The sequence below is a fragment of the Heloderma suspectum genome, chromosome 5 (genome assembly GCF_057233095.1).
Source record: "Heloderma suspectum isolate Gila_16-S chromosome 5, 16-S_ref, whole genome shotgun sequence".
NCBI lineage: Eukaryota > Metazoa > Chordata > Lepidosauria > Squamata > Helodermatidae > Heloderma > Heloderma suspectum.
The window spans coordinates 14,345,177-14,633,534 of NC_139462.1; the positions used below are offsets into that span (position 1 = coordinate 14,345,177).

A 288,358-nucleotide genomic window follows, 5' to 3' on the forward strand; every position below is an offset into this window, starting at 1 on the left:
CTGTTTAAAATGCCCTTTGATCCATTAGCAGTTTATGGCAATGGCATTATCTCCTAAGCTTCTGTCGCGGCTCCATGTTCAAAAATGCTTAGAAAATCGGAGGTTCTTGGCAACCAGAGGTGGGTTATTTTTACACTTGTGCCACAACCTTTTGTAATGAAATCAAGGAAGGAAGGAGGACAGGAGGCACAAATTCATGCAGGGCATAGGCCTTTTCAAATGAGATCTCAACAGGGAAAGACAAATTCGAGGATAACCACACAAAAGGTAGCTTTATAGCCCATTTCTCCCGGAAAGCTTTTCCTATAATGGCATAGACCAAACTGGTTGCATAAATATTGTTGATGTTAACCTGTTCCCTTCCCTAATTCCTATTGATCTTAATTATTGAGGGAAGAACAATAGGAATTAGGGAGGGGAACAGGTTAATTGAGGGAAGCCCCTTCATGGATCACTGCCTTGTTGTGGCGAAGGGGCTTGCGTAACTCAGTGAAGCCATAAGCTATGCCATGCAGGTCCACCCAAGACGGACAGGTCATGGCAGAGAGTTCTGACAAAATGTGGTCCACTGGAGAAGGAAATGGCAACCCACTCCAGTATCCCTGCCAAGAAAACCCCATGGAACGTATCACAAGGCTAAAAGAGATGACGCCGGAAGATGAGCCCCTCAGGTCGGAAGGTGTCCAATATACTACTGGGGAAGAGCAGAGGGTATTTCCAAGTAGCGCCAGAAAGGGTGAAGCGGCTGGGCCAAAGCCGAAAGGACCCTCAGCTGTGGATGTGTCTGGTGGTGAAAAGAAAATCCGATGCTGTAAAGAACAATATTGTTTAGGAACCTGGAATGTCAGATCAATGAATCAAGGTAAGCTGGAGGTGGTCAAACATGAGATGGCAAGATTGAACATCGACATCTTGGGAATCAGTGAACTAAAATGGACAGGCATGGGCAAATTTAATTCAGGTGACCATCATATCTACTACTGTGGCCAAGAATCCCTTAGAAGAAATGGAGTAGCACTCATAGTCAACAAAAGGGTGGGAAAAGCAGTACTGGGGTACAATCTTAAAAATGATAGAATGATCTCAGTACGAATCCAAGGCAAACCATTCAACATCACAGTAATTCAAGTCTATGCCCCAACCACTGATGCCGAAGAAGCGGAGGTTGATGGGTTCTATGAAGACCTACAACACCTTCTAGACTAACACCAAACAAAGATGTCCCCTTCATCATAGGGGATTGGAATGCTAAAGTAGGAAGTCAAGAAATCACCAGGATAACAGGCAGGCATGGCCTTGGTGTACAAAATGAAGCAGGACAAAAGCTAATAGAGTTTTGCCAAGAGAACATGCTGATCATAGCAAACACTCTTTTCCAACAGCACAAGAGGCGACTCTACACATGGACATCACCAGATGGTCAATATCGAAATCAGATTGATTATGTCCTTTGCAGCCAAAGATGGAGAAACTCTATACAGTCAGTCAAAACAAGACCTGGAGCTGACTGTGGCTCAGATCATGAGCTGCTTCTTGCAAAATTTCGTCTTAAATTGAAGAACGTCGGGAAAACCACTAAACCATTCAGGTATGACCTAAATCATATCCCTGATGAATATACAGTGGAGGTGAGGCATAGATTTAAGGGATTAGACCTGATAGACAGAGTGCCTGAGGAACTATGAACGGAGGTCCGTAACATTGTTCAGGAGGCAGCAACTCAATCCATCCCAAAGAAAAAGAAATGCAAGAAAGCCAAGTGGCTTTCTGATGCAGCTTTACAAGTAGCTGAGGAAAGAAGGGAAGCGAAAAGCCAGGGAGAAAGGGGAAGATATATCCAACTGAATGCAGAGTTCCAGAGAATAGCAAGGAGAGACAAGAAGGCCTTCTTAAATGAACAATGCAAAGAAATCGAGGAAAACAACAGAATGGGAAAGACTAGAGATCTCTTCAAGAAAATTGGAGATCTCAAGGGAACGTTTTGTGCAAAGACGGGCATGATAAAGGACAAAGAAGGCAGGGACCTCACAGAAGCAGATGAGATTAAGAAGAGGTGGAAAGAATACACAGAAGAACTCTACAGGAAAGATCTTAATGTCCCTGATAGCCATGATAGTGCAGTCACTGAACTTGAGCCGGACATCCTAGAGAGTGAAGTCAAGTGGGCCTTAGGAAGCATTAGTAACAACAAAGCTAGCGGAGATGACAGTATTCCAGCTGAGCTATTTAAAATCCTAAAAGGTGATGCTGTTAAAGTGCTGCATTCAATATGCCAACAAATTTGGAACACTCAACAATGGCCGCAAGACTGGAAAAGATCAGTTTACATTCCAATTCCAAAGAAGGGCAACGCCAAAGAGTGTTCAAACTACCACACAATTGCGCTCATTTCACATGCCAGCAAGGTGATGCTCAAAATCCTACAAGCTAGGCTTCAGCAGTATGCGAACCGAGAACTACCGGAAGTACAAGGGGAGTTTCGAAGAGGCAGAGGAACTAGAGATCAAATCGCCAACATTCGCTGGATCATGGAGAAAGCAAGAGAATTCCAGAAAAACGTCTATTTCTGCTTCATTGACTATGCTAAAGCCTTTGACTGTGTGGATCACAACAAACTGTGGCAAATTCTTAAAGTGATGGGAGTACCAGACCACCTTACCTGTCTCCTGAGAAACCTGTACGAGGGTCAAGAAGCAACAGTAAGAACCAGACATGGAACAACCAATTGGTTCCAAATTGGGAAAGGAGTACGACAAGGCTGCATATTGTCACCCTGCTTATTTAACTTATATGCAGAGTACATCATGAGAAATGCCGGGTTGGATGAATCACAGCTCGGAATTAAGATTGCCGGGAGAATTATCAACAACCTCCGATATGCAGATGATACCACCCTAATGGCAGAAAACGAAGAGGATCTAAAGAGCCTCTTGTTGAGGGTGAAAGAGGAGAGTGCAAAAGCTGGTTTGAAACTCAACATTAAAAAAACGAAGATCATGGCATCTGGCCCCATCACTTCCTGGCAAATAGAAGGGGAAGAAATGGAAGCAGTGACAGATTTTACTTTCTTGGGCTCCAAGAACACCACAGACGGTGACTGTAGCCATGAAATTAAAAGACGCTTGCTCCTTGGGAGGAAAGCTATGGCAAACCTAGACAGCATAGTAAGAAGCAGAGACATCACCTTGCCGACAAAGGTCCGTCTAATCAAAGCTATGGTTTTCCCAGTAGTAACGTATGGCTGTGAGAGCTGGACTATAAGGAAGGCTGAGCGCCAAAGAATTGATGCTTTCGAACTGTGGTGCTGGAGAAGACTCTTACGAGTCCCCTGGACTGCAAGGAGGTCAGATCAGTCCATCCTAAAGGAAATCAACCCTGAGTGCTCATTGGAAGGACAGATACTGAAGCTGAAGCTCAAATATTTTGGCCACCTAATGTGAAGAGAAAACTCTCTGGAAAAGACCCTGATGCTGGGAAAGAGTGAAGGCAAAAGGAGAAGGGGACGGCAGAGGATGAGATGGCTAGATAGCATCACCGATGCAATGAATATGAACTTGAGCACACTCCGAGAGAGAGCGCAGGACAGGAAGGCCTGGCGTGCTGTGGTCCATGGGGTCACGAGGAGTTGGACACGACTGAACGACTGAACAACAAATTGAGGGAAGGTTTTGGCTGGTTCTCCTCCTTCGTTCTCTGTTTGATTGGCTGCCTATATATATAAGGAGGGTTATTGAACTTGTGCTTGTGCTTAGAAAAATAATTTTAGGGAAAGCTGGTAGGATTGTGATGGACAGACAGGCTTCAAGTTAGAGGTGAGCATCAGATTCGTCTGAGTCCAGAACTGAATCGGTCTAATTTGGACAGATTCAGGAGATGTCCAAATCAATCAAAGTGGGACTCCTCTGAAATACACCAACTCCAAGTCTGAAACTGTAAAGGCTGCTTTTACACAAAGTGTCATTCACTTATTGATCTGAAACTTGTCAACCTTCCCTGAAAATTTCATCCAATTGTACCATGAAATAAAAGAGTTATTGGCAGTTCCTTTTTAAACAACAACAACAAATGAAACATTTAAAGTTGCATAACACAAAATCCCTGCACCTATTTGTCTGAAATTTAGCAGTTGTAATCCTCTCATTAAGGATATACTATGGCTACTAATTTCATCTAATGCTGACTTTAAAAAGTATAGCTGTTTGTTGATTTCCAATGATAGTCCGATGGTAGTCAATGGGAGGGCATGACAATTTGGATTTCCAAACTGAAAATCAGATTGGCATCTGAGTTAAAGCAGGCAGCCCTCAAAATGCTTGGAGCTGAATTGGGCTATTTTACAAAGCACCAAATTGGGCCCAGAACGGAATCCTGTGGTTGGTTCATACCACTAATTTAGATGACAGTCATATTTACACCATAGACTTAAATGGGTTTCATGTTCATTCTCTCCCACCTCCCGTTGGGAACCCAGGGAACTACAGTTCTGTGAAGGGATGCTGAGGGACTCTAAACAGAGAATTCTCAGCACCCCCACCAAATGGCAATTCATGGAATCATAGAATAGTAAGGTTAGAAGAGGCCTATAAGATAATTCCCAAGGTTCTTTTGAGGAAGCCATGATAGATCAATCGGTTTGAAATGGGATTCCTCCAGCTATAACATCATATTATGTATGTTCCCTTTGGGTGTATTTATTTATTCATTTCATTTCATTTCTATGCCACTCAATAGCAAAAGCTCTCCGGGCAGTTCATGGGTTGGCCTCCCAGTTTGCAAAGTCAGAGCCACTTGCTAATACAGTAACTATCACTTTCTGTATTTTCTACATTTTAATTCCTTCTAACCTCCATGTTTACAATCCCACTCCCTGCCTCCCACCCCAACAATGTGAATATATACCTGGAAGTTACAGGATAATACTTCATGCATTTGATGAACTGGGCTGTTGTCTACACAAACATACGCCATAATAATGTTTTAGGGTTTCCCCCCCCCCTTTGATACCACAATAATCTTTGCTGTTTTAACAAAAAGTGTTTCTTAAAGACTGGGGGATGGTTCCCTGAAATGGGCAATTTCAGAGTGGGGGCTGATACAAGCGTTCTGTGCAAATGTGTGTGTGAGAGAGAAACTAGAAATTTTCACAAGTCAAAAGTGGGGAGCATGTAATAAGTTCCATGGAAACTTCTAGCTACTGCTCAAATGATCTAGCCATTGATTTTAGTAATGATTTAGGTTTCACTGTTCACGTTACCATACAATGCCTTCTTAAAGTCAGGTTATTTTTATAAGTAGTATCTCTTTTTTATATGGTAGCTGCACTTTGGTTCATTTACTTTGCATTGACTTTTGCATAGCTTTAGTGACTTCATTTGCAGACTTCATTTAAAAGGGGGAAAAATTAAAATTAAAAAGCACATGTCTCCCTACTACATACACATACCACTTTGGATTTAAAGTTCAGTTTCACATGTCTTGCTGTTAACTCTCTGCTGTGCATTCTATGCTCTGGCATTCAGAAATAATAAGGCTACCAAATTTCTCAATTTCATGCTCTATTGGAAGTGCTAGCATCTTTTAAAACAATTAAGTTTGGCTGATGTAATGTAATATTCTCAACCATTTCTAATGTACTGGGAAAGGATTTTTTTTTTAAGATGTTGTTTCATTAAGAATATGCACACTAAAAGGAGATTGCCTGTAATCATTAACTACAAATGCACATGATTTTTTTTTCTTTTTTCAAAAGAAAATCACCTCGGGGAAGTGGAGATTTGGAGCAGAGAAGCACTGTGTGTGTGTGTGTGTTACTTAACCCGTTCCCTGTGTATAGTCTTTCCCATATAAATTCCCCCCACCCACCTGCAAACTGCTTATTTCTTTTAATATTTATTTGTTCTATTTAAATCCGCCTTTCCTCCAAGGAGCCCAAGGTGGCATACTTGGTCCTCCTCTCCATTTTATCTTCACAACAACCCTGTGAGGTAGGTTAGGCTGAGAGTCAGTGACTGGCCCAAAGTCAGTGAGCTTCATGGCTGAGCAGGGACTAGAACCCAGGTTTTCCGAGTCCCAGTCCAACATTCTAGCCACTGTACCACACTTGGCTCTCCTTCATAGAATCATAGAATGGGAAGGAAGTTTGGAAGTCATCTAGTGCATCTCCCTGCTCAATGAAGGATCTACAGTGCAGAATACAACTAAATCTTACCTGTCAGATGGCTGTCCAGCCCCTGCTGAAATACCTCCTGCGAAAGAGAGTTCACCATCTCCCGAGGAAGTCTGTTCCACTGTCAAAGCATTCTCACCATTAGGATGTTTCTTTTAATGTTTACCTGAAATCTGCTTCTCTGCAGTTTCCACTATTGGTTCTAGCCTGCCTTGGCCTTCTGGGGGAACAGAGAACAAGGGTGCTTCCAGACAGATGGTTCCTAGCACCACCAATACAAAACACATTAGGCAGCTATTCTATCTTTCCTCTTTAACTGATGTCTTGTGGAAAGAAAAAAAAAAGATGGAGGAAGCAGTGGGAAAACACAAGAGTGTTTCAAGCTGTGGTAAATGAATTGGTCAGTTTTACTTTCTCCCACATCCATTTTCTTTAAATCTCAAGTACTTTATTTATTTATTTGTGATATTTATATCTCAATAAATATAACACAGCTAAATATAATAAAATCCCTAAACAGTTCACATATAAATATTAAAATCACATTTAAAATACAATATTGAAAGCACAACATTCAAAACAATTCCACTTGCAATAAAAGCAATGCAAGCAGTAGTAAGATGCAGTGGCATAATTCATTTAATTCCAGTCCAAGGAAAGCCTGGCTGAACAAGTGTGTTTCCACAAGACCTTTAAAAGATGCCACATTTTCTGCCTCCCAAACTGCATGAGGGAGGGTTCTCCAAAGGGTAGGTGCCGCTTCTGAGAAGGTGTGCCGTTGGGTATTGCATGGCGACATTCTGTTCATTTTGGAATGACCAGCAAGACCCTCTGTGATGACCTTAAAGGTTGCCTGGGTATGGCCTGCTAGGTATCCTGGTTCCAAGTTGTTTCGGCTTTGTATGACAATAACATAACCTTATATGTGGCTCGGTAGCTAATAGGTAATTCCAATCCATTTTAGAAAGAAATGGGTGGATTTTGGAAAGCCTGCCTGCCATATTATGTATGCCTGCCATATATATGGCATATCACTCCTTGCCTCCCCCCTGGAATCCTCGAACGGCTAGCTGTGGTCCGCGGCAGCTCTGCGGAGCAGCTGGCCAGGCCCAGCCAGGCCAGAGCAGTCCGCAGCCGGATTTCCGGCTGCGGAGGGCTCTGGGTAAACAAAAAACAAAAAGACCCACGTACGCAAATGGTGGCGGCTACGGCCACAGCCATTTGCGTTCCTTCTTTTTGGCCGTCTTAATCTACGTAAATATTTACATAGACTATGACGGCGAAAATAAAGGGGAATGCAAATAGCATTGCGGGCACTATTTGCGTCCCTTTTTTATTCATCTTTTTAGCCTACGTAAATCTTTACGTAGGCTAAAACGGCAAATCAAAAGGGGACGCAAATAGCACCCGCTACGCTATTTGCGTTCCCCTTTATTTTCGCCGTCATAGTCTATGTAAATATTTACGTAGATTAAGACGGCCAAAAAGAAGGAACGCAAATGGCGGCGGCCATAGCCACTGCCATTTGCGTACGTGGGTTTTTTGTTTTTTGTTTACCCAGGGCCAGAGCCCTCCGCAGCCAGAAATCCAGCTGCGGACGGCTCTGGCCTGGCTGGGCCTGGCCGGCTGCTCCGCGGAGCTGCCGCGGACCACAGCCGGCCGTAGGAGGATTCCGGGGGCGAGGCACTCTGTGCCTCCCCCCCCCGGCGAGGATTCCGGGGGGAGGGAACGGAACACCTCCCCCCGCCATAAACATAATCCACGAACAGGTAAGTTACTTTCGTACATCCCTACCCAGACGTGATAGGCTATGTAAAGACTTACGTAGCCTATCACGGCTCCCTGGCTGGACGCAATTCGTGTCCGCACCAACCAGTCCACGGCTGGAAATCCGGCTGCAGACGGCCCTGGCCTGGCAGGCTGCTCCGCGGAGCGGAGCTGGCCATCGAGGATTCTGGGGGGGGGGAGGACCAGATCGCCTACTCCCCCCCCCCCGTCGAGGATTCCGGGGGGAGGGACGGAGTGCCTCCCCCCCCATGAGCACAATCCGTGAAAAGGTAAGTGACTTTCGTACATCCCTAGTTCCTGGTCAACAGCTTCTTGGCCTGTGTGAACAGAATACTGGACTAGATGGAGCAAGGTCTGATCCAGCAGGGCTCTTCTGTTGTTCTTATGCCTACTCGGAATGAATTTCCACTGAGCAGAACAGAGTTGACTACTCGGGAAGCAGGCACGGGATCGCAGCTGGGTTTAGCTGTCTCCCCTGCCAGTCCCCCGTGCCTGGATGCATGCGCGCTTGCAGGCGGGCGGGCGGTGCGCTCTCCGTGCGCCGCCTGGCGACGGTAAACTGTGCGCCGCCGGGCGCGCAGCGGAGAGATGCTCCGCGCGCCTTGCTCGGGAGCCCGGGACGGCGAGATGTCTCTTCCCGCTTGGCAGGAGACTGGAAGACGGCTCGGGAGGTGGAGCGTGGAGGAAGGGGGGCGGACTCCGGCGGCTGCTTTATTAGGGAGCCGGGCAGGTTATAATGAGAGACGCGGCGGCGAGCAGGAGCTGGCGGCGGCGCGCTCTGGCCCTTCCCTTCACGCCCACGACCCCTGCGCCCGGGTGGGGTGTTCCGAAGGGGCCGGTTCGCGCCTCCAGGTCAGGAGGAGTCGCCCGCACCCCTTCTCCGCCCCCGCCCCCGCCCGATCCGGCTTTCTCCGCCCCTCGCCTCGGCTCTGCCTCCTCTCTCCTTTGCCAGCCCGAGGAGCTGCCGGGCAAAGGAGCCGAGGGTGCGAACAGGGAAAGGAGCGCGCCGGCGGCTGGGTGTGCAAAGCGCCCGTTAAAATCAGGAAATTCTCCCCCCTCCCGCGCGCCCACCGCAGCTCTCCCCATTTTTCTTCCTGAAGTATATTTTTTTTGGCATTTTTTTTTAAAAAAATCGATATATATTAGAATCTCCCCGCCTACCCACCGCTTCTTTCTTTCAAGGAACTTATTATCGGGATGGTTGTCCTGTCACTGTGCTTAATCGCAGCCGCTCTGGTGCAGTTGAAGACTTCTGCTGATGAACAAGTAAGTGTAGTCCAAGAAAGCGAAAGGACCCCCCCCCTTCACACACACACACACACACACACACACAGCCTTCCCCAAATTTATGTCCCCTTCCAACTTTATTATTTATCTATTTGCATTATGGGAGGTGTTGGTGGGAAGACAGCTTTCCTCCCAAACCTACCCTTCACTTCCAAACTTCGTTCTTCCTGGTGGCTTTTTGAATTTAACCCCCCCCCCCACACACACACACAGCCTTAGTGGGTCTGATTGTGGGATGATCTGCCTGGCTCCTGCATGGAATTACTGCTTGGCAAAGCAGCCCAGAACTGCCTTAAGGTTTTAATTTGTAAAGTAATAGAAGAACTTTGTTTCCAACTTTCCCTTTTGCTAACATGGCCTTCTCTTTTCTTTTCCGTGTGTGTGTGTGTGTGTGTGTGTGTAATGGATTGGCCTGAGAGAGAGTATTAAATTGCATGATTCTAAGTAGATCTGCTACAGCCAAAGGTTACAGACTGGCTGTTGTGCAATTTAATTGCTATTTTCTCACACAGGGACCAGAGCCGATGGTCATGAATGAATATTACTGGGGTTGGGGTTGGGAACGGATGATGGATTGGGAGCCCTACCCCAAAGCAAAACAAGAGCTTAATTTTGGCCACATTACAAGAGGTTCATCTCTGTGTGAAAGTTTCAGGGTCCAATCCAAGTGGGAACTTCTCCTGCACAGATCCCTCCATGGTTCCCATTAGCTTCATTGGGGCACATGCACAAGAACTCCCCATTGGATCATGACCTCTGTTGAGAATGATGTAGCCCCTGGGATTATCCAAGTGGCATCTTAGCTAAGGCTGAAGAGCTGCAAATCTGTCTTTTAATAAACAAGTCACTGCTTGGCAGTGCACCCGTGTTGCAAAATTTGAGGCTATCGCACCACCAAAACATGGGCTTGCAAGGGACTTACCCCATGAAATACTCCACAGAAATCCTCAGTGGGGGGTCCTCTCTAACTAATAATGGATCTTTTTCTATCATTCATGTAACCTGTGAATGACCTTGGCCATCAGATGTTGAGAAGCATCCTTGCTCCAAGCTGGGATGCTACAGGGGGGACCAGGATGTCTTCTTTTGGAATATTTTGGAACACTTCCCAATGTTCTTTTTCCTTGGGGTTGGGAAGCATGAATGAAACTTTGCAACCTGACTCTTTGTTTCCTTTCCCCATCTTTCACTGAATGCTTAACAAACAAAAGTGAAAACCCCCATCCCTCATTCAAATAAAAGGGCTCTTCCTCTTACCCTTTTCAGGACCTTGCAGTTTTCTCCCAGGCTCTTTTATGTCAGTGCAGAGACTCGTGGACTGTACAGTGAGGGGGAGTAAGAGCCCTCCATTATAAACAGACCCAGATACATTGGAATGCAGACTTTGCATTTCCTTGTTGAAAGGCTGAATGGTTGGTATCTTGGTTCTCCTCTTCCTTCGGACTCTGCCTTTTTCTTCATCCCATGCATACAGTGCTGGCTCCAGGTTTCTGAGGATGCTCGGGCAAGGCACTCTGAATGGGTTCCCTCCCTCACCAAGTCTACTTTCTGACCACAATCATCACCATCTGCTCTTCCTCCCCATCCTGTTCTCATCATTGCTCCCACTTGCTTGCTTGGCAGGCGGAGTGCCAGTGAGCAAGCAGGCCGTGGCATCTCCTGCCCCTCCTTCTCACCACCACCTTTGTCTGGGCCGGAGCGAGAGGCAGGTGAACACGCAAGTTGCAATGGTGACAAGGAAGAACAACTCCAGGGGACTCTTGTCAGTGGGCCCCTGCTAGGGTGTGGGCCCTTGGCAGGTGCCCAACCATGCCTACCCTTGACGGTCCTGCATCCACAATTCAGTGCCCATCTTCTGGACTGAGTGCTGGATTTAAATAGGGTAACCAGTGAAATAAATCTCACCCTATTAATTTTTATAGTCAATTCATAAAATTGATTGATTGATTGATTAAGGCTGCAGTTCTGTGCTCACATACATGGGAGCCATGCCCATTGAAATCAATGGGACTTACTTCTAAATATGCATGTATAGGATTGCACTGTAAATGCACATATGGAGGGGCATAGTCCCAAAGCAAAAAGCATCTATTCTTTTTAGATGATGCATGGATATGTATCGTCTTAAATGAAGCATTCCCTCCTATGTGACCAGAAAGGGTTAGGTGTGTGTGTGGGGGTGTATGTGGTCAGTGGGGGGAGAGAGAAGATAGCAGGCTTTATAAATTTTATATCTATCTATCTATCTATCTATCTATCTATACACTTGTTCAGTCGTTAAGTCATGTCCAACTCTTCGTGACCCCATGGACCATAGCACGCCAGGCCTTCCTGTCCTCTGCTCTCTCCCGGAGTGTGCTCAAGTTCCTATTAATTGCATCAGTGATGCTATCTAGCCATCTCATCCTCTGCCGTCCCCTTCTCCTTTTGCCTTCAATCTTTCCCAGGCAGCATCAGGGTCTTTTCCAGTGACTTTTCTCTTCACATTAGGTGGCCAAAATATTTGAGCTTCAGCTTCAGTATCTGTCCTTCCAATGAGCACTCAGGGTTGATTTCCTTTAGTATGGACTGATTTGACCTTCGTGCAGTCCAGGGGACTCGTAAGAGTCTTCTCCAGCACCACAGTTCGAAAGCATCAATTCTTTGGCGCTCAGCCTTCCTTATAGTCCAGCTCTCACAGCCATACATTACTACTGGGAAAACCATTGCTTTGATTATACGAACCTTTGTCAGCAAGGTGATGTCCAGGTTTGCCATAGCTTTCTTCCCAAGGAGCAAGCATCTTTTAATTTCATGGCTACAGTCACCATCTGTGATCTTGAAGCCCAAGAAAGTAAAATCTGTCACTGCTTCCATTTCTTCCCCTTCTCTATGCCAGGAAGTGATGGGGCCAGATGCCATGATCTTAGTTCTTTTAATGTTGAGTTTCAAACCAGCTTTTGCACTGTCCCCTTTCACCCTCAACAAGAGGCTCTTGAGATCCTCTTCGCTTTCTGCCATTAGGGTGGTATCGTCTGCGTATCTGAGGTTGTTGATAATTCTCCTGGCAATCTTAATTCCGACCTGTGATTCATCCAACCCGGCGTTTCTCATGATGTACTCTGCATATAAATTAAATAAGCAGGGTGACAATATACAGCCTTGTCATACTCCTTTCCCAATTTTGAACCAATCAGTTGTTCCATGTATGGTTCTTACTGTTGCTTCTTGACCCTTGTACAGCTTTCTCAGGAGACAGGTAAGGTGGTCTGGTACTCCCATCTCTTTCAGAATTTGCCACCGTTTGTTGTGATCCACACAATCAAAGGCTTTAGCGTAGTCAATGAAGCAGAAATAGATGTTTTTCTGGATTCTGCTCCCTAATTAATCAGGACACTAACTTTTTTTAGTCAATTAAAAGTGTTTGTGAATTAATTAGTCTAATTAAGGCTTCAATCCTATATATACTTACCTGGGAGTAAGTGCCATTGAACTCAGTGGGACTTACCTTTGAGTAGATATGTATAGGATTGCACCATAAATGTCGCTGACCCAGTTTTAAGTTGTCGTGGATTTATATATAGATATATAATCTTTTAAAAAGAACCATAGGCTTTTTGTTAAAGAGCTGCACATGTTTTAAATTTCATCTGCCATGCACACACTTTGAAAACTTCAGTCTTGAACACAAGGCCCATTAAATACATTGGGACTTAGTTCCGAGTAAACATGCATAGGATTGCAATGCTTTATCACACCAGGAAAGAACTTCCAGTTACACATTTCTAGTCCAAGAATATCTGACTCAGTCCTACTAGTATGACATTTTACTAGCAAGAAATTCTGAACAAATGTTAGTATAAGTCTTGTTTTGTGTTCCCCTGTTTGTTTCTGGTCAAACAGGTAATGCAAGTCTTTTTGAAGCATTTTGAAAACTTGCAAAGCCTGTTTGTCCAGGAACAATAACAGGACAAAGGAAATAAATGTGTGTGGACATCACATGCAATGGTGGCTGTAAAAAACACACATTTTAAACTCTCAGAAGGAACTATTGTCTGTGTTCAGCCTTCAGTGAACAAATTTGAGCAGAAGATCCTGAGTCTACATGTGCCAACTTTCTGCATGAAGGTAGTTCTAGGGCAGTAAAAGGGGCTTCTCTTTGTCCCTTCTTCCACAAGTCTTGCACTGTCATTCAAGTTACGTTCCCAGGTAGTACTTGTGCTGGTTGTTGTTTTCTTCTGTAGGCCCACATTAATTATTTCCTTCTTTTTCTGTTGCCTGTGGTGGTTGCTTCACATACAAATAGATCTGAGAGGCAATAGGTAGTTCACAGGAAAATAAAGACAAGGGTGGGTGCATGCCCACTTTTTTCCCCCTGCCTTCCTTTTTTGCAGGTTTTTGAAGTGCTACCCAAACCTGTAAAATCTGTTTGTTCAGAAATTAATCTAACTGTGCCATCTTTCTCCATGAGCTCAGTTCCAGGGCAGGAAAAAAGAAAGAGAGAGAGAAGCTTCCATTTGTTTCAGTTTCCACTTGTTTCATTCTCTGGAGAGCTGACAGGATACATGTTTGCTTATCCCCCCCCCCCATCCCTGCCCTCCATCCCTCAGGAATTGTAAGTTTAATTAGCTTTTTAAAGGTATTTCTCTAGCCACCAGACACTCATTTTTTTGGCTTAGCAGTGCAATACTATAGAATGGCCCATTCAGAAATTTGGGTTTATTAGCTCAAGCTGTTTATGTGAAACTTATTATTTATGGAGTCTTATTAGTGCATCAGGGAAAAAGCTGTTTGTTCACTTACAGGCAACACCGTTCCTGAATATGTGTGTGTGTGTGTGTGGGGGGGGAAGTAGAACAGTGTAGGACAAGCTAGACAGACTTGATCAGTTTGTCCTTCATAAACTGATACTGAGCCATTATAGCACAATGGGACCTCCATGTATGGGAGCAGTATACCTCTAAGAAATGTATGAGAATTCCATTTGGGGTGTGAAAACTCGATGGATTTTTCTGGTTCAGCTGTGTGTGCGTGTGTTTTAAAAATGGCAACAATTTGCACAAAAATAGGTTTTTTTGGGGGGGAATCTTGAAATTTGCACAAATGGTGTCGTATATTTTTTAAAAAGTTTTTGTCCATCTTGTGCAAGTGAACATGATCGCAAGTCCTGCTGTCCGCTATCTAGCCCCGCAGAGTCATATTCCCCTCTTTTCCATATCCTTGTCAGTTTCATCCCCTCCACACACTGCTTCATTTAGCCCAGCAGAGCCATATTCATCATCATAATCATCATCATTTACGTTTCTATCCTGCCCAATAGCCAAAGCTCTCTGGGCAGTTTACAACAGTATACAGAGATTAAAAGCCACTTACATAAAAACACATGAACAGACAGTATACACAAGAGAACATATATCTAAAACAACTTCAAACAAGCAATCTCAAGCAAACAACCATAACCATAAGACAATCCAGGATCAATTAAAACTTATCATATGCTGCCAAATGCCTGGGAGAAGAGAAAGGTCTTAACCTGGTGCCAAAAAGATAACAATGTTGGTACCAGGCAGGCCTCCTCAAGGAGATCATTCCATAATTGTCAAAGAACTTGTAAATTTCATCCTTTGCTTCAGCCGTTCCAGAGCTAAGAGGTGGGGGGTGGGGGTGGGGGGTAGGGGTGCAGTGGGGTGGGGAAATTGACAGCTGGGCTAAATGAAGTATTGTGTGGAAAAGATGAAACTGACAAGGATATCGACAAGAGGCAAGTATGCCTCTGCAGGGCTGCAAAGCAGACAGGTGGACTTGCGATCATGTGCACTCGTGCAAGATTGCCAATAAGAAATTATTTTAAAAAATTACAACACCATTTGTGCAAATTTAAAGATCCCCAAATTTTTTTAAAATGTGCAAATTGTAATTTGCGCAAATTGCCACTTGTGCAAAAGGCAGAACCCACCAAAATGTGCACAGTATTTCCAGAATCAGGGGGAAATAACCTGCTACAGTCCTCTGTTGCTTACTGGAATGAAAATGCTGGGGAATCCCATCAGGCTTAAATGGAACAGAGTTCCCAGCAATGCACATCCCTATATACATCTGAATACCAGTTGCTAGGGATGATCAATGGCCAATGGGCATCATTTTCATGCCCTGGTTGTAAGCTCTGATTGAAACTGCTGGAAACAGAACACTGGGCTAGGCAGATTTTGTTCTGATGTTTTTAAAATGGGTGCTTTTACTTTGATACCTTTCCAGAAACGTACAGTGTATATCCTCATCCACCCTGCTCAGGACAGATGTAAATTAACATCGGTGTCATTTTTCTTTCTTTTTCCAGGCTGCTAAAGAAGAAATCATTCAAACAGGTAAGACCATTAAGTTGTCCTTTGTTTGATCGCTCGCTCGCTCGCTCGCTCGCTCTATCTATCTATCCCTCCCACATAAATAGGTGCTGAAACAGGATAGCATGAATGCTGGCTAACTAATCCGCTGGTATCAGAGTGTTGACAGAGTGAGCACTGCTGGTTCTTGGTGAACTACAATTGATCTTGCACTTCAACCACCGACAAGAACTCCAGGCTAGCACTGAATTGGGAAATCATCTCAGGACCTCTCTGTTCCAGCCCCATGTTCAGTGCTTAATTTATGTAATGAGGTGTGTGGGATACTCTGGTCTGCCTAGAAGACCCCCCACCCGCCCAGAATGAATATGTGTGGGCAAGCTGTGTTGGCCCAGCATTGAGAGAAGGACACTCTGCACATGTTCAGGGAGCTCTTCTCTTGCCATGCCTTGGAGAAATATCATCTGCATGTGCAGAGAAATATAATGCATGATATAAGAGACTTGTGGTTGGATCCAAAGTTTCCTTCCTCTAATGGAAGGGGTCTTTCAATCAGAGGAGGAGTCCTTCTATCAGAGGAAGGGAACCTTTGAACCCAGACTTCCAGTTCCTTGGAATGCATGCTGCTGGCTTCTGAAACATATTCTGCACCACAAAATACTCAGATTTAAAAGGGCTTTAAAAGGGCATTAGGCAAGCTCATGACATTATTAATGACTACTAATGGTGGTTGCATGGTACCTCCAGGATCATAGGCACCAGGCCTCTGAATGCCACTTCAAGAACAACAGGGGGTGGGGGATGACAACAGTGGGGGAAGGTGATTGCCATCAGATCCTGTTTATGGGCTCCCCCCCCCATTCCCTTTGGTGAAACCAGTGCTAATTTCCTTGACGCCATGGCAGCTTCCAGATTCTGTCTTTGTGTCCCAAGTCAGAGCCCATCATTATGGCAGGATTGGTGCTGTGCATCTTTCTCAACCACCTTGATGCAGGTTCAAAGATCATGAAGTGGCTTTGAAAAAGCTTCAGCTGCTCCTGTGACTCAGTTCTGTAGATTCTAGCCACTAGGCCTGTTCCAGTATGACTCACATGAATAGGGTAAACATGGTGAAAGGGGCAGTGGGGCTAAATGATTAGCCCTGCTCCAGAGTTGTGATCCTCCTCCCAGCCCCACTGTCTCCATGTTTAGCATAATGTCCAAAGCAGGGAGCTTCCTGTAGTCCTTGGGGCTTCCTCACACTGTCTTGGGTGTTTGTGGACAGTAGAGGTCATCTCCAGGAAACCAAGCAGGGCAGCTTCTGTCTAGTAGAAGAGTGGGTTCCTTTGCTTCCACTGATATACCATACATGACTGATGCTGAAGAGGGCAGCCATCAAGTGGGGCCTAGGGAGTCAAGTGAGGCAGCAAGCCCAAAGCCAGGGAACACTACCACTGCCAAGGCAAAGATTCAGCTTGGACAGGAAGCTTCTTTAGCCCTTCCTGTTGAGGGGAGCCCATGGCCAGCCTGGGTGGGCAGAGTCCTCTAACGCCTCGGGACATTTCACTGCTGAGGGAGGTGCTCCAATGTGTATCCCTCACTGCCAGCTCCATGGGCCCCCTCCCTCAGTGCATCTCCTTTCTCACCACCATTGTCACCAGCTGCTGTTGCTCCTCATCCTCGCCACCCCTTGCATGCTCGACAGGCAGAGTGCCAGTGAGCAAGCAGGCCGTGGCATCTCCTGCTCCTCCTTCTCACCACCACCCTTGTCTGGGCCGGAGCGAGAGGCAGGTGATCAAGCAAGTTGCAGTGGTGACAAGGAAGAGCAACTCCAGGGACTCTTGTCAGTGGGCCCCTGCTAGGGTGTGGGCCCTTGGCAGGTGCCGAACCATGCCTCCCTTGACGGTCCTGCATCCACAACTCGGTGCCCATCTTCTGGACTGAGTGACACTCTGCTGGATTTAAACAGGGCAACCAGTGAAATAAATCTCACCCTATTAATTTTTATAGTCAATTCAGTGAGCCCCTGCTGGGATGTGGGCCCTTGGCAGGTGACCAACCATGCCTACCCTTGATGCCGGCCCTGGTAGTCTCAGTGGCTCATCATGACACGAGGCAGCGGCACTCAGAACTGGAGGCTCTCAGTTTGAGAGCTGGCACCTCCTGACACAAAAGCCATGGGATGTTTGGGCAGACAAGCTAACAAAATGCCTGTGGGCTTAAAATGAGGCTCTCGTAACCACTTCTTAATTTTCCTACATGTGTGAAACAGACGTTCTGTTTTCTGCATCATGGGGGGGAAAGGCTAACAGAGTCTCTGTGGCATCATTAACTCGTGTTTATTCAGTGCTTGCCAGCTGTAAACCCTACCATTTCTCTAAAAAGACGGGTCACCAAGCCAGCACGTCCTTGGAAGTGAAAACTTTGACCCCGTAATATGGAGGGTTAAACCTGTTCCAAGCAAAGCTTACCTTCCCGCCACTTCAAAAGGCTGCCTTGGAACCTTTGCAACATCTTCGTTGACCTGTTAGTCTAAAACCCTTCCTCCGTTTGATAGCTCAGCATCTCATATTCTGAGACTGAAGGCATTGATTTTCTGAAATATGATGGCCAGAGAATAGGAATGCCCAGTTGGCATCATGTGGGCTGAAGAAATGGATTGGCCAAATTCACAAAGGACAGGTCTGCCATCATCTGTTAGCCATGATAACTAAGGAGCCTCCAGGTTTGGTGGTGAGATGCCACTGAATGCCAGTTGCTTGGGCGCAACTCCGGGACACAGCCATTGCCTTTGATAGAGGCTATAGCCTATAGCTATAGCAACACATGCGTTGCACATTGAAGGTTCCCCATTCAGTCCCAAGCATCTCAGTCCACAGGATCTTGAGTGGCAGGGCTCAGAACAGCCTTCCTTCCTGAATCCTTGGAGAGCTGATGCCAATCAGAGGTAATCCTGGGCTACATAGACTGATGGTCTGCCTTTGTATAAGGCAGTTTCATATATTCAGATCCCAACCCCAAAACACTTTTTTTTACTTCGCCAATTTAGGGCGCAATCCTATGCATGTTTAGACAGAAAAAAGCCCTACAACTCCCAGCATGCCCCAGCTGCATGGGAATGGTAGGTTTTTTTTCTGTCTAAACATGCATAGGATTGAGGTCTTCATCTTGGTGTGGTAAAACATTTGTCCTCAGCTTCATTTGGAAGGAGATGGGAAGGGGGGATGCTTTTAAGTTGCAAGCAGTTCTACCGTATCTGTTTTCTCCAGGACGGACACCCTTGGTTTGCTCATTCTCTTAGAGCTTTTCTGCATGAGGCATTTATTGTGCACTTGTGATTCCTTACCCATGGTTGTTCACAGATTCTTTAGATGATGTTGTGATCCTCCAGCTTCGCTTCTGTTTCTTCAGAGCACTTTCCCAGTTTTCTTAGGATTGGGAAAATGGGGTATTATTTCATAGAATAGTAGTAGGGTTGGAAGGGGCCTACAAGGCCATCGAGTCCAAAACCAAAAGTAGATACAGTGATTAACAGAAAAGCTTTTGTAGAAAAGCTTGTATTGTGAGAAACCAGATGACGTTCATCACAAACCACTGAATCTCCCATTATCATCTTCAGTTTCAAGGATAGATTTATCACAATTGCTTAAAGCAACCTTCCCCAACCTGGTGCCCTCCAGAGATTTTGGACTATAAATCAGATTATCCCAGAGCATTGGCCATGCTGGCTGGGGATGATAGGAGTTAGACCCCAAATGCACCTGGTTTTAACTTTGATGAGAACTGAAGCACAATCCTTTCAAGTGTGAAATGGCTATCACACAAAAACCACCTTCCCCGCCCTGGTGCCTTTAAGATTAAGACTACGACTCTCATAATTCCCAGTCAGCATGACCAAAGGTCTGGGATGATGAGACTTGCAATCCAAAACATCTGGAGGGCACCAGGTGGTGGGAAGGCTTGAGGTTATGGAGAGGTAGTGGGCAGAATACTCAGGGCCAAACTAAACGTTCTGCCAATCACACATAGTATAGCTATGCACAATAGTTTACCTCACTCTTTTGTAAGCACACATGGCTCCTATTCAGATTTGGATCACAGTGCTACAAGAGTGGTTAAACTTTCCCCCATGTCCCCCTGAAATATCCCCCCCTTTACAGTGGGTGTTTTTTTAAAAAAAAAGGGGGGGGGAGGCTCAGTTGACTCTGTGGTTCTAATCCAAATTGGGGCTGTGTGTGCTTACGCAAGAGTAAGGCAAACCATCATGCATAGCTACACTATGCATGATTAGCAGAGCAATGAACCTGGCCCTAAGTGACTGTGTGCACCTCTCCAGCCCCAGAGCAAGCCGCCTGCACATCCCATGCCACCTGTTTTCTTTCCTTCTTTATTACTATTCCTGCAAAAAAGCAGTGGCAAAGCTGGCAAGGCTAATCTTTCATTCTCATGCTGCACTTGCTGGGGAGAACTTTGATTTGATTTATTCAGTGTATTTGGCTGCATATCAATAAATATTGATTTATTTATTGCAGTCCAAGACAAAGAAAATAAAATTGTGAAGATACACAATACAATATTTATTTATATATACACACACACACACACACACACACACATACACCAACGAACAATAGGGATGCTGCTTCCTTAATAAAACATAATGGGAGTGGTAGTGGGGACGGGAAGAGGCTGGAATGAACATAAGAACGCAAGAGGGACTGTGCTGAGTCAGACCAAAGGCCTACCTAGTCCAGCATTTTGTTGGCACATTGGCCAAACAGACGCCTGTGGGAAGCCTACAAGCGAGACGTGAGCGTAATAGCGCAAGAAGTTGTCTTAGCCTTTGTATGGGGACTTGAATATGCATAATCGCCACTGATCAGGCCAGGGCTAGCAGTGTATAAATTGTTATTTTCCCCCTCTTGCCTGGAAGCACTCTGTGACCGGATTCACATGGTTCAACTCAGAGTATGGGTTGTCGTTGAATCACGGGTTGTCATTATGTGCAAACCCCGCACTGTGGTTTAACTATGGGTTGTTAACCATGAACAACCCAGGAAAAGAGCCCATGGCTTGCTGTTGGGTTATGAACTCTGGGTTGTTTGGGGTTAATAACCCATAATTAAACCATAGTTCAGGATTTGCACATAACCACAACCCACAATACAATGACAACCCACTATTCCATTACAACGCATGATTGAACAACAACCCATACTCAACCCATACTTTGGGTTGATATTACATGTGAACTAGGTCACTGTCTACGGTTTAATGGTACATCCCCCCCCCTCTCAGATTTGGCACGTAGGAATGATCTGCCTATTCCTGTGAAGCCCTTACAGCTAGGTGATTTATTTAGTGCCATCACTATGAGAGGCATTTCATAAGCTGCAAGAGGACAGGTCTCTGCCCTCAAGTACCCTGCATTCATCCAATGAAATGTACTCTGACACCTGACCACCTGGGGGTGTGGGGGGAGAAGGATTGTAATTTGTGTGGCAATCTACACTTCTGTACCCCACCCCAGACCAGTGTCTGGAGAATAGAGCAGCCTGCAAAAATACAAATACAAATAAAAATGGAGAATTTGGACATCCCTGGTCTAGAATACAGACAGTGAATTATAGAACTGCATTTTCTTTCATGCTCATGTATAATTTAAGGCACAGAGTAATTCCCATACATCATCATTTGACAACTTGCTAACAATGAAATATATATTTTTAGCTGTTGCGGCTAGGGAAAGAAATCATGGGAGCGTGGATAGTACTTTGTGTTGCAAAGCCATCTTGGCTCAGCCCTCTCGAATTGCTGTTCTAGAATTCCACATGGCATACACCCGGGAAGGTGACAGAGTACTGATAACGCTGATGGGTTTCTGACAGGCGCTTGGCTTCTTTCTAACTTATGCAAAATGACATGGCCCAGCTGGCTTTAGGAGAGGCCGGTCGCTCGACTGCAGGCAGGAACCAGACATTCTGGGGTGGGGAAAGAGGCCTGCTAGAGCTCTGAATAGACTGGAGAATTCTGAATGGCTCCTTGGGAGTTCCTTGTCATTGTCATCTCTGGCTGAAGAAGAAAGCATTGTTCCACGCCTCTTTGGTTCAATACAGTATTCCCCAACCTTGTACCCTCCAGATGTCTGGCTGGGAGTGATGGGAATTGCAGTCTAGGAGATCTGGGGGACACCGGGTTGGGGAAGGATGATTTAGTAGCATTTGGGGTTTTGTTTGTTTTTTGAGTAAGCCTCGAGTTCAATCCTAATCGTGTTTCTTTAGGAGTAAGTCCCGCCGATTTCAATAGGGCATACTCCCAAGAAAGTGTGGGTAGGATTGAAGCCTTGGCCCAACCTTATTTGTTATTTATTTATTTGTTACATTTATATCAACAGATCTCAGAGTGGGATACAATAATGAAAACAATTTAACATAAAATCACAACCCATTACAGTCATCAACAGTACAACACAGCATTAATAACCCAAGCAAACAAATCAGTAAGCCCCCAAAGTTTCGGTAAATAGCCAGGTTGTAACTTGGCACTGAAATGAGGCTTCAAGGGCTGACCCACTCTGGGGCTAGTTGCATACATTGTGGGAAGTACTTCCTTTTGTCTGCCTTGTCAGACTCTATAGCTGATTTATTTATTTATTGTACTTATATCCCACCTTTTTTTCCTCCTTAAGGAACCCAAGGTGGCATACATAATCCTCCTCCTCTCCATTTTATCCTCACAACAACAACCCTGTGAGGTAGGTTGGGCTGAGAGTCTGTGACTGGCCCAAAGTCACCCAGTGAGCTTCCATGACCGAGTGGGGACTAGAACCCGGATCTCTCAGCTCCCAGTCCAGCACTTTCCCCCCAAGCTGGTGTCCTCCAGATGTTTGGGACTACAACTCCCATATTTCCCAGTCAGCATGGTCAATGGTCAGATGATGAGTGCTATAGTCCAAACATCTGGAGGGGACTAGGTTGGAGAATGCTTTTCTAACGAATCCGGGCGTCACATTGGAATTGCAGATGTGGGAAATGCAAGTCCAATAATAAATGTAGTGGTCCTTGGAGAAATACCCATCTTTTTGGTGGTCCCCTTGGATAATATTACATATGGCATTGAAGAAGTGGACTGCACATTGTTTATAGTTTTAGGCTGCAATCCTAATTGCGCTTACACGGGAGCAAGCTCCACTTAACTCATTGGGACTTACTTCTGAGTAAAAATGCATAGGATTGGATTTTAATGTCTAACTCTTCCAATATTCAAGTTTCCAAATTATGTCTAATTTGTTTGTTTGTTTCCCTCTTGAAGTATAATTCTTTAAAATAAACTTGCAAAGAAAGCAAAAGACAACTGACCATACATACATTGCAATTAGCTTTAATAAGGTAAATGAGATCAGCTTGTGTGGTCCAGCAGAATTGATGCCCTGATTTTAATTTTAATTTTTTATTTTTTTATCCCTTCTGGGAATCCTGCTAAATACACACGTGTGTGTGTGTGAGAGAGAGAGAGAGAGAGAGAGAGAGAGAGAGACAAATGCCTCCCTTTTACCTAATTATATGTTTTGGAATGCTTCCTGTAAGGATAGGATGTGCTTTCTTAAACGGATCCTTGCAACATGACCATTTTGCAACTGCAGCAGAAATTTTGAGACGGGGGAAACAAAATGAGGACAATTTTAAATTCCTTATGCTGCAGTCTGCAACACTTATTTGGTTGTTCTATTGGAATCAGTGGTTGCTTCTAAGTTTTCAGATGTGTGCGTAAGCATTTTCATCCTATTATTATTATTATTAATTGACTATTTGCAGAGCTTCAAATTCGCTAAAGCAAAACATTCTCCATAATTGGTGTGTGTGCGTGTGCATGTGAGATGAAGACACAAAATCCTTTTCCACTGCTGACAGATGGAATTGTATTTCCATTGATGGTAGACTCTGGAAAAAGGATGAAGGAAGGCAACTGAGACGTTTGGATGTCTTCAGTGTTTAAGCATGTCACATGTAATTTTAATTGTCTTTGAATACTTAAAAAAAATAGCCTCCCCTTCCAGTTCTGCATTTACAGATCTTGGAAAGCATTCTGCCGAGTGCAGACAACCCTGCTAGTGTCTCCTTCTCCTCCTTCTATTTATTCCCACCTGCTTCCAGGCAACAGTTTCTTCTCTTTTAATAAGCGCATTTGCTTCCTTGCCCCCACATGCTGAAATCGGGAAATGGCTACAGAATTCTTTTTTCTTTATTTTACTTTTTTAAAGCTATTTCCCACTGAAGCTGAAAGATGAAGACGAACCTGTTCACCATTCTAAGGCAGGGATGTTGAATCTTAGGCCCAACTGGGATCCCAGTCTAGCCCACTGGGGTTCCCCAGCTGGCTACACCCTCTTCCCTTGGTCCCACCCCTTTCTCTGACCACTTCTCGTTTGGTGGTTTCCTGGCTTTGGGGCAGTTTTTTTCTAGAACTGTGTGCACACAGCCTCTCAAAATTGTCCAACCTATCCGTGGGCAGAGAAATTGGGGGAGCAATTCACCGAATTTCTACAAGGGGAAGATAAATTCTCCAAACGTTTCTCATAGACAATTGCAAAGGTCGTAGCTCAGCTTCTGTCTTTTTTCCGTAAGGGTTTTTGCTTTTCTCTGCTGCCACTACAAATGTTTAGGCTTCCACTTTTCTGCATCATTCTCAGGGCATTTTATCATTTATTTTGGTGGTGTTATTGAGCTTACCTAAACACTGCGATGTGGTGAAGGGTGCTGTGTGTGTGTGTGTGTTCTTTCTATTACACATCTCCCCATTGCTCTGCAGCCTCTCAGGCTGCCTGTGCTCCTTGATCTGAAAAAGCCCTATGGGAGGAATGCTTTTATTATATCTTCCCCTGGGCTTTAATGGAAGTGTGGGAAGCTGAGGAGGCTACAGGATGCCAGAGAGATGATTGTACAATGCAAGACAGCACACTTGTGCTCACTCCTTGGCCACCTCCTAAGTAAGGTCAGCACAAGAACCCCAACCCCCAACCAATGGGAATTTCTCCAAAATTTTCTTCTCCTTAGAATTTATTTTTGAAAGCAATTTCTTTTCTATGACATTGAATGAGAATGGCTGGGGGAAAAAAATATGGGAGAAATTTTCGGCACAGCACTAGCATTTCCCCCCATTCAGAAACATTGAAATTCCTCTCATAAAGCTTAGTTACTCGCAGTAAGAATTTTAAGCTAAAATATTCTGGTGTGTTTGCCACTGCCCCTATAGAATCATAGAATTGTCCAACCCCCTGCTCAGTGCAGGAGTCCAAGTCAGAGCATCCCTGACAGGTGGCTGTCCAGCCTCGGCTTGAATGCCTCCAGAGTGGGAGAGCCCACCACCTCCCTAGGGAATGGGTTCCATTGTTGTATTGCGATAACCATCAAGAAGTTTTTCCTGATGTTCAGCCGGAATCTGGCTTCCTGTAACTTGAGCCCATCATTCCGTGTTCTGCACTCTGGGATGATGGAGAAGAGATCCTGGCCTTCCTCTCTGGGACAACCTTTCAAGGACTTGAAGAGGGCTATCCTATCTCCCCTCAGCCTTCTCTTCTCAAGGCTAAATATGCCCTGTTCTTTCACTCTCTCCACATAGGGCTTTGTTTCCAGTCCCCTGATCATCTTTGTTGCCCTCCTCTGAACCCCTTCCAGATTGTCTGCATCCTTCTTAAATTGTGGTGCCCAGAGAGGAACGTTTGCCTTTGGCCCAGCCTACCACTGGAATGTGGCCCCTGAGACATTCTCCAAGATGGAATGTGACCCTCAGGCTGAAACAGGTTCAACAACCCTGTTCTCAGGGAAATGTCTGTATGGTGCCTTCCAACAGTCCAGTATTTGGGGCTACAGTCCTGTACCCATTTACCTGGTGGGAAGCCCCACTGACCTTGCTGGGAGTTACCTATGAGTAGACATGTAGAGGGTTGTGCTCTTAAGTATATTCAGTGATGCCCAATCAGACACACTATTGCTCGTGTGAACTGCCTCATTCAAAAAAGTGTTGTGTCTGTGGTGCTCCATGTGCAGTGTTTGATCTAAGATGCAAGGGGCTAACCCCGGAAGTAGGATTTGCTCTACCAGTGTGCACCTTCTGCTACGGGTCCTGTTCCTCAGTTTTGTCCTGGGTGGCCTCCACAGTAGCCTTGTTCTCTGGGATCCCCATCCTTTGTCCACTTACTTGTTATGGATTGCCCCCACAGTGCTGTCATTAGCGCATTGCATTCCAGTGTTTTCTGAGTAATCTTCAGAAATGGACTGACTACAGTGATATAGGAACACAGGAAGCTGCCTTTTACTTAGAAAAAAAGGCAAGTAAGGGGGACCTGATAAAGGTGTACAACGTTATCATGGTGTAGAGAAAGTGGATAGGGAGACATTTATCTCCCTCTCTCATAATATTAGAACCCAATGGGGTAATCCCATGAAGCTGATTGGTGGGAGATTCAGGACAGATAAAAGGAAGGACTCCTTCACACAGTCTGTAGTTAAACTATGGAATTCACTACCACAAGATGTAATGATGGCCACCAATTTGGATGGCTTTAAAAGGGGATTGGACAAATTCATAGCTATCAATGGCTACTGGTCCTGATGGGTATATGCTACCTCCAGTATCAGAGGCAGTAGGCCTATGTACACCAGTTTCTGGGGAACATGGGCAGGAGGGTGCTGTTGTGTTCATGCCCTGCTTGTGGGTTCCTGGTAAACAGCTGGTTGGCCACTGTGTGAACAGAATGCTGGACTAGATGGACCTTGGTCTGATCCATCAGGGCTCTTCTTATGTTCTTATTGAGTCAAACCATGGGTCCATCTAGCCCAGTATTGTTCACACTGACTGGCAGTGGCTCTCCAGGTTTCAGTCAGGGAACCCTACATGAAGATGCTGCAGATTGAACCTGGAACCTTCTACCACTGAGCCACAGTCTGCATAGGCTAGTGTGGGCAGGCAAAAGATGATGAAGGCTTGGTGGAAGGGGTATGGTGGTTAGAAGGCTGTAAATGAAGATTAGCCAAAGTCATAGAGGATAGGGTTATCAATAGCTACTAATGATGGAGCCTCCATATTCAGAAGTACTATACCTCTAAATGACAATTGTCCTACTGGTGGGCTTCCTAGAATCACCTGTTTAGCCACTGTGCCAATAGAATGCTAGACTAGATAGGAGGGATATCTGATCTAGCGGGGCCCTTCTTAGATTCTTATGATATGCAATAATGATGGATGTATTTACTCCATTTGACTCTGAGCTATTGAATATATAGATGTAGATATAGATATATACTTTTCTCCCTCTTTGTTTTGAACAGAAACATCCAAAGCCAAACTAAAGCACTATGTCCTAGCAATCCCTGTCAGCACCAGCGCAGATGGAAGTTTCATCTCCAACATTCTTTCCGCAAGCCATTCGAGAAGATCCATAAGAGAAGTATCTCCAAGCCCCAAACAACTCTATTTTAATGTGACTGCTTTTGGAAGGGAATTCCACCTCCGACTGAGGCCTAACAGTCGTCTAATAGCTCCAGGGGCAGTGGTGGAATGGTATGAAGATTCTGTGGAAGCCAGAAATGTAACTGGTGGTGTTATCTTGGGTCAGACTGAGGCCGTCACGGAAAGGATATGGAAAAAGGAATCGCTGTGGACCAGCTGTGCTTATGTTGGAGATCTTGTGGATATCCCAGGAGCTTCTGTTGCTGTTAGCAACTGTGATGGTCTGGTAAGATATATACTATTGCAGATATTCTCTCTCTCTCTTGGTTACTGATAAGAATTCATTGGCAGGAATACTTCTTGGCCAATCATTTATGTTTCAAAATCCTATCAGGAATATTTAATTATTTTAGCTAATAAAAATGAATCGGAGATGATGGAGGCTGAGCCTAAGACCTCCTCTTTTCTCTGCCCTTCTTCCAGAGAGCTCAGAGCCACTTATGTTTCTCTCTCTCAGTGATCAATTACCTTCAGCAGCAGAATTACATTCCCATAGCTGGCAATTCATTCTGACTGTACCATTCTGTGTCTATTGAAATGCACTGTGGGAGGCATAGTTTTGATTTCATACCTTAGGTTGTGCCTAGATGGCAGCTTCTGCCTGGTTGGGTTTAGCACCATGGTCTGTCTGGTCTGTTAGAAGAGATTCTTTTTCACCCAAGGAGATGTAGGTGGGTGGGTATTTAGAAACCTAGGATGACAACAACCCAACTCTGGAAATGCCATTGTAAAATGAACGAGATAAGTTTAAAGAACTTTGTTACAATGGATAAGAACATAAGAAGAGCCCTGCTGGATCAGACCAAGGGTCCATCTAGTCCAGCATTCTGTTCAAACAGTGGCCAGCCAGCTGCCTATGGGAAACTCACAAGCAGGGCATGAGTGCAACAGCACCCTCCCACTCATGTTCCCCAGTTCTGGTTCTCGATGCACATAACCATCGAGACTAGTAGCCACTGATAGTCTTTTTCTCCAGGAATTTGTCCAACCCCCTTTTAAAGCCATCCAAATTGGTGGCCATCACTACATCCTGTGGTAGTGAATTCCATAGTTAACTATGCAGTGTTGAAGAAGTACTTCCTTTTATCTGTCCTGAATCTCCCACTATTCAGTTTCATAGAATCATAAAATAGTAGGGTTGGAAGGGGCTACAAGGCCATCGAGTCCAACCCCCTGCTCAATGCAGGATGACCCCAGTGGTTTCTAGCATTTTGAGAGAGGGAGAAAGTTGTCTCCCTATCCACATTCTCCACACCATGCATAATTTTGTACACCTCTATCATGCCTCCCTGTATCTTCCTTTTTACCAAGCTAGACAATCCCAACTGTTCTAGCCTTCTCTCACAGGGGATATGCTCCAGCCCCTTGATCATTTTAGTTGCCTTTTTCTGCACTTTTTCCAGCTCTACAATAGCTTTTTTTAGGTATGGTGACCAGAACTGTACACAGTCTTCCAAGTGTGGTTGCACTATAGATCTGTATAAGGGCAGTATGATATTGGCAGTTTTATTCTCAATTCCTTTTCTAATTATGCCTAAGATGGAGTTTGCCTTTTTTTACAGTGGCCACACACTGCGTTGACATCTTCATTGAGCTGTCCACCACAACCCCACGATCTCTTTCTTGGTTGGTCACTGCTAGCTCAGATCCCATCAGGCTATACTTGAAGTTGGGATTGTTTGCCCCAACGTGCATCACTTTACACTTGCTTACATTGAACCACATTTACCATTTAGATGCCCATTCTCCCAGTTTGGAGAGATCCTTTTGGAGCTCTGCACATTCCCTTTTTGTTTTAACCACCCTAAATAATTTGGTGTCAGCAAACTTGGCCACTTCACTGCTCACTTCTAATTCCAGATCATTTATGAACAGGTTGAAAAGCATTGGTCCTAATACAGATCCCCGTGGGACCCCATTATTTACTTCCCTCCATTGGGAGAATTTACCATTGATTCCTCCTCTCTGCTTTCTGTTCTTTAACCAGTTACTGATCCATAAGAGGGCCTGTCCTCTTATTATTTATTTATTTATTTATTTATTGCATTTATATCCCGCCTTTTTTCCTCCAAGGAACTCAAGGCAGCGTACATGATCCTCCTCCTTCCTCCATTTTATCCTCACAACAACAACCCTGTGAGGTGGGTTGGGCTGAGAGTCTGTGACTGGCCCAAAGTCACCCAGTGAGCTTCCATGGCGAAGTGGGGATTAGAAACCGGATCTCCCGATTCCCAGTCCAGCACTCTAGCCACTACACCACACTGGCTCTCCATGCGTGCTAAGTATGCTTAGGAGTCTCTGGTGAGGGACTTTGTCAAAAGCACTTCTGAATCGTTTAATATGAGCAATTGCATCCTACATCAGATCCATCAAATGTGTCCCAACTACTATTTAGCATATAATAACAGTATTGCATGACTTATTCAAGAGCGAACAACCATTGGTCACTGCAGTTTGAAGTATAAATGATTCCTTGTTAATATTTTATGTATAATCTTGGGAAGTGTTCAATTTTTATCAGCCTTCATTCCCCCTTGCAAGAACACACATAGATGATCAACTTGTGTTGGTGTGTAAACATAGGTCACAATCCATGTGGAAGTTCTCCTGCACAAGCCTCATTGAAATGGGTGAGGAGCTCTGCAAGATCTCACTGGATCCCACCCAATATATATATATTTTAAATCTACCCTGTAATTCAGCCTCTCCCAACCTGGTGCCCTCTAGATATTTTGGACTACAACTCCCAGCATTGCCAACTGGCTGGCAAGGCTGGCTGGGGCTGATGTTTTGAAGTCCAAAACATCTGGAGGGCACAATGTTGGGGAAAGCTACTGTAACTAAAGGGCAAGGATGGGTCCATCAAATCACATATTGATTTCCTTCCCAAAATAAAACATTTCTGGTTGAGAGAACCCCAGTTGCCATTTCCAAACCACTAATGGCTTGTTCAGAAGAAGACACGTTTTCAGGAAGGAACTTGCTTACTCGTGGTCTCATGGCAAATCCTCATCTGCATTCTGACTTTATCACTTATCTGTAATTGAAGGTTCTTGAGCTGAACAAAGATCCACTTTAAGGGCACAATCCTGTGGCTGCTAGACAGCAGCTAGATGGTCACAGGATTGTTTGGTTCCCAGAAAACTGCCTCCCAGCCCCTTCCCCTGCTGCCTTGTAGGTGGTGCGGATTGTCCCTGGGCTCCGCGCTTGGATGAGCAGCGCGGAGCAGGGCAAAGGGGGGCGTTCCCGGGGGCAGGGAGGGGCAGGGAGTGCAGGAGTGCTGGTACAATGCTTCCTGTGTTTCATCTGGCCTCCCCCCACACCCTGCTCTGAAGTGCAGTGGCTAGACAGCTGAAATCGGCCATCCGGCCATCCGGCCATCCTCTCCATCCTCCACCTGCCCTGCATTGGATAGACAGTCGCCTGCTCCCTTAAATAATTAATAAGATTGAACCAGATTAGGATTAAGGTATGCAGTCAGTGGCACAGGCTGAGGTGTGGGTGTGGGGGAGAGATCTCTGTGTGATCTAATACTTAGGATGGAGTATTTGGGCTGCTATTTGCCTTTGGCAAATAGCAGAGAGTTTTAACTGTGACAAAAGGGAGCATTGAGCTCCCTCTGTGGCCCCCCCTTCCCCTTCTCAAGTCCCTCCCCCTGGACTGGAGACTACTGCAGAACTTGGGGAAGAGGCAGGGAGAGGAATTTTTTGTTATGTCCTATTTGTTATTGGAGATAACAAAGGGATTCCCTAATGGAAGGGCCAGCAGCGCAAAAGGGAATCAATCAATCCCCTTGTTAGGTCCTATCTGTTATTGGAGATAACAAAGGGATTCCCTAATGGAAGGGCCAGCAGTGCAAAAGGGAATCAATCAATCCCCTTGTTAGGTCCTATCTGTGATCAGAGATAACAATAGGGATATACGAAACCCCACTTACCTGGCTCTGCTGGGTTCTGCAGGGGGGGGGGAGGTGATCCAGTCCTCCCCCCAGAATCCTCGACGGTGGGGGAGGCGATCTGGTCCTCCCCCGCAGAATCCTGCCTGGCCGGCCCCGCTCCGTGGCCAGTTCTCACAGCCGCCGGCCGGGCCGATCTGCAGCAGGGCCTCCATCCGCTGCTGGGCTGCTGCGGACACAAATGGCGTCCTGCGTAGGGGATGCCATTTGCATCCCTACGCTAGGCCGTGGTAGGCTACGTATATATTTATGTAGCCTATCACAGCTAAAGCGGGGACGCAAATGGCGGCCACTACGCTATTTGCGTCCCTGTCTATTGCCATGATAGGCTATGTAGATAATTACGTAGCCCATCACGGCAAAAGCAGGGATGCAAATGACATAGCAGCTGCCATTTGCATCCCCGCTTTAGTCATGATAGGCTACGTAAATATATACATAACCTATCACGGCCTAGCGTAGGGACGCAAATGGTGTCCCCTACGCAGTACACCATTTGCGGCTGCAGCAGCCCGGAAGACAACCCAGAGTCGCTGCTGGAGCCGCCACCACCAGGTAGGTCTGTTCCGGGGATTTCGGGGGGTGGCAGGGGGTTAGTCCATTCCACCACGGACTCTGAGGGGCCAGTTTCTAAAGAATCCGGCCTCACTGGAGTCCGTGGTGGAATTCTCCAACATCCCTAGATAACAAGGGGATTTCCGCATGGGACATTAAGCAGGGCAAGTGGAAATCAATCCCCTTGTTAGGTCCTATCTGTTACTGGAGATAACAAAGAGATTCCCTAATTGAAGGGCCAGTGGTGCAAAGGGGAATCAATCGAGACTGCTTGCAGGAGGCTGCATACAACAGAGGGACCCGGCTAGGTCTGCTTTACCTGCCCACATCCTCACCCTATGGGAGAAGGTGTGGGACAGGTGAGGCCACCCCAGCCAATGCACCAGATCCACCCAGTACATCTGTCAGGGCAGCTTTGCTGTGCCTGGCCCAATGGGAGAAGCCCTCTGTGCAGCAAAGACATACACATTTTCATGTGGACTTTTTATTTTTTAAAAAAATCTAAACTGACATGGAAACAGGAAGAAATGAACTTAACGCTGGAAAAATGAGAAACTGAATGTAACCAAAATTGACAGGTGTGTCCATCCCTAGTCTATAGATTGGCGGAAAACCCATTGCTTAATGAAAGGACACACACCTTGCATGCAGCAGATCTTTGCTTCAGCCCTGGCATCACTAGGTAGGGTTGGGAACCCTGCTCCTTGTCAGTGTGTAGATAATACTGAGCTCAGTGGATCAATGTCTGACTCAGTAAAGGCAGTTTCATATCTTCATGTGCTGGCTGGCTATATGAATATATGTGACTCCAGCATAGACGCCTATGGTTGCTTGCTTTCTGATTGGTTGTTGGTGAGGTACTACACGTTGCCTGGACCAAAGAATTAGCTGATGGGGGGCTGCTGTTACTAGTAAGAGAGCTAGAGTCCTTCTGGTAGGGACGTAGAAGAATTTTCTCCACATTTGAAAAATTAACGAAAATGCCCCGCTCACAACCCTGAATGCAAGTGCGACCACGGCTGCAATTCTGGGGGAAAATTTGCACATTCCCAAGCTTGTGATCACATTTGCAAAATATATCCTTTTTGAAAAACGCACACTTAAAATGCACATTTTCCCAAAGGGAGGCATTTTCATGCTTTAATTAGGGGAGTGCACATTTGGGTGAGCGCTTGGAAGGGCGGGCTTTTTTCCTGTTTGAAAATGTACAGTTTTTCTGTTGGGGGGAGGGAACAACAACCCACATTTCGTGAACGAGAACAAGGCAAAATGAGCATCGGGGTGGGGAAAGGGGAGCCTCTACCTGTGCGAAAATCACTTGTTCACCAATCCCTACCTTTCAGGTCTTCTGTCTTAATGGTGTGTGTGTGTGTGTGTGTGTGTGTGTGTGTGTTTCTCTCTTGGATTTTGTATATGCAGAATGACAGCTGTGGACACTGAGCAAGGAATTCCTTGACTCTGCAGGTCAGCCTTGTTATCTTGGCAATCTGAATTGAACCCTTAGCTCTGCGGAGCTCAGTCTCTTTTTCCGTAGGTGTATGTTGCTGGACAGCAGCCGCATGTTCTCGCTCCGGACGTGCTGGGAGCTTCCAGGCCTTGTGTTGCAACCAGCAAAATGCTTTGCAGTTTGCGCTCTCAGTGATTCATAAAAGTTTCTTAAACCAACTGCTGGTGCTGCCGCCGGGGGCCGTGCATGCGTTCCTTCCTTGCTTGAGCAATACCTTGGAACGAGAAAGCAGACCCTTGGCAGAGAAAGAACATTTGGGAATCTCATAATGTCAAAAAATCAGCCCTGACTTAAAGAAGACATAAAACCGAGGGCAGATGAGGTGATTAGGGTTAAACAACAGGCAGTAGCAGCAATAGTAAGCAGCCAGAGTGGGCTAAAGTTAGTCCAACAATCTGGAAGGTTGGAATTACAGATGATCAGTTAATTAATCTGTATGTTTATATCTGTCATATTTAGAGCACAGAGATGGCTTTCAAGGGCCATTCATGAGATTTACATCCAGCGATGTGTGAGTATTTGCTCCTTTTGGTGGTGTAGGAATTGCACTGCTAGATCAGGCCTGTCCTGCTTCCTACAGTGGCCAATTAGATGCCTCTGGAAAGCCCACAAACAGGAAAGGAAAGTGACACTTCTCTCTGCTCCGGATTCTCCCAGAGTCTGTGAGTCAGAGGTACACTGCCTTTGCACACTGAGGTTCTGCTCAGCTTTCATGGCAAATGCACATTGACAGGTCCTTCCCCCGTAACAGGGATGCAGAACCTAGGGGGTCAACTTAGCCTGCCTGGGGCGGCAATCTGCCTGCCCCCCGAGGATTCCCCAGATGGTCACACCCCCTTCCTCAGCCCCAGCCCCCTTCCCCTGAGCACCCATTGTTTGGTGATTTCCCCAGTTTTCTGCAGTCCCCCCAACCTTCTCAAAAGGTTGAAATGCCCCACCCTGAGGCTTAGTTACGGGCAGTAAGAGCTTTCAGCTACAGTATGTTGGTATCTGTGGTGTTTTGGCCCCACCCACCACTGCAGTGTGGCCGCCCAAGAGCTTCTCTGAAATGGAATTCAGCTCTTGGGCTGAAAGAGGTTCACTGCGCCTGCCCTTAAAGAATATAGGCGGTGCCCTGCTGGATCAGACCAAAGGTCTGTCTTGTTCAGGGTCCTGTTTCCCACAGTGGCCGAGCAGTTGCTCTGGCAAGCCCACAAGCAGGGTAGCCCTCTTCAGCTGCTGACCCCCCACCCCAGCTGGTAATTCAGGGTGCTTCCAAATGAACCTTTGATCATTCGATCACCCTGCCTTATTCACAGTATTTTGCAGCGGTCCAGACAATGTAATCTTCCACTCATAACCCTTCCGTGTTTTCCCACTGCTTCATCCATCATTTTTCTTCCTGCAGAAAATCCATTTAGGAAGGAAAGAGTAAGATGGAATAGCTACATGATGCCATCTAATGGCTCGTGCTAGGACCCCTCCATCTGAAGCACCTCTCCTGGAGTGCTAGGACCCCTCCATCTGAAGCACCTCTCCTGGAGTGCTAGGACCCCTCCATCTGAAGCACCTCTCCTGGAGTGCTAGGACCCCTCCATCTGAAGCACCTCTCCTGGAGGTGGATAGCCATCATGACTAATAGTAGCTATTGATAATGGAAATTCGTCTAATCCCCTTCTGAAGCATACCACTCAAGGAGGCCAACATATCTGTGTCTTCATCTTCATCTTCTTCTTCGTCATCGTCTTCTTCTTCTTCCTCCTCCTCCTCCTCTTCTTCTTCATCATCATCATCATCATCATCATCATCATCATCATTTCATTTCTATACCAACCAATAGCCAAAGCTCTCTGGGCAACTCACAGCAATTCACAAGATGAAATACAGCATACAAATTTGCAAAATTTAAAAACAATTTAAACAGCTTTTCCTATGGCTGTTTTTCTGCTCAAACTAGCAGTCTCATCACACAGGAGATGAGTGCACAGCCCTCCCAATGTTTTGTCTTTTGTTTTTTTACATAAAAGTAGCCACAGGAGGCATGCTAGCTTGAGCAAAATAAGGGGGTGGTGGAGGGAAAGGGGTTAAGTAACCCCTTTTCCTATGACTGTTTTTCTGCTCAAACCAGCAGTCTCTCATGGCCTTGTTTCATTAAAAGAAAAGCCACGGGAGATGCACAAACAGCTGCCCAATTGTAGCATCTTTTTATTTGGCTTCAGCATGCTGCTGAATCCTGTGCGTGTGTGTGTGTGTGTGTGTGTGTTTGTGTGTGTGTGTGTATGTGTATTTGTGTTCTCCTCAAATTCAGTTTCTCCCTGAGATTGTATGCAATTTACATTTCCATGGGGGGGGGAATACACAGCTGGAAATGGCTCTCTTATATTGCGGCTCTATATCTTCTGGCTGACAATGTCTTCTACTGGTCTTAATACTCATTCAATAAAGAACAAGCTGGTCAATGTGTTAACTGAAACCTGTGATCATTCTCAAATTGACCCAGAATTCACTCAGCTCCTGAGCAGGGTCTTGATAAATCATTCTTTATTGCTACTGGAATTCATCTCCAAAATAATACATTGTGGGTGGTGTGTGTATGTGTTGTCTTTTTTGCAAAATGTGTTTGTTCAGCCAGAGGATTAAGGCCCGCTACCCCAGCCTGAATCTAAACGTTATGCTGACCACGGCCTGGCAAGGATCAGCTCACTGTAATATAAGTGGCTTCCTGATGACAATTTTGGGAAGTCTGGTGCTCCGTGGAGTGGCTTTATTGAAATTAATTAGATGCGGTGTCCTGGCAGATCATTTTGTTTTATAAGAGAAACAATGCTGGCATTTGCTAATGCCAGATATATCAAGGTGAACCTTGTTGGAAGGAAACCAGTGGCTCATTAGGCTCTTCGGTCCTGATCTGGATGTCACTGTGCACAATCCAAGACAGTGGCTGGAGATGGGCTTTTCCATGAGATAAATTCCTGGAGGAGAAGGCTATCTCTGGCTGCTAGTCCTGATGGCTATGTGCCACCTCCAGTATCAAAGACAGCAAGCCTATATTCACCAGTTGCTGGGGAACATGGGTGGGAGGGTGCTCTTACTCTCAAGTCCTGCTTGTGGGTTTCCTGTGGGCAGCTGGTTGGCCACTGTGTGAACAGAATGCTGGACGAGATGGACCCTGGGTCTGATCCATCAAAGCTCTTCTTACGTTCTTATGTCCATCTGCAGTTGTAATAATCAGCGGAGTAGTGGTCCATTTTGAAGTGCAAGTGCTCATCATGACAGTCCCTATAGCCGCCCCCCAAGGAGAGTACAGAAATGCAGGCAACGGTGCTGATCCATACCAACAAACCCATGCTAGCAGTTTTCCTCTCCATCAGGAGCAGGCCTTTTGTAAAGCTAATGGGTCTCAATTGCCCATTCAAGACCAAACTGCCACCCCACCCCCAAGTCTTTGCATTCCAACAGGGGCAGTACACAGCAAGATGTTGTTGCTGGGAACATCCATTCCCCACCCCCCACCCTGCTCCTGTGAGGATTGCAGATAACCTCAAAGGGAACAGGGAAGCCAAGGGGGGTGGGGCAGATGGCATCACTGTCCCTGCTGATCAAACAGTCCTGGCTTTCTGCCCTTCTGGATTGTATCGATGGATTCCAAGTGGGTGACTTTGGCCTTGCAGCTTTCTGTGTCTGCATTAGGCTTCTTTGACATCCTTCTTCAGTCCGGGAAAACCTTGCAGAATCTCTGTTTGCAACTCGTCTTTCTCTCCTGCTCTGTTGTCCACCGTCTGCCTATTCTAGACTCTGGTCAAGTACACCATAAAGTTACAAAGGCCTATGTGATTGCCATAACTGCCGATTTAAACTATAAAAGGGGCATGCAGATGAAGAGACATGAACCCTCCCCTTCCTCACTTCCCTACAGTTTTCCACACAGCATCCCTTCTGGTGTCAGAGCTTGGTGGTAGAGGAAAGCTCTTGGGGAGAGAAGCTGTGGAGAGGTATGCTGTGGATTTAGAGAGGGATCTGCTCTCTTCATCTATGTGCCCCTTTTGCTGTTGCAATTAGACACACGTCACACCTAACATAGTCCTATTTTGTCTGTGGGTAGGTGGGGGAAGGTTCTTGTCATAATTTAATGTTCCAAATCTTTGCTGTTGTCTTAGACCACCGTTTAACCAATCAAAAGACCAAGGTTGGGTTTTGTTTGGTTTTGACTGGTGAGACGCTGACCTGAAGTGGATCTGCTCAAACAACCATTGAGCATGTGGTGGCCAAGGGCTTGGAAAAGCCATGTATGTTAGTTCCTAGCCTGTGCTTTGTCAGCTGTAGGTACCTAGCACCATTTGCAGGATTTGGCTTTTAACTTTGCTTTGGGAAGCCCTAGGAAAGTGGCACTTCCCAAGATGGGATGAAAACCAAATTCATAAGAAGAGTGGCTTTGAATCAGAACAAAATCCTGGCCTATCTGGTCCAGCATTCTGTCTCCCGCAGTAGTCAATCAGATCCCTATCAGAAGTCAATGAGTAGGACATGAGGGCTACCACACTCTCCTGCTCGTGTTCCCCAGCAACTGGTATGCCTCCTCTGATACTGGAGGGAGTATGGAGCAATCCTGATTGTAGCCATGGATAGCCTAACCCGACAACAATGTTTTCACGCAACCACCTTGACACATACTAGAGGCCAACCCTCACTGGGTTCCCCTCAGCCATCACTTGTCCAAGTGGAAGTGTTAATAGGCCCACTTTCCTCAGCTTGGTCAAGACAGACTGGGCTTCAGGCAAGAACATGCCTACCCCAGCAGGGTCACAAAGCACTATTAACATTTCTCCCCATTGCACCTCCAGTTCTGTGCTCCAATCAGTTTGGAGGCTTTATGGTTCTGCCCCATGTCAGCAGTTCTCTCTGGGCACAACCCTGCTCCCCTTCAGTCTAAAAGGAGAATTACCTAGGCAAGTGGTGGGCTCCCCCACACTGGAGGCATTCAAGATGAAGCTGGACAGCCATCTGTCAGGAATGCTTTGACTTGGACTCCTGCGTTGGGAAGGGGGTTGTACTCGATGGTCTTATAGGCCCCTTTCAACCCTACTGTTCTATGATTCTATGATCTTCCCCAATCATTTTGATTCAGCCTCTTGTTCTTGGCCCTCTTTGACCTTCCTGTTCTTTGCTGCTGCAGTGCCTGATTCTTCCTACGCTTGGAATGGATCTCTGATTCTATATGCCAAATCCACCTCCCTTTTGACTCTTCTAAAAAAGCACTTTCTCTTTTTCCCCCTTAAAAACACATTATTTTAAGAAACTGCCCAAGGCTGGCCTCTTCTATGATGACTCCCAGTTATTATGGTCTGTGTTGCAGAGAAGTACTCTTTCAAGTACAATGATTTATCCTAGCATCGGAAGGGATCATTAGGATCAAACCCAGAAAGACCTGCCTAATATGCAGATTTTAGCAAAAACTTGCAGGCCTTCTGTAAAAATTGCTTCAGTTGTGGTGAAGATGCAGGCCCATGCCCAACACCAGAGGGGTATTTCCTTAGTTTAGCTCTGTGGGTGTGGTGGAGAGGACTCACTTCATGAGATGGCTTTCCAACACATCTACCCTATGGCCAAGAAGCAGCAGGAGTCCTGTTCTGAAAGGTGGCCTTGACATATTTTAAATAAACAAATATAAATAAACATTGAGAACCTTCTTTATTCTTGGACAACATATACCAGCGAACAGCTTAGCAAGCTTGAGCTTGCTATACATAAGAAGAGCCCTGCTGGATCAGACCAAGGGTCCATCTAGTCCAGCATTCTGTTCTAGGGATGGCGGAGAATTTCTCCACGAATCTCTGGGAGGCCGAATGCCAATGCATTCGGCCCCCCGAAATTGGTGGGGAAATTCTCCGACAACTCCCGCCCCCCCCGGGATGGGACTTACCTCGTGCGAATGTCCCTCTCGGCGGCGGGTCCCGGCAGCGTTTCAGCGGTGTTTCGGCGGTGGCGGCAGCCAGTCTTCCAACTGGCTGCTGCCGCCGCTATTTCCCCGTAAAGTTAAAAAAAAAAAAAAAGTGATAGGCTACATAACAATTTACGTAGCCTATTACGGCTAGATTTTCAAAATCAGCTGTGATAGGCTACGTAAATCTTTATGTAGCCTATCACGGCTGACTTTGGGGGAAAAAAAAAAGCATGTACGCAAATGGCGGCGCCCATGGGCGCCGCCATTTGCATTCCTTATTTGGGCACGGGTAGTCTACGTAAAGATTTACGTAGACTACGGCGAAAGTAAGGGCAACGCAAATAGCGTTGCCCTTATTTTCGCCATAGTCTACGTAAATCTTTATGTAGACTACCCGTGCCCAAATAAGGAATGCAAATGGCGGCGCCCATGGGCGCCGCCATTTGCGTACACGCTTTTTTTTCCCCAAAGTCAGCCGTGATAGGCTACGTAAAGATTTACGTAGCCTATCACAGCTGACTTTGAAAATCTAGCCGTGATAGGCTATGTAAATCGTTACGTAGCCTATCACGTTCTTTTTTTAATTTCAATTTACTTTTTTATTTCGCGGCCGGGGAGACGGGGCGCTCCCCCCCAGCCTGAATTTCGGCGGCGAGGGATGGGGCGCCTCCCCCCCGGCCTGCATTTCGGCCGGGAGGGGCGGGGCGCCTCCCCCATGCCAAGAATTTTGGGGGGAGAAACGGAGCGCCTCCCCCTCACACCGAAAACAGCTGCGGGACCAGGTAAGGGACTTTCTTCCATCCTTATTCTGTTCACACAGTGGTCAACCAGCTGCCCATGGGAAACCCAGAAGTAGGACATTTATTTATTTAAAATATTTCTAGGCTGCCTTTCAGGGCAGAAGCCCCCCCAAGGTGGCTCACAGCACTAACATACATAAAAACAGTTAAAATATTAAAAGTGATAAAAATAAAAACACAATTAAAACAACAATAAAAGCCAACAATAAAACCAACAAAGATGTCAACAACAGTAACAGCAACAATAGCAGTCATATCAGTAGAAGACCAAGGTAAAATAATATGTTTTCAAGGCCTTCTTAAAAGTCTGCAATGATGGAGCATGGCGGACCTCTGATGACAGCTTGTTCCAAAGGTGTGGGGCCACTGCAGAGAAGGCCCTCTCATGTGTGGTCACCCACCTGACTGCTCTCACAGGTGGGCAAATGAGAAGGGCCTCTCTGATTTTAAAGTGCAGGCAGGCTGATATGGGTGAAGTTCCTTCAAGTAACTTGGTCCCAAACCATTTAAGGCTTTAAAGGTCAAATCCAGCATTTTGAATTGGGCTCAGAAACACACCGGTAATCAGTGCAGCTGGCACAGTATAGGCATTATATGATGGAATTGGCTCGCTGCAGCAATACTCAGGCGGCTGCATTCTGCACAAGCTGGAGTTTCTGAACTGTCTTCAAAGGCAGCCCCACTTATAGTGCATTACAGTAGTCCAGCCTGGACATGACTAGTGCGTGGATAACTGAGGCAAGGTCCATCCTCTCCAGATAGGGCTGCAGTTGGTGTACCAGCCTAAGCTGGTAAAGAGCACTCCTGGACACTGCAGCCACCTGGGCTTCCCCAGTTAGCTCAGAGTCCAGGAGGACTCCCAGACTGCGCACTTGGTCTTTCAGGGGGAGTGCAACCCCATCTGAGACCAGTTCTAAACCTCCATTCAAAGTAGTTGGTTTCCCAACCCACAGTACCTCTGTCTTGTCTGGATTAAGTTTCAGCCTGTTCACCCTGATCCATCCCAAAACAGCCACCAGACACTGGTTCAAGAGTTCCACAGCCTCCCTGGGATGTACGGATGGAAAGAAGAGGTATTGCTGAGTATCATCTGCATACTGATGAAATTTCAGCCCAAAGTTCCTGATGACTTCCCCCAACGGTTTCATATAGTTGTTAAAAAGCATGGAGGACAAGCTAGAACCTTGTGGCACCCCACAGACTAATGGCCATGGGTGGAACCGAAGTCCCCCAGCATTACCTTCTGAGACCGCTCCTTCACAAAGGACCGGAACCATTTTCAAACTGTGCCTCCCAAGGCCAATACAGATAAACGATCCAGAAGAATACCATAGGTGATGGTATTGAAAGCCACGAAGAGGTCCAGAAGAACCAACAGGGTTGCACTCCCCCAACCATTCCCCAGCGCAAGTAGGGGTGCACGAAAGTCACTTACCTGGTCTCGCAGCTTTTTGCGGTGGGGGGGAGGTGCTTCGCTGCTCTCCCCGTGAAGTTCAGGCCAGGGGGGGAGGCTTCCCGCCTCGCCCGGCCGAAATTCAGGCCGGGGAGGAGGCGCTTCGCCTTGCCCGGCCGCGAAATTAAAAGTTTTTTTTTAAAAAAAACGCCCCCGTGATAGGCTACGTGACGATTAACGTAGCCTATCACGGCTAGATCTGCAAAGTCAGCCGTGATAGGCTACGTAAATCGTCACGTAGCCTATCACGGGTGACTTAAAAAAAAAAAAGCGCGTACGCAAATGGCGGCCCCCATAGGGAGCCGCCATTCGCGTTCCTTATTTGGTCGCTGTAGTCTACGTAATCTTTACGTAGACTACAGCAACCAAATAAGGAACGGGAATGGCGGCTCCCTATGGGGGCCGCCATTTGCGTATGCGCTTTTTTTTTTTTTTTTAAAGTCACCCGTGATAGGCTACGTGACGATTTACGTAGCCTATCATGGCTGACTTTGCAGATCTAGCCATGATAGGCTACGTTAATCGTCACGTAGCCTATCACGGGGGCGTTTTTTTTTTCCTTTTATTGGAATGGCGGCGGCGGCAGCCGGTCAAAAGACCGGCTGCCGCTCCCGCCCCTGACGAAGACCCGACGAACCGCCGGCCGGACCCGCCGCCGGGAGGGACATTCGGGAAAGGTAAGTCCCGTCCCTGGGGGGGGTGCGGGGTGCGGGGGGGGTGCAGAGAATTTCTCCCCGAAACTTCTTCAGGGGGCCGAACACGTTGGCGCTCGGCCCCCCGAAGTTTCGGGGAGAAATTCTCCGCCATCCCTAAGCGTAAGTCATCAACCAGGGCAACCAAGGCTGTTTCCATCCCATAGCCAGACCTGAAACCTGATTGGAATGGATCTAAATAATCAATTTCTTCCAAAACGGCTTGGAGTTGTGAGGCGACCACACATGATTCTTACCTGTGTTCAATCCTATTTATTCCGAGTCTTCTGCCATTTGTGCTCTAATTGTCGACACAGTTATTTCATTGCCCTCAGCTCTTCAGATACCAAGGAGCTGACACAGTTCTACAACTAGCTCATGGACGTTTGGGAGCAATCATATCAATAGCCCGGGTCATCTCCTCATTCGAAGCAGTGACCAGGACCTCGGTGGGACCACCAGCTAAGCCTGCAGGGAAATCCCCAAGAGACCTCAAAAATCCATCTGGATTCATCAGTCTCTGGGGGCGGACCGTCAAATTTGGTCCCCCACCCCTGCAGAGGTTACAGGTGGCCTGAAGGTCAAAACTGATCAGATAATGATCTGTCCATGCCAAAGGAGTCACCACTGGCTCCCCCACCCGCAGATCATTTCCCCCAAGCACAGAAAACCAGGTCCAAAGTGTGTCCTGCCATGTGCGTTGGGCAAGATATTATTTGAGACAGGCCCAGGGTTGACATGGTGGCCATGAAGTCCTGAGTCGCTCCTGACAAAGTAGCCTCAGCATGAATATTAAAGTCCCCCAAGACCATAAGCTTTGGAGTCCTCAAGATCACGCTCAAGACCACCTTGGTCCGCTCAGGCAGGGAGACTGTTGGGCAGAGGTACACCAACAGAATCCCTATCCTGCTTTGGGTGCCCAACACCAGGGACAGACACTCATAACTGGCTGACTGTTGGAAAGGGAATCTGACCAGGGGGATAGAATCCCTATAGACCAAGGCCACCCCGTCTCCCCGCCCCTCTAGTCGAGCTTGGTGCTGCACAAGAAATCCTGGCAGACACAGTTGGGAGAGACTGGCTCCTCCCTGTTCATCCAACCAGGTTTCGGCAACACAAGCCAGGTCGGCATGTTCTTCAGCTATAAGCTCAGAAATGATGTTACCTTTCTGAGTAGCTGACCTGGCATTCATCTGCAGCACCTTCAGGCTAGAGGGAACTGCAGGGAAGCCACCAGAAGCACTGAGGTTGGAAGGCATTGGAAGATGAGCACAATAGCACTCTCACAGTCATGTTCCCCAGCAATACAGATAGACTGACATATATTCAGGGCCAGCGCCAAGGGCAGGATAGGCAAGAGCACCCCTGGACTTGCTCCTCCTCTTCCCTGTTTGTTCACCTGGCTCTGGCCCAGACAACAGTGGTGGTGAGAAGGAGGAGCAGGAGATGCCCCTGGCCTCCTTGCTCACTGGCTCTCCGCCTGTCAAGCAAGCAAGTGGGAGCAATGAGGAGGAAGAGGATGAGGAGTGATAGGAGCTGGTGATGAAGGCAGTAAGAAGGTTGACTCACCAAGGAAGCAGGGCCATTGAGAGCGTCTTGCCCAAGAGCCCTCCAAAACCTGGCGCCGGCATTGCGTACACTATCTGCTTCTCACTAGATCATGGAGGAAACCCTCATCCACTCAAGGAGGAAGGGGAGCTGCTGTTAATTCAGACATGACTCTTAAAAGACGCCTACTACAGTCAGGAGTAAATTCCAGGGAACTCTGTGATAGTATCACACAGTGGTGTATGAACTGACAGGCCAGCCCATTGTCAGCACCAGGAAATCTTGGGGAGCTGCTGGGGGCCTAGTGCCCTGGCAGAACACACACCGAGCACTGCCCAGAGCCCCCTGATGTAGCATCACTCTGGGGCATTGCAGGAAGTTGAAATGCCCAGGAGCATTATGGGAATTTTAAAATGGCCGCTTGTGGCTCTCTCCGCTGCTGCCGGAAAAGATCATGGCCAGATGCCCACTGACATAGGAGAGGCCCCACCAGAAGGCCAAGAGTCGTCTCAAACCTGGATCTGGCCCTGCTAGGAGGCATGTTCCTGATCCAGATCTCACTGCAGTTCTGAGTTCACTAGGTGGCGTTAGGCGAGCCTCTCTCTCTCTCTCTCTCTCTCTCAGCCTCAGCCTGCCCCCTATCAGCAAATATGGTGATACCAATTTGGATCTACCTTAGAGAGTTTTTTTTTAAGGTTTCCTGAATCAATGTACATAAAGTGCTTTCAGACTTCTAAATTGAGTCCATCAGCACTCTTCTCCAGTTCAAACTGGGCCAGATCAAACTGGTTCAATCTGGGCCTTGTGTACGATCCCATCATGGTGACTCTATATCCCTCTCATGCATTTATACCTCGTAGCACACACAATGACGTCTGTTGCAGTATTTTGAATAGTATGGAATAAAAAGCAGGAAATAATGCTAGAAAAGTGGGATACGGAATGCCTAATGTGCCCCGACAGTTATCAGTGCACTTCAATACTGATAAAAAGCACTAGTGTAGATTTAGCCCCGGTCTTCGTCATCATGTGGTCTCTTGCGGTTACAGGGCTTGGGACCCCATGCAAAAGTTGAGTGCATGCTTGCATTTCATAGTGGCAACTTTGCAGCACAGCAAGGGGGATGGTGGTGATGTGTCCTCGATCTTGTTGATATGCATAGATTTGGGGGTTGTGTTGAAATTCCTCAATTTGGGGGTTGTGTTGAAATTCCCTCACTTTGGGGTTGTGTTGAAATTCCTCCTTCCCCAACTGTGAGGGAAGGGCTTGGGGGTCCATTGTCCTGTCCATTCCCCGACTTGGGGGTTGTGTTGAAATTCCCCAGTTTGGGGGTTGTGTTGAAATTCTTCCTTCCCCAACTATGTCTGGTTGTGCACGGTCTTGCACTAAGTTGCTATAGCCAGTGTAGGATCTTTTGTTGACTGGGACAGCATTAGCCCACAAATGGGACCTGCAACAAAAACTTGCAGTGCAGAGTTCTTTTCCACAGTGTGGCAGCCAGCCAGCCAGCCAGCCAGCCAGCCAGCCAGCCATACCCTTTTCCAGGATACTTCATTATGTTTCCCATTCCCCTCCCTCTTGCAACAGCCAACATTCTGTGGCTACTGAACATGTTCAGTCCTCCCTGAGTTACTTTTAGGGTTCCTAGGGTAGTAGCCAATTAGTCCTACTTAGAGTAGACCAAGTGCAATGAATGGGATGTAAGTTAGTCATGACTAACTGAAGTCCCATTTATTTGAATGGGTCTACACTAAGTAGGACAAATGTTGGATACTACACACACACACACACGGGGTACCCCCTAGTCCCCTAGTCCCTCTTTGTGTGCAGATGGTACCAAAAGGCTAAATAAAAATCCCCACTTGGAGAATGAGTATTTAGGGGGATGGTGCAAAAGCCGTTCTGGCTTTTACACCATCCTGTATTTAGGCTAAAATTGGATGGAGCATACTATGGAATGAGGGTTGTCTTCTTTCAGCTGTGTAATATTGTGCAGATTAAAACAAATTGCATTCATATTTTTCTCTCTGTTATATAGTTCATCTATTTTTTAGTTATTTTTTGGGAGAAGTGTGAATCACCAGCCCCCGGTCAACCTTCAGAAATAATAGATTTTCCAAAGGGGGTGCATTTCCCTCTTCCTGCTCTTCCAGGACTTGTTTGGTCGTAGGAAAAACTGAATTGACACACAGTAGAATGGGTTGGATGGAACTTCATCTGCAGTCATTAAGCCAAGCAGAAGCGGCCATATAGCACTTTCAAAGGGTGAACATGGCAAATTGCTTTCAGTAAACATTGCAAATTGGTTTCAGCAGATTTTGCAAATCAAAGCAGGGCAATGAATAACCCACAGAGGACTAATGTAGCCTCGTGACTTTGAGCAAAACTACACATTATACCAGAAAACATGTTTCCGAGGAGACTGGTCACATCCACCCCCAACATCACTAGCAGGTGATGACTTGTGTAATACAAATGTCAGAAGTCTGTATATCGATACGCAGAAAGTAAAGCACAAATCATTTCCAGACTGGGGCAGAAAGTGGCTGCCCGGATCCTAGGGTGGCCATGTGTCTTGCTTTACAGGGGACTGCCCTCTATGTGAAGGGCTGACAGGTGACAATCCTCTCTTTGAAGAAGTATCCAGTCCAAGTCTGGTTTAAAACCAATGAACCCGAAGGAGGGTGAGCAGCAGGGACCTTGGAGTTGCCCAACAGCACTTAGCACCTGGGCAGCAGACAGAACTGCCCAGTTATCTGGTCGCAGTCTTCCCCACTAGGGTGGGATGTCTCATATTTCCTCTTAGGAGCTAGTAATTATTTTTAAATGTGCATCTATGCATATACATTAGCATATGCAGATTTTATGCCAACCTATCCTATGTCCTCTTTTGTCCTCCTTTTTGGTGATGCATCTGCTCTTTTTCCCAGTGCATAAATGGCCACCTGAGTCCTAGTTGGGTCTAGATGATCAGATCAGATCACACCAATTCTGCAACATCAGCACCAGTTGCTGGTGCATTTCTGGGCCCAATTCAAAGTACCGGTTTTGATGTTCTAAGGTACTGGTTTTGACCTTGGATCCATTTGATGGCTTGGGTCTGGATTATTAAATGATTCTACCTTTACTCCCTTGCTGCCCCGTATGGGTGGATCTGTCTCCTTGAACACGTACATGGTGCCATCTAGAATGATACACGTGGCCTTGGAGGCCATCCATTCCAACCCCCTGATCAATGCAGGTAATCTAGAGTTACAGCATCCTCAACAGATAGTACCCCAGCCCAACAGATAAGGACCTCCAGCAATAAGGACCAGATAAGGACCATATAAAGACTTCCATGGATAAGGACCTCCAGATAAGGACTTCCTATATGGTCGAGATAAGGACCAGATAAGGACCTCCAGGTATAAGGACCTCCAGATAAGGACCTCCTACAAGGTCCGGATAAGGACCAGATAAAGATCTCCAGGTATAAGAACCTCCAGCATCATCAATACTACTCCAGCCCAACAGATAAGGACTTCCAGCAATGGCAGATGTGTTGAACCTCTTTCAGCCTGTGGTCTGAATTCCATTTTGGAGTCACTCTCAAGCAGTGCATTCCACTGATGGGCATAGGGATGGCATGGGTGTCTGGTTGGGGCTCGAAGCCCAGTGTGAAATTGCCAGTCCGTGGACCCCATCACTTGCCTGACTCAGCGTGTGCTGAGTCAGGCAAGCACGTGGGCACCTGGTCCCTCAGTGAGCTGCTTGTCACTGCCACTGCTGTAGCTGGGACAAGAGGGGAAGAAGAGAGCATCGCTTATCTCCTCCTCCCCCCACTCCTGCCCCAGCGCCGGTGGCAGGGACAGGCCAGTCGTTTTACATAAGTGTAAGAGGCTTACGTACAATCACCAGCCTGTCCCTGCCACTGCCGCTGCCGCTGCAACAGGGAAGGGAAGTGTCCCTGACTCCTCACCAAGCCCCCCAGGTTCACGCAGCCCAGCTTGCAGGTGCAGGTGGCAGCAGAGACTTGTGAGCACCCACTCTCTGTGGGTGCAAGTGAGTCCCTCCATCCCAAGATGGGTGAGGCCAAAGAGGTGGGGCAAAAATTACGCCAAATACCAACAGATTTTAGCTTAAATCTGTAAGTGCCAGTAACTAAGCCTTAGGAGAGTTCAACTTTACTGAGCCTTTTAGACTGGAGAATGAAACTGACCGAAAGCTCAGAAACCACTGATGGGTGGTCAGCACAAAGAGGATAACATCAGGGGAAAGGGGAGATCTGGGTTCAAGTCTCCACTCAGCCATGAAGCTCATTGGGTGAATTTGGACCAGTTACTGACTCTCAGCCTAATCTTCCCCACAGGGTTGTTGTGAGGATAAAATGGAGAGGAGGAGGATTAAGTAAGCTGCCTTGGGTGCCTTGCAAGAGGAAAAAAGGTGGGACATAAATGTAATAAATAAATAAATTATGCAGGACAGACAAACAAAACCTCTCCAAATTCTTCCAGCACCCAGTTTATATGTGCCTGGGCTTTTATTAATCTGTTGACTGTGACTGGGACCGTTCTAAAACAATGACTATGTTTGTCGTAGGTTGTTGTGACTCATGTTTCAGTTTTTCATACACCATCTTTTTAAAAGCTCTGTTAACCTACACCTATATTAATAATTACGGTGGATGCAAGTCGCCAGGACAATTCTGTCTGTGGAGTGAGGTCCTTGCCAAAGGGTAACAAGGCTTCAATTATGAGAAACAAGTAGGATTAAATATTGCAGCCATCCATCTCAAACTTGGAGGGCAGACCTGGCTGTGGATTAGGAAAATGAGTGTTGCAAAGACTGATGCCTTTTTAAAAACAACAAACTCTGCATCTTCTCATACCTGTCTTGGCTCTTCTGAGCAGGATGGAGTTTTTGTTTCCCTTGGCTTTTTAGAGCAACTAGCAGCCTCACATATTAGCATGCTAAGCCAGGATATGGCCATTCCTGAAGTCAGCGAGACTTACTTCTGAGTAGCCCTGCACAGGCTTTGTCAATTATGTCCACCCAATCCATCCTGCTTCCCACAATGATTTCCTCTCCCTGCTTATTCCAGTAGGTATCCCCCACTCCCTGAAAAATGATGAATTGCCACCTTTCCCCCACAAGCTGTGCTGTCTAGTTCCCATGATAATTGTTTGCAGCTTGCAGTAGGAACAGTACGAAACTGGACTTCAAAGTATCCCCTGCATGCAGCTTCTGAGAGGAGGACAGTAATCCTGAGTCATCCTCAAAGCAAGCTGCTCTCCTCCACATTGGGCTGTGGCAGGGGCTAACAAATAAAGCCACCGCCTAAAATAATCAAACCATTGGTCCATCTAACTCAATACTGTGTTCTTGGCTGTCCAGGATCCTAGGCCAGGAACTTCTATCTCTACCTATAGATACCAAAGATTAAAGCTGGGCGCTTCTGCATGCAAAGCATGGATTCTATCACTGAGCTGCAGTCATAAGAACACAATAAGAGCCATGCTGGATCAGACCAAGGGTCCATCTAGTCCAGCATTCTGTTCACACAGTGACCAACCAGCTGTCGACCAGGAAACCACAAGCAGGACATGAATGAAACAGCAATCTCCTGCCCATGTTCCCCAACAACTGGTATACATAGGTCTAGTGCCTCTAATCCCCTTCATGGATCACTGCCTTGTTGTGGTGAAGGGGCTTGCGTAACTCAGTGAAGCCATAAGCTATGCCGTGCAGGGCCACCCAAGACGGACAGGTCATGGCAGAGAGTTCTGACAAAATGTGGTCCACTGGAGAAGGAAATGGCAACCCACTCCAGTATTCTTGCCAAGAAAACCCCATGGAACGTATCACAAGGCTAAAAGAGATGACGCCGGAAGATGAGCCCCTCAGGTCGGAAGGTGTCCAATATGCTACTGGGGAAGAGCAGAGGGTATTTCCAAGTAGCGCCAGAAAGAGTGAAGCGGCTGGGCCAAACCCGAAAGGACCCTCAGCTGTGGATGTGTCTGGTGGTGAAAAGAAAATCCGATGCTGTAAAGAACAATATTGTTTAGGAACCTGGAATGTCAGATCAATGAATCAAGGTAAGCTGGAGGTGGTCAAACATGAGATGGCAAGATTGAACATCGACATCTTGGGAATCAGCGAACTCAAATGGACAGGCATGGGCAAATTTAATTCAGGTGACCATCATATCTACTATTGTGGGCAAGAATCCCTTAGAAGAAATGGAGTAGCACTCATAGTCAACAAAAGGGGGGGAAAAGCAGTACTGGGGTACAATCTTAAAAATGATAGAATGATCTCAGTACGAATCCAAGGCAAACCATTCAACATCACAGTAATTCAAGTCTATGCCCCAACCACTGAGGCCGAAGAAGCTGAGGTTGATGGGTTCTATGAAGACCTACAACACCTTCTAGAACTAACACCAAAAAAAGACGTCCTCTTCATCATAGGGGATTGGAATGCTAAAGTAGGAAGTCAAGAAATCACCAGGATAACAGGCAGGCATGGCCTTGGTGTACAAAATGAAGCAGGACAAAAGCTAATAGAGTTTTGCCAAGAGAACATGCTGATCATAGCAAACACTCTTTTCCAACAGCACAAGAGGCGACTCTACACATGGACGTCACCAGATGGTCAATATCGAAATCAGATTGATTATGTCCTTTGCAGCCAAAGATGGAGAAGCTCCATACAGTCAGTAAAAACAAGACCTGGAGCTGACTGTGGCTCAGATCATGAGCTGCTTCTTGCAAAATTTCGGCTTAAATTGAAGAACGTCGGGAAAACCACTAAACCATTCAGGTATGACCTAAATCATATCCCTGATGAATATACAGTGGAGGTGAGGAATAGATTTCAGGGATTAGACCTGATAGACAGAGTGCCTGAGGAACTATGGACGGAGGTCCGTAACATTGTTCAGGAGGCAGCAACGAAATCCATCCCAAAGAAAAAGAAATGCAAGAAAGCCAAGTGGCTGTCTGATGAGGCTTTACAAGTAGCTCACGAAAGAAGGGAAGCGAAAAGCAAGGGAGAAAGGGGAAGATCTATCCAACTGAATGCAGAGTTCCAGAGAATAGCAAGGAGAGACAAGAAGGCCTTCTTAAGTGAGCAATGCAAAGAAATCGAGGAAAACAACAGAATGGGAAAGACTAGAGATCTCTTCAAGAAAATTGGAGATCTCAAGGGAACGTTTTGTGCAAAGATGGGCATGATAAAGGACAAAGAAGGCAGGGACCTAAGAGAAGCAGATGAGATTAAGAAGAGGTGGCAAGAATACACAGAAGAACTATACAGGAAAGATCTGAATGTCCCTGATAGCCATGATAGTGCGGTCACTGAACTTGAGCCGGACATCCTCGAGAGTGAAGTCAAGTGGGCCTTAGGAAGCATTAGTAACAACAAAGCTAGCGGAGATGACAGTATTCCAGCCGAGCTATTTAAAATCCTAAAAGATGATGCTGTTAAAGTGCTGCATTCAATATGCCAACAAATCTGGAACACTCAACAGTGGCCACAAGACTGGAAAAGGTCAGTTTACATTCCAATTCCAAAGAAGGGCAACGCCAAAGAGTGTTCAAACTACCGCACCATTGCGCTCATTTCACATGGCAGCAAGGTGATGCTCAAAATCCTACAAGCTAGGCTTCAGCAGTATGCGAACCGAGAACTACCGGAAGTACAAGCTGGGTTTAGAAGAGGCAGAGGAACTAGAGATCAAATCGCCAACATTCGCTGCATCATGGAGAAAGCAAGAGAATTCCAGAAAAATGTCTATTTCTGCTTCATTGACTACGCTAAAGCCTTTGATTGTGTGGATCACAACAAACTGTGGCAAATTCTGAAAGTGATGGGAGTACCAGACCACCTTACCTGTCTCCTGAGAAACCTGTACGAGGGTCAAGAAGCAACAGTAAGAACCAGACATGGAACAACCGATTGGTTCAAAATTGGGAAAGGAGTACGACAAGGCTGCATATTGTCACCTTGCTTATTTAACTTATATGCAGAGTACATCATGAGAAATGCCGGGTTGGATGAATCACAGGTCGGAATTACGATTGCTGGGAGAATTATCAACAACCTCCGATATGCAGACGATACCACCCTAATGGCAGAAAGCGAAGAGGATCTCAAGAGCCTCTTGTTGAGGGTGAAAGAGGAGAGTGCAAAAGCTGGTTTGAAACTCAACATTAAAAAAACGAAGATCATGGCATCTGGCCCCATCACTTCCTGGCATATAGAAGGGGAAGAAATGGAAGCAGTAACAGATTTTACTTTCTTGGGCTCCAAGATCACCACAGACGGTGACTGTAGCCATGAAATTAAAAGACGCTTGCTCCTTGGGAGGAAAGCTATGGCCAACCTAGACAGCATAGTAAGAAGCAGAGACATCACCTTGCCGACAAAGGTCCGTCTAATCAAAGCTATGGTTTTCCCAGTAGTAATGTATGGCTGTGAGAGCTGGACTATAAGGAAGGCTGAGCGCCAAAGAATTGATGCTTTCGAACTGTGGTGCTGGAGAAGACTCTTACGAGTCCCCTGGACTGCAAGGAGGTCAAATCAGTCCATCCTAAAGGAAATCAACCCTGAGTGCTCATTGGAAGGACAGATAATGAAGCTGAAGCTCCAATATTTTGGCCACCTAATGCGAAGAGAAAAGTCCCTGGAAAAGACCCTGATGCTGGGAAAGACTGAAGGCAAAAGGAGAAGGGGACGGCAGAGGATGAGATGGCTAGATAGCATCACGGATGCAATGAATATGAACTTGAGCACGCTCCGGGAGAGAGCGCAGGACAGGAAGGCCTGGCGTGCTATGGTCCATGGGGTCACGAAGAGTCAGACACGACTGAACGACTGAACAACAACAACAGTGCCTCTAATGCTGGACTAGTAGCCATTGATAGCCTTCTCCTCCGGATTTGTCCAACCCGCTTTTAAAGCCATCCAAATTGGTGGCCATTACTACATCTTGTTGTTGTGAATTCCATAGTTTAACTCTGTGTGGTGTGAAGAAGGACTTCCCTTTATCTGTCCTGAATCTCCCACCAATCAGCTTCATGAGATGACCCCATTGGGTTCTAGTATTATGAGAGAGGGAGAAAAATGTCTCCCTATCCACATTCTCCACACTCTGCGTAACTTTTTACCCTTCTATCATGTCTCCCCTTACTCACCTTTTTTCAAAGCTAAAGGATGATAATTTTAGTTGCTCTTTTCTGCACTCTTTTCCAACTCTGTCCCTTTTTAGGTGCGGTGACCAGATCTGTACCCAGTATTCTAAGTGTGGTCACACTGTAGATTTGTATAAGGGGAGTATGATACTGGCAGTTTTATTTTCAATTTCTTTCCTAATTATGGGAGCTAGCTATAGGTAGGGATGTACGAAAGGTACTTACCTTTCCGCGGATTATGCTGATGCTAGGGGGGAGGTGTTCCATCCCTCCCCCTGGAATTCTGGCCTGGGGGGGAGGCACTCCGTTCCTCCCCCCCGGAATCCTGGCCAGCTGGCTCCGCTCTGCAGGGATTCTGCGGAGCCGCCGGCTGGCTCCGCCAGCAGCCGGACATCCGTCCGCTGGCTAGCAGGGACGCAAATGGCGGCGGCCATAGGTGCCGTCGTTTGCGTCCCTGCAGTCAGCCATGATAGGCTACGTAAATGTTTACGTAACCTATCACGGCTGATTAAAAACAACAACAACAACAACAACAACGCGCGTACGCAAATGGCGGCGCCCATGGGCGTCGCCATTTGCGTTCCTTATTTTGGCACGTCTTAGTCGACGTAAACATTTACGTAGACTAAGACGACGAAAATAAGGGGAACGCAAATAGCATAGTGTCTACGCTATTTGCGTTCCCCTTATTTTCGCCGTCTTAGTCTACGTAAATGTTTATGAAGACTAAGATGGCAAAAATAAGGAACGCAAATGGCGGCGCCCATGGGCGCCACCATTTGCATATGCATGTTTTTTGTTTTTTGTTTTTACTCAGCCGTGATAGGCTACGTAAACATTTGCGTAGCCTATCATGGTGTTTTTTTAAAATCTAGCCGTGATAGGCTACGTAAAGATTTACGTAGCCTATCACGTGTTTTTGTTTTTGTTTTACCTGGAAATGGTGGCGGCGGCAGCCGGTCAGAAGACCGGCTGCCGCCACCGCACCACCACCGGAACCGCTGCCACCGCCGCCAGGAAGATCCGCCTAAGGTTATCCCGTCCCTGGGGGGGGGGCAGGGGGCAGTTCCGCCACTGATTTCGGGGGGCCGAATGCGCTGGCATTCGGCCTCCCCGAGATCCGTGGCGGAACTTTCGTACATCCCTCGCTATAGGCTTAGTATGAGTAGGGATGAGTGAAAAGTTTATTGGGTTTGCAGTTTTAGATGAGATTACCCAGTTCATACCTCCCAGCAGCAAATGTGGACCTGAATAAAATTTCTGTTCAGAAAAATCTGTACATTTCCGGGTTGGTGATGCATTTAGCAAAACAAAACAAAATGCATTTGACAAGATGCTTACATTTGAAAAAATGTGCCTGTGAACACCTCTCTTGGTATGTGCCATGGTCTCTGCCTTTCCTGGTTTTAATTTGATTTCTTAAGATATTTTCAATCAATTCAGGAGGCTGGTTCCTCCAGCACCAACTTTCATTGATTTCAAAAAAGTGGTTTTGTGTAGCGCTGTGCTGAATGTTTTGATAGCGCTCTTCCAGTGCTTGAAAGGTTGTCACAGAGAGGAAGGCCAGGATCTCTTCTCAATCATTCCAGAGTACAGGACACGGGATAATGGGCTCAAGTGACAGGAAGCCAGATTCCAGCTGAGACTGGGTGAGGGGATCAGCGCGGTGGTGAACGCCTCCCTTGAGGAGGGAGTGATGCCATCAGCCCTCAAGGAGGCAGTGATAAGACTGCTCTTAAAGAAGCCCTCGTTGGATCCTCAAGTTCTGAACAACTTTCGCCCAGTCTCAAATCTGCCATTTTTGGGCAAGGTGATTGAGTGGGTGGTGGCGATGCAGTTGAAGGCACACTTGGAAGAAACTGATTATCTAGACCCATTTCAGTCAGGCTTCAGGCTTGGGCATGGGACAGAAACGGCCTTGGTCGCCTTGGTAGATGATATGAGGAGGGCTCTGGATAGGGGTGAATGCTCCTTCCTTGTTCTCCTCGACCTCTCAGCGGCTTTCAATACCGTTGACCACGGTATCCTCCTGGACCGCCTGGAGGGGTTGGGCATTGAAGACTCTGTATTGTGGTGGTTCTGGTCCTTCCTTTCTGGCAGGTACCAGAGGGTAGCACTGGGAGAGGAGGTTTCAGACCCGTGGCCACTCACTTGTGGGGTGCCACAGGGTTCCATCCTCTCCCCGATGCTATTTAATATCTATGTGAAGCCGCTGGGGGCTATCATCAGGAGGTTTGGGGTGCGGTGTCATCAATATGCGGATGACACGCAGCTCTACCTCTCATTCAAATCTTCACCAAGGTTGGCCGTAGAATCCCTGTCCAAATGTCTGGAGACGGTGAGTGAGTGGCTGGATGGGGAGGAATAAGCTGAAGCTGAACCCTGACAAGACCGAGGTACTTTTGGTGGGAGACAAGAGGAGGCTGGGGGATGTTGACCTGGTGTTGAATGGGGTATGGCTACCCTTGAAAGACCAGGTCCGCAGTCTGGGGGTCATTTTGGACTCCCCGCTGGCCATGGAGGCTCAGGTGTCAGCTGTGAGCCGGACAGCGCTGTATCAACTCCATCTGATACGGTGGTTGTGCCCCTTCCTTCCTGACCATCTGCTCCCATCGGTAGTACATGCCCTGGTCTCCTCTCATTTAGACTACTGTAATGTGCTCTATGCGGGGTTACCCTTGAAGATGGTTTGGAAGCTGCAGCTGGTACAGAATGCAGCAGCTCACCTGATTAAAGGCAGCCGCCGGCGAGATCACATCACTCCAGTGCTGAAGGAGTTGCACTGGTTACCAGTTGTTTTCCGGGCCAAATTCAAGGTGTTGGTTTTGACCTTTAAAACCCTATATGGTTCCGGCCCAGCCTATCTTAAGGAGCGCCTCCAGCAGCACCAGACAGGCCGCTAAACAAGACCAGCCTCGGATGGCCTTCTCTCTGTCCCATCAGCCAGGACAGCTAGACTGGTGGGGACGAGGGAGAGGGCCTTTTCTGTGGTGGCCCCCACTCTGTGGAACTCCCTCCCTAGGGAACTCCGCCATGCCCCCTCTTTAATGAGCTTCCACTGTGCATTAAAAACATGGTTGTTCAGGCAGGCATTTGGGGTGGGTTAGGGTATTTTAGAAAAGTTTTTATTGTAGAACTGTATTGTTTTAAACTGTTTTATTGTATGCTGTACATCGCCCAGAGTGGCTGGGTGACCAGCCAGATGGGCGATTAATAAATTTAATAATAAATAAATAAAATAAATAAACATCAGGAGAAACTTCCTGACTGTGAGAGCAATACGGCAGTAGAACCAATTCCCTAGGGAGGTGGTGGGCTCTCCCACACTGGAAGCATTCAAAACTAGGCTGGACAGCCACCTGTCAGGGATGCTCTGACTTGGATTCCTGCATTGAGCAGGGGGTTGGACTTGATGGTCTTATAGGCACCTTCCAACCCTACTATTCTATGATTCTATGATCTGTTTATTTTTGACCATTCATTGGGGAGTGAGGGGCAAAAAGAAATTTCACTGAAATAATGTGTGAGGGGGTGAGAATTTCAGAGAAATTTCTCACCTTAATGTAAGGAATTAAGCTGGTACAGAACACTACAGCTGGTACAGAACAAGGCGGCTCACCTGATTAAAGGCAGCCACCGGCAAGATCATATCACTCCAGTGCTGAAGGAGCTGCACTGGTTACCAGTTGTTTTCCAGGCCAAATTCAAGGTGTTGGTTTTGACCTTTAAAACCCTATGCGGTTCTGGCCCAGCCTATCTCAAGGAGCGCCTCCAGCAACACCAGACAGGCCGCTCAACAAGATCGGCCTCGGATGGACTTCTCTTTGTCCCATCAGCCAGGACAGCTAGGCTGGTGAGGACGAGGGAGAGGGCCTTCTCTGTGGTGGCCCCCACTCCATGGAACTCCCTCCCTAGGGAACTCCGCCATGCCCCCTTGTTAATGAGCTTCCGCCACGCACTAAAAACGTGGTTGTTCAGGCAGGTGTTTGGGGTTGGTTAGGGTAATTTTAGAAATGAGATGTTTTTAATGTTGAATTTTATTGTTTTGAACTGTTTTTAATGTTGTACATCACCCAGAGTGGCTGGTTGACCAGCCAGATGAGTGATTAATAAATTTAATAAATAAATAAATAAAATAAATAAGGAGGTGTGTGAGGGGTGATGGTCGCAGTGGTGTGTGCACTCTGTATTTTAACGTTTCTACCTCATTCTGGCCTTGCAGCCGCTCTGGCTGCTTCTGCGTTCTGAAAAGTGACCTAGAGGAATTAACTTGTACTTCTTCCCTTGGGGGTTTCCAGTACTCCTGCCTGCTGAGTGTCTGAAAGCTGAGTGAGTTGTTCTTCTCCTTCTCCTTGTCAGAAGGACTTTTAACAACAGAACAAAACAAAACAAAAATGCCTCACTCAACTTCTAGGCATTCAGCAGACAGCAGCAGTAGGGATGTACGGACTGTGTAAAATCAGTGCTATCTGTGTTTTGCAGATTGTCAGGCACCTTTTGTTCCATCATCCACTCACAGATGGATGCAATTTTTTTTCATCATGCAAAAAAATATGCAAATAATTGCGTAAGAGGTTTCATAGCCATTTACATAATTTACCTTAATATGTAACATTTAGCGTATTGTCCCCCATTCCATTCCACTTTTCCTCAGCAGAAACCTGTGTATTTTCCTACAAATAAATATGTGTACATTTGGGGAAAGTAAAAAAACAAAACAAAAAAATTCGACGGACTCCGCGTGGCCTGAGGGGTTTGCTCTGCAGCGGATTCCGCAGGGCAGATGCTTAGAAATCCGAACTCATTTTAGTTCATCTTGAACTTCGCCAGCATCCCTAAGCAGCACGGGAAAGCCCCAAGGGAGGAATTCTTTGTAAAGTCCTCTAGGAAACTTCAAAAAGCTCAAGCAGCCGGTGAGCTGTTTGTTCATTTGGTTCGGGTTGTTTTTCCTCCAGAAATAAGCATATTGCAATCTGGAACAGGCAACTTCTCATTGTGATTCTAATAAATCTGTGGTAATAAAAAATCAACAAAAAGAATCCTATTAGTTCCCTTTCTGCCATATGATTGTGTTTTATTTTGATAAAGTGTGATATGGGGAACTATACCCTTGGCCATGTGAATTTAAAAATCTTCAGATGGTTTCAGTTGTTTTGCCCCCCTTTTTTTCTAAGAAGGATGAATGAAGGAAGCAGGAATTCGGGGGGGGGGGGCAACAAGAAACCCTGTATAGGTTTGCCAACAGTAGTGTAGTGGCAAATTCAGACTTCTGAGTAAACATGCATAGGACTGTGTGATAAATCCTAAAAACTGGCACAAGCCAGTAGGGGTGTATGAACCCCACCTATCTGAGTCAGTCGAGGGGTCCGCGGGGGGGGAGGCGATCCATTCCTCCCCCCAGAATCCTCCTCGGCCAGCTGTGCTCCGCGGAGCTGCCGGCCGGGTCCATCCGCTGCCGGACTGCCAGATTGAAGACGCAAATGGCATCTGGTGTAGTGGATGCCATTTGCGCCCCTGCTCTTTGCTGTGATAGGCTATGTAATTTTTTACGTAGCCTATCGCGTGAAGGAACAAGGATGCAAATGGCATATTTGCATCCCTGTTCCCTCACGTGATAGGCTACGTAAAGATTTACATAGCCTATCACGGCAAAGAGCAGGGGCGCAAATGGTGTTCGCTATGCCGGGCGCCATTTGCATCCACGGTCTGGCAGCGAACGGACCCAGACCCAGCAGCAGCAGGTAGGATCTGGCCAGCGCAAACTTTGCGGGGTGGCTGAGGTGAGAGTGGTCCATTCCTCCATGGACTCCGGTGGGGGGGGCAGATTCTAAGAATCCGGCCTCACTGGTGTCTGTGGCGGTATTCTCTGCCATCCCTACAAACCAGTCACCTGCCCTGCCCTGTAAGTAAATAATGGTGGCACACACACACACCTCTCCTGCTGCTGCCGTGGCCAGCAGCAGCAGCCCTAAACAGGTGGCCGGAGTTGCAGGAGATGAGGGCAGCGTCGGGCGTGCAGGCACGGAGCAGGGACAGGAGGAGAAGCCAAGAGCTGAGGAGGAGAAGGGGGGCGAGAGGAGGCTGCAGAGCTCCCTGAGGCTCCCTCTCTCACTCACTCCCTTTGTCTGGCTGGGTCTGCATAGTAGACGAGAGGCAGCCAAGAGGCAGCCGCCCGCACTCCCTCTGCTCCCTCCTCCTTCCCTAGCAGACTGCGACCCGGCTGGAGGCTGGCTTCAAAAAACATGCCGGAGTGAAGCCCCGGAGCAACCTGCCACCACTACACCACTGCTGTTTGTGAAGACTCCCAAAGCCTGGCATTTATTCTTGGCTTTTCTTTTGACCAATATAAACATTTTATCATCTGTTTGGTAAGAAGATCTACATCCCAAAGGATTACTATCCCCCACCCCCAATTTGGATGGAAAGCTTCCAGGAAAGAACCCATAACTGAAACAGTGATGTTTGAAGATGTCTTTATGTTTGTAGCTTGAAGACAGCAATCTGTCTGTTAGGTTTTCATGTTATAATGACCAAAAATGAAGTGAATGTTAAGTTACTTGTAAGTTGATATGAATGGCTGATATTACATTGGCTTTGTCCAACCTTTATTAATCTGCATGCAGGTGGATTCACATTTGCAAGTATGCATGTATCTCTATGTGTGTGTGTGTGTGTGTGTGTAAAATGAGAAGATCTCAGTCAATGAAGCATTGAGATTTAGTTTCGAGTGCATAGACTAGGTCCATCAGATAACTACAACATTTGAGAATGACAAACTAAAGGGCAAACTGACCCAAGGAAAATTTGAAATTCACTCACTGAATTACAAATCCATTATAAATATGGACAACCATTTTCTGTCATTACGAGATTTCAAAGCAACTTAGCTATGCCAACGCTGCAGGCCACACAGGGTCAGAAAATATACGTTCTGTTGTAATTGATCTCAGTTCATCTTCCCAAAATATTAAAGCTGGTTGGATCAAAGTCAGGGCTCAGTATACATTTGAGCATTAGGAATCTAAAGGTTCAGTTTATGAAACAACTAATTTTGGGTTTCCAGGTCATCACTAAATAGAACCATCTCTGTGTTATATTTGGATGGTGAGGTCACTTACCACAATAATAATTTAAAAAATTCACATTTATATAGTGATTTATCTTGTAATCCAGCCTTTTGCAACCTGAATCTTGTAATCTGATGCAGACATGCGTCAGAACAAACTTTGAGGTGGAATTTGGAGAACTTGAGTTTTGCATATTTCCCCACCCTCATTGAATATATAACTAACTATTCACAGGAGTTGGAATCTCCAACTGTTTTGGACATTAACTGCCTTCAACCTCAGCCCCAGCCAGCATAGCCAGTAGTCAGTAATTCTGGGAGATGTCATCCAAAACATCTGGAGGGCATCAGGTTGGGGAAGGCTGTTGAAATTCTTACAACAACCCTATAAGGTAGGCTAGTATTACCATCCCCATGTTGTAAATGGGGTGGAGCGGGGGAAGAGCATGTTGATGCTGAGAGATGAGGGCTTTCCTAAGGCCATTTCATGAGTTGCTGACCCTCCTAACCTGATACAGACACGAGTCAGAACGATCTTTGAAGTGGAATTCAGTGAACCTGAGTTTTGCTGATTCGCACACCCATAATTTAATATATCATTATTCCCAGGAGCTGTAATGCATAAGTGGAAGGGAGGAAAGATAACCTCTTTACTCCAGGTTTGCTCGGGCATGACGAAAGAGTGAAGGAGTTGTTTTAATTTCCAGCGGTTCTAGTTAAACATCAAGCTGTTCGTTGCAATTGAGGGCGCAAAACAGCCCTCTGCCAATCCAAATACAGCATCCAGTGTAACTCCAGTATGCTTTTGCAGGCATTTTGCTTCGCCACTCTTGAGTCCATGCAGCTTTAAGAGTTTTAGCCTTTTGGAAAAGTCTTGTATCACATCAAGGCTGGAAGCTCAGCAAAGCACATCCCTGTGCACTTCATTGCAAGCCACTGCATTGTAATTGCATGCATGTGTGCATTTCATGGCATTGCGGTCTCTGTTACTTTTCAGGAAAAGCATTTCGCATGTGCTTCGTATTATGGCAAGTGTAGAAAGGTAAGCATGTGCTTAAGGGCATTATTGATTTTTTTTTAAAGAGATCTTAGAAGTTTTCAGTTGTTTGCCTGAAATAGGACCTAGGCACTGCTGCTGTTAAACTACAGCTGAGCCAAAATTTCTCAGAAAACATTTGTTCTGAGAAAAGTCCAGAGATTATTTTTTTTTTTGCTCAAACTGCCCCCAACAGAAAAAGAAGGCCAGTTGGCAGAATATTCTCTGAAAACCCTCCATCATTTTTTGGTGGTGGCCACCATGAGCACTGCCCACCCCCCACACACACACAGCCCTGGAACAATGCTACGTCTAGAGTATTATGGAGGAAAAAGGAAAAAGGAAGAGGCTGCTACTGCCAATTAGAGTGAGCTCCACCCCCAGGAATTTGTAGGAGAATTTCTCCTTCCCCTGTAGAAATGCAGTTTAATGGTCACCCCAGTTTCACTGCCCATAAATACAGTAGAGCATTTTGGGAGGCCATTTGTGCATTGCTCTGTCCTGAATGTTCATATTCTCCTCCTCCAAAAAGTCTAGTCCTTAGTATTCAATACGGGAAAACACACACACATTTCTGAGCCTCTGGGTCCTTCGCAGCTGCCCGCCCATGCCAACCCCCGATGCCGGGCCTGCACATGCGCATGTGGGAGGTGGAGGTGGGAGTGGCAACGTTGTGGTAACAAGGTTGGCCCTTGGCAAATGTGGGGTCATCAGATCATCTGTAGATCCCAGAGAAACTTGAGGGATTCAGTCTTTGTGAATTCCGCATCAAACTGACTGGATTTGAACCCCCGGACTACTTGTGGTTTGGAATCAGCTTTCACTCTTCCTGAATGGTCTGGTGCAGTTCTCAGCTCAACAAAATCCCAATCAAATGGCATTTGAAACTGCTTATTTTGAGAGCAAACATGTTTAGAGGGCTGAGGCCTACTACTTACCCTTTAGATCCTTGCCCATCCTGGCTGGTGAAGTCTGCCAGAGCTGGGCTGGATATCTGGACCTTGGAGGTGGTAGATGCCTCCTTGAGGGATGGCAAGGTCCTTGCAGCTTTGAGAAAAGCTGTGGTGAGGCCCTTGCTGAAGAAACCAAATTTAGATCCCATGGTTCCAGATAACTACTGCCCTGTGTCAAATGCCATTCTTAGGCAAGGTGCTAGAGTGTGTGGTGGCCTCACAACTCCAAGCTGTTTTGTATGAAACTGATTGTTTAGATCCATTCCAGTCAGGTTTCAGGCCAGGTTATGGGGCAGAAACAGCTTTGGTCACCCTGATTGATGGCTTACAACAGGGAATGGATGGAGGGAGTGCCACCCTGTTGGTTCTTCTGGACCTCTCAGTGGCTTTCAATACCATCAATCACGGTATCCTTCTGGATTGTTTATCTTGATTGGGCTTGGGAGCCACGGTTTCAAAGTGGTTCCGGTCCTTTCTGGAGAAATGTTCTCAGAAGGTGATGGTGGGGGACTTCTATTCCACCCCATGGCCATTAGTCTGTGGGGTTCCGCAAAGTTCTCTCTTGTCCTTGATGCTTTTTAACATCTCAATGAAACCGCTGGAGGAAGTCATCAGGAGGTTTGGGCTGAAATGTCATCAGTATGCGGAGATGTCAGCAATACCTCTTGTTTCCATCCATACATCCCAAGGAGGCTATGGAACTCTTGAACCAGTGTCTGGAGGCTGTTTTGGGATGGATGAGAGTGAACAAGCTGAAACTTAATCCAGACGAGACATTGGTACTGTGGGTTGGGAAATCAACTACTTCAGATGAAGGTTTAGAACTGGTCTCAGATGGGGTTGCACTCCCCATGAAAGACCAAGTGTGCAGTTTGGGAATCCTCCTGGACTCTGAGCTAACTGGGGAAGCCCAGGTAGCTGCAGTGTCCAGGAGTGCTTTTTGACAGCTTAGGCTGGTATGCCAGCTGTGGCCCTATCTGCAGAGGATGGACCTTGCCTCAGTTATCCACACACTAATGACATCCATGCTGGACTACTGTAATGCACTATATGTGGAGCTGCCTTTGAAGACGGTTCAAAAACTTCAGCTTGTGTAGAATGTTACTGCCCGTGTATGGGTGGGGGTGAGGCGATTCGATCACATAATGCCTATACTGTGCTGGCTGCACTGGTTAACGGTGTGTTTCCAAGCCCAATTCAAAATGCTGGATTTGACCTTTAAAGCCTTAAACAGTTTGGGACCAAGTTGCTTGAAGGACTGCCTTCACCCATATCAGCCTGCCTGCACTTTAAGATCAGAAAGAGAGGCCCTTCTCACTTGCCTACCTGTAGGAGCAATCAAATGTGTGACCACACACGAGAGGGCCTTCTCTGCAGTGGCCCCATACCTTTGGAACAAGTTGCCCTCAGAGGTCCACCATGCTCCGTCATTGCAGGCTTTTAAGAAGGCCTTAAAAACATGTTATTTTACTGTGGCCTTGTCTTGAAATGACTGCTGTTGTTGCTGTTACTGCCATTATTGTCATTGTTGGTTTTATTCTTGGTTTTATTGTTTCATGCTTTTATTGCTTTCAGTATTTTAACTATTTTTATGTATTTTAGTGCTGTAAGCTGCCTTGGGAGGGATTCTGCCCGTAAAGGTGGCCAAGAAATGTTTTAAATAAAGTAAATACATAATTAGAAATAGGATTTAAATTTGGTTAAATATGTTGGTTCACTCTTAAAAGAAAAGCAGATTAAGCAGGTCAGAATAGAATTATTTTGGTTTCATTGAAACATAGAATTTCAGAGTGGGAAGAGACTGTGGATGTCATCTAGTCCAACCCCTCCTCAATGTGGAAGTAAGCAAGTACAGCATCCCTGATATGTGCCCCTCCAACCTCTGTGTCAATATCTCCCGCAATGGAGAGTCTTCCAGATCCCAAGGCAGTCTGTTCCATTCTCAGACAGTTCTCAGGAAGTTTCTCCTAATTTTTTTAAATGAACATCTATTGGTGTCCTGGTATGGAAATAGTTTTATCCATTCCAAGGTAAGGATGGGAGAACTAAGGATGCTCATGTTCACTGAGATTCTCTGAACTCCACTTTCTCTCCTTGGTCAAATCACTCCCATTCTCGCAACCTCTTTTTCCCCCCTCATTCGAATAGGAAAAGAGCACATTTCTGTGCAAATTTTTTTTAAGTGCCTCCTTTGACAAAAGCACAAAAATGTTTAAAATTATATATATATATATATATATATGTATGTATGTATGTATGTATGTATATATGCATTTTAAAGTGCACATTTTTTCAAATGTGATTGCAAGTTCAGGACCTTGCAAACTCCCCACCCCCCCAAATATGCCCCCATTCACATTCATGTTCAGGATTGCAAACATGGCAAGTTCAAATTATCTGCAAACTGAAATGAAATCCATGGACATTCTAGGGATGTACGAAAGTGACTTAACTTTCCGTGGATTATGTTGATGTTGGGGGGAAGGTGTTCCATCCCTCCCCCCGGAATCTTGGCCGGGGGGGAAGTGCTCTGTTCCTCCCCCCCGGAATCCTGGCCGGCCGGCTCTGCTCCACAGGGATTCTGCGGAGCTGCCGACCAGCTCCGCCAGCAGCTGGACATCCAGCTGCTGGCTAGCAGGGATGCAAATAGCGGCGGCCGTAGCCGCCGCCGTTTGTGTCCCTGCAGTCAGCCGTGATAGGCTACGTAAATGTTTAGGTAGCCTATCACGACTGATTTTAAAAAAACAAAACACGCGTGTACGCAGATGGCAGCGGCCATGGCTGCTGCCATTTGCGTTCTTTATTTTGGCATGTCTTAGTCTACGTAAACATTTACATAGACTAAGATGGCGAAAATAAGGGGAACGCAAATAGTGTAGCGTCTACGCTATTTGTGTTCCCCTTATTTTCGCCGTCTTAGACTACGTAAATGTTTACGTAGGCTAAGACGTGCCAAAATAAGGAACGGAAATGGCGGCGGCCATGGCCGCCGCCATTTGCGTATGCGCGTTTTTTTGGTTTTTTTTTTAAGTCAGCCGTGATAGGCTACGTAAAGATTTACGTAGCCTATCACAGTGTTTTTTTTAAAATCTAGCCGTGATAGGCTATGTAAATCTTTACGTAGCCTATCACGTTTTTTCGTTTTTTGTGTTTTTTTTAACCTGGAAATGGCAGTGGCGGCAGCCAGTCGGAAGACCGGCTGCCGCAGCCGCCACCGCTGAACCGCTGCTGGAGCTGCCACCAGAGCCGCCACTGCCAGGAAGATCTGCCCAAGGTAAGTCCCAGGGGGGCGGGGGGGCGGGCCGTTCCGCCACTGATTTCGGGGGGCTGAATGCGCTGGCATTCGGCCTCCCCGAGATCCGTGGCGGAACTTTCGTACATCCCTAGGACATTCCTATTCCTAGAGGACCACTGCATGCTTGCCCAGAGGGCTCTCACCATTCAGTCAGGAAACATAAATCCCAGTGAACATCTCGGTAAACAGAAATATGCACGGGGAAGCTCTATGGAATTTTTAATTAATATCTGTAGGTTGAGGACAGAGCCTGATGCTGCAGTCCTGCTTAACTGCCACCCTACATTCCTTAGAAAATTTGAAAGAAGCCTGTTAAAATCCAGTTTCTGGGCTCTTGCTAGGGGTGAACGAAAGTCACTTACCTTTTCTCGCAGCTTTTTCGCGGTGGGGGGGAGCGCTTCACTGCTCCCCCCGTGAAGTTCAGGCCAGGGGGGGAGGCTTCCCGCCTCGCCCGGCCGAAATTCAGGCCGGGGAGGAGGCTTCCCGCCTCGCCCGGCCGCGAACACGAAAGTAAAAAAAAAAAAAAAAAAAGTCCCCTGATAGGCTACGTGACGATTCACGTAGCCTATCACGGCTAGATCTGGAAAGTCAGCCGTGATAGGCTACGTGAATCGTCACGTAGCCTATCACGGGTGACTTTAAAAAAAAAAAAAAAGCGCGTACGCGAATGGCGGCCCCCATAGGGAGCCGCCATTCGCGTTCCTTATTTAGTTGCTGTAGTCTACGTCAATGTTTACGTAGACTATGGCGAAAATAAGGGCAACGCAAATAGCGTTGCCCTTATTTTCGCCGTAGTCTACGTAAACATTGACGTAGACTACAGCGACCAAATAAGGAACGCGAATGGCAGCTCCCTATGGGGGCCGCCATTATCCGTACACACTTTTTTTTTTTTTTTTTAAAGTCACCCGTGATAGGCTACGTGACGATTCACGTAGCCTATCACGGCTGACTTTGCAAATCTTGCCGTGATAGGCTACGTGAATCGTCACATAGCCTATCAGGGGACGTGGTTTTTTTTTTTCTTTCATTGCAATGGCGGGGGCGGCAGCCGGTCGAAAGACCGGCTGCCGCTCCCGCCCCGCTCGAACACTGGACGAACCGCCAGCCGGACCCGCCGCCGGGAGGGACATTCAGGGAAGGTAAGTCCCGTCCCGGGGGGGGGCGGGGGGCGGGGGGGGCGGAGGATTTCTCCCCGAAACTTGTTTAGGGGGCCGAACACGTTGGCGCTCGGCCCCCCGAAGTTTCGGGGAGAAATTCTCCGCCATCCCTAGTTGCACACTTTAGCATCATGGTCTAGCTCAGCCTTCCTCAACCTGTTATGTTTGACTACACATTGTTTTGTCATGGTGGGGGTTTTGTTGGAGGCCAGCACATCTGGATGGCACCAGGTTGGGAAGGCCGTTCTAGCTTGACCAAAGATCAAAATGTAATGTTGGAGCTATATAGATCAGGGTAGAACAGGGGTGGGCAATGTGTGGTCCATGGGCCACCTGCAGCCCCCGTCACCCGTCAGTGTGGCCCCTGCCACCCAAAAATTTAAAAATCCTATAAATTAAAAGTGGTGTCCGTAGCAGCTACAGAGCAAGCTTTTTTGAAGGCTAAATTTGACCCTTTGGGCATTCCATAGCTGCTACCGAGCTATTTGCAAACAAGCTAAATTTAACCATTGTAGTGCTCTGTAGCACTATGAAGCAGTTTGCCATGGTGATTTTCACCCTTTGTGTGTGTATGGGGGGCTGCCCCATGGACCGTGAGATGTCCTGTGGACTGTGGCTCATGGCAGGGGTCCAGGGGTGAAAATGCCCCCCCAACCTCTGGACTTTGTCCATTGGTGGGGTAGAATCAGAGGGCTGGAAGAGACAAAGTAGCTCATCTGTTCCAGCCCCTTGCTGATGCATCTAATCTACTGGCACAGCATCCCTGATGGATGCCCACCCAAGCTCTTCTTACAAACCTCTAACAAAGGAGAGTCTACCACCTTCCAAGGCAGGTTGTTCCACTGTCTAACAGGTCATACAGTCATGAAGTTCCTCTTGTTTAATTGAAAACCCCTTTCTTGCCATTTGAACCTGTTGGAGCAACAGAAATTATATTTGCTCCATCATCTATGTGGGTAGATTATTAGGTCTTAAACCTCCAATATATAGAGATGTATGAGAAATTAATTTCAGCTCAGTTTTGATCAGGAGTTACCCAGTTTGCACCTTCCAGATTGAACATGGACACTATCTGCAGTTGAAGTCCGTACATTTCTGAGCTAGCAATATGATTCGCAGACCCAAAAATTGTGATGGACAGCATGTGTACATTTGAAAAACACACATAAAAGAAATATGTGCTTTTGAAAAATGTGCACAAATTCATCAATGGGAGAAGAATATGTACATTTCAAAGATGTGCAGAATTGATTTGTACATTTGGGAAAAATGTGCATGAAAGTACACATGAGTTTCTGTGCAAAAAGAAGAAAATAAAGCTTGCAATCTGATATGGGCTTGAGTCAGAATGAGCTTTGAGATGGAATTTGGATAACTTTGGCGAGCTCGAATTTTGCTGTTTCACACATCCCTAGTGATACATTAGTTTGAAGCATTTTGTCCACTGTTTCTTCTCTGTGATTATGACCTGCATTTCTGTGATAGATTAGAAAGGCTGCCATTCATTCCTAGGTAAAAAAAGTAAAGTGGTACATTACGGGAACAAAATTGCAGCAAAACTCTTGTTAAAACAGAAGTCCTTTTCAGATGGGTGAGAATTTGGTTTCAGTTCGGTTTTAATACGAATTTACCAAAATTTGCCATATTCAGGGCAAAAAGAACTTGATGTTTTTTTAAATCTAATGTGGGAAAACCATGACTGACAGATTTATCCATCCAGGGCTTTGAGTGCTTTGTTCTTAAAGGTCTGGGTTTGAATCCTGGTGTATGTTAATCCTGAATTAGGGTCGTCATCTCTTTTTTCTTTTCTTTTTTTTTACAACCTCCTCATCTTCAACAGCCTTACATCAGGCAGGTATATCATGCTCTTCCTCATGTTGAAAGTACCTATAGCTATTGAATTTGACTGGTTCAGAGGAGTGAGAATTTTGTTTCAGGTTGTTGTTTTTTAAATATTTTTTTTTAAATATGTTTTTTAAAATCTTTGTTTGTTTGTTTTAAGACTCAAAGGCAGGAGACAATGAAACTGACAGATTCACCCATGCCTACCTCTAATCTACATGCATTCAGTTGGCCACCTAAACAGATCTTACGATTTTTGCAAAGTTCCCAGTTGTGCAGAGAGAGCTTACACACACCATGTCTGTTTACACAGTCTACCGAATGCACGTTGAACCTGCCACTACAATCCCCTTACCCCATGTGCACCTCTGTGTCTCTTCCTAGACCAGTTGTCTGAATAGGGCATTGGTGTCAGCCCTTCTATCAGGTCTTCTATCATTTGGGATTCCCACAAGCTGGCAGGTCTGTATGTGAGAGTATCAGCTCTACCCCCTAGAACAGGGCTGGGCAATCTGGTGCCATCCATCATCCCCATCCATTGGCTGTACTGGCTGGGGCTGATGGCAGCTGTAGTCCAGCAACATCTGACTACAACAGGTAGTTGGTGAAACTTTGTGCATTGTGTTTTTGATGTCTCTCACTTTTCTGTAGGTACTGATGAAGCAATGTTAAACACACTAGCATAGTGGGACAAAGTTCTTCTCGATAATTCTCTAATTTGTTATATGGAGATGCTTCCAAATCTTGAAAGAAGCACAGAGGCAACCCACTCCTTCCATCCCACCTCCAAGCTTCACCAAAAGCTACATCCCCCAAGCTACAGAATTAGGAAACCCATAATCAACTTACTGCAGCCCTGTTTTGATGGGGGCAGGCAGAGGGAAATGTGATGTGGGCATCGCTGCCTCCTCTTGGCTTTCAGTTTTCCTCCCAGTAAATCAGCCAGTGTTCGATGCGGCTGTGAACGTTTTTCATCTCTGGGCTTTAAAAAGCGAGTGGCAGGTATTTTGTGACGCAAGCTTTGCACAGTCATTGAACTGAACACACCTTAAACTAACAGAGAGGGTGAAAGGTAGCTGTGTCTCTTTGGCGCGCAAATATGTGTTTTTTAAGACAGGGCAGCACCACTTGCATAAAAGCACATTTTATGTCAACCCTTTAAGAAGCCAAAGACTGGAGGGTTGTCTCCACAAATTGCACCCCCTGTCCTGCCCCCAGCCCCACCGATGCACCTCCCTCCAGCCAGGTCTCATGTGTTTGTCTTGGCAAGCTGACAGTGTCTGCCTGGCTGGCACTTGGATATTAAACTGATGGAACACAGAACTCTTGATCCTTTTCAGTGGAGCTTCTATTTAATAAATGGCTAAGGAGAGCTCCATCATTGCCACCTGCAATTGTCCAAAGCAGTTTGTGTACGATACTTCTGCAAAAACACCCATTCTAACAATGAGAATTGCTACTGCAGTTGGAGGATACCTTCCATAATGGAATGCCTGTAAAACCATGAAAGATGTTATTAGGACAAACAGTGCCGACTCCAGGTTTTTGTGGCCCCTCGGGCAAGATGCCTTCAATGGGCCCCCTCCCTCAGTGAGTCTCCCTTCCCACCACCATTGTCACCAGCTGCCATTGCTCCTCATCCTGTTTCTCACTGATGCTGCCACTTGCATGCTTGAAAGGCAGAGAGCCAGGGAGCAAGTGGGAAGTGTCATCTACTGCTTTTCTTTCTCACCACCACCCTTGTCTGGGCCAAAGCAAGAGACAGGTGAGCAAGCAGGTTGCAATGGTGAAGAGGAGAAGCAACTCCAGGGGGCTCTTGGCAGTGGGCCCCTGCTGGAGTGTGGGTCCACAGCAGGTGCCCAACAATGCCTACCCTTGACACCAGCCCTGAGGACCAACCAAAATGTCACCAAGTCATGAGCAAGCTTGCATCATTGGGCCCAGCAAATATATTCCTATTGTGAGTTTTAGATATTCTTATTGTTATTGTTATTATTATTATTGGACCAACATAGCTTCCTTCTATTTTTGCTGCTTTATCAAACTTTGGTATCTCTTTCTGCCTCTTTGCTTCTTCTAGACTTTGTAAAGTGAACCAAGCTATTGAAACCTAGGCAGCTAGTCATATGAAAAAGCAGCAGGCTGAAGTAGAGATGGCTGAATCACTCAGTCAAAGTTGATTTTGTTTAGGTTCTCATTTTCCAGTCCTCTGTTTGTTCCATCACATTTCCACATCAAACTGCAATATTTCTTTTTAGTCTTTACACACATATATACACACACACACACACACACATTCAGATGCAGTTTTCAAAATATACACATTTTGCCTGCATTTTAAGAAATGTATGCATTTTCCTACACGCTTTTTCAAATGTATGCATTTTTTAGCAAGCAATTTTGCCACCGAATAAAGCGTTTTTGTGTGCATTTCCCCCAAATATCATTTATTGTACACGCTATTTCAAATGTACACATTTGTATATGTTTTTTGGAAGGGCGAACTACATGACAAATGTCAGAAAAAAATACTGATTTCGATGTCTAACTGTATTCTGGTCTGTGTTCAGGTCTGGGAAGTCCAGGTTAGGTAGGTTTGCACTGAAATGCAAACCAAGTGAATTCCTCATGCATCCCTATTCAGAAGCTTGTTGATACCTGAAGCTATCTTGACTGAGCTATGAAAAGCACTCAACAAGCCTTACTGCTGGATCATGTGAACCCATAGGCTAGGGTATGTGGCCCACCTGGGGTCCCAGCCAGGACCTCTGGGGTTCCACAGAAGGCCATCCCCCTTCCCCTGGCCAAAACCTCTATCCCCCAACCACCAATCATTTGATGATTTCACAGGACAATGCTTTTACTGTTGAAATGCCTCTGCTAAAGCTTATTTACTGGCAGCAAGAGCTTTAAGCCAAAGTATTCTGGTATGTTTGGCCACACCCCTTTTGCCTTTGTCCCTGCTCACCACTGGAATGCTCTCCCCAAGAGCTTCTTCAAAATGGAATGCAGCCCTCAGAAGTCCAACACACCTGTCAGGATTGCCCCTGTTGCTTTCTGAATCCTCCAATAGCCAGAATCAACACTCAGACAAAAGGGCTGCTTTCCAAGGCTTTAATTCCATTCAGCTTAATGAGACTTACAGATGCTAATTGCCTGAGACTTAGAGGAAATACAAAGGAGCAACCTACCAGGGGTTTCTAAGAGTTAGGACATCAGTTGGTCTCTGTTTGGGGGAAAGCGCAGCAGCTCTCTGAACTTAAGGATTAGGAGGGGAAGGTCTCCCCCTCTCCTGTGGGGCCTCAGGGTGCAGCTGTTGACATCGAGCCAATTGTGCTGAGAACCTCAACTTGGCTCCCGCAACCTCTCGCTTGTGCCTGTGCCTGCGCCTCGCATCTAAAAGCTCAAGTTGTCCCTCCCTTTCCATGCCAGGGTCACTGTTGCTCCCAGGAATGTGAGCGAGGGGGAGGGCTCCCCCTCCAGTTGCACCTCTGAAACCTGAGAGAGTTCCTCTCACACAGACTGTATCTCCTTCTCAGAATCAGAACTGCTTTGGGACTCTATGGGCTCAGATCCAACCCTGACAACACCTGCTATAGGCTGAAGAAGCAGCAGGACTCCAGTGCCTGAACAAGGGAGGAAGAACCACCCCTTTGGAATCTCCAGGTTCAGAGGCAGGATTTCACTGGATACTATTTGCTGAGGAGCAACAGCTGGAGACGGGCTCTGCCTTCATGCCCTGTTTGTTGGCATCTGGTTGCCCACCATGTTAAACAGGACACTGGGCTTTGCTCATAGATTGTGCCCTGGGCAAAGACAGAATTACACAGCTGAAAGAATTAAGTAGGAAGTAGGACCTGCTGAGGCTAGCAACCATCTTGGATGGAGCTGTCTAAAAGTGAAGGAACGTTGTGTTTCTTATAGGGATCAGCATAAGCTACCTAGGCAACAGTTTCAACAGTAGCCTTCATAGTTCTGCATTTGCCTTCTGTGCCACTCTGTAGTTGCCCAGAAAATGTCCTCCCATGATGTAACACCATTTAAATATATTTATGGTTTGCAGAGTCAGCAAGTATCAGCAAATATTTAGTCCACCCCCCCTCCTCCATACAGCTTTAGAGAAAAGCAACAGATGGGGGTTCTGAATTAATAGCTCCTCACTTCCGTGGACCTTAGTGATGAGTATCATTTAATTTGATTACAATGGATCAAGGCTGGGTCTATAAACTCCTGAAACAGCAAGGCTGCATTAACAGTAAAATAGCCCCATGGTTTCTTCCAGACTTTGTAGCAAGTCCAGACAGACCCACTGGAGCCCAAAGGGCAGCAAAATCCCACGAAAATGTCCATGCTTTCCCACCTCATCCGGAATACTTCTACTACCAGCAGCAGCAACAGCAATATACTAGTTGAAGAGTGAAGACTGAAATTATAGACTGGAAAGATCTCCATTCACCCTTCTCCAATTCATTTTTATACCATGGTTTTCTTTTTTTAATGGAGCTCGGGGTGGCGATGGCCGATAGGAAGCTCTGGCTTGGGCTGGTCCATGAAGTCACGAAGAGTCAGAAGCAACTGACCGAATAAACAACAACAAGACATTCTGCTGCTTCACCAGAGGAACGTCAGTTCAGAGGTCGAGCACTTGTTTTGCATGCAGAAGGTCCGGGTTAATCTCAGCCATTTTCCATTAGGAGGATCAGGAGCGGGCAATGGGAAAGACCCCGTCTAGACCCTGGAGAGCCATTACTGGGTAGAGCAGACTATACTGGACTAGATGGCCTGACACATATGTCCATGCCAGAATAACCCAGGATTCCAGAGAATCCTGGCATATCGTTCACAAGAAAGCATGGTGATACACAGTCCCCAATTGCTCCCACTTAGCTCTTCCTGCCAGTGGGAGTGGCTTAAGTAACCCAGAATTCACCAGGAGTAAAAGGGACTAGCGTAGGGCTGGGCAACATGCAGCCTGCAACAAAAGCAGTGATTTCATAAGGCAACAAGTAGAGATGTTGGAGAAATCCGCAACGGAATCAAATGAATATAGATTTTCATGAACCTGACATGTGGATTCCACAGTGGACCGACTTTCGCCCTGTCAAGCAGATTCTGTGGACTTCCTAACTTTTCCGAATTTTGTGCAAATTTCATCATAGGCTTTTTTTAAAAAAGAGAGAGCAAAAAATGTGCATTTCCCCCATAGGGTAATGGGTGAAAATGCACATTGGGGGGGATTTATGCATTTTTGTACATGCACATTTGTACAATTATGAATTTGCGGAAATCTCCAAACAAAAACAATCCGATTCTGCCGATGGGCAGATGATGGAACGAAAGGCACTGGAACATCCATGAAACAGAGATGGAATGGATTTTGCACAGTCTGTACATCCCTAACAACGAGGCACGCAGGGAGTGAGATTCTACTTGCTCACCCTGCTCCTTGCATGGAGATGTCCTTGGGGAGATTTCCTTGCAAAATCTCCAGTTTTTTTGCCACTGCTGCAGCAGCAAATTTGGTGGGAATTTTGGCAGTGGCAGTAGCAATGCAAAGTGGTGGGGGTGGGGGCAATGCAGATCCCTGGTAGGATCTGGGGGCAATGCAGCCCCCTGGCCCCAGGAAGTTTCCCACTCCTGGCTTAGCATTACACCTGAACTGGGACTCCTGATTTGTCGCTCCTCTAACTAGCCATGGTTTGAGGTTGGCTTGCGGTTCCTGGCTGTCTTTTAGAAAAACAGGGGGGTTATCGAGCCCTTGGTGAGACACCATACGTACCTTGGCAAATTGGAAATTGTGCAGGTCTTCTCTGTGGTCAAGTACAACCTCGTGAATGTGGCACCTGATTGTTTTTCATTATCGTCATCATCATCATCAACAACAACAGTTCAAACAATATAAAATATAATCAAATTAATCAACAAAACCAGCAGATATCACAAAGTTCCCAATAACACAAAAGGCTGGACATTCTCTTGATTTTTATTACACCAATACATTACAAATAATGACCACTTTTCTATAAATCTATTATTTTGCTGTCTTCCCTCTCTAACCCTTACTCTATTAGTTAACTTAACCATATATGTTATTTCCCATACTTTGATAATCCAGTCATCAACTGTAGGGGCTTTCGGTTTTTTCCAGTTTGCCGATATCAGCATTGTGGGGGCTGTTAATAAATGCTCTATCATTTCTATGTCATCAGATAGAACAACTTCCTTGACATAACCAAAAAGAATAATTATTGGATCCAAAGGTAGTCTGTATCCTGATATAATCTCAATTTCATCTATTATCTTTAACCAATAGTCCTTAATGATTGGACTAGGGATGTATGAAAGTCACTTACCTTTTCGAAGGGTGACATTCGCGGTGGGGGGGAGGCGCTCCGTCCCTCCCCCCGAAATTCTGGCTGGGGGGGGAAGTGCTCTGTCCCTCCCCCCCGAAATTCTGGCCGGGGGGGTAGGCGCTCCCCCCTCCCCCCCCGAATCCTGGCTGGCCGGCTCCACAAATGGCGGCGGCCGTAGCTGCCGCCGTTTGCGTCCCTGCAGTCAGCCGTGATAGGCTACGTAAATGTTTATGTAGCCTATCACGGCTGATTTAAAAGAAAAGAAAAAAAACCGTGCATACGCAAATGGCGGTGCCCATGGGTGCTGCCATTTGCGTTCCTTATTTTGGCACGTCTTACTCTACGTAAACATTTACGCAGACTTAAGACGGCGAAAATAAGGGGAACGGAAATAGCGTAGATTTTTTTCCCCTTTTAAATCAGCCGTGATAGGCTATGTAAACATTTACGTAGCCTATCACGGTGTTTTTTAAAAATCTAGCTGTGATAGGCTACGTAAATCTTTACGTAGCCTATCACGTTTTTTTTTTTTTTACTGGAAATGGCGGTAGCGGCAGCCAGTCGGAAGACCGGCCGCTGCCACCACCGCCGCTGAACCGCTGCCGAACCGCCGCCGGAGCTGTCGCCAAGAAGATTCGCTGAAGGTAAGTCCCGTCCTGGGGGGGGGCAGACCGTTCCGCCACCGATTTCGGGGGGCCGAATGCGCTGGCATTCAGCCTCCCCGAGATTCGTGGCGAAATTCTCTGACATCCCTAGATTGGACAAAACCAAAAAAAATAGGCCATAAACTGATCGTTAAGACTTTACATGGGGACCAGTGTTTGGTTTTGGATGCCTGCTATTTCTGTTTGTGTTAAGGAATACAAATGGTCTAAACATGGAGTATAATGGCAGAATTCTTATTCTCTCACAGGATTTCAGCTATGGGTCCACCTTCAACACTGGCTAAATTTGGAACTCAAAAGGCCAAGGAGTCTTCCCAAGTAACCACAAGCACTTGGCTCCCTCGATCATAGCAATTCTCTCTCCGTTGCAACTCACACCCAGATGAGTCCCGAAGCTGGGTACAGCTGCAGCCTTGAACTTACATCTGAGTGGATCTTTGGCTGTTCACCAGGCTTCTGTCATCCCCAGTCTGTCTGTATGTCAGACCAGCCCCTGGTTCAGGGGTCCACCGTCCCCACTACAGTTAAATTTCTTAACTGTTGCCTGAGTTAATGTGGTGTTCAAGTGCTTCAAACTGAGAGAATCAGTTTATTCAGACACTGCCTGTTTTATCAGAGAAAATCCAACCCTTTGAAATCAAAGTCAAGGGAAAGAGAAAAAAGGCTTTACATGGAGAACATTTTTTAAAGTAAATGTGCATGGAAAGAAAGTAGTTTGTACTCAGATAAATATGGGCAGAGAAGGTTTGAATCTTGTGAATGAAGAAGCAATATCGGTTCCCCTGGAGGTCTGCTTGATAGATCCTGCTAGTTTCTCTGTGAAAACAACACCCATAACCATGTTCTGTGTACCTCTCATTGGCAGCAAATCACCAAGGTGTGAGACAGAGGTCTTTTCCAACTATGCAACCTGAGAGATTATAGCTCAGTGGCAAAGCGCATGCTTTACTTGCAGAAGGTCCCAGGTTCAATCCCCGGCTTCTCCAGACTAGGAAAGAATCCTACCCGAAACTATGGAGAGCTGCTGCCAGTCAGTTTTAGCAATACTGGGCTAAATGGACGAAGGTTCTGACTTGGTATAAGGCAGTTTCCTAAGTTCTTATAGGCCTAGGTGTGTGAAGGCCTAGGAGGAAAAGTCAGAAAAAAAAGGGGAAGGGGAACAGAAAAAAATTGTACCCCCCTACATTTTTTTCACCCCCCGCCCCCAGGATTTTTGGAAAATTGGAGAGAATATTTTTTCCCCTCTAGACATGCCATTGATATACATTTAAGCTCCATATGAGCAATGGATCTTCCAGCCATCTTAAGAATAAAGACTAATAAATACCAAGTAGGGATGTGTGGAGTAACTGTCTGCTCATCCACTCCATAATGTGTTGAATATCCATGGACACTCCATGGAACATTTCAGATATCTGGCAGAGTTTCCAGGTGTGCAACTTCTCCCCACAAATCCTGTCTCCCTACCCTCCAGCTTGCTTGCTCACTCAATGTCTTCCACATCTACCCTCCAGTCCTGAAAAGTGCCACACTAATGGTCTTTTATCTAAGCAAAGGCATCAGAAAGCACAGGTGAAATTGACAACCTTTCTTCCTCCCTCTCATTGTAGATATGAAGTTGACAAAGGTTGGAATCCCATGTCAGTTTCAGCTTTACAGAGAAAGGATTTCTCAAGAGTAGCTGCGGGGGGAGGTGGAAGGAGCAGGCTTGTCAGTTGCAGAACTGCTCTTTGCATCCTTTGCGCAAAACTGTGCAACTTGTGCAACTTGTCACAACTTGTGCAACTTGTCAGTTGCAGAACTGCTCGTCTTTGCATTCTTTGTGCAAAACAGACAAATGAACACCTCTGGACTTGTGCAGAAATGTTGTTCATCTAGTTACTTTTTCTCTTATGAGCAGTATGCACCAGAGTTTGCACATCCACACACACATTCATGGACAGAAATAAAATTGGATAGAATCCATGAGAAGCAGGGTCTGTTATCCTTTCCAACACCACCAGAACTACAATACCCACACACATTGTTGCTGTTATTGTTGCTGTTTTAAGCTTTAGGATTGCACAAACAATTCGTGTAGTTTCTCTTCAGCAGACAGTAAAGTCTTGTCTATTTGATGTAAATACCAATTAAAGTAAACTGTAATTATAACAGACAACAGATGTGGTTTGTTTGACAGAAACTGCAGCATCCTGCAATCCTTTCACCAAGCAAGGAGATACATTTCTGGTTTTGCAACTTATTCAGGAGAGCCAGATCAGGGGATCACAGCCTTATAGATCAAATATAATGTGAAGTTATTTTAAAGGAATATGAATCCAGATCCACACCCCCTTGACATGGTATACCTGCAGCAGGGCTGTACCATATGAAACGTCCTCTCGTGCACTTCAACATTCCATTTTATTGCTTTGCAATTCTATTTTCTTAAGGTCAAAAAGTACACAGGAATTCAGATGTGGTGTTACCAACACCAGGCAAAGCAGTAATGCAATCTCTCCTTGATGGGGTAAGCAGTCACTTACTCTGCTCCGTACAGCAGAACAGAATTGGCTTTCTTCCCAATTGCCTTTTTACTGTGAAGTCAGTCAGGGCTGACTCCTGTTTCACCTCCATAATCAATGGGGACTGTCGCCTTTAGGCCAGATCCCTCCCTCCACTGTGTTTTCTCTTCATCTGAGTTGTGACCTCAGACTTTCTGTGTCCTCAGTACTCTCAGACTTGGAGTGTTCATCTTACCCCATTAAAGTTGCAATCTTATGCGTGCTTACTATAAAATCAGTCTCATCAAATGCAGTGTGAGTTACTTCTGCATTAATATACATAGGACCAGGCTGCAAGCCCCATTGAATTCAGCAGCATTTACATAAAGTAAACATGCATAGGCTTGTGCTGCATATCAAGATATTAGGTGATCCATTCCCCCTAGTTGGTGACCTATTTCCTAATTGAATTGAGGCAGGAACAAGTATCGCAAACAACTATGAAACATGTATTTATATAAATACTACAGGAGGTAATGGAGGGAGATTTAAGCATCATAGGTGAAAATGTCCCCTAATCATTGAAACAGAAGTGGGGTGGGAAGGTCAGGGCAGTGTTATGATGCTTTGGGGTTCATTGATGACCAGCTATGAAAGACCATTAATATTCCATTAAACCCTAGGCAGGGTTAATACATTTAATGGACATTGCATCCTGTATCGATTAAAGCACCATGAGTAGTCCTAAAGCAGGGCCTGTTTGCCTGTCTGTGATCCAGATGTATGACAAAGGGAAAAGTGCATCTTTGATGCAGAAAATGTGTTGCCCTCCTGTCTGGCAGCAATGGTGCCAGAATAGAATACGCTTTGTCGAACTAAACTGCTTTTCAGATTTGCAAGAGATGCTTTCAGTGGAAGGTCATTCTGAACTTACACCATTTTTCCTCTTCTTGGGGTTTCTTTAAAAAATATTTATCTCCCTTATATGATTATCAAACAGGGACCATGACACTGGAAACTTGTTGTCTACTCTTTACACAGCATCTTCCCCCTACATGCCTCTTTGCAAAATCTGAACTTCTCTGAATTTTGCAGTGGAGCACCCCATTAAAAAAATAATAATACCAAAATGCATATATTAGGAATAATAATGCCAAAAATCGCATTATTTTAGGAAAAGTGCTTGCAAAAAAATGAGCATATTAGACAACAATGCATAAAAAGTACTTCCATGTGAGCATTTTATTTTTTAAAAAATCTCTATGTTCAGGATGAGCCAAACTTAAGACTGGAGAATTTGTCAAAGTTCAAGATGAATTTAAGATTGGAAAAATGAGAAAATGAGAAAAACTGAAATTGACAGATTCATCCATCCCTATCTCTCACTCTCAGTGTTGGTGGTAACCTGCTTTTTAAAACAGGTTTTGCAAGTCTGTAATGTTACATGTTAAGGATTCACACACTCCTTTGTCCTCCAATGCATTCCCCTTACATCCTGGTTTTGTCTAACCATGGTGGTGTATTATAGGCAATAGAGGCAGTAACCAGGATTGCTCTTGTAACTGTAGTCTTGATTAGCAGCAACTACAGGAAGCACAGATGCAGATTTAACTGTATCCCCAGGTTAAAACCATCTATGGAAGTGAACAGTTAATTTGTGCACAAGAGCAAAGGCAGAGCACACGAGACTGCATTATGCTTCCAATCTCCTAGCCACAGTTACGAGAATGGGAATGTTACAATAATGCACTGAGGTTTTCTGTTTGGTTGAGGGGGAGAATGAGGGGGAGAAAAGAAAGTAGATATAGCAGTTAGTTCTTGGAAAAAAAAACTTTTTCCAGTGCAAAACATTCACCTTTTACATATATGATCATGGTTCCCACCCCCACCATAAAATAGAAAAAAATGGGAGGGTAACCAGCTGGATAAGGCAGCTACATACCTCTCTTGGGCAGAGCTATTTTCTTTCATTCCTTCTTTTAAAAAAAGAAAGAAAGGAAAAGGAAAGGAAAGGAAACCAACCTGGACACAGGGATTTTCAAGCTGAAGGCCTTGAAAATGGCACATTTAAACATTGCCGGGAGAGCCAAGATAAGATCTGACGTCAGGAGCATAGCAACTGTAGGCACAAACTCCTTCTCACCCCCATTTCAAATGGCAAGAAAACAGTCCATTAACATGCCAGGAGGCTTGTGGGTTTGCCAACCTAATAATGCTTCTTGGCCATATGGAAGGGGAAAAAATGAGGGCGTGATTTGAAGTGGACTTACTTGAACTGAAAGATCCCAATGATTCCTGTTAACTCGTCTTAGGGAAGGGGCCATACAGTGGCAACGATGCATATTTTGTATGCAGGAGGGCCTCCTAGCTTCTTTTCCATCATGGCCAATGAAAAGGATCTGGAGTAGCAGATCCTGGAAAGACCAGGATCCAGAGACCCTGGTGTACCGCTGCTGGCCAACTCTTATCTTAAGAATGGCTTTTATAGTGTAGTGGACTCGCATTGCCTTTTATTTCATTTCTTCCTTTCTTTTTTAATACATTTGAAGGGGCAAGAATGACTGAAACAGATAGTTGCAATTCTTAAAAAAAACACACACACACCCCCCGCAATTCAGGGCTACTTTGCTTGAGAAGAAACCGAAGGGGAGATCAACAGCACAAACCTAGACATGGCTATTCAAATGTAAGTCCTGCTGAGTTCAGCAGGTTACTCTCAGGTATGAGAGTGCAGGATCACAGCCAAAGGCAAGAGATGTGCAGGGCTGCCAGAGGCAAAGCAGTCAATGGCACCCTCCTTGAAATAAGGGTCCATAGTACCCAATGCTAGCCATCTCTCCCCCCTCCCCCGGCACTAAAGATATCACCATCAGCATCTTCAGCATCTGAGAATCCAATGCCCTGCCAGGCTGTTGCTGGCGAGGTGGAAGCAGTGGTGGAGACTTTTTAAAGGCTCTCCGCCTTTGTTTAGCCCCTTTTTTCACTCAGTGGGCTGATTCTGTCTAGTTGTGTCACACTGCTGGGGGTGGGATTGGGGCTGAGAGACCTTTGGATATGGCAGATGCACAGCCTCTCATCTCCCCAAACAACCCTCCAATAGGCCCCCCACACACACACACACATTAAGAATGCTGGAGAAATTCGAAATGGACTAAAATGAGTTTGGATTTCTAAGAATCTGGCCAGTGGGATCCATTGTGGAGCAACCCCCTTAGGCCATGTGGGGTCTGTGAACTTTCAGATTTTTTTTTCACTTTCCCAAAGTTTACGCAAATTTATTTGTAGCAAAATATGCAAGTTTCTGATGAGACTGGTAAATGTACATGGGGGAAAGTTGAATGGAATGGATGACAATACACTAAATGTTACTTACTAAGGTAAATTATGTAAATTGTTGTAAACCTTCTTGTAGAATTATTTGCATATTTTTCCACGTAATGAAAATAATAATAAAAAGAAATGAATCCGTCTGTGAATGGATGCTGGAACGAATGACACTGCACAAATGACACTGCACAATCCATTAAACACACACAGGAGGGATTTCACAAAATCTGGATATCCCTATCCCCATCCCTCTCTGGCCTCTTCGAAGGTTGGTGCTCAGACCTCCAGAGAGGTGCTGTCTCAGGGATTTTCACTGCAGCTGGGAGGAGTGTGGGGTGAGGGTTTCCAAGCAAGAATGTCCCCCTTCTGAGGTTGTAGCTCTGTCTAGAGAAACCCTCCACATTTTATGGCTCCTCAGACACTATCTAGAGGCTGTAGGATTGTTCTCTCAATAACTATCAATTTCCTTTCATGACATCCCAAAGAAGTTGCCTCTCTCTGCCATGCCTTGGCCCTTCACCTGTTTTCCTGAAGCCAATCTCTGTCCATCTATCAAGCAAAATGCTTGAGAAACTGCCCTTCTGACACATCTAGACATATTTTCCTGGGCATTGTCCCGTTTCTGTCTTTCTACCCTTATTTCCCATCACTACCCTGCCTGTGACCATCACTCCTCCACTTCTACCACCTTCAGCTGTCCTGACTTCTCTAGAAGCCTTAAAAGGCCCCACCCATCTTCCCCACTCTCTTCCATGAGTTTTTTTGGCTTAACCCTCTAAATGAAATGAAGGAAAAGTAGACAACAAGAGCTGTAGTACATATTATTTCCCCATTACTCCTGCTTCTTCCTGTCCTCACTTCCTTCTCCTCCTTCCATTGTCTGCTCACTGTCAAAACCTTGATTGGAAGCTCCTCAGGGCAGGGGCATTCTAAGTATCCACACCAGACAAACTTCTGAAGCAGTTGCATCTGTGTATTGATCTATGCACATAGGATTCCTCCATGAGATGAGAAATTCTGAACGATTCAGGATTCCCCCTGACATGGAGGAGCCCTATGTGTGTACAAAAAGTGTGGGGTAGATCCAGATCTACTGGTAGAATGGAATACTCCATTCACACCTGTAATGTTTCATAAACAGCCCCTTTATGGCTGCCAATTATGCAGCATTACCTTCCCAGAAGAGCCTAAGATGCCATTGTTGTGCAAAATGGCGGATGGCTGCCAGGTGCTTGCTGAGGTGTGGGACACTCAAAGAGTGGTCCACGAGTGCCCCGCAGCTTGGCAAGTAGATCTAGGAGGGTGAGCGAGGGGTAGGGATGGCGGAGAATTTCTCCCCGAAACTTTGGGGGGCCGAGCGCCAATGTGTTCGGTCCCCCAAACAAGTTTCAGGGAGAAATTCTCCGCACCCCCCTGCCCCCCGCACCCCCCCCAGGACGGGACTTACCTTTGGCGAATGTCCCTCCCGGCGGCGGGTCCAGCCAGCGGTTCGTCGGGTCTTCGTGCAGGGCGGGAGCGGCAGCCAGTCTTTCGACCGGCTGCCGCCGCCGCCATTCCAATAAAAGAAAAAAAAAATGCCCCCGTGATAGGCTACGTGACAATTAAGGTAGCCTATCACGGCTAGATTTGCAAAGTCAGCCGTGATAGGCTACGTAAATCGTCACGTAGCCTATCACGGGTGACTTTAAAAAAAAAAAGCGCATATGCAAATGGCGGCCCCCATAGGGAGCCGCCATTCCCGTTCCTTATTTGGTCACTGTAGTCTACGTAAAGATTACGTAGACTACGGCGAAAATAAGGGCAACGCTATTAACCAAATAAGGAACGCGAATGGCGGCTCCCTATGGGGGCTGCCATTTGCATACGCGCTTTTTTTTTTTTTTAAAGTCACCCGTGATAGGCTACGTGACGATTTACATAGCCTATCGTGGCTGACTTTGGAAATCTAGCCGTGATAGGCTACGTGAATCGTCACGTAGCCTATCACGGGGGCGTTTTTTTTTTTAACTTTTAATTTCGCGGCCGGGCGAGGCGAGGTGCCTCCTCCCCGGCCTGAATTTCGGCTGGGCGAGGCGGGAAGCCTCCCCCCCCGGCCTGAACTTCGCGGGGGGAGCAGCGAAGCGCCTCCCCCCCACCGCGAAAAGCTGCGAGACCAGGTAAGTGACTTTCGTGCACCCCTAGCGAGGGGGAGTCCATTGGACTCCACCCCCCACTCCCCTTGAAGGACTCTCACAGCATCCCTACTGGTAGATATCTGGATGATCTACAGCAGACCCAGGGCTGACGTCAAGGGTCAGCATGGTTGGGCACTTGCCGAGGGCCCACTGAGCCCCTTCTCTTCACCATTGCAGCCTACTTGTTCACCTGCCTCTTGTTCTGGCTTAGACAACGGTGGTGGTGGTGAGGAGGAACAGGAGATGCCGCTGCCTCCTTGCTCACTGGCCCCCTGCCTGTCAAGCAAGTGGCAGCAATGAGGAGAAAGGGGAGGAACAGCAGCAGCAGCTGACCATGGCAGTGAACAGATAGACTCACTAAGAGAGGGAGCCCATTAAGGGTGTGTTGCCCATGCGCTGCCAAAAACCTGGAGCCGGCACTGAGTAGATCAGCAAGGATTTTTTTTTCTTCTTCTCCCGGCTGTTTAACATTAACATCAAGAAATGATTGCCCCCCCCACCCTAAATTATACTGTTGAAATAAAGAAAGCTTAAGGTAATCAGGAGCAGATTTTCATATGCCTCAGCCCTACATCTGGTTCTGATGGCTATTGTATAGCAGAAGAAATTAATGTAGTTCGCATTTTAATGTGAACTTCTCTAATTTCACCCTTTAGAATCACCGTGTGAACCAAAACTCAAGTTATTCTTTGAAATTCTCACTTCTCCAGATTTTGCAATGGAGTTCTCTAATAAAACATGATGCACAGAAAAATGTGTACAATGGATAAAATAATGTTTAAAATATATTACATTAAGAAAATTTCTTGTAAAAGATGCGTGTGTTAGGCAGAATGCATACAAAAATGTACGCATTCTGTTTGTTTTAGGAGACGTGCACAAAAATGCGTATGGCTAAAATCCAACATAAATCCTACTTAGAGTAGACCCATTGAAATGAAGGCAATTTAAGTCATGATTACCTTAAGTTCCATTCGTTTAAATGGGTCTATTCTAAGTAGGGCTTATGCTGGATTTTAACCTTAAAAAAAACCCCTCAGAGTTCAGGACACACTGAATTTAAGAAGATTAGAGAAATTAAGATTAGAACAATGAGGAACAGAGTGAAACTGAAATTGACAGATTTGTCCCTCTCTTGTTGTTGTTGTTGAGTCGTTCAGTCGTGTCTGACTCTTCGTGACCCCATGGACCATACCACGCCAGGCCTTCCCGTCCTGCGCTCTCTCCCAAAGCGTGCTCAAGTTCATATTCATTGCATCGGTGATGCTATCTAGCCATCTCATCCTCCGCCGTCCCCTTCTCCTTTTGCCTTCAGTCTTTCCCAGCATCAGGGTCTTTTCCAGAGAGTTTTCTCTTCGCATTAGGTGGCCAAAATATTTGAGCTTCAGCTTCAATATCTTTCCTTCCAATGAGCACTCAGGGTTGATATCCTTTAGGATGGACTGATTTGACCTCCTTGCAGTCCAGGGGACTCGTAAGAGTCTTCTCCAGCACCACAGTTTGAAAGCATCAATTCTTCGGCACTCAGCCTTCCTTATAGTCCAGCTCTCACAGCCTATTTAACAAAGAAAGCGCATCCTAATTCATTTTACTAGGGAACAGTGTGGTGCCCCCATTTGCTCACAAGTGCTGTTCCTTGAAATAGTTTGAAGGGAAACAGGCAATTGCATGACATTCAGTTGTTAACCATTTATTGACCCTAACAGCATTATTACCATGAGTCTAGAAGGACAGATTCTTCACATTTTTTTTTTGTCCGATTCCTTTTTCCTCTCTCATTAGGCTGGCATGATAAAGGCGGGCGAAGATGAATATTTCATTGAGCCTTTGGAGAAAGGGAAACATATGGACGAAGAAGGAGGAAGGCTTCACATGGTGTATAGAAGGTCAGCAGTTGCACAGGATTCAACAGATAAGCTCCCTGACTTCCACAGTGAAGGTATAACTCTAAACAATCTATTATTCTTTGAATTTACTGTCACAGTGAGCATTTCTTTATGTTTAACCTCTTTTCAACTTTTAATGTTTTGGAGAAAGATGGCCAACTTTGACTAACTGTTCAATCCTATTCATGTCTACTCAGAAGTAAATCTCATTGAGTTTAACAGGGTTTATTCCTGGGTAAGCATGTATAGGATTACAGCCTCAGTTGGTCAGCATTTCGGAGTTTTCTTTTCTTTTGTGTGTAATTCAGCATTTGGGCAGCTATTAAAAATTATATTTTGGGTAGCACATTGGTTACAGTGGGGTGGGGTTTTTTGGTGGGGGGGTTTGTTTGCAGATCCTCAGCCAAGTCTATTATGATAGACTGTAAATCTAAAATTAGCCTAACATTCCTATTTGGGGATTGGATTCACAGCAGTATAAACCACTTGAGTTTGGTTCAAGCAGCATCGACTCTTCTGTAATTGTAGAAGATACTGCAGAATAAATTCTAGGAACTGAAATGTTTGGATGAATTCAATATTGTTTAAAAATGCTGATGTTACATGACACGTTTAGCCTGGAGAAGATTAAAGGGAGACATGATAGCTGCCTTCAAACATCTAAAGACCTCTCACACAGAAGATGGAGGAGATGGCCTTCGGCAAAGGATGATGTTATTGCAAAGTTCCTGTATTATGTATGGGGTGGACTAGATGACCTCTAAGATATCTTCCAACCCTAACAGTCTATGATTCTAGGTGAAAAGTCATATTAGATCCATGGTCTGAGCCATGAGGGCTTTTGTTATGTTTGTATATATAAGGTTGATCTTTTGGTGGTTGTGGTGGTGGTGAGAAACAATATCATACTAGCTGTACGTAGGGTTGGCGGAGAATTTCTCCCCGAAGCTTCGGGGGGCTGAGCGCCAATGTGTTCGGCCCCCGGAAGAAGTTTCGGGGAGAAATTCTCCGGGACGGGACTTACCTTTCCCGAATGTCCCTCCCGGTGGCGGGTCCCGGCGGCGGTTCGTCGGGTCTTCGTCAGGGGCGGGGGCGGCAGCCGATCTTTCGACCGGCTGCCGCCGCCGCCATTCCAATAAAAGAAAAAGAAAAAACGCCCCTGTGATAGGCTATGTGATGATTAATGTAGCCTATCACAGCTAGATCTGCAAAGTCAGCCGTGATAGGCTACGTAAATCGTCACGTAGCCTATCACGGGTGACTTAAAAAAAAAAAAAGCGCGTACTGCTAATGGCGGCCCCCATAGGGAGCCGCCATTCTCGTTCCTTATTTGGTCGCTGTAGTCTACGTAAATCTTTAAGTAGATTACGGCGAAAATAAGGGCAACGCTATCACGGGGGCGTTTTTTTAAAAAAAACTTTTAATTTCGCGGCCGGGCGAGGCGAGGCGCCTCCCCCCCGGCCTGAATTTTGGCCGGGTGAGGCGGGAAGCCTCCCCCCCGGCCTGAACTTCAGGGGGAGAGCAGCGAAGCGCCTCCCCCCCACCGCGAAAAGCTGCGAGACCAAGTAAGTGACTTTCGTGCACCCCTAGCTGTACGCTCTTATGACCTCAGGGACTTTCTTCAAAAGCTAAGTGGTGAAACTGATTGAGGCAGTGGTCCATGATATATCACAATATGATTACTCCTCACCTACAGAGACTTGTGGTCCATGATCATTTTTACCATGGGAGTCCATTTGTTTGTATGTGGGTGATGAATGGCTTGAAAAGTATCGAATCACTATATTTGCATTTGTGTCCACCTGTATTGAGTTTGACATACATTCCTCTGTGATGGCAGGGAGCCCAACTGATTTACTTTCCCCTTGTGCTTATCTGATGCTCTAGTTATGCTCTAGTTTTTAATTAGCTGCCTTATCCTGAGTCAGACCCTGGGTCCATCTAGCCCAGTATTGTCGACACTGACTGGCAGCAGCTCTCCAGGGTTTCAGGCAGGAGCTTTTCCTTCTCTACCTGGAGATGCCAGGGACTGAACCTAGGACCTTCTGGATGCAAAGCAGGTGCTCTACCATTGTGCCATGGCCTCTCCTTACTGTATGTACTGTTTTGTACTATATGAGTCAATAACGTTCCCAGAGTAACTGCTTTGTCTGGCTATATTTGGACGTAAGCATAATGTGGTTTGTTCATCATCATCAAAAATGCGAATTCTAATCTTCAAGATTTTTTCTCCTCCCACTTCTCAAAAATATTTCTTTCCTTATGGATGCTTGAGAAGCTGAGTGGTTCATGAACAAACAGCAAATTCTTCCAAATGCCCCTGGAAGCTTGTAGCGCACATTCCAGCAGACACAACAGAAGACAGTAAATAACTATCTTAGATAGGGATGGGGGAGAAATCCATTTGGTTCACATTTTAGTGCAAACTTACCTAATGTTGCACTTGTGAACCCGTATGCGAACTGAAGCTCAGTTATCCTTCGAAATTCGTACATCTCCAAATTTTGCAGTGGAGTTCTCCAATTAAAAAAAAAAATGCATGCAACAATGTCTATATTAGTGAAAAGTGCACATATAAATGTATGTATTCATGAAAATAACAATACAATGCATTGTATTAGGGAAGCTGCTTGTAAAAATTGTGTAAACCAGGCAAAATTGCATACAAAAATGTGTGTGTTGGGAGAAATATGCAAAAAATGCCTATGCATTTTCATGTGAACTTTGAAAAAAACCCTCAAAGTTCAGGATAAAGCAAATTTAGGATTGAAAAAATGGGAAACTGAGTCTTCTGTGAGTAAAGTGGACCTGTAGGATACCTAGGTATCCAAACAGCAGGAGGCAGAGGACCAGAGTGGGTCCCACAGCGTGGCGGTCAGGGGAGGGGGTTCTCCCAAATTATGAGAGAAAATCTTGCACTGGGGGACCACCTGCCTCCCAAACATAAGAAATGGCTCCTGCATGGGGTGGGGAATACTGTACACAGTTGCCTTTGTTATCAGTAATATTGTCAACAACGGAGTGCAGCATGGAGGGGGCAGTCCTGAGAAGGGATGGAGCAGGAGAAAATGGCTGAGCCCAAGTCGGCCTTCTGTGGCTAAGCTCCCCATTTGTTCACCCAACAGTAGGGATGTCAGAGAATTCTGCGACGGATCTCGGTGATCATTCCCTCGAAATCCGTCATGGAATGAAGCCCCTGCCCCCCAACCCACAAAAGGCGCATGAAATGGAGCACTTATCTGCTCCCGTCTGCGCTGCTTTGCGAATGGCGGCCATCCTGCGGCCGCCATTCGCTTCCTCCTCTTCATAGCCATGATAGGCTATGTAAATACTTACGTAGCCTATCACAGCTAATGCAGGGATGCCATTTGCGTCCCTGCGGAGGCCGTGATAGGCTACGTAAGTATTTACGTAGCCTATCATGGCAGGGGGAGAAAAAACACAGCGTATGCAAATGGCGGCGGCTGCCGCCATTTGCATATGCTGGGGGTTTTCCCCCTGCCGTGATAGGCTACGTAAATATTTACGTAGCCTATCATGGCTCAATACGGGGACGCAAATGGCGGCGGCTATGACAGCCACTATTTGCGTCTCTGCAGGGCTGCCCAGCGGCCGGATGTCTGGTTGCGGGTGGGCGGAGCTGGCCGATGCCTTCCTGGCTTGGCTGCAGAGCGGAGCTGGCTGGGCAGGATTCCGAGGGGAGGGACGGAGCGCCTCCCCTCCCATCAAGGATTCTGGGGGGAGGGACGGAGCGTCTCCCCCCCACCGCGGATTGCCCAGCGCGGAGCCAGGTAGTTGTTTCGTACATCCCTACCCAACAGGCAACTTGAGAACAAAGTAGGTGAAGGGATGGACAAACCTGTCAGTTTCACCTCCTCCAGCCCATTTGTTTGTTTTTTTATACCCTGCCTTTCTATGAAGAAAATAGCACTCAGGGCAGCTTAGAGTCATAGAAATTGAATAAAAATGTGATTAAAACAATAATAAAAGAAATAACTAAACACCGAGTTGAGAAACTACCGTAACAGCACCCAAGTCAACAGACCAGCCTACCCAACAAAGGCCCACTTGAATAAAGCAGTCTTTGCTTGCCAGCAGAAGGACAGCAGAGAGGGGAGCTAAGCAAACCTGGGAGCAGCCACCGAAAAGGCCCTATCTTGCGTTGCCACCAAACACGCCTCTGAAGGCAACAGTGCCAAAAGAAGGGCTTTTCGCTACAATCTTAAAACCTGAGCAGGCTTGCATGGGAGAAGGAATTCTTTCAGGCAGCCTGGTCTCAAAGGCTTTATAGGTTACCAGCACTTTGAATTGTGCCAGGAAACAGACCAGTAGCCAGTGAAGCTGTTCTAACAAGGGAATTATGTTCTTCCTGTAGCCTAAAGAAATTTGCGGACTTCTCTACATTCTCATCTAAAAATGGATCAAGCAAAATTCTTGCCTGTCTGCACCAGCTAAATCCAATGGGTACAGCTGTTCCAAGAATGGGAATAGCTGTACCTATTGTTGTATCTGACTGCCATGCAGCTGCTAAAGCGGGGGAGCTGTTTAAAAAAGGGGATTCAGCCCCTATGCTGGGGATCCCAATACAGATTGGGCCACCTATACTTATCTTAGAGTATAAAAAGAAAGCAGGGCAAGAAGCCACCCGGTTAGCATGACTTTTCGTCTTGCTGCAAGATTGCAGTGGGAGAAACTCTTTTATCTCCTGCACTTCAAACATCACCAGCATGCAGCTTTTAAAACCCTGGTCAGCAATGAGATTCCTGAAGAGCACTTTTGGGATAGCCGTGAGGAGTGGGGCCAGGCAGACGTTTCATCTCCCACCCCTTCCGCGAAAGGCCTGGCACACGGGTTTTGCGGCCAGAGACCAGTGGAGGCTGGCAGCTCCAATTTTGGTGGGCCTGTGAATCCATTCTGTGTTTCAGCAAGAACCAGACAGAACTCTAAAGGAGCTATCCAAGGTGCTGAATCTTTATTTGGGGTGGGGGGTAATGGTCAGCACTTTGGACAGAGCCTTTAGAGTTCTGACTGGTTCTGACTGAAACCCAGAAAGGATCCACAGCCCCCCCCCCCGAAATCAGAGCCACCAGCCTCCACTGCCAGAGGTCTTATTTCTCTGGGGGGGAGGGGGTGTCAGGGGGTCAGATTTGGCCCCTGGGCCTTAACTTGCTGTCTCCCATCTTAAAGGCCCAGGGGCCCTTTTCAATTAGGGGTCAGCAACTCTGTGTAGAATCTGTCGAGTGGCTGTAGAGTACAAGGGCGCACCACTTCAGCCCAAAGCCCGGGTTCCAAGCCAAAGTGGGGTGCTTTGTGCCTCTTCATGCCACTTCCGAGGCAAGGTGGAGGGGGCATGAAGTGGTTCGGGTTGCTCCGAAGGGCTTCAGTGCTGCTTTGGAGCGATCCGGAAGCCCAGCTGTGCTGCTGCCTCTGCTGCCACCTAGCTCTGAGCACCTTACCTGGGCCCATGGGATGCACATGAGCAGCCTTCTTCCTGTTCCAGGGAGATGGCCACCAGCATGTGTCCGGAGGGCCCAGGTAAGGAGCTGTGGGCTTGCATGGTGGGGGCGGCGGGGTGTGTGTGTCGAAGCTAGGGACGGCGCGAGTGACTAGTTGCAGCTCAAAGACTGGCGAGAAGTTGCCAGTTCGGCCCCCCGGACACCAGCTTGCAGACCTGAGCTCTTGCCCGACTTGCAGCATGCTGAGTTGGGCAAGAGCTCGGGTGCCCGTTCCTTCAGCAAGGAGAGGGGAAGAAGGCAGCACATCTCCTCCTTCCCCCATCCTTGCTGCAGCGGCAGTGGCACGGGACAGGCTGGTCATTTTCCATAAGTTTTCCTGGCCTTACAGAAAATGACCAGCTTGTCCCTTGCCACTGCCACTGTAGCATGTGGGGGTGGAGGGAAGAAGGAGGCCCCTATCCTCTTCTCCCCTCCCATCTGCTGGATGCCAGGGCGAGAGGCTAGGGGCTGGCCACCAAGACCTTTTTTCCCTGCGTCGGTCCTTGACAGCAAGTGTGAGGAAGAGGGGCAGCTTGCGCAGCTCATGGGCAGGTGGGGCAAGCAGGGAAGCTCGCTGAGCGGGCCTGGGCTGCACGAGTTGAGGGGGGCAGTTCCTCGAGCTCCCCCCAGCCCGGACGGAGATGGGCTCGTCCATTCCTAGTTGAAGCAGGATTTGGCCATCCAAATCCCACTTCAGCTCCAGAGGCCCAAGCAGGTCATCCCCCCCGCCCCCCGAAGCAGCCTGAAGTGAATCGGGCCCACCTTGGAAGCCCTGAAGTGGCCTCCGACGTGGATCGGGGGAATCCCTGCACAGCCCTATCAGAGAGTACTTTGTTCACTGGATGTTTCAGTATATGTAAAGTGCAAAATGCCATACTTCTGACACCATATGGTTGCCTTTATGAAACAATGACACCTTCATGGCATGATGTGCTCACAAATCAAACCTGTCCTTTTGCTGTAGAAACAGTAGTACGTAGCAGTAGATAGACACTTAACTTGCCTTGGATTCTTAAAGGGTCTTGAGAGTAAATCCATTCTAAGAAGATCATTATTTATAAAGGCGGAGTGGTGTGTGATTGGCTTAGCTTTGAGTTACCGTAATGGGCCTTGTAATTAAGGAGGCTGAGTCACTGGAGGGGGAGTGTGCGGGAGTCCCATACTGAGTGTCTCCCCAATCCATTTCCAGAACTGAGAGTTGGTTACATACCAACCAACCCATTCTTGTCACTGCCAAGAACAGATGTCGCACGCTATTGGATTAAGGTAGCCCTTGGAGAGGAGATCATAACTAGAAATGATCTTTGGCATTACACCTATGCAGCTGGGTTCAGGAAGCTCAGAGCTGTCTGGATTCATGGAATCTCACAGAAAATCTCTGTGCTGGAGACTAGATCTAACTAAATTGATAGCTGTGTGTTCAACTTGTGGATTGGACCAACAGCAAACCCCCTCCCCACTTTTTTTTTAGATGGAGAGAGAAAAGGAAAGAGTAGAGTAAAGAAGGAGAGGAAGTAAGACAGGGAAGAGGAAAATGACATCAAACAATATATGAGAGAGGATATGCATGGTCAGATTTTCCAACGCTTTTATTTAACAGCAGCTTTGGGAGACTCCAAATCTGATTGGAACAATGCAGTATGGGAAGAGGGTGTTTAACACTCTCCCCAGCCTGTTTGCCTGCCCTAACCCGTCTCTCCCCCAGACACTGCTTTTAACCCAGCAGCAAAAATATAAATAAATACATACATACATACTGTACATACATAATACATACAGGTACCTCTAGGGATGTCCAAGAATTTAATTCCTGTTTGCAAATCATGCAAACATATCCTGTTCGCAACCCCAAATGTGAACACAAGCAGGAATGGAATTCTTGGGAATTTTTCACAATTTCTTGAATTTGCATTTGAAAGTGTGCATTTGCAAAAGTGCACACTTCCCAAAATGTGCACTTGCACAAGTGAGCACATGTGCAAATGCACATCCCCCCCCACACACACTTTCACACTTAAGGCTGTCTGGAAACACACATTTTTAATTGGGGAAGACACACATATTTTAAAATGCGTATTTTTTTTTACTGGGAAAAATGTGTACTTTTTGAAATGTGCATTTTTCCCAGTCGAAAAACAAAGATGCTCGTGTTTGAGAACACGAACAAAACTAAATGAGCTCCGAGGACTTCATAGGACCTCAATTAGCTCCAACGTCACATGTTCACCCATCCCTAGGTACTTCCCCATACAAATCCCCCCACCCCCGATTTTGGGGTTCCAACTTTTTCCCCTCAGAGTGGCACTAATGCATTAAATGGCACTAATCCATTTCATTTATTCAATTTATGGGTCGACGTATAGCCAAAGCTCTCACAACACATTTTTTTAAAGGATGTACATTGGTACATAGTAAAATAATGATCCAACAATCTTCTTTAAAAAAATAAAAATAAAAATCCTGACTCTGTTCAAACAGCTGCAGTTTACCACTATTTTTAGTTCACACCTCTTTTTTCCTTGCAGATTATGTATGTACACCAGCTCATGTATATAGCAATTACATCACAGTAGAACCAGGGGTTATCCAAAGAAGTGGAATGTTGGAGGTTCAAGGCAGACAAAAGGAAGTAATTCTTCACGCAACAGATAATTAACCTATGGAATTTTCTTCCATGACTTGCAGTGATGGCCACCAACTTGGATGGCTTTAAAAGGAGATTAGACAAATTCATGGAAGATACCCACACCAATGGCTACTAGTCATGATGGGTGCGTATTGCCTCTAGTGTCTGAAGACACAGTTCTCCTGTCCATATCATCATTTAGGGATGGATGAAAAAAAAAACAACCAGTTCATTTTTTACCAGAATTTATCCAATTCACACCTCCTGGCACTGAATGTGTACTCAATGTAATCTGTGGTTTGAAGTTTGTATATGAAGTTTGGATTCAGGCCTGGTTTGGGGATGGAATTGGCCTTGGTCACCCTGATGGATGACCTTCTTTGGGAGAGGGATGGGGGAGTGTGACCCTGTTACTTCTTCTGCATCTCTCAGTGGCATTTGATATTGTTGACCACGGTATCCTCCTGGACCACCTCCATGAGTTGGAAGTTGGAGGCACTGTTCTACAGTGCTTTGGCTTGTATTTGTGGGGTCAGTTCCAGAGAATAGCATTGGGTGACTGCACCTCAGCCCCATGGCAGCTGAACTATAAGGTGCCACAGGGCACCATCTTGTCCCCAATGCTATTTAATATTTATATGAAGCCATTGGGAGTGGTCATCAGGAGATTTGGGCCAAGGTCCTACCAGTATGCTGATGACACCCAGCTCTATTTCTTTGTGACATCTGAGTCAGGCTTGGCCAGACACATTCTGAACTGATGCCTGGATGCAGTTATCACTTGGTCGAGGGCTAATAAACTGAAGCTGAATTCCAAAAAGACAGAGACCTTATGAGTTGGCAGTTCCCAGCCCTGGATAGGGATGTAAGAATCCCACTCACCCGTCTGTTCTGGGGCATCGGTGGTGGTGGGGAGACACTCCGTCCCTCCCCCCGGAATCCTCCCTGGCTGGCTCTGCTCCACAGCGACTCCGTGGAGCCGCCAGCCGGGGCTGGCCACAGTCAGAATTCCGGCCGCTGTTGGGCTGCTGCGGCCGCAAATGGCAGCCGCTATGCTGGCCACCATTTGCGCCCCTACTCTTTGCCGTGATAGGCTACATAAGTATTTACATAGCCTATCATGGCAAAAGGCAGCTACACAAATGGCGGCCACTACGACGGCCACCATTTGTGGCCGCAGCAACCCGGCAGCGGCCAGGACACCAGCCGGAGCCGCTGCCACCATCACATCCACTGCCACATCCGCCACCAGAGCAAATAAATGACTAAATAAATAAATATTTCCAAATTTGTGATGCAATTTGTGCAAGAACAAAATGCATACATTAAAAATCTGTGCATTTGAAATATATGCACAAGCATGCTTTAGTACATTTCAAAAATGTGCACAAATGATGCATACATTTGAAAAAATGCACATGGAAACATGCATGAACTTTCACATGGAAAAGACCCCAAGGCTCGAAATCTGATATGGATACAAGTCAGAATGAGCTTTGAGATGGAAATTGGAGAACAAGAATGAGATTGAGTTTTGCTGATTCACACACCGCGAGCTGTAATGGGTTGGATCCAGATTGAGTTGCACTCTGAGTAGAGCTGTTCATATCCATGGGACTTACATTGGGCATGAGTAACTTAAATCCCATTGATTTCAACTGGTCTACTCTAAGTATGACTAAATCTGTATCCAACCCATGCATATTATCATTTGCAAACTGCCTGGATATGCTGTATGAGACTGGTAGTATAAAAATATTTTAAAGAAATAAAACAATATATGTCTAATGGCTGGATATGTTCTGATGAAGGATAGGAAAAAATGTTGGGAATTATTTATTAAATGTAGGCAGGGGGAGGGAGGGTTGGATTTGCTTGCTGCATTTTTCTTGTTTCTTCACCACCTAGGAAGCAAGTACACTGGCTGTTGATGAGAAATGAATAGCAGGACTCTCAGTCCTCCAAGTGAGGTGTACTGGTGGTGGGGCAGCTGCTTCATTTACAACCACACAGTGGCTTTCTTTCAAAAGATCCCTGGGACTGCACATCCCTCAGGCCAAGCCAATGGCTCTGTTAACTAAGAACCTCCCAAATTAGGATCTCCTCCAAACATATGTCAAAGTTTTGTGCCACTTTTCTGCTGTTTTGTGCCATAAATCTCGAGTTTTGTGCTACCACCCACAAGCGTGTACTGAGACATCAAATGTGGGTCCGTGGTTAACACACACAAAAAACAACATTGTCATATCACCTCCAATCCTGTGCCAGTGTTTTGTGCTAGTTTTGTGCCACAACTCCCTAGGGAGGGATGGATCACCCTGTGCCCGCCCTGCACAGCACTCGCTGAACCCCCAGCACTTCCCAACCCAGGCAAGCAGTGTGGGGCAAGCTGCTGGGCGGTTCACAGAGCGCTCGGCAGTGGCACACAGGCGTCCCTCATCAAGCGCCATTTGCCACTTGAATGGCTACTTGTTCTTTTCCATAAGTATCCCATCTATGCACATGGGGACCTCAAAAGGGGAATGTCTGCAACATTACAGGCAGTTATGGGGGCTGAGCCAGCAATTTCTCATCAGGCTTGGAGCCCCAACCAGGTGCCCCTGCCATCCCTACAAATCCCGAGTTGTGTGCTACCACCAAAAGCATGAACATGACCTACCCCTAGTTGGGGTCCAGCGAATGCTAAAAATTGCACGTTCTCATATCACCTCTGAACCAATGCCAAAGTTTTGTGCGAGGTTTGTGCCACAAATCTTGAGTTTTGTGCCACCACCGTACTAGTCTGGGGGATTTTGTAGTTAACACCATCCAAGCACATTAAGGTTCAGAAGATCATGTGAGTTCAGCCTGGCAAGGGAAAGCCTGAGGGGAGAACACTGATGCAAAACGGCTTCCTTGCCTGCCTGCCTGATGCTGCACGTAAGGGAACAAGAGTCCCTGAGGGAAATTTCCTTCTCTGCAGGTTGGGAGCCAGAGCCAAAGTACTGGGCAGCCCTGTTTCATAAATAAATACGAAACAGCTCCAAACAAACAGGGCCAGTGAGTCAGAAGCAGCCAGCCAGCCAAGAGAGACTAAATTTATCATAAGAGGAAAAGCAGAGAGTGTGTCCCTCACGTGCACTCATGGGCACAGTCTGCTTCACCAGGAAAGTTTTGGTGTCTGTGAAAAAAAACAACCCCCTGCCCCCAAACAAACAAAACCAGGACCTTACCTGGAGAACCCAAGAAGGCAGCGCCTGACTTAAATGACAGCTGAGACAAGCTTCTCCCAAAGGTCATGTCAGGTTGACTTGTTCTTGGAAGTCACGGAAAGTATTTGCCTAGAAACTCTCAATGAAAGAGATGATCTTCAGCCAAGGCTATGCAATCCTTCAAGGCTATCCTTCAGTGTGAATTTTTAATTCAGCTTTGCACAAAGGGACACCAAGTTTCCAGTCCACATTTCTTAGAGACCTGTCCCAAGGCCCACCCTCAAAATTATTTATTTATTTATTTATTTATTTATTTATCATTACCAGTATCTTCATCCTGTTCCTCAGCCAAAAAAAAAAAAAAAAGGCTTTCAAAATAGTTTACGTGCAATCAGTCAAACAAGGCAGTCCATGTCCACAGCCTTACAATCTAGAAAGACATGATACAAAAGGGAATAGGTATGGGGAGGGAAGAGGGGAAAAAAATCAAGTAGACATTCAGCAGGGCTGGTCAAGTGGCCCTTGCTTCCCCTCTCATCCCCCTCTCTCATCTTTCGCCACTTCAAGAATGTCAAAGAGAAAAATGCTAGTTCACTTCCAATTTGCCAATATTTATCTCCCTCATTGCAGTGCTTACTTTGCAGTGCTGGCGATATTTGATATTTTTAATTAAATAAATGGCAAAAAGCCCTTTCATGATAACAACACCCACATGAGGGCGAAATGCCTAGATAAACATGCAACACACATTTCAAAAAGCTGAGGATCCATGTGGCATGGCCTTAGAAAATTCCAGAGCAAATGGTATGCATGTTTAGTCAGAAATGTTCCACTGTGTCATATGGGACTAACTACCCAGGATGTCTGTTTGGGATTGCAGCTTTAATGGTGATGTCTTCACAGCTCTAATCAGGATTGCATAATCCGGGTCACCCCTTCCTTCCCCCCAGAACACAATGTTAATTGTGCAATTGGAATATTTCTATGTTTAATTTTTAAAATCACAACTGCGGGTGTATTGGGGGTGGGGGGGGGAGTCAAGCTCAGAACCACAGCACGTGGGGAAGATTTCTTAACCCTTTTTTATGCACCATGGTCCTGATGAAAGTTGGGCCCTGAAGCTGCTATTTGCCTTGAAAGGGGAGCTTCCATTGCTGTCATAGACACATTAATTGCAATTATGCATTTAACGTCACTTCTAGTTTTGCTGTGAATTTCAGTGCTAACAGGGAAAGATATTTGGTTGACATTAGCAGACTTTGGAAGAGGAAACGTTGTGTGCCTTTCTTTCCTTCACTAGCTCATTTTGCAGAATGTTTAATACTTGCTCATTTTGCATTGCGCATTATGTGGTGGCAAGCATCTGTTTGCAAACACATGCCCATAAACAAGGGAGTTATGGCAACTCCTGGCTCCCTGGAAGAATTACCTGTATGTGCACAAAAATATGATTGTCGATATGCATGCACCACATATTCAAATAGTATGGACGTAAGATATTCTCCATTTAAGTTTCAAAAATTTAAATAACTAGCAACATCCTTTGTTAACTAGCAACATCCCATTTTCAGTTTGGGTGTGTATTAGATACTAATACAGACTGCTTGCTTTTTGCAAGCATAGGGCAGTATCCAACTATGTCATTCCACTAGCACAAATGACATTGTGCTAGCAGAAACTAGGGTTGAATCTACACATAGCAGTGATACCGTTATCATACCGTTATCATAACTATTGGTACACATGACGCCAATGGGCACCAACAGTTATGATAATGATAACGGTATAACTGCTATGTGTAGATTCAGCCTAGGTTCTGGAAAATACGCAAGAGGAGAATCCAACTAAAGTTACAGTTGCACAGGCACAGTTGCTCAACCCATTGTGCAACCCGTTATGCATAGAATCATAGAATAGTAGGGTTGGAAGGGGCGTATAAGGCCATCAAGTCCAACTCCCTGCTCAGTGCAACCAGTTGCACCAGCATAATGCACAACTGCTTGCACAATGGAAAGATTTGCCAGAGTTCTGCTAGCGCTATTTGAGTCTGCCAAATGATACTGTTGGATACCACCCATAGATTATGTTGCAAGCTGCCACCAGAAACTCTGGCTGCTGCCACAGTCCCTCCAATTCAATTCCCCCCCACCCCTGCCCCATAAGAAACAAAGCATGTCAGTTGCAAGGATGATTGGTAGAGAACCTGGCTTTAAGGTCATTGTTTCCAGGTGGGAAAGTCATAGAAGTTAGAAACAATTTAAGAGCTGCTATTGGAACAGGAGCTGAGAGAATGGGGAGGGTGGACCACTGCCAGCTGTCAGTACCATCAAGAATCCTGAGGTCATCTTCCTTCAGTTTTGAAGCAATAGCCTTGTTGATAATTGACAGTAGTGTGGTGGCAAAGTCAGGGATTGGGAAAACTGTGCTCCTATGGCCAGGTAATTCATGTAGCCCTCAGCCTAATTTCAAAAGCCCTCTGAATGTGCTCAGTTCAGACTTCTAGCAAGAGCTTCCTGCGTGGGGAAGAAGAGGGAGGGAGGGAGAAAAGAGGGTGGCCAAAAGAGAGTGAAAAGAGAGCAACTGAAAGAGGAGGAAAAAAGAAAGAAGTGATCCAGCCATGTTTGGTTCTGGTCTTGCCCACTGCTGGCTTCAACCCTGCTCACTGGTGACATGTGCCCTGAACAGATTACTCATGAGGGGAAGCGGCCCTCGACAGAAAAGGGTGCCCTCTGCTGAGCTAAGACAGAGCTTCTACTATTGGATGGTATAGAAATGAAATGAACCAAATAAATAATAATAACAACTACAAATTGGGAAGGTTTGAATCGGAACACTTCCATGAACTTTTTGCAAGCCCCCTGCTCTCTGTCTCTGTCTCTCTTTCTGCCCTAGCCCCACCTGCAATATGGAGAGTAATAATGCAGACTTACCTTACAGGTGAGGTTGTATGGATTGCAACTAATGGCACAGGTGAAGTCCTTTGAAAACTTGGAAATGCTATACGGATGTCACTGGGGTGACTGGATTTTGCAGAGTGTATTCCATGTCTGTTTCACGGATTGTCAGGTTTTTCTTCGTTCTGCTGTCTCTTTTTAGACGGATTTGATTTGCGGGGAGAGGGATGTGTAAAAATATGCAAAAAAATATGCTGAAAGTCCTGCCACAATTTCTATGATTTTCAGTAGTACATAACATTTTGCATATTTCCCCCCATTCCATTCAGTTTCTATGAGCTGGGCACAAAAGAGTGGAGGCTTAACATGGAGGCTTAAGAGAGAGCCAAGATGTATTAAAAGATGTGTGTGTGTGTTTTAAAATGACTTAGTATTTTTTTAAAATATGCAAATATATAACCATGTATATGTTTCTGTGGCATATATACTGGCATAAACTTTCAGAATTTCCAATTAATAAATTTGTGTACATTTTGGGAAAGTAAAAAAAAAAATGGTCCAAAAGTCTGCGCAACCCGAGGAAACCAGTCTGCAGAAACTGTGGGTTGTATCCATAGAAATCCAAATTCATTTTAATCCGAGATTTCTCCAGCATCCGTAGATGTCACCCAGAGGGCATAAGGACCCTGGCAATGTTGGTACTGCATCCTGGCTGTTAGCTGCCTGGTACATTCTCTGTTCCTCCCGCCCCCAGAGTTTCTGAGTCCTGAATGAGAAACGTCTGTATTGAAGCATTCTCTAAGATAGGCTCCTGGGGCACAATAATGGAGATGCCTGACAAAAGGAAAATATGTGAATAATAGAAGGTGTGCTATCTCACATTAAACTATTATATATGTATTCATGTATAAAATAATTGTCTAATAGTTGCAATCCATACAACCTCACCTGTAAGGTTGTTGTTGTTCAGTCGTTCAGTCGTGTCCGACTCTTCGTGACCCCATGGACCGCAGCACGCCAGGCCTTCCTGTCCTGCGCTCTCTCCCGGAGTGTGCTCAAGTCCATATTCATTGCATCAGTGATGCTATCTGGCCATCTCATCCTCTGCCGTCCCCTTCTCCTTTTGCCTTCAGTCTTTCCCAGCATCAGGGTCTTTTCCAGAGAGTTTTCTCTTCGCATTCGGTGGCCAAAATATTTGAGCTTCAGCTTCAGTATCTGTCCTTCCAATGAGCGCTCAGGGTTGATTTCCTTATTACTCTCCATATTGCAGGTGGGGCTAGGGCAGAAAGAGAGACAGAGACAGAGAGCAGGGGGCTTGCAAAAAGTTCATGGAAGTGTTCCGATTCAAACCTTCCCAATTTGTAGTTGTTATTATTATTTGTTCGGTTCATTTCATTTCTATACCATCCAATAGTAGAAGCTCTGTCTTAGCTCAGCAGTGGGCACCCTTTTCTGTCGAGGGCCGCTTCCCCTCATGAGTAATCTGTTCAGGGCACATGTCACCAGTGAGCAGGGTTGAAGCCAGCAGTGGGCAAGACTAGAACCAAACATGGCTGGATCACCTCTTTCTTTTTTCCTCCTCTTTCAGTTGCTCTCTTTTCACTCTCTTTTGGCCACCCTCTTTTCTCCCTCCCTCCCTCCCTCCCTCTTCTTCCCCACGCAGGAAGCTCTTGCTAGAAGTCTGAACTGAGCACATTCAGAGGGCTTTTGAAATTAGGCTGAGGGCTACATGAGTTCTATTTCTCAGTTCTATTTCTGGTCCATGTCAGTTTTGCATGTGTTCATTCATAGGCCTGTTCCATACTGTTTCTGCATTGATCTGTGATTTCCCTTTCCAAAAAATTCTGCATAAAAATTCATGTTTAAATAGTATTAAATATATATTTTTGAATGTGTTTTCTCACCAAATATGCATTTCTAAGAGTGCAATCCTATACATTTCTACTCAGAAATAAGTTCCACTGAGTTCAATGCAGCTTCCTCTGAAGTAAATGGGTATAGGATTGCACCGGTAATCTATTTTACCCTAAAATATGCATTTTTATACTCATTTGGGGACATTTTTTGGAGCCAAGGACTGCATCACAAAATTCAGAGAAGTGCGAATTCTGAAAGATAGCTGTCATTCCAAACCTCACGTAAGTCCTGGAGGTGGACTGAAGTGGACCAGGTCAGTTTGCTTTGAAATGCAGACCAAATGAAATCTTCGAATATCATATCCTTATTCTCAGTGCTGGAATGTTTGGGACTTTTTTTCTTTCCAATGGAGAGAGATTTGCAGGCGAAAGCTAATCTGGTGCCAGAAAGGAGAATAGGCATCGTTTCCACTAGCCGGGTAGTATTTTGTGGTTTCTCACTGTAATTTTTCCACACGCAAATATTTGCGTATAGCAGAAGGCATCCAAAAGCTAGTTTTCTGTCGCCACTGGAGATGATAGGTTCACTAATGCAGTTGACTACATATTTCCTTTCCTTTCACAGACTGGAAACTTGTGAAAGTGCTCAGTATTAAAATAAAAATAAAGATCAGCTGAGCTTTGCATAATTTCTTCTGCTTATAGCATAACTACTGTGCTTTTTTGAGTTATTTCCATTTTAGTTACTGTATTTCAATAAATTTTATTTATTTATTTATTTATTTCTATACTGCCCAATAGCCGACGCTCTCTGGGCGGTTCACAAAAACTAAAACCAAACAACACACAATAAAACAATTTAAAATATATAGAACATTTATATTTATATATAGAATAAAGAGCTAAGAATTGATGGCCCCAACTAAAGATGTCTCAGATGCCAGGCTTGGTCCAGGAGTCTGGTGCACTCCCACATGCCCAGCCCCCCAGACCCTGTTTGCTGAGCTGTGGGGGACTGATGGACCTGGTTGCCGAGCACCCCAGAGCTCAGCAAGCGGCTAGGAGCAGCCTGGAGTTGTTGTTGCCATGTGCACCCCAACCTTTCTTGCCATCCCCTCCTTTCAAGGAGGATATGGCAAGAGCGGTTGGGGCACGTGTGGCGCCAAGGACTCATCCTGCCTCCGCTCACTGTCAAGCAAACCCTTAACAGACGGCGTGGCCAGGATGCCCCAGCCACTCTAGCCATCTCCTCCTTGCAAGGAGGAGATGGCTAGAATGCTGAGGACTCCAGCAGTCAAGCTCTTGTGCATCTAAAGCCCTTGTGTGCAGAAGGGCTTGACTGCCAAAGTCCTCAGCGCATGGAGGAGGGTGGATCGTGCAGCTTGGTGGGTGGGGCAGGGGTGAGCGGGGAGGCTCACTGAGTGGGCCCAGGCTGCGGGAGCAGGGGCAGTGGCTTGTCAAGCTCCCCTGCACCCTGGATGGACGACAGTCCATCTATCCCTTGCCTCAACCTTCTTGGAGGTCTTTCCTGCGATCACTAGATATGGACAGATGTGTCAATCTTGGTCTCACTGAGATTGCCATCATCTTTTTTAGGTCAGGTTTGTTCCATCCTGTTCTCGCATGAGCTTGAGATGTATTTATTTTTAAAAAAAACTCAGTATGGGCATTTGACCACCTTTTTCATAATATACAGATGAGTGTGCACACATTTTAGGATGCATGCACCCATTGACTAAAGCATGTTGGTGCTCATTTTGGAAATGTACACATTTTTCTTTGCACATTTCTCAAATGTGTGCATGGAGTCAAATGCCCCATTTTTGCAGAAGGCATGGCTAGATTGGAGACGTACAGATTTGCACCCGCAAATTGCAGTTTGACTCTGCTTTTGAGTCCTGGCAGTGCAAATTGGGTAAATCCATTATAAAAATACCCCACTTCTCACACATCCCTTAGCATCTCCAGTTCTTATTCAGTTAGTTTGGAATGTCTCTGCTAAAATTATCTTGTTGGCTCATCATTGCCGTTGTTCATAGGGGGCCTGTGACCTTTGTGGGGTGGATAGAAAATGTGTGTGTTACCACCACCACCTCCGCCATGTAGATAAAACAATATCAACTTCATATCCAAAGTGGGAGGAGTTATTTCAGAAACAGGGGCTTCTGGGTGAACCAGATTTTCTGTAGCTTATTTAGCAGTCCTTTATGAGGGCTAACAGAGCTGTCCAGAGTAGTCCTACCTAGCACTGTGCCAAAAATTTCTCCCACATTTTTTTTTCAATCATTCTCATTCCATTTGATAGAAAAGAAATTGCTTTCAAAAAGAAATTCAGTGGTGAAGAAATTTCAGATAAATTCTCATGGGGTGGGCTTGGGGTTCTTGAGCTTACCTTACTTAGGGGATGGCCAAGGAGCATTTACAAGTGTCCTGTTTTCATTGTACAATCATCTCTCCAGCAGCCTGTAGCCTCCTCAGCTTCCTTCGCTTCAATTAAAGCCCAGTGGAAGGCATCGCGAGGTAATTCCTCCCATACGGCCTTTTCAGATCAGGAGGTGCTGGCAGCCTGGGAGGGTAGCAGCAATTGGGTAAGCCCAAAAACGCCACAAAAAAAGAATGAAAAAACACCCTGGGAATGAGGCAGAACAATGGAAGCCTCTTTCATGGGGGAAGGAAATTTTCAGGAAACTGGAGGACAGATTTTGGCTCAGCACTAACTCTGCCTCTCCCCATGAGCTAGATACAACACTGCCCCCCACACACACACGCACCTGTGTTGTGGTGAAAGCCAACACAGCTGATGCTATTGCAGTACAAAAACCCAAACCCCCTTCTGAAAAAAGAAAGGGGCTGTGCTACAAGCCCTGCCAATGGGAAGCCCCACCTGTGAGAAACTGTCGAGAACTTCTCCTCCCGCTGGAGAAATTTGGTGAAATTGTCTCCCAGATTTCTCTGCCCACAAATAAGGTGAAGCATTTTGAGAGACCATTTCTGCACAGCTCTAGTCGTACCCCTATGGATAAAGTGCCTAAAGGCCCTGCATCTAGCTCTCTATTTGTACTGATATGTGCATGCACAGCACCTAGGGATGGCGGAGAATTTCTCCCCGAATCTTCGGGAGGCCGAGCGCCGACGCATTCAGCCCCCCGAAGTTGGTTGGGAAATTCTCCGCTGGCCCCCCACCCCCCCGGGGATGGGACTTACCTCCTGCGAATGTCCCTCTTGGCGGTGGGTCCCGGCAGCGGTTTGGCGGCGGTTCGTCGCAGGCGGGGGCGGAGGCCGGTCTCCCGACCGGCTGCTGCCGCCGCCATTGCAAAAAAAAACAAGTAAAGTTAAAAAAAAAAAAAAACCACCCGTGATAGGCTACGTAACGATTTACGTAGCCTATCACGGCTAGATTTCCAAAGTCAGCCGTGATAGGCTACGTAAATTGTCACGTAGCCTATCACGGGTGACTTTGAAAAAAAAAAAGCACGTATGCAAATGGCGGTGCCCATGGGGCGCCGCCATTTGCGTTCCTTATTTTGGCACGTCTAGTCTACGTAAAGATTTACATAGACTACGGCGAAAATAAGGGCAACGCAAATAGCGTGCCCTTATTTTCGTCGTAGTCTACGTAAATCTTTACGTAGACTACCCGGGACCAAATAAGGAACGCAAATGGCGGCGCCCATGGGCATCGCCATTTGCATACATGCTTTTTTTTTTTCAAAGTCACCCGTGATAGGCTACGTGACGATTTACGTAGCCTATCATGGCTGACTTTGGAAATCTAGCCATGATAGGCTATGTAAATCGTCATGTAGCCTATCACGGGGTCTTTTTTTTTACTTTTTGTTTCGCGGCCGGGGAGACGGGACGCTTCTCCCCGGCCTGAATTTCGGCCGGGCGAGGTGGGGCGCCTCCCCCTATGGCCTGAATTTCGGCCGGGCGAGGTGGGACGCCTTCCCCCCTCGCCTGAACTTCGGGGGGAAAAGCGAAGCGCCTCCCCCCCACCGCGAAGCCAAGCTGCGAAAAGGTAAGTGACTTTCATACATCCCTAACAGCACCTCAGTACAAGGGGATGTCCTGCGCCAATCTGGATCCCTTTCACATGGAGCAGTTTTACACATGTATGTAGGTATGTGTCTATCTCGTGCTCTGCCAATCCAGCGTTGGGCAGGGAATGGCAGGTGGGTGTGTTGGCTGCAGAGGGTGGGGATACCCCATGCAGCCCTGCTCCCTCCTCAACACCTGTGGGCAGCTTGATTGAAGACCTCTACTATCATCTCCTACTCGCTGATCTTTTGGACAGTGGAGACTGTGACTCTGACTTTGGTAGGGCTGCAGATCCATCCTGCATTTTAGTCAGAACAGCAGAACTCTAAAGGAGCTGGCCAAGGTGCTGAACCCTATCCCCAAAACACTTTCAGCACCTTGGAAAGCTCATTCAGAGTTCTGTCTGGCTCTGATTAAACCCCAGAATGGAATCACAGCCCCACCGAAATCAGAGCCCCCAGCCTCCAGTGTTTTTGGATAGAACCTATACTGACTTTTCCCCCTTATGTAGTCGGTGAACTCCTACATGACACTAGCGAATGTCTGCTAGCACCACAGCACTTTCTCCCTCTCTCCTCTGGTGGCATAGTGGTAATTTGGAGTGCGGATGCTCATCATGACAGTCACCGGAGCCACACCCCAAGGAGGCTCCATGCTAGGTGTATCCATATCAATATTACAGGAACTCTGGGGGAAAGCGACCATGTTGTACTTGAGTTCTTGGTTCCAAGGGAAGCAAAAGCCAAGTGTAGTCAAATGCGTACCCTGGATTTTAGGAAAGCTGATTTTAATAAACTCAGAACAATGATCAGTAAGGTCCCATGGCAAGCGATGCTAAGGAGAAAAGGAGGCTCTTCAACATTTTTATTAATGACTTGGAGGAGGAGGTGCAGGGAATGCTGATCAGATTTGCAGATAACACAAAATTGGGCAGGATAGCTAATACTTTGGAAGACAGAAACAAAATTCAAAGGGATATTGTTAGACTGGAGCACTGGGCAGAAAACAACAGAATGACATTTAATAGGGATAAATGCCAAGTTCTGCACCTAGGAAAAAGAAACCAAAGGCACAGTTACAAGATGGGGGATACGTGGCTCAACAACACTACAAGCGAGAAGGATCTTGGAATTGTTGTTGATCACAAGCTGAATATGAGCCAACCATGTGATGTGGCTGCAAAAAAAGGCAAATGCTATTTTGGGCTGCATTAATAGAAGCATAGCTTCCAAATCCCAGGAAGTACAAGTTCCCCTCTACTCGGCACTGGTTAGGCCTCATCTGGAGTACCGTGTCCAGTTCTGGGCACCACCCTTTAAGAAGGATGCAGACAAACTGGAGAGGGTTCAGAGGAGGGCAACAAAGATGATCAGGGGACTGGAAACAAAGCCCTATGAAGAGAGACTGCAAGAACTGGGCATGTTTAGCCTTGAGAAGGGAAGACTGAGGGGAGATACGATAGCTCTCTTCAAGTACTTGAAAGGTTGCCACAGAGAGGAAGGCCAGGATCTCTTCTCAATCATCCCAGTGTGCAGAACACGGAATGATGGGCTCAAGTTACAGGAAGCCAGATTCTGGCTGAACATCAGGAAAAACTTCCTGACTGTTAGAGCAATACGACAACAGAACCAATTCCCTAGGGAGGTAGTGAGCTCTCCCACACTGGAGGCGTTCAAGACGAGGCTGGAGAGCCATCTGTCAGGGATGCTCTGACTTGGATTCCTGCATTGAGCAGGGGGTTGGATTCGGTGGTCTTGTAGGCCCCTTCCAACCCTACTATTCTATGATTCTATAAGGAACCATTTCTAGCACTTTTCATCTCCACCAGGAGCAGGTGCTTTGTAAAGATGTTGCGTCTGAATTGCCCATTCAAGACCAAGCCACCCCCAAATAGTTTGCATTACAACAGGGAATAATATATCGTTGCTGAGAAAATTCATTTCCCCCCAGCTACCGTGAGGAATCCGGCTAAGGGAACAGGGGATTCGGGAGGGGGGGGATGGCAGTGGCAGATGACATCAGTGTCCCTGCTAGTTAAAAGGTGCCAGCACTGTGTCCCTACGAGCCCTGGTTCCACTAGACCACAGCTCTCCTCCCACCTATGGCCTTCTGCACTGCCTAAACATCTGCTTTGGAGGGTTTCCCAGCCCTCTGGAGCAGATATTGATGACTTGGGGGTGTACATGATGGAGGGAGAATCCTCCCCCCCAATTCCACTGATGGAAGCTGTTCTAACAGCGAACTGACAGCACTGGATTCAACACAATGTTTCCCACACATATCCCCCCATGGGTATTAATTCCCTCGGTAGTGCACAATCTATGTAAGCTGTCCCTGGGAATTCTCCCGTTAGATTCTTTTCTTTTCTTTCATAAGAATTTTTTTTCTTTTACAGATAAGCCTGTGTGTGTGTCTCTGTGTGTGTGCATGTGGAGTGGGTGTGTGAATTTCTCATTTCTCTCAAATGTGATATCATAGTACTCGGTAATTGAAGGGACCTGGAATCCACGTGGAAATGACTCATGTGAGAGAATGCAGTGTGTACCATGGGAATCATTCCCAGTGGGCTACATTTCATCCATGCGTGCTCTTAAAAGGTTGCTGATTTGCGTAAATCCCTCTCAAGTGCATCAGCCGGGTCTCACAGCATGACCTAGCTGGGTTTTTTTTTGGGGGGGGGCGGATTGTGCTGAGAGAAAGAGCTCTCGTTATCAAGGACATTTTGTAGCCTCATTGTTTTCAAGTATTTTAAGTATGTGTGTGCAGGGGGTGGGGGGTGTTACATCTGTTCAGACAAGATTTGGAAGACTTGGTTTGGCAATCTTGGTTGGAAGGGAAAGTGTTCTTGCTCTCAGAGATAAGAGACATCATTACGTTTTCACTTACAGCACAAAGCAGCAGGGGAGGTAGAGGGGAGAATTTGTGTTACTCTTCTCAGCCCAGAGATTTCCAAGAAGAGGCAGAAAGGGGAGGGAACCCACTTCTGATATAGATGAGCAGGGGGGGAAAGAACTGATACGGCATCCACAGTGCAATCCTATACGGGTCTACTCAGAGTTGGGGATGTACGAGAATTTTGATTCTGTTCACAAAGCATGCTAACAGGTCCCATTTGCAATCCCGAATGTGAATGTGAGCAGAAGCGCTGGGGGGGGGGCACTTTTTGTGGGGACGGGGAGCAATGTTCACAAAGTCCTGAATTTGCGATTGCATTAAAAAATGCATTTTTTTTTTAAAGTGCACTTTGAAATCCATATTTCCCTAAAAAGTACGCATTTTGCCCCATTTTCACACTTTGGTCAGTGGGGAAAAAACTGTGCACTTTTGAAAAAAATGCACAGAAATGCACGCTTTTTGTGTATGAAATGCACAATTTTCCCATTCGAATGAGCCGAAAAACAGGCTGAAAGTGAAAATGGAAGGGAGCCGAAATGAACTTCGAATTGATTTTTGGAGAATTTAGCCAAGCTCGCAAAACGTCGGTTCTTCCATATCTATCCAGGGTCAAACTTAATGTGACCTTTAATATGCTCATTTACGTGTGCAGATGCAAATTTAGAAAGAATGGCTATAACTTAAAGAGGCCTGCAATGCATCTCGCCATAGTGATCGGGTGACGTCAGCGTGCCTGCTCAGTCCACTATCCAGGTGCCAACTGTCGGAGAGCAACTTCAAGGCCCTGCCTGCTTTCCCTTCTTCTGGTTCATTATCTGTACAGGAGAGTTCAACCGGAAAGCCCTTCATATAGAAGGCACTTTCAAATGGAGGGCTGTCTTCCGTAGAGTAGGAGACATGGTGACCATATTTGTGAGTGGCTTTCTCAGTGAAGGAAAGGATTGTTCCACTAAGAGTAATCATTATTGTTCTTGCTCTGCTAATTGTTCAACCATGACGGTGGATCTCGAATGGATCTTGTGTTGACGTCTGCTGCATGGAGGAATGTGACATACCTACTGCTGTCACCTGTGACCTCTTGGCCTTTTGGTCCTATTATCTAAATATCTTTCTCCATCCCTCTCTCTGTACACATGTAGAGTACTCCTACTATCAAATTAGGATGCTACTTCATGGAGGGAAAACCGTATGGCCGCTAGACAGCGGCTAGACGGACGTAGGATATGGTGATTTCTGGGAATCGACCTCAGACGCCATGCTCCAAGGTCAGTTCCTGGAAAGCTGACCTCCTCCCACTTCTGCGCTGCCTCCAAGGCAGTGTGGAACACCCCTGTCATCCACACTTGCAAGAGGAGTGCTGAGTGGCCGGAAAGGGGTGTGGCTGGGGGCATTCCGGGGCAGGGAGGGCAGACATGCCTGTACAACACATCCAACATGTTGTACAGCAGCCTCCTCCCCTGCTTCCCCCCCCCCACGGCTAGACAGCTGAAATCAGCTGTATATCAGAAAATGCAGGGCAGGAGGAGCGCAGAGGGAACGATCCCCTCCATGCTTCTCCTGCCCTGCATTGGATAGGCAGTCACCTCTGCGTTCGGAGGCGTCCACCTATCTAGATAGGATTGTGCCCTAAGTCATGCAACTGAAAAAGCCACAAAAGCCCACAAAAGAAGGCAGTATTAACTTTTTCCTTGTAGGGCCCACTTCAGATCAGCTTTATACATAAATAACATGCTAGGATATATAGCTTTCCCCAACCTGGTCCCCTCCAGATCTTTTAGAAATCAAATCCCATCAGCCCCAGCCAGCAAGGTCAGTGGTCAAGGGCGATGGGAGTCAGGCCAAGCATAGGCTCTCCTGCTGCCCTGAAACAGAACCCGCGCTGCCGCTGTGCCACGGCCGCACACCCCTCCCTTCCTGCTGCTGCCATGAGTGCCAATCCCCCCTTGCTTTTGCTCATGAGATCTCATGAGTGGCTGTGGTGCTCTCGCCAGATCTCAGGAGGGTCTTGCGAGACTTGGCCAACGTTCTTGAAGGACATAGTAGAGATCTTGTGGAATCTCATGAGACATGGCTGCATCCTCCAGAGAGATCCAGAGCCTCGCAGGAACAGAGGGCCTGCAGGTGCTCCAGACAGCCCTGCCAGCTGCTCTCTCGCTGTGGCAAATGCCACGGTGGAAGAGCAGCTGGTGGGGCTCTCTAGAGCACCCACTGGAGGCAGTGGTGGGCTCTCCTGGCTGGGGCAGTGGGGGAGCTGCACAATTCACCACTCCTCCAGGTCCACTGCCTCATGCAGGCACCTCACCCTGCTTCATGGGTGGGCCAGCCCTGATGGAGTTGTAGTCCAAAGCATTCAGAGGGCACCAGGTGAGGGAAGGCTGATCTAGGCAGTACTTCACTGAGAGCTTTTTGACCTCCCTAATAAATAATTAGCTGATCCATGAGGACAGATTGCTCAGTGTTGCTTTTGAAGAATGTGGAGCATTTCCTAATGCTTCGTATATTTAACAATACTGCTTAGCACACACACAATAAATAAATAAATAAATAAATACATTGCTTAGAATATATATATATATATATATATATATATATATATATATAATTTTTACCATTGTTCAAAATACTTCATGTACATTCCCTTCTTTTAATCCGCAGAACAACACATAATGGCTAAGAGACTGAGACTTTCTGAATCAGAAAGTCCCCAGTTCGAATCCCATTGCTGCCATGAACTTCCTGAGAGCAAGTCACTCTCTCTGAGTCTCAGTCCTCCCCTCCCCCCCCCCACACACTGCCTCGTGTGCAATATGAGAGATAATACTACTGACTTATGTTACAGAGTTGGATCATTAGAGGAACTATCTAATAAATGTGAAACACTTTGACCACTGGAAAGCACCATATACTGTACATGTTCACTACTAAATTTGGTTGGTATTATTGGTGATATACTTATTGCATTTTAATGATGGGGTTGTGTGTTTTCTTTTGCATGCTTTTGTTACCTGCTTTGAATGTCTGTGCTTGCAGAGGAAAATGCAGGCTATAAATGTTGCTATGAATAAACAAATACAGTAGATCGCATGTGTGTGAGGCACTGGTGAAAGACGATGGTTTGCCTAAGGCCACCTAATGCATTCAGAACTGAAATTCAGACCAGGGACTTCCTGATTAGTACCAGCTCCATCTCTTGGCCCTATGCCTATTCATTCGTTTGGGGAGCGAAAACTTGCCAGTCAATCCCGGTTACACGTTTTCCAACTGTTGCAGAAACTCTGTTAATTATTGCCGAAACATTGTGCAACAGTCATGGGCAGATTTGCAGTTGTTTCCTTCCCTGGAGCACTGAGGGATCCTTTGGCCATAGCAGTTCACTGAGTTGTTTGTACCCTTTTCCTAATGGGAAGGTTGATAGAGCCATTGTTGTGGAGATGAGGTGCCTTTGGACTGGCTTCCAAGCACGTCAGGAATTGGATTGTTCCCATCTTGTGAGGATTATGGGTACATCGAGTCTGCAACTAAACAGCTTCTTTGACTAAAGTCTGCAAGAAATGAAATTCTTGCACTTTGTTATTCCTGTTTCCTGTTCTTGGGAATGAATACCAAGTTATTGGTGGAGGGGTGGTGGTGGCTTACAATCAACCAAACTGATTGATTCTAAGCCACTCTGGGCTCCTCTTTTGGCTGTGGAATGGGTTGCATTTATAATAATAATAATAATAATAATAATACCAACAACAACAATAACAACAACAAAAATTATGATGATGATGATGTAATAGGTTCAGATTTGTTCTTCTACAAAATGTAGGGAACAAATGGGTGAAAAGAGCCAGCTTGGTGTAGTGGTGAGAATGTTGGACTGGGAGCCAGGAGATCCAGGTTCTAGTCCCCACTCAGCCATGGAAGCTCACTGGTGGACTTTGGACCCATCACAGACTCTCAGCCCAGCCTACCTCACAGGGCTGTTGTGGTTGTGAGGATAAAATGGAGAGGAGGAGGATTATGTATGCCTCCTTGGGTTCCTTGCAAGAGGAAAAAAGGCAGGATATAAATGCAATAAATAAACAAACAAACAAATGGGCAATGATAGAGGAGGCCATGGGCTTGCTCAGACATTATTTTCTCCCTGGGGAAGTCTGGAGGTCAGAAGGGCCAGGTGTTCTCCCTCTTATGCTTTTTTCTCATCTCTCCCCTGCCCATCTCACAGTGATTTGAACAACACAGGACCAGTTGAGGAGGGAGTGTGCGATTTCAAGGTCCACTCCTGACCTTTCTTTGGAGACAACCCTGGGAAAAATACAGTGTCTGGACTAGGGATGTACGAAAGTCATTTACCTTTCCGTGGATTATGTTTATGGTGGGGGAGGAGGTGTTCCGTCCCTCCCCCCGGAATCCTTGACGCGGGGGGAGGCGATCCGTTCCTCCCCCCCGGAATCCTCCATGGCTGGCTGTGCTCCGTGGCGGCTCCGCGGGGCAGCCGGCCAGGCCCAGGCCAGAGCTGTCCACAGCCGGATTTCCGGCCGCGGAGGGCTCTGGGTAAAAAAAAAAAAAACAACCCGCGTACGCAAATGGCAGCGGCTATGACCGCCGCCATTTGCGTTCCTTATTTTTGGCTGTATTAGTCTACGTAAATATTTACGTAGACTAAGACGGCGAAAATAAGGGGAACGCAAATAGCATAGCGGGCGCTATTTGCGTCCCTTTTTGATTCGCCGTTTTAGCCTACATAAATATTTACGTAAGCTAAAATGGTGAATCAAAAAGGGACGCAAATAGCGCCCGCTACGCTATTTGTGTTCCCCTTTATTTTCGCCATCATAGTCTACGTAAATATTTCTGTAGACTAAGACGGCCAAAAATAAGGAACGCAAATGGCGGCGGCCATAGCTGCCGCGATTTGCGTACGCGGGTGTTTTTTTTTAACCCAGCCGTGATAGGCTACATTAATCTTTACGTAGCCTATCATGTCTTTGTAAAAAAAAAAAAAACCAACCCTCCAGACTGCAAATGGCGGTGGCGGCAGCTGGTCGGAAGACCAGCCGCCGCAGCCGCCAATGCTGAAGTCACCGCTGGAGCCGCCGCCACCCGGAACATCCGCCCCAGGTAAGTCTCGTCCCGGGGGGGATCCATGGGGGGGCGGGGAGGTGGCAGGCCGTTCCACCACAGATTTCGGGGGGCCGAATGCACTGGCATTCAGCCTCACCGAGATCTGTGGCGGAATTCTCTGACATCCCTAGTCTGGACAGCCCCTAGCTGGGGAAGAGAAGGGAGGGAGTTTTCAAAGGAAGAAGTGGAGGCTTGATATTGATGTGGAATATGGCCAAGAGCCAGTGTAAGATCCTTTGGAGGGTTGGGGTGATGGTGATACATTCACAGCGACCGGAGGAAAAAAAGATGAGTTTAGCAGAAGCATTGTGAATATGCTGGAGAAGGGACAGCATTTTAAATAAATGTCCAGGCATTGCAGTGTTCACATGCCACCGAGATGATGCTCATGGAATGTTTCCTCAAAGGCCCTTCCTAGTGGAACTCTGGTAGCCATGTACAACATACGCCCATGTGCAGACATGTTGGATGTCTGTCAGCCAGATGGACACAGGCTCTCAGTTTAGTCAGTAGATGAATCAACTCAAGTAGGGCCTAGTTTGGATCTGCAAGGCTATGTTGTCTCTGAGTGATGCTGCTGCCACCAGAAGAAACTAAAGAGGATGTTAGCTTCCAACAGTGACTGGAAGCTCTTGTTTATTAAAATGAGATTGATCTCACATTTCTGTCATTATATCAAAAAGGCGCCTATATTATTGAGATGTTAGCAATTTGCAAATATATTTAAACTGATTATTTTTATATATATATATATATATATATATATATATATATATATATTTGATTGATTGATTGATTGATTGATAGCCCTTCCTTCCTCACAAGGAGTCCAGAGTGGCTAGCAACCCATATAGAAAAACAAAACATATAAACACCATTAAAATTATAATTCTAAAATGGCAAACATAATAAAATAGAATAAAACCATCACTAATTAAAAAACAGATAATCCACATGCAGGGGGCAGCCCTAGTATTTTTCTTGTCTGTTTTACCTCTGCAACTTAACTTCTTTTTTTTTTAAAAAAAGACTTAGTATTCCTTTTAGGCTACAATATTTATGCATGTATTTATTTCCTGCCTCCCTGCTCCCCTTGCAAGGAACTTAGGGAGGCTTCCATGGCCCTCTTCCTCTCCATTCTATGCTCAAAACACCCTTATAAGATAGGTTAGACTGTGACTCAGTGACTGGCCCAATGACACCCAATGTACTTCATTGCTGAGCAGGGACTAGAACCGGGATCTCCTGAGTCCCGGTGGAACACTCTAACCACTACACCATACTGGCTTTCTTAAGCCTTATTCAGGCATTCCAATTTCCCATGTGATGAGGAGGCTACATGTATGCTAGCTCCGCCCCCTCCATCACAGTCACCCTCCATGGGTTGGAGTGTGTATGCCTGCAGCGGAGATAATGGCCTATTCATGTAGCTTTCCCATGAAATTTAGTAGCCTGCTCTTCCAGGCTTGTAAACTGTGCGAGGACTGTACAAAGATAGAGCATTTGCCTGCTGTAGACCTTCATCATCCAACTCATGGAAGGCGACAGGGACAGGAATAGAAGCACAGTCCTAATTGTGCTTCTATTCCTAATACACACCATTCTAATTGTGCGGGGGGGAAGTATGCCCAAATAGGGCTTTATATAGACTTACATGGGAGTAAGCCCCATGGAACACAGTTGGACTCACTCCCTGGTAAACATGCACAGGATTGTGCTATTAGATACTTCTAGGCGACCTCAGTGAGGTACAGGGTGTATAATGTCTCTGAATCCCACAGTTGTTGCAGGGCTGTAGGGAGGGATGAGCAATTTTCTCTCATTCCATTCTGCCCTTCGACTCACTGACTATCATCTATGTAGAATCATAGAATCATAGAACAGTAGGGTTGGAAGGGGCCTACAAGACCATCGAGTACAACCTCCTGCTCAATGCAGGAATCCAGGTCAGAGCATCCCTGACAGATGGCTGTCCAGCCTCATCTTGAATGCCTCCAGTGTGAGAGAGCCCACCACCTCCCTAGGTAATTGGTTCTGTTGTCGTATTGTTCTAACAGTCAGGAAGTTTCTCCTGATGTTCAGCCGGAATCTGGCTTCCTGTCACTTGAGCCTATTATTCCGTATCCCACATTCCGGGATGATCGAGAAGAGAAATATTTAAAATATTTCTTGGCCACCTTTCAGGGCAGAAGCATACAACAATAAAACACATAAAACCAATCCAGTATTAAAGGCGATAAAAACACAACAAAATGGTAAGAACACAATAAAAACTTCAATAAGGGCAGCAACAACAGCAATCATATCAGGAGAAGGCCAAAGTAAAATAATATGTTTTCAAGGCCTTCTTCTAAGCCTTCAGTGATGGAGCATGGTGGACCCCCAAAGGCAAGTTATTACAGAGGTGTGTGGGCCACTGCAGAGAAGGCCCTCTCATGTGAAATTCCTCAGCTAACCGTTCTCACAAGTGGGTAACTGAGAAGGGCCTCTCTTGCTGATCTTCAAGTGTGGGCAGGTGGATATGGGTGAAGGTGGTTCTTCAGGCAATTTGGACCCAAACTGTTTAATTTGGTCCCAAACTGTTCCTTGGACCTCTCCACGCAGCCCACATCTTCTGCAACCAGTATAAAATGGATCTAGCTAGACCAGGGATGGGGAACCTCCACCCAGCAACTTCTTCTGCCAAGTTCAACCCCATCTGAAGCCCTCTACCCATGATGCCCCTTCCCTGATGCTGCTCAGCTGAGCAGGGTGGGAAGGGGATTGTGGGACAAGGGGTCTGAGGGGGCCATTGCTCCACAGCTCCCTTTCCCCTCACTTTTCACCTGTTTTCCTGTGATCAGCTGATCAAGGTGAGGGAAGATTGCAGGGAGGAGAGGTAGGAAGAACCTCAGACTCCTACTATTGATGCTAGGCTGGGCCAAGTCAGAGACGTCTATTGACAGAGCCCATGCTGTACACACAACCCTACTCCCTTCTGTGCTGGAAGAGGGCTCTGAGGCATGGGTTTTCACAGTCTGCATTAGTTCACCAGGCTCTGGTTGGAGCCCTGGGCTAGTGTTAGGAACTGCCTGGAGTAGAACTGAGAACCCTCAGCTCTCTGTGCAGCTCCCCCATCTAGTGAGCACCAGAACTGCACTTTGGAGCATCTTCATGGACAGTGAAGTATTCTCAGACCCTGCACTGGCCCTGACCTCCCAAGCTAATTGCTGGTCCATCCTGGACAGGAAAGACTATAAAAAGCTTCCTGTTTGTCCAAACGTTGCCTCATCAACAGTGGGCTGTCTGGCTCTGGTGTGTCCAGTGGAGGCTGGTGGCTCCGATGTCAGTGGTGGTGAACCTGCTCCAGGTTTCAGTCAGAACCAGCCAGGACTCTAAATGAGCTCTCCAAGGTGCAAAGGTACCTTGGGGAGCTCCTTTAGAGTCCTGACTGTTTCTGACTGAAACCTGGAGTGGATTCGCCACCCCACTGACATCAGAGCCACCAGCCTCCACTGGGTGTTTTGGGGGGATACTTCAGCTTTCTGATTCCTGGCTTGGCCCCTCAGGTGAACTTCTGCCCCCGCCCCTTCTGACTGCCAGCTGTGGCTCACCCCTGACAATTAGGTCAGAGCCAGCCCTACCAATAGGTAAAGTGAAGCAGTCACTTCATGGGGTAGATGCTGGGAAGTGGCAACAAGGTATTAGAGGAGAGATCTGAATACCACATGGTCAGGAAAATAATAAAAAAAACTTTCTGACTGTTAGAGCAGTACGACAATGGAACCAGTTCCCTAGAGACTCTCCCACACTGGAGGCATTCAAAATGAAGCTGGGTCTGAATCTGTCAGGGTCACTTTGACTTGGATTCCTGCATTGAGCAGGGGGTTGGACTTGATGGTCTTGTAGGCCCCTTCCAACCCTACTATTTTATGATTCTGTGCCCTGCACTGCGTAAGTCAGCCTGCTACCATCAGTTGCAGTGAGGGACACTGTCCTGCCACAGATGCATCTGCCAGTCCAGTTGGTACACAGAATGGGTGGTGGTGGTTGTGCCATCTTGTTTTCTTTCCACCTAAGGCAACAAAATGTATTAGGTCAGCCCTGAATTAAGAGTCTGACTTTCTCTGCCAAACCACTAGTGAGAGCAGGACGAGCCCCTGGTCCAATCCATTTCCCCCATTTTCCCCTTCAGTAGGAATGAAGAACCCTAAAAAAAGATTGGCTTGGTACCAGCCAGATTGCGCATCCTAAAACAAATGTTTTGAGATGATATCCATCAAGGGACTTTCCACATGTGCAGCTTCTTCACATCCCTAATATAACCCTCTCAAATTGACTGTGGGACACCTCCCCACACACACACACACACACACAAGGTAGCTCTGTTTGGTTGTCCATCTCATCTTTTCCCCTCCTAACTGCTCAATGCATGAGAGTCAAACATCAGAAAACCTTCTGGATGTCTTGAACCAGTCTAAGGGTGCACATGGTGATCAGACTGTAGTGTTTTCCTTGGCAAACCCTTGGGCCACGGTCATGGCAACACGCACTCTTTCATTGCTTCCAGCACTTCGCTGGTTCCAGGATGCTGACAGTGCCCAAAGCATTAATAATGACAATTGGAAGATGTGTTATTTATTCTTAGATGAAAATGACTTTTTAATATGGAACAGAGGAATGGGAGAATCCAATTAAAGGAAGCCAGCAATGTGTTTCGAGGAATGTTAGTCGAAATTCCAGGGAGCTCCTAATACACTCCTTGAAGATGCTAGGAAAACAAGTCTGAGGGTGGGGGTGGGGGTGGACTTTCTTAGATGAAGACAGGAGGGGGATGAGAGATGTGAGACCTTTTTTTGCCTTTGACTATTATGTCAAGTGTGTTCCTCTAGCGATACCAGGAAATAAGAATGCATTGCTTATGTTTGCTTATTTGTTTTAAAGGTGAAACATGGCTTGCCAGTTCCGAAGTGTGTGCAAACACCTCCTCCCCCACCAGGTCTACCTCTTCTTGCAGCAGTTTTCTAACCAGTGGTACAAGAAATGTAGGCACAAAGCAGATGAGGTGCTGGAGATCTATGTCTCTACATTTCTTTTAAAAGTAGATGTGGGGGAGAAGAAATTGAATCATGACCTGAGAGAGGGGAGGTTCAACCTTTTTCCCCCAGGCCATCAAATTGGTATAAATTGCTTCCCCAAGCTGATATTTGCCCCATTAGAGAAAACATATGGGTACATACGTAGGGCTGAACCAAAATCCCATCTGTTTCACCACTCGATTCCTGGGTGGCATTTTGGCAATGGTTTAGGGTGATGCAAGAAATGTGGGTGAAATGGGCATGGAGCTTACTGGAACCAGTGGCTAGGAGCACTATTCCCAGGAGGTTGTGTGTGTGTTTTTCCCAGACGTCCTCTGGGAATAATGCTATGTCATCACATAGCAACATTCCCAATGGGTTTCTATTCGCCTCCACAAGTCCCCTGGGAACCATGCTACATCATCATGCAGAGTTGTTCCCAGATGACTACTGGGGGAAATATGTCAACCAACAGGAAGCACTCCCCTTCCTGTTGCTGCTGTGAAACTTTTGAAGGAAAACAAAAAGTAAGTCCCCCTTTTGTTCCATTACTCTCCCCCTTTTGAGCTGAAATTGATACACAACAGACTTTTCCCAATGGATCAAATAGCAAAGGGGGCAGGTAATGTACATTGGGAAAATGGCACAGTGGAAAGGGGTTAAATCTCTCCTCTCCTAGATCCTGATCCAGTTCCCCTCTCCTGTGGATCTTCTCCTTCTCCTTCTCCTTCTCCTTCTCCTTCTGCTTCTCCTTCTCCTTCTCCTTCTCCTTCTCCTTCTCCTTCTCCTTCTCCTTCTCCTCCTCCTTCTCCTTCTTCTCCTCCTTCTCCTTCTCCTCCTCCTCCTTCTCCTTCTCCTTCTCCTTCTCCTTCTCCTTCTCCTTCTCCTTCTAGTGCCATCTCCTATCAGAGGTTTGCTATCATTGCAGCTATTTTTGTTTTTGATGCTGCTGCTCTGAATAGTTGTACAGAAAAACAGGTGAACCATTCCCTCACATTCTGTAACCATGATGTTTGTCCTCTTCCTATTGAACTTTGTACTTCCATTTTCCCTTGTATAATGAGTTGGAGTATGGCATATTTTTTTTGCCTCGGATATTATGACCAAGGTATTGTAACTTTCTTCTCTTGATGGTCTTTATCAATTCTGTTTGTTTGCTTACTCTGCATAGTATGTTCTCATGTGTTACTCAACTAGTCCATGGTATGTTCAGCATGCATCAGTATACAGTGGATATTGGCTTTTTTTTTTTTTTTTAAGGGACAGAAGACCCATTAATGCAGACCTCCCCAACTCGATGCCCTCCAAATGTTTTGGATAACCACTCCCTTCAGCTCTAGCCAACATGGGCAATGTATGACCAATAACAAGGTCTGATGGGAGTTGTAATCCATGGCGTGAGAAGACCCATTAATGCAGACCTCCCCAACTCTATTTCGCCTTGTCAGTCAGGTGGAACTGTAGAAGTGCTAAACTGATGGTAGGCTTGGTGAGAACCAATAAACTGATGCTCAATCTCAACAAAATGGTGGTGCTATAGGTAGACGGTTCTTGGGTTCAAGGAGATAACCTTCAAACAGTTTTGAATGGCATTGCACTGGTCCTGAAGGATCAGCTTTGTAGCTTTAAGGTTGTCCTGGGAGCTTTAAGCAACCATGAAGCATGTATTTATGCCCTGACCACTGACCTCTGAAGGCTGTAGTACTCCTCCAACATATCCATGAGAGTCCAGAAACCTGCTCATTTAATTAAAAGTCAACTAATTAATTGAGGGAGTTCTTGAAATGCTCCCTTTTTCCCAGTTGCTATGGTAAGGATGTTTAGAGAAAGAAAACAAGCTTGTCATTTTTATTCCTCACTCCAGATTTACCCTGACATTCTAATTCACTTTGGGAGTTTATTCTTCTGCTCAAAAAAAGAAATAAAAATGAACAGGCTGCTTAGTCAATCTGCTTTTCAAAATGAGAATTCATTTGTACTGAACAACACATTTTGTACGCTAAAGAGGGCTGTGCATGGACCCTGAGATCCATCTTGGAGGCCTTTGGCGCTTCCGAGGCGGGCCCAATTTACTGTGGGCTGATTCGGGGGGCCCACGACCCACTTTGACCTACAGAGCTGAAGCAGGCATCAGACATCTGAATCCCTCTTTGCCCTCTCCTCTGATGCTCTGCTCAGCCCCCAGCTCCTTAACTGGGCCCTTACGCTGCCAGCTGTCTTTTACTGTGGGGGGAGAGAGTTGCTGCTGCCACAGGGGGAGCCACCACAAGGGGAACCACTGCCACCAGCTCATGGGCCCTCCAGATGTGTGCCAGCAGCTGTCGTGTTCCCGGGGGGGGAGCCATTTTTAAAATGGCTCCCCCTCTCCAGAACAACAGTATGGCTGCTGGTGTGCACCCAGAGGACCCTGGAAAGGAGCTGGGGGCTAGACAGCAGCGATGAGGCTGGGCTTCCAGATTGCACTGAAGCAGTTCAGAGCACCCTGACCCACTTCATACCACTTCGGGCCCCTTCTGCCTCACCTCAGAGGTGGCACGAAGCAGCCCAAAGCAGCCCGCTTCGACTTGGAGCTTGGGCTTCAGGCCAAAGTGGTGCACACCCCTAACTAACAGTGTAATCCTCTACATGTCTACTCAGAAGTAAGCCCATTTGAGTTTTATGTGCCCAACATCCAGATAAGAAGTTACAGGCTTGTAGCCTTACAGAGTATTCCTGTGCATGTCTACTTAGATGCAAGTCCCACAGAGTTCAATGGGACTAAGATAAGTGTGTATTTAAAAAAATAAAAATAATTGTCAATGCATTCATGATCAGAATTGATCACCTGTGCATTGATTAAGAGATTCTTGTGCACACCTATGTGTCCAATGCGCACAGAGAACTACATTTCTACAAGAGTTGCTACATTCTCCTCTGTGGTTTTAAAATTACTGTGAGGATTAAGCTCTAATTGTGACACCTGCTGATGTATAAAGTTAATGGTTCTGGCCACAATCAAGAGAGTCACACTAATTCTATGCACCTGGGGGGGGAGACTTTTGACTCCCCGCCCCCGAGAGTGTGGATGCACACACTGCACTATGAACCTTTTATGAAATTCAAGAGGATATCTTGCAGTACTCTGCATAATCTCCTACTGTTTCCCACGGCCTATAAATTGTACAAAATAAATAAATGCATGGCATCTATGAAACGCTGTGACATATGACTTTGTGATGCAGACAAAGGTAAACAAAAATTATTTTTACACATACAGACAGACATATCCTTGGGTTGTATGCAATTGTGCCCATCCATGAATTGAATGAGTCCTTCTCTTCCCATAAGTCGTTGATCTAGCAGAGGTTTCCACTAATGAAAAAGGAAAGGATGTGGTTTTCACCAATTCCTCCTTCCCCCTTAACACATCCCACACATTTATGAATGGTCCCCCCAATCCTCTAGAGCAGGTGTGGTTTTTTTATGGGTATTGGAGGTTCTAGGGAAATGACTCTCCATATTTTGGCTCTCCGTTATTTTGGCTTTCCAAAATTTTGGTGTCCATTGGGTGTAAACATTCCACAATTTTCACTCACCTTTTAAACTGATTTTAAGAGAGGGATGTGAGAGTGTTCTTCAACCACCACCACCACACACACACACAGAGAAGGTGGCTAAGGGTTTTCTCTGCCAATCCCTGCAGTAGGATTGTCTATGAACACCCATGCACCCTTTTTTAATTTTTGCAGAGGGAGGGAGAACTAAGAAATCATAAATGTTAAGGTTGCAATACTCATAGCAATGCACATAGTTGATATAAATACTGGAGTTGCAAGTTATTTACATTCCACTATCACAAAAGAAGTGCTTGAGTACCAGACCGGGTGCATGTGCAGGCTGACTCCTCATTCGGTTCTTTGGATTCCTTTGCATCTTTCTCCCCATTGCGTTACTGATTCATAAATGCAGAGCCAGCATCAATTAAACTGATTTTAAGAAAGGGAGGTGAGAGTGTTCTTCAACACCCCCCCACACACACAGACACAGAGAGAGAGAGAGAGAGAGAGAGAGAGAGAGAGAAGTGGTAGTCTTTAATGCACTTTCCTTGTCCTCATTTTGGAAATCTGGCGGAGTAGGCCATGTTAAGGACACCATTTTTCATCCATGCTAGTGGGCTCTTGAATACTCTCTCTCTCTCTCTCTCTCTCACACACACACACACACACACACACAGAGAGAGAGAGAGAGAGAGAGAGAGAGGTGGTAGTCTTTAATGCACTTTCCTTGTCCTCATTTTGGAAATCTGGCGGAGTAGGCCATGTTAAGGACACCATTTTTCATCCATGCTAGTGGGCTCTTGAATACACTCTCTCTCACACACACACACACATACACACACAGAGAGAGAAATAGAGAGAGAGAGAGAGAGAGAGAGAGAGAGAGGTGGTAGTCTTTAATGCACTTTCCTTGTCCTCATTTTGGAAATCTGGCGGAGTAGGCCATGTTAAGGACACCATTTTTCATCCATGCTAGTGGGCTCTTGAATACACTCTCTCTCACACACACACACATACACACACAGAGAGAGAAATAGAGAGAGAGAGAGAGAGAGAGAGAGAGAGAGAGAGAGGTGGTAGTCTTTAATGCACTTTCCTTGTCCTCATTTTGGAAATCTGGCGGAGTAGGCCATGTTAAGGACACCATTTTTCATCCATGCTAGTGGGCTCTTGAATACACTCTCTCTCACACACACACACATACACACACAGAGAGAGAAATAGAGAGAGAGAGAGAGGTGGTAGTCTTTAATGCACTTTCCTTGTCCTCATTTTGGAAATCTGGCAGAGTAGGCCATGTTAAGGACACCATTTTTCATCCATGCTAGTGGGCTCTTGAATACTCTCTCTCTCTCTCTCTCTCTCTCTCACACACACACATACACACACACACACACACACAGAGAGAGAGAGAGAGAGAGAGAGAGAGAGGTGGTAGTCTTTAATGCACTTTCCTTGTCCTCATTTTGGAAATCTGGCAGAGTAGGCCATGTTAAGGACACCATTTTTCATCCATGCTAGTGGGTTCTTGAATATTTTAGGAAACTTTCCACTACTATTGGAATTGTCAAATGGATGCATTTAAAGATGCACAAGAACACCTCAAGGAAAGGATCTGATCCTTTCCACATCTGAAGAACACGGACCATTTGAAGGCTGGAGTTATCTTCAAACCCAAACTAAAGCCAAACCCCTACCCATCCCTCAAAGGAAAGAGCCAGCTGACACAATTACCCCCCTTTCGCATAAGACTGGAATGCTCTGGCTTACTTAACGTGAATGGCAGTAAAGCCCATTTTGTTTCAACTAAGCTGATAAAACCTATGCCATTTATTGGACCATCTCATTAAAGCAATGGCATTAAAATGGTGTTAGGGGTGGAAAAAACATTGACGCAGCCCAAGTGTTATTCTGTGGAGCTTAGGGAGAGAACTGATGGGGCAGGTGCATGGGGGGAGGGGGAAAAATCATCTTGTAAAAGGACTGCTGAATAAGCCAATTTATTCAAAGTGCATTAGCGGCTCATCTGCAATATGCCAGACATCTGCTCTATCTATTGATTGAGTGCCATAAATATGAACTAGTTATCATGCTTGGCTGAAGTCCATTTTTTGTGTCTGTGTGCAAAAGCTAGTGAGATTTTATGTTCCATATGCCTGAAACTGTCCCCTTCTCCCAAGAACACCCAGATCAGGGCCATGGCCAAGGGTAGGCATTGTCGTGCCCATACCAAGGCTCCACACCCCAGCAGGGCCTCACCAACAAGAGCCCCCTGGAATTGCTCCTCCTCTTCACCACTGCAAGCTGCTTGTTCCCCTGCCTCTCGCCCCGGCCCAGACAACGGTGGTAGTGAGAAGGAAGGAGGAGCAGGAGATGCCATGGCCTGCTCGCTCCCTGGCTCTCTGTCTGTCCAGCAAGCACGTGGCAGCAGAGATGAGAAAGAGGACTGGGAACATGAGAACATAAGAAGAGTCATGCTGGATCAGACCAAGGTCCATCTCGTCCAGCATTCTGTTCACACAGTGGCCAGCCAGCTGCCTATGGGAAACCCACAAGCAGAGCACAAGGAGCAATGACAGTTAGTGACAATGGCAGTGAAAAAGGAGACTCACTGAGGGAGGGAGGCCATTGGTGTTGTCTTGCCCAAGAGCCCTCAAAAACCTGGAGCTGCCACTAACCTGGATGATGCCACCTCTCTTGCTTCTGTGACCCCCCACCCCCACTCCTGTGCCAAAACCCCATGAAACCTTTTGTGTAAAGCTTTCAGCATATTTCTTTATTTCCCCTCACCCCTTGGAATTTGGCTGAACGACATGTAACCAAAATCAATGCATTTTCTTCCCATATTTATTATTATCACTGTGCCGAATTTTTCAATGGTTGAAACTACACATAGCAGTTATACTGTTATCATACCGTTATCACAACTACTGGCACCCATTGGTGTCATGTGTACCAACAGTTATGATAAAGGTATGATAATGGTATCACTGCTATGTGGAGATGCAGTCAATCTGTTTATTTTCGACCGTGTGTTGAGGAAGAGAAGGGTGAAAAGAAATTGCACCTGAGTATGGTGGCAAGGGGTGAGGATTTTGGAGAAATTTCTTGGCATGCAGGGCTTCAGGGCTTACCTTATTGTATGGAGGTGGCTGAGGGGTGTGTGTGTGTGCTTTCTTTTACCAATTTTCCCCCATTCTGTCCTTGTAGACTCACCAGGTGCAACAGTTTCCTGGAAAGCCCCCCAGAGGACTTAGCCTGGACTCCCTCCCATCAGGCTTTCCAGAGCTGCTGCCTGCTGAGAGCCTGAAAGCTGAACTTTCTTCTTATTGTTATTCTTGCTGTTGTTAAAAGGACTTCTAATAACAACAAAGCAAAACCAAAAATGCCTCTCTCTACTTTCAGGCACTCAGTAAGGTCAGCCCTGAAGGCCTGCACCCTGAGAAATTTCTCTGAAATTCTCAATATCCCAATGAAAGAGCCAGAAAAATGACTGCCTCCTTCACAGGGAAACAAAAAGGTTGCAAAAGGGCAGGTAGGGCTTTGGCACAGCAATAGTTATTATTATATATTATTCACCTTTATATATCACCCTAATGGCTAAACAAAACCATCAAGGGGATGTGCAGCAATTTAAAACATTAAAACCTTGAAACAATAAGAATAAGAACATTCAAAACAGGGACACATTATAATATGAAAACTAATACAGCATTTCCCTTACAACTGCCTCCATCCCAGTCCACCCCACCCCATGAACAGGGAGGAAAAAGTAAAGAACAGGGGAAGGGGGAAGAAGGGGGATTTTGGAAGGAATGCACAAGGACATTTATGACAACAGATCAGAAGCGCTATGACAGTGAGAGATAATCTCCCATCAGTACTAGAGATGACCCAAATGATGTGTGATCCTTTGAAATGGATTTAAAAGACAAGCTCTCATTGGCCAGCAAAATGAATGAAAAGCGGTTTGTGTAGAATTTGAGACTGTATGCTGCTTGGGGCAGAGACCTGTCCTCTTATAGTCTGTAGAATGCCATGCACACTGGTGGGGCTGCTTGATGATGATGTTCATGTAAGCCACATTAAAAGGAAGAAGAGAGGTGGAAGGAAGGACAATTGCCCTCTATAGCAACCCAGGTCCCAGTCACCAGGTCTGATTTGAAGGTGCCATTTGCACCTCTGAGACTAGGCTGTCAGGACCCCTTTTGAAAATTATTTTATGGGTAAGAGAGCAATCCTAACACCCAGATCTGCTGATATGAGGGGGTTAGGATGGGGCTGAGGTGCCTCTCTGACAATGGAGAGCTCTGCTGCGTGGAGTGGGGGGAGTCTAGCAACAGAAAACTTCAGGAGTAGGGATGCATGAAAAACTCTCCAAAATTGCTAGCACTTGAGCAAGGGATTGTCAAAACCCATAGTCCTCGCCATGCTGGAAATACTTTTAAGTATTAAATTGGGCTGGTGCAGATGGGTGAGAATCTCATTTCAATTTGGTTTTGATAGGAATTTACCAAAATTCACAACTGTCTTTATTTTCGGGATAGAAATATGGCAGGAAACGAAACTGACAGATTTGTCCATCCCTATAGTCCTAAGCAATATTTTAAAACTTGCGATTCTTAAGATACTTCAACAGGAATATTACAGGGGTGTGTGTATGTGTGTGTGTGTGTTCGGTCAGATGTTTAACTTGAAGAAATACAGTGAATTATGATTTTTTGTTGTACTTTTACAGCACACTATAAATGGCAACAGCTGCTTTTGCTTTAAGAACCCCCCCCGCCCCACCCCCCACACACATATGTGAGCTTCCAGCAAACATAAATACCGAACCAATTCATATTATGGCAGGTGTGTGGAAGAAAAAGCTGTCTGAGGAATGATCTCATAGGCATTCTTTAGCATGGAACTGGCAAATATTCTGTGTCCTACACTCCTTTTTAAAAACAGCTCCTGTCTTTGAAGATCCTGCTGCCCTCGTCCACACTCCACACCCCTCTCACAGTGCTTGCATTAAATAGAGATGTGCTGTAGATGGAGGTTAATGGTTTGAAGGCACATTCAGTGACTTTGGGGTGGGGGAACATGTCACAGGAATCGACTCAGGAAAGATAGGAGTTTGAACTCCCAAGCCTTTTAATAGAGTTTCCTGGTGGATGATTTCGCTCCCACCTGCGCAATGGGAGACACGCCAAGCTTGAACACATATCATGATTCATGACCAGTCTAGGTCAGCTTTCCGCAACTTGGCCCCATCTAGATGTGTTGGACTGCAGCACCCATAATTCCTAGCCAGTCCTGGCTAGGAATTATGGGAGTTGTGGTCCACCACATCTGGAGGGCAGCAAATGGGGGAAGGCTGTTCTAAGCTCAGGTCAGCATTTCACAACCGAGAAACTTTAGACAAATTGGGGAGGGGGATTCAGGGGTGACAGAGGGGACCACATTGCTTTCCATCTTTTGTAATTTTGGGTTGTGGGATGAATACTCACCTGTGCTTTTCTGGCCCTAATTTTCTGGCTCTGGATAGGGGTGAATGCTCCTTCCTTGTTCTCCTCGACCTCTCAGCGGCTTTTGATACCGTTGACCACGGTATCCTCCTGGACCGCCTGGAGGGGTTGGGCATTGGAAACACTGTATTGCGGTGGTTCCAGTCCTTCCTCTCTGGCAGGTACCAGAGGGTAGCACTGGGAGAGGAGGTTTCGGACCCGTGGCCACTTACTTGTGGGGTGCCACAGGGTTCCATCCTCTCCCCGATGCTATTTAACATCTATGTGAAGCCACTGGGGGCTATCATCAGGAGGTTTGGGGTGCGGTGTCATCAATATGCGGATGACACTCAGCTCTACCTCTCATTCAAATCTTCACCAAGGTTGGCCGTAGAATCCCTGTCCAAATGTCTGGAGACGGTGAGTGGCTGGATGGGGAGGAATAAGCTGAAGCTGAACCCTGACAAGACCGAGGTACTTTTGGTGGGAGACAAGAGGAGGCTGGGGGATGTTGACCTGGTGTTGAATGGGGTACAGCTACCCTTGAAAGACCAGGTCCACAGCCTGGGGGTCATTTTGGACTCCCAGCTGTCCATGGAGGCTCAGGTGTCAGCTGTGAGCCGGACAGCGCTGTATCAACTCCATCTGATACGGCGGCTGCGCCCCTACCTTCCCGACCATCTGCTCCCATCGGTAGTACATGCCCTGGTCTCCTCTCGTTTAGACTACTGTAATGCGCTCTACGTGGGGTTACCCTTGAAGACGGTTCGGAAACTGCAGCTGGTACAGAACGCGGCGGCTCGCCTGATTAAAGGCAGCCGCCGGCGAGATCACATCACTCCAGTGCTGAAGGAGTTGCACTGGTTACCAGTTGTTTTCTGGGCCAAATTCAAGGTGTTGGTTTTGACCTTTAAAACCCTATATGGTTCCGGCCCAGCCTATCTTAAGGAGCGCCTCCAGCAGCACCAGACAGGCCGCTAAACAAGACCAGCCTCGGATGGCCTTCTCTCTGTCCCATCAGCCAGGACAGCTAGACTGGTGGGGACGAGGGAGAGGGCCTTCTCTGTGGTGGCCCCCACTCTGTGGAACTCCCTCCCTAGGGAACTCCATCATGCCCCCTCTTTAATGAGCTTCCGTCGTGCATTAAAAACGTGGTTGTTCAGGCAGGCATTTGGGGTGGGTTAGGGTATTTTTTTTAAAAAAAAATTATGGTAAAATTTTATTGTTTTAAATTGTTTATGGTGGGTTGTACATCGCCCAGAGTGGCTGGGTGACCAGCCAGATGGGCGATTAATAAATTTAATAAATAAATAAATAAATAAATAAATAATTTTACTTGCATTCACACTTGGGCTCAAAAATGTTGCCCACCTCTGGTCTAAAACCTGCCCAGTTCCTGGGATGTCCCCAGTTTCTGGGGTGGTTTCCCCTTTCCCCCTCCAGGTGTGCCAATGGCATCTCATTTCCCTTGTTCCATGGAATGTCAAAGGAGCCATTGAGAACAGACCTCTAGCCCAAAATCTGCATAGCTCCACCCCTCTTCCATTTCTTGGTCACACAAGTGTGTGACCAAGAGATGGAAGCCAAGAATTGACCTTTATATGTACAATTTTCTATTATCTCTCCCATAGGCTCAACCTTAACTTCATTTCTTAAAAGGACAGTTCTTAAAAGGGAGATTTTAAAAATTCTACCCAGAGTCTAGTGATATTTTAAACACCATACTTTTTAGACTGCAAAGCAATGCTTGTGTTCTTTAAAAAAAAATAAAAATAAAAAATTGGGTTGCTTCCATTTTTGTGCTATGTGTCAAGCAGTATTTAATTTTTAATTTGTTTTTTAAAGGTTGCTCATGGAAGAAGGTTCTTTTTAGTAAACAGATTTACAGTACCGTTTGGCTGCATTAGCTCTTGGCATACAAATAAGTTTACTTTCTTTTTATGAGAGAACTCATTTATGTCTTATTCTGGGGCTTCCAAAATACACTTCAACTTAAAACAGCTCTCTGCGAAATACTATAATGTCTGTTCAAAAGACACAGGCACAGATATATTTTTAATCTCCATCCCAAAATATTTGTCCATATCAAAAGGGATGTTGAATGTATGGAGACAATGAATTTGGAATTTAGTCAGGTTGCCAACCTAAAGACATTATTACTTGATTAATCTTCTGGCATTAAATTCAATGGCTTTAAAGGGATTAGACATTGTTGTTGTTGTTGTTGTTGTTAACAACATTTCTTAGATGCCTTTCTCAGAAAAGACTCAAGGCATCTTACCAAAAAACCTGACAAAAAATTAAAACAATTTAAAACCACTATAAACAATTTACAATAAAATACCACAACCCAATAAAGCAACTAAATTAAGAAGTGTATCATATGCTCTCAATTGCTTGGAAGGAGAAGGAAGCCTTAACCTGGCACTGTAAAGATAACAATGTTGATACCAGGTGGACCTCACTGTAGTGAGTGTTCTACAATTGTGGGACCACCAGCAAGCAGGCCTGGCCAACATCAGAACCAGGTTGCTTGGCAGCTACATGGACCTTTGGTCTCATTCAGCAGTGATCTTTGTATATTATGCTCTTCAACATATTTTCATACTGGCAAAATCTCAAGGGAGATGCATCTATGGCTGCAATCTGGTTGTGTTAATTTAATATGCAATGGGGCATGTGATCAAACCCCAAGTTTGCAGCCCCCCCCTTATCTGTAGCATGAATCATGCATGACTTAGTATGCAAGTGGGCCCCACCCATTTACATTTCCTGGGGGAGGCTGAACAGTGATTGTGAAAAGGCTCACTCCCTACTGAAATGATGAGGCTGTGTGTGAACTAGCCATTTGAAGGATATTGAGAGAGAGTTTCTCATGTACCACTTCTCAGTTTGAAAAATGTGGTATGATCCCTGCTTTAATTACATCAGGGACACACAACCTGCAGCCCTGGGGCGACATGAGGATCTTGGCCATGCCCTGTGTAGCCCCCAAAGCTGGCAGGACCCCACCCATTTTTCCCCACAGCCCAACTGATAAGTTGGATTTAGGGATGTTGGAGAAATGCGCAACAGATTTGACTGAGTTTGGATTTCCATGAATCTGACATAAAGACTCCACAGTAGACTGGCTTTTTCTGTGTCATGTGGATTCTGCAGACTTGTTTTTTTACTTGTGTGTGTTGTGGGGGACTCAAATTTGCACTTGCGCTAATGTGCATTAGCGCAAGTGTTCATTAGCGCAAGTGTGCATTAGCGCAAGTGCGCATTTGCGCAAGCGGAATTAAATTCTCATACATCCCTAAAAATAAAATCCAATTCTGTCAATGAACGGATGATAGAACAGCAAACACCTGACAATCCGCAAACCATAGATGGGATGGATTTACCAAAATCTATATGTCCCTAGATGGGCTATGGGGAGTGCAGCTGTCCCCTGGCTTTTGAGCTTGCTCTTTCCTGCTGCTAGTAGCAGCAGAGAAAAATCAATCTCAGTGGATAGGAGAGGCTTTTTTCTCACTCCCCCCCCGATCCCATGGGTCCCATCTACATGAGCCATTTCCTCCAACGCTGCTGCAGTCTGAGGACCATCAAAACATACAATGCAGTTGCCACTTTGCAGCCTAACCGTGGTTTTCACAGGGAAATGTGGATTTCCACAGAGGTGTTTTGCAACAACGTTTTAGCTTGCTGTGGGTTTACCATGGCTGCTGAGCTGTCTCTCCCTTCCTTGAACTGATTTCACAGTTTGCAATGGGAATGGGGTAGGGAATGGCGTAGTGAATGTGTCACTCTGTGATGCCTTTTCACTCCTCCCCATGCTTCCCTGTTCCTTTGCAGCTGTGCAGCAACAGAGAGATATCCATTTTGGAATGATGGGCAGACACATACCTCTCACGTGGGCACGCCCCTTCTCATGTGCGAACCATTGTGAGAGTTACCGTGCCAAACAGTTGGCATGGTGACAAAGGAGCAGACTTCCCACATCTTACCTAGGGATGTACGAAAGTCACTTACCTTTGCGGAGCTTGGATTCGTGCTGTGGGGGAGTCACTCCGTCCCTCCCCCCAGAATCCTCCTTGGGCCGGCTCCGCTCTGCGGCGGCTCCACAGAGCCACCAGCCAGGGCTGTCTGCAGCTGGAGTTCCAGCCATGGACAGGCTGCTGCAGACGCAAATGGCGGCTGCCGTAGCGGCCGCCATTTGCATCCTGCGAAGCTGCCGTGAAAGGCTACGTAAGTATTTACATAGCCTATCCTGGCAAGCCAAAAAACCCCACAACAGTGTACGCAAATGGCGGCGGCTACGGCGGCCGCCATTTGCATTCCCTATTTTTAGCCGTTTTAACCTACGTAAATATTTACATAGGCTATTATGGCGAAAAACAAGGGGAATGCAAATAGAGTAGTGGGCACCATTTGCGTTCCTCCCCCCTCCCCCTGTTTTAGCCTACGTAAATATTTACGTAGGCTATTATGGCGAAAAAAACGGAACACTACACTATTTGTGTTCCCCTTGTTTTCGCCGTAATAGCCTACGTAAATATTTAGGTAGGCTAAAACGGCTAAAAATAGGGAACGCAAATGGCGGCCGCCATAGTTGCTGCCATTTGCGTACACTGTTTTTTTTGGGGGGGGGGGGCTTGCCATGATAGGCTACGTAAGTATTTATGTAGCCTATCATGGCTATGATGAAGAAGCAAATGGCGGCCACAGGGTGGCTACCATTTGCAAGTCAGCGCGGACGGCAGCAGGGAAGTGCTCCATTTCACGCACCTTTCGTGGGTTGGGGGGGCGGGGGCTTCGTTCTGCCACGGATTTCAGGGGGCCAAATGCACTGGCATTCAGCCTCACCGATATCCATGGCGGAATTCTCTGACATACCTAATCTTACCAAAGAGGAATGGACAGACACAAAAAAAACCCTAAAATACAAACCGGCCTCTAAAACCCAAAGTGTTGGACCCCTACCCTTACATGGCTGTGCAGCTGCGTATTTAAATGTAATGTTTTTTTTAAAAAAAAGAGAGCCGCACAACTGCCGCAGTTCATTTCGCTTTAAAGTGTCAGGGCGCAGCGGATTTTTCCACTGGAGACATCCACAGCAAATCATGCGTGTACTGCAACAGAAGCTAATTCGCAGCTGCAATGCTGCGCAGTTATGACGGAGTGAACGTTGGAAATGGTGCTGTGTAGATGGCCCCTAGATCTCAGCTGTCAGGAAGGAGAAATTTAAACCTCCCCACCATTGCACACTGAGGGCTGTGCATGTGAGGAGGAAGTGCGTGTGCGTGCGTGCGTGTGTGTGCATGCGCACATGCATGTATTCCCCCTGGCTCCCAGCTGACACCAGTTTTGACCCCCGGGACAAAAGAGGTTGTGAATCCTTGATTTACCGGACATTATGACAACCATCTTATAAGACATGGGTGTGCCCCCCCAAAAAAAGTTTTAAAGGTTTGTTTAAGGTATATATAGCAGCTATGAAGAACTCACAGGGCCAAATTTAGCTTGTTTGCAAGCTAAATTTGGCCCTTTGGGCATCTTGTAGCCACTATGGAATGCCAAAAGGGTTAAATTTAGCTTGGAAATAAGCTAAATTTAACCATTGTAGCATTCTCTATTGCTATGGAGTGGTTTGCCATCAAATTTTGGCAGCAAACTAGCAATTTCTGCCTTGGGGGTAGGGGGAAGCCTATCAGAAATGTTAGTTTGCTTGCCTTGTTCATCACATAGATGAATAAATAATTGTGAGAAGCCCTCATTCAGAACTACATGGCCTTGAGGAAAACAACTAGTTTTCTACCTTGGATACCTATCTATAATGTGGACATTTTAATAATAGGGCCTCTCTTCCCTCCATGGCCCGGGTAAGTTGTGGGAGGAAGAATGTGAAAAGTTCAGTGTTTCCTTAAGCACCAAGCGACATTGTGCTGAAAACAGACAACAGTCCTAAGAAAATACAAAACTAAGAAATTACACACACACACACACACACACACACAACTGATGGAGAAATCAGAAGAGAAAAAAGAAATAGTGGAAATTCATAGTCCTCCAGCTATAACAAATTCAAAAATCTACGTACCTATCATCTATCTATCATCTATCTATCTATGCAGCAGTATTTCTAGGCCAACTTTTAGGGTGGAACCAAAAATGTAGCAGTTACCTAGTGTGGCTTTCAAAGATGACATCACATATTGGCTGAGTGCTCTGTCTTTGAACTGCCACAGTGGAATTTCTCAGTTGGTGCAGAATATAACTGTCTACAGGGCAGACAGTTGGTCTGCCCTGGTGGTTTTTTTAAGTGATTATTAAAACGCTACCCAATAAGTGGTATGTCTCTGGATCACTCTAAGTAGATATTCCCTATGCCTAGGGATGGACAGATGTCAGTTTCAGTACCTCCCACATTCATCCTCCTCCCCACCTCTTTATGAAGAAATGTTCAAATTTTGGTAAGTTCTTGTCAGACTATGAACCAGAAAAATCCTCATCCATCTTCACCAATCAAATTCAATTGGTACAACTGTTCCAAGGATGTAGAGGGCCATAATGTACCTGCCTGCCAGTAATGTATAATGTACTTAATGTATCTGCCCTTCTTGGTCCCGTTCCCTCCCACCCCACCAAAAGACATATCCACAGAGCTGCTAACATTTTACTGCATACTTCCAGGGAAGCAAAAAGTATAGTGGAAGTACTGAAATTGCTTAGATAGGTATGGGGCACCCCACACATTGCAACGTGAGGGTCTTGAAATCCCAGTTGATTATGTGGAGGTGGCCGCATACATCTGGAGGGCCATGGCTTGTGTTGCAGGAGATGATAACCTGTGGGCCACTGACTTCATTAGGCCGTCATTCTGATTCACAAAGCAGTTAAGCTGACGTTCTTCCACCTAAGATGGCGTTGCCCCACTGACTTAAGTGGAACTGCATTGGCTTGAATCCATGGGCTTAAAGCAGGTCAGGCTATTAACTTTCAGTGTGTGTGTGTGTGTGTGTGTGTGTGTAGGTGTGCAAAAAGCAGGTAGGCAAGGTATTGCTTGAAGCAATGAGTGAACTGTTTGTAGAAGTGCTTTATTTTCTAGGCCTCTCAGCTAACAGGACAGCCCTTGTTGAACTGAGCAAGAGACTGAGTGGGCTTATTTAAATCATTGATTCAAATCACAGTTTAAATCAGCAAGAAAGAAGAAGATGGATTTCAATCCAGTTTCACAGTTTGCGAACTCATGTATATTTCATTGGATTTCATTTATTGCATTTCTATACTACCCAATAGCTCTCTGGGCAGTTTACAAAGATTAAACATCAAAAAAATCCAATACTGTTACATGATATCCATTTACATACAAAATGTACCCCCCCCCCGGGCACACACATACAGACATATATAAACAATGTTTAACAATTAACAAATGCATACTGAACAATCATGCAGGGTAAATCGTTACAACAGCAATTTGGCTTGTAACTAAAATGGGCCTTTATAGAAGCTAGGAGCTTAAACTAAAGCAGGGATGCAGAACTTCAGGCCTGGAGTACACACCCAGGCCTCATTCCTGGCCCTGGCCCAGTTCTCCTGACCAACAATTGTTTGGTGGTTCAGTGCAGGGTTTCCCCCCCCCCAATTCAAAAAGGTGGAAAGGCTTCTCGTAAGGCTTAGTTACTGGCTGGAAGAGCTTTCATCTAAAACATATCTGGTATTTTTGGCCCTGCCTCCTTCTGCCTTTGGCCCAACTCACCACTGGAATGCATCCCACCCCCGAGAGATTCTCTGAAATGGAATTTGACCCTTCGGCTGAAAGTGGTTCAACACCCCTCATCTAAAACCTTCTGTCATGCAGCATTACGTCTGCATCTAAGAGTAAGACTTGTGTTTGTTTCTCCATGTACACGCGCAGGACTGCTAAACAAGACCTTCTCCAGTTAGACGTTTTCCATGGGAAGTAAATGTCTGTGGCAGTTTGGTTGGTAGAGTCATAAAGATTCATAAATTGAAACTGAGCCCATTGCAGGGTGTAGGTGATGGAAGTACTAGATCATCAATGGATTACTGACTGTTCCTCAGTGAGTGGATGATTGAGGGTGGCACCCTTATTGGAGGATACAGACTGGTAACTCTGGGATTCTTGTACCTCTGTTATTAGGAGCTTTCTGGTTCAATAGAAAACCTACAAACGTACAATAGCAGACTTTAACTTGGTATTTGGATAGAAGGTCATCATTCAGTTTTAAGCAATCATGATTCAGGTAGGGATGGATGATTGTTAATGCTGGTTTCATTGAATTTATCCTTTTTCATTTCATCCTGTTTCCACATCAGTTTGTGATTTATTTATTTTTAAGGTCTGCATGAAATGCATACACATTTTTATGCACATGTCTCCTAATACAAACAGGTTTCATGTAATTTTCCCAAATACATGCATATTTGCAAAGAAAATTCCCCAGTATAACGTGTTTCTGTATGATTTCCATGAATATACACATTTTTGTGCTAATATATGTATTTTTGCATGCATTTTTGATTGGTGAAATGTATTTCAAAATTCAGGAAAAAAATGAACAAAAACACCTGCGTTTTTGTTCATGTTGTTTCAGAAAATGTGACTTAGGTATGTTTGTATTAAAATGCAAGCCAAACAAATCCCCACCCCCACCCCCAAATTCTAATCCTAACCTTTGACATGTGTGTTTTAAATTTTGCTGTTGTTCAGTCGTTCAGTCGTGTCCGACTCTTCGTGACCCCATGGACCATAGCACGCCAGGCCTTCCTGTCCTGCGCTCTCTCCCGGAGCATGCTCAAGTTCATATTCGTTGCATCGGTGATGCTATCTAGCCATCTCATCCTCTGTCGTCCCCTTCTCCTTTTGCCTTCAGTCTTTCCCAGCATCAGGGTCTTTTCCAGAGAGTTTTCTCTTCGCATTAGGTGGCCAAAATATTTGAGCTTCAGCTTCAGTATCTGTCCTTCCAATGAGCACTCAGGTTTGATTTCCTTTAGGATTGACTGATTTGACCTCCTTGCAGTCCAGGGGACTCGTAAGAGTCTTCTCCAGCACCACAGTTCGAAAGCATCAATTCTTCGGCGCTCAGCCTTCCTTATAGTCCAGCTCTCACAGCCATACATTACTACTGGGAAAACCATAGCTTTGATTAGACGGACCTTTGTCGGCAAGGTAATGTCTCTGCTTCTTACTATGCTGTCTAGGTTTGCCATAGCTTTCCTCCCAAGGAGCAAGCGTCTTTTAATTTCATGGCTACAGACACCATCTGCAGTGATCTTGGAGTCCAAGAAAGTAAAATCTGTTACTGCTTCCATTTCTTCCCCTTCTATATGCCAGGAAGTGATAGGGCCAGATGCCATGATCTTGGTTTTTTTAATGTTGAGTTTCAAACCAGCTTTTGCACTCTCCTCTTTCACCCTCAACAAGAGGCTCTTTAGATCCTCTTCGCTTTCTGCCATTAGGGTGGTATCGTCTCCATATCTGAGGTTGTTGATAATTCTCCTGGCAATCTTAATTCCGACCTGTGATTCATCCAACCCAGCGTTTCTCATGATGTACTCTGCATATAAGTTAAATAAGCAGGGTGACAATATGCAGCCTTGTCATACTCCTTTCCCCAATTTTGAACCACTTGGTTGTTCCATGTCTGGTTCTTACTGTTGCTTCTTGACCCTCGTACAGGTTTCTCAGGAGACAGGTAAGGTGGTCTGGTACTCCCATCACTTTAACAATTTGCCAGAGTTTGTTGTGATCCACACAATCAAAGGCTTTAGAGTAGTCAATGAAGCAGAAATAGACGTTTTTCTGGAATTCTCTTGCTTTCTCCATGATCCAGCGAACATTGGCGATTTGATCTCTAGTTCCTCTGCCTCTTCGAAACCCAGCTTGTACTTCCGGTAGTTCTCGGTTCACATACTGCTGAAGACTAGCTTGTAGGATTTTGAGCATCACCTTGCTGGCATGTGAAATTGTGCGGTAGTTTGAACACTCTGTGGCATTGCCCTTCTTTGGAATTGGAATGTAAACTGACCTTTTCCAGTCTTGTGGCCATTGTTGAGTGTTCCAAATTTGTTGGCATATTGAATGCAGCACTTTAACAGCATCATCTTTTAGGATTTTAAATAGCTCAGCTGGAATACTGTCATCTCCGCTAGCTTTGTTGTTACTAATGCTTCCTAAGGCCCACTTGACTTCACTCTCAAGGATGTCCGGCTCAAGTTCAGTGACCGCACTATCATGGCTATCAGGAACATTAAGATCTTTCCTGTATAGTTCTTCTGTGTATTCTTTCCACCTCTTCTTAATCTCATCTGCTTCTGTTAGGTCCCTGCCTTCTTGGTCCTTTATCATGCCTGTCTTTGCACAAAACGTTCCCCTGAGATCTCCGATTTTCTTGAAAAGATCTCTAGTCTTTCCCATTCTGTTGTTTTCCTCGATTTCTTTGCATTGTTCATTTAAGAAGGCCTTCTTGTCTCTCCTTGCTATTCTCTGGAACTCTGCATTCAGTTGGATATATCTTCCCCTTTCTCCCTTGCTTTTCGCTTCCCTTCTTTCCTCAGCTACTTGTAAAGCTGCATCAGACAGCCACTTGGCTTTCTTGCATGTCTTTTTCTTTGGGATGGATTGAGTTGCTGCCTCCTGAACAATGTTACGGACCTCCGTCCATAGTTCCTCAGGCACTCTGTCTATCAGGTCTAATCCCTGAAATCTATTCCTCACCTCCACTGTATATTCATAAGGGATATGATTTAGGTCATACCTGAATGGTTTAGTGGTTTTCCCTACGTTCTTCAATTTAAGCTGAAATTTTTCAACAAGAAGCTCATGATCTGAGCCACAGTCAGCTCCAGGTCTTGTTTTTACTGACTGTATAGAGCTTCTCCATATTTGACTGCAAAGGACATAATCCATCTGATTTCGATATTGACCATCTGGTGATGTCCATGAGTAGAGTCGCCTCTTGTGCTGTTGGAAAAGAGTGTTTGCTATGATCAGAGTGTTCTCTTGGCAAAACTCTATTAGCTTTTGTCCTGCTTCATTTTGTACACCAAGGCCATGCCTGCCTGTTATCCCAGTGATTTCTTGACTTCCTACTTTAGCATTCCAATCCCCTATGATGAAGAGGACATCTTTTTTTGGTGTTAGTTCTAGAAGGTGTTGTAGGTCTTCACAGAACCGATCAACCTCAGCTTCTTGGGCATCAGTGGTTGGGGCATAGACTTGAATTACTGTGATGTTGAATGGTTTGCCTTGGATTCGTACTGAGATCATTCTATCGTTTTTGAGATTGTACCCCAGTACTGCTTTTCCCACCCTTTTGTTGACTATGAGTGCTACTCCATTTCTTCTAAGGGATTCTTGGCCACAATAGTAGATATGATGGTCACCTGAATTAAATTCGCCCATGCCTGTCCATTTTAATTCGCTGATTCCCAAGATGTCGATGTTCAATCTTGCCATCTCATGTTTGACCACCTCCAGCTTACCTTGATTCATTGATCTGACATTCCAGGTTCCTAAACAATATTGTTCTTTACAGCATCGGATTTTCTTTTCACCACCAGACACATCCACAGCTGAGTGTCCTTTTGGCTTTGGCCCAGCCGCTTCACTCTTTCTGGCGCTACTTGGAAATACCCTCTGCTCTTCCCCAGTAGTATATTGGACACCTTCCGACCTGAGGGGCTCATCTTCCGGCGTCATCTCTTTTAGCCTTGTGATACATTCCATGGGGTTTTCTTGGCAAGAATACTGGAGTGGGTTGCCATTTCCTTCTCCAGTGGACCACATTTTGTCAGAACTCTCTGCCATGACCTGTCCGTCTTGGGTGGCCCTGCATGGCATAGCTTATGGCTTCACTGAGTTACGCAAGCCCCTTCGCCACAACAAGGCAGTGATCCATGAAGGGGAGTTCATGAAACTAAATTTTAAATTTAGTTTTCCTTTTAAACCTTTAGGTACTTGCTAGAACTAGATTTTTTTAAAAAAATCAAAAAGATAACTTCTGATTTTGCATAGGTTCTTTCTTTCTTTTTACCCACATTGTTAGGATCACCTCTGAATCAGCGCATGATTCATACATAGAAAAATGTAGCTCATATCAGCGTTACATGCCACACAAGTGCAAAGCAGAGAGAGAGAGAGAGAAAGGGAGATAATGAACCTGCTAATTTCAGCATGAGATTATGTGGAATTAGTACGGCTTCCACAAATTCACAAACAGACTTCTGGCAGTATTCTCATCAGGTACATACCAAAGGCAAAGCAAAGAAAAAATGCAACTTTTTGTGCAGTTACGCAGGACAGTGTAAATCATGGTTTCTTGGTTGTTATCAGGAAAGGGCAGCCACCCACGATTTGGTAAAAAAAAAGAAAAAAAGGTTTAGTCTTTAAGCTGAAAGAGGTTCCACACCCCTGACCTGCATGCATTCAAGATAACACCCGGAGAGTTCTACAGAGCTCACATGTCTGATATTTTCACTCCTAAATATTCTCAGCAAGTGAATGTCTCTCAGTCCACGTGGGTTTGTTTTATAAGTTTGTTTGTTTTTTAAGTAAGATTGAGAAAATCTCCCGATCAGGAAAAGTGGGAAACTATGCCATTGACCCTACAAATCCACTGTTAAGGAACTAGCTGCATATTAAGGAATAGAAAATGCTTCATTCTGCCCCTTCTCCCACTTGCGTACACAAAAAAGGTGGATCCTCCACTTTCTCCTGACCACAAAACCACTTATTTAAAGAGGGAAATGGCAGCTAAACCCAAGGGTCCTGCATGGAGCAGACGGCTCTTTCTTCTTTCTGACCTGCCTGTTCAGACTATTCCATTCATGCAGCGGGCATAATGATATGATGACATGACTGTATATTTCCATTGGACGTGGCACTCCAGAACCCTTTGCCAGGAGGAGCAATTTTTAGAAACTGGAGCCAGGGTATGAATTTCCCACTTGTGTGCTATCACAGGGTTTGCATTCTTGAGCATGAAAGAAGCTGAGGTCAAATTGTGAGCCTTGTTTGCAATGCTCGGTCTGCTCACCCGCAAGGCAATGGCTTGCAGCTCCAGGGAAGTCTTTCTGTTTGATGTGGAGAAAAGGGGAGAGTTATTTATGTGTTGTTGAGCGACTGAGATGTGTCGAGGAGGGACAGAGAATTCCCAGCTAATGAGCCAGGTACTGGAGTGTTCACTGTTATTGGTGGTGTCACTTTTCAGAGCTTCAATCCAAGCCCCATTCTCCTTAGGCTGTTTCTGCACTGTCAACGTTCAACCCAGGAAAAGTAAGCAGCCACTGAGTCTCACTGAAAACAGTGGTACGGAGCCTCGTCACAGCTGACTCCTATCGCGCCGCTTTGAAAGAGACTCGGTTGTGGTAGTGGCAAACAAGTCACAATTGTTTCCTTTAAAACAAGATGGGGAGGGAGCGCCCACCTTGTTCTGAAGTGAAATCACACTGCCGAGAAGCTTCTGGGCATGAAATTCTGCTTCAGGACAAGTTGGGTGCTCTCTACCCACCTTGGTTTAAAGAAAAAAAACACCCCCTTGTTGCCACTGCTGTGCCACCAAATTTTTGTGGCAAACCACCATGTTTTTGCTTCCGCAGCAAATTTGGAAGTGGCAGTGGGGCGTTCATAGGGGCTGCAGAAAAGGTCAGGGGGCCTGCATGTGGCTTATGGGCTGTGTGTTGCCCACCCCTGATTTAGAGCCTAGCAGAGGCCCTACTGTGGTGGCCCTCTTGACACCACTGCAGCATCTAGGTAAGGAGATAAAAGGGTGGCGGTAAGGGTTCAGGTTCAGGCACTATGACCAGAGGCCAAATCTGGACCCAGTTCGGGGGTGAGACTATCTCAGCAAATGTCTGGACACTTTCATCAACATGATCAGGGTTCCCAGAATTATTTCCAGTCTGAACTTGTGGGGCCGGGGGCAGTGGCTATCAAGAAAGCATAACATTCTTCAGAGAAATGAGACACAATCACTGAACATTGGTTTTTATTTTATTTTTTGCTCCTTAGAGTCTGAGCTCGGAGGCCTGCACACGCTCAGCTCCACTTATGCTAGCATCGAGCAACAGCTTAATGAGACGCTGAGGCAGCGGAGGCATGCCGGGGACAACGACTACAATATCGAAGTGCTTCTTGGAGTCGACGACTCTGTGGTCCGCTTCCACGGCAAAGAGCATGTGCAGAACTATCTCCTCACCCTGATGAATATAGTGAGTGCGAGTCTCTCTGTGTTTGTCTGTTTATGTATGGAACACACACACACACACACACACACACACCATCCATACGGTGGATGTTCTGGGGGTGTTTTACAATTAAAAAATGGAACAATAACGAAGAACAACCAACACAATAAATACAACAGTGGTGCTATCAAAATATTAAAACATCAAGGGCACGATCCTATGACTGTGCTCTCACCGCTTGGAAGCCCCCAAACTTGGACGCTTCCGAGATTCCTGTGCCCTGCTGGGCTGAAGCTGGCAGGGAGAGAGGAGCGGTGGATGCGATCTTTGCTTCCCCGTCCTCCTATCTTTGAGTTTTTGCTAGACGGGCTTTTTTGCCTGTGTAACTGGGGCACTTTGGGGCTGGGGGGAGGGAAGGAAGTTGGAAGGAGTCTCAGGATAATTTGTATCCTGGCTTCTCCAGTCTCCTCTCCTCCCTGTCCACTGGAACACCCCTTTCCCCCTTTCCATTTTCCGACCTCAAAGAGGTAGCCAGTGTTATTCTCTCTGCACCAGTTGCAAGGGTGCGGTGGAGGGAGGTCAGATTTCTGATTCCCCTTTCCGAGGCTGGAGTGCCATCTCTGACCTTGGAGGGGGAAATCCGAGCCATCCTATGTCCCTGGGATGCTCACCCAGGTACCGTAGGTTTGCTCTCTAAAAAATATGAAAGAGCCAGCAGCAAAGTTAATCATCAGAGCAACAGATTGAAGATTAAATGCCTGCTGGAAGAGGTGGCTTTTTTTAGTCCGTTCAGTAAAGATGCCAGGCAGATCTCCCTGGGAAGGGCAATTCCCCGACGGGGTTGGGGGCCACTACAGAGAAGGCTTTTCCTCTGGTAGCCACCTGTCACACAACTGTGGGTGACAGCATGCAGAGAACAGCCTCCAGAGATGATCTCACCAACTGGGCAAGAACATATGGGAGAAGGTTTATCATATGTTTATCATATTTCTGCCCTGCTTACCCTGCAAGGAGCTTGAAGTAGCACTTTAAGAATATAAGATGAGCCACACTGGATCAGACCAAAGCCTCTCTAGTCCATTGTTTTATTCCTACAGTGGCCAAATAGATGCCTATGTGAAGTTCACAAGCAGGACAGGAGTGTCTCCCAATCATGTTCCCTTGCAACTGGCATTCAGAGACATACTGCCTTTCATACTAGAGGTAATATTTAGCCATCAGGACTAGTAGCCATTAATAGCCTTATCCACCATAAGTTGTTCTAATCCTCTTTTAAAGCCATCTAAGTTGGCGGCCATCATGGCATCGTGTGAAAGCAAACTCCATAGTTTAATTTTAGCTTCACAACTCTGTGAGTCTGAAAGACAACGATTTGACCAGGGCCACTTATGAAGCTTCCTGGCCAATCAGGGATTTGAACCTAGGCCGCAACATCCCAAGTCCAACTCTCTATCCACTAGTGCTGGTCTCTTTTTATCTGGTCCCAAACCAGCCAACGAAGACCAACACCATTCTAGCTTTCCACAGGAGGTACTGCACTGTTCGGTGCAGAACTGTGGAATTGCCCTTTTCTTCCTTCACCCCGGCCCTCTGCAGGCATGATTACAGCAAGTAAGGTTTACATGTGAGGAGGCGGACTGGGGACAAGTGGACTAGCTCTCCCCACAGAGCTTCTGCTATTGGACAGTACAGAAATGTAATAAATACATAAATAAAATATGAATGCCCAGAAAAAAAATGGGATAAATTGAATTAAAACAAGTGTGTGTTTTTTCCAGGGGGAAAAAACATTTGTCCTCGGGGAAAAAAAATATTTTGTTTTTCTGCATGTTTTCCATTTTCCCCTGTTTTGTTTTGTTTTTTCTGTACACCTCTGACTCTGTCCTCCCTTCATCTCATCCTCGACACCCTCCATTTGTACAGGGTGACTCTCTGCAGTAGAGAGCCCCATCTTTCTGTGGATGCTCTCTGTACCATTTAGAACGGTGAAATCAATGGGACTTAAGTTAACCGTGATTGACCTTTCACATTAATTCCATTGGGGCCCAAGGGTGACTCACTTGGTCTGAATCCAGCTTGACCTCAGATATGGTAGGTCAGAAGAAAAACCTTGACTTGCCTTTCTTTCTCAGTACAAGTTATGTGATAGCGTGAAGTCGATTATACACTGAAGACAAAGGCCCCGATCCAGCTCTGGTTGCACACAACAACCACTGACCTGGATTCAGGAATACACATCCCATCTGCACCCCGCCCCTCAAAAGAAGCAGGTAGCACACTCAATGGGCTCGGGTAAAGCACATCCATGGGCAAACCTCCACGCCTATCAGCTGCATTTTCAAAAGCCTGTATCCGCATTCCGCACCCAGATGCCCTTCACTGAAAAGGAGCAAATGTGCTTTATGGAATCCCTTCTTGGTTTGCTTAGATCAATTAAAGTCGTGATGGATATTCAGCAATGCAAAAATTATTCTCCCACATTGGCTTTTACATTTGATTATAATTATCCTTGCATTTTAAATGCCTTTGGAATAATGGCTTTTGAGAGTTAACACAAACAGACTTCACTTTTCTAAGCCAGAACTGATTTGTTTTTATTCTCCAAATGGATTTGGCTATGACTGCTGAAGAAGAAGAAGAAGAAGAAGAAGAAGAAGAAGAAGAAGAAGAAGAAGAAGAAGAAGAAGAGAGATGGAGAAATAGCTCCATCTGCTGATAACCCAGAGTACATCCCAATACTGTAACTAGATTTACTTAAGATTTTATCATGGAAGGTCGTATTTTCCTTTTGAGATGTCCTGAAACATTCTTAAAAAAAAAAAAAAGCTTCATTCTGTTATCCAGTGCTTTTAGATGTCACAGCTACCTTGTAGTTTGGGTAACTAGGGATGGGTGAACATGCAATGTTAGAGCTAGTTGAGGTTGTCCAAATTCATCCTCGACACCTCGTTTGTGTTCCAGAACATGAGCAGGTGTTTCTGTTTGTTTGTTTGTTTTCTGAGCAGAAAAAAATGCATTTTTAAAAATGCATTTTTTCCAATTGAAAAAAGACACACTTTCCCCCATCAGAAATGCACAGTTCCCCCCATAGGCGAAAACACGAAAATGTGGCTTTTCTAGGGATTTGCACATTTGCAGAAATGCAGATTTTTGGAAGTGCACCCTTGTGCATATGTGCCCTTTTGAATGTGCACATACACATGAGTTTGGGAAATTGCAAAAAATTCCCAAGAACTGCATTCCTCTTTGCATTCAGGGTTGCATGATTTGCAAACAGGAACAAAATTCTTGCGCATCCATATGAGCAATTGAGAAGCTACATTTTTAAAAACAGAAGTTAAAGGTTGCTCTGGGTAGATGGTGCTTATTTTAGCAGTTGTGTAGTGCCCTGAAATAAATGGGGTGGTCTTAAAAAAAAAAAAAGGAAGTCGGGATACTACAGCCACAATTATATGAACTCCAAGTCCAAAAATGATTGGATAGTGTATTTGCCAGTCCAAGGGACTGCAACACTGATTGCATACAGAGTCAATAAAAGCAGGGATTTGAGTGGCTAGTCAATATATTCAGGGCTAAGAAGTATACAGCAGAGAAAACTAGAGCCATATAAGCTTGTGGTATTTATTTCCAATATGTATATGCCATCTTTCAGGGCAAAGCTGTCCCAGAGTGGCTCGAGTACATAATAAAACATAAAGCCTAAAGCATGCCATTATAATAAAACTAAACTAAAATAAAAAATGTTACGCCAAACAGCATATTACTCACATAAAGCCAGTCACCATCTTGAGGGGGTTTTACCCTTAAGGGCAGCCTAAAAATAATTTCAAATAAAAGGTAAATAACACAGAGGAAACAATTTAGAAGGAAAACCAAAGAACAAAACAGCAGCAACGTATGCCATCAAATAATCAAACTCCATCCAACAACTCTGTTCAAAAGCAGATCAAAATAACTGGGTTTTCATCAAGGCCTCATTTAAAATCCAATAAGGGTAGGCCCCAGCCACATATCCCTTGGGAGGGAACCCAGTAACTATTTTTCAAACCGTTGGGAATTTCGCACAAATTTCGTCGTAGAAAAATATGCAAAAGTTTCTAAAAATGGCCAGAAATGCACATTTTCCCCCTAGGCTAATCCGTAGCAATGTACAATCTGGGGGGATTTGCACATTTTGGGGAAATTGCTCATTTTCGCGCATGCAAATTTGTGCAAATTCGGAAACTAAAATAAACCAGTCGATGGGTGGACAGTGGAACAAAGGGCACCTGACAACCTGCAAAAGACAGATGGAATGCAGTTTACACAATCTGTACATCCCTACTTACAACTGAAGCCATTTTCTTTGCCGATAGCCAGTCTCACACACACACCCCTCTTGCTGACTCCACGAAAAAGTGCTTTGTGAGCGAAACAGGGAAACTGATGTGTCTTTGTCTTTAAAAGGATGACCTGTGTTGTTTTGTGAACTGCCCAGAGAGCTTCGGCTATTGGGCGGTATAGAAATGAAATAAATAAATAAATAAATAAATTTCTTCATGAACCTTTCAAAAGCAGCTGAAGCAGAAGCCTTTCAAAGACTTGAGCATTCCACGTGCCTGAAGGAAATGGATTGCTTCCAAGAAATACTGAAGAAATAAAAGGCTATGAATAGTAGGGTCTCTGCACTTCAATCTAGGCCCAGTTGGTAATGTCTGAAAAGAGAGATCAGTCTCTGATGTGTCATGTGTGTGTGCCATGTCTCCTCCAGTGTGTGTTGGGTACAGAGTCACTACTGAGAAGGATTGGTCCCTTCTTGACATAAAGGCAATGGAACTCTTCCATTGAGATTTTGTGTTCATAGTACAGTATCCAGCCACCATGAAAGGTCTTCCTTCCTCATTTTTTCATGTGGTTGGGGAGATGATGTTTCATTGTTATGATGCTTGAGAGGTGATCCAAGAGTCACCTTTCTAGCAAGAGTCTGAGAGAAAGCCCAGTGTGATCTGTGTGATCCAGCTGCCATGGTTCCAAAGACATGGTTCTCCATGTGAGCAGTTTTTGCCAAAAGCTGAAGGGGTCATGGCAGTTTCCTTGCTCAGGGAATCCTATTAGGGTAGCCAGGAGCCCTACTTTACAGAGGACAGTCCTCTGTTTTGGCGAGGTGACAGAGAACAGTCCTCTATTTGGAGGTATCCTCTGTCTGAAGAGATGTTCAATCCAAATCTGGTTTAAAGACAAACAACCCTAAGGAGGGAGAGCAGTGAGGGGCCTTGAAGTTGCCGGTCAGCAGTTGGCACCTGGATGGCAGACTGAGCAGACACAAAGGTCACCCAGTCAGTCTTCTCCACTATGGGGAGATGTATTATATTTCTATTTGAATCATAGTTATTATTTCTAAATTTGCATATATGGAAATAAATTTGCATATGCAAGTGATATGCAAATTGCTGCCCTCCTTTGCCCTCTTCCTTTCGTGATACATTTCCTCTATTTTGGCGATGGATAAGTGGCCACGTCAATCCCATCTGTAGATTTTCTTGAGCCTGGTGGTGAGCCACACAAGTTCTGTTAGGACATTGGAGACAACAGGGGTCTTTGTTCTTCTGGATAGCTGGGGCAACAGGATGTGATCCCATGTAATCAGGAAAGAGAGAGGAAAACCCTTAACATGCCTTGCCACGTGGTGGTGCTGCAGAGGGAAGCGGGGGCAAAACCTTTAAAGTGCATATAAAGTAGAAAGGAACAATCCTCATTTGGAGAGCAGATAGTGAAAGAACAACATGCATCAGAGGGTGCTCCCAAATGAGGCTTCTATCATGCAATTTGTAGTAGATCAGCAGGCAGAGAGCTCAACGTTCAATTTAAGGGAAACCGGCTCAATCATAACATGCATCCCAAATATGTTGGGGGTCACACCGGATAGGACACTTTCTCATAAAGAACACCTGATGAAGACCAATGCCAAACTGAGAAGTAGAAATAACGTTCTACACAAATTGTGCGGCACTAGACAGCAGATGCACTGAAAACGACCGCACTCAGTCTGGTTTACTCAGCAGCAGAGTACTGTGCCCCAGTGCGGCTTAATAGTCCATACACGAGAAAGATTGATACGCAACTGCATGAGTCAATGCGCATCGTTAGTGGGACGATACGACCTACTCCCACATACTGGCTGCCTGTTTTGAGCCACATACCACCTCCGGATGCAAGGCGAAAGAGTGCCCTTCTTCAAGAATATCAGAAGATTATCGACAATCTCCAGCTACCAATATTAAATGACGTAACTAGTGATGTACGAAAGGCACTTACCTGGTCCCGCAGCTTGCTTCGCGGTGGGGGGGAGGCGCGTCGGTTCTCCCCGAAGTTCAGGCCGGGGGGGGAGGCGCCCCGCCTTGCCCGGCCTAAATTCAGGCCGGGGAGAAGCAACCCGTCTCCCCGGCCGCAAAATAAAAAGTGAATGGGGGGGGGGAAACACCCGTGATAGGCTACGTAACGATTAACGTAGCCTATCACAGCTAGATTTCCAAAGTCAGCCGTGATAGGTTACATTAATCATTACGCAGCCTATCACGGGTGGTTTTTTTTTTATTTTATTTTGTAATGGTGGCGGCGGCGGCCGGTTGGAAGACTGGCCCCCGCCACCCGACGAAACGCTGCCGAAACGCCGCCAGGACCCGCCTCCTAGAGGGACATTTGCATGAGGTAAGTCCCATCCCGGGGGTGGCGGAGAATTTCACCAACAATTTCTGGGGGCCGATTGCGTTGGCATTCGGCCTCCCCAAGATTCGTGGAGAAATTCACGGCCATCCCTAGACGTAACCTACTTGGGGTGAAACAAGCTAAGATCGAGTTGTTGTTCAGTCATTCAGTCGTGTCCGACTCTTCGTGACCCCATGGACCATAGCACGCCAGGCCTTCCTGTCCTCCGCTCTCTCCTGGAGTGTGCTCAAGTCCATATTCATTGCATCGGTGATGCTGTCTAGCCATCTCATCCTCTGCCGTCCCCTTCTCCTTTTGCCTTCAATCTTTCCCAGCATCAGGGTCTTTTCCAGGGAGTTTTCTCTTCGCATTAGGTGGCCAAAATATTTGAGCTTCATCTTCAGTATCTGTCCTTCCAATGAGGAGTCACGGTTGATCGAGACATCCAGCCACATCTACCACTAAAGCTCTTCCAGAAGATGATTTCAATATCCACAACACGTGGAAACAACATTGGCTAGGAAACTGCCCTCCACAATGCCAGAGCTTGCCCTGCATCTTGGAAAAACCACCTGGATTTGACCAGCCCTGTGCGATATGGACAACCTTGAACCGAATTCACACGGGTCATGGTAGATGTGCAGATGCCCTTTATAAATGGGGCAAAACAACATCATCAAATTGTGATTGTGGGGCTGAAAAACAACCTATCTAACACATAGTGACAGAGTGTCAAAACCGAGCCTGCAATGGAGACTTTGCTGATTTCCTGGCTGTGACAACTGAAGTAAAAAATTATATCTGTAACCTAGACATACGTTTGTGATCTTCCTGTCTATATTTTATATTTTATATTTCATATTTTATTATGCTCTATGTTTTTATTGTAACGCGATGTGAATGTGCCATATGATAAATCAATCAATCAATCATGTAATTGCCCTTCTTCATTCATGGAGGGGGGATTTTTTGGCTGGGGGGGGAGACAGCAATGCCTTCTACTTGTAACCTGTGATGGGTGAACATACCCTGAATGGATTCGTTCTTTCTTTGGAAAGTAATCAATTCACCCATGTTAGCATAGACACAAGCTCTCCTTTAATATGAACTCTCGTTCAGTGTATATGAGCTTTTGCACATACACAGTATCAAAGTACATCTTGGGAGCTTTAGTTTGGAAATGCATATTGTTACATTACATCATGTGCCACCACATTATGTACCCCCACTTCCTGATTTGTTGTTTGAGGGGTTAATCCTACCAACTCCGCACATGTGCAGAAATGGCATTGTTTAGATGCAGACGACGCATGCTCCAAAGTTCGCAATAAATTCTGAACCTAATAGCGAATCCATAAAACAAAAACATCGATCCAAGCTCACTGCAAAGATCAGTATTGCGAACAGACAAATTTTGACCAGCGAGCTGACTAATTACAAAATTTGGTGGTCTCACTACTTGTAACCCACCTGTGTTTCCCCACCCATTCTTCATCTTTTTGCTTATTACAGAAATTCCATTACGGAGAGGAAATGAAATAGCCACATGGTGGAATGAGTGATACTTGCAGCATCCTTAGTGAGATTTAGTTTCCTTAACAGAGGTGGCATAAGAACATAAGAACAACAGAAGAGCCCTGCTGGATCAGACCAAGGGTCTATCTAGTCCAACATTCTGTTCTCACAGTGGCCAGCCAGCTGTCGACAGGGAAGCCACGAACAGGACACGAGTGCAACAGCACCCTCCCACCCAAGTTCCCAGCAACATAAGCATCCTGCCTCTGATACTGGAGATAGCACATAGCCATCAGGACTAGTAGCCATTGATAGCCTTCACCTCCAGGAATTTATCTAACCCCTTTTTGAAGCCATCCAAATTGGTGGCCATCACTACATGTTGTAGTAGCAGATTCCATCATTTAACTATGCACTGTGTGAAAAAGTACTTCCTTTTATCTGTCCTGCAATGTTCAATCAGTGTGTGTTTCTCCTGAATCTATTATTACTGATGTGTGTGTGTGTGTGTGTGTGTGTGTGTTTTCCTTCTCCCTTCCTGTCGGTGTGTCTATTTTTTTCCCCTTAGGTGAATGAAATTTACCATGACGAATCGTTGGGAGTTCACATAAATGTTGTGCTGGTTAGAATGATGATGTTGGGCTATGCCAAGGTAAATAAACCAGGTGAATGGTTCATCTATCTCCTTTCTCATTCAGGGTGAGGTGTTATTGTGTGTGCTTTTGCAACTAGTACAAAATATGTATCTCTCTCGGTGCGCGTGCGCGCACACATGCATGGATGCACATATGTATGTCTAGCGGGAAGGCTGAGAGAGTGAGAGCTCCCTGCTGGTGGTTACATTTTTTTTTAATTGAAACAGATGTGATGCAACAGATCTGTGATCAGAGCTCTTGAGGTCTGTTTAATACACAATTTCAACCCTTTAATCAGAAAAGCAGCCCGAGCAGGGGTTGTCAATATTTGATTGGAGAAGCAATTCTGGGGGCAGGGGTTTAACCCCTTCTGCTATTTATTTCTGACATTTATATGCCACCCAATAAAAAAAGGTTCTAGGGGTGGCTTACAGTAGAAATAGAACTCTTTCGCTATGAACATAAAAATGGTCAGGGTTGAGCACCCCCTCCCCCATTGCTGTTCATCCGATTAGAAATCAGAACACTCTGCAGACACTGCAAAGTTAAAATGGGTTGGGGGAGTCCAGGAGATCTGGATGTAGAACTCTCATATTTGGACCCTGAGTCTGAGACAAGCAAGTAGGCATGTTGGAGGAATCTGTCCGGGGAGGGGGGCATGTTTGCTGAGTTTTCAGCAGCTCAGGCCCCGGGACTCTGGCTTGCATATGTGTGAGCTGGCCCGACTCAATCTCTGTCGAGTCAGGCCAGCATGCGATTTTCACAGGGATTTTTCCTTCCAAAACATAATTTATACAAGTTGTGGCCAGAAATTGCACAAGTTGCACCACCTTGGGCTGTAATTTGCACAAATTGCAGCCATAAATATGCCTAACGTGTGCAATTTGCGGCTGCAAGTTGTGTAACTTCTGGCCGCCATTTGTGCAAGTTAGGGATATTTCTGGGTGCAATTCACAAAGATTATGCAGATTCCTGCTGAAATTTGCATAACTCGCATAACTTGCAGCTGCAGCTTGTGTAAGTGATGTTTTTAAAAGAGAAAAAAACTGCAGAAGTTCCTGGATTTTGGGACCATGCCCCCAGCTTGGCTCACAAATGCAAATCGAGCTGGGCAGATCGGGGAAATCTTGCAAGGCGAAAAAGGGCCAGATTTCCCTGCGATGGCCATCCCTACAAGCAAGGGTGTGTGTGAGAAGCACCCCTGGGTCCAATTCATCAAGGGAGGGTCTGTCCCCATTTTCTTTCCCCTTTGTCTTTCTGGTTGTCTGGATGGAAATGGTGCCTGAGCCATGCCTGAGGATGCTCTATGCTATCAAAAATTATAAAATTAAAATTCCATGCCCAACAGAATTACGAAAACAGCTTTTCGTAATTCAGAAAAGCTGAAATCTGTGATCCATATAAATTATGCTAATTGAGCACATTTGCACAGTTCTTACTTGTCATGATTTATCTTGCAATTGCATTGCAAATTGTATTCTATTTTTAGTAGACAGTGGGGGTGTCAAAGGTGCTTTGTGGGACACTCCCCTTTTTTTTACTGAAAAAGTGCACATTTCAGTGTGCATTTTTTTCAAGTGCACATTTTTTTAAAAAATGCAAGCTTTTCCAGAAAATTATGCACCTGTTCACATTTGCATCTGGGGTCGTGAACAGGGCAAAACTGAAATAAGAACAAATCCAAATGACATGTTCATACATCATTATCTTCACATATATTCTGTTGACACTTGCTATTTGAGTTTGCTAGTAGAGGAAGTTACATTTTACAGTCCAGAATTCTTACCCTTCATTCTGTGTAATGTACAGTTTGCCTTCCAGTGTTCTCTTTATTACACAACTGTTCATCTTTCTGCAAAGAAACACACTGAGTTTTGACATATATTGCTATGCAGCACAGAGGGAGCAATCCTATGGCCTCAGGTCAGAGGCTAGACGGCGATAGGATATGTGGTTTTCCGGGAACCAACCTTACCCCCCCTTCTTATTTATTTATTTATTTATTAAATTTATTAATTGCCCATCTGGCTGGTCACCCAGCCACTCTGGGCGATGTACAGCATATAATAAAACAGTTTAAAACAATAAAATTCTACAATAAAAACTTTTCTAAAATACCCTAACCCACCCCAAATGCCTACCTGAACAACCACATTTTTAATGCATGGCAGAAGCTCATTAAAGAGGGGGCATGGCGGAGTTCCCTAGGGAGGGAGTTCCAAAGAGTGGGGGCCACCACAGAAAAGGCCCTCTCCCTCATCCCCACCAGTCTAGCTGTCCTGGCTGATGGGACAGAGAGAAGGCCATCCAAGGCTGTTCTTGTTAAGCGAGGCACCTGTCTGGTGTTGCTGGAGGCGCTCCTTAAGATAGGCTGGGCCAGAACCATATAGGGTTTTAAAGGTCAAAACCAACACCTTGAATTTGGCCCGGAAAACAACTAGGAACCCCTGCACTCCACACTCGGAAGTGGAGCTTGGAGCAGCCAAAACGGGACAATCCGAGGGGCGTTCCAGGGCAGGGAAGGAGGAAATGCCGATACGACACATCCTATGTGTCGTCCAGCGGCCTCCTCCCCCGCTTCGCCTTCCCGTGGCTAGACAGCAGATATCGGCTGTCTAGCTGCAAATGCAGGGTGGCTGAAGTGTGGAGGGAATGATCCCTTTTGTACTTCTCCTGCCCTGCATTGGATAGGCAGTTGCCTCCAAGTTCGGAGGTGGCCACCTATCCCCACAGGATTGCATCCTTATTTATGCATATTATGGCATCATTTAATAAAATCGCATAATGTGTCTGGGGTAGGTAAAAGGGCAACTTCGCTGATATCCTCAAGCACTAATAAATGTGTATTGCTTTTGCATTTGAACACACGACACTTGTGTATAATATAGATGGTGTGTTTTAGGCTGTCCTGGCAGAGTTCTCATTGTTGTCTATGTGCCTGTGCGTCACTGCCCTTAGATTTATCTTCCAAGAGTGGTGCATTCTTCCCCCGCAGTTTGGAATGTAAGCAAACCCCAGCTGTGTGCTTCCAGTTGCTCCAGCTGAACAGCTCTCTCACTCATGGGGTGTTTGTTCCGCATGTAGCTTTTCCTGTAGAGAACAGGATCCCAAACTCATTAGTTCGATGAAGAATATAAACATTTGAGATAATGGTTTCTGCAAAGTTTCTAAAGGCAATGTTGACAAGCAGACCCACATGCCGGAACCTTAGAGAACACCAAACAAGCCCTAGTACAAGGATGTTTGTAGCATAAGATTCAGTTCAAAACACATAACACCTACAAGGGCGGGTGGGGGACTGCAACATGATATCACATCATGGGATTGAGTTTCAGCAGGTATCACTGGGAAGAGAGAAAAAGATTGATAGGGGGATGTCATGGTATCCTCGTGTCTCATAACATCTAGTTTCTCTCAGAGAGAGATGGAGAGAGACAGAGACCAATGAGCTTCACAGCTGAATAGGAGCTTTAAGGTGCAATCCTATGCATGTTTAGACAGAAAAAGTCCTAAAACTGAGAGCCAGTGTGGTGTAGTGGCGGGAGTGTTGGACTGGGAGCTGGGAGATCTGGGTTCTAGTCCCCACTCAGCATGGAAGCTCACGGGGTGACTTTGGGCCCGTCACAGACTCTCAGCCCAACCCACCTCACAGGGTTGTTGTTGCGAGGATAAAATGGAAAGGAGAAGGATCATGTAAGCTGCCTTGGGTTCCTTGCAAAAAGGCAGGATATAAATGCAATAAATAAATAAATTCGTAAATAAATAAATCTCCCAGCAATCTCCAGCCAGCATGGCTGTCTGGGGGCTGCTGGGAGTTGGACTTTTTTTCTGCCTAGACATGCATAGGATTGCATTCTTAATCTGGTGTTCTATACCCAATTCATATGTCCTAGCTCAAACCCGAGACTGGTGATGGAGTCAGACAACAGTGGATTCAGACATGCATGGAATCATGTTTTTGCTGAATAATCAGTAATGTTTGCATAGTTGCTGAGAAGTTGTCATCCAGTGGAAATACACTGCCTAAAGATACAATCCTATGCATGTTTAGACAGAAGAAAGTCCTACAGTTCCCACCAATTCCCAGCATTCCCCAGCATGCTGGCTGGGGAATGCTGGGAATTGGTGGGAATTGTGGGACTTTCTTCTGTCTAAACATGCATAGGGTTGCACCCTAATGGGATCCAACATGTGATGTTCTCCAGGGCCATCGCATTCAGGACGGCTGCAAAATCCTTGCACCACAATACTTGTGAACCCCCCAGACAGCTTTGGCTATTGGGCAGTATAGAATGGAAATGAAATAAATAGAAATAATAAATAAAATAATTAGATTTTTGTTAAATCAGAGGAAGGTCAGGAGGCCTCGCCCATCCAGGCTCCTTCTCTCCTGTTAGATGAGTGCTGATTTCAGTATTCATCTGCTGCTGAGTTTGCTTACATCATGGATCTTCATTTCATTTTCATGGCACTTCTCTCTGAGGTCGGCCTGTGAAATGTTGTAGACTCAACATCATGCTCAACACCACCCGAAGGCATGGGAACCTTTCCCTGGGCGCCCTTCTTTTCAGAGTACCAGGGCATTTCTATTAAAAAGCAAAGAAAAATAAATTGATGTCAGTGGCCCATGGGCCTCAGCATTTTGCTGACCATACCATGCGCTGATGCCTGATGGTATATTTTCCATTCCCTCGTAGTCCATCAGCCTCATTGAACGAGGAAATCCATCAAGGAGTCTGGAGAACGTGTGCCGTTGGGCGTACCAGCAACAAAAAACAGATCCGAGTCATTCGGAGCACCACGATCATGCCATCTTTCTAACCAGGCAAGATTTTGGACCAGCTGGAATGCAAGGTAGTGTGATCAAGGCACGCCTGTATGCGTATGTGCGTGAAAAAACAAACTACCACTACTGAGTATTAGAGCTATGCTCAAAGGGCCTCTCAAAATTCTCCAGCCTATTTGTGAGCAGAGAAACTGGGGGACAAGTTCACTGAATTTCTCCTAAGGGAGGAGAAATTCTCCAAGAGTTTCTCACACATCAGGCTCACTATTGGCATCTTTCTTTCTTTCTTTCTTTCTTTCTTTCTTTCTTTCTTTTTCCCTAAGGGTTTTTGGTCTATTGCCCTGCTTCTGTAGGTGGCAACAGCATCAACTGTGATGAGGCTTCCATTTTTTTGAGACAGAATTTTGAATTTATTTTGGTGCTGTTTTTGAGCTTGCCTCATCACTGTGAGGTGGCCAAGGGTGCTGTGTGTGTTTTCTCTCTCTGTTCCCCATCTTCCCATTGCTCTGCAGCCTCCCAGGCCACCTGCACTTCCTGAACTGAAAAAGCCCCATGGGAGGAATGGCCGCATGATGGCTTTGATTGGAGTGCGGGAAACCGAGGAGGCTGCCGGCTGCCACAGAGGTTACTGTTCAGTGACAGATAGGACACTCACACACACTCCTCAGTCACCTCATAAGTAAGGTAAGCAGAAGAACCCTAAAGCCAGCCCCTGAGAATTTCTCTGAAATTTCTCCTTCTTTGAATTTATTTTCTATCTAATTGAATGAGAATCATCGAAAAAAATGTGGGAGAAATGTTCGGCACAGCACTACTGTGTATACCAGACACTCTGTTCAGTAATTTCTCTCTAGAGTTATTATTAGCTCAATTGTCTATACTTGGGTTACATTATAAAGCAAGAGCAGTTCCAGTAGTTCATAAAATAACCGTTTCAGCTAGATCAAAATGTAAAAGCAGTAAGGAAAACTAGAATGTATGAATACCATCATTTGCTCCCTATGGGTGAGAAGTTGCTGGGCAGCTCCTAGTAGGGATGTGCGAATCAACAAAACATGAGCTCGCTTAAGTTCTCCAAATTCCATCCCGAACCTTGTTCCAACTCAAGTCCGTATCAGATTGACAGCTTTGTTTTTGTCTTTTCACATGAAAATCCATGTGTATTTCCATGCATATATTTTCAAATGTACTCATCAGTTGTGCACATCTTTGAAATGTACGCATTCTTCTCCCATTGATTAAAATGTATTTGTGCACATTTTTCAAAAGTAAACAGGTTTTCATGTGCATTTTTCAAATGTATGCATGCTCTCAAACACATTTTTTTTTTTATTCACAAGTCACATTGCAAGCTTGGAAATGTACAGACTTTGACTGCAGATTGTGTCTGAGTCCGTGTTCTATCCAGGAGGTGTGAACTGGCTAAATCCTGATCAAAACCAAAAAAATTCTTATGCATTCCTAGCTCCTAGTCAATGGGGCTATGATGAAGTTGTGGTGCAACAGGAAATACATCTGTTGCACAGAAGAAAGTAAAGAAATGTCTAGAGGGAAGGGGCCAGAGCTTAGGCGTAGGACACATGTTTTGCATGCAGGAGGTCCCAGGTTCAATCTCTGGCATCTTCAGGTAGGGATGGGTAAGACCCTTGTCTGAAACTCTGGAGAGCCCCTGCCATGCAGTGTATACAATACTGAGCTAGATGGACCAATGGTACGGCTCAGTAAAATGGAGTGGATGACGGTGAAAAACGGCAGCGTAATCCAGACAAGACAGAAATGTTTCTGTTCAGTCAAAACACAGATCAGAGAAAAGGGATTCAGGCTGTGCTAGATAGGGTTACACTCCCACTGAAGACTCAGGTTTGCATTTGAGGTGTACTCCTGGATTCAGCCCTAAACCTGAATGCCCAGGTTTTGATGGTTAGGGAGGTCAGAGGAATCCGTAACTGGGGGCGGGGGGAGGTGGGGGAGCTCGCCACGCTTTCATCAGGTTGGCCTCCGGGACTTGGGCTCATTTTCCTTTGAGCTAGCCTGGCCCAATCTGCATGGGGTTGGGCCAGTTCGTGGATTTTCGGGGTGGGTGGGTTGTGTAAATAGCAATTTGTGTAAATTGCGGCAGCAATTTGTGCAATTTGTGCAAATTTCAGCTGTAATTTGCGTAATTTGCAAAAATCGCAGCTGCAATATGCACACATTGCTATTTACACATACAAAATGGAAAAGTTCCTGGATTTCGGGAAGAAACGCTTGGCTCGCAAATGCAAGCTGAGTTGGGGGCACTGAGGAAATCCAGCAAGCCCAAACAGGGCTGGATTTCACGGAGATGGACATCCCTATTTGGTAATGGCCCAGAATGTGTTTGCAAAGCTAAAGCTAGCGCGCCAACTGCGCTCATTCCTGGAGATGTCTGATCTGGCCACAGTCAGGCATGCTTTAGTTACATCCCATTTGGACTCCTGTAACTATGTGGGGCTGCCTTGAAAACTGTTTGGACACTACAGCAGGTATAGAATATGATGGCCAGGCTGCTGACTGGGGCCAATTCCAGGGAGCACCTATCTCCCTTGTTACAACAGGTTCACTGGCTACTGGTCTGTTTCTGGGCACAACTCAAAGTACTGGTTATGACCTATAAGGATCTTTGTGGGAGACCCTTTTCTCAGTCCTGACGCCATCGGATACCTGTCCGGATATTAAGATCTAACGGGGATACCGCTTAATGGTGCAGCATTTGCCTAGTGTTTGATACATGACAATGGGAGTGAGCACATTCTTGATGCAGGCCCCCCAGTTGCAGGACTGCCTCCCTGTTTATATATGGGCAGCGCTAAGCCTTCTGAGCTTCTGGCACCAACTAAAGACCGATTTGTTCGCCCAGGCTTTTGATCGAATCTGTGTTGCTGCTAGGGATGTACGGATTCCCCACCATCCGTTCCGGTGGGGAATCTGCCCTGGGGTGGGGAGGTGAACCGTTCCTCCCCCCCTCTCCAGAATCCTCCAGAGTGGCTCCACTCTGCGAGGATTCTATGGAGCCACCCGGCTTGAGGGCCGCTTACCTGGACCCATTCGCCTCCGCGCCGATCGCCATGTTGTTTAAAAAAATGGCCATCAGCAGGATGTGCCCATAGACTTGTACGCAAGAGTCACAGCTCTATTTTGCGTATAAGTCTATGGGCACATCCTGCCAATCGCCATTTTTGTAAGCAACATGGTGATCAGCACGGAGGCGAATGGGTCCAGTTAAATCCTAAAGCCGAGTGCCGTTCCGCGGGGAATCCTCCTGGAGCGGAGGTAAGTGGGGCCATTCCGCTGCGGAATCCGGCCTCATTTGAATCTGCGGCAGATTTCTCTGACATCCCTAGTTGCTGCGTCTTGTAAACATACTTTTCTTCGCTTCTGTCCTGTGCTGTATAGTTTTATTGTGTTTTATTGTATTTCTACCCTGCTTTGGGATTATTTTATAATTGTATCAATCGATCAATCAGTCGGAAGCACATCTGGTGGGGACGTGAGAGAGGGCCTTCTCAGTGGCTGCTCCCAGGCTCTGGAACTCCCCTACCAAGGAGACTAAGTTGGCGCCCTTTCTGTTGTCCTTTTGCCAGCAGTTAAAGATGTGTTTTATTCAGGCAGCCCTTTAACATGTAAGGTGCACTGCTGCTGAAAGACATTCTGGTTTTATTTCTTGTTACATTTTTAATTGTGTTTTAAATTTGTTTTTATGTTATATTTTAATTAAGATTTCATTTTTAATCTGTATTTTATTATTGTTAGACACCTTCAACATCAATTTTGGCCAAAAGGCATGCATATACAGTATATGTATGCATTTTTCTGTTGCACATGAGAAACATTAAGAAATTTCTTCTTGTGCACCCATTAACATTGGCAACAAATTTGTGCTTCCGGTAGATTAAAGATGCACAATAGCTTCTGGCAAGTTAACAAATATAGCGAGCAGTCCTATGGCCACTAGTCAGCAGCTAGATAACCATAGGATATGTGGTTTTCCAGGAACCGACCTTGGAGCCCATGCTCCAAGGTCAGTTCCTGAAGAGGAGCATGGAGTGGCCAAAATGGAGTGTTCCGGGGGCATTCTGGGGCAGGGAAGGCAGAAATGTCGGTACAATACATCCTATGTGTCATCTGGCAGCCTCCTCCCCCTGTTTGCCTTCCCACGGCTAGACAGCTGAAATCGGCTGTCTAGCAGAAAATGCAAGGCAGGAGGAGCGCAGAGGGAATGATCTCCTCTGTGCTTCTCTGTCCCTGCATTGAATAGGCGGTCGCCTCTGAGTTCGGAGGCGGCCGCCTATCCCCATAGAATTGTGCCCATAGTGATATTTGCGTGCGTGTTTTACAAATCCCGATTTTTGGCACTTTCAACAGGATATGCTCCAGTAACAGGCATGTGTCACCCTGTAAGAAGCTGCACTCTTAACCATGAAGATGGCTTTTCTTCTGCTTTTGTGGTCGCCCATGAAACTGGCCATGTGTAAGTCTTGCTATCAAATAGTATTCATTGAATTGCTTTTGAAATTTGTATAGATATGTTCTGAAAGAAATGTTTTTTTCTGTTCAAACGTAGTCTCTTTGATAAATTCATGCTTATTGTGACGAGCCCCTTATTGTGAACCCCGTTGGACACAGTGTACTACATAAAAGTGGCATAGAAATATAATACATAAATAATAAGATGAATGAATGGCATCAGCAACTAGAGGTCCTAGACTTAAATCTGCCCCATGATGTGTGTTTAACTGCCCCTCTCCCTTCCCCAACTTCCAAGCTAAAAGATTGTGGTAGTATTGATTTATATGGAAACAGAACCTGTTTCTAGGTATTGGGGTGGGGGGCATTGGGCCCATCATCCACACGCTTCTCAAAGTGGTCCTCCAGGGGAAAAAAGGAGTTGCTGACCCATCATCCCACCACAAGCATCAGCCATGGCTAATGGGGGTTGTAATCCAAAACCTCTGGAGGAAACCAGGTTGGGGAAGACTGAATACTTCTCACTGTGGTGAGTAAAGCATAGTGAGGGCTATACCACTTTATACTGAAAATCTGTTTCCACATACAGAAAAAAATATCTGCAGGAAACTCACATGCAATAGAGCCGCTGTTATTTTTGAAGTGGGAGGATTTTATTTTATTTTGTATGAGGGAGTAGTCCATCACGTGAACACCCAACTGCACAATGGTACAGCACAGATGCAAGTTTGCCACCATTGAGGCAGCTGAGCTCTCAGAAATTGAAGGGATCCTGGAACTGAAAGAGTGGCAGGTCCTTAACACCTAACAACAGCTTTGAGTGGGACAGCCTGGCTCGTTCTTTTTCCCAGCCTGGTCAACTTTATCAGAATGGAAGATTATTCAAGTCCCTCTATATGTTTAAGGCAGGTTTATCTCTCCCCCCCCCCCGCCCCCCACCAGTTAATCCCAACATGCTGGTCTTTGATTTCAGGTTGGGAATGGAACACGATGGACAAGGAAACAGGTGCGGGGATGAGACAGCGATGGGAAGCGTCATGGCTCCACTGGTACAGGCAGCTTTCCACCGATACCACTGGTCCCGTTGCAGCGGCCAGGAACTCAAAAGATATATACAGTAAGGACCAGCTTGGGGCTAGTGGATGCTGTCCTGTGAGGCAGACATTACCTGGAGGAAGGCTGGGGAGCTACAGGGTGAAAGGTCAGACTCTGGCTGGTGCCCAACCAGAGGCCAGGAACTGACCTGGAAGCATTTATAACCACGTCAGAAGAAACCAATGGATAGTAGCCAGTAGAGCGATGCTCAGGTTAGGAAGAACAACGCTCTCCCTTCTTTCTTTGCCACCTGCAAAGAATCATGCCAAGTGAATCATGCCAAGGGGCATCAATGCACAGATCAGAGGGCTCCTAGTTCAACTCCTGGCAATCAGTCACTGAGTTTTGAAGGAGTGGTAGTAAGCCAATGGATGCACCTTCTTGAAGACCCACCTATTTATTTATTTATTACATTTATATCTCACCTTTCTTCTATCATGGAACTCAGGGTGGCTACATGTGGTTCTCAGGTGGCCTCCCCTCCAGGCACTGACCAGGCCAAACCTGCTTAGCTTCAGCAAGGTGTCTGCTTCACGTTAGGGATGCTGGAAAAATTCAAGATTGATTAAAATGAGCTCGGATTTCTAAGAATCCGACCTGCAGAGTCCACTGTGGAGCGACTCCCTCAGGCCGTGCAGAGTCTGTGGACTTTCGGATGATTTTTTTACTTTCTCAAAATTTACTCATATAAATCTGTAGAAAAATATGTAAGTTTCCACTGAGGAACCGAATGGAATGGGGGCAATACACTAAATGTTACATACTGAGGTAAATTATAGGAATACTTACATAAATACTTACATAAATATTTATGTAATTATTTCCGTATTTTTCTGCATGACGGGAAAAAAAATTCGCATCCGTCTGTGGGTGGATGATGGAACAAAAAGGCGCCTGACAATCCATGAAACACAGATGGAGTGGGTTTTACGCAGTCCGTACATCCCCACTTCACGTGCCTTCAGACCATGCCTGCGACCATGTGTGGCGGGTTTGGGGGTAAGAGGTAGTGATGAGGACAAGCCCATCTGCCTAATTCCATTTCTGACCATGGTACATGGTACTGTTTCCCCACAAAATGTATTCTGAGCCCAGTTATGATTCAAGCAGGAACGTGTTCTGCCCCTGATGATGCCATCAGGAGTGAGATGGGATCTGATCTCCGCCCTTCACTGAACCTTTTAGGTTCCTCACCCCTTACTCATATTTCAGGTGCGCATTACAAGCCAAGAAACATTACTAGTAACGTTACTAGTCATCGCCATAGATCCTCTGTAGGGATGTGTGATAAATTTGTTCCAGTTTGGTTTTGATCCGGATTTACCCTGTTCACACTTTCCAGATCAAGTACAGACTCAAGTGCCATCTGTCATCAAAGTCTGTACATTTCTGAGTTTGCAATGTGATTCACAGAGCCAAAAAAAAAAAAAATCGACCACATGCATACATTTGAAAAATGTGCATGAATAAATGCATACTTTTGAAAATGCACACAAATACACTGTAATCAATGGGAGAAGAATCTGTACATTTCAAAGACTCTGTACGCACAACTGATGAATAAATTTGGAAAAATACGCATGGATTTTCATGGGAAAAGAAGAAAAAATGTTCACAATCTGATATGAACTCAAGTTGAAACGAGCTTTGTAAAGGAATTCAGAGAACTTTGGCGAACTCGAGTTCTCACATACCTAATCTTCTGTGCTTATCCTTCGATATGTGGTATGGGGCTCAGGGGAGAGGGCAATGGGTGTGGAATCACAGAACTGCAAGAAAGCAGAATTCATCTAGCCCAGCTTTTGCCCAACAGCAGGATGATCCACTTAGCAACTCCCTTGTAAATCAGCCTGAGCAATGCAGAATAGAAACAGGAAACACGGTTTGTGTAGAGCCAGAACCATCAATACCTTTTAGTAAAAAAAAATGCTGTTACGTTTGTCGATTAATTCTGGTTCCACTGTCCAACTGTCCTTTGCATGTCTTTTGGTTTGTTTTAAAGTCTATCAGTCCTGTAGTGCCCTCTAGTGGTGGGCACCATGTTTCAGCAGAGGAGAGAATCTCCTCTTCTCCAAACGTTACTGCAGGCACGTGGGACCTGTGGTCCTCCAGATGTTGTTGGAATACAATTCCCATCATCCCAAACTATTGGCCAGGCTGATGGGATCTGGAGTCCACTATCCAACTCTGTTTCACAGTGTGAATATGTTAAGAGATCGGTTGCAGATAGGCACGGTCCTTGTTATTCAAGGCCAGTTATACGTTCCTGTGACCATTATCGGTGGGATGAAGAATCCCTCTGGCTTGAAATGTAAGCCGGGCCTGTATCTCCAGCTGAGGTCTCTGTCTTTTCCTGTTCTGCTTCCCCTGCAGCTCCTATGATTGCCTCCTTGATGACCCCTTTGAACACGATTGGCCCAAGCTGCCTGAGCTGCCGGGGATCAATTATTCCATGGATGAACAATGCCGCTTTGATTTCGGAGTGGGCTACAGAATGTGCACAGCGGTATGTCCAGAGCGCTTTCTAGAAAGTAAGGCTGGACCAAACTTTGGAAGTGTTGGAAGTTCAGCCCAAATCTGGTGGAGGTTGGGATGAAAGAGGGGGCGCACCTGCCGTCCTTCTTCCACATTTCTGTTGGGGGGCTTGCAACTTGGTAAGTGTTGAACTTCAGTTGCATGAGCCAAATCTGGCCCACCTGGGGTCACAATCCGCCCCTCCAGAGTTCCCAAGAGCCATGCGCCTTTCCCCTGACCACCAGTCATTTTGTAGTTTCCCAGCTTGTGCGTGTTTCCCCCCCATTCTAAAAGGCTGAAATGCTTCTCCTAAGGCTTAGTCACTGACAGTAAGTGCTTTAAGCTAAAATACGCTGGTGTTTTTGGTCCTGCCCTTTTACATTTGCCTCAGCCACCATTGGAATGCCACCCCCAAGAGCTGCTCCAAAACTGAATTCAGCCCTCAAATGGAAAGACATTCAATATCACTGCTCTACAATGGGTTGCGGAGGCCATTTTATCCCACAAAATGCCTCACTCTGTGGGACATTCTGGAAGGGAGAAAAGAAGGTGGTTGTTAGCTGATCCAAGCTGCCAGTGAGTTCCACTGAGTTTTGCCCCCTAAAGATCATGCCCCCGCCCACTAAGATAGCTGAAATCTCCCACCAATCTTGGAGCCTGAAAACAGGGCCACAAAACTGAGGGGGTCTTTCAAGCCCAACCCTACAAGGAGAACTAAGCTTGCGATCCTGTGCTCAATTACTGGGGAGTAAGTCCCATCGAACTCAGTTAGAAAACCAAGGGAGAAGGTGCTGTACCCACAAAACATCAAAAAGGAACATAAATCCCAAAGCGCCTCTATGCAGATCTCTAAAATACTCATAGACTATAAAGATATTTACTATGCAGATTTCTAAAATGCTCTAAAATGCTCAACAGGTTTTGTGATTAGGTCTCTTTCTCCAGGAGGAAATGATCTGATTAAAATATATATTAAAAATATACATATTTTTGTTGTATAATGAAGTTTACATATACAATTCTTAAAATTCTTGAAAATTAGTTCTCAACCACAATATTTGGAGCTGTTTTCCTTTACAACATATATACACTTGATAAAAACCATACTCATATCATGTAATAATGGGGAGTGACACATGCTTCCTTATATTATTATTTCTATTAAATCTAACAATTATAAAAATAGTATATACTGTATGCTTCAAATTAGTATTTACAAACATAGCAAGCCCTTAATTTGCCAACTATTTCATGCAAATTGTGCCCTATAACACATTTGTTCATTCATCATTGAACTCAGTGGCACTGACTTCTGAGTAGAAAGGCATAAGATTGCATTTTAAATGGAGGTTTATCCAGTTGTCACCCTTTGGTAGCTGTCATACATTTGGCAAAAGAAAAGAGAATGAGGTAGCCATGTACACTGATAGTTTTATTATTATTTATTTATTTAAAACATTTCTATCCCACCCTACATCATTAAGATCTCAGATAAAATCCAGATAAAATCAATGCAAACAGTATAAATAAATAATTTAAACACCTAAAAACTTATTAAACTATTAAGCAAGCTAAAACCAGTTAAAATCTAAAACAATAAAACAGTTAAAACAATGTGCTAGGGAATGCATTTAGCCTTCAAAGGCTTTGGTAAAAAGTAGGGGTGTACGAAACCCCGCTTACCTGGCTCCGCTGGGTTCTGCAGGTGGGGGGAGGCAATCCGTTCCTCCCCCCGGAATCCTCGATGGGGGGGAGGCGATCTGTTCCTCCCCCCCGGAATCCTGCCCAGCTGGCTCTGCTCCGCGGCCAGGCCATGGAGCCGCCGGCCGGGCCAACTCACAGCGGGGCCTCCAGCCACTGCCAGGCTGGTGCAGACGCAAATGGCGTCCTGTGTAGGAGACGCCATTTGCGTCCCTACGCTGGCCCGTTATAGGCTACGTAAATATTTCCGTAGCCTATCACAAAAAAAAAACAGTGAACGCAAATGGCGGCAGCTATGGCGGCCGCCATTTGCGTTCCCTTTTTTTTCTGCCGTGATAGGTGACATAAATATTTATGTAGCCTATTACGGCAAAACAGAGGGACGCAAATGGCGGCCACTGTGCCATATGTGCCCCTCTGTTTTGCCATGAAAGGCTACACAAATATTTATGTAGCCTATCACAGCGGACAAAAAAGGGAAAGCAAATGGCAGCCGCCGTAGCCGCTGCCATTTGCGTTGGCTGGTTGTTGTTTTTTTCATGATAGGCTACGTAAATACTTATGTAGCCTATCACGGCTTCCACAGGGATGCAAATGGTGTCCCTGCGTTAGCCATAATAGGCAACGTAAGTATTTATGTAGCCTATCACGGCTATATGGAAGAAGCGAATGGTGGCCGCAGATGCGGCCGCCATTCGCAATGCAGCGCAGACGGCAGCAGGTAGGTGCTCCGTTCCAGGCCCATTTTGCAGAGTGGGGGTGGGGGGGCTTCGTTCCACCACAGATTTTGGGGGGCCAAATGCCAGTGCATTCAGCCTCACCGAGATCCGTGGCAGAATTCTCTGCCCTGCCTAGTAAAAAGCCTTGTTTTACTTGGCGCTGAAACGAGACCAATGTCTGCGCCAGTCGGGCCTCCAAGGGGAGGGCATTCCACAACTGGGGTGCCACAGCAGAGAAGGCCCTCTCCCACATCCCACCATAGTGTATGTCTCGTACTGGTGGGATGCAGAGGAGGGCCCCTCCAACAGATCTCAGTTCTCGGGCAGGCATATATAGGGAGAGGCACTCCCTCAAATATCGAAGTCCCAAGCTGCTTAGGGCTTTAAATCTCATCACCAAAACTTTGAATTCTGACCGGAAGCATATTGGCAGCCAGTGCAATTCCTTTAAAACCGGTGTTATATCGTTTTTATGAGGTGTTCTGTTCAGCCGTCTCTCTGCTGCATTTTGCACTAGCTGCAACTTCTGAGTTGTCTTCAAGGGCAGCCCCAAATAAAGTGCATTGCAGTAGTCTAACTGGGAAGTTACCAGCGCATGTACTACTGTGGCTAGGTTATCCCTGTCCAGGAAAGGCCATAGCTGGCAGATCAGCTGAAGCTGGCCCCAAGCACTCCAGGCCACAGAGTCTACCTGGGGCTCCGGTGACAGGGATGGACCTAGGAGGACTCCCAAGCTATGCACCTGCTCCTTCAGGGGGAGTGCAACCCTGTCCAGAACAGGTTGCTTACCCAATTCCCGGACTCGGGAACCACCAATCCACAGAGCTTCCATCTTGTCAGGATTTAGCTTCAGTTTATTGGCCCTCATCCAGCCCATTACAGCCTCCAGGCACTGGTCCAGCACCTTCACTGCCTCAGCCGACTCTGACAACAGGGAGAAATAGAGCTGAGTATCATCAGTGTACTGGTGACACCCCACCCCAAAACGCCTAATGACCTGTCCTAACAGCTTCATATAGACATTGAACAGCATGGGGGATAGAATAGAACCCTGTGGCACCCCTCAGCTTAATAGCCATGGGGTGGAACAGGAATCCCCCAATACCACTCTCTGGAATCAGCCCTACAGGTAGGAGCAGAACTACTGTAGCACAGTGCCCCCAACTCCCATCCCGCAGAGCCAATCCAGTAAGACACCATGATCAATGGTTTCACAAGCCACGGAGACATCCAGGAAGATCAACAGGGTAGCACTCCCCTTGTCTTTCACCCGGAGTAGGTCGCCAGTCAGAGCAACCAAGGCCGTCTCAGTGCCGTACCCTGGCTTGAAACCAGATAGTAGTGATTTGAGCATGAACTTTCCTTGGATTGCCGTTGAGCTGAAGTTATTTTCACTAGGAGCGCACCATATTGGGAGCATCTTATTTTTGTGTGTGTATTTACACGGCACCATCAGTGCACACGGCATTTTAACAGACAGTATAAGCAAAGGCAGAGCAGAAGTTCCAGGGGGTTCAGTTTTGCAATAAACATTTAAGTTGCAGCAACCATCTAGGACTTTCCTCTATAAGGACAGCCCCATGTGAAAATGCTATGTCAGGAGTGGGTAACTCATGGCTCATGGGCCCCACTGCCCCCCTACCGCCCCAGCAAACAAAATGGCAGACAACTGTTTACTAAGCTAAACGACAGAGTTTACTGGGCTAAATGTTGTCAAGCTAAATTTGTCCTTAGTGAGCCTCTGTATTTCCGGCAAACCAGCGGTGTTCGTTTCTTTTCTTCTGCCAGCACAGGGGCAGCACCAAAAATACAGCATGGGCAGGGGTCTGGGGGGAAGGAATTGGCCCCCGGACCACTCAAAGATGCCCACACCTACTCTATGTGTTTACTGGAATAGTTTTGCGAAACCTTCAAGCTGTGGCATTCCCAAGTAGGCCCGAGAGAGAAATATCTGACAAAACTGAAGAGAAGGAGCTGTCAGTCTGTGATGTAGCTCAAAAGGACCAAAATCAGGGATGTTCCTCCGGGTAAAATCCACCATAAGCCCTAGTTAGAGTAGACCCATTGAAATGAATGGGACTTAAGTTGCTCATGAATGCTCAGTTGGACCTTGTATAGAATTTGTACAAGAAATAGAGAAAAATGATATTTATGTATGTGGATTTTGAACTTTGAGATGGTTAGTTCTCCTGTTGTTGTTGTTCTTGTTGTTGTTGTTGTTGTTAAAAATTAGGAGAGAAATGAGATAATGTCTGTGAACTCAGTGTATGATATACAACCAAGATAAGAAGTAGAGAATAATAATAAGCATTTGTTGTGTAAGGGGAGCCAAAGGTAGATATCTTACAATCTTAAGAGATATTTTAGTGTATGTGTATTGTGTCTTTATGTTGTTGTTGTTGTTTCTTTTTATAAAAAATAAAATTATTATATATTTATTTATATATATATATATAAATGAATGCTCAGTCAGCTATCCAGGCGTTAACTGCTGATGGGCAACTCGAAGGCCCCTGCCTGCTTTCCCTCCTTAGGGTCCTCTGAGTTTAAACTGACTTGACCAGGAATTGGGAAGGCCTCTCTCTCTCTCTCTCTCTCTCTCTCTCTCTCTCTGTGAGTGTGTGTGTGTGAGAGAGAGAGATTAATGGGGGTAGGCTGTAAACTGACATGTGGGCTTTATGCTGAAAGGCAGTATGGATTATCTATGTACATGAAGGAACCATTAACTATGGTTGCTTTCTCCCATAATGGAAGTGCACACAATCTTAGGGATGTCAGAGAATTTCTCCACGAATCTCCAGGAGGCCGAATGCCAACGCATTCGGCCCCCCGAAATTGGTGGAGAAACAGTCCGCCACCCCCCTGTCTCCACCCCCCCATCACCCCCCCCCCCGGGATGGGACTTACCTCGTGCGAATGTCCCTCACGGCGGCGGGTCCCGGCAGCGGTGCAGCAGCAGTGTGGCGGCGGCGGCCGGTCTTCTGACCGGCTGCCGCCGCTGCCATTTCCAAGTAAAGTAAAAAAAAAAACATGATAGGCTACATAAATCTTTACATAGCCAATCACTTTTTTTTTTTTTTACTTTACTTTTTCCTTTCGCTGCCGGAGAGGCGGGACACTCCCCCCCGGCCAGAATTTCGGCAGGGAGGGATGGGGCGCCTCCCCCCCAGCCAGAATTTCGATGGGGAGGGACAGGGCGCCTCCCCACCCGCCAAGAATTTCGGGGGGAGAAACGAAGCGCCTCCCCCCCCCGAAAAAAACTGCGGGACCAGGTAAGGGACTTTCATCCATCCCTACACAATCTATTACAGAAGGACGGCCAGCAAATGGAACTCACTGGGTCAGAACCAATAACCTACTGGTACATTTAATTTCAGGAGTACATTGATCCTGTACAACTGTTCCCTTTACTTTCTGTATTTGGAGCTCTCTGTATGCTGAATTGTTCTTATTTAATGTAAACTTTTTTTTCCCTCGGGAGAAAAGAAAACTGATCTCGGTGTTTCACTTTTCCCAGTTTCGAACATTTGACCCATGTAAACAGTTGTGGTGTAGCCACCCGGACAACCCCTACTTCTGCAAGACGAAGAAAGGGCCTCCGCTTGATGGGACGGAATGTGCACCCAGTAAAGTGAGTATGTTCTGTCATGTTTTAAACAGCACGTTTGCTTTTCAAGGCAGAGATGCAGACCAGATGTTAAGGTGGGTCCGTTTTGTCCCCTGTCAAAATTCCACTGTTGGGAAACTTGGTCAGGTGCTGCTGTTGTTGTTGTTCTTTCCCTGTAAAGCATGGCTTGGTTCCTTATTTGCTTGAATCCTCTAGAGGTATTTATTGATTTACAAATGGGACCTGCAACAAAATAATTTCGGATGATTAGCCGTGCTGGCTGGGGATATGGGAATTGAAGTCCAAAACATCTGGAGGGAACCGGGTCGCCTACTCTTGACACAGCCTTCCAAAGGACTTTCAGGTTGCTTGATACTTTCTCCTGAGTAGCTTACACATGGATATCTCAATCTCTGTTTCACTCCATTTCTGATTTTTCCCTTAAAAAAAATATTTTATTAATTTTTCAAAACAAAATTAAACAAACCAATGGTAAAAGGGGGGGGGGGAAGCACATCTAATTATTGACAGAAGGTAATACATTTAACATATATGTACATTTTCCCCTTACCTTACAAACCAAGATATAGGTGGAATCCATAGGCTTCTTGGAGGGTTTTTTTATAATTCTTCACTGTAACAGATTATATTTAGTCTCTTTTTCATAGTCTGAGGAAAGGCTTTGATAAATAATGCTGTGTCGGTAGGTCCCTGATTAGTATATAAACTAAAATCCTGCCATATTTTATACAAGTCAGATGTTTTTATTTTGCCTTTGGCTACTTTCAGTTGGTACGTCAATTTTTCTGCTGTGGCTATTTGCCACCGTTCCATTTACCAAGATTTCAATGTTAGAAGTTCTGCAGCTTTCTCACTTTTAGCTATGGCTCTTCACGCTTTGTCCCATTTCTGGCTGCACAAAAATGTGTGCGCATTTTTGGAAGCAGTTTTCCCTAATATAACATATTCCTGTATGTTATTTCCACCAATATATGCCTTTGATGCATGCACCTTCCCCTAATGTATGCATTTTTGCACAAATTATTTGATCGGAGAATTGCATCACAAAATTCAGAAAGGCGTGAATATTGAAGTATAACTGTGTTTCAGTTTGCATATTGGTTCAGGAAGTGTGAATTCAGTAAGTTCACACCAAATGAAATTCTCCCCCATCCCTACTCCTGAGTAGGAGTCAGGTATGGGAGGCCTTGTGCTACTGCAAGCACAATGTACTTCCTGCTCTGAGCTTCCTGTTGGATTCAGCTCCATCTCTGCTCCTGCAGTTTCCATAAAGGATCTAGAGGTGAGGGTGTGATTAGTCAGGCTGCATTGAGTCCACTGTACCAGCTGCTTCCTTGAGTAGGGTATAGGGTATTTTCCAAGAAGGTGGTCTCAGGATAATTTTTTTTGGGGGGAAGGAGTCTAGTGTTTCCTCTTGCTTCCTGTGCGTCAGCCTTCTGCAACCTGGTGCCTTCCAGATGTGTTGGACTACAAGTTCCATTACCCTTATAGCCAGCATGGTAATTGGGTGGATGATGGGAGGTATAGTCTGACACATCTGGAAGTCACCAAGTTGACTACCAAGGAGATCTCCACCCAGGAGATTTCATCTGAGGAGATTTGACTCTGGGGTTGGTCCTGGCAGGAAGATGGCTGGATGTAACACTCAGCTGTGTCTTGGATAGTCTGCCAGCTGGACATTGGGTGGATGATGGAAGATGTACCCAAACACATGTGGAAGGCACCAAGAATCTGCATCCAGGATCAAGCCCTGGATAACTGATTTTTTCTCCATCACAACTGAGCTGTCATTGCAAACCAACAGGTTTAGGCTCCATGGTTGGTCAGCTCGACTCCCAAAGTTTCCTGACTTGGAAAAGGGACAAGAGCGATCCGCTCTGCAGGCACCTTGGTGGGGCAAACTACGGTGATGCTACAATGGATCCCTATTTTATTTCTGTCTCCTCTTTACCCCTCAGTGGTGCTATAAAGGTCACTGCATGTGGAAGAACACCAACCAGCTGAAGCAAGATGGCAACTGGGGAGCCTGGATGAAATTTGGCTCCTGCTCCCGGACATGCGGAACCGGCGTTCGCTTCAGAACCAGGCAGTGCAACAATCCCATGTAAATCAGGACAGCATCCTCTGCAGCCTTTGCATTTGGGTTTTATAGAACGAAGGGAGGTGCCATTTGAGTAGCAGTTATCTGTGGGGCCATCTCAAAACATCAAGCACATTCATATACAAACACGCCTACATTCCTGTTCCCTGCCTGTGTGAATGGAATATGTAAGTGAAGCATGTAGCGCACTTTCATGGATCAGCTCAGCTCCAGCTGCCGGCTCTGTACGCGCATTTGGCTAGGCCTCCGCTCCATGCTACGACTGTCTGAATAACTTAGGCTGATCCACTGGTATGTGGATGTTCTCATCTCAGGAACAAACCAGATAAGGTGGCAAGAGATCTGCGATTGGATCTCCCAAATTTAGAATGGGAAAAGTGCACATTTCTGTGAGCATTTTTCAACAGTGTGCATCCCCCCCCCCCATTGATCAAAGTATGAAAATACATTGTTGCTGTTTGTGGGGGGGAATCATACTCTAAAGTGTGAATTTCTAAAAAATGCATTTTTCACACCTGATGGCAAGTTCGGGAATGTGTGAACTTTTCCTGAAAAAACTCCCGTTAGTGTTTACATTCAGGGTTGCGAATGGGACACGTTCTGATGACTGTGAACTGAAATAAAATTCCCGTATGGCTGGCTCTCCTTTCTTGGGGCCTCTTCCTTCAGAGCCTCCGGAGAGCCTGATTATTTTGGGGAAACATGACAACAGCTGCTGACTTAGACGTAGGGCCGATCTACATTGCGCCTGCCATCGCAACGAATTTGGTGCCCTGTTGGGTTAAACACTCTCGCATTAAAACATGATTATCCACACTCAGCCATTTTCCCCGTTGCGGTGCTTCATCGAATGCACGAGCTCGTTTCACACTCGAGTGCTGTGCTGTTTTCCTCCTCTTAAAGATGGTGGCTCTCATTGGAGGATCAGAAACTCTTCCTGTTTCTGCTGATTCCATGCCCACCGTGTGGCAGTGGTGCAAGAGAGGCTTGTTTGCTGCATGTTTTCCTGGCCTTGGGGGAAACGACCAGCTTGCCCCTTGCCGCCGCCTCTGCCAATGCTCTTTTCCCTGTGCCAGCCCTTGACGGATGGCATGAGGAAAAGGGGCAGTGGCGGCAGCACCCAGTGCTTGTGTTTGCGGGGGGCTGCTGGTATCTTCAAAGATTCGAAGCTTCACGTTGGCCCAGTCAGTAGTTGGATGGGCGACCGCCTGGGAATCAGGCTTCCTGCACTGAGCTGGGGGTTGTTCTATCCCTTCAAATGAGACTTAAGTTTTACCCCCTTCTATCCCCCGCTTCACCTTTTGTTTTTTTTAAATTAAGGCATTATCTTTGAAGAATCGTGGCTTCTCTGCGATATTTTTCCCCCCTAATTCAGGGATGATCTTTGAAGATGCTCTGACTTGGATTCCTGCATTGAGCAGGGGGTTGGACTCGATGGTCTTGTAGGCCCCTACCAACCCTGCTATTCTATGATTCTAGGACCCAAGCCCATATAAATGCAAATATGACAATATTGCTGCTGCTGGTAGCAACACTTAGTGGTTGGGGAATGGACCGGAGATTCTTTTCATGATAGGAACATCAGCAGTCACCTAGGGGTGGACGAGCCCATCTCCGTCCGGGGTGGGGGGAGCTCGATGAACTGTCCCCCACAGCTCGTGCAGCCCAGGCCTGCTCGGCAAGCTTCCCTGCTTGCCCCTCCTGCCCGTGAGCTGCCCAAAATGCACCTTTTCCTCTCACCAGCTATCAAGCCTCTCGCCCTGGCCTCCAGCACATGGAGGGGGGGAGGAGAATTGGGTAGGGGCCTCCTTCTTCCCTCCTTTCCCACCTGTTACAGCGGCAGCGGCAAGGGTCAAGCTGGTCATTTTCCGTAAGGCCAGGAAAACTTAGGGAAAAGGGCCAGCCTGCCCGGCACCACTGCCGCTCTAGCAAGGATGGGGGAAGGAGGAGAGGCGCTGCCTTCTTCCCCTCTCCTTGCTGAGGAGCGGGCGCCCGAGCTCTTGCCCAACTCAGCACGCCGCGAGTCGGGCAAAAGCTCAGGTCCACGAACTGGTGTCTGGGGGGCCAAACCAGCAACTTCTTGCCAGACTTGGGGTGCCACTGGACGCTCACGCCATCCCTATGGCCGCCTCAGACCATTTGTCCATCTAGCCCCCTATTGTCTAAAGCAGCTCTCTAGGGCTTTAGACACAGGTGTTCTCCATCACTTGCTAACTGACCCTTTAAACTAAAGATGCCAAGGACTGACTGAACCTGCAGTTTTTGCGTGTGGAGCCCATGGTCTGCCACTGACGTGCTGTCCTTTCCTGTAGCTGTGGTGGAGCAACAGGGAGGTGATCCAGACCAGCTTGTATAGCACGGGTGGGGAAACTGTAGCCCTCCGGATGCTGTTGGACTACGACACCTACTGTCCCTGACCATTGGATATGCTGGCTGTGGCTGATGGGAGTCCAGCAACACCTGGAGGGCCCCGCCCCCCCCCTCCTGCTTTATAGGCAAGCATAGAGATGGATCAAAAATGTTTGTGCTCTGGAAAAGGAAGTCAGGGCCTCCCAGCCATTCTAATCTGGCCTCGTTTCTAACCTTCCACCCTGCTAAGGCCAGTTAATGGGGGCCAAGACTGTGCCGGCGTCAACTTTGAGTACCAGCTGTGCAACATGGAGGAATGTCCAAAGCATTATGAAGACTTCCGAGCCCAGCAGTGCCAACAACGCAACTCACATTTTGAATATCAGAGCAGCAAACACCACTGGCTGCCATACGAGCACCCTGATGGTAAGCGGCAGACTTCCCTGGCATCCTTCCCTCTCCCGCAAGAGCTGGTGTAAGCATTGCAAAGAAGCAAGGGGAGAAGAACAAATCATCCGCTGCTGGGAGGGCCCATTTCTCCGCAGCGGCACTTTGCTCTTCCAGTTTGAAAGCCCTTTCTCTTATAGACACCGAGGGGCAATAATAACCAGACTTACTACAAAATTCAGTGGCCAATTAAGTATAATTAGGAAATACATTCTGGTGGATCTTGATTGATAATGTGATATTCTTTCAGCTCGACCAAATCTCTCACGCAAAGCAGAACAATCTTTGAATAATGGTGTGCCCAGTTTAAGAGTTATTTTCATAGTGGGCTTCCATGACAGCTAGAAGCACGTAGGAACTTGAGGCAGGGTGACAGATGGATGGATGGATGGATGGTTGGTTAGTTGGTAAGCTCTCCCCCAAAACCAGTGGCACTGATGAGAATTGCTAGCCAACACTCCACATACCCAAAGGTGTCTGGGCATTTGCTAATTACCTGTGAGATGCAATTGATGAATCAAGAAATCCTAGGTATCTAAGCATGCCACTCTCTCTCAGCCGTAGTTCCCCTCAGCCCCTGGTATCTGTAATACAGAGACATTAAAGTTCACCCTACCTTACAGGGTTGTTGTAACTATTACAGCAAGATCATGTATGGAATATTCAAATATGCTGTTATAAATGTGAAGTATTTATATATATTACAAATATATATTATATTTAATATATATTAAATATATTATAAATGTGAAGTATTGTGAAGTCACGGTAGATCTGTCAATTTTAAGGTTCCTGGGGGTTTATTATTTATTTACTTAATTTGAAATCATTAGATTGCCTTCATAAGTAGTCTGGAGCAGGGTGGAGTTTCTCACTTTACGCGAGCGGCGTGGGAACTGTTCCCTTGTGGTCGCTTCCCATGCCACTCCAGTAGCTTCCCACCCGCATTGTCAGCCCCTCCCAAGTGATGTCCCTAGTCTACACTTACCAGAGCAGAGTGGGAAGGAGCCAGATGAGAAGGGAAACTGCACTGCTTTTGTGATGTAAAAATAATTCCAGATTTGGATGGCATTGAGGTGCACATTTTGACTACGTTTCTGTGCTGTGTAGCTACCAAGAGATGTCAGCTTTACTGCCAATCCAGAGAGACAGGGGACATAGCTTATATGAAACAACTGACCCACGACGGAACTCGCTGTTCATACAAAGACCCATTCAGCATTTGTGTGCGTGGAGAGTGTGTGGTGAGTGGTATATCCTTCTTATCATCCCGGTTGCTTGTTTTAGCAGGAGCTGTTCACAAGGGACCTTCCAAGAAGTCCTAAGATGTGTTGGGCATAGGGATGGGAGTACCAGTGATATTCGAGCTCACCTAAATTTTCCAAAATTCACTCCAGTGCTCATTTTGGCTTGTTCCCATTTTTGTCTTCGGCCTGTTTAAAATGAGAAAAGTGTGCATTTCTGTGCATATTTTTAAAAAGCACATACCTTTCCTCCATTGACTAAAGCATGAAAATGCATTTTTATTGTGGAAAAATGCACATTTCAGTAGGGTTGGCAGAGAATTTCTCCCCGAAACTTCAGGGGGCCGAGCGCCAACATGTTCGGCCCCCCGAACAAGTTTCGGGGAGAAATTCTCCACACACACCCCACCCCCCGCACCCCCCCCCCGGGATGGGACTTGCCTTTGCCGAATGTCCCTCCCGGCAGCGGGTCCGGCTGGCGGTTCGGCAGGTCTTCGTCCGGGGCGAGAGCGGCAGCCGGTCTTTCGACCGGCTGCCGCCGCCATTCCAATAAAAGAAAAAAAAAACGCCCCCGTGATAGGCTACGTGACGATTAACGTAGCCTATCACGGCTAGATTTGCAAAGTCAGCCGTGATAGGCTACGTAAATCGTCACGTAGCCTATCACGGGTGACTTTAAAAAAAAAAAAAGCGTGTACGGATAATGGTGGCCCCCATAGGGAGCCGCCATTCCCATTCCTTATTTGGTCGCTGTAGTCTACGTAAATCTTTACGTAGACTACGGCGAAAATAAGGGCAACGCTATTTGCGTTGCCCTTATTTTCACCGTAGGCTACGTAAAGATTTACGTAGACTACAGCGACCAAATAAGGAACGCGAATGGCGGCTCCCTATGGGGGCCGCCATTTGCGTACCCGCTTTTTTTTTTTTTTTTTTTAAAGTCACCCGTGATAGGCTACGTGACGATTTACGTAGCCTATCATGGCTGACTTTGCAGATCTAGCCGTGATAGGCTACGTTAATCGTCACGTAGCCTATCACGGGGGCGTTTGTTTGTTTGTTTTAACTTTTTAGTTCGCGGCCAGGCGAGGCGCCTCCTCCCCGGCCTGAATTTTGGCCGGGCGAGGCGGGAAGCCTCCCCCCCGGCCTGAATTTCGGCCGGGCGAGGCGGGAAGCCTCCCCCCCCAGCCTGAACTTCGCAGGGGGAGCAGCGAAGCGCCTCCCCCCCACCGCGAAAAGCTTCGAGGATAGGTAAGGGAATTTCGTGCACCCCTACATTTCAGAGTACACTTAAAAAAAGAAAATATACATTTTTCAAATGCAATCACAAGTCTGGGAATTTGCTAACATTTCTCGGGGGGAAAAGTACTCCCATTCACATTCAGGATTGCAATAGGTTCACCTGATTTGTGAAGAGACATGAAATTCTCATACATCCCTGGTTGGGAAAAGTATTCATTGTATCACAGGTATGACCTAGGGCAGGCTTCCCTGACCTGCTCCAGTTGAGATGTTTTGGACCTCAGCTCCCAGAATTCCCACCCAATGTAGCTACTGGTCATGCTGACTGGGAATGGTGGGAGTTGTAGTCCAACACACTTCCCTAGAGGAAGGGCTGTAGATCAGTGGTAGAGCAGATGCTTTGTAGGCAGAAGGTTCTGGAATCAATCTGCAGCATCTCCAGGTAAGGCTGGGAAAGACCCCTGTCTGAAACAGCAGAGAGCCACTTCCAGGGAATGTAGAATGCTAAACAGGATGGACAACTGCTCTGACCTGGTATAAGGCAGCTTCCTGTGTTCCTGTTGTTGGGGATGGCCCATGAGTGGGTGATAAACAGGATGCTTCAGCAACAGAAAGCCCCATGTTCAATCCCCAGCAGGAAATGTTTCTCCATTTATTTTATTTTTTTATGTTCCAGAGAGCTGCTTTGAATAGCTGCCCCTAGGAAACCTGGAGGTGAGGGCCAAAAGCCCACCTCCCTGGGGAGACCTTGTTATCACCAGTTTTCCTGGGAGGTAGCTCCTCAAAACAACCCATCAGAAAAACAACAAAGAAGTTTGCGGTTTCTTTGCTATGGGGCTACTTTGATGAGGACATCCTGGGTAAACTGGCTGGGGCAAGAGCCCACCAGGGCATATGCCATACCACTCACCTCTACAAGGGACCCCTTCAGGTAAGAGGAGGTGGGCTTTGACTCCCAGCCCCACTTTTACAGGATCAGCTTTTCAAGAAGGGGGTAGCCAGGGAACCTTCTCCAGCTCAGATTTGGTTCTGAGCTGGACAAGAATTGGGAAGAGTGGCTTCTAATGCTCATCTCTCCTTCAAGATGGGCACTGCCAAGCCCCTGAATTTCATTTTAGGGCCTGAGCAGGGAGAATTTTGCCAGCTTCTCTCCTTCAGATTCCCATCATTTATGTGCAAGGCTGAATGGTAATGTGCCGAAGAAAACAAAACCAAATGCTGCACTGATTCTGTATGTTCTGAGCTTGGGAAATTCTGCAACCTGCGTAATTTATGCAAATTCTGCAGAATTGTCAATATCTGATTATGATTTTTCCTAATTAATTTGGCTTCTGCAAGTCATCAAGAGGGACAATAAGCTATGGAAAGCAACCCCCCGCCCCACTTTTGACCACTGTGAATCCTGCTCAAGCCTTGGATTGACTAGAGACTGGCCTTTTTCTTTTCTTTTTGGTAGTAAATACTGGGATTCTCTGGATTCTAAATTTTAGGGATGGTTTCATATTCTGTGATTCCAAAAGTATACGCATTCCTGGCTGTTCATTTAAAATTAATTCTAAGCGTAACAAACTTCCTCTGAATGTTGTGCATCTTCTGCAGCTCTCAATTCTGGTGATACATTTGAACTTCTCTTTGCAGAAAGTGGGCTGCGACAAGGAAATTGGGTCCCACAAAGCTGAAGACAAGTGTGGCGTATGTGGAGGAGATAACTCTCACTGCCGGACAGTAAAAGGGACCTTCACCCGAATCCCTAAGAAGCCTGGTAGGGATTCCTCCCCTCCGTGACTTCTAATGTGCCATTAGTTTCTCTGCTGCCTTTCTCATAAGGAAAAAAAAAAGTCCCCAAGCCAACTGGAAATAGGCTTTCCCAACTGATTTGCACATTTTTCAATGGGTCTTATAAATGGTTCATAGCATAACTCAACACATCAGAGCTTGAGGCAATTTTTGAAGATTCCTAGGACAAGGTTCTCGGGACTCTTGTTGAACCATTCACAAGGCTGGCTGAACAGTCACGTATCTAATGGGGGAACGTTCCTTCAGGGTGGAGTCCTATTGATTGCTCCCTCGCTGCTCAGAAGCCTCTGAACTGGAGGGCTTTTGAGTTTCCTATGCCCCTGCTGAAGCTGTCAGGGTGGGAGGAGCAACAGAGGTGATCTTCACCTCCCTGTCCTCTGTCTTGGGTGATTTTCTTTAGACTGGCTTTTCAGGCTTCAGAGGGGGAGGCAGGAGGTTGGACAAGGCTCAGGATAAATCATATTCTGGCCTCTCCAGTCTTCTCCCTCTCCTCCCTCTCCCCACTCACTTGAACACCCCCTTTCTTCCTCCTCCGAGCTTGTTTTTGTGATCTCGGAGGGCAGCCAGTGCAGTTCTTTCCATGCTGGCTGCTAGGGGGCAGAGGAGGGGGACTGGATCTCCAACTCCCCCTTCTGAGGTTGGAGTGCTGTTTCTGACCTTGGAGGGGTTTTCCGAGCCATCTTATGGTTCCTGGGATGCTCACCCCAGGACCATAGGATTGTTCTCTTAGTGGTTGACAATTGTCCTTGGGGGAGCTGTTAACTATTACTTTTTTCCATTCCACAATGACACTTCCCCTTTACCATTATATTTCTTTTCTTTTGTTTTGTTTTTTGCTTTCCCCCTCCAAAAGTCTAATCAACCTCTTCCAACAGGGAAACAATTAAGCAAGAGGTGCCAAAACGAACTCAAGTTTCTGGAAAATGAAATCTGCAAGTATCCAACTGATTTTTCATAGTCTTAAGTTTCATTGACTATTAAAAAAGAAAAGAAAAGAACTGCTGCAATGTGTGTGTGAAATTTTTTAAAATAGCATTTAGAACAGAAGTGATAGGTTTGATAGATAAAATGTACTCGTAGGAAGACATAGTCAATGAAAACTCAAGACTCTGGTGCCCCAATCACTAATGAAAGACATTCTGTTTAAGGGAAGACGAGAAGCGCATTCACTTTGCCCAAAGGAGCTCGCAATGTTTATGTTTCTGAAACCAGAGAATCTAAAAATATCCTGGGTAAGTTTTGCCGCATTGCAGAATGTTGGGCATCCATGGTCAACATGATCTTTTTTGTTCATTTGTTTTTTGCTTGCCTGGCAAAAAACAGGCAAATCTTTTATGTTTCCTATGAGAGCTTCTTGTTCTGTATGATAATGAGATTATTTTGACTGTTAAATCATATTTACTCATTTTTGTCTTCCATTACTTAAAAAAAAAAAAAAAACTGGTCCAGCTAAGATACTTAGCATTATGAATCTGGCTTCAGATAGCAATGTCTGCACCTTTGCCAGTCCTGATCTCAACCATTGGGAGGGAAATGAGCTCTAAATAATACATTATTTACACTGCAAAGTTAAAGATCCAACTGTTGGATGGTAAAAAGGTGGGGAGAGGAATGAGCCATACAACCTGTCATTTTCATTCCATGAAGCATAAGAAACATAAACTCTTTGTCTACGTTATCCAGATTGCTATGGTCTCTAGAGAACATAACAAAATAAGTGGTTTGCAATAAGATTAGCTTGTTTTCCCTTCTCCATACGAAGGTGGGAAATACAAAGCGGCCTAATCACCAGTATTACAAACCTCTCTGTCCTTTCATTTACCATTCATGGTTTGATGGATGCACCTCTTCTGCAAATGGGGCCCACCTCTTCTTGCAGCCCCCTGACGCTCGCGATGATTTTTCTTCTTTTGTTTTCTCTTCTCCTTTCTCCCATTGCCTTGCTGCACATGCCAAAGGGTACCTTAAGATGTTTGACATCCCACCCAGTGCTAGACATGTGGCTGTCCAAGAAGAGGAGGCTTCTCCTCACATTCTTGGTAAGTGCTTCTTTGCAAAGGTTTGGCTGTTGTGTTGATGGTCCCAGTGCCAAAGCCTTACGCCTCTTTCCAGAAGGTGCTCAGGAGCGGTACATATGCATTCTCCTGGCAGTGTGATGGCAGGGGTGCCTCCTGTGGTTACCCTGTTACCTTCTGAAATGTATCAATTACATTTGTGACATGCCTTTCTCTGTGGAAGTCAAGTGATTTGAATCAGTCTAGGGCAGCTTTGTGTTTCTATATCTGACGTCTAAACTAGACCATATTTAGGGTCTAAACTAAGCCCAGGGACCACATTCCATTTCAGACAGACTCTCAGGGGTCATGTTCCAGTGGTGGGTGGGGCCAAAGGCAAAAGGGCCAAAAATGCAAACAAAAAGAAGCCCTATTGTAGCTCAATGCTCTTGCTCCCACTAACCAAGCTTTAGGAAAGGCATTTCTTTTTTTTTAGAATGGGAAAAGCTGGGAAACCACCAAATGATTGATGGTCAGGAAAAAGGTGGGGCTACGGAAAGGGGGCATGGCCATCTGGGGAACCCTGGAGGGCTGGATTGGGGCCCACAGTCAGGGCAGATTTGGCCCACAGCCTTGAAGTTCTGCAGCCATTATCTAAACCCTTATATGACATGTTCACTTGTGGTGGACAGTGCTTAGCCACTTGGATGCAATAATAACAGCCACAGCTATGGATGTTGGAGAAATCTGCAATGGCACCAAATGAGTTCAGATATTCATGAATCCGAACCATGGATCCCTCAGCAGACCGGCGTTTCCCCTGTCGGGTATATTCTGCCAATTTGTGGACCCATTTTCTAACTTTGCCGAATTTTGCACAAATTTTGTAGTAGAAAAATATGCATTAAAAAAAAAAAAAAGCGCCACCAAATGCACATTTTCCCCATAGGCTAAAGCGTGAAAATGTGCATTTCAGCAAACGGGTGCATTTCCTCGCATGCAAAATCGCACAAATGCAGATCTGCGCAAATTTGAAAACGAAAGAAATCCGTTCCCATCAGTGTGTGGACGACAGAACGAAAGGCAGGCCTGACAATCCGCAAAAGACAGCCAGAATGAATTTCACACACTCCCTACATCCCCAGCCGCAGCATAAGTGCAGAATTATCCCTTTGCACATGGCTGCGCGTTTCACCGACGGCGCTGGATTTGGTACCTTTTTGCTTGTTCCTTTTGTAACATTTTAGAAGTTGTGTTTTCTTTTTCAAATCAAATGGGCAACTTCATTTGGATTCATTTACAAATACAGAGGATGTTGGGAATGGATGCCACTTCACTTTGTGCAATTATATCATGCAATTTCATGTATCGTTAAATTACATCATGCAGTTGGGGAGAGGCCATGGAACTCACCCCATCCCGCTTCCACATTAGTTTGCATTTAAAAAATTCATAGGGAAGTTCGTACATTTTGTGCATACATATTTCTTAATGTACACAGTTAACTGCACATTTTTTAAATCTGCAAATTTCCCCAAGCGCTTTCCACTGCTCCAGTGCTGCTATTTTCTCAAACGTATGCACACTGTGTGCAATTTTTGCATCACAAAGCTTGTAAAAATGCAGATTTTGATACAGAACTCTGCCTCAGCTCACTTATAGGCTCAGGAGAGCAAACTGGGTAAATCCATTAAAAAAACAAACACCCCTCCATCAGAACTTATTTCTCACCTATATATAGGGCATTCTGATGTACAGTTCCTAATAAGTATGTGCCTGTCTAAATGTGACCAATGGAACCTTTCTCCACTGTTTGCGTGCAAAAGCGACATTCCAAGGCACCGATAATGACATGCATTTGCAGCTGGCACTTTTAATCTTCAGAAACTCAAACTATTTACCTTTCCATTGCATCTACCTCACCAGGATGCCACACGTTTAAAAATATCCATCGGGAGAAATTCATGCCAATTTTCAAAGCCTGTGATGACTAATGATCTGCAGTCCATCTGAAATCTAAGTGCCTCAAAGATATAATAGCAGAAGGAGAGAAGGGTTATGGTTTTCCGCTTGCTGCAGGAACCATGCAAACTTAGAGAAATACGTAAGATGCTCCTTTGGTAAAGGCAGCCACTTTTACAGCATGTGTTTTTCTCCCTCTGTGGGCCATTATGGTCAATTACTGATATTCAGAATCACAGATTTGGTCCAGATTTAGATGGTGAGCATTCAAAGAATCCATAGGTGGGATAAAATTATACTAAATGGTGTTTTTTATTCCAAAAAGTGTGGCTAGAAGAGATTACTGTTATCCATAATGTTATATAACAACAACAACAACTGCAACAACGGATTATGCCATTGTATAAGATCACTGTGGAATCTAATCTTCTACGTTGACATAATGGGAGCAGAATGGGAGCTACATCAATTTGTCATGCAGCTGTCATGAAGCAATAAGAAAGTACTGGAGCTCATGAGAGCAGGTACCTCTGAAAAAAGGGATGACAGCATAGAGTCTTTCTACAACCCAGCACCAGTCCAGAACCCATGATGATCCCCAGAGACCCAGTTATGCCCATGCTAGGCCCTAGGTCTCCTGAGGTGGTTGCATCCATGGGTCTAACCAATGCAAAACTGCCACAGTGATTTGCCCCAGAACGCACAGATGGGTTGACGATTGGTGTGCAAATATGCACACCAATGGATTTAATGCAGCGGGCATAAAGCCTAGCTAGGAAAGAGCATGTCCCGTGCCAGGTGGGTAGAATTACCAAAAGAGCAGGTGCGGCATCAGTGCCTAAGATTTAGGGACGGGGCCCCATTCCAGAGAAGGGGAAACTTGTGTACAGTGACTGGCAGTGCAACTTCCTGTCACTGGTCATTGTGTGCAAGTGTCTCCTTCACCTTCCTGGGCCCTGGGAGGGAGAAGGAGACACTTGTGCACAGTGGTGGGAGTGGCAAAGCGGAAGCGCGGGAGGGAACGTTTCCCTCCTGCTCTTCTGCCGTGGTGGAGGCATGCAGCTGTCATCCATCTCTCTCTGCTGGGGCCAACCCTGACAAAGACAGAGGGATGATGGTTGCATGCGGGGAGGAGCAGGGGGAGGGGGAAGCGCCATGGGCCATAGCACTCCTGTCCCACTCTCAGCTGCCACTGCTGCCTTACAGAGGCCAAAAATCTGCCTGATTCGGTGAGGGCCGAACTGGGCCACCTGGTGGATATCTGGTTGGAATGGGGGGGGGGGTGAGCTGGTGGAAGCTCACTGAGCTCCACCCACCCAAATGGATTCCTCCAACTTCCCTGCTAAGATTGCAGTCCTATGCAGACATAGCTTGGGAGTGAGTACCATGGAACTTGATGCAACTTCTGAATAGGCATGCAGAGCAGCCTTTCCCAACCTGGTGTCCTCTAGATGTTTTGGACTGCAATTTCCAGTTTTGCTGACCATGGACCATGCTAACTGAGGCTGATGGGAGTTGAAGTCCCAAACATCTGGAGCGCAACTGATTGTGGAAGGCTGATGCATAGGGATTGGGGCTGTACGTGTGTGAGCTCTGGGTCTGGAAGTTGCCAGACCAAAATTCACCTCGTGAATCACTAGGTGGACCTAAGCCAAGCCAGCCTCACACCCGCCCACCTCCATCTGCAATACTAGAATGGCAATGCTGACCTGCCATAAAGAGTTGTTGTGAGGATCGCTGAAATAATGCATCTGGAGCACTTGAACACTTGGAATGCTCTCTAGAAATGTTTGTTAGTATTGCTCTTTCTTGAATTGCTTGGTGTCTTCAAATGGAAGAGTATAAGCCAACCACACTGTCCTCTTACTGCATGCGCCTTCATTCCTTTTCTCAAAGTCTGTCCTGGCTATGTATTGGTCTTTCTTTGATTCTCCTCTCCACTGAGGGTGGGCAGATCTGTCTGAATATGGTCCATGTCAATTTTGCACACTGCTGAGACGAAGACCATTCCATCACATTGATGTGCATTAAAAAAAAAAAATGCAGTATGTGCTCTCGATTAAAAAGAGGGGGGAAATGCACTTACTTTTGTGAGGTGGTCCAAGGGCTGCCTTTTGATTGTCTGTCTGTCTGTCTGTCTGCCTCTATCTCTCTATCTGTCTGTCTATCTATCTATCTATCTCTTTCCAAGTTATAGCCTCTTGCAGCAGCAAGAAAACAGCTCCCACCAACTTTAAAAATGGGGCTGGGAATGCCCCTGTGAGTGGCAGTATTTCTATACAGTGTCTCTGTATTCTGTATGGGGAGGAAGGGAGGACATATAGCCACCTCCATGTAGCAATGGGAGCTGTGGAAGTTTCTAGCTGCTGCAAGCTACTTTGTTGTTCAGTTGTTAAGTCATGTTCGACTTTTCGTGACCCCCATGGACCATAGCACACCAGGCCTTCCTGTCCTGCGCTCTCTCCCGGAGTATGCTCAAGTTCATATTCATTGCATCGGTGATGCCATCTAGCCATCTCATCCTCTGCCATCCCCTTCTCCCTTTGCCTTCAATCTTTCCCAGGCAGCATCAGGGTCTTTTCCAGGGAGTTTTCTCTTCACATTAGGTGGCCAAAATATTTGAGCTTCAGCTTCAGTATCTGTCCTTCCAATGAGCAGTCAGGGTTGATTTCTTTTAGGACTGACTGATTTGACCTCCTTGCAGTCCAGGGGACTTGTAAGAGTCTTCTCCATCACCACAGTTCAAAAGCATCAATTCTTCGGCGCTCAGCCTTCCTTATAGTCTCACATTACTACTGGGAAAACCATAGCTTTGATTAGACGGACCTTTGTCGGCAAGGTGATGTCTCTGCTTCTTACTATGCTGTCTAGGTTTGCCATAGCTTTCCTCCCAAGGAGCAAGTGTCTCTTAATTTCATGGCTACAGTCACCATCTGCGGTGATCTTGGAGCCCAAGAAAGTAAAATCTGTCACTGCTTCCATTTCTTCCCCTTCCATATGCCAGGAAGTGATGGGGCCAGATGCCATGATCTTCGTTTTTTTAATGTTGAGTTTCAAACCAGCTTTTGCACTCTCCTCTTTCACCCTCAACAAGAGGCTCTTGAGATCCTCTTCGCTTTCTGCCATTAGGGTGGTATCGTCTGCGAATCTGAGGTTGTTGATAATTCTCCCAGCAATCTTAATTCCGACCTGTGATTCATCCAACCCGGCGTTTCTCATGATGTATTCTGCATATAAGTTAAATAAGCAGGGCGACCCTGTTAAAAGAAAAAAGAGGCAGCCCTCCAAACTTGTAACTCAATCTGTGAATATTCAACTGTATGTAATTTTCAGGCAAATATGGACTGAGCTGCATAACTATGGCCTGATTTGGACAATCATCTTGGAGATGTGAACTGGGTCAGTTTGCTCTGAAATGCATAACACATTCCTCAAGGAACCCTGCTCTCCCCTGGTGATAGACAAACCAGTCTATTTCTGCTCTGTGTCAGTTTTGTATGTATTCCATCGTAGGTCTGTCCCATCCAATTTCAGCATCAGTCTTTCTTCCACTAATTTTTTTAAGGATTTATTTTTATGCAGTTTTCCTTAGTGTATGCATTCATATGCAGCATTCCCTAATGTACACATTTGATATGCCATTTTTGAGCCAAGAACTGCACTGCAAAATTCAAAGGAGTGCACAATTCAAGAAATAACTGTGTTTCAAGCTGCATCCTCTGGCAAGTGCCAATTATATTTGGTTGCTTAAAAATGCAGACCAAATGAAATCCTTCACCTGCATTTTGCTCTTCCAAAGTACCTCTAGGCCCTCTGTGCAGGGATGGACTACTTCCATGTCCATATTCTCTGCTGTGCCTGAATGAAATCTGATTAGTAGCACTAGATGGAAGGAAAAAGGATTGAGAAGTTCTGGATCATCAAAGGGGAATCCAGGCTTTGTGGCATCAAAAAGATAAAAACTGAAGACCCAGCAACACATTTTGTGCTGACTTTGAGAGAGAGAAAATGCCCCCCTGTCAATTTGCATAACAAGAGTTGATTGACCTGCATTGGTTTTGCTCTTTTCAGCCATTAAGAATCAGGCAACAGGCCACTATATTCTGAACGGGAAAGGAGAAGGATCCAGCTCTCGTTCCTTCATTGATCTCGGCTTAGAGTGGGAGTACCACATAGATGATGACATAGAAACCCTTCGGACGGATGGGCCACTGTATGACGCTGTTGTCGTATTGGTAAGTCACACTGTGTTCCCTATTGCATGTCATGTTCATGTGTGACGAACAGGGCTTGCAACTGTCCCAGACCAAGCAGAGACAAACTGGGAGTTTCGCTCACAAAGCCAGTGAGAACGTCTCCATGTTGTCAGGTCAGAATGACCTACCCAACTTCTGACTAGGAATGGCAAAGGAGTCTGCAAAGGGGGTGGAGTCAAATGGACCCCCCCCAATCTGGCCTCTAGGACCCCTTTCACCAAGCCCTGGAGTGCTGACAGATCCAGCCACTGAGCACCCTGGAGCTTGGTGAGCAGCTGGGAGTGCCATAGCACCCCATAGCTCTTGCCTGACCTCCTTGAGAGGAGGCCAGGGTGAGAGTGCTGGGGGCTGGCTGTGCTGAGGCCCTTCCTCTCCACTCCAGCTGTCAAGGGCTTCCTTAACAGCAGGCATGGGGAGGAAAGGCCTCAGTGGCACCCCAGCACTCTCACCCTGGCCTCCTCCTGAGCAGGCCAGGGCAAGAGCGCTGGGGGCTGGCTGCGCCAAGGACTCGGCAGTCAAGCCCCTGTGCACATAAAGCACAAGGGCTTGACTGCTGAAGTCCTTGGCATGGAGAGGAGGGGGGGCCCGCGTGGCTTGGCGGGCAGGCAGGGCAAGCAGGGAGGCTCAGCAAGTGGGTCTGAGCCATGGAGCAGGGGGCAGCTCACCGAGCTCCCCCTGCCCCAGATAGAGATGGGTCCGTCCATCCCTACTTGTGACCTTCTAGGCTGGAAGTGACCCATTACTTATGATGGCCCATCAGGGGCTTTATAAGATGGGGGGGGGTTGCTGCTCACATGGGAGTGCAAAAACTGTGTGTGTGTGTGTGTGTGTGTGTGTGGTAGTGGGGTTCTCAAACTCATGGTAGGTTACAGTTAGAGATGTACGAAATACCTACATCCAGGTCCAGGGGGGCATCCACAGGGGTGGTAGGTGATCCATCCCTCCCCCCCAAATCCTACCCAGCCAGATCCGCTCCACGGCGATTCCGCGGAGCTGCTGGCCGGCTCCGGAGCGCCAGTGATATGGCCGCCATTGCCGTATCGCTGGCTGAGGGGGGTTGACTGTGGACGCAAATGGTGTTCAGTACGCCATTTGCGGCTGTAAAGGTCTTAGATTAAGGTAAATGCAGCCGTAAATGGCTGCATTTAGCTTAAACTAAGACCTTTACAACCGCAAATGGCGTAGTAGATGCCTTTTGAGTCCGCAGTCAATCCGCCCAGCCAACGATATGGCAATGGCAGCCGTATCACTGGCGCTCCGGAGCCAGCTGGCAGGGAGGACCCAGCCAGCAAGGATTCCTCCAGAAGGCGGAGGTAAGTCTTCCGATCCTCCATGGATTCCGGGGGGGGGGGCAGATTCTTTTGAATCCAGCCTCACTGGGGCCCGTGGAGGATTTCTTCCCCATCCCTAGTTACAGTACAGAGCTGTTGGGCCACCCTTTGGCTTGGTGGATCACAAGTACACCAGGCCATGCCATCCAGTTAGTGAACTATGGCAAAACCCCATTGAAGGCAATGGACTGGAACACCATTGAAGGCAATGGAATGGAACAGAATATCATCGTGAAATACCCAGGCTTTCCCTGGGCTGTAAGTAGATTCATTATGCTTCTCCATATATTGTGAACCATGCAGAGATTTTATTACATTCAGTGGTATATAAATGCCACAAAATAAATAAATAAATATAAAAAATAACTCTGGGTGAATCGAGATGGCCATTTGCTGAGTGGTGACTTACACTTAATAAGCCATGGATCTGTATTGTCCTTCGAAGTGGTGAGGAGAATCTTGCAGCACTTCTTCACCTGTCCAAAAATGCAAGCCAGAGAATAGTGAGATAACAGCAGCAACATCAGTGCACATGGACAATCTTTCTCACCATTTTGCAGGACGATACACATGATCTAGCCGCCACCACCACTCTAGTTGTGCTCGAAATGGTTCCATCTGGAGCTATTCTCCTCCCCCAGCCTTCCCAAATGGGGAATTGCTCAGCTGATTCCAAATCAGTGCATTAAATTGGACTCTATCATGCTCCCAATCATGGGGTACAAGAACTATGGGGTACAAGAGGTTCTGATCTCTTCCCAACCCACCTTGGGAGCTTCCAAAACCCAAGCCAGAGAAGAACCTGGGAGGTCGTAATGCTTACCTCAAATTTGAGGTGAGGATTATAAATGGCCAAAGTTTGTGTTTTAGTCCAAGGAATTATGATGCTCAGTGACATCTCTAATTGCATGCATGCCATCATATGTTACCTCCCACCTACGTGTCAGAATTTGTTTTATTATGCTACTGAATGATGGCTTTGGAATGAGCTATAAAGATTTGGTATTTGGGTATGTTCCCATCTGATCAACCATATCTACCTATGCAAATTTTCTGGGAAGTAAGTTCCACTGAGTTCATATATGTGTACATAGAATTGCAGCCTTGAGAACATCAAAAGTACCAACCTGTGACCCAGACTCTGACTGGCGGGAATTCTGAAGCTCCCGTAAAAGCAAAGAAAGCTGGAGAGGTTTGTAGGCCAACACATATGGAAAGACCCCTGCACACCTTTGCACCATTATTCAGCTCCAGTTATCCCTTATTTTATTTCATTTCCCTTTAAGTGGCTAATTGTTCATAGGGCTTGAGAAGAAAAGGAACAGAGAGAATTAGCCATTAATGTGATAATACCCATTTATAATGATGCTTGAAGAAAGGCAGTCAGAGGCTCTACAGCTAGGGTGGGGAACTGGTTTTTGGTGAAGGGGGGCAGATGACTCCTCCCTACCCAGCCCACTGCAGGCTGATGACACTAGAGGGAAGTAGCCATGCCCCCTAACATCATTTGGTCTTTGGCCAATGTGCCGGGCAGATTATCCAGTCAGTGCTTTAGCCGTGGACCCGGCTTCTCTGTGGGCAGGCGTCCCCCATTGGGTGAGGACACGGGGCAGGCTAAGTGGAGCCAGCAAAGTGCCTCCTTCCTGCACCGCTCACCATCCTGAGTGGGGCAGTGAGTGGCAAAGGGAAAACACAGATCAGAGATAACAAGGGGATTCCTCTTCCTGCCTCCTCCCCAGGCCCCCAGTAACTTCCAGACAGAAAGGCAGGGCTTCGTGAGAGGCATGGGCAAGGCCCATGGAGGTGCACAAGCCTTTGTGGGCCAGATGGGAAACCCCTGTGGGCCAGGTTGAGCCCATGGGTTGCAGTTTCCCCTCGCTGCTCTACGTTCTCCTCCAGCCTCCTCCACCTATCTCCAGCAAAGCTTCAGAATGCTCAGTAGGCAGAGCATAGTTTACATGTAGGGATGTACGAAAGTCACTTACCTTTTTGCAGCTTGGCTTCGCGGTGGGGGGGAGGCACTTCGCTTTTCCCCCCGAAGTTCAGGTGAAGGGGGGGAGGCTTCCCGCCTCGCCCAGCCGAAATTCAGGCCGGGGAGAAGCACCCCGTCTCCCTGGCCGCAAAACAAAAAGTAAAAAAAAAAAAAAGACCCCGTGATAGGCTACGTGACGATTTAGGTAGCCTATCACGGCTAGATTTCCAAAGTCAGCCATGATAGGCTACGTAAATTGTCACGTAGCCTATCACGGGTGACTTTGAAAAAAAAAAAGCGCATATGCAAATGGCGGCGGCCCATGGGCGCCGCCATTTGTGTTCCTTATTTTGGCACGTCTAGTCTACGTAAAGATTTACGTAGACTACGGCGAAAATAAGGGCAACGTAAATAGCGTGCCCTTATTTTCGCCGTAGTCTACGTAAATCTTTACGTAGACTACAGGGACCAAATAAGGAACATGAATGGCGGCTCCCTATGGGGGCCGCCATTTGCGTACGCGCTTTTTTTATTTAAAGTCACCCGTGATAGGCTACGTGACGATTAACGTAGCCTATCACGGCTGACTTTGCAGATCTAGCCGTGATAGGCTACGTTAATCGTCACGTAGCCTACCACGGGGCATTTTGTTTTTTTTTTACTTTTCTGTTGAAGTTCGCGGCCGGGGAGATGGGGCGCTTCTCCCCGGCCTGAATTTCAGCTGGGCGAGGCGGGAAGACACCCCCCGCTCGCATGAACTTCAGGGGGAGAAGCGAAGCGCCTCCCCCCCACTGCAAAAAAAGCTGCGGGACAAGGTAAGTCCCTTTCGTACATCCCTAGTTCTGGGTTGTATCTGGCTTAGGGATGTAGGAATCCCCTTAGCTGGAGTCCATGGGGGGGTGCCATGGGGGGGAGGCGATCCGTTCCTCCCCCCCAGAATCCTTGCTGGCCGGCTCTGCTCCGCGGTGAGTCTGCGGAGCCACCGGCGAGCTCCGTTCCGCAAGCGATACGGCTGCCATTGCCGTGCCGTATTACTGCTGAGCAGAAACAGGAAGTAATCCGGACACAAATGGCATCCGCTACGCCGTTTATATCCCTGTTTCTTCTCGCAATAGGCTACATAAATATCTACGTAAATGCAGACGCGTAGCCTATTGCGAGGAAAAACAGGGACTCAAACAGCGTCGCGGATGCCATTTGCGTCTGGATTACTTCCCGAATGGAGCCGCCGGGAGGGAGGATTCAGTCCGCGTGGGTCCAGGAGGCGGAGGTGAGTACATCCGCTCTGCCACAGACTCCGAGGGGCTGAATTTAATGGAATTTGGCTGCATTTGAGTCGGTGGCGGATTCCGCGGACATCCCTAATCTGGCTGTTCTGCTAAACCCAACGAAGCTGGTAGAACGAGCAGTTGCATTTTTCATCAAAATCCTAAAAGGTGGCACTGACCCCCATGTTTTCCAATACCGCCAGTGTTCATTGTTTGCTCATTCTTTTACAGATCATTCCTCAGGACAACGACACAGAATCTAGCCTGACGTACAAATATATCATCCATGAGGATTCTGTGCCTAATGTCAACAGCAACAATGTACTTCAAGAGGAACTGGATACGTTTGAGTGGGCCTTGAAGAGTTGGTCCCAATGCAACAAGCCTTGTGGAGGAGGCACGTTTTAATGATGGGTGTACTAAAGCACAGGGTTGGGGATTTCTGTGTGTGTCTTATGAACCCACATACAAATAGGGATGGATAGATCAGGATCTCTTCTCCATCATCCCAGAGTGCAGGGCATGGAATAATGGGCTCAAGCTACAGGAAGCCAGATTCCGGCTGAACATCAGGAACAACGTCCTGACTGCTAGAGCAATATGACAACAGAACCTATTACCTAGGGAGTAGTGGGCTCTCCCACACTGGAGGCCTTCAAGACGAGGCTGGAGTGGACAGCCATCTGTCGGGGATGCTCTGACTTGGATTCCTGCCTTGAGCAGGGGGTTGGACTCGATGGCCTTGTAGGCCCCTTCCAACCCTACTATTCTATGATTCTATTTCCAGTCCATGTGACTTTCACATGCATCCATTCATAAGTCTGCTGTGTCCCGTTTCTGCATTAATCAGCAGTGGATTTTTTTAAATAAAGAAATGTGCGTGGAAATTCAAGGGCTTCGATATAGTCTGCCTGCTCACATTCGTGGATAGTCATTAATCTGAAATATCCCCACCAGTCTTTCACTTTCTCCACAGTCGCATTGTTACTGCCTTTTTTCATCCAGCTTGTGAATCATCATGCTGTCGGTGTTTCCCTTCCAGGTTTCCAGAACACCAAGTACGGGTGTCGCAGGAAGAGTGACAGCAAAATGGTCCACCGGAGCTTCTGTGAAGCCAGCAAAAAGCCAAAGCCCATCCGCAGGATGTGCAATCTTCAGGAATGCACACAGCCGTCGTAAGCCTCTGCTTGTTTTTAGGGATGGGTTGGCGCTAGGGATGCAAGAGAGTTTTGTTTCTGTTCACAAATGCCCCACTTGAAAATGCCCCCCTCGCAATTCCAAACGCGAACGTGAACAGGTACACGTTTTCTCCAAAAACGTTTGCAGATTCCCAGACTTGCCTTCATGTTTGCCAGATGTGTATTTGAAAAATGTTCAGCTTTCTCAAAAATGAACAACTTTCAAATCAGCCACTCTTTTGTCCATAGGGGAAAGGTGTGCAACTTTGGGGATTTGCGCAACTTTGAGTATTGTTTGCGCAGCTTTCACATTCGATAGCTGTTCATTTTTCGCAATTTTCTCATTCACGCAAAAGGAACGGCAAGTTCAAATGCAAGTACAAGTGCAAATTGAGGAGAGATGTGCAGCGAGCTGAAGGTCGGGGAACCTTTGCTCCCTCACCCATCTCTAGTTGGCAGCAGCAGTGTGGGGTTGAACAACCACCCAGGCACAAGGTCTATTTGTGATGAAAGAGAAGGCTGCCTCACTCAATGGAAGTCTTGCCTTTAAACATTTCTATAACTTGCCAAGGCCACAGTCTATAAGAGACACCATATTATAGACTCAAAGTTTCCCAGCCCAATTCCACATGCTGGTTTTAAGCTATAAAACCTTATACGGCTCAGGATGGCAATACCTGATGGGAGCGCCTCTCCCAGCATGAATTTACCCATACACTATGATCAACATCTGAGGCCTTCTTCTGAGTGCCTCCTCCCAGGGAGATTTGGAGGGTGACAACAAGAGAGAGAGCATTTTTGGTGGTGGCCTCTTGAGTGTGGAATATAGGGGTGTATGGATTACTCACCCCATTCTGGTCTGGGGCATCCACGGTGGGGGGGAGGCGATCTGCCCCTCCCCCTGGAATCCTCCCTGGACAGTTCTGCTCCGCGGTCAGTCCGCAGAGCCGCTGGCCAGGGCCGCCTGCAGCCAGATCTCCGTCTGCTGCTGGGCTGAGGCCGCAAATGGCGGCCACCATAGCTGCCACCATTTGTGTCCCTGCATCAGCCGTGATAGGCTACGTATATATTTATGTAGCCTATCACGGCAAAGAGCAGGGACGCAAATGGCGCCTGCTACGCCATTTGCATCCCTGCTCTTTGATAGGCTACCTAAATATATACGTAGCCTATCACGGCTAAAGTAGGGACGGAAATGGCGGCCAGAGACTGGGGCAGCCATTTGCGGCCACAGACCAGGGCAGTGGATGGACTGGATGGCCGACAAACGGTAGGGTCCGTCCCAGGGAAATTTTGCGGGGTGGCGGGGGGGATTGCTCTGTTCCGCCACGGATTCCGGGGGGCCGGATTCTTTAGAATCGGGCCTCATTAGAGTCCGTGGCAGAATTCTCTAACATCCCTAGTGGAATGCTCTTCCCAGTGAGGCCTGCCTGGTGCCAATATTGCCATCTTTTGGGCACCTGGTTAAGTCTTTCCTCTATTCCCAGGCATGTGATGGCATATGATGGGTTTTTAATCCATCAGTTGAAGTGTTTGCTTGTCTCTCATATTTAGTTGTTTATGGGGTTGTGGTATTTTTGGTGGACATTGGGCAGCATCCAACAGTGTCATTCTGCAAACTGAAATAGCACTAGTGGAGCTCTGCTGAATCTTTTCATTGCACAGGCAGTTGCCCATTGTGCTTTTGCAACCAGTGGTGCATGCAGTTGTGCAACCAGTGGTGCACGCAGTTGTGCAACCGGTTGCACAACCGGTTGCACAGCTGGAATGCACAGTGAGTTGCTCAATGGGTTACTCAATGGGTTACACAAGCATAATGCACAACCACACTTGCACAAATGTAACTTTAGCTGGATTCGTCTCTTGTGCATACTTCAGAAACTGGTTTCCATTAGTGCAATGTCATTTGTGCTAACAGGATGACACAGTTGGATACTGCCCATTGTGTTTTAGCTGTTTTAAAGTTTGTATGTTTTAATCTTGTAAGTCACCTTGAGGGGTGTTTTTTTAAGAGAAAAGAGACTAAGAAACCCAATAAATGATAAAAAATAAACTGATAATTAAATGTCAATACCAAAGCTAAATTCAATCATCTGATAGACTTTGTTTTTGACTGCAAAGCCATGTACGTATTGAGTGAATCTCACTGAAGAGTTTCCCACAAGCCAGAAGGGAACAGACTAATTTTGCTTTAGACTCTGGTGTTTTTCCTTTCACTCCTCCATAGTTTCGTAGGGAAGGGTTCCTTAGTAAGCAAGTACAACTCACCTCCCTTCGTTGCTTGAGACGGGAAGAAATCAGCCACATGCCACATTTTCAAAGCTTATATATTTACTCCAATCTTCTATCATTTTTATATATCAAATTGGATGACGCTCTAGCTATGCATTATTCAAACTCCTATTCTCTGTTGCACCTGCAGAACTCTTCCATCAGAGAAACTCAGTCATTCATGGATCATAAAATATTTGTGCATGTATACAGATTGATCCTGGATGGAAGCATCCAGGATTTTTCTGAGCGGGTTTCTGTATTAAAGTTTAACAGCTCTCTCTTTCCCACCCCAGCTGGGTCTCAGAAGAATGGGAGCACTGTACCAAGACCTGTGGGATGTCTGGTTATCAGATCCGAACAGTGCGTTGCATTCAGCCACTTCATGATGGTGCAAACCGCTCGGTTCATTTCAAGTACTGCAGCGGGGATCGCCCGGAGAGCCGCAGGCCTTGTAGCAGAATGCCATGTCCTGCTCAGTGGAAAACCTGGCCGTGGAGTCCCGTAAGCATCCCGAGTCTTCAGTGTTTGATCTCTAGCCAAATCGTTGAACTAAACATCCCAGATCCAGCTATTCCTTGAAAGTGCTCCTACCCCAATACTAAGGATGTGTGAATCAGCAAATGCCATCTGAATTCCATCTCGAAGCTCATTGCAACTTGAGTCCTTATCAGACTGCAAGCTTTTCTTTCTCTTTGTTCATGAAAATCTGTGCATATTTTCTTCCATATTTTTCCAAATGTACACAGCAATCGTGCACATCTTTGAAATGTACAGATTCGTCTCCCACTGATTAAAGCACATTTGTGCGCATTTTTCAAAAGTGCACATTTTTTCATGCATGTTTTTCAAATGTCTGCATGCCGTCTAATGTATTTGGGGGTTGGTTCCATGAATCACACTGCAAGCTCAGAAATGTGTGGACTTCAATTGCAGATCAGGCCCGAGTCCGTGTTCGGTTCAGAAGGTGTGAGCTGGGTAAATCCCAATAAAAAATGAACTGAAACAAATTTCTCATACATTCCTACCTGGGGCTGAAGATGGACATCTTGCAGTCATTGGAACTAAGTTGACACCAATTATTGCAGGGATGGTGTTGTATGGCTGCAAGAAAGAGCAAAAGCTGAAATGCAAACTTTCATGCAGATTGAATTCCCTTATGAGATTATTTTAACTACGGATGTATGAGACATTTGTTTCAGTTTTGCTTTGACCAGAATTTACCCTGTTCACATCTCCGAGAACAGAAAGTGAACTCCCTTTTGTCTCCCCCCCCCCCGCCCACCACTGGAATGCAGCCCCCAAGAGCTTCTCTGAAATCAAATTTGGCTCTTGGGCTGAAAGTGGTCCATAATCCCTGCCCTAGATTCATTCCCCAATAGGTGTCTGAGCAATATGTCAGGGTCCCCCTTATGACCTGGACCCCCTGAGCAACTCCTTAAGGATCTCTTGCCTCCTTAAGAGTCCCACCTTCCTTCTTTTCCTTCCCTTTTCCAGTAATGTGGGGTTTAGGCTGTAGGTGTGGGGTGACTGACACTCTTGCCATAGGGTTTAACCACAACAATTTAGTGGTAAATTGAAGCAAGCAAATCACAACTAAAGGTATTTACACTAGAGCTGAGTGATACAAAAAGCTTTAAGAGAAAATAAAAGTTGCAAAATGAAAGTTCCTCCTTTACCCTAGCTATACTTTGACTTCTCCAAGCTGTTTCTTCCGGCTCCCTCTTCAGACTCTGGTCTCCTCAACTCTCCCTTACTGGTCTGGTCTTTCTGACTCTCTATTTTTATACTCTTTTCCCCCCAAAACTGAAAGTACTGCTTCAAACCTGAAGAAACGAAATTTAATTGGGGAAATGAAATTAAAACTTAACCGGGGAAAAGAAATTACTCCTCTCAGGGATACCCCCTCCCAACAAAAAACTCCAGGCTTCTAGGCCTGACCATTTTCCTTGCCTCTGTAGGCCTGCAACCTTCACAATCCAGCTGCAGAATTGGGGAGGAGAAACACCTGCACAATACATTTTCTTCATTTAGTTAGGGAAATGCACACAAAAGCCTTGTTTCTTGTCTTCATGGTGCCTCGTTGCTTTTCTCCATAGTGTTCTGTGTCCTGCGGTGAAGGAACAGAATCCAGGCAGGTTTTATGCCGCACTGGTGACCAATGTGATGGAGAAAAGCCGGAATCTGTGAGGGTTTGCAAGCTCGCTCCCTGTAAAGGTGAGAAAAATGTTGTCCCTAACTGCATCAGGATGAGGTTATCTAGCTTCTGGAATTTAGGATATGATCCAGTTAAGTGTCAAAATATCTAGAAACTGGTGCAAATGACTGTACCAAAATTTGTAGCAGTTCAAAATGGGGCAGATCCTCCCATTTCTGTGTACCATAGTATAAAATTTCTACCGATGGAAATCCAAATCATTCAGAACACAAAGAGGCAACCTGCTATCCTCCAGATGTTTTGAACTATAACTCCCATCATCCCCAGCCAGCATGGTCAATGGCCAGGGTTCACTGGAGTTGTAGTCTAAAACATCTGGAAAGCACCAGGTCACTTACCTTTGATTTAGAATGTGCTGCTTGTAAATCATTGTCCATATTATGGCCCTTATTTTTGCCTCATGGGATGGCTTGTTAAAATTTCTTAGAATAAGTTATTACTACAGAAATTGTCATTCTTTGGGATTTAGTCCCTCCCCGCTTTCCCTGCAGAAAAGAGAAATTTCAAAAACCTTCTGCCAGCGATCACTTCAGACTTTTGTCAAGAGTGTGATCTGTCCCCTAGAAACCCAGAGAGCAAGACAGAGAGTGAAAAAGGAAAGTAGCAGAAAGAAAGGAAAGGGGGCATCACAGAAAGACAGAGAGCAAAAGGGGGTTTTAGAAAGAGAGAGGGCAAAAAGGGAGTGGTGCTGCCCCCTTTTAGCTTTGGCCCCACCCATGACTGCGATGTGACACCCAACAGATAACTCCTGATGGGATGCAGCCCTTGACAGAAAAAAAAGGTGTCCCACCACTGGTGTAATACGATGTGGCTGAGGGTTCCTTTCCCCCCTTTTTGCAACCACTCTGCTCATAGTGGATAAGAAAGCATTCTGAGTGGGCCAGCTTCCTTCCTTTCCTGGGGGCAGGGACAAAAAGAAAGCATGGGGATGTGTTGCATTGAAAAATAAATAATTGTTGCTGTGTTTTGAAGCCAGACTGCCTTCATTTAGGATAAGAGTGCAGGGGGAAAGAGAGAATGCTTCCAAGAGTGTTATGCTTGAAGTAGTATAGTGCATTTCCAGGCCTTCTTCTGGACAAGCTCCCACTCAGGAATGGTAGGATGCCAGTCCACATGAAATGCCTTGTTGCCTACTATGTGTGGAGCAGACACAACAGGGCATTTTTTTAAAAATGGAGGTGGCAGGGGGGAGGAATCCCCAGCCACTTCGTATTACACTAAGGTAAGTCAACCCCTAACCACTCCTGAAATTTCCTAAGGAATGTGTGCCTCCTCGGCCAAAGCCATCCCTATTTTGTGCAGAGGGGCAAAGCTTTTCATAAAACTGGGGTGGGGTGGGATTTTGGCCAAGCACTAGTAAGAAGACCTCAAATCATCTCTCTTTAGCAAATGGTATCCCTAGCAAAACTTTGATTACACAGACAAGAGGATCTTTGTAATTCTGTGCACTGTGATATGATTCCAGGTTCAGCATCCCATAAGCCTTTTCGTTCAGGCTCAAAGGTACGGCCCTAAGTGAGAAGATCATAAATATCATAATAGGAATATATGGCAAAGGGATATAAAGCCTGATCCATCTGGTAACATTATCAGTAAAGAAAAGGAATACACAACTGTAAGAGGTGGAAATAAAAGCCACGGAAAATATCCGTGACTCGAATGTATTGTGAAAAGGTTATAGCTGTTGTTGTACAAGCACAGTGTTTTGAAGTAAAACTGCCTTCACCAAGGACAGGAGTGGGGAAGAAAAAAGACATAATGGTTCTAGGAGTATTATGCTTAATGGCTGTTGCTATAAACCAAGTCAAGTTTGAGAGCTAAATTACATAGGCTGCAATCAGCAGAATAGCAGTGTGGAGAACTTGAATGTAACTACAGTTGCTTTGACTGGGACTCGCTCATACAGGTACAGTGGAAGCTGACAGGGCATGAGCAGGAGCAATGAAAAAATGCTGCCTCGTGGCTGGATCCTAATACATGGGTGAAACTATGTTTTCCCTAAAGAAACCTAAAGGACCCTCTCCTCTGATATGAAATTGCCTTCTCATTAAAATCCACCAGAGGCAGAGGAGCTCTTTTTTGTATACTGTTGCTAGCTGAGGTGTGACTAGGGATGTACGAACCCCCTACTCTCTGGTCTGGGGCGGGGAGGTTTGTTGCGGGGCAATTCGGGCTGCCTGGGGCCCTGCGGAGTCCTCCGGAGCCCTGCTGCGCCTGCCGGAGTTGGCAGAGCAGCTCTCCGTATTCCTATAAAATGTGAGACACTGATGGTGGTTTCCATTAGCCTATCGTGGGAAAATTACTGCCATAAATGGCATATTATATGCCATTTGCGGCCATAAACCGCTGACTTTGGCTTAAATTGCAGCTGTTTATGGCTGTATTTAGGTCCAGGTAAGGGCTTTATGGCTGTAAATGGTGTACAATGCGCCATTTATGGCAGAAACATCCCTGCGATAAGCTAATGGCAGCCACCATTCGTGTATTGTGTCTTATAGGAGCTGGAGAGCCGCCTCGCATGAACTCCTCCAGACCCAGAGGTGAATGCGGCCAGTCCACTGCAGACTCCGGAGGTTGGATTCTTTGGACTCTGGCCTCATTTGAGTCCATGGCAAAATTCTCCAGCATCCTTAGGTGTGACTTATGGGGACCTGAGAAAGAGTCTACCCTGTAGGCCAGGGGTGTCAACCCTCTTTCAGCCCGAGGGCCACAGTCAATTTTGGAGATGCTCTCAGGGGTGTATTTCAGGGGTAGGTGGGGCTGTAGGTGAAAGGGGCCCAAAATACCAACATATTTCAGCGTAAGGCTCTTACTGCCAGCAACTAAGGCATTTCAGCCTTTTAGGATGGGAACACACTGCAAAAGTGGGAAACCACCAAACGATTGACAGACCGGGGAAAGGGGATGGGATCAGGGGAAGGCAGCGTGACCATCTGGGGAACCTGGGAAGACCAGGTTGGGACCCAAGGCATGCCAGCCTTGACCCACAGGTCAAGATTCAACACTCCTGGCTTAGACTGTTGAACTCTCTGCCTTCCGAGGCTATGGTTCCCCATACACACCTGATAACCTTTCCCCATCTTGCATTCCGCTTCTTGCCTTGCATTCCCATCTTGCATTCCACTTCCTGTCACGCATTCCACTTCCCATCTTACATTCCATTTCTTGCATTCCCATCTTGCATTCCACTTCCCGTCCTGCATTCCACTTCCTATCTTGCATTCCACTTCTTGCCTTGCATTCCCATCTTGCATTCCACTTCCTGTCATGCATTCCACTTCCCATCTTGCATTCCACTTCCCGTCTTACATTCCATTTCTTGCATTCCCATCTTGCATTCCACTTCCCGTCCTGCATTCCACTTCCTATCTTGCATTCCTCTTCTTGCCTTGCATTCCCATCTTGCATTCCACTTCCTGTCTCGCATTCCACTTCTTGCATTCCCATCTTGCATTCCACTTCCCGTCATGCATTCCATTCCCCACTTTGCATTCCACTTCCTAGCTTGCATTCCACTTCTTGCCTTGCATTCCCATCTTGCATTTCACTTCCTGCCTTGCATTCTGCTTCCTATCTTGCATTCCCACCTTACATTCCACTTCCCGTCATCCATTCCATTTCCCATCTTGCATACACACCTGATGACCTTCTCCTATCTTGCATGCACTTCCACTGTGAATGAAGCAGCATGCCGGTGCACACTGCCCATTACTCCGACTCAAGTCAGAGTGGCTAAATAACCCACAGATCTTCTGTCTGTGGTTTGTTCAGTGTTATGTGTGAACCAGGAACTCTGGCTTGTCTTCCCCTGACAGGCCATAAAAGTAGGGATGTATGAAATTCACTTACCTTTTCGTGGAATCTTTCGCGGTGGGGAGGGAGGAGCTCCATCCCTCCCCCCGGAGTCCTCGCCGGAGGGGGGAGGCGATCCGGTCCTCCCCCTGGGATCCTCGACAGCCAGCTCCACTCCGCAGCCAGGCTGCAGAGCAGCTGGCCAGGGCCATCCGCAGCCGGATTCCTGGCCGTGAACGGGCTGCTGTGGATACAAATGGTGGCCGCCATAGCAGCCGCCATTTCCATCCGGCCAAGCAGCTGTGATAGGCTACATAAGAATTTACATAGCCTATCACAGCTGGACAAAAAAAAAACAGCGTACGCAAATGGCGGCAGCTACGGCGGCCGCCATTTGTGTTCCCTATTTTTCGCCATTCTAGCCTACGTAAATATTTACATAGGCAATTACGGTGAAAAAAAAGGGAACCCCAAATAGCATAGTGGGCACTATTTGCGTGGGTTTTTTTGCCGTAAAAGCCTACGTAAATTTTTACATAGAATAAAAAGGCGGGGGGGGGGGAGAACACAAATAGCTCCCACTACACTATTTGTGGTTCCCTTTTTCTCGCCGTAATTGCCTACGTAAATATTTACGTAGGCTAGAACGGCGAAAAATAGAGAACACAAATGGCAGCCGCCGTAGCCGCCGCCATTTGGGTATGCTGGGTTTTTTGGGTTTTTTTAGGGGTTAGCCGTGATAGGCTATGTAAATTCCTACGTAGCCTATCACAGCTTGAAGGACGGCAATGGCGGCCTCAGCAGCCCGGCCGCGGCCGGTCAGGAGACCAGCCGCTGGAGCTGCTGCCGCCGAATCCGCCGCCGCCGAATCTGCCGCATCTGCCTCAGGTAAGTTCCATCCTGGGGGATTCCGCGGGGGGGGGGGACAGGGGCAGGAGGCCATTCCGCCATGGATTCCGGGGGGCTGGATTCTAAAGAATCCGCCCTCACTGGAATCCGTGGTGGAATTCTCTGCTATCCCTACATAAAAGTAACCCGAGAACAAACTATGAGTTCTTCCTTTCTATCCCATTTCTTTCCATTCTGTTTATAAAGATAGTTGAAGATTTTGGCCAGTTCTCCTCAATAAAGGAACCAAACAAAACTCTCAGCCATCCCTAGCCATAGCCCTGATGGACTGCCATGAAGAGTCAGGGTGGCATAGTGGTTAGCATGTTGGCCTGAGGCTCAGAAGGCCAAGGTTCTACTCCCCACTAGGCCATGAAACTCACTGGGTGACTCTGGGCCAGTCACTGACTCTCAGCCTAGCCTGCCTCACAGAGTTGTTGTGGGCATAAAATGGAGAGGAGGAGGAGGATCATGTATGCTGCCTTGGGCTCCCTGGAGGAAAGGTGGGATAGAAATGTAACAAATAAATCCATGAATCAATCAATCAGTCAAAGAGGGTTGAAGTTGACAATCTAGAACAGCCTCCCCCAACTTGGAACCTTCCAGATGTGTTGCACTGCAACTCCCATTATCCCCAGCCTACCCAACCTGGGGTCAGGTTGGGGAAGGTTCATCTAGCAGGATAGATAGATAGATAGATAGATAGATAGATAGATAGATAGATATGATAAAAAGACTAAAACAGTATTAAAATATATATTTGAAGCTAAACATTTCGGCTTCTGCCCTCATCAGTAGTCTTTTGCCTGTTCTGTTGGAACCAACTGTAAATCCAAGAGACTATGTGTAGGAAAGTTGAAATGTCTTGCAATGGGCTGCTCCAAAAACTGTGGATCCAGAGCCTCCTTGTGGCTTTGCTACTGTGCCGCTTTACACCAACCTCTACACACACACACACACTTATATATCAGAACCAGGTTTTTCTAGGTGGACCTGCAGAAGTATCATTTGCAGGGTTTGAATAAACCGGGCTTGAACAAGAAATGGCTTTTGTGCAGAACATATTGAATTAGGGATGTCAGAGAATTCTGCCACAGACTGAAATGGGATCAAATTCCCTTCAGTCCATGCCACAGAATCCTCTGAGGAACAGCACTGCGAGGTCCTGTGGAGCCAGCAGTCATGCAGCGTTTTTTCCATCATCCACAAAGAGTCGCAGAATTTTCGTAAATAAAAACACAGTGTAGTATATTCCGATAATAATGAGGGGAAAGATCAGCAAGCTTCTCCTTCTTTGGATAAAAAGTGCACTCTGCACATGCTCAGGGAATGGACAAAATGAAGAATAAACATACCAGGGAATATGAAAAACTATATTCTTCCATTATGTGTGCGTGGGGGGGGGCTTCTCCCCCAATCCAGCTTTTCCCTGGAAACCCCCCTCCCCATTCACCCAAGGGTCTTCTGAGATACCTAACAGGAGGTTTGATCATGAGCTGGATGTGGAAATACAAAGCTGAGCTGGGGGCAAGTGGGGTGCTGACATGTGCATGAGTAAGTCGCATTGAACTCAATAAGACTTGCTTCTGAGTAGACATGCACAGAGTTGGTTCTCCTCTCCATTTTAGCCTCACAACATCAACAACAACACTGGATGTGGAAATATAAAGCTTAGCAGGGAGAATAACACCTCGTGCAGAGCTCCAGGACCGGCATGGTCATTTTAAAAGGTTTTTTTCTTTCTTTAAAGCAGCGTTGCTTTAAACAAAGAGTGCATCGCTCAAGAATACCTAGGACAGCCTTCTTTTGGGAAGCCCCTAGGAAGAGGAAGTGTTTTGGCTGAAAGTAATTACTGCACATCAGGGCAGGGGAAAAAAATACGTAAATATTTACGAAAAATAGCGATTCCTATGGAAGTTATGCAGACTCACAGAGGTGGCTGGGGACTGGAATTACGGTTGTCAGTATGGATTTATCTTCATAATTTTCGGAGCAGAAAAAAAAGAGGAGAATTCCGGGGGCTTGTGAACGGCGGAACAGAGCACTGGCCGCAAACTGTGGAAGTCAAGCAGCACTGACGGTACACAATTCGTCCATCCCTATACCGAACTCTCATGAGTTTTCTAATGATTTGGGCACTAGAGGGAAGCAGAGACTGGCCTGCTACACAAAAATGGAACCACAGTGGCATTTCCTTTTGTGTGATCTCTTTGGGAAGTGGCGGTGCTAAACAAAGGGAGTTAGTGCAGCACCCTCTAGGCATTGAAGGATTCTTTCTAGATCCGTGCTCAGGTATCACTGAGCAGCTGCCATGAGCCCAGTGTCCTTTGGCACATCTTCTTCCTTTAGCTGCCACGAGTCACATTAACAAATGTAAGTAGAGTTTTTTTTCACCACGGAAACCAGCTAAATAAGAAGTGGGTGACTAGGTTATGTGCAGATGAGCTTTACAAGCCACTGAAATTTACTCCTGCTTGGATTTAATCTGAACCAGAGACAAGCTGTCATTTTCCCTTGCCTCTTAATTTCTGCCTATTGAATGTCATGGAGTTACACCACTTTATTACAGGACCGGGGAACCTGTAGCCCTCCAGATATTTTTGAACTACCATCATCCCTGAACATTAGACAAGCTGGCTGAGGCTACTGGGAGTTAGAGTGCTACATCATCTGTAAGCTCATAGGTTCCCCACCTGTACTGGGAGTCCAACATCTGGACTTAGTCCAAGATCTGGACTTAGTTGAACTTAGAGTCCAACATCATCTGTACTTAGAGTCAGATGGTGACTCTGTAAGGTCACAGGTTCCCTACCTGTCCTTTATTACATTCAATAGTAGAAAATTGAGAGGCTGCAGGAGTAAAGCCTGAGGTTGTAGTTGGGAGCCTATCCCCTATGGAGGAACTTTATGCCCCCACCCATAGCCAAGCTAAACATTGGGGCTGAAACTTTGCAAGCAGTCTTGCAAGACCCTGAAGGTCTTGTGAGTGCTCAAACAGACTGCTTACCAATGGTTTTGAAGGCAAGGTGGGTTTTCACCCATCCTTACTTGTGACTATATTACTTGACACATCTGCTATCTACTGTAAGAGCCTGATGGCCAAACCACATGTAGCTTTGGGTAATAAACACAAGAGTCATGCTGGATCAGTCCACAGGCCTATCTAGTCCAGCATTCTGTTCACACAGTGGCCAACCATCTGCCTGTGGGAAATCCACAAGTAGGACATGAGTACAGCGGTACCCTCCCACTTGTGTTCCCCAGTAACTGGTATAAAGAGACATCCTGCCTTTGATGTTGGGATAACGTATAGCCTTACCCTAATCAGTAGCCATTGATAGCCTTCTCCTCCACGCACTTGTCCACTCCCCTTTTAAAGACATCCATGCTGGTGGCCATCACTACATCTTGTGGTAGCAAATTCCATAGTTTAACTATGAGCTGTGTGAAGAAGCCCTTCCTTTTATCTGTCCTGCATCTCCCACCAGTTTCATGGGATGGAGGTCTGGAGCTTTCTGTGGTTCATGGGATGGAAGAACTGGAGGTCTGTGTGGTTGGCTGTTGGATTTCAGCATGGCCAATCCATCCACCTAGCAAATATCATGAAATGTTTGCGTGCATATGGAGGGTGTGGGTGGGTGGGCGGGAGTCCAGAAACAAGTGAGATTACAAACAGTGAATCAGAATGAGCCACAACAGTGTTGCCATTCTTACTTTCTTCATTATGAATTCCATAGTTTAACTAGGCACTGTGTGAAGAAGAACTTCTTTTTATCTGTCCTGAATCTCACATCAATCAGCTTCACGGGATGACCCTGGGTCCTAATATTATGGGAGATACAGAACCTGTGATGGGATCTTCCACAATTTGTATTTAATGGGAAGCACAGCCTTGGCAGTGGGGAAGATTCTGAACCACATTGACCCCCAGAAGGTTATATTTGCCCTGCAGGAGAAATGTATCCCCCAGAAAGCCAATAGCTTAAGAATGGGGGCGGCGGGGGGGGGGGAGATTTAGATAACAAAAACTGGCACAAGGGCAAGGGTTAACAACCTGCCACACACACACACACACACACACACACACACTGCAGCCCCAATCTAAATTGCGCTCACACATATAGTTGTAGCTATCATTTCAAAACAAAACCTGCAGGAGATCCCATTACAGAAGTTCTGAAATGATGTCTAACTTGGCCCAGGGTACTTTTAGTGCTAAGCTTTGTTCTGCTATGACAGAACTTGCCAAGAGTGATGTTCCTATTTTCCCTAGAAGCTGAAAAGTTATTTATTGAACTGAGGATGTCAAGACTGTGTCCGGTGATAAATGGTGGGGGGAGAGAGAGGAAATCATCAATATGTTTTGCCCATTACATGAAACTCAGTCATTTGCATCGCTTAGTCATAATGAAACATTTTTTAAAAATGGAATTTTCTCTCAAGGATCTCTTGCATGTAGTTAGAGATAAGATACGGAGCTAATGTATGCTTTTTAAAAACTGTTAAATGACTTTTGAGTAACTATTACCTTGACACGTCGTTGAAGTGGAAAGGGGTGGGTGGAGAAGTGCTTGCAGCCTTATGTGGTTGCAGGGGGAATCATTGTATAGACAGGAATAAAGAGGTTGCAGTATAAACAAGTTGCAGTGTTAAAGAGGTTGCAGTATACACCGCTATTCCTTAAAAGAGGGGTGGGCAGACTTCAGGCTTGTGAGATCAACTTTGTTTTTTACTAGATCATGAATTTAGTCTAAATCCTCATTTAATACCATCTAAGCTAGAAACCAACATGGCAGTGAGTTCCACAGGCTAATTGTACCAGAGGGTGGCAAATTCATGGGGTACAGGGGCCACTTTCACCCCCCCCCCTCAGTGGCCTGCATTCTTGCTCTTGCCATGCATGGCAGCAGCAAGACAAGATAATCAGCCCCACTGATTTTTTTCTGAATTATAGCTTGAGGTTCAACAGTTGTTGTTTTAAAAAACTAATCAACCATCAAAATTATTGCTCATTAATATTAGAGCTTTTGCTCCCTTTGGCTCTCAGTTGTTTTATTTACAGTTTGTTTGGATTGACACACCACCCTTCAGTATAAATATTTCCAGGGTGATCCACAAAAAAATGCAAAAAAAACAATACAGTCACGAAGCTGCAATGAGACAACACAATCAATAATACAGCAGATAATGGCAGTTTTAAGACAATCTCATCAGACTTTAGAAGGCCTAGAAGCAAAATTTTAAAAGACTTATTTACAGGGAGACATCGAGATGCTTTCCAATGAATAGTGAAATGATAAAATATGCTCATTAGAACATTTCCATGAAATACACCAATGAGAGCAGAGTTGTTGTTGTTCAGTCGTTCAGTCGTGTCCGACTCTTCGTGACCCCATGGACCATAGCACGCCAGGCCTTCCTATCCTGCGCTCTCTCCCGGAGTTCATATTCATTGCATCGGTGATGCTATCTAGCCATCTCATCCTCTGCCATCCCCTTCTCCTTTTACCTTCAGTCTTTCCCAGCATCAGGGTCTTTTCCAGAGAGTTTTCTCTTCGCATTAGGTGGCCAAAATATTTGACCTTCAGCTTCAGTATCTGTCCTTCCAATGAGCAGTCAGGGTTGATTTCATTTTTTTAATGTTGAGTTTCAAACCAGTTTTGCACTCTCCTCTTTCACCCTCAACAAGAGGCTCTTTAGATCCTCTTCGCTTTCTGCCATTAGGGTGGTATCGTCTGCATATCAGAGGTTGTTGATAATTCTCCCGGCAATCTTAATTCCGACCTGTGATTCATCCAACCCAGCGTTTCTCATGATGTACTCTGCATATAAGTTAAATAAGCAGGGTGACAATATGCAGCCTTGTCGTACTCCTTTCCCAATTTGGAACCAATCGGTAGGGTTGGCGGAGAATTTCTCCCCGAAACTTCGGGGGGCCGAGCGCCAACGTGTTCGGCCCCCCGAACAAGTTTCGGGGAGAAATCCTCTGAACCCCCCCGCACCCCGCACCCCCCCCGGGATGGGACTTATCTTCGCCGAATGTCCCTCCTGGCGGCAGGTCCGGCTGGCGGTTCAGCGGGTGTTCGAGCGGGGCGGGAGCGGCAGCTGGTCTTTCAACCAGCTGCTGCCGCCGCCATTGCAATAAAAGAAAAAAAAGAAACGCCCCCTGATAGGCTACGTGATGATTGACGTAGCCTATCACGGCTGACTTTGCAGATCTAGCCATGATAGGCTACGTGAATCGTCACGTAGCCTATCAGGGGGCGTTTTTTTTTTTTTTTAACTTTCGCGTTCGCAGCCGGGCGAGGCGGGAAGCCTCCTACCCGGCCTGAATTTCGGCCGGGCCGAGGCGGGAAGCCTCCCCCCCAGCCTGAATTTCGGCTGGGCCGAGGCGGGAAGCCTCCCCCCCGGCCGGAACTTTGCAGGGGGACCAGCGAAGTGCCTCCCCCCCACCGCAAACGTCCTTCGAGGAGAGGTAAGGGACTTTCGTCCACCCCTACCAATCGGTTGTTCCATGTCTGGTTCTTACTGTTGCTTCTTGACCCTCATACAGGTTTCTCAGGAGACAAGTAAGGTGGTCTGATACTCCCATCACTTTAAGAATTTGCCACAGTTTGTTGTGATCCACACAATCAAAGGCTTTAGCGTAGTCAATGAAGCAGAAATAGACGCTTTTCTGGAATTCTCTTGCTTTCTCCATGATCCAGCCAATGTTGGCGATTTGATCTCTAGTTCCTCTGCCTCTTCAAAAACCCGCTTGTACTTCCGGTAGTTCTCGGTTCACATACTGCTGAAGCCTAGCTTGTAGGATTTTGAGCATAACCTTGCTGACATGTGAAATGAGCGCAATTGTGTGGTAGTTTGAACACTCTTTGGCGTTGCCCTTCTTTGGAATTGGAATGTAAACTGACCTTTTCCAGTCTTGTGGCCATTGTTGAGTGTTCCAAATTTGTTGCCATATTGAATGCAGCACTTTAACAGCATCATCTTTTAGGATTTTAAATAGCTCAGCTGCAATACTGTCATCTCCGCTAGCTTTGTTGTTACTAATGCTTTCTAAGGCCCACTTGACTTCACTCTCGAGGATGTCCGGCTCAGGTTCAGTGACCGCACTATCATGGCTATCAGGGACATTCAGATCTTTCCTGTATAGTTCTTCTGTGTATTCTTGCCACCTCTTCTTCATCTCATCTGCTTCTGTTAGGTCCCTGCCTTCTTTGTCCTTTATCATGCCCGTCTTTGCACAAAACGTTCCCTTGAGATCTCCAATTTTCTTGAAGAGATCTCTAGTCTTTCCCATTCTGTTGTTTTCCTCGATTTCTTTGCATTGTTCATTTAAGAAGGCCTTCTTGTCTCTCCTTGCTATTCTCTGGAACTCTGCATTCAGTTGGATATATCTTCCCCTTTCTCCCTCGCTTTTCGCTTCCCTTCTTTCCTCAGCTACTTGTAAAGCCTCATCAGACAGCCACTTGGCTTTCTTGCATGTCTTTTTCTTTGGGATGGATTGAGTTGCTGCCTCCTGAACAATGTTATGGACCTCCGTCCATAGTTCCTCAGGCACTCTGTCTATCAGGTCTAATCCCTTAAATCTATTCCTCTCCTCCACTGTATATTCATAAGGGATATGATTGAGGTCATACCTGAATGGTTTAGTGGTTTTCCCTACGTTCTTCAATTTAAGATGAAATTTTGCAACAAGAAGCTCCTGATCTAAGCCACAGTCAGCTCCAGGTCTTGTTTTGACTGACTGTATAGAGCTTCTCCATCTTTGGCTGCAAAGGACATAATCAATCTGATTTCGATATTGACCATCTGGTGATGTCCATGTGTAGAGTCGTCTCTTGTGCTGTTGGAAAAGAGTGTTTGCTATGATCAGCATGTTCTCTTGACAAAACTCTATTAGCTTTTGTCCTGCTTCATTTTGTATACCAAGACCATGCCTGCCTGTTATCCCAGTGATTTCTTGACTTCCTACTTTAGCATTCCAATCCCCTATGATGAAGAGGACATCTTTGTTTGGTGTTAGTTCTAGAAGGTGTTGTAGGTCTTCATAGAACCGATCAACCTCAGCTTCTTCGGCCTCAGTGGTTGGGGCATAGGCTTGAATTACTGTGATGTTGAATGGTTTGCCTTGGATTCTTACTGAGATCATTCTATCGTTTTTAAGATTGTACCCCAGTACTGCTTTTCCCACCCTTTTGTTGACTATGAATGCTACTCCATTTCTTCGAAGGGATTCTTGCCCACAGTAGTAGATATGATGGTCACCTGAATTAAATTCACCCATGCTTGGCCATTTTAGTTCGCTGATTCCCAAGATGTCGATGTTCAATCTTGCCATCTCATGTTTGACCACCTCCAGCTTACTTTGATTCATTGATCTGACATTCCAGGTTCCTAAACAATATTGTTCTTTACAGCATCGGATTTTTCTTTTCACCACCAGACACATCCACAGCTGAGTGTCCTTTTGGCTTTGGCCCAGCCGCTTCACTCTTTCTGGTGCTACTTGGAAATTCCCTTTGCTCTTCCCCAGTAGTATATTGGACACCTTCCGACCTGAGGGGCTCATCTTCCAGCGTCATATCTTTTAGCCTTGTGATATGTTCCATGGGGTTTTCTTGGCAAGAATACTGGAGTGGGTTGCCATTTCCTTCTCCAGTGGACCACATTTTGTCAGAACTCTCTGCCATGACCTGTCCATCTTGGGTGGCCCTGCATGGCATAGCTTATGGCTTCACTGAGTTACACAAGCCCCTTCACCACAGCAAGGCAGTGATCCATGAAGGGGTGAGAGCAGAGGGTGTTTGGTAATTTCTAGATAAGGAAACTAAAGACTAAACTACATACTATGTTAAATACATAGCATGCAGCTGAACCTCACTTCTTCTTTTTTAATTTTTATTTCAGTATAAGCATAACACCCCAATCTGGAACAGGGCCACTGTGCATGGGTTGGGGAGGGTTAAACCTTCCCACCCAGCTAGTTGTTTCCTTACATTCACGTCCCCCAGTTATGGAGGCTAAAAAGGAGAGAGAAAACCTTTCTCCATACGAATGGAGAGTTGTTTCTTCTTTTAGCCCCTATGAAGGGGGAGGGATTTAGGAGGGGAACGTGACTGGGTGGGAAGGTTTCATCTTCCCCTACCAATGCACAGGGGCCCCAATCTAGATTGGGGGGCCCATGTGCTTACACTGAGGTTAAAAAAGGTGAGGATCAGCAACACGCTACATATTTTAAGTAGAGTGTAGTTTAGCCTCAAGAAGGCCCTGCTCTAGCAGTAAAAGAGGCCCAAATACAAATGTGTCTGCAAAATGTGTGAATGTGAGGACTCAGGGACAGCAATGTAATACTCAGCTTTGAAATAGCTTTGTCAGCTCATCAGCAACCAAACCAAGGTGCATTCAGATGAGATTTTTTTAAAATGCACCTCTAATCTGACCTTCAGCAGATGCTCTAAGAATTGACCCTCCCATGGTATTCATTTAGAGCTCCTGAACTTAAAAAAAAAAAAAAAATGTTGTTCAGCTTAGAATAGAGCATTGGTGGGCAGCTGACTGCATTTCTTGAAACAGCTGCAGGCAACTGCCAAGGCATGGATAAGCTCCTTTCTGATCCTCATCAACCTCCACTTGCTGCCGCCATCCAATTTTCTATGCATCTGGATTGTTCCAGGAAAGAGACTGCTCACCACTCGCCCCTCTCTTAAAAAATGGAGCACAGGCAATTTTCTGGACTTTTCCTCCCCAAACCCACGAAGTTTATTAACAGCGGAGACCAAACTCCTCCACAAGTTGGGCCTGGCTTATAATGGTCATGGCCTATCATGATTCCCACAACCCACTGCTTTCATTGCCTTCCCTTTTCCAATCAGGTTTACCTAGCAGTAGGGTGGAATCACAGGTGTGTGTGTGTGTGTGTGGTAGTGATCCCTTAGACCTCCATAAGGCCACAAAGCCTAGTGTGCATCTGAGAGGCCACCAAGAAACATGAGCATGTAGGTTGCCTGGTCCGCTGTGTTCCTTCTAGAGTCCATGAACTTCCATCAACCCTGCTGAATGGGAAAGAGGTACTCACAGGTGGCATGGAGGCTCATGTTTGGGTGTGTGTGGAACTCCTCTAGGCCTGAACTGAAACAATTTCATTTCAGCCTGATTAGAATCAAACCCAAATTAACCCAGAATCAAGCCCATTCTGAAGTGAGTCCAGGTGAGTTTTGCCATTGCTAGGCATAATCATAGAATCATAGAACAGTAGGGTTGGAAGGGGCCTACAAGACCATCGAGTCCAACCCCCTGCTCAATGCAGGAATCCAAGTCAGAGCATCCCTGACAGATGGTGATTGCAAGATGCCTCATATAAGTCATATGGCACAGAATGTGGGGGATGCAACAAATATCCATAATTTATCTTTTCAAAGAGCAAAAAAGCTTCATATTTAGGTGTCCTAAAATAGCAAGAATTTTCCTGATGAATCCACAGGGAAAAAAGAAAAAAGACATGCTGTCAGGAAGGAGTCCAGTAGTCTGGTTTGTTGAGCAATAGCAAGGTTAAAAATGATTGTGCTAAACTATTCTTAGGGTTGGTTGCAGACTTAGTCATACTTAGGACAGACCCACTGAAATCAATGGGATTTAAATTCTAACTTAAGTCCCAGTGATTTCTATGGGTTTTCACCAAGTCTGGATCCCACATATAACCTAATAAATTAAATGTGTCTACAGAGTTCAGTTCTAATATTTACTTCTGGCCCCATGTATTGGCCTGCAAGTGATCCATACAAGATCCTTTTGAGTGATGCTGTGTTTTTCAACAAGATGTTGCCTTAACTCATGTTGGATTTTGTCTTGCAGATGAACCTTGCCAGGGAGACAAATCTATCTTCTGCCAGATGGAGGTGCTTGCCCGATACTGCTCCATCCCAGGATACAAAAAGTTGTGTTGTGAATCTTGCAGCAAACGTAGCAGCACCCTTCCACCTCCTTTCCTTAGCGAAGCTGCAGAAACCAAAGAGGACATCATGGCGAGTCCTGTTGATCTACCCAAGACATTGGTTGCTTCAACTGCTTTAGTCCCTCCTCATTCCAAGAGACAAGGTTCTTTGGGCAGGATGTCCTTGATAGAAGAAGACACGCATGCACTTATTCCTCAGTCCTACAGTCAGGCCAGAGTTGCTTATCCAACCCAGCAGAGGGTTCAGAGCCAAGCAAGAAACAAGACTTCTGGGCCAGTTGCAATGCCATATCAGCCACTGACCAAAATTAGGCATCTCCTTACCCACAATTCCTCAGCCTTGTTAGATATTGGTCCAGCTGTGCCAAGTAACAACAGTTCATCTGGTGCTCATTCTCCACACAGAACCTCATGGAATAACGAGAAGCAAGCTGACAGGAGGCAACCTCCAAAGCCTTCCACTGTGGAAAGATGAAACTTAGAGCAAACCAAAGGGGAGGGAATTAATGAAAGGGGAGGAATTGTGTCTTTGCTTTGTTCCAGACACCATGGTGCATGCAAAATCTCCAAAACCAAGATTTTCAATATGTCAACAACTAAAATGAAGAAAAAAGTGCAGGTTCACTTTCCAATTACATCCATCCTTCCCCTCTTCTTCTCCCCCACCTCCCACGCCTCCATCTCGTCTCCCAATATCTGGTGACCCTGAAGGCTTCAAAGGGAAGCTCCAAACTCACATGAACAAAAAAAGCAATTGTCTGAGTGGGTTGGCCATTTTCTGCTGCCCAGTAATCTATGTTGCACATCAGCTGCTCTCTTAATAATAATAATAATAATAATAATAATAATAATAATAATAGACAGACAGACTGAATTTTGTTTTGGAGGGGAGGGCCACCAAAGTACCAAAGTTTACACTTCTACAAAACATTTTTTACTGTGGCCCAACAAGTCCATATGAATTGCATTGCTAATTTATAGCAATACAATTTATAGAGAAATTGCTAATTTCTCTATAAACCAATGATATAGTTTGATTGAACATTGCAGCTGTCATGTACATAGCAGGGATGTACAGATTTGGTTAAATCTGTTCTGTGTGTTTCATGGATTGTCAGGTGACTTTCATTCTGTCGTCTGCTCATTGACAGAACCTTTTCTTTTTTTTAAAGGGTGCTATGAGAATTTCGTTCCTGCTTGAAAATGCAAACTTATGCCAGTGCACATTTGTGTAAATCCCCCAAAAAGTAAATCCCCCTGGTCCAGAAGTCTGTGGAATCCATTCAACTCAGAAAAAGTTGATCCACTGTTGGATCCACAGGTCAGATTCATAGAAATCTGAACTCATTTGAATCCATTGCGGATTTCTCTGACATCCGTATATAATGTACATCAGAGAGAGAGAGAGATTGAGAGAGAGAGAGAGAGAGAGAGAAAAGAAGTACTATTTCAGAATTCTGTTTTGTTCAGCCATTTGTTTATGGACTTCACATTTGAGAGTTGTGTTTTGGTGCCTGCTGTTCAGTTCTGCCTTGTTTACATTCCATGAACATGCTTATCGGCTAGGATCCAAAGTGCCCAATACACATGATCAAGTGTTTCCCCATACTCTAGACAATCATGAGAACTTCCTGATTTTGCATTTCAAATTTCCATGTGCTGCATCAGAGCCACTCTTGAGTAGGAATAGAAGAAACTGTCAATTTCAATTTCTCTCCATTTCTCCTTTTTCCAGTCTTAAATTCTGTTCATCTCAAACTCTGAGAATTTATCCAGTCCTAAATTTGCTTCCTCCCAAATCTGGAGAATTCCTTTTTAAATTTGCCCCCAAACTGATGTTAAAAAATGTGCACATTTCTCCTAATACACACATTAGGCATTTTTGCCTAATACACACATGTTGCAAACAATTTTCCTAATGTAATGGATTGTGAACATTATTTTCCCTAATATATGCATTTTTGTATGCATATTTTTGATTGGAGAATTCCACTGCAAAATTCAGAGGCGTGCAGATTTTGAAGGATAACCTAGTTTCGGTTCACATAATGGTAATTTCTCCTCCATCCCTACTCTTGAATGGTTTTTCATGGGCACAAGGATCAACAGTGGGAGTATCTCAATAGGTCTGAAATGCCCAACTTTTCTGCAAGCTGGTCCGATGGTGAGGAAGGTCTCCCCACAGCTCTTCATATCCAAGCAAGTTGTGTTGTAGGGGAGAGATAATCTCCCATTTGTCTATCCTTTTCAGGGCATTTGGATTATGATCAGTCTCGACCCTGCAACATATAACATGGGCAATGAACTGGTACAAAATGTCTGTGTCTTTGAGGTGATTCATTTCCGCCGCTTAGGGCAGTGTACGCTGAGTAGTTGAAATGTACTGACAGGTAAGCAAGAACTGATTCTCTGTGCCTCCAGGGGTGGGGGGGGGGAGAGAAATATCCAAGCTAACTCCCCAGCCTATACTTCAGGGGGATCTACTGAGGCCTAGACCAGTGGTGCCTTCTTCTTCTGCCTGCTCCAGCACAAGCCCACAGGATCAGTTGCACATGGGTTGTGCACAGAGCCCACACCATCAGCACAGTGCTGCAATCCAGGTTGCACATTGAATCCCAAGATTAGGCTATGCAACCAACACTGCAAATAAATATCATTGACAGCGCCAGCATGCGCACTGTGGTTCAGAAGTGGCATCTGTGCTGGATTGCTCCCACACCACATTATACCTCTTTACAAATGGATGAGCTCTATCCTGGGTTATGGTCGAACCCACTGCAGCAGCAACCAAGTCACAGGTATAAAGAGAGCCCAAGAAGGAGATAGGGATGGCATGGGTACCCATTTCGGTCCAGGATTTGGGGGACTGCCCATGCCTCTGAGCCACTCCCACTGAGCCCCTGCCCCTGCCCAACCCCCTCCCATGCTCGCTGAGCCACCTGCAACTTACCCGGGCCCCGTCTGCCTCTGCTGTGATCACCATGTTTTGAAAACATGTTTTGAAAGCATTTTTTGCACATAGACTTATAGGCAAAATGGTGCCGTGTATCGTTCATATATGCAAGATTCACAGCACCATTTTGTGTATAAGTTTATATGCACAATACTGTGATCTTTTTTTTTCTCCAAAACATGGCGACTGTGGCAGAGATGGACAAGGCCCAAGTAGGTGCGGGCAGCTCAGTGAACAGGCGGGAGGCTCGAGCGTGGGTCCGGGGATGCGTGAGTGGGGGCAGGGGCTGGGTGGGTGCCCAGAGAACCCAGACCATGGGAGGCACCTGTCCATCCCTAGGAGAAGAAAGCAGGGTACAAGATGAAGAAAGTAAACATGGGTACATCCATATGGAAATGGCAATTGTGCAAAAATTCAGGGAACATGAGCTGTGCAAGAAGAAGGGGAGCATGTCACCAATAGAACACATGGTTCCAGAGCATGGTCTGAAGGCACACAATACAGCAGCTTTGCTGAAGCTAAGCAGTACTGAGTCTAGTCAATGCCTGCATGGCAGGACTGACTTGGGACCCTTACGCATGCTGCTTTAAATTCCACAAAAGGACGATGGGATATAAAAGTTTAAAAAAATAAAAATAAAAATGCTTTGCATGCGCAAGGTCCCAGGGTCAGTCTTTGACATCTCTAGTAGCAGAGTTGGGAAAGACTTTTGCAAGAAACCCTGTAGAGTCACTGCCCATCAGAGCAGAGAGTACTGGACTTGATGGCTGGACTATTGGTCTGGCTCAGGATAAGGCAGCCACGTATGTTCATATAAGGAACTGGATTTGCACAAGAGCACATCAATGGCTCTAGTGCAACTCCCATTCTTTTCAATGGGGCTTGCAAATGAGATGCTTCCACTGCTCTACAGTCAAGGTATGGTTTATGTTTGAAGGCAACTTTTTCTTCTTCTTCTTCTTCTTCTTCTTCTTATTATTATTATTATTTCTGTTAAATGCCCTGTTTGTCATTTGTCAAGCCCAAGAGCACCCCCAAACTACCTTAGGGACAACCGATAAGACAGAGATGTGACATTTCTCAGAGGTGGCTGAAAATAAACTTACATTTTCATCGATCCCAAGGTGAGAGGGAGAACGTGGGTGTCCTGACAACTGCGCCACCAACATGCATCTGACTGAGACAAATTGCTAGCAGTTTTGATTACTGTCGAACTCCTTCACCGTTGCTGTCGGGCAGGGATCTCTCTCCCCTGGGTTTTGCTGTAAAGTACTTGTATATAGGAATGAAAAGTAAAGCTATTTATTAAAAGTTTGTTGTGGTTGTTTCTATGCTAGTATTTTATGAACTGAATATTTACACTAAAATAGTGGCATTAGTCCTCCAGTGCAAAGTCAACAAATGAAATGTAATGCAGAGAATTATACTACAGCTGCAATCTCAGCATATTTATATGCATGTATGGATCTGGCTACATGTTACATCCCACTGGATACATGCAGAGAAGTGTGCAGGGAAGCACAGGGAAGCACACAGGATAGCAGGATGCCCTGGTCACCTTTCTCCATCCACTCTTTTTCTTTGCTTATCTCTCTCCTTTAGCAGCTAATTTTCCCTAGTGTTTGGGAGGGTGGAGGAGCGGCAACAATTAGTCGCTAGCAGAGAGGTACGATAGGCAGAGTTAAGTAAGGGAGGGATGCAGAGAGGTGGCCAGGGGTTCCAGTTTTCCAGGGTGTTTGCCTATGATCCCCTGCAGCTTTTCTTGCCTGTCCTTTCCGGGGAGCATCAGAACTCACAACACTCCAAGCATAGCTGCTATGTGGCTCCTTTTCACATGATGGCTGCACCATGTAAGCAAGCTCTCACTTCCGTATAGGATCTTGTAAAACTGCAGCTTTGCTGTATGTGTGCACGTGTGTGTAATATATAAAATCCAGTGCCTCTACTTTGTACTTTTGACACAATAAGAGTACTGTGTAGTCTGGCTCCGAGTTCCAAACCACTGGGAAAAGAGGTAATGACTGCACAGCAGACTTAGAGAGCAATCCTGTGCCCCCTAGGCAGCGTCTGGGGGAGATAGGATTTTTCAGTTTCCCAGCTCCAAGCTCGTAGACAGCACTACAAGCATGCAGCTGGGAAACCATGATCCCCTCCCACTCCCCCACTCCCTCGTAGCTCGCGCTGAGAGAGCCACCTTCACCATCTCCATGCTTGTAACATGGAGGGGTGAAAACAGGACATTCCTGGGGGTGGGGGTGGGAGGAGACCACGGGAGCTGTTTTAGACAGCTTCCTATGTGGTCTCCATCCCCATTCCCACCCCCTCTCCGAAGCCACACTTAGATGCATGAAAATGTACATCAAGGCAAAGTGCAGGTGGCTGCTGCATGGAGGGAATCCTCTCCTCCGTGCTGCTTCCGCCCTGCACTGGATAGGTAGTCGCCTCCAACTTCAGGGAAGGTTGGAGGCACCTGTCTATCTCTATAGGATTGCTCTCACCTTGTGAGCAATTAGGTCGCTCAATTTCCCTTTGACATCAATAGAGTGTAAATGGCCTTATTGTGTACAGGACTGTAGACTTGCCCCTTAATTTCAAATTCATGTGTCAAGGCTCAAAAATTCTAGTCCTGTGCATCAGGCAAAGCTATAGACCTAATGAAACTACTGTACATTTTTGAATAAATATTTCAATGGAATTGCATTTTCTTTAACTGTAAACTTCTGTAGAATTTTAAATAGATTACTAAAGTTATAACGTGTAATTTTGCAACAGTAACCAGAGCACTATAGATCGCAATTAAAGAAGAAGTTTTAGATTAACAAAGATAATATGTCTCATGCTTACCGGGAATGCTGAGATAAATGTCAGGATACTGAGAACTCCCCCCACCCATGAGAATGTGGATAAATTCACAATGGAACATGTATATGATCCAGTCTTCTTTTACAATGTAGACTTCACCCACTGAAAAGTGTTGAGTGGATGCCTCCAAGACATTTGTATTTGCTGGGAAATTGCCAAGGGCAATTTTGTTAAATACAGATGCATTAAATATAGTAGCAATATTGCACATATAAAGGCATCAATATTCCAGGTAAGCATTTTAGTTTGGAAGCCAAAAGGAAGAAAATGATGTTGCATTTCTTATTGCAACATAAGATAGGATTCTTCCTGCACAGAAATTCTACACAGATACACACACTTCCTGGTGTCTCCAGCTAAGCCCCCTCCTTACTAAGTTTCCTTCTCCATTACACATTGCCCCCACTTCTACATCCACCATTTCTCCTCCCTATCACTGCCTCCCTCATACAACTGCATATAAGTACCTGTGTCTACACAGCACATTGCTCACTTTGGAGATAGACATTAGGAAGCCTCCTCCTGTATGTACCCCCATATGTCTGACCATCCGTGATCCTGCTTTCTGGACTTAGGCAGGTAGCAAAGAGCCATTGGGCCTTCTTGAAGGCAGCACGCTCTTTGTGGAACTTGGAAAGGAGACCTGCCATGCTCACATTTGGGTGGTTTTCAGGAGGCTGGAGAAAACTGTCTTGCTTAGACCAGTCTTTGTGGTCCTTGGCTGAATGTTTAGTTATGTTGCTGTGACAGTTCTATCTTAATTGGTTGTTTCCTCTGCTGCTGATTTGTTGTCCTTTTAATTGCCTTCACTTCTTTGCAAACCACCTCGAGAGATTTATAATTATTAGTTTTTCGAGCTAATGGAGAAGATATCCATTTTAAAAGAAACACATACATACAATGATGTAGCATTTCCAACCAGTGCCCACTGGCTATGAATGGCTGCCATGCAGAGGTTGTACAGTAGCCACAGGGATGTGAAGAGGGATAAGGAGGTGGAAGGCCACAAACAAAGAAAACTCTGGGCTACCTGGTGAATACCACTGTCTAGTGTGGTGTTGCTACTTTTGGATGAATTTCTTTGAAGCTCAAAGGGATGTCATAGCCTAAAAACCAAAGCACTAAGAGATTCATAAAATGCCTCTGTGCAATTTCCTTTGAATGTTCTAGAAATCAAAGCCTTCATTCTGTGTCTCTCACTGTCTCTCTCTTTCTCTTGCTAGCATATACAATAAGGTTGTAAGAGGGTGGAGGGGGGTACTTCCTCAGTGTGCTTTACCTTTCTGCCAAGTGGACTGCTCTTTCATTGAATGTGTACACTACTGACACCACCTGTTGTACCCGGAACACCTAGCAATAAAGACCAGTGTAACTCAATCCCCTCTTTAATGTTCATGATTGAATATTTTCTCCAACACAGCACAAAGCCATCTGTTGCTCACAGAGCTCATCTGCCTTTCAGAACAATGGCTCATATTATTTCAGCTAGGAGTAGGGATGCTGGAAAAATGTGAGATGGACTCCTCAGGCCACATCCCAGGCAGAGTCCATGGGCTTCTGGATATATTTATTTTTTTACTTTTCTGAAATTTCTGCATGTTTATCTTATTTATTTGTTTATTTATTTATTTATTAAATGTATTAATCACCCATCTGGCTGGTCACCCAGCCACTCTGGGCGATGTACAAAGTATATAATAAAACAGTTTAAAACAATAAAATTCTACAATAAAAACATTGTCTAAAATACCCTAACCAACCCAAATGCCTGCCTGAACAACCATGTTTTTAATGCATGGCGGAAGCTCATTAAAGAGGGGGTATGGCGGAGTTCCCTAAGGAGGGAGCTCCACAGAGTGGGGGCCACCAGAGAAAAGGCCCTCTCCCTCGTCCTCACCAGTCTAGCTGTCCTGGCTGATGGGAGTGAGGGAAGGCCATCCGTGGCTGATCTTGTTAAGTGGCCTGTGTTGCTGGAGGCGCTCCTTAAGATAGGCTGGGCCGGAACCATATAGGGCTTTAAAGGTCAAAACCAACACCTTGAATTTGGCCCAGAAAACAACTAGGGATGGCGGAGAATTTCTCCCCGAAACTTCAGGGGGCCGAGCGCCAACGTGTTCAGCCCCCCAAACAAGTTTTGGGGAGAAATTCTCCGCCCCCCCGCACCCCGCACCCCCCCCGGGACGGGTCTTACCTTTGCCGAATGTCCCTCCCGGCGGTGGGTCCGGCCGGCGGTTCGGCAGGTGATCGTCCGGGGCGGGAGCGGCAGCCGGTCTTTCGACCGGCTGCCGCCGCCACCATTGCAATAAAAGAAAAAAAAAAAGCCCCCGTGATAGGCTACATGACGATTAACGTAGCCTATCACGGCTAGATCTGCAAAGTCAGCCGTGATAGGCTACGTTAATCGTCACGTAGCCTATCACGGGTGACTTAAAAAAAAAAAAAGCGCATACGGATAATGGCGGCCCCCATAAGGAGCCGCCATTCCTGTTCCTTATTTGGTCGCTGTAGTCTACGTAAAGATTTACATAGACTACAGCAACCAAATAAGGAACGCGAATGGCAGCTCCCTATGGGGGCCACCATTTGCGTACGCGCTTTTTTTTTTTTTTAAGTCACCCGTGATAGGCTACGTGACGATTAACGTAGCCTATCATGGCTGACTTTGCAGATCTAGCCGTGATAGGCTTCGTTAATCATCACGTAGCCTATCATGGGGGCGTTTTTTTTTTAAAAAAAGAACTTTTGAGTTCGCGGCCGGGCGAGGCGAGGCGCCTCCTCCCTGGCCTGAATTTCAGCCAGGCAAGGCGGGAAGCCTCCCCCCGGCCTGAATTTCGGCCAGGCGAGGCAGGAAGCCTCCCCCCCCGGCCTAAACTTCGCGGGGGGAGCAGCGAAGCACCTCCCCCCACCGCGAACAAGCTTCGAGGACAGGTAAGTGACTTTCGTCCACCCCTAAAAACAACTGGTAGCCAGTGCAACTCCTTCAGCACTGGAGTGATGTGATCTTGCCGGCAGCTGCCTTTAATCAGGCGAGCCGCCGCGTTCTGTACCAGCTGCAGCTTCCGAACTGTCTTCAAGGGTAACCCCATGTAAAGCGCATTACAGTAGTCTAAATGAGAAGAGACCAGGGCATCCTTAGGAAAATATGCAAGTTTCTGTTGAGACTGGAAAATATATGTGGGGAAAAGTTGAATGGAATGGGGGACAATATGATAAATGTTACATACTAACATAAATTACATAAATTCTTGTGAACCCTCTTATGGAATTGTTTACATATTTTTCCAAATGACGGGGAAAAAATCAAACCCGTCTGTGAACGGACGCCAGAATGAATAATACCGCACAATCCACGAAATACACACAGGACGAATTTCACAAAATCCAGACATCCCTAACTAGAGTCCAGATTGAAATAGCACAAGAGTATTCATGACTGGCCCCAAAGGGATAACATTTTGAGGATGACATGGATAGGTCTTTTGTTGTTATTGTTGTTCAGTCGTTAAGTCATGTCCGACTCTTCGTGACCCCATGGACCATAGCACGCCAGGCCTTCCTGTCCTGCGCTCTCTCCCGGAGCGTGCTCAAGTCCATATTCATTGCATCGGTGATGCTATCTAGCCATCTCATCCTCTGCCATCCCCTTCTCCTTTTGCCTTCAATCTTTCCCAGCATCAGGGTCTTTTCCAGGGAGTTTTCTCTTCACATTAGGTGGCCAAAATATTTGAGCTTCATCTTCAGTATCTGTCCTTCCAATGAGCACTCAGGGTTGATTTCCTTTAGGATGGACTGACTTGACCTCCTTGCAGTCCAGGGGACTCAAAAGAGTCTTCTCCAGCCCACAGTTGGAAGGCATCAATTCTTCGGTGCTCAGCCTTCCTTATAGTCCAGCTCTCACAGCCATACATTACTACTGGGAAAACCATAGCTTTGATTAGACGGACCTTTGTCGGCAAGGTGATGTCTCTGCTTCTTACTGTGCTGTCTAGGTTTGCCATAGCTTTCCCCCCAAGGAGCAAGCAAGCGTCTTTCAATTTCATGGCTACAGTCACCGTCTGTGGTGATCTTGGAGCCCAAGAAAATAAAATCTGTCACTGCTTCCATTTCTTCCCCTTCTATATGCCAGGAAGTGATGGGGCCAGATGCCATGATCTTAGTTTTTTTAATGTTGAGTTTCAAACCAGCTTTTGCACTCTTCACTTTCACCCTCAACAAGGGGCTCTGTAGATCCTCTTTGCTTTCTGCCATTACGGTGGTATCGTCTGCGAATCTGAGGTTGTTGATAATTCTCCTGGCAAACTTAATTCCAACCTGTGATTCATCCAACCCAGCATTTTTCATGATGTACTACTCTGCATATAAGTTAAATAAGCAGGGTGACAATATGCAGCCTTGTCGTACTCTTTTTCCAATTTTGAACCAATCGGTTGTTCCATGCCTGGTTCTTACTGTTGCTTCTTGACCCTCGTACAGCTTTCTCAGGAGACAGGTCAGGCGTCTGGTACTCCCATCTCTTTAAGAATTTGCCACAGTTTGTTGTGATCCACACAATCAAAGGCTTTAGCGTAGTCAATGAAGCAAAAATACACGTTTTTCTCAAATTCTCTTGCATTCTCCATGATCTAGCGAATGTTGGCGATTTGATCTCTAGTTCCTCTGCCTCTTCGGAACTCAGCTTGTACTTCCGGTAGTTCTCAGTTCACATACTGCTGAAGCCTAGCTTGTAGGATTTTGAGCATAACCTTGCTGGTATGTGAAATGAGCGCAATTGTACGGTAGTTTGAACACTCTTTGGCATTGCCCTTCTTTGGAATTGGAATGTAAACTGACCTTTTCCAGACTTTTCCAGACGTTAATCGTCACGTAGCCTATCACAGGGGCGTTTTTGTTTTTTTTTCTTTTCTTGGAATGGCAGTGGCGGCAGCCAGTCGAAAGTCCAGCTGCCGCTCCCACCCCGGACGAACAACTGCCGAACTGCCTGCCGGACCCGCCGCCGGGAGGGACATTCGGCAAAGGTAAGTCCCGTCCCGGGGGGGGTGCGGGGTGTGTGTGTGTGTGGAGAATTTCTCCCTGAAACTTGTTCGGGAGGCCGAACACGTTGGCACTCGGCCCCCTGAAGTTTCGGGGAGAAATTCTCCGCCATCCCTACTTTGTTGTTACTAATGCTTCCTAAGGCCCACTTGACTTCACTCTCGAGGATGTCAAATTCTGTGACTGCACTATCATGGCTATCAGGAACATTCAGATCTTTCCAGTAGAGTTCTTCTGTGTATTCTTGCCACCTCTTCTTAATCTCATTTGTTTCTGTTATGTCCCTGCCTTCTTTATCCTTTATCATGCCCATCTTTGCACAAAATGTTCCCTTGAGATCTCCGATTTTCTTGAAAAGATCTCTAGTCTTTCCCATTCTATTGTTTTCCTTGATTTCTTTGCATTGTTCATTTAAGAAGGCCTTCTTGTCTTTCCTTGCTATTCTCTGGAACTCTGCATTCAGTTGGATATATCTTCCCCTTTCTCCTTTGCTTTTCGCTTCCCTTCTTTCCTCAGCTACTTCTAAAGCCTCATCAGACAGCCACTTGGCTTTCTTGCATGTCTTTTTCTTTGGGATGGATTGAGTTGCTGCCTCCTGAACAATGTGACGGACCTCTATCCATAGTTCCTCAGGCACTCTGTCTATCAGGTCTAATCCCTTAAATCTATTCCTCACCTCCACTGTATAAGGGATATGATTTAGGTCATGGTTTGGTGGTTTTCCCTACCTTCTTCAATTTAAGATGAAATTTTGCAAGAAGCAGCTCATGATCTGAGCCACAGTCAGCTCCAGGTCTTGTTTTTACTGTCTGTATAGAGCTTCTTCATCTTTGGCTGCAAAGGACATAATCCATCTGATTTCGATATTGATCATCTGGTGTTGTCCATGTGTAGAGTCGCCTCTTGTGCTGTTGGAAAAGCGTGTTTGCTATGATCAGCGTGTTCTCTTGGCAAAACTCTATTAGCCTTTGTCCTGCTTCATTTTGTACACCAAGGCCATGCCTGCCTGTTATCCCAGTGATTTCTTGACTTCCTACTTTAGCATTCCAATCCCCTATGATGAAGAGGACATCTTTTTTTTGGTGTTAGTTCTAGAAGGTGTTGTAGGTCTTCATAGAACCCATCAACCTCAGCTTCTTCGGCCTCAGTGGTTGGGGCATAGACTTGAATTACTATGATGTTGAATGGTTTGCCTTGGATTCGTACTGAGATCATTCTATCGTTTTTGAGATTGTACCCCAGTACTGCTTTTCCCACCCTTTTGTTGACTATGAGTGCTACTCCATTTCTTCGAAGGGATTCTTGCCCACAGTAGTAGGTATGATGGTCACCTGAATTAAATTCACCCATGCTTGTCCATTTTAGTTCGCTGATTCCCAAGATGTCGATGTTCAATCTTGCCATCTCATGTTTGACCACCTCCAGCTTACCTTGATTCATTGATCTGACATTCCAGGTTCCTAAACAATATTGTTCTTTACAGCATCGGATTTCCTTTTCACCACCAGACATATCCACAGCTGAGTGTCCTTTCAGCTTTGGCCCAGCCGCTTCACTCTTTCTGGTGCTACTTGGAAATTCCCTCTGCTCTTCCCCAGTAGTATATTGGACACCTTCCAGCCTGAGGGGCTCATCTTCTGGCGTCATACCTTTTAGCCTTGTGATACATTCCATGGGGTTTTCTTGGCAGGAATACTGGAGTGGGTTGCCATTTCCTTCTCCAGTGGACCACATTTTGTCAGAACTCTCCACCATGACCTGTCCATCTTGGGTGGCCCTGCACGGCATAGCTTATGGCTTCACTGAGTTACGCAAGCCCCTTCGCCACAACAAGGCAGTGATCCATGAAGGGGATGGGTCTTTTAGTGCAGTGAATATGGGTTAGCAGTTCTTCTTTTGCTGAACTGAGAACTCCATGCATGAATTAGATTTAGGGCACAATCTTATGCATGTTTAGACAGAAAAAAGTCTCACGACTCCCAGAATGCCCCAGCCAGCTATGCTGGCTGGGGTATGCTGGGAGTTGTAGGCCTTTTTTCTGCCTAAACATGCATAGGATTGTGGCTTTACATAGCAATACTATGGGATAGGAAATTTCATGACGGAGAAGAAATCACCACTTCCTAAGACCTACTGAGCTTGTATCAGCCAGGCAGGAGGTGGAGGTGTGTGTGTGTGTGTGTGTCAGGGGGGTTCTCCCCCCTTTCTGTGAGCACCAGTTTCTTCTTTTGTTTATCCCTCCCCATTGCTTTCAATGCCATCTCCAGGACAGTTAGTTACTTGTAGCAGTTGGGCAGCACTTTCTGCATGCAAATTATAGCCAAATCATATACTGGAAAATAAAATTAGGTTGAACTCCGAAGCATGCTCACTTTAAAGTGAACACCTTCAAAATCTCTTGGACTTACTTTGGCAGAACTATTCTGGGAAGCATTGATATGAAATAAATGGTTATTTGTCTTAAATTTCACATGCGGGACAAAGCTTGCCTCCTCCTCCTACCAGAAATGTAATCTGCTGCCCTATACCCCCTCTCAGTATTTTTGGGTGGCCCCATTATTGCCCTAATGATCCAAGGGCAGATACCAAGTTTCCCAGGCAAAAAACAACAAAAAAGCTTTTCTAAGAACATTCCTGAGATGTTTTTTTTTTATTTGTTTATTTGTTTGTTATATTTCTATATGTTGTGTGTATGTGTGTGTGTGTGTGTACACACACAAACACACACACACACACACACACTTGTTATATTTATATCCCAGCATTCCTCAAGGTGCCTAAGGAGGCATACGTGATCCTCCTCTACATGTTAATCCTCACAATAACCCTGCGAGGTGGGTTAGGCTGAGAGTCACCCAGTGCTTTATGGTTGAGTGAGGACGAGAACCCAGTAACCCAAGTCTCAGTTCAACCCTCTAACCACTACACCACACTATCTCCCCCACCCTAGAAAAATAAGGTGATTTAGCAGAGTTCTCTATGAATACTTTCGTCATTATCATTATCATCATCATCTTCATTTTGTAGCAGCCAACATTTCACCCCACAATACTCCTCAATATTACTAGTAGGGATGCTGGAGAAATTTGAGATGGACTAAAATGAGCCCAGATTTCTAAGAATCTGACCTGCGGAATCTGCTGTGGACTGACCCCCTCAGGCTGTGTGGAGTCCGTGGACTTTCGGATCATATACATAGATAGGTAGGTAGGTAGGTAGATAGATAGATAGATAGATGATAGATAGATGATAGATAGATAGATAGATAGATAGATAGATAGATAGATAGATAGTTGCGAACCCTGTAACGGAATAATTTGTGTATTTTTCCTCATAATCGGGGGGGGGGAATTCAAATCCATCTCTGAACAGATGCCGGAATGAATGACACCGCACAATCCACAGAACACACGTGGGACAGATTTCAAAATGTTGTCCGGGCTGCCAACACAGTTGCGACTACTGTCACTTGAGATGGTAGCCTCCCCACCACCACCACCAAAGCACCTTAGGAAAAAAAGAAAGAAGCTGTTCTACTGGCATTGCTAGTGGTGAGCCCCTCCCCTGAGAAACTGTTGGAGAATCTCCCTCCCCCTGGAGAAATTGGGTGCAATGTCCTCTCACCCCATTTCTCTGCCCACAAACAGGGTGGAGAATTACAAGAGGCCATTTGCACAAGAGTCTAAATCCAATTAAAGTTCTACATGCATAACAACATGCATTTCTAGTCATTTCATGAGGTGGAGGGGAACACATTGGCCTGCTCACCATCTCAAGCTGCATCATGCATGTCATCATTACAGCTAGACCTGGATCAGGGCCACTTGCACAAATCCTTGGACATCTCTGCTGGTACGAATCCCTTACCTTGTTCTGGTGGCAGCGTCCGCTGGAGGGGGGGAGGCGCTCTGTCCCTCCCCCCAGAATCCTCGATGGGGGGGGAGGCAATCCGGTCCTCCCCCCTGGAATCCTCGACAGCCAACTCTGCTCCGCGGTGGCTCTGCTCCGCAGCGCAGCTGGCCAGGCCAGGGCTGTCTGCAGCCGGATTTCTGGCCGCGGACTGGCTGGTGCGGATGCAAATGGCAGCCACCGTAGCGGCCGCCATTTGCGTCCAGCCAGGGAGCCGTGATAGGCTATGTAAGTCTTTACGTAGCCTATCACGGCTGGGTAAAAAAAAAAATCAGCATATGCAAATGGCGGAGGCTATGGCAGCCACCATTTGCGTTCCTTATTTTTCGCTGTTTTAGTCTATGTAAATATTTACGTAGACTATTATGGAGAAAAATAAGGGGAACGCAAATAGCGTAGTGGGCGCTATTTGCATTCCTTTTTCATTCGCTGTTTTAGCCTACGTAAATATTTATAAATAATAAATTATAATATTTATACATAGTAGCCTATCATGGCAAAGAACAGAATGCAAATGGCGGCCACGGCAGCCGGTCGAAAGACCAGCTGCCATTGCCGCCACCAAAGCCGCCGCTGGAGCTGCCGCTGGAGCCGCCGCCATCTGGAACATCTGCCCCAGATAAGTCTTGTCCTGGGGGGAATCTGTGGGGGGGCGGGGGGGGCAGGCCATTCCACCATGGATTTTGGGGGGCTGAATGCCAGTGCATTCGGCCTCACTGAAATCCATGGCGGAATTCTCCGCCATCCCTACTGCTGGTACACCAAGGCACAAGCCATGACTGATAGAGCAATAGAGTCAGTTGCCGTAAGCGTATGATGAAAGATCACTGCTCCAAATTCAGAGAGCATGACTGACATGCCTATTACATGCCTGCCACAAAATACCTCAAGCAAGATGACAGCCTGTTTGACTGGTGTTTTTGGCTTTGCGATTGGTATTTTGTCTGCAGTTATCTATTTTAATTTATTGATCAAAGCCTCAACTAAAGCAGACATAGGGAAAAATAACCTGCAAAGCCCATCTGTCTTCTTGGTTGCATGCAGTTAAAAAAAAAGGTAATTAACTCTAATTAGGCATACCTGCTGTGCTGCTCAGCAGTTGAATCACAAGCTCAGTTGAGACGATCTTTGCTATCACCTCCTGCTATTAATATTTCCCCAATAAATATCCTCATTTAAACCCACTTGCTCCAATCTTGGGATGTACGAGAATCTCATTTCAGTTTGCAAATAATCTTGCCCTGTGTATAACCCCCAAATGTGGATGTGAAAGCATTTAAAAAAAAAAAATGTTGAACATTCCCAAATTAAAACGCCATTTAAAAAAAAAAAAAGTGTGTGCGTTTTTAAATGCACATTTTGAAATGTGGATTTTTTGGGAAAAAAATATTGAAACGCACACAGAAATGCACCCTTTTCCTCATTCAAATGACCTCCTGCCCCCCCAATGCTGCTAGTGAGAACAGGAACAAGCCAAAGCTGCCCCCACCCTCGCATGGCCCAGACCCACTCAGCGAGCCCTGCTCACCCCACGAACCTCCCTTCCTCTCCACACCAAAGATTCCAGCAGTCAATCCTTGTGCTTTATGTGCACAAGGACTGACTTCCAGAGTCCTTGGCATGGTGCACCCTCAAGTGCTCTAGGCCTGTCCTCCTCCCAAGGAGGCCAGGGCTAGAGCGCTGGGGTGCCACTGAGGCCCCTCCTGCCCACGTCAGTTGTCAAGGGCTTCCTTGACAGCTGACCGGGCAAGAGGAGGAGGAGGTGCGGTGCACGCTACAGTGAGCAGGAGACAGCTAGCGGCTGGGCTGCCAGCCGAGGCCCTGTCCTGCCTGGTCAGCTGTCAAGGAAGTTTCCTCGACAGCTGGCCAGGCAGGAGGTGAAGGAGGCCCCGCACATGACCCAGCTGCTCTTGCCATTGGGGCACATGCAGTGACAAGTCTGGGCTGTTCCCAGCCGCTCATCAAGCTCCAGGGCGCTTGTTGGCAGGGTCTGTCGGAGACCTGGAGCTTAGCATGTGGGGTCCTGGGGACTGGGCACGGGAGATTTCACCAGTAGGGATGGCGGAGAGTTCTGCCACAGACCTCAGTGAGGCCGAATGCCAGTGCATTGGGCCCCCCGAAATCCGTGGTGGAACGAAGCCCCCCCGTCCCACCACCCTGCAAAAGGCATGCGAAATGGAGCACCTACCTAGTGCTGTTTGCACGGCTTTGCCATTAGCTTCAGGATTTCTCCCGTGATAGGCTACGTAAATACTTACGTAGGCTATCACGGCTAACGCAGGGACGCCATTTGCAAAATGGACATTTGCTACTACGGCAAAAAAAGGGAACGCAAATGGCAGCCGCCATAGCTGCTGCCATTTGCATTCCCCTTTTTTTTTGCCATGATAGGCTACGTAAATATTTACATAGCCTATCACGGCAAAAAAAAGGGATGAAAATGGCAGCGGCTATGGTGGCCGCCATTTGCGTCCCTGCACAACGCAGCAGCGGCCAGATGTCACTGCGGGTGGCCCCAGCCGGCGGCTCCACGGAGTCACCACAGAGCGGAGCTGGCCAGCGAGGATTTCGGGGGGAGGGATACAGCACCTCCCCCCCCCCCGCGGATGTCACGAAACGAAACAGGTAAGTTGTTTCGTGCATCCCTATTCACCAGCCTCCTGGATTAAACTGGGTGCTGGTGACATCCCTAATAGAAATGTGTGCACAGATATCCTACACCCAAGGAGATCTTCATCATCATATCTTCATCATGTATGCACCCTCATCAGGGAAGTGGGGAGGGGAGGCGGTGCATGGTTATGGCAGCAGGCGGAGGCTAGCCCACGTTGCCCCAAGAACACATTCATTGGATGAGCAGATGGGTTCATGGGAGCCCTGCTTTAAAAAAAAAAGACGGCTAAGCAACAACAAGAAATTGATGAAGGCTGCAGGGGTGCAAGCAACCTGTCAAAGTTCTATACTCTGGAGGGGGTGCTTAGCCAGCCCTCTGAGCTTGTGGGGTTCCCAGGGCTTTGTCCCACAAATGACTAGCAGGGACACAGCTCATGACTGGTCAAGCAAAGGCCTGGGTCAGGAATGGATCACTTCCAAGCCATTCATCCTTTAAAACAGGTGTGGGCAACTTGTTGTCCGCCAGATGTTTTCTCCCACAACTCTTGTCATCCCTCACATTGGCTACGCTTGCAACGGCTGATGAGAGTTGTAAGACAAAACTTCTGGACGGCCACACATTGCCCAACCCTGCCTTAAGCAGCCCTTTCTCTGGATGCCTAATGCTACCAGAACCACCCACTGCCTCTTCTGTGTCAGGGTTGCCCCAGAGCGCAGCAATTGGCAGAGTAGCTCAGAGTCTGAAGAGGAACTGCAAAATGTGGGGGAGGAAATTTCCCAGGCCTGGACAGAGATGGATAGGCCTACTCCTCAAACTTCAAAGGCACAGCTGGATAGAGAAGGCCCCTCTTCACCCATCCCTATGAGAGATAGCGAACAGGGAGAAGGGGGCCTGGTAGAGCCTGAATTCTTAGACACTAGACGCAGAGACAAGAGAGAAATGGCAGGGACGGAGCTTAGGCGATCTGCCTGACTGGCCTGGTGGGAACAGCTGTGCTTAGAGTCCTCACGAGATAGAGGCAGATCCCCACCCCCACCCCTTAAGTTAGGACAGCAAGCTCGCCTGTTCCTCAAATGGTGGGCAACTTTCCTTTGAACTCCCTGAAGGTATTTCCTTTGAAGACTTTGGGTCACTGACAATTAGCATCTGAATGACCCATTGAATTAAGGTGATTCAGCCTTGGAACTGAAGTCTCTTGTCTGAGTTTTGATTTGGCTTTTGAAGTTTTGCAGCAGGGCAAAGGGAAACGTGACATTCTGATCAACATCTGGTGGATAAATGCCTGTAAAGTGGCAGACATTGCCCCTTTAAGGCCCCCACTTGCATAGATGGGACACTTACGGAAAAGATCAAGCAGCCACTTCAGTGGCAAATGGCGTCTGAGGTGGGAGTAGATGCCTGCACATGCTGCCAAGCACCCGCAAACTGCCCAGCAGGTTGCCACACATTGCTCACCGGGGTCGAGTAAATGCTGGGGGTTCAGCGAGCACTGCACAAGGTGGGCGCACGGGGATCCATCCATCCCTAGTGATGAACATTCATGAATATGAGTTCTCTGTGCATAGAAACGTATATGCAGAGAGCCATTGCCCACTGCTCCTTCCCTCCAACCTATACTGGCATGAGGAGTGAGACCCCTCTCCTCCTACTGCCTGCTCTCCTCTCTATGCTTGAAATGCACATCCTCCAGGCTGGCACAACCACATCACTTTTGGTCTGATATCAGTAGAACTGCACCATCCCGAGCCCAGTCATGTTCATCCAGGTAGGAAGAGGCTCCAGGGGGCCCTTCACAATCCAGCTCTTGTCGCTATCTAAAGCACGAGAAGGCAACTCGGTGCACTCCAGGAGTTTGGGATGACAGCTCCCATAAGCCCCAACTGGTCCGGCTAGTAGTCAGGGATTCTGGGAGTTATAGTTCAAGACATCTGGAGGGCATCAGATTGCCTGCCCCTGACCTAAGGTCAGGAAACAACCCACTTGTGGTTCACAATCCACCAGTTGAAAACCAGTGTCCTAAATTTGAGCAGCAGCCATCTATAGAATCATAGAATAGTAGGGTTGGAAGGAGCCTACAAGGCCATCGAGTCCAACCCCCTGCTCAATGCAGGAATCCAAGTCAGAGCATCCCCGGCAGATGGCTGTCCAGCGCCTCATCTAGAATGCCTGCAGTGTAGGGATGGTGGAGAATTCAGCCACGGATTCCAGTGAGGCCGGATTCTTTAGAATCTGGCCCCCCAGAATCCATGGCGGAACGGGCTCCTGCCCCCTGCCCCCCCATGGAATCCCCCCGGGATGGCACTTACCTGGGACGGATGCAGCGGCGGCAGTGGAGGATTGAGCAGCAGTGGTGGATTTGGCGGCAGCGGCGGCTGGTCTCCTGGCTGGCCGCAGCAGGGCTGCTGCCACCGCCATTGCTGTCCTTGGACCGTGATAGGCTACATAAGAATTTATGTAGCCTATCACAGCTAACATTAAAAAAAAAACACCATGCAGCGTACGCAAATGGCGGCGGCTACGGCGGCCTCCATTTGCGTTCCCCATTTTTCGCCGACTTATCTTACATAAATATTTATTTTGCTTTATTTACAGCAAAAAAAAAGGGGGCGAACGCAAATAGCGTAGTGGACACTATTTGCGTTCCTTTATTTTTCGCCGTTCTAGCCGACGTAAATATTTTATTATTTTATTATTTTATTTAGTAAATATTACGTAAATATTTACGTAAGATAAGTCAGCGAAAAATAGGGAACACAAATGGCGGCCGCCGTAGCTGCCGCCATTTGCGTACGCTGCGTGTGTGTGTGTTTTTTACGTTAGCCGTGATAGGCTATGTAAATTCTTACATAGCCTATCATGGCTGTCTAGCTGGAAACAAATGGCGGCCGCTACAGCGGCCACAATTTGCGTCCGCACCAGGCCGTCTGCAGCTGGAAATCCGGCTGCGGACGGCCCTGGCCGGCTGCTCCACAGCCTGGCCGTGGAGCGGAGCCAGCCATCAAGGATTCCGGGGGGAAGGGGTGGATCGCCTCCATCAAGGATTCCTCGGGGAGGGACGGAGCAAACGTAACTCCAGTGTGGGAGAGCCCACTACCTCCCTAGGGAATGAGTTCCATTGTCATATTGCTTTCACAGTCAGGAAGTTTTTCCTGATGTTCAGCTGAAATCTGCCTTCCTTCAGCTTGAGCTCATTATTCCGTGTCCTGCACTCTGGCATGATCGAGAAGAGTTCCTGGCCTTCCTCTCTATGACAACTTTTCAAGTACTTGAAAAGCTCTATTGTATCTCCCCTCAGTCTTCTCTTCTCAGGGCTAAACATGCCCAGTTCTTTCCGTCTCTCCTCACAGGGCTTTGTTTCCAGTCCCCTGATCATCTTTGTTGCCCTCCTCTGAACCCTCTCCAGTTTGTCTGCATCCTTCTTAAAGTGTGGTGCCCAGAACTGGACACAGTACTCCAGATGAGGCCTAACCAGAGCTGAGTAGAGGGGAATTAGTACTTCCTGGGATTTGGAAGCTATGCTTCTATTAATGCAGCCCAAAATAGCATTTGTCTTTTTTGCAGCCACATCACATGGTTGGCTCATATTCAGCTTGTGATCCACAACAATTCCAAGATCCTTCTCGCTTGCAGTATTTTTGAGCCAAGTGTTCCCCATCTTGTATCTGTGCATTTGATTTCTTTTTCCTAGGTGCAGAACTTGGCATTTATCCCTATTAAATGTCATTCTGTTGTTTTCTGCCCAGCACTCCAGCCTGTAAAGATCACTTTTAATTATGTTTCTGTCTTCCAAAGTGTTAGCCCAATTTTGAGTTATCTGCAAATTTGATCAACATTCCCTGCACCTCCTCCTCCAAGTCATTAATAAAAAAGTTGAAGAGCACTGGGCCCAGGACTGAGCCCTGCGGTACCCCACTCGTTACCTCTCCCCAGTTTGAGAAGGTCCCATTGGTAAGCACTCTTTGAGTCCGATTCTGTAGCCAACTGTGGATCCATCGGATCATTGTTTCATCTAGCCCACTTGGAGCTAGTTTGCTCATCAGGATATCATGGGGCACTTTGTCGAAAGCTTTGCTGTTCTGAAGATATATTATGGCCACAGAATCCCCACAGTCCACAAGGGTGGTTACCTGATCAAAAAAATGAGATCAGATTTGTCTGGCAGGATTTGTTCTTAACAAATTCATGTTGGCTTCAAGTAATCACTTCATTGTTTTCAAGGTGCTTACAGATGGATTTCTTTATAATCTGCTCCAGAATTTTCCCAAGGACTGATGTCAGACTGACTAGTCTGTTGTTCCCAGGTTCCTCCTTTTTGCCCTTTTTGAAGATAAGGACAACATTAGCCCTCCTCCAGTCATCTGGCACTTCACCCGTCCTCCCTGATTTCTCAGAGATAATAGACAGCGGTTCTGAGAGTTCTTCTGCCAGTTCCTTTATTACTTTTGGATGCCATTCATCTGGCCCTGGTGATATGAGCTCATTCAAAGTAATTAGGTGTTCCTTGACCATATGCCTATCGATCTCAAGCTGCAATCCTGCCCCTTCAGCCTGTACTTCACCTTTTCAGGAGGAGACTGAGCCAAAGTAGGAACTGAGCACTTCTGCCTTTTCTTTGTCATCTGCTATCATTTTGCCATCCTCATTGATTAGTTGAACCACCATTTCTTTCCTCTGTCTTTTACTATGTGTTTATCTGAAGAAAGCCTTTTTGTTGCTTTTAGCATCCCTCGCTATCCTCAGCTCGTTCTCAGCTTTAGCCTTCCTGATCCCATCCCTACAACTCTGTGCTACCTGCCTGTACTTTTCCTTTGTAGCTTGGCCTTTCTTCCACTTCCTATATGTGTCCTTTTTTGCTTTCAGGTCATCTCTAAGCTTTTTCTGAAGCCACATTGGCTTCTTCTGTTGTCTTCCACCTTTTTTTCTTGTTGGAGTTGTTTGTAACTGTGCCTTGAGAATTTCCTTCTTAAAAAAAACTCCCACCCATCTTGGACTCCTTTTCTCATTAGCGACGCTTGCCATAGGATCTTACTTATAATTGTTCTGAGTTTATTAAAATTGGCTTTCCTAAAATCCAGTGTATGTGTTTGGTTACACTCAGGTTTTGCTTTCTTTAGAACCAAGAACTCAAGTATAACATGGTCACTTTCCCCCAAAGTTCCCATAACTGCTACTTTATCCACTAAGTCATCTCTGTTGGTTAGGATCAAGTCAAGGATTGCCGATCCTCTAGTTCCTTCCTCCACTTTCTGTAGGAGGAAGTTATCAGCAACACAAGTCAGGAATTTCCTGGAGGGGCCATATTTTGCAGAATTTGTCTCCAAACAAATATTGGGGAACCTGAAGTCCCCCATTATTACTACATCATGCTTCCTTGAAACATTGGAAATTTGCTTTTCAAAAGTTTCATCCTCATCTTCTCCTTGATTGGGTGGTCAGTAGTAGACTCTGACCACCATGTTCCTTTTGTTCTTTGAACCATTTATTTTAACCCAGATGCTCTTGATGGGGCTACCAAACTCAACCTCCTTTATTTCTGTGCACAGATAGGTATTTTTAACATATAGTGCAATTCCACCTCCCTTTCTGTCCCTTCTGTTCTTTTTGAACAAGTTACATCCTTCTATTGCTGTATTCCAGTCATTGGAGTCATCATCATCATCATCATTATTATTATTATTATTATTATTATTATTATTATTATTATTACATTTATATTCCACCTTTTTCCCAATACTGGAGCTCAAGGCGGCTTTACAGCAATTAAAACTTCTACAGTTAAGACATATACATAGAAATATACAAAAGTTAGAAATATAATTAAATCATATATGATATTAAAATTGTATGAAATATAGGGTTGGCGGAGAATTTCTCCCCGAAACTTCGGGGGGCCGAGCGCCAACGTGTTTGGCCCCCCGAACAAGTTTTGGGGAGAAATTCTCCGCACCCCCCCGCACCCCACACCCCCCCCGGGACGGGACTTACCTTTGCCGAATGTCCCTCCTGGAGGCGGGTCCAGCCGGCGGTTCGGCGGGTGTTCGTCCGGGGCGGGAGTGGCAGCCGGTCTTTCGACCGGCTGCCACCGCCACCGCCATTCCAATAAAAGAAAAGAAAAAACGCCCCCGTGATAGGCTACATGACGATTAACATAGCCTATCACGGCTAGATTTGCAAAGTCAGCCATGATAGGCTACATAAATCGTCACGTAGCCTATCACGGGTGACTTTAAAAAAAAAAAGCGCGTACGGCTAATGGCGGCCCCCATAGGGAGCCGCCATTCGCGTTCCTTATTTGGTTGCTGTAGTCTACATAAAGATTTACGTAGACTACGGCGACCAAATAAGGAACGCGAATGGCAGCTCCCTATGGGGGCCGCCATTTGCGTACGCGCTTTTTTTTTTTTTTAAAGTCACCCGTGATAGGCTACGTGATGATTTACGTAGCCTATCATGGCTGAATTTGCAGATCTAGCTGTGATAGGCTACGTTAATCGTCACGTAGCCTACCACGGGGGTGTTTTGTTTTGTTTTTACTTTTTAGTTCGCAGCCGGGCGAGGCGAGGCGCCTCCTCCCCGGCCTGAATTTCGGCCGGGTGAGGTGGGAAGCCTCCCCCCCGGCCTGAATTTCGGCTGGGCAAGGCGGGAAGCCTCCCCCCCCGGCCTGAACTTCGCGGGGGGAGCAGCGAAGTGCCTCCCCCCCACCGCGAACAAGCTTCGAGGACAGGTAAGGGACTTTCGTGCACCCCTAATGAAATATCAGAATTTTAAAAGACAACAACAATATAAACAATAGGACCAATCCATCCTATTCTCACAGGTCCAGACTATCTATCCCCAAAGGCCTGCCAGAGCAAAAAATGTTTTTGCCTGTCTGAAGAAACATACTGAGGCAAGCAATCCCCCTCCCTGCTTTCAAGCAGGGGGACAGGGCCTCACCCTTGTGTTCCCCCAAAGTGGCTCCCCCAAAGGTGTGACCCCCTTCGACAGTGCCCCCTTTGACAGTGACTCCCACCAGCAGTGGTCCTGCCCCTGCCAGGGCCTGGGTTTTATGCTCCAGCAACCAAAGGTGTTGCAGCTGGGAGTGGGTTAGCACTTGACTGGACCTGGGTCTTCAAGGAGGCAGAGTAGAACCCACAGATGGAGGTTGACCTCCAGCAAGGCAGCAGCAGCAGGACCACTGGATCTCAACTTGCCTTGCAATGGTGTAGAGCTTCCTCACCTTGCAAGCAGCCATGGAAAGTGTCCCAGGTCAGCAGGGGCCTGGATTTTATGCTCCAGCTCCCAAAGGTGTTGCAGCTAGGAGTGGAGTAGAAACCCACCGCTTTTCATGCAAATGAGCACTCTTCTTGTCTTTCTTTCTTAGACAGGAACATGAAAGATGCCTAAACTACACCCCTCACTTTAGATTAAACCACTTCAATCCCACCCTTTTTCATGCAAATGAGTCTACTGTTCTAGTTAATGTGTGTGTGTGTGTATGTGTGTGTGTGTGTGTGCGTGTGTGTATATAACCAAGGGCTTGGTGGAGTCATTCCACCAAGTTTCAGTTACACCTATCATGTCATGCTTTATAGTCTGGCTTTCTCCCTACATGTTTTTGAAGACTATCCTATTGGGCGCTATTGGAGCTGTAAAAAGCCTTTATCCATTGTTTCCCCCAACTTTACATCTCCCTCCCCTGTAGGATTCAGTTTAAAGCCCTCCTGAGAGGGGTATACGAACCCCACTTACCAGTCTGCTCCAGGGTCTGCAGCAATCCATCCCTCCCCCCAGAATCCTCCCCGGCTGGTTCCGCTCTGTGACGAGTCCACGGAGCTGCTGTCCGGGGCCGTCCGCAGCTGGACTTCCATCCGCTGCCGGGCTGTGGTCGCAAATAGCATCTGGCGTAGAGGAGGCCACTTGCGTCCCTGCCCTTTGCCGTGATTGGCTATGTAAATATTTATGTAGCCTATCTAGGGATGTATGAAACACTTTACCTGGTTTCGTCCAGGGACATCAGCGGTGGGGGGGAGGCACTCCGTCCTCCCCCCCGAAATTCTCCCCAGCCGGCTCCACTCCATTGCAACTCCGTGGAGCCGCCGGCCGGGGCTGCCCGCAGCCAGACATCCAGCCACTGGGCTGTGCAGGGACGCAAATGGCGGTCGCCATAGCCACCGCCATTTGTGTCTCTGTCTTTTGCCATGATAGGCTATGTATATATTGTGGCGAAGGGGCTTGCGTAACTCAGTGAAGCCATAAGCTATGCCGTGCAGGGCCACCCAAGACGGACAGGTCATGGCAGAGAGTTCTGACAAAATGTGGTCCACTGGAGAAGGAAATGGCAACCCACTCCAGTATTCTTGCCAAGAAAACCCCATGGAACGTATCACAAGGCTAAAAGAGATGACGCCGGAAGATGAGCCCCTCAGGTCGGAAGGTGTCCAATATGCTACTGGGGAAGAGCAGAGGGTATTTCCAAGTAGCGCCAGAAAGAGTGAAGCGGCTGGGCCAAAGCTGAAAGGACACTCAGCTGTGGATGTGTCTGGTGGTGAAAAGAAAATCCGATGCTGTAAAGAACAATATTGTTTAGGAACCTGGAATGTCAGATCAATGAATCAAGGTAAGCTGGAGGTGGTCAAACATGAGATGGCAAGATTGAACATCGACATCTTGGGAATCAGCGAACTCAAATGGACAGGCATGGGCGAATTTAATTCAGGTGACCATCATATCTACTATTGTGGGCAAGAATCCCTTAGAAGAAATGGAGTAGCACTCATAGTCAACAAAAGGGTGGGAAAAGCAGTACTGGGGTACAATCTTAAAAATGATAGAATGATCTCAGTATGAATCCAAGGCAAACCATTCAACATCACAGTAATTCAAGTCTATGCCCCAACCCCTGAGGCCGAAGAAGCTGAGGTGGATCGGTTCTATGAAGACCTACAACACCTTCTAGAACTAACACCAACAAAAGATGTCCTCTTCATCATAGGGGATTGGAATGCTAAAGTAGGAAATCAAGAAATCACCGGGATAACAGGCAGGCATGGCCTTGGTGTACAAAATGAAGCAGGACAAAAGCTAATAGAGTTTTGCCAAGAGAACATGCTGATCATAGCAAACACTCTTTTCCAACAGCACAAGAGGCGACTCTACACATGGACGTCACCAGATGGTCAATATCGAAACCAGATTGATTATGTCCTTTGCAGCCAAAGATGGAGAAGCTCCATACAGTCAGTAAAAACAAGACCTGGAGCTGACTGTGGCTCAGATCATGAGCTGCTTCTTGCAAAATTTCGTCTTAAATTGAAGAACGTCGGGAAAACCACTAAACCGTTCAGGTATGACCTAAATCATATCCCTGATGAATATACAGTGGAGGTGAGGAATAGATTTCAGGGATTAGACCTGATAGACAGAGTGCCTGAGGAACTATGGACGGAGATCCGTAACATTGTTCAGGAGGCAGCAACGAAATCCGTCCCAAAGAAATAGAAATGCAAGAAAGCAAAGTGGCTGTCTGATGAGGCTTTACAAGTAGCTCACTAAAGAAGGGAAGCGAAAAGCAAGGGAGAAAGGGGAAGATATACCCAACTGAACACAGAGTTCCAGAGAATAGCAAGGAGAGACAAGAAGGCCTTCTTAAATGAACAATGCAAAGAAATCGAGGAAAACAACAGAATGGGAAAGACTAGAGATCTCTTCAAGAAAATTGGAGATCTCAAGGGAACGTTTTGTGCAAAGACGGGCATGATAAAGGACAAAGAAGGCAGAGACCTAACAGAAGCAGATGAGATGAAGAAGAGGTGGCAAGAATACACAGAAGAACTATACAGGAAAGATCTGAATGTCCCTGATAGCCATGATAGTGCGGTCACTGAACTTGAGCCGGACATCCTCGAGAGTGAAGTCAAGTGGGCCTTAGGAAGCATTACTAACAACAAAGCTAGCGGAGATGACAGTATTCCAGCTGAGCTATTTAAGATCCTAAAAGATTATGCTGTTAAAGTGCTGCACTCAATATGCCAACAAATTTGGAACACTCAACAGTGGCCAGAAGACTGGAAAAGGTCAGTTTACATTCCAATTCCAAAGAAGGGCAACGCCAAAGAGTGTTCAAACTACCGCACAATTGCGCTCATTTCACATGCCAGCAAGATGATGCTCAAAATCCTACAAGCTAGGCTTCAGCAGTATGCGAACCGAGAACTACCGGAAGTACAAGCTGGGTTTAGAAGAGGCAGAGGAACTAGAGATCAAATCGCCAACATTCGCTGCATCATGGAGAAAGCAAGAGAATTCCAGAAAAATGTCTATTTCTGCTTCATTGACTACGCTAAAGCCTTTGATTGTGTGGATCACAACAAACTGTGGCAAATTCTGAAAGTGATGGGAGTACCAGACCACCTTACCTGTCTCCTGAGAAACCTGTACGAGGGTCAAGAAGCAACAGTAAGAACCAGACATGGAACAACCAATTGGTTCAAAATTGGGAAAGGAGTACGACAAGGCTGCATATTGTCACCCTGCTTATTTAACTTATATGCAGAGTACATCATGAGAAATGCCGGGTTGGATGAATCACAGGTCGGAATTAAGATTGCTGGGAGAATTATCAACAACCTCCGATATGCAGACGATACCACCCTAATGGCAGAAAGCAAAGAGGATCTCAAGAGCCTCTTGTTGTGGGTGAAAGAGGAGAGTGCAAAAGCTGGTTTGAAACTCAACATTAAAAAAACTAAGATCATGGCATCTGGCCCCATCACTTCCTGGCATATAGAAGGGGAAGAAATGGAAGCAGTGACAGATTTTACTTTCTTGGGCTCCAAGATCACCGCAGACGGTGACTGTAGCCATGAAATTAAAAGACGCTTGCTCCTTGGGAGGAAAGCTATGGCCAACCTAGACAGCATAGTAAGAAGCAGAGACATCACCTTGCCGACAAAGGTCCGTCTAATCAAAGCTATGGTTTTCCCAGTAGTAATGTATGGCTGTGAGAGCTGGACTATAAGGAAGGCTGAGCGCCGAAGAATTGATGCTTTTGAACTGTGGTGCTGGAGAAGACTCTTACGAGTGCCCTGGACTGCAAGGAGGTCAAATCAGTCCATCCTAAAGGAAATCAACCCTGAGTGCTCATTGGAAGGACAGATAATGAAGCTGAAGCTCCAATATTTTGGCCACCTAATGCGAAGAGAAAACTCCCTGGAAAAGACCCTGATGCTGGGAAAGACTGAAGGCAAAAGGAGAAGGGGACGGCAGAGGATGAGATGGCTAGATAGCATCACGGATGCAATGAATATGAACTTGAGCACGCTCCGGGAGAGAGCGCAGGACAGGAAGGCCTGGCGTGCTATGGTCCATGGGGTCACGAAGAGTCGGACACGACTGAACGACTGAACAACAACAACATATTTGCGTAGCCTATCACGGCAAAAAAAGGGTACGCAAATGGTGGTGGCTATGGCAGCCTCCATTTGCGTTCCTGTTTTTGCCGTGATAGGCTACATAAATTTTTACATAGCCTATCACGGCCTCTGCAGGGATGAAAATGGCGTACCTGCGTTAGCCGTGATAGGCTACGTATTTACGGAGCCTATCACGGCAATAATGAAGAAGCGAATGGCGGCCACAGATGCGGCCGCCATTCGCAAAGCAGTGCGAACAGCACCAGTAGGTGCTCCATTTCGTGTGCCTTTCGCGGGGTGGTGGGGCGGGGGGCTTCATTCCACCACAGATGTCAGGGGGCCAAATGCACTGGCATTCAGCCTCACTGAGATCCATGGCAGAATTCTCCAACATCCCTAAGCCTATCATGGCAAAGAGCAGGGACACAAATGGCATAGTGGACGCCATTTGCGTCCCTGCTCTTTTTGTGATTCGCTATGTAAATATTTATGTAGCCAATTGCGGCAAATGACAGGGACGCAAATGGTGTCCGCTATGCCGGATGCCATTTGCATCCACAGACAGCTGCAGAATGAAGAGGACGGACCCGGACCTGCCAGTGCCAGGTAGGGTCCATCCCGACCTTAGTTCGTGGGGTGGCGGGGGGGAGCAGTCCATTCTGCCATGGACTCCGGGAGACTCATTGGTCCACTCCACTACCCCTACCTCCTGATGAAGTTCTTCATGCTGTGGCCAAACACATTCTTCCCAGCCCCTGTGAGATGCAACCCATCCCTCGCCAGCAGTCCATCTTCCAGGAAGTATAGCCCGTGGTCCTAGAATCCAAATCTCTCACACCAGCACCACCTTTGTAGCCATTCATTGACCTGGAGTATTTTTCTTTCCCTTTTAATCCCTCTTCTAACTACTGGAAGTATGGATGAGAATCCTATCTGGGCCCCAAAGTTCTCGAGTTTCATTCCCAAAGCTTCAAAGTCAGATGTGATTCCTTCATAGCTCTGCTTGGTGGTATCATTTGTTCACACATGGATGAGAAGAAAAGGTTTCATGTCAGTGGGCTTTATGAGTGTAGGCAACCCTTCAGTCACATCTCTAATCCGTCCTCCTGGGAGACAGCATTCCTGGCAAGTCCATGGGTCTTCACGACATATTTGGGTTTCAATCCCACACAGCAAGGAGTCTCCCACAACTACTACTCTTCTCTTCTTGTTGTAGTAGGCCTGGGTTTCACTGCCTCTGCTTGACTGACCTTCAGCTTCTTGCTCAGTCACATGCACTGCAGCCCAATAAGTGCTAATTATTAACCAATTAGCATTTATTTTGCATCTTGGTATCCCTCCATCTTTCTCCAAGGAGCTCAGAGCGGTATTGTAACCTCACAATGACACTGTAAAATAGGTACATCCAAGAGATAAGATCTTGACCGTGGCCAACCATGGCTGTGTAAGGATAAATTTACCCACTGCTCCCTACTGTTGTTCTACTATCACCCTGACTTGGAATGGGGGTGATTTTCAAGGCTATTCAGATAGCACCAGGAGGGGGAAAAGGAAGAAGTAGGCAGAATCAACTCTTCCTGTTAACTCTTGTGAGAAGGAGAAAGGGTGCTAGGGCAAGTGTCAGAAATGGGCCCCCTCCTGGGCCGCTGGGGCCTGGGCATCTGCCCAAGGATGCTGATGTGAGCACTGGCCACCATCAACAGCAAGCTCCATGAACTTTCTGGAAAAGATTTTCTGCCCTCACCACTGCAAAAAAAACCTTGAATGCAAATAGGGCCATGAACTTCAGGGAAAGGGAGGATTTGGGGACATTTTTAGCAGGGCCATTGACAAGGGTAGGTATGGTTGAGCATCTGCCAAGGTCCCCTGCCCCCGCAGGGGCACACTGACAAAAGTCCCCTGGAGTTGCTTTTCCTCTTCACAATTGCAAGCTGCTTGATCACCTTCCTCTCACTCTGGCTCAGACAGTGGTGGTGCAGGGATGTATGAAATGACTTGCCTGTTTCATTTCGTACATCTGCGGTGGCAGGGGAGGCGCTCTGTCCCTCCCCCTGAAATCCTTGATGGCCGGCTCCACTCCGCAGTGATTCCGCAGAGCCGATGGCCGGGGCAGCCTGCAGCAACATGCAGCCCCTGCTGGGCTGCGCAGGGACACAAATGGCGGCCGCTGTAGCCGCCACCATTTGCGTTCCCTTTTTTAGCCGTGATAGGCTACATAAATACTTACGTAGCCTATCACTGCCTCTGCAGGGACGCAAAAGGCTACTTAAAAGTATTTAAGTGTTTATGTAGCCTATCACGGCTAAAATGGTGAAGCGAATGGCGGCCGCAGATGTGGCCGCCATTCGCAGAGCAGTGCGAATGGCAGCAGGTGAGTGCTCTGTTTCACGCGCCTTTCGCGGAGTGGGGGGGTGGGGGGCTTCGTTCCACCATGGGTTTCGGGGGGCTGAATGCACTGGCATTCAGCCTCACCGAGATCCGTGATGGAATTCTCCGCCATCCCTATGGTGGTGAGAAGGAGGAGCAGGACATGTCATGGCCTGCTTGCTCCCTGGTTCTCTGCCTGTCAAGCAAGCAAGTGGTGGCAATGAAGAGGAGGAGGCAGCTGAGGGGGTTGTGTGTGTGTGTCATCTTTCTCTTACATGCCTCTCTGTTGCTCTGCAGCCTCCCAGGCTGCCTGCACTTCCTGATTTGGGGAAAAAAGCCTTATGGAAGGAATTACCTCATGATGCCAAACTCCATGTTAAGCATAATTAGAAAAGGAATTGAGAATAAAACTGCCAATATCATACTGCCCCTATACTAAACTATGGTGTGACCACACTTGGAATACTGTGTACAGTTCTGGTCACCACACCTAAAAAAAAAAAAAGATATTGTAGGGCTGGAGAAAGTACAGAAAGGAGCAACTAAAATTATCGAGGGGCTGGAGCATCTCCCCTATGAGAGAAGGTTACAACAGCTGGGATTGTTTAGCTTGGAAAAAGGAGGATAAGGGGAAACATGATAGAGGTCTACAAAATTATGCATGGTGTGAAGAATGTGGATAGGGAGACATTTTTCTCCCCCTCTCAAACTACTAGAACCCAATGGGGTCATCCCATGAAGCTGAATGGTGAGAGATTCAGGACAGATAGAAGGAAGTACTTTGTCACACAGCACATAGTTAAACTGTAGAATTTGCTACCACAGGATGTAGTGATGGCCACCAATTTGGATGGCTTTAAAAGGGGGTTGGACAAATTCCTGGAGAATTCGATGGCTACTAGTCCCGATGGCTATGTGCTACCTCTAGAACCAGAGGCAGTGAGCCTATGTACACCAGTTGCTGGGGAACATGGGTGGGAGGGTGCTGTTGCACTCATACCCTGCTTGTGGGTTCCCAGTCGACAGCTGGTTGGCCACTGTGTGAACAGAATGCTGGACTAGATGGACCCTTGGTCTGATCCAGCACAGCTCTTCTCATGGTCTTATGTTCCCCTGGGCTTTCATTGACATGTGGGAAGCTGAGGAGGCTATAGGTTTCCAGAGAGATGGCTGTACAATGAAAAAGAGTACATTTGCACACCCTCCTCAGCCACCTTCTAACTAAGGTAAGCAAAAGAAACCCAAAGCCAACCCATGAGAATTTCTCACAGTTTTCTTCACCATTGAATTTCTTTTCAAAAGCTATTTCTTTTCTATCACATTGAATGAGAATGGTCAACATAATGCAGGAGGAATTTTCACCAGAGCACTAGTTACAAGCAATAATCCCCATCTGATTATATGTTCCTGAATTGGATGCTTTCATTAAAGTTCTAGACATAAGGTTATGTTTAAGCCCTAAGCTATTGGTTTTCATTAGAAACAATGAAGAACGTGGAAGATGTGAAATGCTCTAAGAATTGTAATTAAGGAAATAAGAATGGCAACATTGTTGTGGCTCATTCTGATTCCCTGTTTGCAATCTCACTTGTTTCTGGACTCCTCCCCCCACACGCACCCCTGCCTGCACATCTGCCTGCATGCCCACACCCTCCATATGCACATAAACACCCCATGATATTTGCCAAGTGGATGGATTGTCCATGCTGAAATCCAACAGCTAACCACAGAGACCTCCAGTTCCTCCATCCCATGAACCACACAAATCTGCAGACCTCCATTCCCTGAAACTGATTGGTGGGAGGTTCAAGACAGACCAAAGGAAGGACTTGTTCACACAGTGCATAGTTAAACTATGGAATTCACTTCCACAAGATGTAGTGATGGCCACCAATGTGGATGGCATTAAAGGTGGGTTGGACAAATTCCTGGAGGAAAAGGCTATGAGTGGCTACTAGTCCTGATGGCTATATACTACTTCCAGTATCAAAGGCACTTTGCCTATGCACACCAGTTGCTGGGGAACATGGGCAGGAGGGTGCTCTTGCAGTCATGTCCTACTTGTGAGTTTCCTGCTAGCAGCTGGTTGGTCACTGTGTGAACAGAATCCTAGAGTAAATGGACCTTTGGCCTGATCCAGCATGGCTCTTCTTACATTCTTATGTCCTTAAAAATTAAATACAGATTAAAATCAAAGTTTGGTAAATTTTCATTAAAATGCAGAAACTACTGCACAATTGCACTCATTTCACATGTCAGCAAGGTTATGCTCAAAATCCTACAAGCTAGGCTTCAGCAGCATGTGAACCGAGAACTACCGGAAGTACAAGCAGGGTTTCGAAGAGGCAGAGGAACTAGAGATCAAATCGCCAACATTGGCTGGATCATGGAGAAAGCAAGAGAATTCCAGAAAAACATCTATTTCTGCTTCATTGACTATGCTAAAGCCTTTGGTTGTGTGAATCACAACAAACTGTGGCAAATTCTTAAAGAGATGGGAGTACCAGAACACCTTACCTGTCTCCTGAGAAACTTGTACGATGGCCAAGAAGCAACAGTAAGAACCAGACATGGAACAACCAATTGGTTCAAAATTGGGAAAGGAGTACGACAAGGCTGTATATTGTCGCCCTGCTTATTTAATTTATATGCAGAGTACATTATGAGAAACGCCAGGTTGGATGAATCACAGGTCGGAATTAAGATTGCCGGGAGAATTATCAACAACCTCAGATACGCAGATGATACCACCCTAATGGCAGAAAGTGAAGAGGATCTAAAGAGCCTCTTGTTGAAGGTGAAAGTGGAGAGTGCAAAAGCTGGTTTGAAACTCAACATTAAAAAAACGAAGATCATGGCATCTGGCCCCATCACTTCCTGGCATATAGAAGGGGAAGAAATGGAAGCAGTGACAGATTTTATTTTCTTGGGCTCCAAGATCACTGCAGATGGTGACTGTAGCCATGAAATTAAAAGACGCTTGCTCCTTGGGAGGAAAGCTATGGCACACCTAGACAGCATAGTAAGAAGTAGGGATGTACGAAAGTGACTTACCTTTTGTGGATTATGTTGATGGTGGGGGGGGAGGTGTTCCGTCCCTCTCTCCAGAATCCTGGCCGAGGGGGGAGGCGCTACGGTCCTCCTCCCCGGAATCCTTGAAGGGCTGGCTGTGCTCCGCGGCAGCTCCGTGGAGCAGCTGGCCAGGCCCAGCCCGGCCAGGCCAGACCCATCCACAGCCGGATTTCCGGCCGCGGAGGGCTCTGGGTAAAAAACAAAAAAACAACCCATGTACGCAAATGGCAGCGGCTATGGCCGCTGCCATTTGCGTTCCTTCTTTTTACCATCTTAATCTACGTAAATATTTACATAGTCTATGATGGCGAAAATCAAGGGGAACGCAAATAACGTAGCGGGCGCCATTTGCGTCCCCTTTTGATTCCCCATTTTAGCCTACATAAATATTTACGTAGGCTAAAACGGTGAATGAAAAAGGGACGCAAATAGCGCCCGCTACGCTATTTGCATTCCCCTTGATTTTCGCTGTCATAGTCTATGTAAATATTTACATAGATTAAGACGGCCAAAAAGAAGGAACGCAAATGGCGGCGGTCGTAGCCGCCACCATTTGCATACGCTTTTTTTTTTAAACCCACCCCCAACCATGATAGGCTACGTAAAGATTTATGTAGCCTATCACGTCTTTTTAAAAAAAAAAACAAAAAACCTAGCCATGATAGGCTACGTAAATCTTTACATAGCCTATCACGTCTTTCTTTTTTTTTTCCCCACAAGCCTGGAAATGGCAGTGGTGGCAGCTGGTCGGAAGACCGGCCGCCACCACCGCCTTCGCCGGAGCTACCGCAGGAGCTGCCGCTGCCCAGAAGATCCACCCCAGGTAAGTCTCGTCCCAGGCAGGATCCGCAGGGGGGCAGGCCGTTCTGCCACAGATTCCAGGGGGCCGAATGCACTGGCATTCGGCCTCACCGAGATCCGTGGCAGAATTCTCTGACATCCCTAGTAAGAAGCAGAGACATCACCTTGCCGATAAAGATTTGTATAATCAAAGCTATGGTTTTCCCAGTAGTAATGTATGGCTGTGAGAGCTGGACTATACGGAAGGCTGAGCGCCAAAGAATTGATGCTTTCGAACTGTGGTGCTGGAGAAGACTCTTACGAGTCCCCTGGACTGCAAAGAGGTCAAATCAGTCCTAAAGGAAATCAACTCTGACTGCTCATTGGAAGGACAGATACTGAAGCTGAAGCTCAAATATTTTGGCCACCTAATGCGAAGAGAAAATTCACTGGAAAAGACCCTGATGCTGGGAAAGATTGAAGGCAAAAGGAGAAGGGGACGGCAGAGGATGAGATGGCTAGATAGCATCACTGATGCAATGAATACGAACTTGAGCACACTCCGGGAGAGAGTGGAGGACAGGAAGGCCTGGTGTGCTATGGTCCATGGGGTCATGAAGAGTTAGACACGACTTAATGACAGAACAACAACAGCAGAATGAATGAATGAATTCCTCACATATCTCCAAAAAAGCATCCCCAATACTGCCCCGGTAGGTTAAATAGTATTTTATTGGGGAGTAGTACCAGAAAATAGTTTCCTGGAAAAACAGGGACAGAATATTCTGGAGCACAAACATGATCCCTTTGACTCTCTTTCTGGGTGTCAGGATCTGCTTGACCTGGGAAGTCTGCAGCCCGACCTGGTGGAAGGGATATATGAAATTCACTTACCTGTTTGTGGATTATGTTGATGGTGGGGGGGAGGCGTTCCGTCCCTCCCCCCGGAATCCTCGCCGGCCGGCTCCGCTCCACAGGGATTCTGCGGAGCCTCTGGCCAGCTCCGCCAGCAGCCGGACATCCAGCCGCTGGCTAGCAGGGACGCAAATGGCGGCGGCCGTAGCTGCCGCTGTTTGCATCCCTGCAGTCAGCCGTGATAGGCTACGTAAATGTTTTCGTAGCCTATCACAACTGACTTAAAAAAAAAAAAAACAACGCGCATACGCAAATGGCGGCGGCCACATTTGTGAAAAATAAGGGGAAAATAAGGGAAAAATAAGATGTGAAAATAAGGGGAATGCAAATAGCGTAGCGGACGCTACGCTATTTGCGTTCCCCTTATTTTTGCTGTCTTAGTCTACGTCAATCTTGACGTAGACTAAGACGTGCCAAAATAAGGAATGCAAATGGCTGCAGCCATAGCCGCCGCCATTTGCGTACGCGCACTTTTTTTTAAAAAAAAAAGTCAGACGTGATAGGCTACATAAACATTTACGTAGCCTATCACTTTTTTTTTTAAACCTAGCCGTGATAGGCTACGTAAATCTTTACATAGCCATAACGTCTTTTCTTTTTTTTAAACTGGAAATGGCGGCGGCGGCAGCCAGTCAGAAGACCAGCCGCCGCCGAACCGCCGCCGAACCGCCACCAAACCGCTGCCAGAGCCGCCGCCGGAGCCACCGCCTCCTGGAAGATCTGCTCCAGGTAAGTCTCGTCCCAGGGCATGGCGGGGGGGGGGGTGGCAGGCCATTCCACCACCGATTTCGGGGGGCCGAATGCACTGGCATTCAGCCTCCCCGAGATCCGTGGCGGAATTCTCTGACATCCCTACCTGCTGGCCAGATACAGAAGGCAACCTAGTCCACACTGCAGTACTTGTAGGATTAAGCACTGGGCCTGCAGGTCCTCTCACTCAGACCAGTTCAGAGCCTCAGGAAGCACTATAAAGGGCTTCCTCTTCACTCCAAGCCTTGCCCCAGCAACATGAGTCTTTGTAGTGGCAGTATTGTGTTTTTGCCCCTGATTTTGCATCACCGTGCTGATACTTGACCCTTGCCGGTAATTGACCTTAACCTGCTCTGAACCCTGTTCTTGCCTCTGGCCAGTGTCTGATCCTTGCCTGAGATTAGGGATGGTGGAGAATTTCTCCACGAATCTCCGGGAGGCCGAATGCAAACGCATTCGGCCCCCTGAAATTGGTGGTGAAATTCTCCGCCGGCCCCCTGCCCCCCCCCCGGGATGGGACTCACCTCGTGTGAATGTCCCTCTCGGCGGCGGGTCCCGGCAGCGGGTCCCGGCGGCGTTTCGGCGGGGGCGGCGGCGGCGGCCGGTTTTCTGACCCGCCGCCACCGCCATTGCAAAATAAAAAAGGAAAGTAGAAAAAACAAAAACACACCCGTGATAGGCTACGTGACGATTTACATAGACTATCACGGCTGACTTTGGAAATCTAGCCGTGATAGGCTACGTAAATCGTTACGTAGCCTATCACGGGTGTGTTTTTTTGTGTGTGTTTTTTACTTTTCTTTACTTTTTTTTCGCGGCCGGGTAGACAGGGCGCTCCTCCCCGGCCTGAATTTCGGCAGCGAGGGATGGGGCGCCTCCCCCCAGCCTGAATTTCGGCCGGGCGAGGCAGGGCGCCTCACCCCCCTTCCCTGAACTTCGGGGGGAGAACTGAAGCGCCTCCCCCCCACCGCGAAGCAAGCTGCAGGACCAGGTAAGTCCCTTTTGTCCATCCCTAGTAACCTTGGCTCTCCTCCCACCTCCATCACTCCTGGCCCTGGTGTTCTAGTCAAGGACACCTGCTGCCAATGTCCCGGACCTGACACTGGGATACATTACTCCCACGGTGGAATGTATGGATGTTGTTAAATCCATTCCATCTGTGTTTCATGGATTGTCCGGTGTTTTTCATTCCATTATCCACTCATCATCATCGACAGAATCACATTTTTTTGGTATGAGATTCCCCCCCCCCGCAAATGTACACTTCTGCAAGGATGCACTTGTGCAAATACACACTTGCAAACCAACAAAATTGTGCAAATCCCCCCCCCCCGGAAAAATAAATTGTCTGCAAGTCTGTGGAATATGCATGACTCAGAAAAAGATGGTCCTCTGAAAAAGCTGCAGGTCAGATTCATAGAAATCATTCTGAACTCATTTGAATCCATGGCAGATTTCTTCAACTCCCTACTCCCAAGTGAGGTCAGGGGCCCCTACTGGTGAGTTCATGGGTCTGTCGTGGGGATGAGCCCAGTGGTGCCATCAGGGCAGGATTCTGGTGTTGAATACCAGGTCTCCATTCATCATAGTGAGCAGGAGGTCTCCCCAATGCAGCAGGGCTGGCTTACCACATTTTGAAATACGTGAAGTAATATGCACTACCATTTAAAGGGTGTATGTCCACAGTCTAAAACTACCTATCTGCTCCACTGAATGAGCCATTAGTTAATGAAAGTTAAAACATGGGTCTGAAAAACCATTACTTGATAGTGCATATAAAATGGTTAATATCAAGAGATTAAATTTCTAGATCCTATGATTCCCTAATGATGCACAAAACTGGAGACATAGCTAATGCTCGGAACCAATGAGACCCAAGATAGCTTTGTGTAGGATAACCATGTTTCTACAGAGAGAAGTCTGGATGCCAAGGAATAGGCTTGAATAATTTATTTTGCCAAATAGCATGAAATAAATTGGGTGGTGGTGGTGGTTGGTTTTTTAAATTAAAAATCAGATGAATTATCCATCCCACTCTACATAGAAACAGATGTTGAATATTTGATCCAGGAAAACAAAATATCATTTTAGTCATGCAATAAATTATTCAGACTACTAATGTTGTGAGTCCTAGATGTACCAATGTGACCTTTACTGCAGGAGAGTTATACTTGAGAGCTATCCTCAGCATGCACCGAAAAAGTAAAAAGGACTCCTTTGCAATCAACTTGTTCATTATTTGTGCACATCTGATGTGGCTGTTCAGTCTATTTACCATTCCAGTGCAAAGACTTCACAGATCCTTACCTAAAGTAGCAACTCAGTAAGCATGGTGGGGAAACATGAAGGGCAGTATCCAACAGGGACATTCCACAAACTCAAATAGTACTAGCGATGCTTCGCTGAATCTTTCCATTGTTCAAGTGGTTATCCATTATGTTTGCACAACTGGTTGTGTGAGCAGTTGTACAGCCAGTTGCACAATTCATTGCACAATGGGTGCGAGCAGTTACATAACTGGTTGCACAATGTACCTAGGGAGGTGGTGGGCTCTCCCACACTGGAGGCATTCAAGACGAGGCTGGACAGCCATCTGTCAGGGATGCTCTGACTTGGATTCCTGCGTTGAGCAGGGGGTTGGACTTGATGGCCTTGTAGGCCCCTTCCAGCCCTGCTATTCTATGATTCTATGAGAATGCACAACACATTGCACAAGAGGTATGCAAAACCACTTGTGCAACTACATTTGCACAAACCTAACTTTAGTTGGATTCTTCTCTAAAAGAATCTGACTTTAGTTGGATTCTTTAAACTGCCGATCTATCTAGAGCTGAGGATGTTTCAGGGCTGTACCATATTTCCCGCCCAGGTTTTGAACTGCCAATTTGAAGGTACCCTTCTCAGGTTGCTTGACTAGGGTGATGACCTGGTTGTCAGGAATTTCCCCAACTTTCTGTACTGCAGGAGGGCAACTCCATCTTGTTGAAGTTACAATAGAGGACACATGAGTAGGGATGGTTGGACTCCCCCGTGCCTGGCTTTATCGGGCACCCACTGAACCGCTGCCACCACCCTCCCCTGCTTGCAGCACTGTGCGAGCTTTGTCATGGCCTGGTGAGTGCCCAATGAAGCTGCAGGGCCACCTGTCCTCCTAGTGAACCGCCATTGTGCACAATGGTGGCTCATGCTCTTCCAGGCAGGTAATGTTGTGTAATTGGCAGCCATAAAGGGCCCATTCACACAACATTACAGGCATGAATGGAGCATTCATACCTGTAATGTTGTGCGAAAGGGCCCCTTACGGCCACCAATTATGCAACATTACCTGCCTGGAAGAGCATGAGCCACCATTGTTGTGCACAATGGGGGCTCGCTAGGAGGCCAGGGCAGCTGCTGGGCTCTCGCTCGCAGTTTGGTAAGCGGGGTCTGGGCGGGCAAGGGGGAATTCATTGGACTCCAAACACTGCCCCCCCCCCCCGTGGACTTGCACAATATCCCTAGGGATGGACAAACAAGCAATTCTTGCAACCACTGAGATTCTTCAAATGCCATCTTGAAGTTCAGCTCGCCTCTTTTCTCATGTCCAATTGCATTCTTTTTTCATTTGGTTCACGTGAGGAAAATGCACATTTTTAAAAAAGCCTGCCAAAGATGTGTGTGCACGCACACGCACAACTTGATAGCATAACGTTTTAAGGCAATACACAAAATCCAATGTAAAACACCGTGAGAATTTCAAAAACAGAACCCACCTTCAAACTATAATTTACTGACAATTTAGTCCTGACTTTAACAGCAGTAGCAAGAGCAAAATGCAGTACTTTGAAAGGAGAAAATGTCTCAATTAGTGTCAAAGCAGCAATAAATTTAGAGCTTGGTGGACAGATACTAAAAGAGCGACTGCTTCACAGCCTTGTAACTCATGTGAGCCTGTTCATAAATAGGGCATCTGAAAAGATAGGAACATAGGAAGCTGCCTTATCCTTAGCCCAGGATTATTGACACTGACTGGCAGCAGTGGCTCTGAAGCCTTCCGGGCAGGAATTTTTCCAGCCCTACCTGTAGATGCCGGGGATCGAACCTGGGACTTTCTGCATGCAAGGCAGGGGCTCTACCAGTAAGCTACTGTCCCTTCCCTGCAAGATAGTGGGAGATGGGTCCAATCTCAGATCCTCTGCCAGAATGCTTGAGTCTGCAAACATAACTATTGACAATTAGCACCAAGATGCTTTACTGAAGTTTGCAATGGGACATGTTGCTGATACCCTCTCAGTCCTTCTTTTTTAAAACCTCAGCATCTGCTAATTGGAGCTATTGCCTGTTGAGCCAGACAATATCGAGCCAGATCAGGGAAGAAGTGCCTCCTTCCCATGCGCTGAATGTGGCCCATGGGGCCTCCCACTCTGGACTACCATCTCCCCTATGACCACCACCCTGTACTGCAATTAGGCTTTTTAAAATAGCCTCCATTGGTGCAAACTGGGATGCATAAAAAGCACATTTACCACATCGGGTACATTTGGGGAGGGGTGCTGGCAAGGGAAGTGCTAACCCTCCCCTCACTGAGCACTGCAACTCTTCCTTGAAAAATCACCCCCACACATATATTGTGATTAATTGCAGTAGGGGTGTGTGTCTCTGACCTGGTTCACACGTAATGACAGACCAGGTTCACAGGTAATGAAAGACTATGGTTTAATTAACCATAGTTTGTTAAGAACATAAGATCCATGCTGGATCAGACCAAGGGTCCATCTAGTCCAGCATTATGTTCACACAGTGGCCAACCAGCTGTCAAGCAGGAACCCACAAGCAGGACATGAGTGCAACAGCACCCTCCTGCCCATGTTCCCCAGCAACTGGTGTACATACACATGCTGCCTCAGATACTGGAGGCAGCACATAGCCCTCAAGACTAGTAGCCATTGATAGACTTCTCCAGGAGTTTGACTAACCCCCTTTTAAAGCCATCCAAGTTGGTGGCCATCACTACATCTTGTGGTAGAAAATTCCATAGTTTAACTATGTACCGTGTGAAGAAGCCCTTCCTTTTGTCTGTACTGAATCTCCCACCAATCAGCTTCATGTGATAACCTTGGGTTGTAGTACTGTTGAATTATGAGCTGTCATTGCGTGCAAACCCAGAACGATGGGTTATTAACCAAAAACAACCCATGTTTTGTTCTTGGGTTTTGAAATGTGGGTTCTTTAAACCACAGGTTGTTGGTATGTGTGAAATGAGGAATGTGGGGTGTTCATGGATTGTTTCATAAGGTTACAGAGGCAGCAGGCAAGAGTGGTCAAGAAACCCATCCTTTTCACATGTCAATACTGCAGTGCTGCAAAGGCAGTTGGGATACAGGTAGGGATGTCACAGAATTCCACTACGGATCTCGGTGAGGCTGAATGCCAGTGCATTCGGCCCCCCGAAATCCATGGTGGAATGAAGCCCCCACCCCCACCCCCATGAAAGGCATGCGAAACGGAGAACTTACCTGCTGCCGTCCGCGCTGACTTGCGAATGGTGGCCGCAGCGCGGCTGCCATTCGCTTCCTCATCATTTATTTATTTATTTATTTATTTCTATACCACCCAATAGCCGAAGCTCTCTGGGCGGTTCACAAAAATTAAAACCAAACAACACACAATAAAACAATTTAAAATATACAGAACATTAAAACCATAATATAACAATACAACCACAATAAAACCTAGCAGCAGTGCAGGAGTTTAAAATACAGATTTAAAACAGCAAAGATAAAAATTTAGAAAGCTAAAAAGCCTGGGAAAATAAAAAGGTCTTCACCTGGTGCCGAAAGGAGTACAATGTAGGCGCCAGGCGAACCTCACTAGGGAGCTCATTCCACAGCCGGGGTGCCACAACAGAAAAAGCCCTCCTCCTAGTAGCCACCCACCTCACTTCCTTTGGCAGGGGCTCACGGAGAAGGGCCGCTGATGATGATCTTAAGGTCCGGGCAGGCACATATGGGAGGAGGCGATCCTTCAGGTAACCTGGCCCCAAGCCGTTAAGGGCTTTGAATGTTAACACCAGCACTTTGAATCGGGCCCGGAAATGGACCGGCAGCCAGTGCAGCTGGAAAAGTACTGGCGTAATATGAGCTCGCAGACCAGTCCCTGTTAACAATCTTGCTGCCCTATTTTGGACCAGCTGAAGTTTCCGGACCATTTTCAAAGGCAGCCCCACGTATAACGCATTGCAGTAATCCAGACGAGAAGTTATCAGAGCATGGATAACTGTAGCTAGGCTATCTCTGTCCAGATAAGGGCGTAGTTGGTATACCAGCCTAAGCTGATAAAAAGTGCTCCGTGCCACTGACTTCACCTGTGCCTCAAGTGACAGTTTTGGACAGTTCTCATCATAGCTGTGATAGGCTACGTAAATAATTACGTAGCCTATCACGGCTAATGCAGGGACACCATTTGCGTCCCTGGGGAGGCTGTGATAGGCTACGTAAGTATTTACGTAGGCTATCATGGCAAGCTAAAAAAACAACAACAGCGTACCCAAATGGTGGCGGCTACGGTGGCCGCCATCTGTGTTCCCTTTTTTTCGCTGTTTTAGTCTACGTAAATATTTACGTAGGCTAAAACGGCAGGAAAAAAAGGAGCGCAAATGGTGCCCACTACGCTATTTGCGTTCCCCTTTTCTTCACTGTAATAGCTTACATAAATATTTACGTAGGCTAAAACAGCAAAAAAAAAGGGAACACAAATGGCAGCCGCCTTAGCTGCTGCCATTTGCGTACGCTGTTCCCCCCCCCTACAGGTTGCCCAGCGGCCAGATGTCCAGCTACGGGCGGCCCTGGCCGGCGGCTCCACGGAATATCCGTGGAGCGGAGCTGGATGGATTAGGATTTCGGGGGGAGGTGCGGAGCATCTCCCCCGCACCGCGAATCACCCCGTCGAAAAGGTAAGTGACTTTCATACATCCCTAATACAGGGAGGGAGTGGGTGAAGGAGGAGGGAAACAAACAACCCAGAGACTGAGAAAACAACCCATGGTTTGTGCATTCATCTGCCAGACAAACCCAGGGCAAGGCAACAAAGCATGTTTTAAATAAAGCAAGGGTTAGTGTTACATGCAAACCAGGCCCCCAAGTGTCACTGCGTGTGTGTGTCCGGCCAAGCACGTAAAGGGGTGCATGCCAGAAGTGGAGGATGGGGTGGCAGCCCCTCCCATTTGGGGAGTAACCCCTCTTACTGCTGGCATTCAGCCACCAATGTGCTTGTGCCCTCTAGCCAATGTGGCCCTCAGGCCAAAGAAGATCCCCCACCGATGGGCTAGACGAACCACCTACCTGACTCAGAATAAGGCAACTTCACATGAGCTTCATATGCCGGGGGGGGGGGCTTAGCAGTAGAGCACATGCATTGCATGTAGAAGGTCCCAGGTTCAATGTAGGGATGTCATGGGAGTCTGGGAAAGGGGTGGAGCCTGGTGGACTCCCCCCCCACCCCTCCCCACCCTGCTTGGCCTCCCGGACTCCAGTCTGTGGACTGCTACACTTGCCTTACTTGTAATCTTGTGTAAATGGCTGCTTTACAGCCACCATTTGCATAAATGGGAATTTACGAAAAAGGCTGAGCCACCATTTTTATGCAAAATGGCAGCTTGGCAAGGGATTAGGCCGCAGTGGACAACTTGCCGGACATCTGCGGGCTGCCCAGCAGCTCACCGCATGCAGCAAACAGGGTTGGGCAGACAGCAAGTGTCTGGAGAGTAGCGCGGACAGGGCTGAGTTTGGCCATCCCTAGTTCAATCCCTAACATCTCGAAGCAGGACTAGAAAAATTCCTGCCTGAAACCCGGGGGAGCCACTGCTGCCAGTCAGTGTCGACAATACTGGGCTAGATGGACCCAGGGTCTGACTCAGTATAAGGCAGCTTCCAATGTTCCTGTGACAATGGCCATTTTCCTAATAATTGGGTGAATGGGGGTGCCCCTGCTTCAGTTTTGGTAAGGAGGGATGGGTAAGAATTTTGTTTCATATTGGCTTCAATAAGAATTTACCACCATTTGCAAATTGCTCCATATGCAGGACAGAACTTAAGATTTAAAAAAAAAAAATGAACATGGGAGAAACCGCAACTAACAAATTCATCCATCTAGGCATAGGACTTCTCGTGCTCAGCTCTTTAAAAAATCTGAGTGTGAATCCCTGTGTACTCAACCATATTAGTGCTGAATTAGGATTGCCACCGCTTTGTTTTCCTGACAGCCTTCTCAACATTTGTTTGTTGTTCGATTGCACCTGGCCTTTCTACCAATAAAATGGCACTCAAGGCGGCTTACAATCATAGATAAATTAAAAGAAAAAAAACTTGATTAAAACAATAATAAAACAAATACATTCAAACACAATTAAAAACAAGATAAGAGAATAAAAACAGCAGCCAGCCCGACAGACCCACTTGCACATGAAAAGCTGTGAAGGCCCTCTCTTGCGTTGCCATCAGACGTGCCTCTGCAGGGGGCTGTACTGAAAGAGCTTTTCCCAAAAATCTTAATGCCCAGTCAGGCTTGTATGGCCACCTTCCTAGGTTTGGCAGGCAAGTACAACATGGTCTATTTTACTCATTTCATTTATACTCCACCTTTCTTCCATCATGGAACTCAAGGTGGTTACATGTCGTTCCCAGGTGGTCTCCCCTCCAAGCACTGACCAGACCCAGACCTGCTTTCAGACCATGCCTGGGACTCACGTCTTCTCCCTGCTGGGAATAACTATATCTATTGAACTCAGCTGATGCAGATGGGTGAGAATTTCAGTTTGGTGTTGATAAGTTCTTCAAATTCAGGATAGAAAGGACATGAGATTTAAAATATTGGAGTAGAGGAGAAACTAAAACCAACAGACTCTGCCATCCCTAGAAGGAACCCACAGAATTTGCTTATCCTACATGGTTCCACTCTACAGGTGATAATACTGAAGAAGTGCCTGACTAGGTCACATAGAAGCATTTCCCAGACTGCAAGCAATGAATTGGCCTCAGTTCCATGTTGTGGCTTTCTGTTGAAATTATAGTCTCTCTCTCTCTCTCTCTCTCTCTCTCTCTCTCTCTCTGACAGATATAGGTGGCAATCTATACCCACTTCCCTGGGAGTAAGCCCCATTGAATTCAATGAATTGGGTCCAAATGGTCCATTCTGTGAACAGAAGGGCTCCTTCCATTCATGTAAGGCACAGCAATCCAATGGAGGCTCCCTGCTGGAGGAAGGGGGTGGGGAGGCATTTTTTTTCAATTACCCCCCACACACACACACACATCACCTCTCATGCTGCTCTGAAAGGTCTCCCAGCCCTCCTGAGCAAGGTTTCAGGTGGCACAAAATGCTGCAGAAGGGTTGCCTTCTTCCCTGCTTCCTCCAGTACAAGATGAAGTTTGGCTGCTGCAGATAGGTGAGTTGTCCTAGCTCTGCTTTAGACACTGTAGAATAGTAGATGTGGGTTGCTTCCTGTATATTCCTCTCTACCCCTATCCCCAAAAGTAGAGCAATTAAGAGTGGAATCCTAGGCATAGTTAGACAGAGAAAAGGCCTACAACTCCCAGCATGCCCCAGCCAGCTATGCTGGCTGGGGCATGCTGGGAGCTGTAGGCCTTTTTTTCTGTCTAATAGGTGCACAGGATTGCACCTTGAATGTATTAATGAATTTTGAATATGTTGTTTATATTTTATATGCATTTTGTCTTGTTATTATACACTGTCCCAGAAACTATGCTGAAGGGCAGGCCCATAGCCAGCCTAAACGTTTGGGGCAGGGTGGGTGGGAATTAGGGGGTGGGCAGTTCATCGGGCTTGTTGTTGTTGTTCAGTCGTTCAGTCATATCCGACTCTTCGTGACCCCATGGACCATAGCACGCCAGGCCTTCCTGTCCTGCGCTCTCTCCCAGAGCGTGCTCAAGTCCATATTCATTGCATCAGTGATGCTATCTAGCCATCTCATCCTCTGCCATCCCCTTCTCCTTTTGCCTTCAGTCTTTCCCAGCATCAGGGTCTTTTCCAGGGAGTTTTCTCTTCGCATTAGGTGGCCAAAATATTGGAGCTTCAGCTTCAGTATCTGACCTTCCAATGAGCACTCAGGGTTCATTCCCTTTAGGATGGACTGATTTGACCTCCTTGCAGTCCAGGGGACTCGTAAGAGTCTTCTCCAGCACCACAGTTGGAAAGCATCAATTCTTCGGCACTCAGCCTTCCTTATAGTCCAGCTCTCACAGCCATACGTTACTACTGGGAAAACCATAGCTTTGATTAGACGGACCTTTGTCGGCAAGGTGATGTCTCTGCTTCTTACTAGGCTGTCTAGGTTTGCCATAGCTTTCTTCCCAAGGAGCAAGCGTCTTTTAATTTCATGGCTACAGTCACCGTCTGCAGTGATCTTGGAGCCCAAGAAAGTAAAATCTGTCACTGCTTCCATTTCTTCCCCTTCCATATGCCAGGAAGGGGTGGTGCCAGATACCATGATCTTCGTTTTTTTAATGTTGAGTTTCAAACCAGCTTTTGCACTCTCACCCTCAACAAGAGGCTCTTTAGATCCTCTTTGCTTTCTGCCATTAGGGTGGTATCATCTGCATATCTGAGGTTGTTGATAATTCTCCCAGCAATGTTAAATCCAACCTGTGAGTCATCCAACCCAGCGTTTCTCATGATGTACTCTGCATATAAGTTAAATAAGCAGGGCGACAATATACAGCCTTGTCGTACTCCTTTCCCAATTTTGAACCAATCGGTTGTTCCATGTCTGGTTCTTACTGTTGCTTCTTGACCCTACAGGTTTCTCAAGAGACAGGTAAGGTGGTCTGGTACTCCCATCTCTTTAAGAATTTGCCACAGTTTGTTGTGATCCACACAATCAAAGGCTTTAGCGTAGTCAATGAAGCAGAAATAGATGCTTTTCTGGAATTCTCTTGCTTTCTCCATGATCCAGCCAATGTTGGCGATTTGATCTCTAGTTCCTCTCCCTCTTCAAAATCCAGCTTGTACTTCCAGTAGTTCTTGGTTCACATACTGCTGAAGACTAGCTTGTAGGATTTGGAGCATAACCTTGCTGGCATGTGAAATGAGTGCAATTGTATGGTAGTTTGAACAGTCTTTGGCATTGCCCTTCTTTGGAATTGGAATGTAAACTGACCTTTTCCAGTCTTGTGGCCACTGTTGAGTGTTCCAGATTTGTTGGCATATTGAGTGCAGCGCTTTAACAGCATAATCTTTTAGGATCTTAAATAGCTCATCCGGAATACTGTCATCTCCGCTAGCTTTGTTGTTACTAATGCTTCCTAAGGCCCACTTGACTTCACTCTCGAGGATGTCCGGCTCAAGTTCAGTGACCGCACTATCATGGCTATCAGGGACATTCAGATCTTTCCTGTATAGTTCTTCTGTGTATTCTTGCCACCTCTTCTTAATCTCAACTGCTTCTGTTAGGTCCCTGCCTTCTTTGTCCTTTATCATGCCCGTCTTTGCACAAAACGTTCCCTTGAGATCTCCAATTTTCTTGAAGAGATCTCTAGTCTTTCCCATTCTGTTGTTTTCCTCGATTTCTTTGCATCGTTCATTTAAGAAGGCCTTCTTGTCTCTCCTTGCTATTCTCTGGAACTCTGCATTCAGTTGGATATATCTTCCCCTTTCTCCCTTGCTTTTCGCTTCCCTTCTTTCCTCAGCTACTTGTAAAGCCTCATCAGACAGCCACTTTGCTTTCTTGCATTTCTTTTTCTTTGGGATGGATTTCGTTGCTGCCTCCTGAACAATGTCACGGACCTCCGTCCATAGTTCCTCAGGCACTCTGTCTATCAGGTCTACCTTAAATCTATTCCTCACCTCCACTGTATATTCATAAGGGATATGATTTAGGTCATACCTGAATAGTTTAGTGGTTTTCCCCATGTTCTTCAATTTAAGCCAAAATTTTGCAACAAGAACCTCATGATGTGAGCCATGGTCAGCTCCAGGTCTTGTTTTTACTGACTGTATGGAGCTTCTCCATCTTTGGCTGCAAAGGACATAATCCATCTGATTTCGATATTGACCATCTGGTGATGTCCATGTGTAGAGTCGCCTCTTGTGCTGTTGGAAAAGAGTGTTTGCTATGGTCAACGTGTTCTCTTGGCAAAACTCTATTAGCCTTTGTCCTGCTTCATTTTGAACTCGAAGGCCATGCTTGTCTGTTATCCCGGTGATTTCTTGACTTCCTACTTTAGCATTCCAATCCCCTATGATGAAGAGGACATCTTTGTTTGGTGTTAGTTCTAGAAGGTATTGTAGGTCTTCATAGAACCGATCAACCTCTGCTTCTTCGGCCTCAGTGGTTGCGGCATAGACTTGAATTACTGTGATGTTGAATGGTTTACCTTGGATTCGTACTGAGATCATTCTATCATTTTTGAGATTGTACCCCAGTACTGCTTTTCCCACCCCTTTGTTGACTATGAGTGCTACTCCATTTCTTTTAAGGGATTCTTGCCCACAGTAGTAGATATGATGGTCACCTGGATTAAATTCGCCCATGCTTGCCCATTTTAGTTCGCTGACTCCCAAGATGTCGATGTTCAATCTTGCCATCTCATGTTTGACCACCTCCAGCTTACCTTGATTAATTGGTCTTACATTCCAGGTTCCTAAACAATATGGTTCTTAAAGCATCGGATTTTCTTTTCCCCACCAGACACATCCACAGCTGAGTGTCCTTTCGGCTTTGGCCCAGCCGCTTCACTCTTTCTGGCGCTACTTGGAAATACCCTCTGCTCTTCCCCAGTAGTATATTGGACACCTTCCGACCTGAGGGGCTCATCTTCCGGCATCATCTCTTTTAGCACTGTGATACGTTCCATGGGGTTTTCGTGGCAAGAATACTGGAGTGGGTTGCCATTTCCTTCTCCAGTGGACCACATTTTGTCAGAACTCTCTGCCATGGCCTGTCCATCTTAGGTGGCCCTGCACGGCATAGCTTATGGCTTCACTGAGTTACGCAAGCCCCTTCGCCACAACAAGGCAGTGATCCATGAAGGGGTAATTGGGCTTACTGGCCTTTTAAAGACAAAATGGTAAACTGTTTAATAATTTCTTTGTAAAAAAAAAAGGGGAGGAGACAGAGAAAATTTAGGGGAGGATACCCCACCCCACCCCCTCATTCTGACCCTGGCAACAGTCCAGTTAAAGGGTGGAATGGACTTATTACAAAATAATACATGGCTGCTCAAATAAGTCACATTGTTTTCAAAAGACTTACTCCCAGGTAAGTGTGCATAGACTGCGATCCTATACACACTTCCTTAGGAATAAGACCCATTGAACTAAATGTGACTTCTGTCTGAGTAGAGATGCATAGGATTCCACTGTTGGAGTAGATCCATTGAAATGAATGGGAATTAAGTTAGTGATGACTAACTTAAGTCTCAGTCACTTCAATGAGTCTACTTTATGTAGGACTAACATTGGATACTTTCTGTAAGTTTTGAACAGACATGCATAGGATTGGGTTGAGCTTGTATTCACACAGGCAAACATGCATAGGCTCTAAAGAACTGTACTTGGATTAGGAATGTCGGAGAATTTCTCCACGAATCTCCAGGAGGCCGAATGCCAACGCATTCGGCCCCCCGAAATTGGTGGAGAAATTCTCCGACACCCCCCCGCCCCCCCCCCAGAATGGGACTTACCTTTGACGAATGTCCCTTGTGCTGGCGGCTCCCGGGGGCAGTTCGGCGGCGGTTCGGCGGCGGCGGCCGGCCTTCGGACCGGATGCCGCCGCCGCCATTTCCAAGTAAAAAAAAACAACAACAAACGTGATAGGCTACATAAAGATTTACATAGCCTATCACAGCTAGATTTTCAAAAAACACCGTGATAGGCTACGTAAATCCTTACGTAGGATTCTACGTAAGTAAGTAAAGTAAATCCTTACGTAGCCTATCACGGCTGACTTGGGGGGGGGGGCGGAAGTGCATACGCAAATGGCGGCACCCATGGGCGCTGCCATTTGCGTTCCTTATTTTGGCACATGTAGTCTACGTAAACATTTACGTAGACTACAGCGAAAATAAGGGCAACGCTTCCCCCCCCAAAGTCAGCCGTGATAGGCTACATAAGGATTTACATAGCCTATCACGGCTGACTGCAGGGACACAAACGGCGGCGGCTATGGCCACCGCCATTTGTGTCCCAGCAGGAGAAGAGATTTGGGGCCAGAGAGACGGGGCGCCTCCCCCCCGGCCAGAATTTTGGCCGGAGGGACGGGGCGCCCCCCCAGCCAGAATTTCGGCCGGAGGGACGGGGCGCTTCCCCCCCGGCCAGAATTTTGGCGGGGAGGAACGGAGCCCCTCCCCCCCACCACGAAGCAAGCTGCGGGACCAGGTAAGGGACTTTCGTCCATCCCTAACTTGGATTGGAGAGGCCTGAGTTCAAACCCCTGCTTTTGCACTGGATGGCCTTGGGCAAGTTATGAGCTTCTTAGAGTGTTCCTTAGTGTCATTGGAGCAGGGCCAGCAGTATGGCCCCACTCCTGGTTCTCCATGTGATAGCTATCATAGAATAGTAGGGTTGGAAGGGTCCTATAAGACCATTGACTCCAACCGCCTGCTCAATGAAGGGATCCAAGTCAAAGCATCCCTGACAAGTGGCTGTCCAGCTTCATCTTGAATGCCTCCAGTGTGGGAGAGCTCATATCTCCCTAGGTAATTTGTTCCGTTGTCGTATTGCTCTAACAGTCAGGAATTTTTTCCTGATGTTCAGATGGAAACTGGCTTCCTGTCACTTGAGCCCATTATTTCGTGTCCTGCACTCTGGGATGATGGAGAAGAGATCCTGGCCTTCCTCTCTGTGGCAAACTTTCAAGTACTTGAAAAGCGCTATCCTATCTCCCCTCAGCCTTCTCTTCTCAAGGCTGAACATGCCCAGTTCTTTCCATCTCTCCTCATAGGGCTTTGTTTCCAGTCCCCTGATCATCTTCGTTGCCCTCTTCTGAACCCTCTCCAGTTTGTCTGCACTGCATCCTTCTTAAAGTGTGGTATCCATGTACATGGGCTAGTTTTCACTATGATTCAGCATTTGTAGTACAAAGCTCAGCACTGCTAACTAGGTCATGATTTGAGATTACTGAGAACGTGCTAAAAGTGACTTTTTGGGGTGTGTCAGCACTTTCTGACAACAGTAACTTAATGCTTGGGGGCTCAGAGATCAAGACATGATTAACACAATTTGGCACTTGCTGAGAAATCTCTTGCACTGGTTTGGGATTTTTGTGGATCATGATTCAGGGCTTTGTAGGCCATGACGCGGCACTTTCCAAGTGTGACAGCTCTTCCTTTTCATAGAGGCTGATTTTTCTTTTACAGCACACAACTTGACGCTTCGGCACAGTATGTCTTGGGCTGGGCTTCCTGATTCAGAATTCTTTGAATCAGGAGGAGCCCAGTATGCAGAAACATGTTTAGCATGTTGAAGATAATAACTTGGCACTTTGGGAACTTTCCATCAGAACACTTTCAGTTGCTTAGTACTTTTGCTTCATCCACCGAAGGGGTCAGCTTTAGCCATATTCATGTGTGGAGTATTATATGTTGAAGAAGAAGCAGGACCACACTTTTAGCCCATACCATCATATTTCTTTTCACCAGCATCTGCGCATTGAGTGTGATTGTCTACAATGGAACCCCAGCGATCAGAATCATGTCAAAGAAGCTTTCCCATGATGGAAATGGCAATGATGGGGGAAATTCACCTGTTGAATTTTTGTTCTTCACATAGCTTTGAAAAACAGGTGGGCCTAGGCAGAAGGAAAACTTAATTGTAGGCACTTCAGGTTCATATTATTATGATGTTAAAATAATTGCAAAGTAATAGAGTAAGAGGAAGACAATGAAGTAGCATACCAAATACAAATGTCCTGAAGCTATAACTCATATTCTGCATTTAAATTCAGTCTTTTCAAGCTGTAATGGAGATTGATTGGGGGGGGGGAGTTAGAATTAATAAAGCAAGAAGACATCACACATTTCTGTTTGCATCTCTGGGTAGATTCTCTTGTCTGAAGGAAAATCAATCAACATTTTTATCCAGCTTCAATGAAGTATCTACTGTTTGACAGCATTGTCCAAAATTTAATTTCCATGCTAGCGATTAGACAATTTGTCTTGGCAGAGAATATTTCTTTATTTTCCTCACTCATAGGATGATATTTTTTATTGGTATGGAATTAATTGAACATTAACCAAGACACCAATAATTTCTTTTCAAGTGGGGCATATATTTGCCTTTGCCCAATTTTCTGGCATGTAGTGCCTGGTTACCAAGAGCAGTATTACACCCTTTACATCACAATCCTATGCATGTCTGCTCAGAAGTAACTCCCATTAAGTTACCCCCAGGGAAATGGATATGGGATCACAGCTTTAGTTGTCAGGCAGGCAACCCTGCCCCTGGCAAGTTCATCATACCACCATCTTTTCTGGCTATTGTGTATGCAATGCACCTATATGCAGTATCAGAGGAATCATAATCTCATTAAAAAAAAAAGCCGCTTCAGCAACCTTGGGAGAACGTTCTGTAGAACAGACTCCTCCAAGCTGGTGCCTTCCAGTTGCTTTGGGCTACAACTCCAGTAATCCCCAGCCATTATCTGTGCTTGTTGGGACTAATGGCAGTTGCAGTGCAAAACATGGCAGCTCCAGGATGGGAAAGACTGCCATAAAAGGTAATTGAGGGGTACCATCAAAATGGATTCATGGGACTCTCAGAACAGCGTTTGGAGTTACTGCATAAGAGGAGAACCAAATGGGATACTTATGCAGAGATGTTCAGAAATGTCCTTCACATTTTCATGCCTGAAATTATTAAGCCTCTGCTTTAATTTTGGCACCTGTCTGATCTCAATGGGACACTACTCCAAGTGTGCAGCCAAGTGCACACTAAGCCAAGTAACACTGGCTGAGCTCAGAGGCTTATAGGACATTTCTAGTCCTACAATTTTTTCCCCAACCACAAAGGAAGAGTACAGTCGAGATCAGGACACATGAATAGCCCTCTATCAACAAACTGGAGCTTAAGAAGAGCACTGCTGGATAGGCCAAAGGCCTATCTAGTTCAGAGTCCAGTTTCCCACAGTGGCCAACCAGATGCCTATGGGAAGCTCACTAGGAGGCCCTGAGCTCAACAGCAACTGTTAGTCAGAGGCCCACTGCATCTTGTACTGTAGGAAATATACAGCCATCATGAGTATTGATAGCCTTATCCACCATGAATTTGTCTAATCCCCTTTTAAAGCCATCCAAGTTGCTGGCCAACACCACATCCTGTGGTAGTAAATCTCATGGTTTAACTATACACTCTGTAAAGTGCACCCTTCTGTCAGTTCTGAATCTCCCACCATTCAGCATCATGTATGATCAGGTTCTACTATTATGAGAGAGAGAGAGAGAGAGAGAGAGAGAATATGTATTTCTCTCCAATTTCTCCTCACTATGCATAGCTTTATTCACCTCTGTCATGTCCCATCTCATTCACCATTTTTCTAAGCTAAAACAAAAAACACCACCAACCCTACCAGAGTTGTAAACTTTTCTCATAGCGGAGTTGCTCCAGTCCCCCAATGATGTTGGTTGCCCTGTTTGCACCAGTTTCAGCTCTACACTATTGTAGGACATGCAGCAATAAGAATTGTACAGAGTATTCCAAGTGTGGCCACACCATAGACTCGTATGATATAACTTACCATATTGGCCTTTTTATTTTCAATCCCTTTCCTAATAGTCCCTTACATGGAATCCACCTTTTTTCGTATGTGCCACACACTGGGTTGATATTTTTCTTGAGCTACCCACCAAAGTCCTAATATCCCTCTCCTGTCTAGTCACCACCAAGTCAGACCCAGTCAGTGTACATGTGAAGGTAGGAATTTATTTACCCCAATGTGCATCATTTTTCATTGACCCATTTGGAGAGGTCCTTTTGGAGCTCTTTGCAATTCGCTTTTGTTATTGCCACCCTGAACAATTTAGTGTCATCCACCAACTTGGACACTTCACTGTTTAAAAGCACAGATCCCAATACAGTTCCTTAGGGGACCCATCTTTTTGCATCATTCCATTGTGAGAATGTGTTGATTTGGGGTTCTGATTCTGTCAGGGCCCAGTCAACAATAGATTCTTTTACGGAACAATCATATCTAGATAGGTGGCCACCTCCAAATTCAGAGGTGACCGCCTATCCAAAGCAGGACAGGAGAAGCATAGAGGGGATCATTCCCTCCGCACTCCTCCTTCCCTGCATTTTCGGTTAGGAAATTTCCCTTCCCTTGGAGGCAGCACAGAAGTAGAGGGAAATTGGTTCCTGGAAAACAACATATCTTATGGCTGTCTAGCTCCCTTAGATTACCAAGATGAATCAAAGTCATTCATGCAAAAAGATGACAGTTTATTGATAGAAAATGGATACAGAACATTATATATACACACACACATACACAAAGAACGTTCATACCTCCCCTCAGTTGACAAAGCAGGCCCCCTTGCCACAAGCTGATATGTCTATCTGAGTCCCCAAGACAGATGGAGAAGGCGTTCCTGGGCCAAAGGGTCTCCAAGTTGGAAACACATACCAACTGTGGTATGTTACCAACATACCACATATCAACTGTGGTATGATTCCCCTCACACTCCTTGTTTGTTTTAACCACCCTAAATAATTTGGCGTCAACTGCAAACTTGGCCACTTCACTGCTCACTAATTATTCCATATCATTTATGAACAAGTTGAAAAGAATTAGCCCCAATACAGATTCCTGTGGGACCCACTATTTACTTCTCTCAATTGAGAGAATTTACCATTGATTCCTACTCTCTGCTTTCTATTCTTTAACCAGTTACTCATAGAATCATAGCATAGAATCATAGAATAGTAGGGTTGGAAGGGACCTATACCCAGGGGCCTGATCTTATAGGCTTCTCTCTGTAAACTTAGGAGCTGGCAAGAATCACCCTCCCAACAGCTACTCGGAAGAAGGGGGGCTTCCCAAAACATCCCAGCTTGAGGACTTCATTGGCTTCCCAGAGCCAAGGAACAAAGGGAGGACTTCTCAGCGCAGGAGTGAGATGAGATAATACTCCCTATCTCAGACTGGTGAATTAACTAGGCATTTTGCTCAATACCAATCAAAAGTATGTGCAAGACTCACTCTAGAAGCCCCCTCCCCCCATCAAGGGGCTTACTTTTGTCAGCTGAAGCCTGCAAAAATCTGCTGTGTTAAACAACACAGGTCTCTATGCATTTAGGAACTCTGTGAAGTCCACATTTTCTGCTCACCAACTAACCCACTACAGAGAATGGTCCATTTGTTCCTACTCTGCTTCAAGTCCTTTAAGGTGTGATGAGTCCACAAGAGGACCCATCCCTGTTCAGACAATCTGCCATTTTTGAGAATCATATGTGAAGGGAGGAAGGGGGTAGTCCTAGCCGCCAGGAGTAAGTAGGCTGCCTCCACCATCCCTTCCATCCGTCCATCTCGGCCTGAATCAGGGGACTCTCAGACCTTGTAGGACACCCTTGAGGCTTCAGGAGTAGGGTTTTGATCCACCATACCCTATTCCCAAGCCTCAAGCCTGAAACATTAAACAGTAGCAATTAACCAAGAAGAAAGTTCTGGGTTAAATACCAAGGAAGGAAAGAAGCACACATAACTCTTGAGGTAGGTCTTCAGTTTATTTACAAAGGGGAAAAGGAGTAAAAGACATACAAGAACCAGAGTACATTTTGAAACAATACTTCAGGCAAATAATAATAAAAGTTATGTACAGCATTCTCTACATACCTTGGCATGGGTCTTCAACAGGACAGGGGCCCAAATTGTGATGCTCAACGTCACAAGGCAAAGGGCAGGTACAGCCCCCCTTCTTTTTATGCTCAACCCCCTGACAACTCCAAGGATATCTTTGTTAGCCATTCACAAGCTGGGTGGAACAGTGTGCCTGGGCATGGGGTGGGGTGGGGTGGCAAAAGTTTGCACAGGAACACGGCTGAGATCACTCAGTCCAATTAACTGGGGCTTGTTCTGACCTTGGAGGTAGCAACAACTCAACACACACACACACACACACACACACGGTTTTATCGCTACATGCAACTTCAACCTGGCCAAATGGAGACTTACAGAGCACAAAAAGAAAATGGGGTCGACACCATACTTGAGAGTGTTCACTGAGAGGACAGAGCAAGTTGTGGGATAATGAAATGGTTTGCATGGCAGGCTCACAGCCAGGCAGTTACTTCTGAGGATAGCAAGTGGTCAGCGTGAAGATAGTTCTAGTTGCTTTGGGGCAGCAGCACACGTGGCACTGAGGGAGGCAGGCTAAAGGAGGAATCTTCCCATGCAAGGGGCCAGAATCAGCAAGAGGCTGAGAATCAGGAACCCAAGGGCAATACAGAGGCTGGAAAGCAGTGGCTGTTGGCATGGCTACGAACACACTCAGGCCATATGGAGAGCAGAACCTATACACTGTGAACAGACACGCAGGGGAAGGGGATGACAGACAGTAGTCTAAAACTGTGGAGAGTTTTAGACTACTATTTTTTGCCCCATATGCATCACTTTACACTTGCTTACACTGACTGAACGACATTTGCCATTTGGATGCCCATTCACCCAGTTTGGAAAGATTCCCCTCACACTCCTTGTTTTTTTTAACCACCCTAAATAATTTGGCATCAACTGCAAACTTGGCCACTTCACTGCTCACTAATTATTCCATATCATTTATGAACAAGTTGAAAAGAATTAGCCCCAATACAGATTCCTGTGGGACCCACTATTTACTTCTCTCAATTGAGAGAATTTAACATTGATTCCTACTCTCTGCTTTCTATTCTTTAACCAGTTACTCATAGAATCATAGCATAGAATCATAGAATAGTAGGGTTGGAAGGGACCTATAAGACCATCAAGTCCAACCCCCTGCTCAATGCAGGAATCCATTATCAACATCAAAGCATCCCTGACAGATGGCTGTCCAGCTTCATCTTGAATGCCTCCAGTGTGGGAGAGCCCACCACCTCCCTAGGTCATTTGTTCCATTGTCGTATTGCTTTAATTGTTGGTGGGCTCGATGGAGTCTCTGTCAGAGATTCTCCATACCTGTTCTAAGACAAAGCAGATGCTGCCTGGGATCCAGAATGTTGAAGGAAGCCAGACCTGTTTAGCATGGAAAAAAGGCAAGTAAACCGGGGGGGGGGGGAGGAGGCATGTAGAGGTGTACAAAATTATGCATGATGTGGAGAAAGTGGACAGGGAGACCTTTTTCTCCTTCTCTCATAATACTAGAACCCAGGGCCACCCCATGAAGCTGCTTGGTGGGAGATTCAGGAAAGATAAAAGTCTGCGCTGTTCTTCACACAGCACATAGTTAAATGATGGAATTCACTTCCACAAAATGTAGTGATGGCCACCAATTTGGATGGCTTTAAAAGGGGATTGGACAAATTCATGGAGGAGATAGCTATCAATGGTTACTAGTCATGGTGGCCACACGCTACGTCCAGTACCAGCAACAGTATGCCTATGTACACCAGTTGCTGGGAAACCTGGGTGGGAAGGTGCTTGGGTGGAAGGGTGCTGCAGAAGGCTGGACTACATGGACCCTTGGTCTGATGCAGCATAGCTGCTCTTATGTTCTGTTAAGGTGGGAGGGAAGGAATGGCCTAAGAGAACGCTAAGAGAAAGCAAGGCAAGCCTCACACAGGAATAGGAGTCCTAGAAGTCACATGGATCCTGTGCTTTGAGAAGCACCATGACCAGCAACGATGGAAGAGGTGCAGCTTTCTCAGCAGCACTGATTCTCTGTACTGAGAAATACTGCAGCTTTTTGTGGCACAGGAGCCAAGCCAAAAAAAAGGTTGCTACCCTATTGGTAAGGCAGCTTCAGGCATAGGAAAGCACATTGGGGCTTAAGACAGCAAATCCAGATCCATGGGGAGGGGGCTTCTGCCTAGATAGGGGGAATTCTAGAACAGGGGAGGGGAACCACCAGCTATTGCTCGACTACAACCCCCATCATCCCTGACCACTGATCATGCTGGCTAATGAGTTGGAGTGCAGCAACATCTGGAGGACCAGAGATCCCCCTCCCCACTCTAGCAGATGCAACTTCCACAATCACTGCAGGAGTAGAGGAGTGTTTCGAAGTAGCTCTCTTTTGAGTTAACAGTACTGACTCCATTTTGAGACAGACAAAAAGCCAGGCGTCTTCATCCCCAGGCTCAGCAAAGGTGGGAGAAAGGCACAGGAATGGGGTTGAGAGCAACATGCAAGACTAGGTCAAGCAATTCAGATCCTAATGGACTTCTTAAAATGCATTCCCCAAGGGCAAAGGTGGGGGTCAAAATTCAGCAAAACATGAATGTGCTGGATAGAAGAGGGATATCTGGTAAGTTACCTAGTCAACCACCTGCAATTATAGTCACCATTGTTGAACTCCAGCCTTGACACCTGTCTTTAAGACAGCCATTAAGATGCAAGGTCATCTTTTGTTAAGTTAATAAGAGATAGTAAGTAGGACTTTTGTTTTTGGCAAGTACAGCCAGCACCCTCTTTTGTTATACGGGATAGAAGGCCAACTCAGTCCCTCTCCCATAGCAAGCAGCACCAATTCCAGTGCCTATGAGCAGTGTCAGGCTCATCAGAGTTGTGATGTCACTGCCTTTCTCTGAACTGTATAAGAAGCTTTTGGTTGGGGCAGTCCTGAGTGTCCCTCTTCGAGAGGTGGGGGGCTATGCTGCTGAAATCACTAGGTGCCTAGTGATTTTAATAGGGACAAATGCCAAGTTCTGCACCTAGGAAAAAGAAACCAACTGCACAGTTACAAGATGGGGGATACGTGGCTCAACCACACTACGAGCGAGAAGGATCTTGGAATTGTTGTTGATCACAAGCTGAATATGAGCCAACAATGTGATGTGGCTGCAAAAAAGGCAAATGCTATTTTGGGCTGCATTCATAGAAGCATCGCTTCCAAATCCCGGGAAGACCCAACTGAATGCAGAGTTCCAGAGAATAGCAAGGAGAGACAAGAAGGCCTTCTTAAATGAACAATGCAAAGAAATCGAGGAAAACAACAGAATGGGAAAGACTAGAGATCTCTTCAAGAAAATTGGAGATCTCAAGGGAACGTTTTGTGCAAAGACGGGCATGATAAAGGACAAAGAAGGCAGAGACCTAACAGAAGCAGATGAGATTAAGAAGAGGTGGCAAGAATACACAGAAGAACTATACAGGAAAGATCTGAATGTCCCTGATAGCCATGATAGTGCGCTCACTGAACTTGAGCCGGACATCCTCGAGAGTGAAGTCAAGTGGGCCTTAGGAAGCATTAGTAACAACAAAGCAAGCGGAGATGACAGTATTCCAGCCGAGCTATTTAAAATCCTAAAAGATGATGCTGTTAAAGTGCTGCATTCAATATGCCAACAAATCTGGAACACTCAACAGTGGCCACAAGACTGGAAAAGGTCAGTTTACATTCCAATTCCAAAGAAGGGCAACGCCAAAGAGTGTTCAAACTACCGCACCATTGCGCTCATTTCACATGCCAGCAAGGTGATGCTCAAAATCCTACAAGCTAGGCTTCAACAGTATGCGAACCGAGAACTACCGGAAGTACAAGCTGGGTTTCGAAGAGGCAGAGGAACTAGAGATCAAATCGCCAACATTCGCTGCATCATGGAGAAAGCAAGAGAATTCCAGAAAAACGTCTATTTCTGCTTCATTGACTACGCTAAAGCCTTTGATTGTGTGGATCACAACAAACTGTGGCAAATTCTTAAAGTGATGGGAGTACCAGACCACCTTACCTGTCTCCTGAGAAACCTGTACGAGGGTCAAGAAGCAACAGTAAGAACCAGACATGGAACAACCGATTGGTTCAAAATTGGGAAAGGAGTACGACAAGGCTGCATATTGTCACCCTGCTTATTTAACTTATATGCAGAGTACATCATGAGAAATGCCGGGTTGGATGAATCAGAGGTCGGAATTAAGATTGCTGGGAGAATTATCAACAACCTCCGATATGCAGATGATACCACCCTAATGGCAGAAAGCGAAGAGGATCTAAAGAGCCTCTTGTTGAGGGTGAAAGAGGAGAGTGCAAAAGCTGGTTTGAAACTCAACATTAAAAAAACTAAGATCATGGCATCTGGCCCCATCACTTCCTGGCATATAGAAGGGGAAGAAATGGAAGCAGTGACAGATTTTACTTTCTTGGGCTCCAAGATCACCGCAGACGGTGACTGTAGCCATGAAATTAAAAGACGCTTGCTCCTGGGGAGGAAAGCTATGGCCAACCTAGACAGCATAGTAAGAAGCAGAGACATCACCTTGCCGACAAAGGTCCGTCTAATCAAAGCTATGGTTTTCCCAGTAGTAATGTATGGCTGTGAGAGCTGGACTATAAGGAAGGCTGAGCGCCGAAGAATTGATGCTTTCGAACTGTGGTGCTGGAGAAGACTCTTACGAGTCCCCTGGACTGCAAGGAGGTCAAATCAGTCCATCCTAAAGGAAATCAACCCTGAGTGCTCATTGAAAGGACAGATAATGAAGCTGAAGCTCCAATATTTTGGCCACCTAATGCGAAGAGAAAACTCCCTGGAAAAGACCCTGATGCTGGGAAAGACTGAAGGCAAAAGGAGAAGGGGACGGCAGAGGATGAGATGGCTAGATAGCATCACGGATGCAATGAATATGAACTTGAGCACGCTCCGGGAGAGAGCGGAGGACAGGAAGGCCTGGCGTGCTATGGTCCATGGGGTCACGAAGAGTCGGACACGACTGAACGACTGAACAACAACAACAACATAGAAGCATCGCTTCCAAATCCCGGGAAGTACTAGTTCCCCTCTACTCAGCACTGGTTAGGCCTCATCTGGAGTACTGTGTCCAGTTCTGGGCACCACACTTTAAGAAGGATGCAGACAAGCTGGAGAGGGTTCAGAGGAGGGCAACAAAGATGATCAGGGGACTGGAAACAAAGCCCTATGAAGAGAGACTGAAAGAACTGGGCATGTTTAGCCTTGAGAAGAGAAGACTGAGGGGAGATATGATAGCACTCTTCAAGTACTGGAAAGGTTGTCACAGAGAAGGAGGCCAGGATCTCTTCTTGATCATCCCAAAGTGCAGGACACGGAATAATGGGCTCAAGTTACAGGAAGCCAAAAAAAAACTTCCTGTGTCTCAGAGCAATACGACAATGGAACCAATTACCTGGGGAGGTGGTGGGCTCTCCCACACTGGAGGCCTTCAAGACGAGTCTGGACAGCCATTTGTCAGGGATGCTCTGACTTGGATTCCTGCATTGGGCAGGGGGTTGGACTCGATGGCCTTGTAGGCCCCTTCCAGCCCTACTATTCTATGATTCTATGCCTCACTCCTCCAGGGGAATGGTGCCACACTGCTGTTGAAGTCACCCAGAGTCTCTTCTCCCAGAGGAAAGGCTCCATGCTGAAATCACTAAGCTCCTTGCTTGTGTCAGGGGTGCCTCTGAGCATAGGCAGTGGCAGAGTAGCTCAGATTCCAAAGAGGAACTGCAAAACATGGGGGAGAAACTTTCCCAGCCTATTCCAGACAGGGGGAGACAGACGCCTCAGGTTTCAATATCCAACTGGACGGAGAGGGCCTCTCTTCACACACCCTGTGAGAGATAGCGAACAGGGAGAGGTGGGGCTTGGAGACCCTGAATTCTTAGATGCCAGGTGCAGAGCCAAGACAGAGATGGTAGGCGCAGAGCTTAGGCGATTGGCCCAGCGGGAACAGACCTCACGAGATGTAGGGAGATCCCCATCCCTATCCCCACCCCTTAAGTTAGGAAAGCATGCCTGCCTTTCCTCAAATGGTGGGCAACTTTCAACCTTCATAGCTTCCCTTTGAACTCCCTGAAGGCATTTCCTTTGTAGGCTGTGAGTTCCTGACTGCTTGCATCTGTATGACCCATTGAAGTAAAAGGATTAGAGAGCTGTGGATAGAAGCCTCTTGTCTGTGTTTTAATTTGGCTATTTGAAGTTCATCAGGGACAAAAAGGAACCCTGAGAGCTTGCCAGAGCAAGGCGCCAAGAGTGGGTGCTTTGCGTCCCCTAGGCAAGGCTCTCTGCTTTCCTTCCTCTTCACCCGAGACCAGGAATTGCAATGCGCACTCACTCCTGTCTGCAGGAAAGGGCTTCAGCCCAAGGAATAGTACATTGCTTTTGGAGGTTGTTTGTAGAAATTGTACCTCCCCCCACCCCCTCTCTGTCTAGGCTTCAGGAAGACTCCTAACTTGGTGAAGGCTGGTGCATCCCCAATTGTTCTTAAGTGTTAAATCCATTTGCTCAGCTAATTCCCCAAAACTAGCTTGTGCATTTGAATCTTTGTAAACCCCAATAAATGTGCCATTGTGGCATTATCCTCTCCAACAGTGTCTTGAGTGTGAATCTCTTTGGGTGGGAATTGCCTTCTTAGCCATAGATGCTCTGTCTTGTTGAGGGTGAAAGTGAAGAGTGCGAAAGCTGGTTTAAAACTCAACATTAAAAAAACAAAGATCATGGAATCTGGCCCCATCACTTCCTGGCATATAGAAGGGGAAGAAATGGAAGCAGTAACAGATTTTATTTTCTTGGGCTCCAAGATCACTGCAGACGGTGACTGTAGCCATGAAATTAAAAGACGCTTGCTCCTGGGGAGGAAAGCTATGGCAAACCTAGGCAGCATAGTAAGAAGCAGAGACATCACCTTTCCGACAAAGGTTCATATAATCAAAGCTATGGTTTTCCCAGTAGTAACATATGGCTGTGAGAGCTGGACTATAAGGAAGGCTGAGCGCAGAAGAATTGATGCTTTCGAACTGTGGTGCTGCAGAAGACTCTTACGAGTCCCCTGGACTGCAAGGAGGTCAAATCAGTCCATCCTAAAGGAAATCAACCCTGAGTGCTCATTGGAAGGACAGATACTGAAGCTGAAGCTCCAGTATTTGGCCACCTAATGCGAAGAGAAAACTCTCTGGAAAAGACCCTGATGCTGGGAAAGACTGAAGGCAAAAGGAGAAGGGGACGGCAGAGGATGAGATGGCTAGATAGCATCACTGATGCCATGAATATGGACTTGAGCACACTCCGGGAGAGAGTGCAGGACAGGAAGGCCTGGCGTGCTCTGGTCCACGGGGTCACGAAGAGTCGGACACGACTGAACAACAAACAAAGATTCCTTATAAGCAGGTGTGCGAGTCTCATTAGAACATGTGAAAGTTTGTACACAGGTCTAACTAGAGGACATCACATGATAGGAGAAAAGCCATACCTGATGTTCTCTCTGAAGGGCAAAGGGATCTGAACTCTCCAGATCGATCTACCATAGAAAGATGACTCAGACATCGCCCACATTGGGCCGCTCCAAGCAGGCTTTTGGAAAGGCTTGAGATGAGCTGGTGGCAAGAAGCACCAGGCTTGGACTGCCTCCAAGAGGTAGAACAGCTCTTGCCAGAGAACCAAAGGCAAGTGACTGCTGCTGAGTGAGCCTGTGGGAACCTTGATCCACAGCTGGATTTATCTCCCTCTGGCTACATCTAGTCATGCCCACAGTGGCAGCTATAGGCATCTAGTCAAGGGTGAATTTCCCAAGTGTGGTCCTCCCATGCTATGATGGTTCACAGGCTAGCTATTGATGGGCCATATACTGGATAGTTTAGTCCAATCAACTTCAAGTAGACAGCTCTGCCTATCCCCTAGACACTGTAGAACAGGGGTGGGCAATTGGAGGCCCTCCAGATGTTTTGTAGGCCAAAATGTCTGGAGGTCCACAAGTTGCCCCCATCCCTGCTGTAGAATGTGTATGAGCACCACTCCCTTGGAGATCTTTCTCCCACCATCCTACCTCTAGAGCAATTCAGCTGAGCTGTTATTATGGATCAGAGTAATGGACATTAATTTAATTGCCAATATCTCAGTTTATTAGGTTCTTTGGACACGCTTTACAAGGCATGATGATGGAGCTCAGCTGCTCTTCCCCAAAGTGAGTCTGTCAAACAGGTACTCCCCTATGCCATTCTGGGACACCCCCAGGCGCTTCAGGTTGGTGAGGTGGTCTCCCAGCTGCTTGATGGCCTTCACTTGCTCCTCCAGGTATTCGGACTCCAGGAAGTCACACAGCTGGGGGGGAGGGGGTCAAAGAAAGTGTAACTACATTATCCATACTATTCATTGGGTTGCAAAGCCTATAAACTAGACTTTAAAAAGGGAAGAAAGCCCTAGTTGTGGTAATACTAATTATTTATTCCATGCCTGTGGTAGCCTGTTCCAGAATATCTATAGCAGTCATTTACCAAAGAATTATGGAAACTATAGTCCAGTGAGGAGGGTGCTGTGAGTTCCAGCAGAGATCCAAGCCTCCTTTTACAGGACTAGAATTTCCAAGGAAGGTGGAATTCCTATTAAAATCAGGCCAAGACAGACATTGCTTTAAATCCTTATGAAAAAAAGCATAGCTGCTAGATATTTACTCTGGACTAGATACAGGATCTTAAAAGCCCCCCTCCCCAACATCTCTCACCCATGCCTAGTCTAGAGTAAACATTAAAAAGGGACATAGCGACTATTTATGGATATAAAATGCCTGTTTTCTTCCTAAAACTATGGTGTAGCTATGACCATTGAGAATGCCCATGGGAGCATGGGCAAAGGCCAGACTTGGAACTCAGCAGTCCTCAACCTTTTTGGGTCAGTGAACATATTTGGAATTTGAATCTAAAAAAATGGCTGTCATGGGGTCAATTCATAGGAGAACCTGAACCTTCATACTCTATTGTGTTCTGATTTTCTTGACAGGAAGACACACAAAATTTACACGTCCCTGATTTTACAGCTTTGGACAGAACATGAACAACTCAAAAATTCTGGCATCAATATAGAGATATAGATAGATGTTTCCCATATGAAATTCAAAGCTGTGCATGCACTGTTCTGAGATATCTCTGCAATATGGTCAACAGGTTCAGGAAGATCGGTCACCTTCTGAACATGGTAGCATCATGTCTTAATGAAGACTCACATGAGGGTCTCCCTTCTCCATTGCCAGCTTGTGGAGATCCAGAAGGGCTTGGTTGACCTTCTTCTCCAATTGCAGAGCCCTTTGAAGGACATCCAGGCTGTTGCCCCACTCGTCCTGCTCTGGCTTCTGTGCAAGGGGACATTATAAAGGCAAGATACCTCAATGAATGCATTTCTACCACATGCCTCAAGATTTTCTCCCATGCTGAGTGCAGACTCAGAACTTCCCATTCTGCCCACCTTGATGTCTTGCAACACAAGACGACCCCCTCGCTTGTTCTGGTATTTCAGAAACTTTTCTGCATGCTCCCTTTCTTCTTGGGACTGCTCCTTCAGGAACTTGGCCATGTGGCACAGGGCAACATCATCACGGTCAAAGTAGGAAGACTAAAGATTGAAAAATTAAAAATAGAAGTCACATGATGATTAGGGAATATATCTGGCCAGCAGGTAGTCCTAGAAGTTTACCTTGTGCTCCACTGAAAATATGATTATGCACCAATATATGTATATTATGCACTATTATGCGTGTGCCAATAGAATTTGAGTGCATCCATGAATTCCATTATGGGAAGTCTATTCTGGATAGATCTGTCCTCTTGAGCCAGTCCATAAGAGTGCTGGACAAGATACAGATCCTTTATCATTGCTTCTGCTCTGCCTTTTGGTTACTTTCCCAACCATCTGTGGTCAAGGCTGGACTAACTCCATCCACACATAGCAGCCATGTTGTGTCATTCTAACATCTAACATATCAACCCCTTTCCAAAGATAGGGCCACTGTTAATGACTTGTATTTTCTCACCCAAGGCACAATCAATGCCAAGGCGCCTGTACCTTTAACAGTTATGTGGAAGGGCAAGCTTCAGCAGTTCTACCCCATCATGTCAGTGCTGGAAGATCAAGGAAAGCTGCATCTTCTAGAATCCCTCTTTTGTTGCATGAGAGCCCTGGCCAATACCACTCTTAGCCCACCAGAGTAGAGAGAACTCTGAGATGGATACTGCAGCCATCCTTTCCTACGATCACCCACTGCATGAAGTTGCGTCAGGCCTTAAATCTGTTCCAGTTGTACAAAGTAGGGCTAAACAGGCTCAATTCCTAAGCACAGTTCAAAGATTTCCTTATGGAGCATTCCCACTCTTGGCTCCCAAGTACACAGCAGGCTGAGAGACAGCAACTTTTCAGCCTATGCCCCCTTCGTACTATATAAATAGCTTTGGTGACCCATTTAATAGACCTTCTAGTCAGGGAGAGGAAATGCAAGCAAATAGAGGAAAATTAATTACTGCCCATCAAACACAACAGGAGCCAGTTTAGGCAAACACACTACAATGCAGACTTGTTTAACAGCATAATAACCATGTAATCATAGCACAGCAGTTAAGAAAAGAATATGCTTCCCATTCAGCCCATTTGCTCTCACACCTCACAGTTCAGGCAATGTAGGACAATGTACATTTATAAAGGCATCAGAGTCAAGCAGCCACTATAGAAATTAGTGAGCATGATAATATGCACATTTGCACAAGTAGGCTGTGCAACCTATTACTGTTGCTATGGGAGTGAACCCTATTGCACCTCAGCAAGGCTTACAACCAGGGCCAGACCAAGATACTGTGCAAAAAGTTCCTTTCTCCACAAGCAAAGGTAGGCAATAATACCCCAAGCCAAGCTGCCATGTTATTTTGGCACCAAAGCAAACAGGTCCAGTAATGCTTCTCCCTCTCAGTAGATGTACAACAATAATAAATTAGACTAAGAATTTGTGTTCTTTCATGATACCCAAAATCGGCTGCCTCCCTCTGTCTCGTGGCAGAGCCAGTCCTGCCTAGAACTGAACACACATACATACAATTGAACTAAAAGTAGAATCCACACACTTAAGGGAGCTGTGGCAACAGTTCTTTCTCTTCGTGAGAAGTAGCAAAGATCAGCTTACCATGGACAAGTACACATAGCTCGCATGCAGCTCTAAATTCACCAGCAGATTCACAGCTGCCTCACACTCAGCATGGAAGTTCTGGCGCACCTGAGAATCCATGTATAAGACTGAAGGAAAAAATAAGATGCAAGCAAACAACACATGCACTTATCAGCCACTGTTATAAAAGAAGATATGGCCCAGGTGGCATATATATAGTGTAGAGGCAGGTAAAGGTGTGATTAGCAGCAGCACCGCCCAATAGAAGGTCTCTTCCTCATCAACCGACCAATTTGTGTTGGGTGCGCATGTGAGTGGGGGTGGATGACTCAGCAGAAGGGGTTAGCTGGGGCAAAGCAGCTGATAGAAATAAAGGCCCCACTTCATCTAAGAGTTTATTGTCAATGTTCTCCCTTTTGCTTTTAGGGAAGCATTTTGAGTTACTGGCTTTTTCAATGGGGACCCATCCCTCCCTCCCTAAGGTCAAGCATTGTGTGTGGGCATTTAATTGGTAATTACCCATCAAATATTTGATAGGGAATCAGAATTTGCTGATGGCTTGTTGATGCAATAAAGACAACCTTCCCAACCTGGCACCCTCCAGATGTTTTGGACTACTGGATTACAGATCATGCTGGCTGGGACTGATGGGGGTTGAAGTCCAAAACATCTGGATGTTGCAGGAGGCTGCAATAAGTGATACCCAAAGTGGTTGATTTTAGCTTTCTAGACTTTTAGCTTTGCTGTTTTAAATCTGTATTTTAAATTTCTGCACTGCGGCTAGGTTTTATTGTGGTTGTATTATTATATTGTGGTTTTAATGTTCTATGTATTTTATATTGTTTTATTGTGTGCCGTTTGGTTTTAATTTTTGTGAACCGCCCAGAGAGTTTCAGCTATTGGGTGGTATAGAAATGAAATCAATCAATCAATCAAAATAAATAAATAAAATTGATTCAGAACTGAGGGCTAGTGTGATGTAATGGCTAAAGTGTTACAATCACATTGGAGAGATCTCAGTTCAAATCCTGACTCAGCTGTTATGTTCCCTTGGGCAAGTTCCTTCTTCCAGCTTTTTCTTCAACAAATTGAAGGACAGAATAGGCCAGTCCCCTTCTATCACACTCCAGGTCCAAGAAATAAGATAGAAATTTTAATAATAATAATACCCAGAGTCCTCCCCAACCTGCTGTCCTCCAGCTTTTGGACTACAACTCCCACCATCCCTGTTAATTGGCCACATGCTACCCAGGACTGATGGTAGTTGTAGTCCAAAAGATCTGCAGGGCATCTGGTTGGGGGAAGGTTGAATCAACCATCACTTGGTGTATGATCAAAGAATCCTGCTGTTCATCAGTCATACCACAGTCAAGCTGAATCATCAAGAGGTACATTGGGTTGGCTCGAAAAGGTAACCACAGGCAATGAGAGAGTAGGTGAAAAGGGTTTGCAGTAGTAACTGCCTGTTCGTATATGTGAAAACATTCTTGTAGAAAAGTATTCTTGAAGCCAGCTTCCCCACCCCCACAAGAACTTCTGTAGCTTTAATTACCTTCCTTGGAGTTCTCAGGATGAATGAAATTTCACCGTGCTCAGTGGGAGAGTGCATGTATTCCATGCAGAGGGTCCTAAACTCAATTCCTAGCATCTCCAGGTAGGGTTGGAAAAATTCCTACCTGAAACCCTGGAGAGTCAGTGCCAGTCAGTGTTGACAATACTGGTTTGGATGAGCCAAATGGCCCAATGGTCTGAGTATAAGGGAGCTTCCTAGGTTCCTATGTTCACCTGTTGAATGTGTGACCTTCACAGAACTGTCAATGGTCATGCATGCATTCAGGGTAAAGATTCCTAGTTGGAAATGACTCAGTTTCACTATCTTTGAAATATCTTAAATAATCAAGAGAAAAGAATAGCTTGCCTGATCCTGTGCAAAGTTAGACATAACCACCAAGACCTAGAAATCAACAGCCATTTGCATGTCTAACTGCACAGGAAGGGCTGTAAGAGTCATTGTGTTATATTGGACTCCATGAAAGAGAGCCCAAATATGGTCACTATTATTGATTGATCCAGGAATTTCTTCAATTAGTCTTTTTCCTTGCTCAAGACCTGATTCCCCAAAAGCTTCAAGGAGTCCAAGGGGAAAAGGTGTGATGCTAGGACCAGCCACTCTTCCTTAAAAAAAGGCAGTTGTGGGGAGTGGGTGATCTTGGAGTAGGTGCAGCTTTTCCCAACATTGCATTCATCTACCGCAGCCTTCTCCAACCTGATGTCCTCCAGAGACGCTTGCAACACTTTCGCTAATAGCCATTACACCATACTACCCCTCAGTATCAAATCATCCACTTCAGATATCCCTTATTATAGCCATAACACAGTTCTGAGCTGTTTAAAGCTTTGCACATCAACAAATCCTCAAACTTGGCTCAGTCGCTAATAGGGCAGCCAGTGCAGTTCCTTTAACACGGGTGCAATATGTGCATGGCTAAGTGCTCTACGGCACATCCTAGTTGCTGCATTCTGCACCAGCTTCTGAACCATGCATAAGGGCAGCCCCACACAGGGTGCAGTACAGTAGTCCAGCCATGAGTCAGTTTGAGTATGTGTGCATGCATATAAAAAGCTAGAACATCCTTAGCTTGTTCTCCCATTCTGGCAGTTGTAGTCCAGCATATCTGGAAAGCATCAGATTGGGGAAGGGGAGTTATACCCAGGAAGATCCTAGACAAACTTTCTAAAAGGTATGACCCCCACCACCCAGTATTGTAGCAAAACAACTAGTCTTTGCTTTCTTTTCTTGAGCAGTGGTGGCAGCTTAACTGGAACTCTAGATCCTGCTATATATGACTTTTCTTCTCCAGGGTTAGTTTGCAGGAGTAGCCTGGGGTCTCTACGCAATGGTTTATTTCCTCTGAACATAGAGTTTACACAGCTGTCATGGTCTAAGTGCTGGACCTTCCCTCCTTGAATTGATGTACCTCCTCTCTAGAAGTGGAATACAGTATGTTCCTCATACTTTGCAAGCTGTTAGTGATGCATCAGTATTTTTTTTTTGTATACATTTCTACCACTACTCTACCCCATGGAAACAGTGATTGAGTAGGATGTCTGCATCTCACATGAACACACAAATCTTGACACAATTTGTTTTATGCCAGTGTTTTATTTCTTCTCCTTTGAAGACACGCTATACAAGGTTTGGTTGGTGGGGTTCAGCTGCTCTCCCCCAAGGTGAGCCTGTCAAACAGGTACTCCCCTGTGCCATTCTGGGGCACCCCCAGGCGCTTCAGGTTGGTGAGATGGTCTCCCAGCCGCTTGATGGCCTTCACTTGCTCCTCCAGGTATTCAGTCTCTAGGAAGTCGCACAGCTGATGGATCAAAGAGAAGGATTGCTAACGTTGTACAGATGGTTTAGTTGAAAGTCTTAGCCTAGCCTTTTACTAACACCCAAAAGAGGTGTATAAAGAAAATTGAGACTGCCCTTGGAATGAGTCAATATTGGCAGAAACTGTAATTTCAACTCACATCCTGGGGAACTGGCTAGCAACACCCCAAGTTGTAAGTCCAACATTCTACAGCAGGGGTGGGCTATGCATTGAACTCAATTTCAGAGAAGTTCTCAAGGCCTGCCTTCCAGTAATGGGTGGGCAGAAGGCAAATGGGGCAGGAGTATTTCAGCGTAAAGCCCTTCCTGCCCGTAACAGCCTTAAGAGAGGCACTTCAACCTTTTAGAATGGGGAAAAAATGCACAAACCCTAGGAAATGACCCAATGATCTGTTGCTGGAAAAAAGCAAGTGTGGCCAGGGGAAGGAGGTACGGCCTTCTGTAGACCCCCAGAGGGCTAGCTTTGGCCCATGGAGGCTTGGGGATCTCTACTCTTGTTCTATAATGTTGATGCCAGAAAGATATGCCATAAGTAATCCTTGCAGCCAGAAAGGCAAATTTCATGGCCGCAAAAGGCAGAAAGGCTCAGACATACCAGCAACACAGTTAACTACCTTGCTGTGCCAGTAAGGCTTAATGTTTCAGAGTTGAGACTCACATGAGGGTCTCCCTTTTCTGTTGCCAGCTTGTGCAGATCCAGCAGGGCCTGGTTGACCTTCTTCTCCAGATGCAAGGCCCTCTGCAGAGCATCCAGACTACTCCCCCACTCATCCTGCTCTGGCTTCTGTGTGTGTGCACAAGAGTCACATTTAAGGATGCAGTACAAAACTGACATTTCCTAAATATGAATACTGATGGGGGCCTAGAGGCACACTCATCAGAAACACACTGCCCAGCTAACGGCAGCTCATTACACATTAAACACAAGCAACCTGGTGGACTTCCACTGTAGCTTTAAGCAAACTTTAGCCTCATTGAATAGAATACCACATGACCTGACAATGTACGAGAATACGTCAATAATGTGTCCCAGATCTAAAAGCTGTTATCTTCACCTCCCATGCTTCAGCATGCCCAGAAGACTCCAGTATGAGTTGATTCTATCTTCCTAGCAAGAAGGACTCATCAGTTATCATGGTCTGACAGTCAGGCCTCTCCCAACAACCCAGAATTGCTTTCTTTGATCTAAAATATACTGCTTCTGAAAATGCTGATTGAAATCCAGATGCATGGTTGAGTTTCACTGCATTTAAAAGTGGACTTTTATACTGCTCTTACAGATTCTACAGTATTTAAGGTATTTTTGTTTTAAACTTATTTACTGAGTCTTTATGTTTTGTAAGCTGCCCTGGGAATACAATTAAAGAAAGGAGTATAAACCCTTGTAATAAATTAAAGTTTAAGCAATCATGCAAATAGCATTGAGAGAGGTGTGAGCTACAGAACCTATCAAGCTCCAGGAAAGATGATTTCTCTTAGGGAGTTCTAGCCTCAATGCTTCTTATGTTGCTCACCTTGATGTCCTGCAGCACAACACGGCCCCCTCGCTTATTCTGGTATTTCAGGAACTTCTCGGCATGCTCCCACTCTTCTTTGGACTGCTCCTTCAAGAACTTGGCCACATGGCACAGGGCAACATCATCACGGTCAAAGTAGCAGGACTAGAAGGGAGAAGAGCAGACAAAGGAAGACCAAGTTGAGAGGAGATGGTCAGTATGGGCATTTTAATAGGTATGATGCTCCAATTCCAGGCAGTGGACAACAACGATGTCCCCATACAAATAGGGATCCCCTACCTTTTGGGGTTGGTGGACACTTCTAGAGTTCTGAGTGCGATGGCTGCTTTCACAAAATGGCTGCATGTTCTCACAAAATGGCTGTAATGTGGGCATCTTGCCCATTCATAAAATGGCTGCTACGGCTGGTCACAGGACACTCATTTCACAGAAGCCAAACTAGTGAGACTAAAAGAAAAGGGTTCAAGCCAAAGAACCCAAGTAGAAGGTAGAGTTGGATCCCAGCTCTAGAACACAAAACCACTCTTTTGAGCCCTAATAAAGATAGCATTGTAGGTCAGCCCTTCAATTTGCAGCAAGATAGCCTTCCATTTAAAATAAATTAAAAAATCTTAATCAAATAAAAATCAGAAGGGCCAGGGAGCCTGGTAGCACCAAGAGAGATGTCCATGGTCACACTGGTACCATGCTGGGGAGCCCAGAACTAGAAATTCACTTGGTTTTTCATGCAATAATTGGAAGTAAAATCTATGGACATGAAAGTTTGCACAACTAGGCAAGTTGAGAAATATTGGTAAAGCTCAAGATCCATTCAGCTATTCATTGAAAATATGCATCTGGGCAGGCTGCAACATTGATACATAAAGGTACTCCTTATTCTGTCTTACAGCCAAGAACTCATGAGCCTCAGAGGAAGTGTGTATGCAGTCCCATGTATTACAGCCCAAGAAAAAGCTCCTGCATTTTTGAGGTGTTTGGAAATATAGGAGGTGGAAGGGAGACTTCAGCATGGGCAGCTTAAAAAAAAAATCACACTGCTGTAAGAGAGGGAGATAATGTACAGAAAATGCAACAGGTGCAGTACCACATCTCATTATCCTAACCATAGTTAAGCTGTAACTATGGAGAAACTGATGTGGTTATTTTAGTTATGCAATTTCTACTTTAGTCGCAATCCAATACACCCTTCACATCTCATGTTGTTGCTACAAAGAAGTCTGAAGGCGGTACCTTCATCTTTTCTATGAAGTCTACTACATTGTAAATACAGTAACATTAAAACAGCTCTATTGCATGGATAGTAAATGTACAGGACCCTGCTTGAGAATCAAGAGACGCCAAACTTTCTTTGAAAAGGAAAATCACATCTAAAAATAATCACCTGACCCACCAACTAGCACTAGACAGGGACTTCCATTTAGCCAGGTCTAAAGCAGTTTAACAGCTTATTTCATTTCTGGTTCAGACTAACTTTGTTAACAGTAGTTGATACTCACATGTTCACACCATGAATCCAGCAGCTCATGCTTGGAATTAATGCTGACTTAACACAGCAAGGTGAGCTCTAGCTAGACAAAAAAGCAAGATAAAACAAGCAAGTAATGGCAACTTACCATGGACAAGTACATATAGCTAGCATACAGCTCCAGGTTCACCATTTGGTTCACAGCAGCTTCACAGTCAGCATGGAAATTCTGGCACACCTGAGAAGTCATTGCTCTGTCCTATGAAGCTCAACACCTAGGACAATCCCTACTGCTGCAGAAAAGCATGGAGCCCCAATGCTATTAATACAGTGTAGAGGTAGGTGAGCGTGTGACTGGCAGATGGTGCCATCCAATGGAAATTGTGTTTTTTAACACAATCCAATCAGCTTTGGGCATGGGAGGAGAATTACACAGCTGCATGGCATTTCCTGATGCAGAACCAGTTCTGATAGGGATGAGGTACCGCCTTGCCTAAAAGCCTTCTGATCCCACACGCATGTTTACTCAGAAGATGTAGTGGAGGGAACAGAGCAGGGATGGGCAGCTTGTAGCCCACCAGTTGTTTTGGCCTATAAGTCCCATCAGCCCCTAGGCAGCATAGCCAATATTGAGGGATGATGGGAGTTGTAGGCCTAATCATTTGGAGTGCCACAAGTTGCCCCCCCCAAAAAAATAGAGTGTCTGATTAGGAACATAGAAAGCTGCCTTATACCAGGTCAAACTAGCCAAGTTTGTTCTCCTCTGACTAGCAGTGGTCCTCCAGTATCACATGCAGAAGCTTTTCATATGACCTGCGACCTGATCATGGCTCTGCATTGCTTCCCAAGCAACATCAGAAGCCACTCTTTAAAAAGGTCTGAGGTAGAAACCCAACATTTTGTGTTCACACTGTCTTGCTTCCACCACTTCTGCTCTGTCCAAAAGCAGTCAGCATACAAGAGGGGTGTTAAACCTCTTCCATCCTGAGAGCTGGATTCCATTTCAGAGAAGGTCTCATGGGGCTACATTCCATGGTGGGCAGGGCTGAAGGCAAAGTGGTCAGGGCCAAATGACTAAACAAATACCAGTGCATTGTAGCTTAAGCCTCTTCCTGCCAGTAACTAAGCCTTAAGAGAGGCACTTCAACCTTTCAAAATGGGGAGAAAACTATACAAAAGCCAGGAAACCACCAAGCCATTGGGTGCTGGGGAAAGGGGGTGTCAAGAATGACAGCCTGTTTCCCATTCTGAGATTAGGCCATGTTGCCCCGTCCAATGAACCCACCTGGAATAGTATGTTATCTAAAGGCTCCTCGGCCCTTTGCTCAAGGCCAGGTGCAGTCCCTGCTAGTTGGGGAGTGCTAACAGCTGGAGCTGGTGGGGAGTTGTTCCAGCCTCTTGGAGGCAAGGGCAGGCCTCCCAGGGGCTCAGCCGGTGATTGGCTAAAGGAAAATCTGTCCTGGGTTGCCTGGGCTGGGCTTTAAAAAAGGGCTGAAGGAGAGGGAGAGTGTCTTCTTTCATCCTGGTGGGTTTGGAGCTGCTGGTGGAGGGTTGCTATTCTGGGAGAGCCATAAGGATAGGCTAGATAGTTTTCTTATTTTGCTTGGGTGTGCATTCATAAAGCTCTTTGTGTACATGTAAGTGATTTGGCTTTGTACCCTTTTGTCCAATTTGCTCTTTCCTTTCTTTGCTTTCTCTCTGCCCCTTTATTTTTACCTTAATAAACCTTTATTCAACCTTTAGTTGGTGTGATTTCTCTGCATAACCTCAGTGCTAATTTCAGTGCCTCCTGGCCAAGGAGGGTGGCTACTTGGGTGGTATGCTGGGGGACTGGAAGGCTGGGGTTGGCCAGTCCTATTTTGCAGAAGAGTTGAAATTAGTTCCAGAGTGGTCCTACCTTGCACGAAGGTTGGAACTGGTTCCAGCAATTCTTCACAGGGGGCATAGCTATCAGGACCCCAAAGAGGGTAAACTGAGTTTCCCAGAGGGGCAGGTTTGCCCAAGGTTCTGCACCCCATGTACAACAATATCATGTTAGGTGTAATT

General features: G+C 46.2%; 3 protein-coding genes across 3 annotated transcripts; 1 reads left to right on the top strand and 2 right to left on the bottom strand.

Moving 5' to 3' along the window:
• The first annotated feature begins 8,696 nt into the window (after positions 1-8,696).
• On the top strand, positions 8,697-216,565 carry ADAMTS3 (ADAM metallopeptidase with thrombospondin type 1 motif 3). The gene is made up of 22 exons (XM_084860195.1): positions 8,697-9,220; positions 15,558-15,585; positions 26,868-27,274; positions 84,791-84,947; positions 141,107-141,306; positions 150,050-150,133; positions 154,814-154,970; positions 159,286-159,391; positions 160,361-160,504; positions 162,856-162,988; positions 168,934-169,047; positions 171,003-171,148; positions 173,745-173,920; positions 175,052-175,185; positions 178,066-178,189; positions 180,183-180,263; positions 186,252-186,415; positions 191,239-191,404; positions 192,050-192,182; positions 194,753-194,960; positions 196,556-196,673; positions 212,209-216,565. Exons 1-22 carry the CDS (start codon positions 9,152-9,154, stop codon positions 212,781-212,783), a joined length of 3,624 nt encoding a protein of 1,207 aa, XP_084716321.1. The 5' UTR covers positions 8,697-9,151; the 3' UTR covers positions 212,784-216,565.
• Positions 216,566-276,968: 60,403 nt separating this feature from the next.
• LOC146343598 (ferritin heavy chain A-like) lies at positions 276,969-280,065 on the bottom strand. Its single transcript, XM_084860196.1, has 4 exons — positions 279,964-280,065; positions 278,262-278,408; positions 278,023-278,148; positions 276,969-277,124 (listed from the first exon to the last, which is right to left on the bottom strand). The coding sequence occupies exons 1-4, from the start codon at positions 280,063-280,065 to the stop codon at positions 276,969-276,971; spliced, it is 531 nt and encodes a 176-aa protein (XP_084716322.1).
• A 3,092-nt stretch (positions 280,066-283,157) lies between these two features.
• LOC146343599 (ferritin heavy chain A-like) lies at positions 283,158-286,565 on the bottom strand. Its single transcript, XM_084860197.1, has 4 exons — positions 286,461-286,565; positions 284,845-284,991; positions 283,989-284,114; positions 283,158-283,313 (listed from the first exon to the last, which is right to left on the bottom strand). Exons 1-4 carry the CDS (start codon positions 286,560-286,562, stop codon positions 283,158-283,160), a joined length of 531 nt encoding a protein of 176 aa, XP_084716323.1. The 5' UTR covers positions 286,563-286,565.
• Positions 286,566-288,358: the final 1,793 nt, after the last annotated feature.

Bases quoted from the DNA above. Each gene is read 5' to 3' on its own strand.
- ADAMTS3 (XM_084860195.1), top strand. From the start codon at position 9,152: ATGGTTGTCCTGTCACTGTGCTTAATCGCAGCCGCTCTGGTGCAGTTG. The intron at 173,921-175,051 runs GTAAGCGGCAGA...TGTGCTGTGTAG, and splicing joins GCCATACGAGCACCCTGATG to CTACCAAGAGATGTCAGCTT. The intron at 196,674-212,208 runs GTGAGAAAAATG...TTTGTCTTGCAG, and splicing joins CAAGCTCGCTCCCTGTAAAG to ATGAACCTTGCCAGGGAGAC.
- LOC146343598 (XM_084860196.1), bottom strand. From the start codon at position 280,065: ATGGATTCTCAGGTGCGCCAGAACTTCCATGCTGAGTGTGAGGCAGCT. The intron at 278,409-279,963 runs GTAAGCTGATCT...TTCAATCTTTAG, and splicing joins GCTATGTGTACTTGTCCATG to TCTTCCTACTTTGACCGTGA. The intron at 278,149-278,261 runs GTGGGCAGAATG...CCCCTTGCACAG, and splicing joins TTGTGTTGCAAGACATCAAG to AAGCCAGAGCAGGACGAGTG.
- LOC146343599 (XM_084860197.1), bottom strand. From the start codon at position 286,562: ATGACTTCTCAGGTGTGCCAGAATTTCCATGCTGACTGTGAAGCTGCT. The intron at 284,992-286,460 runs GTAAGTTGCCAT...TCTCCCTTCTAG, and splicing joins GCTATATGTACTTGTCCATG to TCCTGCTACTTTGACCGTGA. The intron at 283,314-283,988 runs GTGAGTCTCAAC...TTGATCCATCAG, and splicing joins CAGAAAAGGGAGACCCTCAT to CTGTGCGACTTCCTAGAGAC.